The sequence below is a fragment of the Salvelinus alpinus genome, chromosome 9 (genome assembly GCF_045679555.1).
Source record: "Salvelinus alpinus chromosome 9, SLU_Salpinus.1, whole genome shotgun sequence".
Taxonomy (NCBI): Eukaryota; Metazoa; Chordata; class Actinopteri; order Salmoniformes; family Salmonidae; genus Salvelinus; species Salvelinus alpinus.
This window is the reverse complement of record NC_092094.1, coordinates 44,204,312-44,492,669: the sequence shown is the minus strand read 5'-3', so window position 1 is coordinate 44,492,669 and position 288,358 is coordinate 44,204,312. Positions and strand designations below refer to the sequence as shown.

At 44.2% G+C, this 288,358-nt stretch overlaps 11 protein-coding genes across 28 annotated transcripts in view; 5 read left to right on the top strand and 6 right to left on the bottom strand.

Annotated features, from left to right (window-relative positions):
- Positions 1-15,197, bottom strand: part of LOC139530179 (potassium voltage-gated channel subfamily KQT member 1-like) — a 243,770-nt gene extending 228,573 nt beyond the window's left edge. Inside the window, exon 1 of the mRNA XM_071326349.1 lies at positions 14,808-15,197. Coding sequence (XP_071182450.1) covers positions 14,808-15,145 — 338 coding nt within the window. The 5' untranslated portion in view covers positions 15,146-15,197. The remainder of the gene's footprint in view (positions 1-14,807) is intronic.
- A 6,797-nt stretch (positions 15,198-21,994) lies between these two features.
- LOC139530174 (small ribosomal subunit protein mS35-like) lies at positions 21,995-40,091 on the top strand. Its single transcript, XM_071326343.1, has 8 exons — positions 21,995-22,236; positions 22,454-22,506; positions 32,065-32,232; positions 32,451-32,511; positions 32,599-32,738; positions 35,310-35,419; positions 35,626-35,695; positions 39,495-40,091. Exons 1-8 carry the CDS (start codon positions 22,095-22,097, stop codon positions 39,756-39,758), a joined length of 1,008 nt encoding a protein of 335 aa, XP_071182444.1. The 5' UTR covers positions 21,995-22,094; the 3' UTR covers positions 39,759-40,091.
- Positions 40,092-40,994: 903 nt separating this feature from the next.
- LOC139530173 (MANSC domain-containing protein 4-like) lies at positions 40,995-42,964 on the bottom strand. Its single transcript, XM_071326342.1, has 3 exons — positions 42,640-42,964; positions 42,213-42,347; positions 40,995-41,934 (listed from the first exon to the last, which is right to left on the bottom strand). Exons 1-3 carry the CDS (start codon positions 42,857-42,859, stop codon positions 41,105-41,107), a joined length of 1,185 nt encoding a protein of 394 aa, XP_071182443.1. The 5' UTR covers positions 42,860-42,964; the 3' UTR covers positions 40,995-41,104.
- An 8,031-nt stretch (positions 42,965-50,995) lies between these two features.
- Positions 50,996-60,243, bottom strand: LOC139530172 (zinc finger protein 572-like). 2 transcript variants are annotated; one of them, XM_071326339.1, is made up of 3 exons: positions 59,275-60,243; positions 57,117-57,155; positions 50,996-56,950 (listed from the first exon to the last, which is right to left on the bottom strand). In XM_071326339.1, exons 1-3 carry the CDS (start codon positions 59,444-59,446, stop codon positions 55,959-55,961), a joined length of 1,203 nt encoding a protein of 400 aa, XP_071182440.1. In that variant the 5' UTR covers positions 59,447-60,243; the 3' UTR covers positions 50,996-55,958. The 2 variants fall into 2 exon arrangements, with proteins under 2 accessions (XP_071182440.1, XP_071182441.1); XM_071326340.1 differs by lacking the exon at positions 57,117-57,155 and having other exon boundaries at positions 59,275-60,239.
- Positions 60,244-78,347: 18,104 nt separating this feature from the next.
- LOC139530171 (transcriptional enhancer factor TEF-3-like) lies at positions 78,348-113,884 on the bottom strand. Of its 2 annotated transcripts, none has more exons than XM_071326337.1 (12): positions 113,060-113,884; positions 108,570-108,863; positions 100,345-100,409; positions 98,201-98,272; positions 96,447-96,581; positions 96,290-96,333; positions 95,967-96,028; positions 95,651-95,781; positions 95,111-95,299; positions 87,382-87,522; positions 81,036-81,188; positions 78,348-79,083 (listed from the first exon to the last, which is right to left on the bottom strand). In XM_071326337.1, exons 2-12 carry the CDS (start codon positions 108,574-108,576, stop codon positions 78,970-78,972), a joined length of 1,113 nt encoding a protein of 370 aa, XP_071182438.1. In that variant the 5' UTR covers positions 108,577-108,863; positions 113,060-113,884; the 3' UTR covers positions 78,348-78,969. The 2 variants fall into 2 exon arrangements, with proteins under 2 accessions (XP_071182438.1, XP_071182439.1); XM_071326338.1 differs by having other exon boundaries at positions 95,126-95,299.
- An 89-nt stretch (positions 113,885-113,973) lies between these two features.
- LOC139530170 (DENN domain-containing protein 2A-like) lies at positions 113,974-150,006 on the bottom strand. 2 transcript variants are annotated; one of them, XM_071326336.1, is made up of 21 exons: positions 149,623-150,006; positions 135,310-135,483; positions 133,833-133,919; positions 130,971-132,005; positions 128,299-128,423; positions 126,582-126,700; positions 126,165-126,362; positions 125,599-125,692; positions 125,086-125,136; positions 124,759-124,946; positions 122,998-123,107; positions 122,025-122,094; positions 121,786-121,863; positions 121,049-121,189; positions 120,646-120,794; positions 116,230-116,407; positions 116,030-116,071; positions 115,780-115,876; positions 115,363-115,632; positions 115,102-115,188; positions 113,974-114,918 (listed from the first exon to the last, which is right to left on the bottom strand). In XM_071326336.1, exons 3-21 carry the CDS (start codon positions 133,916-133,918, stop codon positions 114,887-114,889), a joined length of 3,150 nt encoding a protein of 1,049 aa, XP_071182437.1. In that variant the 5' UTR covers position 133,919; positions 135,310-135,483; positions 149,623-150,006; the 3' UTR covers positions 113,974-114,886. The 2 variants fall into 2 exon arrangements, with proteins under 2 accessions (XP_071182437.1, XP_071182436.1); XM_071326335.1 differs by lacking the exon at positions 135,310-135,483.
- A 10,192-nt stretch (positions 150,007-160,198) lies between these two features.
- LOC139530169 (SRSF protein kinase 2-like) lies at positions 160,199-231,736 on the bottom strand. 4 transcript variants are annotated; one of them, XM_071326330.1, is made up of 17 exons: positions 231,600-231,736; positions 231,307-231,373; positions 175,230-175,381; positions 173,811-173,919; positions 173,306-173,393; positions 173,033-173,120; positions 172,261-172,367; positions 171,423-171,588; positions 168,425-168,450; positions 167,954-168,266; positions 166,681-167,589; positions 166,391-166,506; positions 166,050-166,157; positions 165,833-165,902; positions 164,545-164,637; positions 163,815-163,907; positions 160,199-162,655 (listed from the first exon to the last, which is right to left on the bottom strand). In XM_071326330.1, exons 1-17 carry the CDS (start codon positions 231,613-231,615, stop codon positions 162,471-162,473), a joined length of 2,706 nt encoding a protein of 901 aa, XP_071182431.1. In that variant the 5' UTR covers positions 231,616-231,736; the 3' UTR covers positions 160,199-162,470. The 4 variants fall into 4 exon arrangements, with proteins under 4 accessions (XP_071182431.1, XP_071182434.1, XP_071182435.1 ...); XM_071326333.1 differs by lacking the exon at positions 163,815-163,907; XM_071326334.1 differs by lacking the exon at positions 164,545-164,637.
- A 770-nt stretch (positions 231,737-232,506) lies between these two features.
- On the top strand, positions 232,507-244,815 carry pus7 (pseudouridine synthase 7). 3 transcript variants are annotated; one of them, XM_071326318.1, is made up of 18 exons: positions 232,507-232,632; positions 233,332-233,457; positions 235,517-235,861; positions 235,969-236,053; positions 236,165-236,272; positions 236,430-236,574; positions 237,395-237,412; positions 238,024-238,135; positions 238,238-238,315; positions 238,394-238,522; positions 238,701-238,826; positions 238,973-239,034; positions 239,227-239,387; positions 240,025-240,151; positions 242,825-242,926; positions 243,511-243,640; positions 243,875-243,966; positions 244,104-244,815. In XM_071326318.1, the coding sequence occupies exons 1-18, from the start codon at positions 232,529-232,531 to the stop codon at positions 244,238-244,240; spliced, it is 2,187 nt and encodes a 728-aa protein (XP_071182419.1). In that variant the 5' UTR covers positions 232,507-232,528; the 3' UTR covers positions 244,241-244,815. The 3 variants fall into 3 exon arrangements, with proteins under 3 accessions (XP_071182419.1, XP_071182420.1, XP_071182421.1); XM_071326320.1 differs by having other exon boundaries at positions 232,594-232,632; positions 233,332-233,408; XM_071326319.1 differs by lacking the exon at positions 237,395-237,412.
- A 620-nt stretch (positions 244,816-245,435) lies between these two features.
- On the top strand, positions 245,436-254,508 carry hdac10 (histone deacetylase 10). 5 transcript variants are annotated; one of them, XM_071326323.1, is made up of 21 exons: positions 245,476-245,546; positions 245,627-245,691; positions 249,195-249,329; positions 249,478-249,574; positions 249,751-249,848; positions 250,000-250,104; positions 250,218-250,286; positions 250,386-250,512; positions 250,643-250,708; positions 250,823-250,882; positions 250,988-251,077; positions 251,208-251,314; positions 251,423-251,490; positions 251,621-251,885; positions 252,494-252,584; positions 252,970-253,055; positions 253,170-253,226; positions 253,320-253,401; positions 253,708-253,896; positions 254,052-254,211; positions 254,360-254,508. In XM_071326323.1, exons 2-21 carry the CDS (start codon positions 245,627-245,629, stop codon positions 254,404-254,406), a joined length of 2,064 nt encoding a protein of 687 aa, XP_071182424.1. In that variant the 5' UTR covers positions 245,476-245,546; the 3' UTR covers positions 254,407-254,508. The 5 variants fall into 5 exon arrangements, with proteins under 5 accessions (XP_071182425.1, XP_071182427.1, XP_071182423.1 ...); XM_071326324.1 differs by lacking the exon at positions 245,627-245,691 and having other exon boundaries at positions 245,436-245,546; XM_071326322.1 differs by having other exon boundaries at positions 245,475-245,691.
- Positions 254,509-255,087: 579 nt separating this feature from the next.
- parvb (parvin, beta) lies at positions 255,088-269,410 on the top strand. 3 transcript variants are annotated; one of them, XM_071326327.1, is made up of 13 exons: positions 255,088-255,422; positions 264,652-264,741; positions 265,513-265,583; positions 265,688-265,790; positions 265,963-266,103; positions 266,870-266,985; positions 267,078-267,136; positions 267,237-267,256; positions 267,346-267,407; positions 267,504-267,572; positions 267,704-267,805; positions 267,925-267,997; positions 268,446-269,410. In XM_071326327.1, exons 1-13 carry the CDS (start codon positions 255,308-255,310, stop codon positions 268,520-268,522), a joined length of 1,098 nt encoding a protein of 365 aa, XP_071182428.1. In that variant the 5' UTR covers positions 255,088-255,307; the 3' UTR covers positions 268,523-269,410. The 3 variants fall into 3 exon arrangements, with proteins under 3 accessions (XP_071182428.1, XP_071182429.1, XP_071182430.1); XM_071326328.1 differs by lacking the exon at positions 255,088-255,422 and adding an exon at positions 257,164-257,308; XM_071326329.1 differs by lacking the exon at positions 255,088-255,422 and adding an exon at positions 262,889-263,042.
- A 605-nt stretch (positions 269,411-270,015) lies between these two features.
- Positions 270,016-286,040, top strand: parvg (parvin, gamma). 4 transcript variants are annotated; one of them, XM_071326314.1, is made up of 13 exons: positions 270,016-270,313; positions 273,449-273,514; positions 273,629-273,693; positions 274,694-274,796; positions 274,869-275,012; positions 275,358-275,473; positions 275,566-275,621; positions 275,739-275,773; positions 275,871-275,932; positions 277,388-277,456; positions 277,621-277,722; positions 281,796-281,868; positions 285,198-286,040. In XM_071326314.1, exons 2-13 carry the CDS (start codon positions 273,454-273,456, stop codon positions 285,269-285,271), a joined length of 960 nt encoding a protein of 319 aa, XP_071182415.1. In that variant the 5' UTR covers positions 270,016-270,313; positions 273,449-273,453; the 3' UTR covers positions 285,272-286,040. The 4 variants fall into 4 exon arrangements, with proteins under 4 accessions (XP_071182415.1, XP_071182416.1, XP_071182417.1 ...); XM_071326315.1 differs by having other exon boundaries at positions 270,036-270,313; positions 273,421-273,514; XM_071326316.1 differs by having other exon boundaries at positions 270,036-270,313; positions 273,418-273,514.
- The last annotated feature ends 2,318 nt before the right edge of the window (positions 286,041-288,358 follow it).

Genomic DNA, 288,358 nt, shown 5'->3' with positions numbered 1-288,358 from the left:
GCGTCGGACGGGGCTTGGTCTTTACCGCCCTTGGAAAATCCCTTTGAGGCGGGGGAGGGGGCTACACCCTACTGGCGTGTAGGGGCGGGTGGGGGCGAGCACACCCACTGACCATAACACCCACTGATGGGAGTTGTTTTAATAAAAAAATATATAATAATAATACAAATAAGTATTTGTTATTGGTTTTTTTTGTCCATGTCAATTCACCCCAGAATAATTTCTTACAATGTGGCTGTGTGGTTGAGTGGGTGAAATTCCACCGAAATGTACCATTTTACTGCCCCTCCTGTTTCTAATCTGTCTAAATAAACCATTGAAAAATAAAGCTGGAATTCAATATTTAGGCTATAAACGATTTGCATTTCTAAACCGTTGATTGTATGAGAAACATTGGTTTTGTGTTTTATGCTGCCTTTCACATGTACTGAAACCCCAAAAAGTGTTTTCATAACGCTCTTAAAAACACCAATATTCAGAATAAAGAACCACGTTGGGTGTTTCAGAGTACTTTATTTACATTTCAATACACAGTCTGTGTATTCAAACACTTACATTGGGTTTACATTCAAACACTCCAAACATCAGATCTAAGTTTAGGTGCACAACTTTTCATGGTTTTATTACACAGTCATGGTTCTTTGAGACTTCCTGCTTGTATAGTGTACAGTAATACCCTCTCAGAGATTGTGCTAAATAGGGGACGCATAGTACTGACTGTACTGTAAGCAGTAGGTGTTGAAACCCTGTCCAGTGTCGCTGACCGTGGGAGGGGTGAAGTGAGATTTGTGTTCTGTGAGAAACATGCACACCACGGTTTCCAGGAGGATTCTCCTCACACTCTGTGACACATGGGCCAGATGGGGGAATGATTTCCCTCCACCTGGATTAAGGGCTGTCACACACATAAACACACACGTGTGATGATAATGTTCCATGTGCTTCGTGTGAGTGTGAGTGAGAGAGAGAATATGACTGTAGTGACATCACATCCCAGATGTAGATTGTACTCACTTGGCATACGGGACTTACGTGAGTTGACTACTAGACTGAGAAAGACATATTAAAGCCCAAAACCTCCTCAAAGAACAATAACACACTCTATAGGACTGAGCTGATCCAGCTACAACAGGCCTGTCTGAGAGATGGTAAGCGATAGCAAGACAAACCCAAACAATAACAGACAATGATTGAGTTAGTTTCCATTCAAAAGCAAACGGACATCTAAAATTAGCCCAAACATCTATTGTACAGCTGCCTTTAAGAGTTTACTGAAAGGAAAATTGGGAACACTTATTTCACCGCAAATCATTCAATGCTAGAGGGGCTAAAACAGGAGCAGACAGAGAGGTAACATCAGTAGGAAGCCCCCCTCCCTGGGCTGAAGGCAGGATTAGTGGGGTGAAATGGTGGGAGAGGGTCTGGATTAGTACCACTGTACTCTACTGCAGTCCCATTCAGACTCACGCAATCTCAATTTAACACAATCAGCCTGTAAACCCAGAGAACTGTCACTACGGTTTGCCTGTTGTCTTGACACATGCCTGACTACCACTCTCTCGTTGGACTCTAAAGCCACAGCTGTCTCAAGACATTTAACCCACTGAAATGCACAAAATCTATGGTCTACAACGGGTCAAATCCATCTCAAAGGACCATGACAAAGAACTGGAGAAGGTGTTTCTACAGGTTAGTTGTAGTATGAAAACAAATTGGAACAAGATTACACGTCCTTAGCATTATAAGGTTCTATCTGTAAAAAGATGCTTCTGAGATAAATGGCTTTAAAGTTCTGAACCCTAATAGGGTTGAATGGTGAGAGCAATTTTAATCTTGTATTCTTTTTAACTTAACATGAATTGGGGTATTTTAGAGTACTACAGTGTATAGGTAGAGAACATGAACAGAACAAGGTAATGTCAAAAACTAAATTGTGGACAAAAATGCAGACAGAACCTTATAATTCCAAGCTCTCGGTCAGAGAGCGAGAGAGAAGGACTGATAAATGCTCATTTGTATAAAGGCAATGCTGAATTCCCTGCTGAATTGTAGCTATTGTAAATCCTCGATGAACTGAACAGATGTCCATACAAAACATGGAAGTAGCATTCCAGTACTTAGGTTATGAGGGATATCATCAAACATGTAGGGCTCCAACATTTAGGCCTACTCATGTTGGGATTAATAAAACACACATATGGGACGAATCATGAAAAGAGAATGAAGCATTTCTGTAATCTGAAAATCCCTGTCCGTAGTAGGAGTATATTGTGAACAAAATCATTGTAGTGGTTTCATCTGCCGACGTATTTTGTTTAAATTTGAGCATTTTCTAACATCAGGAGAAGAAGTGAAGAAATTGGAGGGGCAGTTAAACTCAAATTACATGTAATACCTTAATCCTTTCTCTTGTCATAATAAGGGAGTTTCTTAACTGGATTTTTAGTAATGAAAATATGATGACATTGTTGGCTAGGTTATACGCAAGTGTCCAATTCCCCGGAGAAAAGTATGTTACGTAGCAGTGTGAAATACTGCCTCTATTTTTGCTTGTTTCCTCACTCTGATTTCCCCCAAAATAGTTGCACTGTGTGGCATTTCCCGTTGTGTAGTTATACCTGCAAGAGTATCAATACAACACAAATAAAGACATCATCTGACAGGCGAGTCAAAGCTAGCCTGGGTGCTAGTCTGTTTTTGCTCTCTTGCCAACTCCTTATGGAATTGTCATGCCAAACATTGTAATTTGGCTTGACAATGACATTGAAGTAGGCAAAGGCACAAACAGAGTTGGGACCAGGCTAAGTTAAAGCTTTTGGAAGAACAAAATGAAGGTAGCTAGTAAAGTTATAATTTGAGAGGACTGAAGCACACGGAAGACAGAACGACCAATCCCTGACCCCAGCAATATCAATAACACTTATCCACTGGAGCCAAATATGTATTTCCAAACCTCTGAGTGGTGTCTGGTAACAGCATAAATGTAGAGTATGATATATGAAGTACTACACAGAGTAAAACCAGACTTCAAGCTCTGCGTGTATCTAGAGTTCATACACTCTAAAATTACTCATGCCTAGTACAAAAACAGAAGATCCTAAGACGGAGCAAAAACAGAGGACAAATCCTCTTGAACAGGGTCCCATGCCATTTTTTTTTTATCGCAATTACATAAGACAAACTGCAGAGTCCTATTTTAATCAAACTCCAATTGAATAAAGCATCTTTGAGTTCCAAAAAAGCAGTATAAACTACCATGTGTTAGTATTTGTTTTTCATGTGTTACATTCTTTAAATGCACACACTGTAGCCTTTCGTGATTGTTGTATAACGAAAAGTGCATTATAAGTGTACTAATATGAGTAGCAGCTAGCAAAACTAAGGTACTCTGTATTCCTCCTACAGTAATATGCTAAAGGACCTAAACCCTCTCTGTGTGCATCCTGAAGCCCCTGGAGGTGTTAACGTCGGGACAAACCAGGTCACAATCATTAGAGAACCTGATTGGAAGGACAAAACCCCTGGGATCTGCTGGTGGTTGATCCAGAATTATTACAGTAACTGCATATCCCCATGCCCCACTAGAGAGAGGAGTCAGCAGTCACTGCAGTGTAGTCCAAATTCCTCCTTCAATATGAACCATTCATGGTCCTCCGGGGGAAAACAACATTTGTGTGTGTGTGTGTGTGTGTGTGTGTGTGTGTGTGTGTGTGTGTGTGTGTGTGTGTGTGTGTGTGTGTGTGTGTGTGTGTGTGTGTGTGTGTGTGTGTGTTCTTGTTGACAAGTGTCAGACGCGGAGACCCCAGTGTAAGGTCACACTGGACCTACAGCCGAGCTGAATGAAAACGCTAGGTGGTCTGTCATAATCAGTGTTTCAGTCAGTCAAGCCATTTGGCCGAAGCTTATCACTGTCCATCTAGGGAAATCCACCAATGGCTATCTCCCTGGGAAATGAAAACGATTTCCAAATGAGGATTTCTGAATCAAAGACTCAAATTATGAATCAGCTCCTGTAACGGCAAATATACTGCGATATAAGATAGCGCAAGATCCGCTCAAAACGTCCGTGTCCTCATGGAACCTCGTGTCCTCAGTTGCTTTAGAGCCCTGGTGCTAACACATCACAACGCGTATAGACCAACTGTAAGAAAAAGTAACAGTTTATAATGTGAAAGTTCCAAATCGACCAAAGACCATGACCAAGGCAAGGGTAAAACCTGATGGTAGTAACCAATAGCCTCCACTGGAGAGCATCATGAGTGGAGATTCTGTGAGCACCTCTGACTGTGGCTGTCCTCTCTCATCACCAGGCAATTCAGCACAAGATTACTTATTCATGTTTACTGTTTCCAAGTAGAACTATCTGATGGAAACATTTGCACTATTTTCTAACGCCACTTCAATTGACTAGACAGCTCAAGATCACAGAGATCTTTCCAGATGTGACCATACAGTATAATTTCAAAATAACCTAGTTGGCATGGTACTTGATTCAAAATTAGTTTGGGTATACTATTGTAAAGATAGTGATTGAAACATGTTTGAAAGGCTCCTCAATAAAGTCTACCTGTAATTTACGAGCAATGTTATTACTCAACTGCGACAACGTTCTCCTGAATATGTGGGTGTGTTTGGCTTACCAGACCTCAGATTCAAACCTGCAAGATGACTATGAAATAGACACGCCTCTTCTGATCAAAACATCTGACCAGGCTGACGTGCTGAGAGGCAGGAGGACCTCGCCCTACGTTGGATTTAGGCTGGATTAAACTTACAATACAGTATATATAAACTCAATTATAAGTGAAATAATCTGTCTGTAAACAACTGTTGGAAAAATGACTTGTGTCATTCACAAAGTAGATGTCCTAACCGACTTGCCAAAACTATAGTTTGTTAACAAGAAACAAGAGTTTTAATGACTCTAACCTAAGTGTATGGAAACTTCCGACTTCAACTGTATATACTACTCACACACTTTGTTTGTATTGCATATTTAAATAATATTTACCTGAATTCCTTACCACCCCACAAAATTTGTCACTAATTAAACATAGTGAAAAAGATGCAGCAAAAGGAGAACCATGCAGTAGTGATCATTTGGATTAATATTCTATTACATATTCATTGTATTTATTAAAATTGTATACCAAATTAACAAAATAGTAAAAACATGATTTTTTTACCTGATTTTCAAAACCTTGACATTTAATTTAGAGAAATAGCATCTCTATTTTTCTCTGTAAAATGTTTAATGTTGATTATATGAATCTGAAACTTATTGACTGATTTAATTACTTATGCATCTAATTAATTGTTGTTTGATGTTTACATTATCACATTACCTATCTTTACTTTGGCAAAATATTAGGCGTTTTGGTGTCAAGTGTCAATCATAGAGATAAATAGAGGACTCTTGATGGAAATAATTAGTTTTGGTACAGACATTGCCATTGAGAGCTTCCAACATTTAAAAGTAGTCAACTGGGTGGGGATTCCTATGGGTTGGGAGTGATCAGCCAATGATCAGAGAACATTGTCTTCTTCAAATTGGGTGGCCTATGGTTTGTAAAACAAAGACTATGGTAATATCCAAGAGCCAAGACCAACATTTACACCAGGACATTGGTCCCAAGATCCAGATCCAGACCCAGATCCAGATCCAGACCCAGACAAGTTAAAGACTGAATTTATGCGGTCTTGAGTGGTCTCAAGATCAAGACCACTAGATCAAGAGTCCATGGGCCCTTCCTTCCTTCAAATTGTAAGAAACGCAAGTAAAGTAAACTTGAGTACAATACAGTACAGTAGAGCACAGTACAGTCAAGTACAATAGACTTCAGTAGCGTAAAGTAGACTACAATGTACAGTAGTAGAATACAGTAGAGTACAATAGAGTATTTTATTATTTGGGGGGTGCTGATATTTGTCCTGTTACACACAAGTGTAATGGAAATGTGTTTATTGCATATCCTAACTCCCCTTGAGACACACGCAGGGAGTGGGGTCACCATATCCTAACTCCCCTTGAGACACACGCAGGGAGTGGGGTCACAGCCAGGGTCACCATATCTTAACTCCCCCTGAGACACACGCAGGGAGTGGGGTCACAGCCAGGGTCACCATATCTTAACTCCCCTTGAGACACACGCAGGGAGTGGGGTCACAGCCAGGGTCACCATATCCTAACTCCCCTTGAGACACACGCAGGGAGTGGGGTCACAGCCAGGGTCACCATATCCTAACTCCCCTTGAGACACACGCAGGGAGTGGGGTCACAGCCAGGGTCACCATATCTTAACTCCCCCTGAGACACACGCAGGGAGTGGGGTCACAGCCAGGGTCACCATATCCTAACTCCCCTTGAGACACACGCAGGGAGTGGGGTCACAGCCAGGGTCACCATATCCTAACTCCCCTTGAGACACACGCAGGGAGTGGGGTCACAGCCAGGGTCACCATATCCTAACTCCCCTTGAGACACACGCAGGGAGTGGGGTCACAGCCAGGGTCACCATATCCTAACTCCCCTTGAGACACACGCAGGGAGTGGGGTCACAGCCAGGGTCACCATATCCTAACTCCCCTTGAGACACACGCAGGGAGTGGGGTCACAGCCAGGGTCACCATTGTACATCACACCTTGGTCAAGGGCACAGCAACAGATTTTTCACCTTCTCGGCTTCAGTATTCGAACCAGCGACAGTTACTGGTACAACTTCAAGGCTACCTGCCGCCCCTACTGTAGAGAACAGTACAGTACAGTAGAGCACATTATAGACATCTATGTTTTCGCCAAATAGATGTCAATGTTTGGACTCTTGGAGGGTTGGACCCCCCCCCCCCCACCCCCCCACCCCCCTTGCTGGCTATGCATCTCAATACTCTACACTATTCCTGAAGTGTGCACTTATCCACTACCCACATGTTGGTCCTCTGTAGCTCAGTTGGTAAAGCATGGCCTATGCTACTTTAAAATGGGAGATAGCAAGGGCAGTGCCATTGAGGCTATCACAGACTCCATAATGGCATAGATACAAAGACCTCTATATATATATATCTTTATGGTGTAAAATGTTTCGGTTGTGACCATTTCGGTTTGGACAATTTTTATTTATTTTGGACTTTAAAGAATCCCCATAGCTAACATATTGCTGGCAATTTTTCTTAGGGACATAAATTATGTTCATCCCAGTAAACATATATTTTAGTCCCAAAAACATGCTTTACATATTTCTTGATATATTAGATGTTCGGTAGTGAAACTTCTAAAAATACATTCAGATTTACCAACTTGCTCACAAAATGTTCTCCTAAATGTTTGCAGACAGACTACTCCACCATGTGGCCATGCTGGAGAAGGGTGCAATCTCTTCACCTGGTGATATTTGTAGGGGTGTGGCTTAAGGAACGTTCATTCTACACTGTTATAGTGTGCGTTTCAAATCAAATCAAAATTAAATCAAATGTTATGTCACATGCGCCAAATACAACAGGTTACAATGAAATGCTTACTTACAAGGCCTTAACCAACAATGCAGTTTTAAGAAAATAGAGTTAAGAAAATATTTACTAAATAAATTAAAGTAAAAAATAAAATAAAATAACAATAACGAGGCTATATACAGGGGGTACCGGTACCGAGTCAATGTGTGGGGGTACAGGTTAGTCGAGGTAGTTTACCCCTACCTCAATGTAGGTAGGGGTAAACTGACTATGCATAGATAATAAACAACGAGTAGCAGCAGTGTAAAAACAAAGGGGTGGGTTTCAATGTAAATAGTCCAGGTGGCCATTTGATTAAGTGTTCAGCAGGCTTGGAGGTAGATGCTGTTAAGGAGCCTTTTGGACCTATACTTGGTGCTCTGGTACCGCTTGCAGTGCGGTAGCAGAGAGAATAGTCTATGACTTGGGTGACTGGAGTCTTTGACAATTTTATGGGCCATACACTGCCTAGTATATAGGTCCTGGATGGCAGGAAGCTTGGACCCAGTGATGTACTGGGCCGTACGCACTACCCTCTGTAGCGCTTTACGGTCAGATGCCGAGCAGTTGCCATACCAGGCGGTGATGCAACCAGTTAGGACGCTCTCGATGGTGCAGCTGTATAACTTTGAGGATCTGGGGACCCATGCCAAATATTTTCAGTCTCCTTAGGGGGAAAACGCGTTATAGTACCCTCTTCATGACTGTCTTGGTGTGTTTGGACCATGATAGTTTGTTGGTGATGTGGACACCAAGGAACTTGAAACTCTCGACCCGCTCCACTACAGCCCTGTCGATGTGAATGGGGGCATATTCGATCAGCTCCTTTGTCTTGCTCACATTGAGGGAGAGGTTGTTGTCCTGGCACCACACTGCCAGGTCTCTGACCTCCTCCCTATAGGCTCTCATCATTGTCGAGGATCAGGCCTAACACTGTTGTGTCGTCAGCAAACTTAATGATGGTGTTGGAGTCGTGTTTGGCCACGCAGTCGTGGGTGAACAGGGAGTACAGGAGGGGACTAAGCACGCACCCCTGAGGGGCCTTAGTGTTGAGGATCAGCAAGGCAGATGTATTGTTACCTACCCTTACCACCTGGGGGTGGACCATCAGGAAGTCCAGGATCCAGTTGCAGAGGGAGGTATTTAGTCACACGGCCCTTAGCTTAGTGATGAGCTTTGTGGACACTATGGTGTTGAATGCTGAAATGTAGTCAATGAAAAGCATTTTCACATAGGTGTTCTTTTTGTCCAGGTAGGAAAGGGCAGTGTGGAGTGTGATTGAGGTTGCATCATCTGTGGATCTGTTGGGGTGGTATGTAAATTGGACTTGCCAGTTGGTCCGCGCATGCTCTGAGTACATGTCCTGGTAATCCATCTGGCTCCGCGGCCTTGTGAATGTTGACCTGGATAAAGGTCTTGCTCACATCGGCTACGGAGAGAGTGATCACACAGTCATCCGGAACAGCTGGTGCTCTCATGCATGCTTCAGTGTTGCTTGCCTCGAAGCAAGCATAAAAAGGCATTTAGCCTGTAACAGGGCAGCTCGCAACTGGGTTTCCCTTTGCAGTCCGTAAGTGACATTAAAAAGTGGAGACAGCATTTTTTTGAGAAAGATGTTTAAAAATAAACAAAACTACTAATAAGATCAGTATCTTTCAATGTAATAATAGAACAACTCAAGATGTTCTATTGAAATAATCGTGTTTAAAAAAGTGAAGTTTAGGATAGCCACCTCAATGGGATAGGTTTATAGGGCCTCCTGCGTAGCGCAGCGGTCTAAAGCACTGCATCACAGTGTTGCGGCGTCACTACAGGCTGGGGTTCGATGTCACAACCGTCCATGACCGGGAGTCCCATATGGCGGCATACAATGTTTGGGGATGGTTTGGCCGGGGGGGCTTTACTTGGCTCATCATGCTCTAGCAACTCCTTGTGGTGGGCCCGGGCGACTGCAGGCTGACTTCAGTCGTCAGTTGAACAGTGTTTCATCCGACACATTGGCTTCCGGGTTAAGCAAGCGGGTGTTAAGAAGCGCGGCTTGGCGGGTCATGTTTCAGAGTACGCATGACTCGACCTTCACCTCTCCAGGGCCTGTTGGGGAGTTGCAGCGCTGAGACAAGATCGTAATCATGAAATTGGGGAGAAAAGGGGATTAAAAAAATAAACTACAAAAAAATAAACAGTTGTATTAACAATGACTTTGTAGTACTATATTAATTTAACAATTTCAAGGTTTTTCATGAATCAAAAAGGGGCTTAGGTGGTGGGTGTGGCAGGGGGTGTGGTTAGACGTTTACCATTGCTAATGCGGTGTTATTTTGCTCAAACATAGCTAAATTCATTGTTTTGGGAATTTTTTATTCTCCCCGACTGTCCAGTTTTTATTGTTAGTTCTCAAATATTATTTTCAAAAAATATATATAGGTTCATTATCTTTTCTACATAGTTTAGATGTGGTTTTAGTCATTTAAGTTAACACTGAAAGTGTTTTTCCATCTCGAAAATGTATATATGTTTTTATTATTTTAGGCGGCCTGCCCAATGAGTTTAATGTCATAAAAAGCACTGAATATGTTTGTTATTGCCTTGGATTTAATTAAAACACATCATGATGTAAAAAAAAATCCTAAATCTGGAGAATTAACTGTTTTTTTGGGAAAGTAATTTACATCACTTCTGTTGAATCACCCATACAGTACATAGCATCCACAGCAACAGAAGAATCATCCTGGTTTACCCATCTTGTGCATCATATATAGAAATTGAAATAAATCTACTTATAGCTGAAGATGATGGAAAGATCATCAAAGATAAACAGCATCATCGTTCACAGCCAGTCAATCTCATACAACCTCATGCAGGTCAAAAACTATCATCTGCTGTGTGTGGTTGTATCAGTTGTGTATGGTAGATTATTCCCTGAATATGCACATCCTTCAGAAATAAAATCAGTTAGGGACTAGTCAGTCCAGTGCCCTTGATGATCTGAAGAGAGTGAGAAGCTTGGCAAGCCACGGATCAAAGGAGCGTGCGGTTTTAGGGGCCGAGTGAGGCTGTGGTAACACATGCCTTATCTCCTGTGTAAGATAATGTCATATGAAAGACTGAGATCTACTGGATCCTTATTCACCAGAGAGACATATTCATCAGAGATCCGAAGTGTCTGGTCTGTTCTATGTTGAGCCTGCAGTGCCTGCTGACTGCACTGCACGACATTGCATAAGACTCTTTATTGACACCTGTCCCAGTACGCTGTGGGTAACCAGAGGGATTTCTTCCCTACTGGACTATATGTATATATGTGTGTGTGTCTGAGAGAGAGACAGAGAGTGTGTAGAGTATGCATGGCTTTGTGCCCGTCATTATGTGCGGACCTGTGAGTCTATATCCGTGTGGCCATATGTGGCCCAGGGACAGATGTAATTGCCGGGAGTTGAGTCTGTTTCTCCTCCATTTCTGGCTGAGGCATTGAAGTACGTAGTCCCCAGCGGGACACTGTCCCTGGCCTGGCTCTGGCTTTGACCTCAACCAGATAAGAGGAGTGACGGATAGGGCTGGAAACGCTGGCAGCCGGGCACACAACCACTCAACCCTCTCTGCCTATCTATCTGTGTCATCGTAATGAAGAGCAGGCCACTTAGCCCGTCATGGCTGCTGCACACATCCCTTGATGTAGCCTTCCTGTCTCTCCTCTCCGGTCTCTCCTGGATGGCCTGATATAGAGGAGCAGAGTGGAGCAGAGCGGAGAGGAGGCCCAGCAGAATCATTAATACCCATTGACAAGTAAGAGTTACTTAAAGGAGCGTCAGCGAGGATGAATCAGAAGGGTTTAATTTTGTACGAGTCCAGGGGTTCTCAGGTTCTCTCTGTGGGAGTGGGGAACATTATAGCCTCAATTACTGCTGGTGAAGATTATCATCAGAGAGGCCAGGCCACACACACACAACAAACAGAGAGGGGAGGAAAACAAGAGCTGGACGACTCAACGCCGTTTCCATTCACATGGTCATGCCGAGTCACTTATTGAGTCAACCATTCATTCCCCATCCTCATACCATTAAATATCCTGGGATTATGGAAGGAAACATTCATCATAGATTTCTATAGCTACAGTACATGTTTTATACATGGTTGCAACCGCTTTACCTCAAATTCAACATCCATCGTTTAAAGGGGCAATGTACAGTTGCTATATCCATATTTGGACTTATATATGAATGATATACACTACCGGTCAAAAGTTTTCAAACACCTACTCATTCAAGAGTTTCGTTATTTTTCCTATTTTCTACATTGTAGAATAATAGTGAAGCCATCAACACTATGAAATAACACATATGGAATCACGTAGTAACCAAAAAAAGGGTTAAACAAATCAAAATATATTTTATATTTGAAATTCTTCAAATAGTCACCCTTTTCCTGCCTGACCACTCTGCCTACCCTGAGCCGGCCTGCCGCCCGGTACCGTTGTTCCACCTCTGGTTTACTGACCCCTGCCTGCCTTGACCTGTCTATTGCCTGCCCCTGTTGGAATATTAAACCATTGTTAATTTGACATGTCTGCATCTGGGTCTTACCTTCATACCTGATAGATTTAAGATTCAAAGTTGTCTGCAGAAATAATGGGGTGGGGTTCTCAAACTTTTGGGGGCCAGGGATTCATTAGGGACCCCCTCATAATCAGAACACAATTTGAGTGAGATAAAAAAAAAAAAATCGCATACACAAGGAGTTTTACTATGACTATGGCAGAGCATGGCTTGAAGAACCAAGTCTTGGGCCTTGGGAAGGGACATATTTTGCAAAAAAATAGATTTTTTGTTGTTGTTGCAGTTTAAGCTAATTTTGCACACTTGTTGCAGAGAGACTTTTTGTTGTTCCAACTTTAAAGCAAAAATCCTGCTATTGTACACATTTTGCCATGAGGCAGAGATACATCATTTCAGTTTTAAAGCTTGAATTAAAGTGCATTTATGGGCCAACATTTTTTAAGGGGAATACAAGAAGTATGGATGGAGTTAAATGTATAATTGGTGGAGGACTGTGGATACTAATATCCCTGTGAGCCTCCCAGGCCCATGCTGCCCAGGGTTAAGAACATACATTGTAGAATAAACGAGCTGTTTGTAATATTTTTGCATTGTAATTTCTTAAAATGATAGTGATTCACAATATTTTTTCTCACAAATGGTATAGCCTTCTTATTGGTCAACAAAAGACGGATCGTCTCTTGTCAAATTGACTAGGGCCAGCAAATCTCTTGTCAAATTGACTGGGGGCTGAGCGATTTCTACATGTTTGATGCTTATCCTTTGCTGGATTTTGTGAAGCTTGCATTCAACTGTCACTCCCTGTAGCACACAATAAGCTTCCATTCCCCCTGTTTTAAGATGAAGTTGTCAATATTGGGTCAATATTGCATCAGACAGTCAATTGTCATCAAATCAATGTTTCATTTGGGTGCCTCCTGATCTCCACTAAAAATCAAGAACCATACATTCAGTTAACTTGTCCAGATTGTGTAGAGATTAATCCTAACCTGAGACTAAGGGTTAGTCAAACGGTATTAAATTGGTCTGTTTTAAACAGCCTCTAGTGCAGTGTGTTTCCCTGGCCAGGTAAAGGTAAGGTAGTCTAGTGGTTAGCGCTTTGGGGCAGTACCCAAAAGTTTGCTGGATCAAATCCCTGAGTTGACAAGGTAAAAATCTGTCATTCTGCCCGTGAACCCACTGTTTCCTGGTAGGCCGTCATTGTAAATAAGAATTTGTTCTTAACTGACTTGCCTAGTTAAAAGGTCAAATAAAAAAGTACTAGCAGCTCCATGTTTCATGCATGAACAGGGTTGATTTGTTGACGGTAGGTAAGAAAAGAGAGCAGTCGGACAAGAACAGAGGTGTGGGTGACAGGATCCTTCTGCCTGCTCTGTGGTCTCATGGAGAAATAACCAGAGAAGCCAGGCCACAGTGACAGACAACCTCTCCTTTAGTTACTGGGAATCAGAACATATTCCTTACAGCCACTACGATAACTATAAGTAGCGATTTACACTCGTACACGTATACGGGTTGAAAATTGCATATTTGGGCACTGATAAACGCCTAAATTGGAACGTAGTGGCTGTACAGTAACATGCTCTGCTCTGCGCTTCACGGGTTTTGACTGACAGCCGTTCTGAACTTCTGAAGAAGTTGCCCCCATCCCTCCGAAATATTTGGCAACTCTTGAAAATGTTTTGTTGCCTGAGTGACGGAAATACTGTAAATTAAGAGGACTCTATGTATTTTCAAAGATAATAAATAGTTTTGATGTCATACAAGCAAGCCAAACACGCATTTCACATTTCCATATTATAAAACTTATGTGATATACTGTGTCAACATTTATGATCACTATGTTTTATGTAGTTACAAAATGACATGGTATCATACCCTGGGTTGTTCTGAACACAATGAGCCTATGTTTATCTATTGTGCAGAACATTTGCCGAAGCACATGCACCTGAATGCACTCAGGACCACTTTCTACACACACCAAAATTATAATCTGTTGTGCTGAATTGCATTGTAAAAGCCTAAAACTGTAATATCATTTTATAACTTAGCTAGCCATGGTAACAATAGAACAAGCTTTCAAATTAAGTCCATCTGACTCAGATTGCGATTTATAATGGAACAACAGTCATATTGTGATGGCGTTTGTGTTCCAAATAAACCTACAAGTGTGCTTGATCTAGTTCCTCAACGGCACAGTTAGGAGAGCTCAAAAAAACACCTTATGGTTGAAGACTCTTCTTTAAGTCATAAAAGTGTATTGCAATTACTTAGGAACTGTACACACTTTGGAGAGGTGTGGCTCCTTGGAGACACCAGTTAGTCCTGTCACTCAAACTCTTGTCATTTTTTGATTTATGTTGCAACTACCTCACATTTTCCAGGAATATTCTCATCATGTTACTGAATGTATCCAGAGTATTTTCAGATTTCGTTATCAACAGAGACTGCGATGGTAGTGGGAAACACAGTGAATTTTAAATGTTTGGATTCAGTCTTGTGTCCGGTGAACTGTGGTGTCCTCACCTTTGGTCTAATAATGACATTTTACAAATCCACTGTTATTTTTTTGGGGGGGGGGTATATTTTTAGGGAACATTTGAAAGCCACTAATTCTGAATACTTCTAAATCAAAAATGTTAATGTCATTAATAAGGATATATGTCATGTTATATTCATAAATGAAAATCATCTAGGGAAGCAGTCTAGCCTTTTAGCTACCGGTATGTTGAAGTGACCAGTAGAGGTTGAAAAGGCAGAGGTACTCACACCAAGAAGTGGTAGAGGAAGCATCTCAATCCAGTGGGTCTCTCTAGGAAGTTGTAGACATCCCCCTGCATGCTAGTCTTCGTAATGTAGGGGCTCTGGAAGTGCTTGGAGGAGAGCAGCCGGCTAGCTGGAGGGAGAGGAAGAGGGTTAGGGCAGCAGGCAGTGGGCCGGCTATCGATCTGCAGTGCTGGGTCCTTTGTGTCCGTCTGCGGGCTGCAGGGAATGTCTGATCCATTATTCACCGCTGTGGGGTCCAGTTCCAGTGAAACAGGAGAGAAGTGTGTACTGTCAGCAGCAGCAGCACTGTCCATGGTGCCCAGGCCCTGGCTCCTATCCATGGTGCTCGGGCCCGGGTTGGTGAGGCTGGTGGTGTCATGACCTTTTGGCTCTAAGGTCTTGGATCCTCCACCACTACCATCGCAGTCTCTGTGCACGCGGTTCAGCAGCTGGAAGGGACTACCCCACTTCTCACCCATACTGCCAAAGAGAACGGCCCTGATCAGAGGAAGAGGAGGCTGGGTCAAAGCTCAGACCTGAGGTCCAGGTGGGAGGAGATAAACAGCTAAGAAGGCACGTCCACCCCAGAGGCAGGCTACATGTGTGACCAGACCTGCAGTAGAGAAGATGATGACATCAGAGTGGTTAGATCAAATGGTCAGGGTGATCACAGTGACAGTTGAACCCTGTAACGTAGTACGTCCACTAACCCTGGTCCTGAGACTGTTGACACTTTGCAGGCTTTGGTTCCACTTAAACCCTTAACACCAACTAATGAAATAATCATCAAGACCTGGATTAGATGAAACAGGGTGTTAGTGCTGCACTGAAACAAAAGCAGCCAGCCCCACCCTGTAGCTCTCCAGGACCAGGGTTGTTGACCAGAGTAGGGTAACACGTGTTACCTTTCAGCCTACCACCAAAATTACTAGTTTCTGACTGCTTTAGTGACCATGATCTGTTCATCACATTTCAGACACGGGTCGGTTTCCTTAAGAAAAATATATTGACCTCTACCAGTTAGCGCACTTTACTTTTCTGTTGGATGATGCTAGAGAAGGAGAGGAAGAAATAGGGGGTAGAGGAGCTTGGACATGATAGACTATGCCTAACAGATGACATCTCTTACCTTGTATTCATCCTATATAGGCGTCGTTGCTTTTTGTCATTTACAATGGGAAACCAGACATTAACACTTCCAGGTCAATCTTAGAATGTTATTTTCTTGTCCAAAGGGCAGTGAAGTGAACCTATCTTTAGTTAAAAGAGTCTGATGACTTGTGCCTGTACTTAAGTAGGAGACCACTGTTACTCTACCCACAAGCAAGCATACAGGGGACTCCCTCGTCCCCTCCCTTCAGAAAATCAGATCATGACTCTATACTCCTGCTTCCTGTCTACAAGCAGAAGCTCAAAGTACCCGTGACGAGTTCCATAGAGAAATGGTCCTCCAAATCGGAGGCTATGCTACAGGACTGCTTTGCTAGCGCTGACTGGAAAATGTTCTGGGACTCAGCCGATAGCATCAAGGAGCTAACCCCTACCATCACCTGCTTCATTAGGAAATGTATCACCGACGTTGTCCCCACAGTGAAGGTTCGCTGCTTGATTTAACACGGAGGTTGGCGCTAAGCTAAAGAGCAGGGATACTGCACACAGGGTCATCACAGCCAACCCCAAGGCTACGGCTGAGGACACAAACAAGTACATTAAGTCCTGCTACGACCTCTGCAGAGCCGTCAAACAAGCAAAATGACAATATAGGAACAAGGTGGAATCCTATTACATAGGCAGGGGCTACAGTCCATTACGGATTACAAAGAAAAACCCAGCTGTGATCTGCCCAACGATGACTCTCTACCAGACAAACTCAATGCATTTAATGTACGCTTCGACAAAGACAACACCGAGTCATGCATGAGGGCCCCCGCCGTCCGAAAGGACAGGGTGATCTCTCTCGCCGAGGCCGATGAGAGTAAGGTTTTTAATCATGTCAATACTCGCAAGGCCGCAGGGCAGGACGGTATTCCAGGGCGTGTTCTCAGATCATGCGCAGAACAGCTGGCAGACATATTCACGGTCATTTTCAACCTTGTCCCAGTCTGTTATCCCTACGTCTCAAGGTGACCACCATCATTCCTGTTCACAAGAACTCTAAGGGTACCTGCAATCTGAAATGCACTCCACACTGCCCTCACCCACCTAGATAAGAGGAATAACTATGTGAGAATGCTGTTGATTGAATACAGCTTAGTGTTCAACACCATAGTCCCCCCCAAGACTGAACACCTCCCTCTGAAACTGGATCCTGGACTTCCCAACGGGCCGACCCCAGGTGGTGGCGTAGGCAACATTACCTCCGACACGCTGACCCTCAACACGGGGGCTCCACAGGGGTGTGTGCTTAGTCCCCTCCTGTCCTCCCTGTTGAACCTCGACTGCATTGCCACACGACTACAACACCATCATCAAGTTTGCTGACGACACAACAGTGGTAGGCCTGTTCACAAGTTGTTGTCCTAGTGCCAGGACAACAACCCCTCCCTCAACGTCAGTAAGACCAAGGAGCTGATCGTGGACTACAGGAAACACGGGGGGGGGCGAGCACGACCCGTTCCACTTCAACGGGGCTGTAGTGGAACGGGTCGAGTGCTTCTGTGTCCGAATCACTAAGGACTTAAAATGGTCCACAGACACACAGTCGTGAAGAAGGCACGAAGAAGGGGAAAAAGAAGAAGGCTCTTTCCCATCAGGAGGTTGTAAAGATTTAGGCACGGGCCCTCAAATCCTCAAAATGTTCTACAGCTGCACCATTGTGAGCATCTTGACTGGCTGCATCACCACTTGGTCTGGCAACTGCACCACCCTCGATCGCATGGCACTACAGAGGCTGGTGCGGAAAGCTGTGGCCTAGCTTCCTGGCATCCAGGACCTCTATATCAGGCAGTGTGAAAGGTAGGCCTGGAAAACTGTTAAGGACCCCAGCCACCCAAGCCATAGACTGTTCTCTCTGCTTCCACATGGCAAGCGGTACCGGAGCAACAAGTCTGACACCAACAGGCTCCTGAACAGCTTTTATCCCCGAGCCCTAAGAGGTAAAGCTCTTGTGTGATCATCTCTGTGTGTTGTATACCTTGTGTGTGGTGCCCTCTGGTCTGTACCATTGGCTGTGTACTGTATCATGCATTGTTTCTACTCAGTGGTGTCAGTGGATCCACAGAGCTTAGGGTGCCACTCACACGCCATCTGTCACCAAACTCAGATGGTGTCATGGCTCTCAACCTTGGACTGCTTGACATGCATCATCAATACCTGTCTGGACATTGTGAGAATATTGTCTGCTTGTTATGCTGTTGTAAACACAGATCACATGTGAAAGGAGATAGCTGTAATGATGATGCATAGAGATGGCACACTTCTCCAAGTCCATAGTTACAATAGTAATCCCGTGTCTATCCTCATCCAATTCCTCATGCAACATTAATGGACCAGAATCCTCTGTGAGATCTCTCAGGACTCAGACTGAGCACATGACTCAAGTTTAAAGTTTTATTGTCACGTGCACAAGTACAGTAAAATGCCTTTCTTGCAAGCTCTTTCCCGACAATGCAGTAATGAATATCCGTAGTACTATAAAATAAAGTAAAGTTGAACAAAAACACACAAGAAATAGGAATAAGAAGAGCACGAGAAAGTAAGTAAGCTATACACAGGGTCAGTTACAGGGCCAAAACCATATTTACAATGTGCAATGTTACTGGAATGGTAGAGGTAGATACTGTATGTACAGTGAGGGAAAAAAGTATTTGATCCCCTGCTGATTTTGTACGTTTGCCCACTGACAAAGAAATGATCAGTCTATAATTTTAATGGTAGGTTTATTTGAACAGTGAGAGACAGAATAACAACAAAAATATCCAGAAAAATGCATGTCAAAAATGTTATAAATTGATTTGCATTTTAATGAGGGAAATAAGTATTTGACCCCTTCTCAATCAAAAAGATTTCTGGCTCCCAGGTGTCTTTCATACAGGTAACGAACGGAGATTAGGAGCACACTCTTAAAGGGAGTGCTCCTAATCTCAGTTTCTTACCTGTATAAAAGATACCTGTCCACAGAAGCAATCAATCAATCAGATTCCAAACTCTCCACCATGGCCAAGACCAAAGAGCTCTCCAAGGATGTCAGGGACAAGATTGTAGACCTACACAAGGCTGGAATGGGCTACAAGACCATCGCCAAGCAGCTTGGTGAGAAGGTGACAACAGTTTCTGTGATTATTCGCAAATGGAAGAAACACAAAAGACCTGTCAATCTCCCTCAGCCTGGGGCTCCATGCAAGATCTCACCTCGTGAAGTTGCAATGATCATGAGAACGGCGAGGAATCAGCCCAGAACTACACAGGAGGATCTTGTCAATGATCTCAAGGCAGCTGGGACCATAGTCATCAAGAAAACAATTGGTAACACACTATGCTGTGAAGGACTGAAATCCTGCAGCGCCCGCAAGGTCCCCCTGCTCAAGAAAGCACATATACATGCCCGTCTGAAGTTTGCCAATGAACATCTGAATGATTCAGAGGACAACTGGGTGAACGTGTTGTGGTCAGATGAGACCAAAATGGAGTTCTTTGGCATCAACTCAACTTGCCGTGTTTGGAGGAGGAGGAATGCTGCCTATGACCCCAAGAAACCATCCCCACCGTCAAACATGGAGGTGGAAACATTATGCTTTGGGGGTGTTTTTCTGCTAAGGGGACAGGACAACTTCACCGCATCAAAGGGACGATGGACGGGGCCATGTACCGTCAAATCTTGGGTGAAAACCTCCTTCCCTCAGCCAGGGTATTGAAAATGGGTCGTGGATGGGTATTCCAGCATGACAATGACCCAAAACACACAGCCAAGGCAACAAAGGAGTGGCTCAAGAAAAAGCACATTAAGGTCCTGGAGTGGCCTAGCCAGTCTCCAGACCTTAATCCCATAGAAAATCTGTGGAGGGAGCTGAAGGTTCGAGTTGCCAAACGTCAGCCTCGAAACCTTAATGACTTGAAGAAGATCTGCAAAGAGGAGTGGGACAAAATCCCTCCTGAGATGTGTGCAAACCTGGTGGCCAACTACAAGAAACGTCTGACCTCTGATTGCCAACAAGGGTTTTGCCACCAAGTACTAAGTCATGTTTTGCAGAGGGGTCAAATACTTATTTCCCTCATTAAAATGCAAATCAATTCATAACATTTTTGACATGCGTTTTTCTGGATTTTTTTGTTGATATTCTGTCTCTCACTGTTCAAATAAACCTACCATTAAAATTATAGACTGATCATTTCTTTGTCAGTGGGCAAACGTACAAAATCAGCAGGGGATCAAATACTTTTTTCCCTCACTGTATAGGGGTAAGGTGACTAGGCATCAGGATATATGATAAACGGAGGAGCAGCAGCGTATATGATGAATGTACTGTATGTGAGTGTGTGCGTGTGTAGAGTCAGTATGCATGTGTGTGTGTGTGTGTGTGTGTGTGTGTGTGTGTGTGAGTGAGTGAGTGTGTATTGTCCTGTGAGTGGGCATGGATTCAGTGCAAAAATAAATAAAAAGATTCAATGCATATAGTCAGTGTTGCCATTTTGTTAGCTATTTTGCCATCTCAGGTGAGATACCACCCATCTAGCATTGACTTTAGGCATAGTCTATCCTATCCAAGTTCTACCCCCTCTCTCTCCCTCTCCTTCTCCTTCTCTAGCATCATCCACCAGAAAAGACAAGTGCACTAATTAGTAGGGATCAATATACAGTATTTTCTGGAAACTGAACTGGGTCTGAAAAGAGACGAACGGATCATGGTCACTTAAGCCCTTGGAAACAAGCCTTTGTGGTGGGAGGCTGGAACGTAACAGGAGCTAGCAACCCTCTATGTGTGTCCTCTTCAGTAGAGAATGTGAAGACAGTCTGGTTTCAGAAACACTGCTGCTGTCCCCAGTTCATAGATTGAGTTTCTCTGTTGTTTAAGCTACGCTGGACAACCATCAAACACACAATAACTCTGTCAGGCATAGGTCTCCTATGTTTCCTTCTGTTACAAAGGGATACATGGAAAAATGGACAGGCAAATCCATCACTCATTCCACATAGGAACATCATCCTCTTAACCTTACACTACATCTTTTTAGTTTTCATATTCAAATGTTTAGGTCTAAACATAGTTTGGGCAAACCATGTTTGTGTGAAGACTGGAGGATGTTGAAATGATGATTAGAGCACATGGTTTTATGCATACAGTATTTAACACAAACAAAACGTTTAAAAGAAAGACAACAGGCCTATAACTGTGACACTTGTCACAGCTGTCATGTGTGCTTGTGTTCAGGCTACAGTAGTTGTATTTTGAGCCTTCAAACCAACAGATGTGCACAGATCAGATGCTTCAGGTGAGCTTTAGAAAAAGGTCTCTGCCAGACATAACACAAAATACAAAATAGAAATATCTGCTATAGAATATTATATTAAGATGTTTCCATTTCAGCTAGAGTTATTACAAAAGTCCTAATAGGCATAAAAATCCAATATACATTTTAATTATCAAAAATAAATAATTTCAGACAGCTTAGTAGCCAAAATACCTTTCATGTTAAATAAAAAATGAACCTACCTTTCTCTTCAAAGTGGTACCCAACGGCAAAACTTTGTTTGTGCGTAAATGACAGTGGACACCATGGAAAATGAAATATTAGAATACAGAGACTCAGGTCGTTGTTTCTGTTTCCCTAACAGCTTGTCTCTGATGTGTGTCTGTCAGGAACAGGGTAGTGTTGTGTTACTATGTGTTAAAGCAACAGCTGGCGGTGCGCTCAGGATGGCAGGGGTGCTGAAGGACACGTGTGGACAGAGCCTATCATCTTGCGCACAGCGTTATCCATCAGCCGCTCAAATAAATGTTTTGGTCTATCAAGAATGAACCAATCAGAAACCGTACTTTTTTAGATATTGATCATGCAGAGTAATTAGGTAATCCCAAGCATAAACACCATTAAAATATTGTTGAGCTCCTATAATGTAGTCTAACAGAAGAAGAAGTTTAGAAAGTCTAAAATAGACCTACATTTTACGAAAATACGTAATAAAACATTTGTAATTGGCTACCGCTAATGTATTCACCTTTCCCATATTGCAGTTCATTATCTATACCAAAGGGGGGCACTGATACCCAATGTTGTATTCATGTTCTATTTCGCAAGCACTGAACTACTGTCCCTCTCGACTCGCCATAGGTTGACATTGTCTCCTCAAACATGGCTGCACATACATTGAAGAAATCAATTTTGTCCTTAGGACGAATACATTGTCATATTTATGGAGTTAATGTGCGTAACCCATTAAACAGGGCAACATATGCAACGGCCTTGTCTACCAATAATTCTAGTCAAAATAAAGGTGAGTTTCCATGCAATACCATGCCGTCACAACGAGGAGCTAATTTGCTAGGTAGCTTGCTAGCCTGGTCCAAATGACTATATGAATCATGGTCGCAATGATGTCAAAGTTTCATATACGAACTTTCATATAGAAAGTTGGAGAACGCATAGCTAGCTGCTAGCATAATTAATTGGGTTGTATCGTGGTTTTCTGACACAATCGATATATTTTTCAGGCTTTCCTGACAGAGGGAACAGAGGACCTTTCAACCGAAGATCAAGGAGAGAGGTGAGTGAACAAGGAATGTTTTTAGTAGATGTCTGGACGCGTCCAACAGACCCGACCGGTTCCGGGTCCAAAATTCTTACTCTTGTCTTGGATCTGGGTCGGTTCTGATACAATCTCCAGGGGTCTGGAGTAAGACCCGATTGGACATGTCCTCTGTTAATGTAGTGTTTGTGTGATGAGAATTGCACATTTGTCACACAAAAAAGGGAAATGGTGTGAGAATTGCATGCCTTCTAACCCTGTATATCAAGGTTTCATTAGGAAAATGTGGCGCCAGACAATGTGATCAGCAATATTTTAATTTACCGGCCATTTGAGGAATAAACCGGACCCATATGCATTAGGGCGTCCATCCATCGTGTTCAGAATGTCAGAAATCACATTTCGATTATGGCAATTCATCTTAACATACTCCAATAAAATGTCATTTTCAAACATTCGCCAAAATGCAATTCCAAACACCTCACCTGATGCAAGCGGTATATGACAGATGAAAATCTCAGAAACTTAGAAAGAGGGTGAATCTAAAGATGCAACAACTGGGATGGGTTGCTAATATGACTAGGATTGCGCCTTTTGGCTTCTGGACAATGACAGAAAGTTGATATGAAAACCAATAGAACAGGAGAGAAATGGCATACGAGGGTCTTTCATAGGCAGCTAGCGCGGCAAAAGGCCTAGCTGATTATTGAGTTGCGGCTGTCAGTGAAATTGTTTGCCCTTTGTTTATTTTGATCAATTCCCCATTACATCTGTCACCAATAGTAAGTGTACCGTTAATCCCCATAATTTGGTTACATTCATTTGTTAATGCGTTGTATTACTAATTAGGCCTACAGTTATTTCTCATTCTCTGAGTGGAAACGTTGTTTGCAGAGTTCACAACCTGCTACATTTGTGAGAACAAGTTTTGGTTTATTTCATAACCAGCATTTGACTTGTTTTTCATTGTCTTGTTTGGAGGGCTCCATATAAGCAATGATCATGGGTCTGGTTTCTCTGTCTTATTAATGTTGAGGGAGCACGCACGCCCCTGAGTATGCATAGAAGTAGCCTACCTGGCCTGCTGCGCATAAATGTAAGAACGTTTCCATTTGGCAATGTTTGACTTCTGATTTTCTTAACTCACCACTAATAAGCTCAGCTTCTCAGTCATTGTTTCTTCACCTCACACAGTAAGTCATCTAAGGCTTTTTAAACATTTATTTTTACCTCCATTGCAAATGATAGCCTAATAGTTCCTTACAGTAGGCCTATTTGAAAAATCTTTCCAACATTCTGCCCCTCGATAATCACCAAGCTTCTGTGAAAGAGCAAAATATAAAAATCTGATGATCCCATATTTCCAGTGGAATCGTCTTAAAATAACTTTCCCTTGGGCTAAAACAGCTGTCTGTCCCAAGCTCACTGGAGCAGTAAACTGAGGGCCCGGAATAGACTAGTTGATATAATGTTGTAAGTTCGCTAGAGACAACTTTGGGCTAGATCCAGTTGATTGATTTGATACAATGTTGCACTTTACTAGCCATAGCTCATGTCAAGACATGAATGTGTTTAAAATAACCAGAATTGTCATAAGTATATTTTCCTCTGTTTTTATTTGTTTGCTTTATGTATTTTTACTTGGTTGACGGTGGAAGTTATTGGCTGTCTGAGTTCCATGCGCTCATTCAGGCAATTTAGCAGCCACTGAGCAGTGTATCAATGTGTCCATATGGCAGAGGGTGGCGCTATCGTATTAGTTAAATTTTTTACTTCAATATTTTTATAATTTTAATTCCGATTTTTATGACTAAACACGTGACAGTGATTTTGATAAATTAAAACATTACTATTGGAATTAAACTGCTCCACGGAAACGTGCATACGAAAATCTGAACTGGCACGCAGATCGTATAACTGGTAGGATAAATTGTATGCTTCCCCAAACTTAACTCAAGCGCCTCCTATGAAGTCTTTATAAAATAATTGCCTCCATGTTTCTATGGTTGGATTTTCAAGCAAGGTAAGGCATGCCTCGTCATATGAAGTAAAACATTCAGGTTTCAGAAAATCTCTGATACCCAAAAACTTCTCTGCTGCTGCTACTACCACTTCTGGGATTTCCTAGCAACATGGCCACACCACAATTTTAAACACTTTTCCCTCAAAGCTACACACTCTTTTGTCCCATGCCCTCGTACACACTTCTCACATCTGGAATCTCCCTCCTACATACTGCTGCGACATGACCATACATTTGGCACCTAAAACACTGTAGTGGGTTCAGAACAAAAGCTCTCGCAGGATCACTTTTATAACCTAGCATGACTTTATCCGGCAAATACTATGCATCAAAACTCAAGAACAGACAGGGTCTCCTCAGTCTTTCGTTCAGCACCAGTCTCGTTCAGTCACATCAAACAGTGTGCATCATAGACACACGGGATTCCCAACTTCAGTTGATCCACCTTAACACTCAATCCCACCCCAGTTATCACTCCTTTCAGCGGCGCTCTGCTCCGGAGAGCAAGGCAGACTACCGCTTTCGTCCTGAGTCTCGAAACACGCAGCACCCTCTCCCTCTGAGCAGCAGGCATACAAAAAATCCACCTGGATCAATTGCAACTCAATAAAATGTATAGCTTATGTCCAGCTGAAACTGGTTCCGGCTGCTCACCTCACGTGCGCCTGCTGTTGAGGAGAGCAAGTAGAAGGAGCCTTGGCCTAGGCTACTGTTGATTGAGAAGATGTAGTTATTTTTCATTGAAGTAAAACGAAAGTTAGAGGAGAAAGAGTAGTGAAAAGAAGCCGACAAGGAGAATGTCCTCTGGGATAAGTTTTAATATTGTAGTGGACAAAGATGAAAAGAACATTGGCTCGGCCAAATGGACAGTGTTCAACTCACTATTCAGGTTTGATGCAATTTTCTACATTGAATAAAAAATTTAAAAAATTACCAATAGTTTATTATTATTGTAGGTATATTTAATAATCTGAACCAGTTCTTTAACCCTTTAGACTCCAATAGAATTCTAGAATGATGCTGTAGATTACTAAGAATTTAAGATAAAGCTAATTTTCTCACATTTCAAACAGAACAAATTACAAGTTAATCTGTTCTTTTAATATGACACCACCAGTGGAGGCTGCAGAGGGGAGGGCGGCTCATAATGGTTGGAACAGCGCGAATGGCATCAAACACATGGAAACCATTCTGCACCAAGTGGACAGGACTTGCTAATCTGAGAGCTACTCCTCAAGTTTCACAGCATCAACAACACCATATATCTTCTCTTTACTTATTTCACTCACCTCGACATCACTTTTCAAAGTGCAAGGACGTGTCCGAATCCATATGACCATCCAACATAGACACAGCCTCTTACACACTGAAAAGTTGTCTGCTTCGGTGCCGCCATTTGGAGTAATGAAGTGAAAAAACCGCGGAAAAGTTAAATGACAGAATACTCTGTTTCAGGTTGATGAAAACAGCCACACTGTAATTTAACGAAAAGCCGTTGATGGCCTCTGGGTTCTAAAGAGTTACGTTGCCTATGCAGAAAGTGTTTCGTTTCATTTTAAGACATTTTCGTTGGCTAAATTAAGTTCTGATTTTATTTTGTGCTCCGTATTTAGTTTAAGTTTAAAAGTAGGCCTGTTGTGAAGGAAATATTTGCCTATTGCTCTCATTTGTTGGGTAGGCTTACGGTAGGCAATCACCTTTGTTGGTTATAGCTGCAAAATAAGCCTGTTCAAAACTTTTGAAGGTTTCATTTATGTTTTGAAGTTTAAGGACACGTAACTGTGGATCATTTGGCCCATATCGCTTGTTTATTGATGGCGCTGGTAGTGCCCAGTTGGAGGTTTCTTTCTCTCGCTTCTACTCTCGGATCTGAACAGGTCTCTCTGATCCGAACCAGCACGGGTCTGTTTTCCATCGTACTTTTCGTAACGGGTCTGACTTTCCTCGGGTTCATTCCAAACGGGTCTCTGTTTATTTATCCAGTCAAATTTAAGCATATCGGGTCAGGTGGGAAAGCCACGGATCTAGTTTGGAACGAGTACAACTTTTTACACCATGAAGACCTCAAGTTTGTAGTGGTTAACCGAATCAAAAGTTTGATACCCACCCTAGCACAGTCGGGTGGGATTGCGAATGTTCATAAACACGTCCCTAACAAACCGCTTTCCAAAAGTAGATTTTTGGTTGGGTCTTTTGCCCATTATTAGCTGTAAAGATAAAAACATTCCATACTGGCAGATGTAGTTAGCTAGCTAGCTAATTACCGTAGGCACATATCATAGTTTGAAGTAGCTGCTTTTAGCAACGCTAGTATTTACAAACTAGCATTGGTAGGAATTGGCTTGCAAAAATCACCCGGAAAAGTCTGCCGGAAGTTTAGAAATTTTATTTTATTTCTTACTCTGCTGATTGTCCATAGGGTTGGTCCTTATGCAGGGGGGAAATTGAGAAATGACAACAATTTAAAGACTACAAATGTGGGTCTGTTGTAGACCTAATTCCTCTCCACTTACCGCATGTCAAAGTCCTGCATGTCTACCATACCTGCACAATAAAAACAAGAACTTGTGGGAAACTTTTATTTTTGACATGAGGTAAGCTCAAGGAGCTGCATGGGTCTACAACAGACCCACGTTTGGAAATTCTGTTTAATTATACGTTCTATTAGATTAAAAAAAATATATATATATTATTACACACTGTATAAGGACCAAGCCTTCATCCAATCGACAGAGTACATTTAAATGTAATTTGATTGAACTCCTGGCTTCGGGCGAATTATAATATTTGTTTTGCAAGTTAATTCCCAGCATCGCTAGTGTGTAACCAATGTTTCTCAACTCCAGTCCTTGAGTACCCAATTCATAAATGCTAACTACTTTAGCGCCTATTGACGATAGGATCTTCTCTACCAGGAGACTTTTGATAAGAGCCCTGATGCTCGGTCTGAAAGTTAACAGGCATCACTTGCAGTACTGTTTTGGGAAACATAAGGAACGTATCTTTCATATCAGCAAATTTAAAGAAAATAAAAACATTAAACCACTACACACCTTTTATAGTGTTAGGGTTAGTGTTCCCACATGGTTCTATCGCCATGTTACAACGCTTGTTTACGGAGAACAGATGGAAGACATAGGCGGCCGCCTGTGCTAATTATCTATCTAGCATGCTCCGAACACCTCTGTGAGCGTAACTGGGGAGGAAGTGTAGTTCATCAACTGGAGACACACAGAATCGTTCAAATAAAGAGACTTTCTCACTGACATGAATGATAAGGGGCATATCAGCATATATTTAGAAAAACATTTCGAAAGTGATGTTGATTGACGTTTCTAAACGTTATTAGACGGCGTCGGAATTGTAATTCACTTGGGCGACTGTAACAGCTGAAAACCCTACATATAGAGAGTGTTATGTCTGGGGGTGGGAACCCTACATAGTCCTCGAGTACTTGTCAACTAATCATCAAACCCTTGATGAGTTGAATGAGTTGTGTTTGTCCGGGGCTACAACGAAAATGTCTGCTATTGGGGGTACTGAGGACCGGAGTTGGGGAAACACTGATGTAAACGATGAGCACGGTAAGAATTGGTCACTTGTGTGCTAGTCTTGAGAGGCCATAATTCCAAATCTCGACTGCCTATGCTGCGTTCATAACCAAATGGGAAGGTGGTATTTACCACATACGACTGGGAAAAATCCACTTGAACGCCCCTCCAGCTGGAAATTACTAGTGGGAAACTCGTCTATCACCCCTGAGCTCCGACTACTCCCACGTGCTAACCTCTGACGTCACCTACTAAGGAAATTACCTCAATAACAGCATTTTCGGCAGTTAAATGCAACAAAAAAACATTATTTATTAAAGTAATTTATTAATATGGTTTTTGAACTCTTGTTTTTTTCCCCCGGGCATGATAGCTGTACTGTTAGTTTATGGTTGACTCCGCTTGTTGGCCATTAGCCAATCTAGCCAAAGCATGTGAATGTATCCAACTGATATTTACGACTTCACAACTGATAATTACCACCTTCCCACATAAGTGACCCATGACCCAACATAGCTCAGGTGTGCCTCAAGGATCCAGTTTAGGTCCCCTGTTTATTATTTATATCAACAACATTGGGAGACAGCTGATGTACATTTTTATGCAGTGTATATATATATATATATATACAGTGGGGAGAACAAGTATTTGATACACTGCCGATTTTGCAGGTTTTCCTACTTACAAAGCATGTAGAGGTCTGTAATTTTTATCATAGGTACACTTCAACTATGAGAGACGGAATCTAAAACAAAAATCCAGAAAATCACATTGTATGATTTTTAAGTAATTAATTTGCATTTTATTGCATGACATAAGTATTTGATACATCAGAAAAGCAGAACATAATATTTGGTACAGAAACCTTTGTTTGCAATTACAGAGATCATACGTTTCCTGTAGTTCTTGACTAGGTTTGCACACACTGCAGCAGGGATTTTGGCCCACTCCTCCCTACAGATCTTCTCCAGATCCTTCAGGTTTCGGGGCTGTCGCTGGGCAATACGGACTTTCAGCTCCCTCCAAAGATTTTCAATTGGGTTCAGGTCTGGAGACTGGCTAGGCCACTCCAGGACCTTGAGATGCTTCTTACGGAGCCACTCCTTAGTTGCCATGGCTGTGTGCTTTGTGTCGTTGTCATGCTGGAAGACCCAGCCACGACCCATCTTCAATGCTCTTACTGAGGGAAGGAGGTTGTTGGCCAAGATCTCGCGATACATGGCCCCATCCATCCTCCCCTCAATACGGTGCAGTCGTCCTGTCCCCTTTGCAGAAAAGCATCCCCAAAGAATGATGTTTCCACCTCCATGCTTCACGGTTGGGATGGTGTTCTTGGGGTTGTACTCATACTTCTTCTTCCTCCAAACACGGCGAGTGGAGTTAGACCAAAAAGCTCTATTTTTGTCTCATCAGACCACATGACCTTCTCCCATTCCTCCTCTGGATCATCCAGATGGTCATTGGCAAACTTCAGACAGGCCTGGACATGCACTGGCTTAAGCAGGGGGACCTTGCGTGCGCTGCAGGATTTTAATCCATGACGGCGTAGTGTGTTACTAATGGTTTTCTTTGAGACTGTGGTCCCAGCTCTCTTCAGGTCATTGACCAGGTCCTGCCGTGTAGTTCTGGGCTGATCCCTCACCTTCCTCATGATCATTGATGCCCCACGAGGTGAAATCTTGCATGGAGCCCCAGACCGAGGGTGATTGACCGTCATCTTGAACTTCTTCCATTTTCTAATAATTGCGCCAACAGTTGTTTCCTTCTCACCAAGCTGCTTGCCTATTGTCCTGTAGCCCATCCCAGCCTTGTGCAGGTCTACAATTTTATCCCTGATGTCCTTACACAGCTCTCTGGTCTTGGCCATTGTGGAGAGGTTGGAATCTGTTTGATTGTGTGTGGACAGGTGTATTTTATACAGGTAACGAGTTCAAACAGGTGCAGTTAATACAGGTAATGAGTGGAGAACAGGAGGGCTTCTTAAAGAAAAACTAACAGGTCTGTAAGAGCCGGAATTCTTACTGGTTGGTAGGTGATCAAATACTTATGTCATGCAATAAAATGCAAATTAATTATTTAAAAATCATACAATGTGATTTTCTGGATTTTTGTTTTAGATTCCGTCTCTCACAGTTGAAGTGTACCTATGATAAAAATTACAGACCTCTACATGCTTTGTAAGTAGGAAAACCTGCAAAATCGGCAGTGTATCAAATACTTGTTCTCCCCACTGTATATATATATATATATATTTATTTTTAACTTTATTTAACTAAGCAAGTCAGTTAAGAACAAATTCTTATTTACAATGACGGCCTACCCCGGCCAAACCCGGAGGACGCTGGGCCAATTGTGCGCCGCCCTAGGTTTTTTTTCTTCTTTGAGGCCACAAAAGAGACGGTATGGTGTACGTTCTTGTCTGTCTTGGACTACGTTGATGTTATTTATAAGCAGACCTCAAGCACTACCCTGAGGCCCTTTTTAGGTGTATTACTAACCAAAAGCATCTGGCACATCACTATGATCTGTACAGTGCTGTTGACTGGTCTTCATTAAGTCTATGTAGGCTTAAACATTGGTATACTCTGATCTACAAGACTGTTTTGGGAAAACTGCTGCTTTTTCTCTGTTCTTCTTTGACTAGGTCAGCTACGGTGTCACTCCCACTTTCCAACAATCCGAACGGATCATGGCAAAACGGTTTTTGTTACTCAGCTTCGTGGTCTTGGAACTGTCTCCAGACCAGTTTGAAACTCCAGGGTCTTGTTTCTTTGGAGTTTTAAAGTTTGACCCTCCTGTTACTGAGGAACGTGATTGTCATTAGGATTTCATGCAGTGGTACACGTGATACATTTTATCTATGGTGTTTGTATGTCTCTGTATGTGATTGTAATTTATGGGTGTCTACGGCTATCAGTTGTTCATTGTGTTTCTATGTCTGTAAGTTATGTCTGAAACTTTGTTCCCCCCTACTGCTGTCTTGGTTGGACCAGGTCTCTCGTGAAAAATCTATTTTACCTCAATGAGACTACCTGTAAAAATAGTGCCCTCTAGTCTACAAATTAAGTGGAATATACAAAGACAGACAAACTGTATGGACTACACAATAGTGTCTTCAGAAAGTATTCATACCCCTTGACTTATTCCACATGTTGTTGTGTTACAGCCTGATCTACACACAATACCTCATAATTACAAAGTGAAAACATGTTTTTAGACATTTTTGCAAATGTATTAAATGAAATACAGATATCGAATTTACATAACTATTCACACCCCTGAGTCAATACTTTGTAGAAGCGCCTGGATAATTTCCCCCCCCTCAATTATTCAAGCTGTGTCAAATCGATTGTTGATCATTTTCAATTAGATTTAAGTCAAAACTGTAACTTGGCCACTCAGGAACATTCACTGTCTTCTTGGTACGCAACTCCAGTGTAGATTTGGCCTTGTGTTTTAGGTTATTGTCCTGCTGAAAGGTGAATTCCCAGTTGTCTGGTGGAAAGCAGACTTAACGATTACAAGCATGTCACTTGTTAAGCAAATTTTTACTCCTGAACTTTATTTAGGCTTTAGGCTTTCCATAAGGGGTTGAATTACATTTGAGCTTTACAGTTTTTCATTCATTTGTAACAATTTCGAAAAACATAATTCCCCTTTGACGTTATGGGGTATTGTGTGAAGGCCAGTGACACACAAATCTCAATTGAATCCATTTTAATTCCAGGGTGAAGCGCTACAAAAAGTCAAGGGGTGTGAATACTTTCTGAAGGCCCTCTAAGTAGGACAACATGGCTCCTACAGCACATTATGGTCCCTGGGGGGAGAGGGGCCATGAATTCAGCCCAGATTCTTTACTATTAAAAAATAAGTCATGAGGAATTTTTGATCAAGTTTATTCCAAGCTGTATATTGACAGAAAGAAAGATGTGTATATATTTTGAAGTTGACCCACATACGGTCTCCTTTCCATCTGTTCCATGTCTCCATGGTGTGTGTCAGGCGGGTGACCCCAGGACAGACAGGATGCCTGTAGACCAGGACTGGCCTACAGTGTACCCAACCGCTACCCCCTTCAGACAGGGCTCTGTGCCCCTGCCTGTCCGCATGGGCTTCCCAGTGAAGAAAGGGGTGCCCCCAGAGAAGAAGGGCAACCTGGAGCTCATCAAGGTCAGAGGTCTTATCTCCAACTTGGCATGATGTCAGATCTTTTGATGTCAGTATTATCTGGCAATGGGAGGGAAATAATTTGTACCATTTTTTTAAAGCTATATATTGTATTGTGCTGTCAGGTCATACTGGTTCCACATACGTTACTTGTACATCAGTATTTCTGTTCTGTGCATTGTAGCTAATTCAGGTTTTTATCAAAACTCTTCTCTTTTCAGATTCCAAACTTTTTGCATTTAACTCCATTAGCCATAAAGAAACACTGTGAAGCTCTGAAACGTAAGTCACAAAATTGCTTATTGAGTCACACTAATGTTACTGTAGCAACAGTATTTAATTGTATTTCTGTTTCTCTTTTCCCTGAAGCGTTCTGCACAGAGTGGCCCTCTGGCCTGGACACAGGTGCTAAATGTGATGAGCACTTCCCTGTCAAAGTAGAGAGCAAGGACTACGTGTCTGCCGGCACCTCCCTCAGAAACCCATCTGCTCGCATAGTCCACCTCAGAGTAAGTTTCTGTCTGCCTGTGTTGTAGGCCTATATGGTCTGGGACTCGGGGTTTAGTTTACAGATTAAAATACTAATATTTCAATTTGACTCTTTGACCTGTATTTGACCCTCTACGAAATGCGTAGAAAGTGCAGGGTTTTCCTCTTTTGTATAGAAGGGATCTAGAGATTCCCTAAACAGCTCTCAGCTCATGTCTGGCTGACCTTTCAAGAAAGACCTCCATTGTTCGTATCTATGCTTTTACGCCTATGAAATGCTGCTATAACATACTTGCCACAAATAGAGAACCGCACTAAAGTGGAACCTAAAAACAAGTGCTTAGGGGAGAGTGGGGTAAGTTGAGCCAAAGGGTTGTGCCACCCTTATTTCTAGGAAACCATACACTAAATTAATAATTTTACCAAATATTAAGGAAGAGGTAATTCTATGGAGTCTGAAGGAAGAAACCACATATAAAAAGTTAAGGAAGTTAGGTCAAAAAAACAGATTTTCAACAAGTCAAGGTAGCCTAGTGGTTAGAGCGTTGGGCCAGTAACCGAAAGGTTGCTAGATCGACTCCCTGAGCTGACAAGGTAAAAATCTCTTGTTCTGCCCCTGAACAACGCAGTTCCCTGGTAGGCTGTCATTGTAAATCAGAATTTGTTCTTAAGTGGCTTGCCAAGTTAAATAAAGGTTAAAAAATATATATGAATTTGTGTTCGAGCTTTCATGATGCTTGTACAGTTGTGGGCAAATGCAGTATATTAGCACCCTTGCACCTTTATTAAATCATTCCCCATTTCTTCTAAAATACGTAGAAATGTAGAACAACTTTTGGTCACAGCAACTTATTGGATTTTCAACATTGCAGAACCAATTTTATTTTAGTAAACTTATGTTTACAATTGTAATGTAGAAAATAAAGACATGGTATGGACAAAATTATTGGCACCCCGGAGCTAGTACTTGGTTGCACAGCCTAAGGCCAAGATGACTGCAGACAAACGCTTCTTGTAGCCATCAATGAGCTTGCTGCAACCTTCTCCTGACAAATTGGTCATCTTTTCAGCAGCAAACTGCTCTAATTCAATATTTGAGGGGTGTCCTCTACCAACTGCTGTTTTCAGATCTCGCCGTTGTTTGGATGTGATTCAGATCTGGACTCTTCGCTGGCCAATCCAGAACAGTCCAGCATCTCTTCTTAACCATTCCTGGATGCTTATTTTGGTGTGTGTTAGGGTCTTTGGTCCTGCTGGGAAACCCACAACCTTCACTGGACACTGGGTTTAACATGACACTGGGTTTAACATGATGCCTTGCACACCTCCAAGGCCCCCAGTACCAGAGGCAACAAAGCAACCCCACAGCCTTATCAAACCTCCCCCATGTTTGATTGTAGGGAGGGTGTTCTTTTTTATTAAATCCTTCATTTGGTCGTCAGTAAAGACACCGCGTTGATATGTATTGACAAATTGCTCTAATTTTGTTTCATTGGTCCACAGAACATTTTCTCCTGGATTTGAGCTTGTTTTAGATGGGTTTTTGAGAAGTTCAATCAGGCGTGCTTGTCTCTTTCAACAGTGGGGTCTTCCTATGTTTACCAACAACCAAATGAAGCGTTCAAAGAAAATCACTAATCGATTATGGGGGAGGTTCGATAATGCTGTGGGACTGCTTTGCTACCTCTGGTACTGTGTGCAAGACGTCGTGAAATCAGCGGATTATCAAGGTGTTTTGGAGTGCAATGTTCAACCCAGTGTCCAAACACTGAATCTGTTGAAGGTTGTGTGTTTTCCAGTCGGACAACAACCACACACACCCAGAAATGGTTCAAGAAGAAACACTGTTATGGAGTGGCCAGGGAGGAGTCCAGACCTGAATCACATCTATAACCTACGGCGTGAGCTGAAAACAGCAGATGGTGGAGGGCACACCTAAAACATTGAAGAAGTAGAACAGTTTGCTGCTGAAGAGTGAAACCAATTCCCAGTAGAAAGGTGCAGCAAGCTCATTGTTGGCTACAAGAAGCATTTGTTGGCAGGTATCTTAGCCAAAGTTTCAAAGCTTCAATACGAGGTCCTAAACCTAGCATGAAAGTGCATCCTTAAAAGCTGTGTGGGCTAGTATATTCAAAATGTTTGCCTTGGGGTAAGTTGAGCAAATTGAAGTGTTTTCTTCCCAGGCGTAATGCAAGACATTATTGCTGGGATATGAGGTAACAACAGGCCTGGCCTATGTTAAGTGTACAAAGTGTTAGGTTTTAAGCCGGTGTTTAAACTCAGTTTACTGAAGAACAAGCAGGTATGATTCATACTGCAGAAAAAATGATTCCCTCTTACAGCTGTGACAGCTGCAGTTATTTGGAATCTTTTTAAGCATCTTTTGTGATGAAGTGTTTTACCACTGCAGAGTTTCAACATTTAGTGAGGCACGGTGCTTATTATTTCAGATGTCATAAGTAGGGATGGACGGTTGCGTCTATTGTTTTTTTGCGTGCTAAAAGAGCATTGAGGGTTTCATTTTGAAGCAGCTTAGGCAAACCAAATACGCTTCAGTATTATGATGTCAGATTGTGTTTCTGTCCACTCAGCTGAAGCTCTCCTGTCTGAACTTGGATGACCATGCCAGGAAGAAGATGGTTAAACTGGTAGGAGAGCGGTACTGCAAGGACACGGACACACTCGCCATCACCACTGACAGGTAAGCAGCGCTCCCTGTTGTTCAATGTACTATTACAAATATCTACTAGTTCCTCTTTGTTTAAAAGAGGCTAAGTAAGTAAGTTATTGGTCCTTCACTGTCGTTGCTTTACAGTGATGTCTTTTGATGGGGAGGTTTTACTTCAACTCGCCCTGTACTTTCTGATCAATGTTTTATTACTTTTTTTCTCACCTTTTCCCTGCCAGCTGCCCTGTGAGACAGCAGAATTATGACTATGCCATGTACCTCCTGACTGTCCTCTATCACGAGTCTTGGGTAAGTGTCTTGCTAGTCCCGGGCCGCGTTCAGAAAGTCCCGATGTACAATTGATCCTCGGTTCTATTCATGACATGTCTATCTGCTACGTTCAGTACGTTGCACCTTCCTGAACGTGACCCTGGTCAGTGCCAAAGAGCAATGAGTAGACATAATCTTCCACCTAACCTCACCACCCAGCCAATACGTGGACGATGAGTAGACAGATGGTCAGGCAGCCAAGTCCATCACTATCCAGAGAATCCATGATGTACTAGAAAAGGGATGCCTGATACCGTAAGCCGTCCCTAGAGGTAAAGGGCCTGCGTATACGTTAGGGCTTTTTAAGTAGAAAGAGCACAACAGGCTTTTTTTGTTGCCTTTCAACCAAGTCATGAATATTTCAAGAGTTCACTATTCACAAGTACTGCCCCTCTCCACCAAACCCCCGTGCTCTGCTGAGAAACTCGTGTGGCTTTTCCATGGCCAATGTTCCTCCTCCCTCCGTTTGTCTGTTTTCATTTACAACTACTAAGACCATGCCAATCTAGCTAGCACCAATGGACTTGACACCTTTCTCTACCCTTGGTGTGAAAGAGAAAGCCTGTTAGGGAGCTATGAGTGGTGAATAGGCAAAAGGATGGCATACAGCAGCATTGTCCCACTGGCATTTCCCCTCTAAACAGGAGAAAACCAACACCAGAATAAGATCCTGACCCCGCCACTTATTCACAGTGCGCCAACTCCAACCAACACCACACACCTGAGAAATCCACCGCCAGGGTCACCAGCACAGGCTGCTTTCACATGAGAGTAGAGCCACAAGGGAATTAATGACTCTCCCTGTTGTGCCTCTGGCAGTTCTCTCGCCAAGGCAGCGGGGTTTAGCTGGTAAAAAGCCTTGGCTTTTTTGTCTCTCTAAGAAATGGCGTCGGAGCCGGGAAGCGGAACACTGTCCGCTGCCCTTTACACGCACAATGGAAGGCACAGTGCAGCCCGCAGGTTGGTGGACGCTGGGAGGGGGAACCCATACACCGGGAGTAACGCTAGCCCACAAAGAGGCCAATTGTTAGTTGCCGCTGAGGTGATTCTATCTCTTCACTCAGTGAGAAGGACTCTTGACTCTCTGGGCCTGTTGCTAATTCTGCTGTGGGCTGTTGATCCGGGCCAGTGCTCTAATGGGACGGACCACAGTCCTCCACCACAGCAGGAAGTCTACAGTACTGTACCGTACTTTACCATCTGGCCCGCTGGGCACTAGAGTCGCTCCAATCCCCAAGTGACTATCTAATATGTCCATCCCTTATCTGAGCGCTCCAGTACTCTGTGCCCCATTCCAGTAATAAAACCCACAAATGTCTTCTTCCTCTGCAACTTTGAAGAACAGATGGCTGTTGGTCTGTCCACATAGCCGTCTGTCAATCATCTCCCTCTTTTCATTCACTGGGATACACTCTGTGGTGGGAGATATGGAGTCTGTCAGACCAATAGTAAACCATTTTAGCTATATACACTGAGTATACCAAACATTAGGAACACCTTCCTAATATTGAGTGTCGTCCCCCCCCCCCCCCCTCCCTCAGAACAGCCTCAATTCGTCGGGGCATGGACTCTACTAGGCGTTAAAAGCGTCCCACAGGGATGCTGGCCCATGTTGACTCCAATGCTTCCCAGTTGTCAAGATTGCTGAATGTCCTTTGGGTGGTGGACCATTCTTGATACACACAGGAAACTGTTAAACGTGAAAAACCCAGCAGCGTTGCAATTCTTGACACAAACAGGTGCGCCTGGTACCTACTATCATACCCCGTTCAAAGGCACTTAAATATTTTGTCTTGCCCATTCACCCTCTGAATGGCACACATTCACTTTGAGACATGGATTGTGTAAAACATTTTCTTTAACCTGTCTCCTTCCCTTCATCTACGCTGATTTGAAGTGACATCAATAAGGGATCATAGCTTTCACCTTGATTCACCTGGTCAGTCTGTCAATCTAAATAATGTTGTATACCCAGTGTAGTTTCATTTTAATTTACAATCAGATGGCTAGATTCTGAATAAAACTACAGTACAGAATCAGTGTGATTTGAAGGAACTGCATTACCTTAGCTGACCCTATTTTGCCCAGTGACGATTCTGTAGTGGTGTAATAATCCTGACAGTCAGGCTAAGGGAGAGAGGACCAATCTCTTCTCCAGCCATCCCCACCGCACCACCTGTCCGCTGGAGGGGTTGGCCTCCAGCCAGTCTTGATATTGGGGACCATATAGACGAAATGAGGTCCATTAACCCCAAACACCTGGGCTGCAGGAGAGCCTGTGGCAGCCCCTGCTTTAAGCTCCCACACAACGGGCCTATTGTCCTCTGGGGAATGTGATGGGAGGGAGACCGGCTGTGGTAAAGGGACTCAGCACCACGTCTGGAGAAACACTATCTCTGTGAGAGGACAGCGCCACAGAGGGTTGAGGGGCGACCAGGGCACTCAAGGGGTTCCACACACGGCTCTGTCCCCAAACCCACATTCCCAAGACGGGCCATCACGGACCCCTGTGGGACATCTTATGTTAACGTGTCACATACCTCTCGTTATTGTCATATATTGAGGCATAAACAGAAGAATCACGGTTACGATTTCTTTGTCTGAGGTTATTTATGGTGCATTCGGAAAGTATTCAGACCCCTTCTACATTTTGTTACGTTACAGCCTTATTTTAAAATTGATTAAATTATTTTTTTAATCAATCTACACACAATACCCCATAATGACAAAGTGAAAAAAAACACATCTTATTAACATAAGTATTCAGACCCTTTGCTATGAGACTTGAAATTGAGCTCAGGTGCATCCTGTTTCCATTGAACATCCTTTATGTTTCTACAACTTGATTGGAGTCCACCGTAGAGCTCTGAGACAGGATTGTGTTGAGGCACAGATCTGGGGAAGGGTACCAAAAAATGTCTGCAGCATTGAAGGTACCCAAGAACACAGTGGCCTCCATCATTCTTAAATGGAAGAAGTTTGGATTCAAGATTCTCTGGTCTGATGAAACCAAGAATGCCTGAATGCCAAGCGTCACATCTGGAGGAAACCTGGCAACATTCCCTACGGTGAAGCATGGTGGTGGCAGCATCATGTTGTGGGGATGTTTTTCAGCGGCAGGGACTGGGAGACTAGTCAGGATCTAGGGGAAATATGAACGGAGCAAAGTACAGAGAGATCCTTGATGAAAACCTGCTCCAGAGCCATCAGGACCTCAGACTGGGGTGAAGGTTCACCTTCCACAGGACAACGACCCTAAGCACACAGCCAAGACAACGCAGGAGTGGCTTCGGGACAAGTCTCAATGTCCTTGAGAGGCCCAGCCAGAGCCCAGACTTGAACCCGATCGAACATCTCTGGAGAGACCTGAAAATAACTGTGCAGCGACGCTCCCCATCCAACCTGACAGAGCTGGAGAGGATCTGCAGAGAATAATGGGAGAAACTCCCCAAATACAGGTGTGCCAAGCTTGTAGCGTCATACCCAAGAAGACTCGAGGCTGTAATCACTGCCAAAGGTGCTTCAACAAAGTACTGAGTGAAGGGTCTGAATACTTATGTAAATGTGATTTAATATTTTTATTGCAAAAAAACATGTAAACCTGTTTTTGCTTTGTCATTATGGGGTATCGTGTGTAGATTGAGGGGGGGGGGGAATGTTTGAATCAATTTTAGAATAAGGCTGTAACGTAACATTTTTTGGGGAAAAGTCAAGGTCTGAGTACTTTCTGAATGCATTGTAGCTAACAATGCTGTGCTGTTCCACTTACTCTTTCTAGAAAATGGAGGCATGGGAGTCGGAGAAGACTGTGGCAGACATGGAAGAGTACAGCTGGGAGGACAGCCCCTCTCAGAAGAACATCATGTCCACGTTGGTCCGCATGCAGGTTGCAGGGGAGGGAGAGGCGGTGAGGGAGGAGCTGCTGGGGAGGCCGGAGGTGCAGGAGTACAGGGACTCTGTGACCAGACTGAAGAACGAGGGAGAGAGCGAGAGCAGCATGCACCAGTACAGAGACGCTGTGAAGAAACTGCTCAACCTTTAATATGCCCTCTTCTATACATGCAGAAACACACAAACACACAGGAGAGTGAGCAAGAGCAGTCATGGGACAGTGTAGTCACCAATACAAAGCAAAGACCAGAACTCAACTGCTATACACTTGGGGTGACCAGTTCAAAGTCTAGAGACAAACCTATCATCTGATTTCACCACACACAGCATTTGATGCCTGTAACTGTCGTTTGTGAAATATTTATTGACAATAAATAAAAGGTATGTCTGTAATACAATTGTCCTATACGAGTTATGCTAAACTGATAGCCTGAAGCAAAAATGTATTCCTTGCATTTTAAATAAAAAGCGTTATTTTTCTCAGGTTCTGAAATTTGGGCTAAGTTCTTACTGTTATTTCAACACGTGCTTTTTACATCACTAGACAGTGGACACAAATGTTTACTATATTACCCTCTCTTCCTGGCTTCAAACCCATCACCTTCTCCCCTCTGGCCCAGGGGGACAAAGAGAAGCACCCGAGGACACATTCAGAAATGGGCCTATAAAAAAATAAATCACCAAACCCTTCAAAAGAGTTCTTGCTCTGGTCCATGTGATTCTGGGTCATGTGAAACCCGATGCGCAGGAAAGATGTTCTGAAGGAGAGGAGTGGTGGCAAGATGGGTCTGAGCCTAAGATACACCTCCACTCGCATACACCACAGTCCATTTAGCAGCTTACTGCCTCAGATAAAAACTTGGCTTGTTGCAGCAGCTTTTCTTGCTTGGAAGCCCCCATCAATGCACTTAAAGCAGAGCAGACACTGGGCACTGTCCATGGAGTTTGGCATCAACATCTGTTTGATTTCGTTCGACCGCATGTAGGTCTGCCAAAAGGACGTACGCATCAGCAGTTACTGTACGTCTCAAGCCATTACATCAGTCTTAACCACAGTCCTCACAGCAACTTTGGTCTCACAGTTTTGGCATGTACTTCAATTCATTCTCTACTAGGTCTACGGAATCTAAAATAAGCTCCATGCAGCTCATCTTTTCAAAACCACTAAAGTATAGCTATACATAAGTAATATGATACTGAACATGTCAGAATGGGGAAAAAATAACAGCTGCATTCTTTTACTATTTACACCAGTGATGGTCCCGATCTTTGCTTTTCAGTTTCAGTGGTTTTTCCAGACTACACACACACACATACAGATTTCATTTGGAGGGAGGAAAACAACATTCGCAGGTCGGTGGCAGGTCCCTTTGCTAAATTCATGATTGTTTCTGATGTAAACATTACTTCTCTAGTGGACTAGCACTACTTTTACTTTTAAATGCGCAGTTCCCTGTAAAAGCTTTGTTAGTCCCTGTTTTGAACCCCATGGTTACCTCACGAGCTCTCCCTGACAATGGCATACTTAATAAGGCGCATGGACCCCCCTTTCCCCCTCCAGGTGGTCCTGTACCGCCCCTTCCTCTTCCTCCGACCCCTCCAGCTCACCACTAGCAGCACGGAACAGCAGCAGCTCAGCAGCACCGTGACGACCGCCACCGCGGCAACCAGCAGGGTGTGTGCCGCTACGTGCCACCCTGGGCCCAAACCACCGGGTGAGGGGGACTCCACCCCGCCCTGGCTACCCTGGTCGCCTTCTCCCCCTGCGGCCGCTGTTTGGTTCCTGCCCACGTAGCCCTTGGTGTCGTTGAGGTCCTGCTTGTTACTGCCATCCACGTTGGCTGCAGGAGCCAGGGAGGTCGGTGGGCTGGTGGGACTGGTGGTGGTGGCCATCCTGGCTGTGGATCTGGGCTGCTGGGTAGGTGTGGTGGGATGTGGGGTGGTAGTTGATTCTCTGTGGGTTGATGGATAGGCAGGGATGGTCTGGGTGGTGTAGGGGGCAGGGGCAGTCATGGTGGGGGTCGGGGGAGTGGTGGTGGGGGCCTGGGTTCCCAGGGTGGGCATTATGGTAGAGGAGGGGGTGGGTGTGACGGGGGAATGAGTAGTGCCCAGAGTAGGGCTCTGGGGTGCAGTGGTGGTGGTGGTGGTGGGGATCCTGGTAGTAGGTGCTATGGTTAGAGGCTGGACAGGGGGGACGGGTGGCCGGTTGAACTGGCGCTTGTCTGAGGCTAGAGGCTCTGAGGCGTTGACTCTGGTGTAGAGGTGGGGTAACACCCGCACGTTGGAGGTGAAGTACTTTCCAAATACCAACAGGTCTGGATCCACACCTGTGTGAGACCCAAGACATCCAACCCCAGTCAAATGCTGTCAGAGTAGCAGGAGATAAATCATTTCACTGAAGCCTATACCATCTCAAATCACTCAATATAAGCTATAACAGTGTATAAAGTGCCTGCAATGTTCTAGGTAAAGCTTTTTGTGTGTGTGTATTAATAACCAGTAATAAACATCTGTGTTTGGCTTCTTTTAGAATTCATAGAAACAAACAGCACTAAAGCACAACTTAGTTCCTGGATCTAAACATTTGTATCCTATGGAGGCTCACCTTTGGTGATGTTGTACAGGATGACGTTGCCTCTGTAGCTTAGGATACAGCTCTCCAATGTTGGACAGTGCATATGAAAACAGTTCACGTTCTCTTGGATGGTGTCATAGTGGAATATCGCCAGGTTACAAGAAACTAAGGAGTTACATAAAATGTTAATTATCCATCGACCCACCCTGCAACAGATGAATAGACTTTTGCATAGCGCAGTCACACATGACATGCTACGCCTGTCCACCTGGCAGGGCACCTGCAAATAAAAGTATTGTATAAAATTGCCTCCAATAGGTCATGAATTAAACATTTGAGAATACTTTTTTAATGTCGACATTTACATTTGGGTTCTAGTAGGGTTAAACTGATATCGCTGCGCATCTAATCAATAGTAAAAATCTGATACAAAAATGAACAATTACAGTAAACTTACAATTTCTCGTAAGGCAACAGGTTCGGCTGCATTTCAGAGCTGTCTCTTCTTGGTAATACTTCAGAAGTTGAGCGCCTCTTCTCTGAGATTCCTCAATGTCGATGAATATACCAGGGTATTGACGAATCCAACAGTTTTTATAATAAGTAGTCGGCGAACACCTCGATTCCGTGTGATACACCAAACTCAGAATCGTTAGCAAACTCCATGGAACAGTCATTGCGCGTGTAATATGTAATCAAATCATGTTAAAATTCAAGTTGAATAGAGGATCGTGAATATTTTCGGACACATCTGCGAGGTTTCTTGAACTTGGTGGATTGACAGAAATGATGTCGGACTGCTTGCGCCAGCTAAGTGTGTCCTAGCCAGGTGTGTCACGACTACGTAGGCTACCAGAGGACGAGTTTGCGCGGAATCTCTGTGAGTCAAGCCCACATTGTTTTCGCGGTTCTATTTTCGAGGCCGGTATGTCTGATCTCTGCAAACTGTTAATTGATGTACCCTATCACCAGCAGTAATGTAGCCCTGTCTTTATTAGCAGCTGCGAAGAAAACGTAGAGTAGCAGTACTTGCCAAATAGGTTTCTAACGCTTGCCAAGTGTGTGCCAAACGGCCCCATCTGGTTGCTGCTATTCACATTATAGCCCGTAGCGGTGTAGCCTGTATTATTGACTCTTAGACTCAACTCAATTCAGTAAACGTTATTTATTTGTACCATTAGACCGGTAGATCAGTGCACACTGACCCTACCTCAATACGTCATCGGTAAATCCAAACAGACAGGGAATGCCACAGCCCACTCCCACAATATCTGTTTTCAGGGGCAGACATATGAGAGAGGATTACCATAATTGTAACTAGCAGCCTAGATTCTTAAGAACTAGATTACGAGACTAAGATATGTTTCTCCCTCACTCTCTTTTGTTCCACTTGTTTCCCACCTATTTTCAACCACGGTGCCCAAATGTCATTATCCACATCTTGGCCCAGGTAGGGTACTGTCTCACAGGTTTAGATAGAATACTTACAAACTGAAGTGTTTATGCAGGGTTTGGAGTCCAGCTCTGATAGTGAGGGAAAGAGTTTCAGACGTAACAATGACCCATGGAGCCGGGAAGGCTGCCCATAGTGACCTGCCAGCGCAGCACAGCCTGAAGCTGGCTTCCGCCCTAGACAGAGACTACACACCAGCGGGGCAGGCTATAACAGTCATAATGAGCTACTGCTACTGGGGTATAATCTGTGGATTGGCAATGATGAAGTTTGTATGACAGGCGCCCAGACCACAAAATTGAACATTGCTGTAGGTTACATCTCTGAACATATATCAGATATTTCGGGGAGATGCCTTGCAATGTAAATTATCTCAGGTAATATGCTTGTAGTTGGTTACTCACAGAAAAAATAGATACCATATCATACGCTTTTATCTAGAGAGAGAACAGGTAAAGACACTTCAATTAATACGTTTATCAACATGTATTATGTTGTGGATAGAACAGAATGTTCATTTATATGAATCGTACGTTTTTAGATTTGTGTCATTCCTGAAACATCCGTCATTAGGGCTACAATGAGGGGTAGTTTATCTGTCCCGGGTTACCCCGGAGGGATAAATTTGAATCTGGTGATACTTTCGTTTTGGAACTGGGCTGCCTCCCGGGCGTAAACTTGATGCCCTGCTCTGGCCGACGGCGAAGTCGGCTCAAAACAAAAGAGACGTAATTAAGCAGGTGGAGTGATGAGTAGGAGTCTGTGTTTTCACCTGCAAAAGTTATTGCTTTAGATAAAAACGCTTTATCTGCCTATGAAAACTAGTTTGAAAATGTAAACATATGTTTATGGAAAATAGATGTATGTTTCTGGAAGATGCACCATGCTGACTTGTTGACATAAATGACCGAGCAGCGCAGATTAATGTTTCATTTGAGATGGGCGCTCCTCCCTCCCCGATTTCGCCCGATGGCGTGACGGTTCAACCCAGGCCAGCCCAATAGAGCTGCCTCAATGATATTGTTTCCTCATGTGTATCTTTCGATGTTCAATCGGATTGAAGCCTGTGCCACAATTAGGACAGTAACAGACTAGATTATCCTCTGTGTGAATTTGTATGCACATTTTTAGATCGTTGCTGGAGCTGCAACTTTTTCCACAACGACTGTAATTATATTACCTCTCCCTGTGTGGATCATTCTGTGATAGCTCAGAGTTCCACTCTGATCAAATGTTTTGCCACAAAAAATGACAGATATATGATTTCTCCCCTGTGTGAATGCTCATGTGTGTTTTTAGAATTCCATTCTGGTTGAATCCTTGGCACAATGACGAGGGTTAAATGATTTCTCCCCTGTGTGAGTCCTCATATGCATTTGTAAATGTAAACTCCGAATGAACGTTTTGCCACAAACGACATGACTTCTCCCCTGTGTGGGTCCTCATGTCTATTTTCAGATCTCCATTCTGATTTAAGGGCAGGTAAAATATGTTTCCCCTATGTGGCTTCTCATGTGCATCAGTTTGCCCTTCTTGCTGAACCATTTACCATAAACATGACAACAAAAGCTATCTGCATTGTGAGTTTGGAGTCTGTTAATTATCCGGGTTTGCACATGTTTCATCAATGAGCCCGTGTGATGAAAATACGTGCCACACACCTTACAACAACAGGGATTTGCATGACTTGACTGGGTGATTTCAGGAGGGACAACTGTGTGGATGTTATCCCTTAGTATTGATACGAGATCTTTGCCCTTATACCATATTTATTCTCTTTGATTTGACTGGTTTAAAACCTGACACGGGTCCTCCATACCATTCTCACTTTCATTGTTTTCACTCTGAGCAGCAGAACAGTCTGGATTTACTGCAGATAATATCTCCCCAGCAGCAGCTGGTCATCTCTCATTAAGAAAACCCACACAGAAAAGTAATACATGGCCATATATGGACTTATATATCAAAGAACATGACATATATTTTAAAATATATGTTCATTTATTTAAAACCAATATTTAAACGTGACATACATTTAAAAATATAGAATTATATATTTCAATAACCTACTATATATAAATCTCACAACCCCATACAAACAATAATAGTATGGATGTACTGAGAATATTAGTTTGTTTTAGTTCAATGCATTTTCTTTACATGGCATATGTTTAAAAACAATACATCAATTTCACACTTAGTGGTGAATTATTTTCTAACTGCATTTAGTTAGGCAACCTTATGACTACTTTGCTGTTTCCTGTTTCTACTGTAGATGATACTTGCCATCTTATTTTGAGATTAGATTGAGAATGCGTAGACTATTGTAGGTTTATCATTTGTGATGTACACATCTTTGAAAACCAACAGAAACCTATCTAAGTATGAGTGTTTATTTTCGTAGACTATGGTTGTGGTTGCCCATAAGGTTGTAGAATCACCTTGTTTTTTTAAAACATGGCTTAGATATTGTTGTTGTCAGTGGCGATTTTAGACTGTAAATCTTGTCCCCAGTCCACCTGGCCGTGCTGCTGCTCCAGTTTCAACTGTTCTGCCTGCGGCTATGGAACCCTGACCTGTTCACTGGATGTGCTACCTGTCCCAGACCTGTTGTTTTCAACTCTCTAGAGACCACAGGAGCGGTAGAGATACTCTTAATGATCGGCTATGAAAAGCCAACTGACATTTACTCCTGAGGTGCTCACTTGCTGCACCCTCGACAACTACTGTGATTATTATTATTTGACCATGCTGGTCATTTATGAACATTTGAACATTTACATTTACATTTAAGTCATTTAGCAGACGCTCTTATCCAGAGAGACTTACAAATTGGTGCATTCACCTTATGATATCCAGTGGAACAACCACTTTACAATAGTGCATCTAACTCTTTTAACTTCTCACGAGTCACCAACCCTGATCCGGTAGCACCCCCCACCCCACTGAGTAGCATAGCTAGCATAGCGTCACAAGTAACTTGTAGCATCTAAATATCATTAAATCACAAGTCTAAGACACCAGATGAAAGATACAGGTCTTGTGAATAAAGCCACCATTTCAGATTTTTAAAATGTTTTACAGGGAAGACACAATATGTAAATCTATTAGCTAACCACGTTAGCAAAGGACACGATATTTTTACTCCCAAAAGCTTTTTCCTGCGTCAGTAGCTATCACTAATTCGACTAAATAAAAATATATATAGCCACTAACCAAGAAACAACTTCATAAGATGACAGTCTGATAACATATTTATGGTATAGCATAGTTTTTTTTTTGAAAAATTTGCATTTTTCAGGTATAAATCACAGTTCTACATTGCAGCTGCAATCTGAAATAGTGCTGACCCAGCCAGAACAATTACAGAGACCAACGTCATATAACGAATTACTCATCTTAAAACATTTCAGAAAAATACACAGCGTACAGATATTGAAAGCCCAACATCTGGTGAATCCAAACAATATTTCAGATTTATGAAATGTTTTATAACGAAAACAAAATGTAGCGCTAAATTAGCATAGCTATACCAGGCAGATTCGGCTAGGCGCCCACGGCCAGTTCACATGCACAACAGATATGATATAACATCGTAAATTGGGTCTTACTATGGCTGATCTTTCATCAGAATGTTGATCAAAGTGTCCTTTGTCAAGATGAGTCGTTGGTTCCGTTCAGAATTGTTCCTTGCCCACTCCATTTAGCACAGGTACCGGTCGAGTGGCACGGATCTCAAACGTAAATAAATTCAGACAACGGAACACCACAAAACTCCCGAAAAAATTCAAATAATCTGATTAAACTATATTGAAAAAACATACATTACGATGATCTGGTCACATGTATCAAACAAAATTCGACACGGAGATAGTTTTCATCCATAACGCCAGCAAAACAGTACACAATCGCAGCTCCAACTCGTGCGAATCAGAAAACCGGAAGTTGTCGGTCACGCCAAAGAAATAGCTCTCATTTCACGTCAGTCCCAGATAAACAAGATATTTTTCCTCTGACGTCCTCTTGACACCCAGAGGAAGGCCAATGAGGTGTGTTTCGGGTCATAGGGGGCACGACCATATATAGGCAGAGCGTTGAAGCTGGCATACACATCTTGCTTTTTTCTTCTTGGTCATGGAAAGTGCTGTCAAATGACTTCTGTATCACTCAGAGACAAAATTGAAACGGTTTTAGAAACTAGAGATTGTTTTCTTTCCAATGGTATTATTTATATGCATATAGTAAGAGCAATAATTGAATAAGAGGCAGTTTAATCTGTAGAGCAAATTATGCTAATGGGAAAATAGCACCCCCTGTATTCTCAAGAAGTTTTAAGGGGGGGGGTTAGAAGGATTACTTTATCCTATTCCTTAAAGAGGTGGGGTTTCAGGTGTCTCCGGAAGGTGGTGATTGACTCCGCTGACCTGGCGTCGTGAGGGAGTTTGTTCCACCATTGGGGTGCCAGAGCAGCGAACAGTTTTGACTGGGCTGAGCGGGAACTGTACTTCCTCAGAGGTAGGGAGGCGAGCAGGCCAGAGGTGGATGAACGCAGTGCCCTTGTTTGGGTGTAGGGCCTGATCAGAGCCTGAAGGTACGGAGGTGCCGTTCCCCTCACAGCTCCGTAGGCAAGCACCATGGTCTTGTAGCGGATGCGAGCTTCAACTGGAAGCCAGTGGAGAGAGCGGAGGAGCGGGGTGACGTGAGAGAACTTGGGAAGGTTGAACACCAGACGGGCTGCGGCGTTCTGGATGAGTTGTAGGGGTTTAATGGCACAGGCAGGGAGCCCAGCCAACAGCGAGTTGCAGTAATCCAGACGGGAGATGACAAGTGCCTGGATTAGGACCTGCGCCGCTTCCTGTGTGAGGCAGGGTCGTACTCTGCGAATGTTGTAGAGCATGAACCTACAGGAACGGGTCACCGCCTTGATGTTAGTTGAGAACGACAGGGTGTTGTCCAGGATCACGCCAAGGTTCTTAGCACTCTGGGAGGAGGACACAATGGAGTTGTCAACCGTGATGGCGAGATCATGGAACGGGCAGTCCTTCCCCGGGAGGAAGAGCAGCTCCGTCTTGCCGAGGTTCAGCTTGAGGTGGTGATCCATCATCCACACTGATATGTCTGCCAGACATGCAGAGATGCGATTCACCACCTGGTTATCAGAAGGGGGAAAGGAGAAGATTAATTGTGTGTCGTCTGCATAGCAATGATAGGAGAGACCATGTGAGGACATGACAGAGCCAAGTGACTTGGTGTATAGCGAGAATAGGAGAGGGCCTAGAACAGAGCCCTGGGGGACACCAGTGGTGAGAGCACGTGGTGCGGAGACAGATTCTCGCCACACCACCTGGTAGGAGCGACCTGTCAGGTAGGACGCAATCCAAGCGTGGGCCGCGCCGGAGATGCCCAACTCGGAGAGGGTGGAGAGGAGGATCTGATGGTTCACAGTATCAAAGGCAGCCGATAGGTCTAGAAGGAGGAGAGCAGAGGAGAGAGAGTTAGCTTTAGCAGTGCATCTTGGCCATGTTCTGTTATAATCTCCACCCGGCACAGCCAGAAGAGGACTGGCCACCCCTCATAGCCTGGTTCCTCTCTAGGTTTCTTCCTAGCTTTTGGCCTTTCTAGGGAGTTTTTTCTAGACACCGTGCTTCTACACCTGCATTGCTTGCTGTTTGGGGTTTGAGGCTGGGTTTCTGTACAGCACTTTGAGATATCAGCTGATGTACGAAGGGCTATATAAATACATTTGATTTGATTTGATGTGGGGCAAAAAAAAAAAAAACAGCAAAGCCACTACACAACACTAAACAATACATTAATTGCACTATAACGGTGACAAACGGTGCCCACAAACTGTTAGGGCCTACATAAAGCTGTCCCAACAGCAGTCCCAACATCTTACCACTGCTACACCTGGCTATCAGCGGAGCCTTGTCTGGCAGCGAAACAATTAATTCAACCTCATTTACTGCCTTTAAAAAAACATAGATGATATGGCTGACTTGCTTAAACAAATGTGGTTTCTAATGACAATTGAGATGTACAAACTATGGCATAAGGGGATGACAAGCGGATAAGAGACGATCCATAATTTTGATAAAGACATTAATGAGCGAGCTAGGACGGATGTAATGTTAGTCAATATAACTATTTGGTTAGCAAAATGTACAGCGACAGAATTCCGAACATGGACCTTTCTTACAGTGTTCTCCCTGTACACCAAGTCAGAACTGTAAGATAAATAAAGGGGGCATATAAGCAGACAATGAAAGCTCTTAAAGTATATGATAATATTTCTCTAAAACAGCTTATAGGCTACATGTGCACCACCAAGTCAGAACAGTTGGTGAAATTAAGAGTGGTAAATAGACCAAATTATTAGGGTGAGGCACATGGGCTACTAACATCTTGCTACACAACATACACTTAGTATTACTTTCTTAGCTACAGTATACATATCTCCCTGGCATATTACATAATTTATGCAGCAGCATACAATACATTTTTGGACTCAACTTGTTGTGCTGTGTTCACTTGAACAGGAAGGTGGCGCAGCGGTCCTTCGTGGGCAAATGTTGTCATCAAAGTCTGGCATTCTCTGGATTTATGGTGCTTTCAAAACAACTGGAGGCCGGATTTTAAATTCTGAGTTGGATGAAAGTTCAAAACGTATTTCCCAGTCGGGGCTCGTTTATTCCCGACTTCCCAGTTGTCTTGAACTCACCGAAGTCAAGTTTTTGCAATTCCGAGTTAACAGTTGTTTTGAGTGCGGCACAAATCATGCTTCATTGACAGCATTGCCAATGTTGAATGTTTATCATTTTAAACTTGGAAAAGAGCCCCTTAATCCCAGATTTGGGACCACACAGCCACTGTCACTGATTCCTTCCAAACCACTCATTCAATTTGCGATTTCCAACTTGTTGTGTAATGTTTATTTCCAATGGATGATGAGCACCTACGCGTTTTATCTATAATTTGTCTTCATTATTTATTTTCATATGACAAGGATTAAAATGATTTGCCAGTAGATTGTCGACTTGATTCATGATGAGGACTGCTAGCTAAGATTTTGAAAGTATGATGTTGACATGATCAGTCCAATCAAAGCTACTGTACATATAACGTGATTTGATGTAATTTTATCTGTGGACAATGACCTTAAGCCTTCTTGGATGAGCACTTCTAATGTAACTCTATGGCAGCACCCAAAGGGCTAGAATTATCGAGGTCTCCTCTTAGACTTTGTGGTGACGTAGTGTCCCCGTGAGTGACAGAACACTGAGCCAATCACAGCGCATCTGAGCTAGGCTGAAACACATGCATTTTGAAGCTGCCTTACTCAAGAAAAAAAAAAAGAGACCATGTTTGTATGCAGCTTTATTAACTCAATGATATATATTATTTTTACATTGTTTGCAAAATGATATGTGACACGTATTAATGCCAAAATAAAATGAAAACAGGCAAACCCCCCTAAAAATGTTGGGCTCAAAACAGGTGATGTATGTATGTATGAATGACGTGTCGCCACTGGTTGTTGTAATCAATGACTGTATATGGTTGAAATCCTTGAGTTCTCCAAGGTTTTCCATTGGGAATTCCTTATGCCTGTTGCCCACAGCAGGGGGCACAGGCATCTCCCCACCCCTCAACAACACTCGAAGAAGACGCCAGTGACAACAACTAAAACCGTTTCTTCTCCTGTCTATTTTTTCTTTGTTCTCATAAACAGGTATGTGGTGTAGACAAGGACATAATCTATATAAAATATTAGAGTCGAAATGGTTATCTGAGTGATACTTACCTTTTATGTTGAAATTGTAAAGTTGAAATGTGTAAATTGATTGAGTGAAAACTGTTAGCGATCTTGATATAGAGATGACTGGGTTTGCGGCTATACAAGGTTAGCCCACAGAATAACATAAGAAAAAATTGCGGCAGATATTATTCTGGTTTGAAATTATTGATTTATAGCTCCTCTGAGGTAATATTGTGGTTTATTTTCTACTCCGTTTACATGGTCTAGGCCGGGACTGACATCTCCCCACCCAAGTGTTATGTATTACAGAGTTGTATGTCTAGTTAATATGTTAAGCTAACTGTGCTAAAGCTAGCCTGTCAAGCCTATAGGGTAGCTATTAGCTTAGCTGGCTTACTGTTAGCTGGCTTACTGTTAGCTGGTTTATGGCTCATTTACCTATTTAAAAGTTAAAACAGCCTAACCGCGCTACTTAACACCCGCCTGCTTCCCCCGGCCAAACCCTCCCTTAACCCGGAGGCCAACTGCACCAATGTGTTGGAGGAAACACCATTCAACTGATGACCGAAGTCAGCCCGCAGGTGCATGGGCCGCCAGAAGCAGTCGCTAGAGCGCGATGAGCCAAGTAAAGCTCCCCCGGCCAAACCCTCCCTTAACCCGGAGGACACTGGGCCAATTGTGGTTAGAGCGTTGGGCCAGGAACCGAAAGGTTGCTAGATTGAATCCCCGAGCTGACAAGGTAAAAATCTGTCGTTCTACAACTGAACAAGGCAGTTAACCCACTGTTCCTAGGCCGTCATTCTAAATAAGAATTTGTTCTTAACTGACTTGCCTAGTTAAATAAAGGTTCAATAAAAAAAAATGGGACTCCTGATCACGACCGGTGTGATACAGCCCAGGCTCGAACCTGGGTCTGTAGTGACGCCTCTAGCAGTGCCTTATTCCGCTGCGCCACTCGGGAGGCCCTATGTGTGTAACAGTATAGCTTCCATCCCCCTCCTCGCCTCGAACCAGGGACCTTCTGCACACATCGACAACAGCCACCCTTGAAGCATCGTTACCCATCGCTCCACAAAAGCCGCGGCCCTCGCAGAGCAAGGGGAACAACTACTTCAAGGTCTCAGAGCGAGTGACGTCACCGATTGAAACGCTATTAGCATATAACCATTTTAAATACAACCATTTTATAACCATTTATAACCAAATATAACCATTTTAAATACAGAGGATGTGTTGTTACTGTACTTACAGTACTGTCTAGACTTTTACAGCATCTGAGTAAATTATTTATGTTTTGTAGATTGAAATTCACCCAGGCTCAAACATTACTGTCCCAAAGAATGTCTGGATGGCGGAGTTGTCAACCGTGATGGAGAGGTCTTGGAGTGGCCATCCCAGGAGGATGAGCAGCTCTGTTTTGTTGCGATCATGGCTAGGAGGGGCCTTGGGGGTGAGGGAGTAGCTTTCTCAGGCTCAATAGAAATGTCACTTTTTTGGATGTCTCCAACTCAGAATGCTCGTACAAGGATAACAGGTGGTGTCTGAGATAAAGTACATGACCAAAAGTATGTGGACACCTGCACGTCAAACATCTCATTCCAAAATCAAATGCATTAATATGGAATTGGTCCCCCCTTTGCTGCTATAACAGCCTCAACTCTTCTGGGAAGGCTTTCCACTAGATGTTGGAACATTTTTGTGGGGCTTCCATTCAGCCACAAGAGCATTAGTGAGGTCGGGCACTGATGTTGGGCGATTAGGCCTGGCCGCAGTCGGCGTTCCAATTCATCCCAAAGGTGTTCGATGGAGTTGAGATAAGGCTCTGTGCAGGCCAGTCAAGTTCTTCCACACCGATCTCGACAAACCATTTCTGTATGGACCTCGCTTTGTGCACGGGGGCATTATCATGCTGAAACAGGAAAGGGCCTTCCCCAAACTGTTGCCACAAAGTTGAAATCACAGAATCATCAGAATGTCATTGTCTGTCGGACTGCCAGATGGTGAAGCATGATTCATCACTTCAGAGAACGCGTTTCCACTGCTCCAGAGTCCAATGTCCAGCCGACGCTTGGCATTGTGCATGATGATCTTAGGCTTGTGTGCGGCTGCTCGGCCATGGAAACCCATTTCATGAAGCTCCCGACAAACAGTTATTTTGCTGAAGTTGCTTCCAGAGGCAGTTTTGAACTCGGAAGTGAGTGTTACAACCGAGGACACTTTTACACGCTTCAGCACCCGGCGGTCTCGTTCTGTGAACTTGTGTGGCCTACCACTTCACGGCTGAGCCGCTGTTGCTCATAGACGTTTCCAATTCACAATAACAGCACTTACGGTTGACCAGAGCAGCTCTAGCAGGGCAGAAATTTGACAAACTGATTTGTTGGAAAAGGTGGCATCCTATGACAGGGCCACGTTGAAAGTCACTGAGCTCTTCAGTAAGGCCATTCTACTGCCAATGTTTGTCTATGCATGGCTGTATGCTCAATTTTATACACCTGTCAGCAACAAGTGTGGCTGAAATAGCCAAATCCACTCATTTAAACAGGTGTCCATATAAATTTTGTATATATAGTGTATCGGTCTCAAGGCATCTGTGAGCGCATGGGCAGCGCCATTGAGACACAACGTTGTAATCTGCTAGCTACTAACCAGGAGACTACCAGCAATTTTGCTAAGCTAATGATATGCTAACTTTAATCATCTCCAAACTGCACGCAGAGGCATACATTTTTTTATGAGTTCATCTGACTCTGGGTAAGTACAAAAACGACCTAAATCTCAAAATCTTGCAGTATCACATTAAAAATGAATACACCATAACATGGTTGTAGTCAATTTCAATTATATAAATTGAAGGATGTTAAAGGGATAGTTTGTTGTTTTACACCTTATAGTCAGATTGCTAACAAACAAAAAATATGGGGGTAATGGGGACAAAGTTCAAAGTTTGTGGCCAAATCCCCTCAAGTTACCAGTGGTTATTTAAACAACTCTAAGTAATGGATTACAGTTTCTACTGGCCCATGGATTACTTTCAGGGTAAGGAACCATCCGACTGACTAAGGCGTAAAAAAGTTAACTATCCTTTAATTTACAAATCAATCATTGCAAATAGGGCATTAATGTTCAAGGATCTTTTTATTAAACTGAATTGGATCATTTAATGACCCCAAACACAACCCCTAACTGTTCTATGTGCTCTTTATTTTATATTTGTTGCTTTCCCTCTACAGATGCTGTCATGAAACACTTCCTGGATGCAACAAAAGGGACACGTGGGAAAGTTTAAAACAGTAAAATGGCTAAATTGAGAAATGATTAAAAAAAAGAAGAAATGAAATGAATAGGATTAAGTTGAGTGTTTAGTGTAGTTTGTTCTAAGGTTTTATTACCATGACTACAAGGATCACTGAAATAGTGATCCCGTAACATATATGTTAACACATACTGTTAACATGTAAGGGACACATTTGTAATAAACATTTTAATACTACATGTCACACATGAGCATTTAAGAATTATACATGTATGCAGATATACTGAAAAAAAAAATATATATATATACACTGCTCAAAAAAATAAAGGGAACACTAAAATAACACATCCTAGATCTGAATGAATGAAATATTCTTATTAAATACTTTTTTCTTTACATAGTTGAATGTGCTGACAACAAAACCACACAAAAATTATCAATGGAAATCAAATTTATCAACCCATGGAGGTCTGGATTTGGAGTCACACTCAAAATTAAAGTGGAAAACCACACTACAGGCTGATCTAACTTTGATGTAATGTCCTTAAAACAAGTCAAAATGAGGCTCAGTAGTGTGTGTGGCCTCCACGTGCCTGTATGACCTCCCTACAACAACTGGGCATGCTCCTGATGAGGTGGCAGATGGTCTCCTGAGGGATCTCCTCCCAGACCTGGACTAAAGCATCCGCAAAACATCAGCCAGGAAGCATAGGAACTGAGAAGTGGTCTGTGGTCACCACCTGCAGAACCACTCCTTTATTGGGGTGTCTTGCTAATTGCCTATAATTTCCACCTGTTGTCTATTCCATTTGCACAACAGCATGTGAAATTTATTGTCAATCAGTGTTGCTTCCTAAGTGGACAGTTTGATTTCACAGAAGTGTGATTGACTTGGAGTTACATTGTGTTGTTTAAGTGTTCCCTTTATTTTTTTGAGCAGTGTATATATATATAAATGCAACATGCAACAATTTCAAAGATTTTGCTGAGTTACAGTTCATATAAGGAAATCAGTCAATTGAAATAAATTCATTACGCCCCAATCTACAGATTTCACATGACTGGGCAGGGGCGCAGCCATGGGTGCAACATGGCCAATGTACTGAATAAATGCACTTGTAAATGTAGAGTGGGAAACTGATTAAAACATACAATCCCGGAATGAAGAAAATATCATTTCCAGAAGTATGAATCGGCCCACTTGAGCATATCATCAATCATTGCATCTTACTTGTCTCTCCCGTGAGTCCTTGTGTACTTTTAAGATTTGTGTCAATCCTGAAACACCTGTCAACAACTGCAACGATATTATTTCTCCCCTGTGTGGGACTTTCTATGATATTTCAGATTTCCACTCTGATTGAACGCTTTGCCACAATCAGGGCAGCGAAACGGCTTCTCCCCTGTGTGAATCCGGATGTGTTTCTTCAGATCGCCGCTGGTGCTGAATCCTTTGCCACAAACAGGGCAGTGACACGTTTTTTCCCCTGTGTGGCTTCTCATGTGCACTATCAGATTGCTGTTTAAGGTGAACCATTTACTACAAACACGACAACAATACCTAGCTGCAATGTGAGTCTGGAGATGATCTTTCATACTTTCTGTTGACGCCATATGCTTTCCACACACTCCACAAAGTGTTTCTTTATCGTTTGTATGAGTTTGAACATGTTTAAATAATAAGCCCATGTAATGAAAATACTTGCCACACACCTTACAACAACCAGGAGTAGCGTGACCTTGCCTAGGTGATTTCAGATGGAACAACGGTGTGGATTTGTTATCCTTAGTGTTGATAAGGGAGCTTTGTTCTTTTACCATCTTTGTTCCCTTTGATTTGACTGACTTGAAACCTGACGGAGGTCCGCCAGTTTCCATCCCACTGTCACTTTCACTGTTTTCACTCGGAGCTGCAGAACAGTCTGGATTTACTGCAGAGAGGGGCTGAAAGACACTGGTTGGTTCTGATTCTCCGTAGTCCTCTCCATCCGGTTCTGTTTTGATCTGTTCAGTTGTAGTGCTGGGTAGAGTGTCTCTCTCTCCGTTCCCTTCCTTTTGGGCTTGATAGGGATGCGAGGGTTGAGTTGGGTCCTCATCATAAGCAGAAGTGAATATGGAGTCTTTAGTATGAGCCTCAAGCCCTTGAAGCTGTTCTTCCTCCTGACTGGCCCCATGTTCCTCTTTGATCTGTGTGGACTCTGGGTCCTCATGCCTCAGACTGGGGCTCCACTCCTGCTCACAATGCTGCTGCTCTGGGGGAATCTCCACTTCAGAGACAGAGAGACAGAGCTGCTGGAGGTCTGGGGGGAAGGAGAAAGAATGAAAATCAGTGCTGACATTATTCCAAGGTTTATCCTAGGATTTTTTTCAGCAAGTGACTCTCTTGCACTGGCTCTATGCACACTCACTGGACTCTGCCCACACACACATGGATATTGACGGCACACACACTCACACATACACTACCGTTCAAAAGTTTGGGGTCACTTAGAAATGTCCTTGTTTCTGAAAGAAAAGCACATTTTTTGTCCATTAAAATAACATAAAATTGATCAGAAATACAGTGTAGACATTGTTAATATTGTAAATGCCTATTGTAGCTGATAACGGCTGATTTTTTATGGAATATCTACATAGGCGTACAGAGGCCCATTATCAGCAACCATCACTCCTGTGTTCCAATGGCACGTTGTGTTAGCTAATCCAAGTTTTGCATTTTAAAAGGCTAATTGATCATTAGAAAACCCTTTTGAAATTGTGTTAGCACAGCTGAAAATGGTTGTCCTGATTAAAGAAGCAATAAAACTGGCCTTCTTTACACTCGTTGAGTATCTGGAGCATCAGGCTCAAAATCGCCAGAAACAAAGAACTTTCTTCTGAAACTCGTCAGTCTATTCTTGTTCTGAGAAATGTCGGCTATTCCATGCGAGAAATTTCCAAGTAACTGAAGTTCTGGTACAACGCAGTGTACTGCTCCATTCACAGAACAGCACAAACTGGCTCTAACCAGAATAGAAAGAGGAGTGGGAGGCCCTGGTGTGCAAAACACCAGTCTCAACGTCAACAGTGGAGGCTATTCCGGGATGCTGGCCTTCTAGGAAGAGTTGCAAAGAAAAATCTGGCCAACAAAAATAAAAGATTAAGATGGGCAAAAGAACAGACACTGGACAGAGAAACTCTGCCTAGAAGGCCAGCATCCCGGAGTCGCCTCTTCACTGTTGACGTTGAGACTGGTGTTTTGTGCGTACTATTTAATGAAGCTGCCAGTTGAAGACTTGTGAGGCATCTGTTCCTCAAACTAGACACCTCATGCACTTGTCCTCTTGCTCAGTTGTGCACCGGGGCCTCCCACTCCTCTTTCTATTTTGGCTAGAGCCTGTTTGCGCTGGCATTGGAACACAGGAGTGATGGTTGCTGATAACAGGCCTCTGTACGCCTATGTAGATATTCCTTTTTTTAAATTTTTATATCAGCCGTTTCCAGCTAAAATAGTCATTTACAACATTAACAATGTCTACACTGTATTTCTGATCAATTTGATGTTATTTTAAATGGACAATTTTTTAACATTTTCTTTCAAAAACAAGGACATTTCTAAGTGACCCCAAACTTTTGAACGGTGGTGTAGATACACTTTCACATACGCTGCTGCTACTCTGTTAATTATCTATCCTGATTGCCGACTCACTTTTATCCGACCTACATGTACATATTAACTCAACTACCTCGTTCCCCTGTACATAATCTCATTATTGTTATTTTATTGTGTTACTTTTTCCTTTTATGCTAATTATTCTTACTTTTGTTGGGAAAGGGCTCGTAAGTAAGCATTTCACAGTAAAGTTTACACCTCCTACACCTGTTGTAATCGGCGCATATGACAAATAAAATTGGATATGATGGGTAGGGTGGAAGGGTGCATTGCTGCTAGCTTTAGTGCAATGACAAGCTAGCTGTTCCTGTAGACTTCCACCCCGTTCACCAAAATTGATCGCTTCTACAGACAGTGAGTCACATGGCCGTGGCTTGCTATATAAAGCAGGCAGACAGACATCGAGGCGTTCAGTTACTGTTCGATTGAAGGTTAGAATGGGCAAAATGGGATCTATGGTCTCAGAAAGGCCACCCTCCTGGGCTTTTCGCCCACGACAACCGAGAATGGAGCGACAAACAAAAAAACATCCAGTCAACGGCAGTCCTATTGGTGAAAACGGTTCATTAATGGGAGAGGTCGAAGGAGAATAGCAAGAATCATGCAAGCTAACAGGCGGGCCACAAACAGGCAAATAATGATGCAGTACCACAGTGGTGTGCAGCAGACGACCACAACGGGTTCCACTCCTATCAGCTAAAAACAAAAAAAAGCTGGTTTACCTGTTACTAGATGGTTGTACAAAATAAACTGTATGTGTATATATCAAATCTTTTTTTTGCAGCAGGGGCAACAATTTAGCAGGGGTGGGCCACCACTGCTAAATTAATATAGGGGAAACACTGCATTATGACATTTAGACCTACCTACTACAGGTACACTTCCTCTCAAAAATAACTATCATTGGCATTGCTCCTTGTGTTTCATAAAATGAAGTTTGAGTAAGTTTGACATACGTAATGAGTAACAAACCTGCTCTGTCTTGCTTTATCTCAGGTTGAAGAACAATGTCGAGTAGCCTCTGTAGACGGACAACTTCCTCCTGATTCTCTGCTATGGTTTTTTCAACGACCTCGAATATCTCCTCAGCAGCAGCTGTTAATCTATCGTAGAGAAAAACTCTCAACAACTGTATTTTAGACATGTTTAGATAATACAAGATGGGTAGCTAGCTGCTAACTGTGTTGTTTTAATCGTCTGAAATTCCGCAATACTAAAAAAGTACTTCCGGATCACGGAGTTTCGACAAAAAATCAAAGTAAAAGTCGCCAAGTAATAGTATAATCGTATCAATAACCTGTATTTAAATTAGCTAGCTATTTGATTATTTCGCTAGCTAGCTAACGTTAGCCATGTATGCTTATGTCGATTAGTATGAAGACGGATTCAAGGCCACCATAGAAATATGCTAAATCAAATATTTTAACCCAAAAAATGTATAAGACTCTTTGACAACCTGCTATTTAATTGTCCAAGTCACTTGTCAAGATTACTTATCAGCTACTGTTAACTTTAGCTAGCTAACTGTATAAATGAACAGCACACTTAAGAGGGGTAATTACATTTTCGATCTAACGTTAACACATCCACTGAACTCAGTAGACTCAGGTCTTTACCTATTAAACCCAAGAGCCGCTAACAGTTTTGTACCGGCATCAGTACGGGTTTAAAAATATTTGTGTGACTTACATTTATCTTGTATACCTTGTAAGCATTATTATCTGTCGTGTGAATGTTGCTGTTTGTGTTTACTTTATCTTTTCTAGTTATTCTATTCTACAAAATGTTTAACATTTCTCAAGGCCATCTGGTCAGACTGTATGGTGAATGATTGTTAAGTTACACACAGTAACACATTTATACACTGCATGTTTCCCCTATATCTAAAAAACAGACAGGAAATTGAAACTCGCCTTTGAAAAGACAAAAGGATCTCTGTGCCCAAAGTGCTGAACTCCACTCCTAAGGAACTTCCTTTGTTTTTAGAGAGGAAGGAGCTGACGGGAAGTAATTAAGGCTCTTAGCCTCGTTATAACTAATGAATTGTTTTTTTCTAGAGATGTTACTGTTTTCCTTGTGTGGGGCCAATATCTCAAGCCTTGATTGTCAAAAAGTTAATTGACATACAACCACAAAAAACACAAAAAACTTGGCATATACAGTGCATTCGGAAAGTATACAGACTCCTTGACTTTTTCCACATTTTGTTACTTTACAGCCTTATTCTAAAATGGATTAAATAGTCCCCCCCCCCCCCCTCATTAATCTAAACTCAATACCCCATAATGACAAAGCAAAAACAGGTTTTTAGAAATGTCTGCAAATGTATAAAATATATATATATATATAACATATACATAAGCATTCAGACCCTTTACACAGCACTTTGTTGAAGCCCCTTTGGCAGTGATTACAGCCTTGAGTCTTCTTGGGTATGACTATACAAGCTTGGCACACCTGTATTTGGGGAGTTTCTCCCATTCTTCTCTGCAGATCCTCTCGAGCTCTGTCGGGTTGGATGGGGAGCGACGCTGCACAGCTATTTTCAGGTCTCTCCAGAGATGTTCGATCGGGTTCAAGTCCAGGCTCTGGCTGCGCCTCTCAAGGACATTGAGATTTGTACCGAAGTCAGTCCTGCTTGTCTTGGCTGTGTGCTTAGGGTTGTTGTCCTGTTGGAAGGTGAACCTTCACCCCAGTCTGAGGTCCTGAACGCTCTGGAGCAGGTTTTCATCAAGGATCGCTCTGTACTTTGCTCCGTAAAACTTTCCATCAACCCTGAATAGTCTCCCAGTCCCTGCCGCTGAAAACATCCCCACAGCATGATGGTGCTATCACCATGCTTCACCGTAGGGATGGTGCCAGGTTTCCTCCAGACGTGAAGCTTTGCATTCAGGCCAAAGAGTTCAATCTTGGTTTCATCAGACCAGAGAATCTTATTTCTCAGGGTCTGCCACTCCTTTAAGTGTCTTTTGGCAAACTCCAAGCGGGTTGTCATGTGCCTTTTACTGATGAGTGGCTTCTGTCTTGCCACTCTACCATAAAGGCCTGATTGGTGGAGTGCTGTATAGATGGTTGTCCTTCTGGAAGGTTCTCCCATCTCCACAGAGGAACTCTGGAGCTCTGTCAGAGTGACCATTGGGTTCTTAGTCACCTCCCTGACCAAGGCCCTTCATCCCCGATTGCTCAGTTTGGCCGGGCAGCCAGCTCTAGGAAGAGTCTTGGTGGTTCCATATTTTTTATTTTTAAGAATGATGGAGGCTACTGTGTTCTTGGGGACCTTCAATGCTGCAGAAATGTTTTGCTAGTTGAAGAAGCATCTCAAGGATGATCAAAGAAATGTTTTGGTACCCTTCCCCAGATCTGTGCCTCGATACAATCCTGTCTCAGAGTGCTACGGATAATTCCTTCAACCTCATGGCTTGGTTTTTGCTCCGACATGCACTGCCAACTGTGGGACCTTATATAGACAGGTGTGTGCCTTTCCAAATCATGTCCAATCAATTGAATTTACCACAGGTGGGCTCCAATCAAGTTGTAGCAAAATATATATATATATATATTATTTAACTAGGCAAGTCAGTTAAGAACAAATTCTTATTTACAATGACGGCCTAGGAACAGTGGGCCTTGTTCAAGGGCAGAACAACAGATTTTTACCTTGTCAGCTCGGGGATTTGATTTAGCAACCTTTTGGTTACTGGCCCAACACTCTAACCACTAGGCTACCTGCCACCCTCAAGGATGATCAATGGAAACAGCAAGCAAATGAGCTACATTTCGAGTCTCATAGCAAAGGGTTTGAATACTTATGTAAATAACGCATTTCAGTTTTTTTTTTATTATACATTTGCAACAATTTCTAAAACCCTGTTTTCGCTTTCTCATTATAGGGTATTGTGTGTTGATTGATGCGGAAATACATGTATTTAATCTATTGCAGAATAAGGCTGTAACGTAACAGAATTTGGAAAAAGGGGTCTGAATACTTTTCGTATGCACTGTAGGTGTTCCTCATCTTCTAGGTGAATGCACACAGGTTCCGTTACTTGATACTGAATTTACACTGAGTGTACAAACATTAGGAACACCTGCTCTTTCCATGACACAGACTGACCAGGTGAATCCAGCTGAAATATATGATCCCAGCTGATGTTAGAAGGACTATATAAATACATTTTATTTGATTCCATATTGATGTCACTTGTTAAATCCACTTCAATCAGTGTAGATGAAGGGGAGGAGACAGGTTAAAGAAGGATTTTTAAGCCTTGAGACAATTAAGACATAGATTGTGTATGTGTGCCATTGAGGGTGAACGGGCAAGACAAAATATTTAAGTGCCTTTGAACGGGGTGTGGTAGTAGATGCCAGGCGCACTTGTTTGAGATTGACAAGAACTGCAACACTGCTTGGTTTTTCACGTTCAACAACTTCCTGTGTGTATCAAGAATGGTCCACCACCCAAAGGACATCCATACAACTTCACACAACTGTGGGAAGCATTGAAGTCAACATGGGCCAGCATCCCTGTGGAAAGGTTTTGACACCTTGTATAGTCCATGCCCCGACAAATTGTGGCTATTCTGAGGACAAAATCTGGTGCAACTCAATATTAGGAAGATTCTCCTAATGTTTTGTATACTCAATGTATACTTTAAAGAAGTATAAAGAACAACCAGTGAATGCTGTGTGACATGCAATTCTTGATTACAGGCCGCTCAGGAGTCCTGTGCTGCAGAAGCCAATGATTACGGGGCCGACAGAGACCACCACTGACGCAAGTGATGACAAGGTGGTGCAAAAAATACAACTCAGTGACAGTAAACCATTTTATAAAAAGGTGCTGACCAAGGAATTGAATGAGGCCACAGACAGATGTAAGACAATGGAGGCAGAGGTGGCAAACTACATAAAACTGAACGTGGAGCTACAGGAACGCCTGATCGCCCAATTTAAACGGATGTGTAAGTGCACTGTAATCCGTATATATTGTATGTATTTTTTTTTAACACTGCACTTTAACATGAATATGTTAATGAATGTTTTCACCAAGATGAATGTCAAATATACTAAGCAACTTTACTTTTACTTCTCTATCAATAGTAGCTCCCAGGACCTTGGCCCTGCTGGAGCCACTTGTCACACCCGGAAGAGACCACCTGAATGATAAGGCATTCTATTATTCTATTCTAGTTATTATGTTGTATTCAAAAATATTTCCAAAGTTTGATTGTTGTGGCTATTAATCTTAGATGTCAAGTTAGCCACTTGATATTTGAGTGAATGTTGATTGCATTGTACACACTTGGCAAACAGTCTTGGAGAGGAGGACAGGGCATACAGTACAGGTGAGTCTTGGCTTACTGTTACTTGGCCTACAGTACAGGTGAGTCTATGAGAGGAGCGCAGGGGAGGAGGACAGGGTTACTGTGACTTGGCATACAGTACAGGTGAGTCTATGAGAGGAGCGCAGGGGAGGAGGACAGGGTTACTGTGACTTGGCATACAGTACAGGTGAGTCTATGAGAGGAGGACAGGGTTACTGTGACTTGGCATACAGTACAGGTGAGTCTATGAGAGGAGTGCAGGGGAGGTGGACAGGGTTACTGTGACTTGGCATACAGTACAGGTGAGTCTATGAGAGGAGTGCAGGGGAGGTGGACAGGGTTACTGTTACTTGGCCTACAGTACAGGTGAGTCTATGAGAGGAGCGGAGGGGAGGAGGACAGGGTTACTGTGACTTGGCATACAGTACAGGTGAGTCTATGAGAGGAGTGCAGGGGAGGTGGACAGGGTTACTGTTACTTGGCCTACAGTACAGGTGAGTCTATGAGAGGAGCGCAGTGGAGGAGGACAGGGTTACTGTGACTTGGCATACAGTACAGGTGAGTCTATGAGAGGAGTGCAGGGGAGGTGGACAGGGTTACTGTTACTTGGCCTACAGTACAGGTGAGTCTATGAGAGGAGCGCAGGGGAGGAGGACAGGGTTACTGTGACTTGGCATACAGTACAGGTGAGTCTATGAGAGGAGTGCAGGGGAGGTGGACAGGGTTACTGTGACTTGGCATACAGTACAGGTGAGTCTATGAGAGGAGTGCAGGGGAGGTGGACAGGGTTACTGTTACTTGGCCTACAGTACAGGTGAGTCTATGAGAGGAGCGCAGGGGAGGAGGACAGGGTTACTGTGACTTGGCATACAGTACAGGTGAGTCTATGAGAGGAGCGCAGGGGAGGAGGACAGGGTTACTGTGACTTGGCATACAGTACAGGTGAGTCTATGAGAGGAGCGCAGGGGAGGAGGACAGGGTTACTGTGACTTGGCATACAGTACAGGTGAGTCTATGAGAGGAGTGCAGGGGAGGTGGACAGGGTTACTGTGACTTGGCATACAGTACAGGTGAGTCTATGAGAGGAGTGCAGGGGAGGTGGACAGGGTTACTGTTACTTGGCCTACAGTACAGGTGAGTCTATGAGAGGAGCGGAGGGGAGGAGGACAGGGTTACTGTGACTTGGCATACAGTACAGGTGAGTCTATGAGAGGAGTGCAGGGGAGGTGGACAGGGTTACTGTTACTTGGCCTACAGTACAGGTGAGTCTATGAGAGGAGCGCAGTGGAGGAGGACAGGGTTACTGTGACTTGGCATACAGTACAGGTGAGTCTATGAGAGGAGTGCAGGGGAGGTGGACAGGGTTACTGTTACTTGGCCTACAGTACAGGTGAGTCTATGAGAGGAGCGCAGGGGAGGAGGACAGGGTTACTGTGACTTGGCATACAGTACAGGTGAGTCTATGAGAGGAGTGCAGGGGAGGTGGACAGGGTTACTGTGACTTGGCATACAGTACAGGTGAGTCTATGAGAGGAGTGCAGGGGAGGTGGACAGGGTTACTGTTACTTGGCCTACAGTACAGGTGAGTCTATGAGAGGAGCGCAGTGGAGGAGGACAGGGTTACTGTGACTTGGCATACAGTACAGGTGAGTCTATGAGAGGAGCGCAGGGGAGGAGGACAGGGTTACTGTGACTTGGCATACAGTACAGGTGAGTCTTGGAGGACAGGGTTACTGTGACTTGGCATACAGTACAGGTGAGTCTTGGAGGACAGGGTTACTTAACATACAGTACAGGAGACGATGTCAGCGTTATCCAAATTAGAGACAGGCCCACTGATTCAACCAGTTTCTGCCCAGTGTTTCCACGTCATTTCAACCCCCAAAATCTGTGATGACATTGAATCAATGTGGAAAACTATTTGGATTTGCAAAAAGTCATCAACATAAGGGCATTTTGTATTTTTTTCAACCAACTTTTATCCTAAATCCAATGACAGGGTGAATATTTTTTGTTGATTTCACAGTAATTGACAACTCAACCAAATGTAAATCAAAACTACACGTTGAACTGGCGTCTGTGCCCAGTGCGGGGGTCCAAAAAGACTGACCTGGTGCACATAGTTCACTTAATGTTGGTTTGCCTGTTAAATAATAGGGTAGAAAGTAATTTCTTCTTGATCCAACATACTCCTGATGATGATGAAATGATGTTTAAACCTATATGATTATGTTTTACAGATCGGAGAGATTGGAGAGGGAGTTTTCATCCAAATGGACCAGTTGAAAAACAAATCTGCAAATCAGAGATTCCATGTTTGTGAAAGAATTCACCACGTCAATCTAGGGTTCAGCAACCCTCAGCACCAGGAACCTGGAGTGAAAAGCCTTCCCCACATTAAAAACAGCTCCAAAACCTCCCCTGACTCCAAAGAAATATTAGACCTTAAGTTGTAATTAGCTATAATTACCCTTCATGCCCATCCTCTTTTTTTTTTGTATTGCAAGCTATGATCCTTTAGCCTGGGTACCAGTCTTTTTAGCTAACATTCCACTCCTTGTCATTTGCCAAAAAGACTGGCCTTTCAGTTACCTCAATGATTTATGGCACAGTTGCTAATAGATAGTTGGAAACAACATTCATATTTTCCATGGCAACGTTATGGAACATGCGGTTAAGTTATATTTGTCCCTCTTCTCTTATTAATTGATGTAGTCCAGACAGGCTACTTTAGGAAACTTTCTGAATTGACAGAGATAATTAGTGAACTCACACACTAAAAGTCTAGACGATAAAAGGCTACACTGATCACTTGTGCTTGGCTGTCAAATGTATACGTTTCCCCAGCCATATGCCTAATATTTAAATTAGGTTAATGTGATCATAGCCAAATCATTATTTTAGCGATCCACGTTAGACGTCCCTCCTAATGAAAAGGCCCCCCATCCTGCTGATGTGAGCTGCTGGGCAGCGCACTTGCTGTAACGACATTCTACGTCGTCCTCCTCCTCAGACGAGGAGAGGAGAGAGGGATCAGAAGACCAATGTGCAGCGAGGTATGTAGACATGAATTTATTAGACAAGACGAACACTGAAACGAACTATACTTGGTAAATACAAAATAACAAACAAACAACGTAGACTGACCTGAACATGCAAACTACATAAAATGAAGAACGCACGAACAGGAAAGAACGAGACGAGACAGTACCGTGTGGTGCAATAAACACAGACACAGCGACAATCACCCACAAACAAACAATGTGAAACCACCTACCTTAATATGGTTCTCAATCAGAGGAGATGAAAACCACCTGCCTCTAATTGAGAACCATATCAGGTCACCCATTTACCAACATAGAAACACATAACATAGAAATGCCCACCCACACTCACGCCCTGACCGACTAACACATACAAAACAACAGAAAACAGGTCAGGAACGTGACACTTGCACTTGATATGCATTTATGGAACTTGTCATTTCCAAAAAGAAGCTCAGTTGGGAATCGGAGAATCCTTGTTTTGCGATTTGTTGCCTACATCAACAGCCAGGGTTTCATTAAATAGGCCTAGGCACTATATTCTATTGCACATTTAATTACACATTTAACTGATGCATTTGGCGATGTTCAACTTAACATTTTTTGTCACAGAATTGTGTGTCAGACACACAAAAATGGTGGTTCCCACCGTGAAGCATGGAGAAGGAGGTGTGATGGTGTGGGGTGCTTTGCTGGTGACACTGTTTTGCTGATTTATTTAGAATTCAAGGCACACTTAACCAGCATGGCTACCACAGCATTATGTAGTGATACAGCATCCCATCTGGTTTGTGCTTAGTGGGACTATCAATTGCTTTTCAACAGGACAATGACCCAAAACACACCTCCAGGCTGTGTAAGGGCTATTTGACCAAGGTCTGCTGCATCAGATCAAATCAAATCAAGTTTATTTTATATAGCCCTTCGTACATCAGCTAATATCTCGAAGTGCTGTACAGAAACCCAGCCTAAAACCCCAAACAGCAAGCAATGCAGGTGTAGAAGCACGGTGGCTAGGAAAAACTCCCTAGAAAGGCCAAATCAGATGACCTGGCCTCCACAATTACCCGACCTCAACCCAATTGAGATGGTTTGGGATGAACTGGACCGCAGAGTGAAGGACAAGCATCCAACAAGTGCTCAGCATATGTGGGAACTCCTTCAAGACTGTTGGCAAAGCATTCCAGGTGACTACCTCATGAAGCTGGTAGAGAGAATGCAAAGCTGTTATCAAGGCAAAGGGTAGCTACTTTGAAGAATCTCAAATATAACATATGATTTGTTTAACACTTTTTTGGTTACTACATGATTCCATGTGTTATTTCATAGTTTTGATGTCTTCACTAGTATTCTACAATGTAGAAAATAGTAAAAAAAAATAATAATTGAATGAGTAGGTGTGTCCAAACTTTTGACTGGTACTGTATATATATATATATATATATATATATAATGCTACAGACCCTACTGAGTATTACCAACCCCACTTTTACATCACCACATATAATATTTTTCAATATAAGCCAATATGTAATTTATAGGCCTAATGTCCTCCTAGCATTGCGACCAGCGGAATGGGTGGAGTAGAAAGGGCTGCTGGGTATTTAGACCACACTTTTTCAAGAAATAACACCATGTACAGGCTCCAACCATTTCTCATTGTGCTCCACTTTATAGTATTTATCTTATTTAAAGTAGTAATTCCCTTTAGTTTAGATTTCCCCCGATGTAGTTATAATTTTGTAACATTATTTTAACAGTACGCACTATGCAAAGCTGCAAAAATGATTAGCTGTATATACGAAATCAGCTTTTCATCGCATACTTTTATTTTGAAGGCAAAATCAGAACCGGAAGTTTTAATATTTGTGCCGGTACACTAATGTTGCTTTCGTGACGCTAATAGAGAGATAAATAGTAACGGTGTCTTTTTGTAGGCACCAACTCCGCCAGGGTTCCTTGGACAAGGCCTATGAGGAAATTAATGGCGTTTTTGGATAAACGCCGAATAATGTCTGTGGTAAACACAGGCGTAGGAGATACGTTTTGTTCATCACATGCGGCATCAGCGATACAATAATACGTTGCATCAACAAGTAAAAAAAATGTGCCTTCTTGGTCGTACGCGGGTAAATACGTTGTACCTTATCGCCACCTGCTGGAATGGAGTGCGACTGGGTCAGTTCAAAGAGCCTGTTGAAATAGCCTACGGGCAAAATGCATCCTCGTTTCCTCGATAAATAGGCAATAATATTATAGTAAACAATTATAGTATATTATTAATAATATATTCAGGGCCCGCAAGAATATGATCAAAATAGTCCAATCATACCCCAAACAACTAAGAGCCTCAGTTAAATGTAACTTGATTGGCCTTCACAGTGCTTTAGAAACATAACACATTGTATGAATTGGTGATTAGACACATCAAAGACATTAACATTTTTGAATTTTCATATAATCATGCAAAACTGTCAGAAGAAAGAGAAGAGTGCAGGTAAAGACATTATCAACATGTATTCTGTAATACTTTGTATATAAAACGTACAATCTCTGGAGGAAAAATAAAACGTGTTTCAGAAGGTTGCTTTGTATGAATGGTTCACTTGGGCTCATCATATCAATTGTCTTAACGTTAGTCAAAACATGCAAAATTCTATAAAAATTAACGTTCCCGCAAAGTGGATATTGACATCAAGGCCATAGATACTGACAAAACAATTGGTGTGTTTAAGATTCTCTCACCTTATATAGAAACCAGAGGGCACATAAACACAAAGTAACAACATCAAAACAGATATAATGTAGCCTATTTCAACATATTGACAAATTTTACTCCCAAAACCAAAACATGTTTTATGTGCAAAACGAGGACATAGGTTCAAAGTGGTCTTTCTGTCATTCTACAGGTAATGAGCAGGGACTCCTGTTGCTCAGAAAAGAATCCACTAACTACTCTCTGTTAGACAGCGATGGGGAGTTTTGATGTTCAAGCAGTAATTCAGTCATATCTTATCCACCCAAGAGTAGTCCTGAGGGTCGTTCCATATGATTTCAGTCACTTTCTGACTGCGCCCTTTTCGATTTGAACGAAACCTTTCATTCATGCTTGCTCATGGTGGAAGTGGTCAGAAAGTGACTTTTTGGAAAACATTCAGGAGATAGAGGTGCTCAAAGTTGACCTATTTTGCATAAATCCCACCCTACCATGAGACATCCATGTCGTCATCGCTGATAAAGATAAACGGTTGAGTTTGATTTAATTTGAAAGCTTACAAAACAGGGTTGTTGTCAAAGTAATCTATGATATCTTGAAATAAAGTTAAAACATTTTAATTTTGGTCGTTTTAACGTTTTTTCTCTTTCACAAATGCTGTAGCTTCATCTGAAATATATTTTTTCCCCATCTTCGGGTAAGATACAGCATTATCTTGAATACAGGGTGGGTGTCATTTCAATCATAGAAATATAATTCATAGAATGGACCTATCCCGTCAGACCACTGCAATTTAGCTGCTACATCATTGAAATTAAATTGACATTTTAACTTCCAATTAATACCAGAAAGATGACCACCGGTCCACCCACTGTTGAATGTCAATTTGAATGGGAATGTCTATTCTATTATCTATATTTCTATGATTTCAATAGGGTTCCTGTGGAAGATTGACAGTTTAATTTATAACAATGGATATTCCCTCTCAAGTCAACATTATTTGGTGTGGATCACCAAATCATCTTTGTGATACCATTTGAAAGTTGAAATGTCAACTTTATTCACATTTTAGTACATTTATTAGCCAAAACGTGACATCCACCATGTATTCAAATCAAATTTGTATTGTCACATGCTTTGTAAACAACAGGTGTAGACTAACATTGAAATGATTAATTACGGGCCCTTCCCAACAATGCAGAATACAATAAAACAATTTAAGCATAGTAACACGAGCAGTAAATATACATTGATAGGTTGGCTATATACAGTACCAGTCAAAAGTTTGGACACACATACTCATTTAAGGGTCTTTCTTTAGTTTTACAATTTTCTACATTGTAGAATAATAGTGAAGACATCAAAACTATGAAATAACACATATGGAATCATGTAGTAACTGTTCAGGTGTTAAACAAATCAAGATATATATATTTGAGATTCTTCAAAGTAGCCAGCCTTTGCCTTGGTGAAAGCTTTGCACTCTTGGCATTCTTCACCTGGAATGCCTTTCCAACAGTCTTGAAGGAGTTCCCACATAAGCTTAGCACTTGTTGGCTGATTTTCCTTCACTCTGTGGTTCAACTCATCCAAACCATCTCAATTGGGTTGAGGTCGGGTGATTGTGGAGGCCAGGTCATCTGATGCAGAACTCCTTCACTCTCCTTGGTCAAATATCCCTTACACAGCCTGTAGGTGTGTTGGGTCATTGTCTTGTTGAAAATAAATTAGTCCCACTAAGCGCAAACCAGAATGGATGGCGTATCGCTGCAGAATGCTGTGGTAGCCATGCTGGTTAAGTGTGCCTTGAATTCTAAATAAATCACCATCAGTGTCACCAGCAAAGCACCCCCACACCATCACACCTCTTCCATGCTTCACGGTGGGAACAACACATGCGGAGATCATCCGTTCACCTACTCTGCGCTTCACAGACACGACGGTTGGTAGCAAAAATACAACATTTCCACCGGTCTAATGTCCATTGCTCGTGTTTCTTGGCCCAAGCAAGTCTCTTCTTATTGGTGTCCTTTAGTAGTGGTTTCTTTGCAGCAATTCGACCATGAAGGCCTGATTCAATCAGTCTCCTCTAAACAGTTGACAGTTCTTGCCATAATATGGAATTGGTCTTTTACCAAATAGGGCTATCTTCTATATACCACCCCTACCTTGTCACAACACAACTGATTGGCTCAAATGCATTAAGAAGGAAATAAATTCCACGAATTAACAAGGCACACCTGTTAATTGAAATGCATTCCAGGTGACTACCTCATGAAGCTGGTTGAGAGAATGCCAAAGAGTGTGCAAAGCTGTCATCAAGGCAAAGGGTGGCTACTTTGACGAATCTCAAATATAAAATATACACTTTTCTGGTTACTACATGATTCCATATGTGTTATTTCATATTTTTTATGTCTTCATCATTATTCTACAATGTATAAAATAGGCTAAATAAAGAAAAACCCTTGAATGAGTAGGTGTTTCCAAATGTTGGACTGGTACTGTACAAGGGATACCAGTACTGAGTCTATGTGCAGGGGTACGAGGTAATTGAAGTAGATATGTACATATAGGTAGGGGTAAAGTGACTAGGCAACAGGATAGATAAGACAGTAGCAGCAGTGTATATGATGAGTGTGGAAGTGTATGCCTGTCTGTACGTGTTATGTGTGGTGGAGTGTTAGTGTGAGTATGTGGGTAGAGTCCAGTGTGTGTGCATAGAATCAAAAAGAGTTAGTGCAAAAAGGGTCAATGCAGATAGTCCGGGTAGCTATTTGGTTAGCTATTTAGCAGTCTTATGGCTTGGGGGTAGAAGCTGTTCAGGAGTCTTTTGGTTCCAAATTTAGCACTCCGGTACCGCTTGCCGTGCAGTAACAGAGAAAACAGTCTATGACTTGAGTGGCTAGAGTCTGACAATTTTTAGGGCCTTCCTCTGTCTTCACCTGGTATAGAGGTCCTGGATGGCAGGAATTTCAGCCCCAGTGATGTACCTTTGTAGGAGTTCTAGCATTTAAAGAAAACTGCAATCGTTGCACTTATATGTTCAATGGTTACATTGAATAACAATCAGACCTAGACAACAATCAGACCTAGATAACAATCAGACCTAGACAACCAGTTGAGGGGAGTTCTTTAATCAGTGACCTTAATTCATCAATCAAGTACAAGGGAGGAGAGAACCTGCAGACACTCGGCCCTCTGTGGAAGGAGTTTGACACGTGCCTTATGTGTACTTTCAGGATTCTTCTGTCTCTCCTGTGTGAATCTTCATGTGCACTCACAGATTACTGGCAACTCTGAATCCTTTGTCACAATCAGGGCAGCAAAAATGGCTTCTCCCCTGTGTGAATTCTAATGTGTTTTTTTTTCTTCAGATCACTGCTGTTGCTGCTGAATCCTTTGCCGCAATAAGGGCAGTGATGTGGTTTCTCTTTTGTGTGACACTTCATGTGTATTTTCAGACCATTCTGATTGAAGGATGCACCACAATCGGGGCAGGGAAAAGATTTCTCCCCTGTGTGGCTTCTCATGTGCACTATCAGCTTATTGTTGAAGGTGAACCATTCACTACAAACACAACAACAAAACCTAGGTGCAATGTGAGTTGAGGTAATCTTTCATACTTTCTGTGGACTGAAAATGTTTTCCACACACTCCACAAAGCTGTTCTTTATCCTTAGTATGAGTTTCAACATGTTTAATCAATGAGCCCAACAAAATATATATATCTTTTTTAAATGCAAACTTCAAGAAGTAGGGCATCCAAGGTGTTACAGAATCCCCGTGCCGAGGCCGCTGTGGGTCTAATTTCCAGCACGTATGTTGTCTACATTTGTCTGGCACCGTGTAGTCTAGCTCTCCCCCCCAGGTGAGAGTTATCGATCACCCCAGCTTGTGGCTTCAGCTAATCAGACTCTTCCCCCATGCACTGATCACGCATTCTCTGATTGGTCAAATACTCACAGCTAGCCCTGCACTTGTCAGACAGATCCGTTGTGCACTCCTGCAAAGGTATAATTATTGCCCTTTGAAATGCAAGAGGAAGGTCACAGTTCTAGCCATCACGCTGGTTGTAATTCCGATGGTGTCCACAAGATGGCAGCAGTATATGTGCAAAGTTTCCGACGGATAACTTGAAGTATGAGCGTTCTCCATGACATTTAGTGTGAAGTCACCCAGGTACATTTGGGCAAATCGTGAAGGAGACAGTTGCATTCATACTACATTTTTCTGCAAGAATATCGTCAAATCTGTATACTTAGACTTTGATTTAGCTTTTCTAGTAATAGTAGCCATATTGTAAGTTCAACATTTGCAAAACAACCAGTTTTCATAACTCTGAATATTCTTATAATTTTTGTCCAAAAGGAAAAGGCATGTTGTCGCAAAAGGTAGCACCTACATTTTGCGACAGACACAGGGTTTCCAGATACTCCCGTAAAGCCCAGCTCATTGGCTATCTAGCTAGCTTTGTTTGACCCCGATTGGTGCTTATTTGACAGTTAGAGTCGTTCAAGTGATGACCGCTCGCTTTATTGGCATCCCATGAAGGCGTTGCTCTCTGACCAAATATGGTGTCCTATAGGATATACTACACCCCTAATGATATAGTCAAGTCTCGTTACGTTCTAGGATCTCTGAGGAATACATACAAACGTGATTTGACTGGTTGAAACAACGTTTAGGGTGAGATTTTCACAGAATCCTTTCTTTGCAAATTGAACGAGTGGAAATACAAAATCGATCGTGCATGCTATATGCATGTTATATGGACCTTTTTAGGATGTTATCTCTGGGACCCTTTGGATGATAAATCAGAGCAATATTTCAGAATGTAAGTACACATTTCACCTTCAGAGGAGAATTTATCAAACCTATCGCGGTGAAAAAAGTGTTTTGTTGTTAGGAGCTCTCCTCAAACAATAGCATGGCATTTCTACGCAGTAATAGCTACTGTAAATTTGACAGTGCAGTTAAATTAACAAGAATTTAAGCCTTCAGCCGATATAAGACACTTATATGTACCGACATTTGTTGTTTCTCAAAAATCTGCGATCTTGATACAAGGCTCTGCATGATTTACAATTGTCCCGTTGACGGGACGCCGATCCCTAAGAAGTTGGAGGTATTCCAGAACACTCTTGCGGTTCACCTAACCGACTAGGCTCCAGCCGAACTGAAGCATGCTGATGCCTTTACTCCCTTCTAACCGGGGGCAGTGTCATTGGGTCACACGTCAGCAAAAATATAAAGCCAGGTTGCTCTTTTATTTATAATGACGGCCTACCCCGGCCAACAGTGCGCCGCCCTATGGGACTACCAATCACGGCTGGATGTGATACAGCCTGGATTCAAACCAGGGACTGTAGTGACGCCTCTTGCATTGAGATGCAGTGCCTAAGACCACTGCGCCACTCGGGAGCCCATAAGGAGTTGGCCCAAACACACCAAGAGAGTCGTGAAGAGGGCACGACAAAACCTTTTCCACCTCAGGAGACTGAAAAGATTTGGCATGGGTCCCCAGATCCTCAAAAAGTTATACAGCTGCACCATCGAGAGCATCCTGACCGGTTGCATCACCGCCTGGTATGGAAACTGCTCAGCATCTTACACAAAGGCGCTACAGAGGTTAGTGCGTACGGCACAGTACATCACTGGGGCGAGGCTTCCTGCCATCCAGGACCATCCAGGCAGAGGAAAGCCTATAAAATTGTCAGTCTCCAGTCACCCAGGTCATAGACCGTTTTCTCTGCTCCTGCACGGCAAGCGGTACAAAAGCGCCAAGTCTAGGACCAAAAGGCTCCTTAACAGCTTCTACCCCCAAGCCATAAAACTGCTGAACAATTATTCAAATGGCCACCGAACTATTTACATTGATAACCCCCCCACACAAATCGGATGTACCGATCCTGTACAGGTGTTGTTACACGTGGTCTGCCACTGCGAGGACGATCAGCTGTCCATCCTGTCTCCCTGTAGCGCTGTCTTAGGCGTCTCACAGTACGGACATTGCAAGTTATTGCACTGGCCACATCTGCAGTCCTTAGGCATGCTGCAAGGAGGCTTAAGGCACGTTCACACAGATGAGCATGGACCCTGGGCATCTTTCTTTTGGTGTTTTTCAGTAGTAGAAAGGCCTCTTTAGTGTCCTACGTTTTCATAACTGTGACCTTAATTGCCTACCGCCTGTAAGGTGCTTAGTGTCTTAACGACCGTTCCACAGGTGCATGTTCATTAATTGTTTATGGTTCATTGAACAAGCATGGGAAACAGTGTTTAAACCCTTTACAATGAAGATCTGTGAAGTTATTTGGATTTTTATTAATTATCTTTGAAAGACAGGGTCCTGAAAAAGGGACGTTTCTTTTTTTTGCTGAGTTTATCTATCTATCACACACGAAAGTATGTAGACAGCCCTTCAAATGAGTGGATTTGGCTATTTCAGCCACACCCGTTGCTGTCAGGTATTACAAAATCGAGCAGTAGAATGGCCTTACTGAAGCGCTCAGTGACTTTCAACGTGGTACAGTCATTGGACTCCGGAACAGTGGAAACACGCTCTCTTGCGTGATGAATCACGCGTCACCAACTGGCAGTCCGATGGACAAATCTGGGCTTGGCGGATGCCAGGAGAAAGCTACCTACCCCAATGCATAGTGCCAACTGTAAAGTTTGGTGGAGGAGGAATAATGTTCTGGGGCTGTTTTTCATGGTTCAGGCTAGGCCCCGTTGTTCCAGTGAAGGGAAATCTTAACTCTACAGCACACAATGACATTATAGATGATACTGTGCTTCCAACTTTGTGGCAACAGATTGGGAAGGGCCCTTTCCTGTTTCAGCATGACAATGCCCCCGTGCACAAAGTGAGATCCATACAGAAATTATTTGTCGAGATCGGTGTGGAAAACCTTAAGTGGCCTGCACAGAGCCCTGACCTAAACCCCATCGAACACCTTTGGGATTAATTGGAACGCCGACTGCGAGCCAGGCCTAATTGCCCAACATCAGTGCCCGACCTCACTAATGCTCTTGTGGCTGAACGTAAACAAGTCCCAGCAGCAATGTTCCAACATCTAGTGGAAAGCCTTCCCAGGAGAGTGGAGGCTGTTATAGCAGCAAAGGGGGGACCAACTCCATATTAATGCCCATGATTTTGGAATGAGATGTTCGACAAGCATGGGGCCACATACCTTTGGTCATGTAGTGTAAAAATCATAATTTGATTAAGTTTTGAATTGACATTGGAACACCAAGAACAGCCCCATCTAGCCTAGTGGTCAGAACCTGGTAATATCAGGGTGTATGATGGGACATCAATTACTAATTGAAGTTGTTAGGTTTATCTGAACAGTGGGGGGAAAACATCACCAAATGACCTAGGTTGAATAAACAATTGTCCAAAACGCAGCTTCATATTACTTGTCAAACATAGAGAACTGATACTGTATACTGGCCTTTGGGGTGGGCTTGGTGTGGGGTCTGGGGGTGTCTTTTGACCATTTATTCGGATTCCTCACAACTTAGTCATTGTTAGGAAGGGGTTTGGTCCAAATCGGACTTTGAGTACTATATTTATTGAATATTACATGAATCACAAATTGAAATGCAATGAATTACTTTAATTTCTCAGAGGTCAAATTGTCTTTCAACAAAATAATGTTGCAAGAATGCTTAGCTATGTGTTTCTAACTGCAGAAACCATTAAAGAAAAAAATCTGAGACGGTGTGTGTCATGGCTTGCTGAAATGGAACGACCCTTCTAGTAAAATATACTGTGAAATTAGGGTAAAAGCGCAACACAGAAGGTTGGTGGAACTTTAATTGGGGGGGAAGGAATGGTATCAAACACATGGGTACTGAAAGTACCCTTTAAGCTTATGGGTGTTCTGAATAAGCCCACCTCTTAAATAATACATTAATGGATTTCCAAACGTAAAAAAACTTACAAAATGACATGTCTTATGTAAGCTTAAATTACAATACATTAAGTATGATCACTTATCTGAGAAGGTACTAAAAATATTGTGAAAATGTGTTTATCTGCGAGTCACCTCCACACTAGTAGGAATTTACACAACTGTCAATAACTTAAAACATCTGATTGGCTTAGAATAAAAATGGGTATGGATACAACAACCACACGAACTGGTTGAAACATTAAAATAGCAGAAAAAGTCATATTTTTTATTTGAATCCAAATATGGAAGCGGCTCCCGAGTGACGTCTCAGTGCAAGAGGCGTCACTACAATCCCTGGTTCAATTCAAGGCTGTATCACATCCGGCCGTGATTGGGAGTCCCATAGGGCGGCGCACAATTTGCGCAGCGTCGTCTGGGTTTGGCCGTCATTGTAAATAAGAATTTGTTCTTAACTGACTTGCCTAGTTAAATAAAGGTTACGTTTTAAAGCAAAAATATGAATGGGTACGTGGGCTTAATAGGTACACTAACCCCAACACCTCGTCTCAAAAACAACTTAAACTAACATTACCAGAATGTCGATACATTTTAGGTTGGGTAAGTTAGACAAGCGTAGTGAGTAACAAACCTGCTCTGTGTAACGTTAGCTTTATCTTTGGTTGAAGAACAATGTCGAGCAGCCTCTGAAAACAACTTCCTCCTGATACTATCGTTTTTTTTGACTAACCATTACATCTCCTCGGTAGCAGCTGTTGATTTCTCGTTGAGAAAACCCCTCAACTCTATTTTAGACATTTTTAGATAATGCAAGTTTATTAGCTAGCTAGCTGTGTTGTTTTCATCACGTGCTGCATCAGCGACAAAAGCATTTGTATTTATGTATCCCCATTAGCTGCTGCCAAGGCAACTACACAGCTCCTCTTCCTGGGGACCGGCAGAATTAAGGCAGTATCCGGTTGCATGGAGGAGTAAAACATTTGAACTCTCGGTCAGACACAAGTAAACACATTTTGCCACCTGCTGGAGGGGTGTGAGACAAGGTTAGTTCGGCATTTAATTGCATAATTTAAACCAGGTGAATACAATATTTATTTTTCATTTGCCTGTTATTTTCCATTGGGATTCTTTTTCAGTGAAGATGGGTACTGTACATGACATTTACTCATAACACAAATATTGGCACCAAAAACAACGACATGGATGTGCAGTCTTGGGGTTTATAGTTCTTTTTTTGTCCTCTTGCCCTCTTTTCTTTCTTCTGTGTGCAATATACATTAAAAGTCATTAGGTGTCGCCCATGGACAACCAAACACAATCCCGCTCATGCAGCTGCGTAAAATAAACTAAATCAAACAAGCAAGCACTAGTAAAATGAGATGAAAATCAACTTTCTCATGCATCGTCTTGACGTGTGTCTCCTCTGGTACATATAGATATACCACAATGAAGGTTCCCACCCTGTGCTCCTCACTTTCACATCACACAGTTGTAAAGTTCACAATCCACCTCCACAGTAGTTTCACTGGGCAAGCAACTCTCCTAGTGCTTCTTTGGGTCCTGACAGACAATCGTATGGTGCTTGCAGCTTATAGAGGAGATTGTCCAATGTTGGGGTTGTTGTTGTTGTGCTATAGTGGTGCTCTGTCCACAGGGCTCTCTCAGTCTTTGACAAGCCTGTAAATATGGTGCTGGGCTCCATGCTCACTAGTAGACACCTCAAAGACATAGGCTATACACAGCAGGGTCTCCAGTGTGTCCCTGTTGGTCACCACCTAAAGAGAGACACACACATTGTCCTGTTATACCACCACTTCAACATACTTTCTTTGTGAAGAAATAACAAATCAAATGTTCATTATTCTGCATACAGGTGGGTCTCAATTCTCACTAAGAACATGACAGACAAGTGAACTACACACATTTGAATTGTCAAAAATGCATGAGCTCCTTTTGAGAATACTGTTACAATTTTATTCCCCTAGCCCTCAATGAAAAACCTGTTGCATCATGATCCATAGCATTGATAGAATGTGTGTGTGTGTAGCTCAAAGTTAACCTATGTTGCCATGTGGTCTGCTGTGTTGGTTCAATATGATCATTGTGTCTAAACTCTAGGAAGAATGCAGTTGCCAATGGACAGTGGACAGTGTCTTTGAAACATTATGTTTATGACCACTGTTACTATGGTGATACTCTCATTTCCCCCCAATTCCCATTCCAATCACTTCTGCATTGAAAGCTCTTTAAGCAACAATAGGTGGATGACAAGTGAAAAGCTGTCTGGTACAACATTTTAAATGGTTGAGTCTTAATAGATAGTAATATTGTGTGTGTGTATGCAACTACACTCTTTGACCCGTGTACAAATACTCACACCCTCATGACCCTGCCTAGAGGACACAAACTCACTCCTTAGCACATAGCATCTTTTCCATACAGCAAGCCTGGGATGGCTATCTGCAGTGGTGTAAAGTACTTAAGTCGTTTTTTGGGGTATATGTACTTTACTATTTATATTTTTGACAACTTTTACTCCACCACATTCCTAAAGAAAATAATGTACTTTTTTACTTCATTTTCCCTGACACCCAAAAGTACATTACATTTTGAATGCTTAGCAGGACAGGGAAATGGTCCAATTCACACACTTATCAAGAGAACATCCCTGGTCATCCCTACTGCCTCTGATCTGTCAGACTCACTAAACACAAATACTTTGTTTGTAAATGATGTCTGAAGGTTGAAGTGTGCCCCTGGCTATCAATCAGTACATAGAAAAAAGAAAATTGTGCCGTCTGGTTTGCTTAATATATGGAATTAGAATTTATTCATACACCACGTGTATGGTGTTGTGTGGGCGAGTGGTTTGCTGAGAGTGCACCATGGTGGAGGTGGGGTTATAGTGTGGGCAGGCATAAGCTACGGACAACGAACTTAATTGCATTTTATCGATGGCAATTTGAATGCACAGCCATACCGTGAAGAGATCCTGAGGCCCACTGTCATGCCATTCATCCGCCGACCATCATCTCATGTACACAATTCCTGGAAACTGAAAATGTCCCAGTTCTTCCATGGCCTGCATACTCACCCGTTGAGCATGTTTGGGATGCTCTGGATAGATTTGTATGACAGCGTATTCCAGTTCCTGACAATATCCAGCAACTTCGCACAGCCATTGAAGAGGGGTGGTACAACATTCCACAGGCCACAATCAACAGCCTGTTCAACTCTATGCGAAGGAGATGTGTCTCACTGCATTTGGAAAATTGTGGTCACACCAGATATTGACTGGTTTTCTGACCCACGCCTTTACCTTAAGGTATCTGTGACCAACAGATGCATATCTGTATTGCCAGTCATGTAAAATCCATAGATTAGGGCCCAATTTATTTATTTATTTGAGTTGACTAATTTCCTTATATGAACTCAGTAAAATCTTCGAAATTGTTGCATTGAGCATTAATAATTTTGTTCAGTATATATTTAAAACCAAATACTTTTAGTCAGATAATACATTACTGGGTGACTTTCGCTTTTACTTGAGTCATTTTCTATGAAGGTATCTTTACTTTTACTCAATCATGACATTTGGGTACTTTTTCCACCACTGGGTATCTGTTTCCCTAGATGTCCAGCTATCCCTGTCAAGAAATATTTGAATCCTTATTGTACGAATTATGTATAAAATATTTAAAATGTGCATTTCTGTGTGCTTGTGTACCTGTAGGATGGTGAAGTTCTCCAGTACACTGTTCATCATGTACTTCTCTGGCAGGTGTTTGAGCTTGTGGATGAAGTTGATCATGTATTCACACAGTGGGGACCGGTGGATTCTGAACACATACCGCCCATTCTCAAACCGTGCATACTCCGTCTGGGGAGACAAAATATATCAAAAATATGATTTACAGTACCAGTCAAAAGTCTGGACACACCTACTCATTCAAGGGTTTTAATATATTTTTCTACTATTTTCTACATTGTAGAATGATAGTGAAGACATCAAAACTATGAAATAACACATATGGAATCAAAATATATTTTATATTTGAGATTCTTCAAAGTAGCCACCCTTTTCATTCTCTCAAACAGTTTCATGAGGTAGTCACCTGGAATGCATTTCCATTAACAGGTGTACCTTGTGAAAAGTTAATTTTGTAGAATTTCTTTCCTTCTTAATGTGTTTTAGCCAAGCAGTTGTGTTTTGTGACAAGGGTCAAGAAACCCGAGTAATGGACATTAAACCGGTGAAAGTATGTCCTTTGGGCTGATGAGTCCAAATTTGAGATTTTTGGTTCCATCCGCCGTGTCTTTGTGAGAGACGCAGAGTAGGTGAACGGATGATCTCCCCATGTGTGGTTCCCACCGTGAAGCATGGAGGTGGTGGTGTGATGGTGCTTTGCTTGTGACACTGATTTATTTAGAATTCAAGGCATGCTTAACCAGCATGGCTATCACAGCATTCTGCAGCGATACGCTATCCCATCTGGTTTGCACTTAGTGGGACTATCATTTGTTTTATCAACAGGACAATGGCCCAACACACCTCCAGGCTGTGTAAGGGCTATTTGACCAAGGAGAGTGATCGAGTGCTGCATCAGATGACCTGGCCTCCACAATCACCCGACCTCAACACAATTGAGTTGGACCGCAGAGTGTAGGGAAAGCATCCAGCAAGTGCTCAGCATATGTGGGAACTCCTTCAAGACTGTTGGAAAAACATTCCAGGTGAAGCTGGTTGAGAGAATGCCAAGCGTAAGCAAAGCTGTTATCAAGGCAAAGGGTGCCTACGTTGAAGATTCTCAAATCTAAAATATATTTAGATTTGTTTAACACTTTTTTTGGTTACTACATATGTGCTATTTTAAAGTTTATATGTCTTCACTATTATTCCACAATGTTGATAATGGTAACAACAAAAAAATATTTGAATGAGTTATGTGTGTCCAAACTTTTAACTGCTACTGTATGTTTAATATATCATGAGTTGGTCACACTGAAAATACATTTGATTATTTCATAGATGAAATTCAAGGTAATAAATGTATAATTTAGCTGATATATGGCAAGATAGCTATAGCATTAAACATATACTGTAGGCAATGGTTACCATAATCAAATTTATGTCCCCGTTGAATATCATTACATTATAGCTAATGGCCCATAGGGCTCTGGTCAAAAGTAGCGCACTACATACATACATAGGGTGCCATTTAAAAAATATTTTTTTTTTTTATTTAACCTTTATTTAACCAGGTAGGCCAGTTGAGAACAAGTTCTCATTTACAACTGCGACCTGGCCAAGATAAAGCAAAGCAGTGCGACAAAAACAACATAGTTACACATAAACAAACATACAGTCAATAACACAATAGAAATATTGGCGCCCCCCTTGGGTTGTGCCGTGGCGGAGATCTTACTCGGCCTTGTCTCAAGACGGTAAGTTGGTGGTTGAAGATATCCCTCTAGTGGTGTGGGGGCTGTGCTTTGGCAAAGTGGGTGGGGTTATATCCTGAATGTTTGGCCTGTCCGGGGGTATCGTCGGACGGGGCCAGTGTCTCCCGACACCTCCTGTCTCAGCCTCCAGTACTTATGCTGCAGTAGTTTATGTGTTGGGGGGCTAGGGTCAGTCTGTTATATCTGGAGTATTTCTCCTGTCTTATCCGGTGTCCTGTGTGAATTTAAGTGTGCTCTCTCTAATTCTCTCTTTCTTTCTCTCGCTCGGAGAACTTGAGCCCTAGGACCATGCCTCAGGACTACCTGGCCTGATGACTCCTTGCTGTCCCCAGTCATAGCCGACTGAATGATCGGCTATGAAAAGCCAACTGACATTTACTCCTGTTGCACCCTCGACAACTACTGTGATTATTATTATTTGACCCTGCTGGTCATCTATGAACATTTGAACATCTTGGCCATGTTCTGTTATAATTTCCACCCGGCACAGCCAGAAGACTGGCCACCCCTCATAGCCTGGCTCTTCTCTAGGTTTCTTCCTAGGTTCTGGCCTTTCAAGGGAGTTTTTCCTTGCCACCGTGCAGCACTTTGTGACATCAGCTGATGTAAGAAGAGCTTTAGAAATACATTTGATTAATTGATTGATGTACAGTGTGTGCAAATGTAGAAGAGTAGGGAGGTAAGGCAATAAATAGGCCATGGAAGCGAAATAATTACAATTTAGCATTAACACTGGAGTGATAGATGTGCAAGTAGAGATACTGGGATGCAAGAGGATAAGTAACAATATGGGGATGAGGTAGCTGGGTATGCTATTTACAGATTGGATGTGTACAGGTACAGTGATCGGTAAGCTGCTCTGACAGCTGATGCTTAAAGTTAGAGAGGGAGATAAGATTCCAGCTTCAGTGATTTTTGCAATTAGTTCCAGTCATTGGCAGCAGAGAACTGGAAGGAAAGGCGGCCAAAGGAAGTGTTGGCTTTGGGGGTGACCAGTGAAATATACCTGCTGGAGCGCGTGCTACGGGGGTGTGTTGCTATGGTGACCAGTGAGCTGAGATAAGGTGGGACTTTACCTAGCATAGACTTATAGATGACCTGGAGCCAGAGGGTTTGGCGACGAATATGAAGTGAGGGCCAGCCAACGAGAGTGTACAGGTTGCAGTGGTGGGTAGTATATGGGGCTTTGGTGACAAAATGGATAGCACTGTGATAGACTACATCCAATTTGCTGAGTAGAGTGTTGGAGGCTATTTTGTAAATTACATTGCCGAAGTCAAGGATCGGCAGGATAGTCAGTTTTACGAGGGTATGTTTGGTAGCATGAGTGAAGGAGGCTGTGTTGCGAAATAGGAAGCCGAGAGTAGTCCAGAGTAGTGATGCTAGTTGGGCGGGAGGGTGCGGGCAGCAATCGGTTGAAGAGCATGCATTTAGTTTTACTTGCATTTAAAAGCAGTTGGAGGCCTCGGAAGGAGTGTTGTATGGCATTGAAGCTCATTTGGAGGTTTGTTAGCACAGTGTCCAAAGAAGGGCCAGAAGTATACAGAATGGTGTCGTCTGAGTAGAGATGGATCAGAGAATCATCAGCAGCAAGAGCGACATCATTGATGTATACAGAGAAAAGAGTCGGCCCGAGAATTGAACCCTGTGGCACCCCCACAGAGACTGCCAGAGGTCCAGACAACAGGCCCTCTGATTTGACACACTGAACTCTGAGAAGTAGTTGGTGAACCAGGCGAGGCAGTCATTTGAGAAGCCAAGGCTATTGAGTCTGCCAATAAGAATGCGGTGATTGACAGAGTCGAAAGCCTTGGCCAGGTCGATGAAGACGGCTGGACAGTACTGTCTTTTATCTATGGCGGTTAGGATATCGTTTAGGACCTTGAGCGTGGCTGAGGTGCACCCATGATCAGCTCGGAAACCAGATTGCATAGTGGAGAAGGTACGGTGGGATTCGAAATGGTCGGTGATCTGTTTATTAACTTGGCTTTCAAGCAGGGCAGGACGGATATAGGTCTATAATAGTTTGGGTCTAGAGTGTCTCCCCCTTTGAAGAGGGGGATGACCGCGGCAGCTTTCCAATCTTTGGGGATCTCAGACGATACAAAATATAGGTTTAATAGGCTAGTTATAGGGGTTGCAACAATTTCGGCAGATCATTTTGGAAAGAGAGGGTCCAGATTGTCTAGCCCAGCTGATTGGTAGGGATCCAGATTTCGCAGCTCTTTCAGAACATCAGCTGTCTGGATTTGGGTGAAGGAGAAGTGGGGGGGGGGGCTTGGGCAAGTTGCTGCAGGGGTTGCAGAGATGTTGGACGGGGTAGGGGTAGCCAGGTGGGAAGCATGGCCAGCCGTAAAAAAATTCTTATTGAAATGATCGATTGTCGTGGATTTATCGGTGGTGACAATGTTTCCTAGCCTCAGTGCAGTGGGCAGCTGGGAGGAGGTGCTCTTATTCTCCATGGACTTTACAGTGTCCCAAAACTTTTGGGAATTAGTGCTACAGGATGCAAATTTCTGTTTGAAAAAGCTAGCCTTAGCTTTCCTAACTGACTGAGTATATTGGTTCCTGACTTCCCTGAAAAGTTGCATATCGTGAGGGCTATTCGATGCTAATGCAGAACGCCACAGGATGTTTTTGTGCTGGTCAAGGGCAGTCAAGTCTGGGGTGAACCAAGGGCTATATCTGTTCTTAGTTTTACATTTTTTGAATGGGGCATGCTTATTTAAGATGGCGAGGAAAGCACTTTTAAAGAGCAACCAGGCATCCTCTACTGACGGGATGGGGTCAATATCCTTCCAGAATACCCGGCCCAGGTCGATTAGAAAGGTCTGCTCTCTGAAGTGTTTTAGGGAGCATTTGACAGATATGAGGGGTGGTCGTTTGACCACGGACCCATTACGAACGCAGGCAATGAGGCAATGATCGCTGAGATCCTAGTTGAAGACAGCAGAGGTGTATTTAGAGGGCAAGTTGGATCATGATGATATAATAGAGGGTGGCCATGGTTACGGATTTAGGGTTGTACCTGGTAGGTTCCTTGGGACGTGACCTGTGAGTCAGGGTGTGGAGTGTAAGTGGTGTCTTGTGAATTGTGTGGCCGTCTGTTCTAGACCACAGATTGTTGAGTAGTGAGTTGAATCCATCCCAACCACTGGTTGGGTTATTAATTTATTCTCAGACTGATAATCATTACGTTCACGAACAGTCATGATCTGAAATGTTGAGATCGCAGGTCTAAAACATTTATTTTCATGCCAATCCTGGAGTCTACATAAAAACTCGGTTGGTTGACCATCTCAAAATAATCCATATCAATTTCTGTTTATTTATGTACTGTAAACCTACATGTATGTCTGTCTTTATCTACACATCTATGGAATGTATTTTGTACTGTATATGCATATTGTATGTATACTAGGCTTGGGCGATATACCGTTTATACCTGGGTATTTCGAAATACCGATATGATTTTCAACACCGCAAAAAATAAACGGTATTCAAAATCATTCCATCGGTATTTCAGGGGTGGGTGCTACGCCACTGCTTATAACTAACTATAAGTTAAGTATAACTATATGTGTGTGTGCATGTGTGTAGGGAGGTACTGTGTACAGTATGGAGGGCAGGAAGGTCTGTGAGCCTCTGTCTGTAGACAGCCACTGCTTAGGTTAAGTATAACTATGAGAAATCTAAGATGTGTCAAATAAATGATATGCAGCTCAGGCCTCCAGCTATGCATTTGGTTTGCTAACTTACTAAGTGGTTAGATGTCAAGATCAAGCTTCTTGGTTACAGTAGAGACATTCAATCCCCTCCTGGATCAAGATCCCTGTTTCCTTCATAGTTTTGTACGTAACATAAAAAAGAATATAAAAATAAGTTTAAAAGCGGCACTTGTGTGCACTTCCGGTAATACCTTATTCCCCGGTATGGTATAGAAACGGTGTGACGATAAGAATATCTGGATACCACCAAACCCTAACGTAAACAGTATGTAGTGTGTACTAAACATTAGGAACACCCATGCTCTTTCCATGACAGACTGACCAGGTGAATCCAGATGAAAGCTATGATCCCTTATTTATGTCACTTGTTAAATCCACTTCAAATAAGTGTAGATGAAGGGGAGGAGACAGCTTAAAGAAGGATTTTTAAGCCTGGAGACAATTAAGACATAGATTGTGTATGTGTGCCATTCAGAGGGTGAATGAGCAAGACAGAATATTGAAGTGCCTTTGAACGGGGTATGGTAGTAGGTGCCAGGCGCACCTATTTGAGTTTGTCAAGAACTGCAACGCTGCTGGGTTTTTGACGCTCAACAGTATCCCATGTGTATCAAAAATGGTTCACTACCCAAAGGACATCCAGCCAGCTAAACACAACTGTGGGAAGCATTGGCGTCAACGTAGGCCAGCATCCCTGTGGAATGCTTTCGACACCTTGTAGAGTCCATACCCTGACGAAATGAGGCTGTTCTGAACGCAAAAGGGGGTGCAACTCAATATTTGGAAGGTGTTCCTAATGTTTTGTACACTCAGTGTATACTGTATGTATATTTACTAGATCTCTATTCATGGACCTGGAACAATCCGTTGTTTCTCGCTCACCTCTACTTTCTCCACCACCTGCTTTCCGAAGGAGCAGACCTTGGTGGAGGAGGTGATGATCATGTTCTCAGAGCTCTCGTACTGACTGGACACGCCGTAGAAGAAACTGCTGTCGTCCTGCAGGTTGGCACTCAGATCAGCCTGCAGAGAGAATGGAACCACACACCCAGTCAACAACAACAGATCAGCCTGCACAGAGAATGGAACCACACACCCAGTCAACAACAACAGATCAGCCTGCACAGAGAGAATGGAACCACACACCCAGTCAACAACAACAGATCAGCCTGCACAGAGAGAATGGAACCACTCACCCAGTCAACAACAACAGATCAGCCTGCAGAGAGAGGAACCACACACCCAGTCAACAACAACAGATCAGCCTGCACAGAGAGAATGGAACCACTCACCCAGTCAACAACAACAGATCAGCCTGCAGAGAGAGGAACCACACACCCAGTCAACAACAACAGATCAGCCTGCACAGAGAGAATGGAACCACTCACCCAGTCAACAACAACAGATCAGCCTGCACAGAGAGAATGGAACCACTCACCCAGTAAACAACAACAGATCAGCCTGCACAGAGAGAATGGAACCACACACCCAGTCAACAACAACAGATCAGCCTGCAGAGAGAGAATGGAACCACACACCCAGTCAACAACAACAGATCAGCCTGCACAGAGAATGGAACCACACACCCAGTCAACTACAACAGATCAGCCTGCAGAGAGAGAATGGAACCACACACCCAGTAAACAACAACAGATCAGCCTGCAGAGAGAGAATGGAACCACACACCCAGTCAACAACAACAGATCAGCCTGCAGAGAGAGAATGGAACCACACACCCAGTCAACAACAACAGATCAGCCTGCACAGAGAATGGAACCACTCACCCAGTCAACTACAACAGATCAGCCTGCACAGAGAGAATGGAACCACACACCCAGTCAACAACAACAGATCAGCCTGCAGAGAGAGGAACCACACACCCAGGCAACAACAACAGATCAGCCTGCAAAGAGAGAATGGAACCACACACCCAGTCAACAACAACAGATCAGCCTGCAGAGAGAGGAACCACACACCCAGGCAACAACAACAGATCAGCCTGCAGAGAGAGGAACCACACACCCAGTCAACAACAACAGATCAGCCTGCAGAGAGAGAGAATGGAACCACACACCCAGTCAACAACAACAGATCAGCCTGCAGAGAGAGGAACCACACACCCAGGCAACAACAACAGATCAGCCTGCACAGGGAGAATGGAACCACACACCCAGTCAACAACAACAGATCAGCCTGCAGAGAGAGAGAATGGAACCACACACCCAGTCAACAACAACAGATCAGCCTGCAGAGAGAGGAACCACACACCCAGTCAACAACAACAGATCAGCCTGCAGAGAGAGGAACCACACACCCAGGCAACAACAACAGATCAGCCTGCAGAGAGAGGAACCACACACCCAGGCAACAACAACAGATCAGCCTGCACAGAGAGAATGGAACCACGCACCCAGTCAACAACAACAGATCAGCCTGCAGAGAGAGGAACCACACACCCAGTCAACAACAACAGATCAGCCTGCAGAGAGAGGAACCACACCCCCAGTCAACAACAACAGATCAGCCTGCAGAGAGAGAATGGAACCACACATCCAGGCAACAACAACAGATCAGCCTGCAGAGAGAGAATGGAACCACACACCCAGTCAACAACAACAGATCAGCCTGCAGAGAGAGGAACCACACACCCAGTCAACAACAACAGATCAGCCTGCAGAGAGAGAATGGAACCACACACCCAGTCAACAACAACAGATCAGCCTGCGGAGAGAGGAACCACACACCCAGTCAACAACAACAGATAAGCCTGCAGAGAGAGGAACCACACACTCAGTCAACAACAACAGATCAGCCTGCAGAGAGAGAATGGAACCACACACCCAGGCAACAACAACAGATCAGCCTGCAGAGAGAGAATGGAACCACACACCCAGTCAACAACAACAGATCAGCCTGCAGAGAGAGGAACCACACACCCAGTCAACAACAACAGATCAGCCTGCAGAGAGAGGAACCACACACCCAGTCAACAACAACAGATAAGCCTGCAGAGAGAGGAACCACACACCCAGGCAACAACAACAGATCAGCCTGCAGAGAGAGAATGGAACCACACACCCAGTCAACAACAACAGATCAGCCTGCAGAGAGAGGAACCACACACCAAGTCAACAACAACAGATCAGCCTGCAGAGAGAGGAACCACACACCCAGTCAACAACAACAGATAAGCCTGCAGAGAGAGGAACCACACACCCAGGCAACAACAACAGATCAGCCTGCAGAGAGAGAATGGAACCACACACCCAGTCAACAACAACAGATCAGCCTGCAGAGAGAGGAACCACACACCAAGTCAACAACAACAGATCAGCCTGCAGAGAGAGGAACCACACACCCAGGCAACAACAACAGATCAGCCTGCAGAGAGAGGAACCACACACCCAGGCAACAACAACAGATCAGCCTGCAGAGAGAGAATGGAACCACACACCCAGTCAACAACAACAGATCAGCCTGCAGAGAGAGGAACCACACACCCAGTCAACAACAACAGATCAGCCTGCAAAGAGAGGAACCACACCCCAGGCAACAACAACAGATCAGCCTGCAGAGAGAGAATGGAACCACACACCCAGACAACAACAACAGATCAGCCTGCAGAGAGAAGAACCACACACCCAGTCAACAACAACAGATCAGCCTGCAGAGAGAGGAACCACACACCCAGTCAACAACAACAGATCAGCCTGCAGAGAGAGAATGGAACCACACACCCAGGCAACAACAACAGATCAGCCTGCACAGAGAGAATGGAACCACACACCCAGACAACAACAACAGATCAGCCTGCAGAGAGAAGAACCACACACCCAGTCAACAACAACAGATCAGCCTGCAGAGAGAGGAACCACACACCCAGTCAACAACAACAGATCAGCCTGCAGAGAGAGGAACCACACACCCAGTCAACAACAACAGATCAGCCTGCAGAGAGAGGAACCACACACCCAGTCAACAACAACAGATCAGCCTGCAGAGAGAGAGGAACCACACACCCAGTCAACAACAACAGATCAGCCTGCAGAGAGAGGAACCACACACCCAGGCAACAACAACAGATCAGCCTGCAGAGAGAGAGAATGGAACCACACACCCAGTCAACAACAACAGATCAGCCTGCAGAGAGAGGAACCACACACCCAGGCAACAACAACAGATCAGCCTGCAGAGAGAGAATGGAACCACACACCCAGTCAACAACAACAGATCAGCCTGCAGAGAGAGGAACCACACACCCAGGCAACAACAACAGATCAGCCTGCAGAGAGAGGAACCACACACCCAGGCAACAACAACAGATCAGCCTGCAGAGAGAGGAACCACACACCCAGTCAACAACAACAGATCAGCCTGCAGAGAGAGGAACCACACACCCAGTCAACAACAACAGATAAGCCTGCAGAGAGAGGAACCACACACCATGTCAACAACAACAGATCAGCCTGCAGAGAGAGGAACCACACACCCAGTCAACAACAACAGATCAGCCTGCAGAGAGAGGAACCACACACCCAGTCAACAACAACAGATCAGCCTGCAGAGAGAGAGGAACCACACACCCAGTCAACAACAACAGATCAGCCTGCAGAGAGAGGAACCACACACCCAGGCAACAACAACAGATCAGCCTGCAGAGAGAGAGGAACCACACACCCAGTCAACAACAACAGATCAGCCTGCAGAGAGAGGAACCACACACCCAGGCAACAACAACAGATCAGCCTGCACAGAAAGAATGGAACCACACACCCAGTCAACAACAACAGATCAGCCTGCAGAGAGAGGAACCACACACCCAGGCAACAACAACAGATCAGCCTGCACAGAAAGAATGGAACCACACACCCAGTCAACAACAACAGATCAGCCTGCAGAGAGAGGAACCACACACCCAGTCAACAACAACAGATAAGCCTGCAGAGAGAGGAACCACACACCCAGTCAACAACAACAGATCAGCCTGCAGAGAGAGGAACCACACACCCAGTCAACAACAACAGATCAGCCTGCACAGAGAGAGGAACCACACACCCAGTCAACAACAACCTGCCAGTCCCTCCCCCTTTTTTGAAACAGGAGGAGGTACACACAGGCCACACACAACATGTCAGTCATACCAATACGATAAAGCATTGTTCAAAGAACCTGCCAGTCTTTAAGAGGAGACCTTTGTAGTTCCGGACAGTTCAATCAAAAATCTGAAGAGAAACCTGTATGTTACTTCAGTCGTAACACATCAAGCTTTCTTTCAGTAATGCCAGGTTCTTCTCCTCAGTTAATATACTTCATTTTAAGGAACAGGGAACATACGTGTGTGTGTGTCTTAGTTGGCTTTCCAAAACGTATTTCCCCAGTGTGACGGCTCAACAAAGCCTGCGACTGATTCTCTGCAAAGCCCAGCAGCCTCTATTGCTGTTGCCTGTGTTGACTTAGCTTAGGCTGCCAACCCAGCCACTGCATTCCCAAGATGCTGTGTCTAGCTGTGGTGTTAGACCCGTCTGGGCCTCTCCGCCAGGTGCATCCAACCTCCTGTCTGTCTGAGAAAGTAGTATCTTCCCCCTAACGGTTAAGGGAAGGATCTGGGTCAGGGTAATCTGATCCTAGATCTGATTTTACATTTAGACAAGGTGTCATCTCTGTCATGGTAGAGAAAGACAGACAAACATTGAGAGGGCTTTACCTTTTCCCCTCTCAGGCTCTTGTCTCCTAATTGGCCATTAATACAGCGCTCAGCCTCTCTTCATCGCCCTGCTCCTCGTCTTCATCCCTCGCTCCTGTAATTCTATCATTTGTCTTCATCCCGGGGCCCCGTGACCCTCCCAGAACCCACGCTCCCCCTCTTCTTTAACGGCCTGCGAGGGAATTCATCCAATTACAATCAACAGCCCACAATTGGCTGATTAGATCAGCCAGGCCGGGCTCCTGTGTAACAATTTACAAGGGCCGTCTCAAATCGGATTCTCCGGGCACTTCAAAGGCGCTAGACAATACGTTAGGACAGGGCCATGGGCACTACGGGGAGCAGGCTGGGCCGGCTGTGGAGCTGGAAATTCAATCTAGAATGCCATAGCTTTGGAGATGTGCAAGTAGCCTGTCACCGTCGCCATGACAACCGGCCAGAGCCTCAGGACGCCCCCAAGTCATGACCCGGCTGGCTGGATGGTTGATTGTGTGTGTTTTGTCATGGGTGCCATGAGGGTTAGGACAATCGGACCCACTATAATATGATGTGGTGAGGTATCTGACGCTAGCAGCAGTCATATGTGGTTGTTTTCTCCAGTCAGTCTGAGCTAGCTGTATATATATATCATGGGTGCACAAGCACAACAGAGCACTGAAATTAAGAGGCTACCGTAATGAATGGCTTGGACACATTCCCCTCCCTTTCTCTCCCACTTTCATGATATATGGCTGAGTCCCTCCTTCCCATTTCCCCTGCATCAAATGCCATGGCTCTCAGCAGCTGCTTCTTCAAAGGGGGGAGATGGCGGCTTCATATGGGTGTCACTTACCAATGTCTTATCTCTCAACAATAAATAAGGCTTCAGAGGAGCATGTGAGGGTGACTAACACCTCATGTACAAGCCAACTGGAGGGGGAGATCGTTAGGGGGGGTACATTCTATATTTGGGAATGTAGAGTTGGGATGTAAAGGTGCGACTCTGAAAATCTTCATTCTGTAGAATATAGTGTGTATAAGTAATGTTTCTGAAGCAAGTTATGCACATTCTGCGCAAAGAAATGGTCAGAGAAGATGGTCACTCTCTCACTGTGCATTCCCTCTCTCTTGGTTGGGGGGAATCTATAAATAAGTGGATGCGTGTTTGGTGGGTTCCGCCTAATAGCGAGTTGACAGGTGCCCAGGCTCAGGTTTCACCAGTGAAAGAGCAACCCTGCCACTCTCCTGCCCAGGGCTGCCGTCACACACACCACAATGTGTCCTCTATACCCACTGTACCCATGGGCAGAAAACAGCCAGGTCTTAACAGATTACTTTTAATTTGTTTCAAACAGAAATCGCTAATAAATTCCTTTAGCTCCAGTCTTAAAGCTATCCTAACACAGTTAAAGGCCCAGTGCAGTCAAAATGCTGTTTTCCTGTGTTTTATATCATATTGTACAACAGCTGACGAAACTAACTCTAAAAGTGTATATTTTTTATCGGGGTTATTTCCTGCTAGTTGCTGGTTGAAAGTACAATCTACGCAGGACCTTCTAATCAGTAGATTTAGATGGTGGGGGGAGTTACGGCTTTCTATGGTGACATCACCATGTGGTAAATTGGTTAATAGAACAATAACAAAGAGAATTCTAAACCAATCTGCCAATAACAGCTAGTTTTCAGTTTTCCCCTCCCCACTCCGACAGTCCTAGCAAAATGCTTACTTAAGAAATAGTATTTTGCTAAAAAGCTATTTTTGTCAATTTCTATGGAACTCTGTTACAGTAAGCAGGGCCGGATTAATACAGGGGCTTACCGGGGCTGAATCCCCTGGACCCAGGACCGTGGGGGGCCCAAAAGGCAGCAATTTTTGTTGTTGTTGAAAAAAGTATACAAAAATATACAAACTGTATATATTACACAGTAAATACTCCTTTTTTATTTTTTTTTATTTTTTACTGCAACTGCCAACCTCAGGAGGATTCAGGAGCCCACTCAATGAGTGTAGACAGCCTGCTGCCGCTCTGCTAATTATTAGATGAGGGGAGGTAAGGGGCCCACGTGGGCAACTGGGGGGCCCTGCCTTGATTGGGTAACTGATTAATAAAAACTAAAAATGTAACTGCATAATAAATCAAGATGACTTATAGGTCAATTGTGTGAGTCAGGGGCTGGGCCCAAGCCCATAGGAGGCCTACACCCGCCGCTTAACCCAGAAGCCAGCCGCACCAATGTGTCAGAGGAAACACCGTCCAACTGACGACCGAAGTCAGGCGCCCGGCCTGCCACAAGGAGTCACTGGACCGCGATGAGCCAAGTAAAGACACCCCCGGCCAAACCCACCCCTAACCCAGACTTTGGGCCAATTGTGCACCGCCCTATGGGTCTCCCGGGTTACGGCCGGTTGTGTGACAGCCTGGGATCGAACCTCGGTCTGTAGTGACGCCTCAAGCACTGCGATGCAGTGCCTTGGACCGCTGCGCCACTCGGGAGGCTGAGCCTATGATTTCTTAATCCGGCCCTGACGGTAAAGTACTTATTTGTTACTCAGAAATTTGAGTGATTCTCTGCTTTGGTTCTCTATGATTCTAGTCAGAAAGCAGAAAGACACACTAACACAGTTTTGTACTGCAATCATTGTGTGGACCAAATAACTGATTCCCATCCAAAATTGTATTTTCCCTAACCCTAAATTGAACCCTAAACCCAAACCGTATCCCCTAACCTTAATTCTAACCCTGATTGTAACCCTAAACATTAAATAGCATTTTTCCTTGCGGGGACTGGCAAAATGGCCCCACTTGTCCAAATTGTCCTTGTAAGGACATCTGGTACCCAAAAGGATAGTTAAAGAAAAACACACACGAACACAGAGTCACACCTGCATGCACACACGAACACTACAATGTGGCCTCTAACACACACCTTGCTTTGACTCACCCAGAACTTGACGAGGAAGAAAGCGTTGGGCGGCCCCTTCTCAAACAACTCCTTCATCCCTCCCTTCTTCTCAGGGAACTTGTCGTAGATCTGCCGGATGTCCACTGCCTCCAGGTACGGATCACTGAAGGTGGGGTTGGACTGACCGATGTGCACAAACAGGTGCTTGTTAAACTGCAAAGCAAAGGGGAGAGAGAGATGTTGATTACTATCAAAGCGCTGCTTCAGTTCATGGTCAAGATGCTGTCATGGCCTGAGGAAGGAAGTAACACCTTTAGAAAAAGGCTTGTTGGATGGAAGTGAGCATAGATATTTATTTAAAGCTGTATGTCGCACACTTGTACATTGATGAGATCTGAAATGTTGCTTACTAATTTGCAGGGCCCCTATTAACTAAGGCTGCATTTAAAAAAGGCAGCTCAATTCTGATTCTTTTTTCACTAGTTGTCGGTGTGAACGCAGCCTACGTGAGATGATTATGGAGGCTAATCAGGCAGGGCGAGGGGCTACTAAGTGACTACTCACGGTCTCTGGGTCCTGAGGCTGCTCCAGGAAAGCAGAGAACTCTAGCATGCGAAGCTTGGAGCTGGCGATACTGCGTCCCTGCCACGGGGGGGTACCCGGCGACATGGACAGGCCTGCCGTGCTCTCATAGCCTGGTGAAGAGGAAGGGTGGGGGCCAGGGGTAACAAAATATACCAAAGGTTTATAAAATGTTACATTCTGTCTTTCTCTGAGCTTTATTGGAGCTCTTCATCGGTATCTTGTGTATTTCATCACTTGCAGACCATGACAGCATCTGTCGACACATGGGGATGTGAGGGAAGCTGGGAAAACCCACCTGTTATGGGGGGCGGGCCGGACGCTTGCATGGCGTAACTCTGCTGGGAAAAGGGCTTAATGCTGGAGAGACGAGACAGGCAGTAGACACATTACACCCTCACCCGCCTGACCCTGCGCGCGCACACACACACCTAATTGACTGACCTTTAAACCCACTGGGGCTCAGCTTCATCAACTAAAGTGCTTTTTAAATAAGATGTTTCTCATATTCAGTTTGGACGGATTGCGATTTCCATTTATTCCATTGCAGTAAACCAATGCCTTTTGACAGACAGGACAAACATACAGAGAGTCAGGCACGCACACAGGGTTTTAACTTACTCTTCAGGACCCCTAGGCTGTCCTGGAAGGCCGCCATGCCAAAACTAAAGAAAAGAAAACATGGAAACATCTTTAATTACACACACTACCTCTCCTTCTATATGTGTCCCTCAATGTTGCCCAAGGACAGGGTGTGTGTGTCCATGCACATACTCACCCCGCCGGCAGTGGCATACGGCGGCCTGGACAGCCCCTGGAGAGCCATCTTGTTCTGAAAGGCGGTGGCGGAGATGATCTGGGCAGAGGACATGGTGGCCATACTCTGGAGGGCCTTGTCTTTGGCATGCTGGTCCTGCAGACACACACAGCAAGGCCCCAGGGGTCAGACAAACACGCTTTCCTCTTTAGTCAGCGACCTATTTTCCTGGGAACACTTGCCCCACTATGTTAGTTGGGTGGGAAAAGAGGGGTGGAAGGTTGCATCATCCCGTGCTGGTCTGGGAGGCTGGGTGATATTGCAGTCAAGGGCCCTGGAGTCGAAAGTAAGGTTTATAGCCTTGGCAGAGGCCGGGAGGTGTTGACAAGCAGTCTACGTCTTTGCTAGAGGTTAGAGTGGGAGCTGGCCCGGGCATGTCAGAGGGCTAGCGCCATGCTAATGCCAAATCAAGCTGGTTCGCGGATAAATGCTAACGCTAAGCAGGAGACATGGTGGCTACCAGAAACGGCAGAGTCGTTCCTGTCTGATGTCTATGGTAAAGCGTTGTTGTTTTGTGCGCGCGTGTTTGTCCATCATGTTGACTTCAGCAGTTTCCAACTCATCTGGGACTACAAACATTCTCAGCTCAACCCTTTAATGCAAGGCCAACCAGCACATTCGTTTTCCCAGAACCGGCCGACACAAAAATAATACGGGGAGTACATCTGCTAATGTTCTCAGTTACAAGAAAGACCTATTTAAAAAGGCCTGTCAAAGGCTTGTGACCAATGCTGAGGCCCAGTGGCCGCCGTCCAGGGAGACGGAGAGCTGTGTCACCTGGTGTGTGTGTGTACGGGCGCGTGCTTGCATGTGCGTGTCTGTGGTGAGGAACGTAAACACGCAAGCACAGGGGACGGAATGTGTAAGGAAAGTTTTCACCCGCCAAACAGGAACACTTTTATTGAAATACTTATGAAATGCCTGGAAGGAACAATATAAACATTAATTTATATCCTGACAAATGCATTTGTTCATATTGTGCACAGCAAGCCTCAAGCCAGGGATGCTGGAGCATATTTAAATTGACTGTGGGGACTTGTAGAGATGCAGCATCTGTACTGAGCATTGCATAAAACGCTCATACAAATGAAGGGGGTGCTATTTACTACAACCCACTCCCTCTGTTTCTAATTGTTTTGTCTCTCCATATTGTTTTCACTGAAATGTAGGAATGGGAATCCATTAGAAATTCCCTATCGGATATCAACGCCATGGTATATTTAGTTATTTTTTCATGGAATCAAACCTCAAAATGATAAGAGAATAACATGGGTTAAGGTACAATGAAGACCATAGGAAGCGTTCCTGCTGATCTCAGCTCTGGCTTTAAAGGAACAACATCATGGTTACAGCCAAGCACCCCCACAGCCTCCCCAACAACCCTCCATATTAACTTCACACGTTAAAAACATCAGCATGCTACTCCAAATGACCTGCATAGCTAGTGCTGTAGCAGACAGAATTGGAATGGGTAGAATGGTAGACATTCCCATTGAAAGCAAGGTCCCTACAAATGGTATGCGGACTGAGATACATTGGTGAGGAGGATTGGAATTTGAATGTCTTGTGTTCTAAACGCAATCGTGAAAGGTTGAATTGCGCCTCCATTTTGGCAGATCCTGCATAATTTGGTTTTTCTACCCATTCCAATGCTATATTGAGCAAACCCATGATGCAGCGCAACAGTTGAAGATCCAAAAACGAGGGAGACTCACGTAGCGTACCTTCAGCTTCACCTGGATCTCCCGGGCCTTCCGTCGCGCTAGCACCTGGATGTGACTGGACACCTGGAGGAGAGGGAGGGAGATCAGGTCTTTGGTAGATGTGTCTATCTCCGTGTTGACGCCCAAATGTGCGACAAAACAGTAAGATTGATATTCTCATTCTTACGACAGTGCAATGTCATTGTTTTGAAACTTTTGGTCCCGACATGGCACTCATTAAGAATGGAAAATAAAAAGGAAAATGCTGCACACTGCTGCTCATGCTCCAAGGTGATGTCATAACGTTTCAACCCTTAGGTCTTCATCAAGCATCCATGAATTAACCTACACCTCCAGCACCTGGATGTGACAATGTTCTTCAGCTTTTTGACAAATGAAGAATGGCATATTTACAAACTGATTTACACTACAAAGGTATGTGGACACCCTTTCAAATTAGCGGATTCAGCTATTTAAGCCACACCCGTTCCTGACAGGTGTATAAAATCGAGCACACAGCCATGCAATCGCCATAGACAAACATTGGCCCGTACTGATGAGCTCAGTGACTTTCGACGTAGCACCGTCATAGGATGCCACCTCAACAACAAGTTAGTTTGTCAACTTTCTGCCCTGCTAGAGATGCCCCGGTCAACTGTAAGTGCCCTTTATTGTGAAGTGGAAATGTCTAGGAGCAACAACGGCTCAGCCGCGAAGTGGTAGGCCACACAAGCTCACAGGAAAGGACCACCGATTGCTGAAGTGCGCAGCGTCTGTCCTCGGTTGCGACACTCACTACCGAGTTCCAAACTGCCTCTGGAAGCAATGTCAGCACAAGAACTGCTCATGGCGAGCTTCATGAAATTGGTTTCCATGGCCGAGCAGCCGCACATAAGCCTAAGATTACCATGCACAATGCCAAGCATTGGCTGGAGTGGTGTAAAGCTCATCGCCTTTGGACTCAGTAGCAGTGGAAACTGTGTTCTCTGGCGTGATGAATCACGCTTCACCATCTGCCAGTCCGACAGACAAATCTGTGTTTGGCAGATGCCAGGAGAACGCTACCTGCCCCAATGCATAGTGCCAACTGTAACGTTTGGTGGATGAGGAATGGTTCATTCTAGGCCCCTTAGTTACAGTGAAGGGAAATCTTAACGCTACAGCATACAATGACATTCTAGACAATTCTGTGGTTCCAACTTTGTGGCAACAGTTTGGGGAAGGCCCTTTCCTGTTTCAGCATGACAATGCCCACATGCACATAAAGAAATGGTTTGTCGAGATCGGTGTGGAAGATCTTGACTGGCCTGCACAGAGCCCTGACCTAAACCCCATCGAACACCTTTGGGATGAATTGGAACGCCGACTGCGAGCCAGGCCTAATCGCCCAACATCAGTGCCCGACCTCACTAATGCTGTTGTGGCTAAATGGAAGTCCCCGCAGCAATGTTCCAAAATCTAGTGGAAAGCCTTCCCAGAAGAGCTGAGGCTGTTGTAGCAGCAAAGGGGGGACAAACGACATATTAATGCCCATGATTTTGGCATAAGATGTTCGACAAGCAGGTGTCCACATACATTGCTAGACACTTCCTCAATTCATTGTTAACCCCAACCCTTCTCCCTCTTTACCCCCATCCCATAAGGGGTCAAAGATGACCCCCGCCCCTCACTCTCTCTCCATGTAACGCAACATCAGCCAGTGCCAACCTGTCAGTCAGTCACTCCATATCAAATTCCATGTCCCAGATAGGGTTCCAAATCCCTGCCTCATCCAGCCCTCTACAGCGTCCTCTCTGCTGCAAAGATCCTGTACTTTTTGCTCTCCTAACAAGGTTGGGCTATGCGCTACGTGAGGTCGTGAAGAAACACAGTCGTCTGATCCTATAGCATCTGTGCATTGGGCCCCGACCCACTAAATCACTCAGCAGTGGCCCATTTCAGCGTGAGAAGGGGGCTAGGGCTCGGGGACTGTGCAGGAGCGAAGGCAGCATCACTTCCCTGTCATAGCTGTTCTATGGATTTCTCTGTGTCTTTGTTTTTGCCTCTGATTGGAGTAGACCGCTAGGACAGACATGGGGTGGGGGTGTGTTGTGTATGGGGTGCACAGGGCTCGGAACATATAGAGCAGGAGTGGGTTGGTGCTACGTGAAACTCACCTGCTTTCTTGTCCGTGTCTTCCCTGTGCGTAGCTTGATGTACCGTGCTATCAGCTCGTTCCGTCCTGCAAAAGCCAGACGATATACATTTTTGTTGAATTTCTTTTTTTAAATGGCATGAAGAAAATGCAAATAATCCAATAGAAAAAGGTTATATTTGTATATTTGTTTAGATACAAAGCTTGATTTTGGTTTCATAGTGTCATATCACATATCACATGAATGCAGTTAAATACAACACGCTGGGTGCCAGCTGATATGGGATGATAAGGTACTGTAGACAATGAGGATGTTTTAAACCGGCAGGAATTACAATGTTTACTGAAGCTAACTCATCCTCAGCAAGCTGGACGTGCCTGGCTGGGCAAATCAGCTGCAGAGGTGAGAGGGGTGTGTGAGTTTGTGTGCTCATGTGTCCTATGTGTGTGTGTGTGTGTGTGTGTGTGTGTGTGTGTGTGTGTGTGTGTGTGTGTGTGTGTGTGTGTGTGTGTGTGTGTGTGTGTGTGTGTGTGTGTGTGTGTGTGTGTATATGTGTGTATGTATGTAAATTAATGTGTTCAGTAAAAGTGTAATTTTGTTTAAGGCCAAGAGTGTGTGTGTGCTTGCCCTGGTCCATGTGCCCTGTGGGGCTGTGTTGCTGACAGACAGGTCACAGCGGCTGAGCAGGTGAAGAGGTATAGCAGCCATGCTCAGAACAGACATGCCACGGCCAAACTGGAGCGCGATGAAGGAGGCCTGGAGAGGCTGCTCGGCAGCTGGTGTGTGTGTCAATGTTTATGGAATATGCCTTTACGCCTGCAGTAAATCTTGGGCTTGTTTCACCATCAAGGGCGAGGGACTTGTGGACTCATGTGACCTCTTCATGGCCCTGCACATACATGCACATTTATGGCATGCACCCACAACGTACACACTTTAACACACTCAGCCAGCCACCCAGCCGTAGAAGGGTCGAGTTTGCACCACCTCTTAAACACTGTCATTTTTCGTTCTCACATCTCCATGTGAATTAACACAGATCAGTCACGCATCGCAACCTGGAACAACCAGCATAAGACTTTCCTCACATAGTGATACTTGGGTCAGAAAACCCTGCCCTATGCTGCTGACCAATCGGAACGCCCGGTCGGGTTGAGAAAAGGCAACCCGAACCCTAAGGAGCCCAGAAACGCTAGCAGGCAATAAAAGTGATCAGATTCAGCTTGCGTCCCAAAATGGAACCCTTTATTCCCTATATAGTGCACCACTTTTGACAAGCCCTTGTCAACAGTAGTGCACTATGTAGGGAATAGGATGCCATTAGGGACGCAGGCTCCGAGTGGAATGCAAAACACGGTTTCTCCAGCCCTCCTCTGAGCCACACTGGTGGGGATAAGATTCTAGCAGACGGCGTTTGTAAGGACATAACTTTCCACTAATCAATCTCTAAAAAGATTCAAGTTTAACAGGGGACTAGTCCACCGCCTTCTGAAAGTAGCAGGTGTATGTATGCACATCCTACCATTCCAGTGTTTAGTTGCTATATTGTAATTACTTTGCCACCATGGCCTATTTATTGCCTTACCTCTCTTATCCTACCTCATTTGCACATGCTGTATATAGATGCAAATGAGAACTTGTTCTCAACTAGCCTACCTGGTTAAATAAAGGTGAAATAAAAAGAATCAGAGGGTATTGCGGTCAATTTTGGAGGTGATGGTTTTCTGTGAAGTGGTGACATGTTCACAAAGGAGGAATATTAAGGAGGGCGATGCTAACCTCTTTACACACACACACACACACGAGCGCTTACATGCAAACACAGACACAGCAGTAGGGCTCCCTTTGTGTCAAGTTTTTGTGGATTTAAACCCTTCGCTCAGTCTCTGTCTGCCTCCACACAAGGCCCAATCATGGCACTCATTCACCCTCAATCTTATTTTAATTTCTGGGCTGGAATTGCTCAAGCGTTCAGTGTTTATATCGGAAGGTGCACTCGCGCTCCAATCGTTTAAGCACCTGAATACATATTTCTTTAATCCCTTTGGATGAAAAACGTGTTCCACATTTCTTGTGCCCTTTGCAGACACTGACTGAAGGCGAATACTTTGTGAGGTCACTGACGTAACTTCTGGATTCAACAAAGGACCAAGCAGCGTGAAAATTAGGTAAGGAAGTTTTGGACTTGGGAGGACATGAGGACACGAGACCCTTCCTTAGCGGGAGTCGCCAAGGAGCATGGAAGGACAGAGACGACACCGGGGACCACGGCCACAGAAACCCCAACATTTATTTTGGGGGGGGCACATGGAGCTGGCGGTCGAGCAGCGGAGAGTGCCAGAGCCTGTTTGGGAGTCGGAGGAGGAATTTGATGAAAGATTCCGGAGAGAGGTGGTAGCGATGAGAATGCTGGCGTGCTGAAGAGCGTGACACCAGTCCGGTGCCATCTGCACCGGTTTCACGCATCTGGCCTCCAGTGCGCCTTCCCAGTCCGGTACGTCCTGTGCCTGCTCCTCGCACTCGCCCTGAAGTGCGTGTCACCAGTCCGGTGCCACCTGTGCCAACTCCACGCACTAGGCCTCCAGTGCGCATTCAGTCCAGAGCTTCCGGCGACTGTTCACGGTCCGGAACCTCCCGGCGACGGTCCGGAACCTCCCGGCGACGGTCTGGAACCCTCGGCAACGGTCAACTGTCCAGAGCTTCCAGGCACGGCGTCCAGTCCCGCTCCATGGCAGGAGCTTTCTTCTGCGCCGGTGCCCTCCAGGCACAGCGTCCAGTCCCGCTCCAAGGCCGGAGCCTTCCTCGGCGCCGGTGCTCAGTCCGGGTGCGGCGTCCAACCCAGCTCCATGGTCGGGGTCCTCCTCTGCGCCGATGCCCTAGCCGGGCACGGTGTTCTACCCGGCTCCATGGCCGGACGCGTGGTCTGGGCGGGGGCAAAGTCCCGCACCGGTGCCACCACCGACACTAGTCACCCCCCTACCCTCCCCATTTGGTTTCAGGTTTTGCGGCTGGAGTCCGCACCTTTTGGGGCGGGGGGGGGAGGGGGTACTGTCACGCCCTGACCATAGAGAGCCCTCGGTTCTCTATGGTGTTTAGGTCAGAACGTGACTGGGGGGTTATCTAGTTTATAGATTTCTAGGTTGGTGGTTTGTGTGGTTCCCAATTAGAGGCAGCTGGTAATCGTTGCCTCTAATTGGGGATCATATTTAGGTAGGCTTTTTCCCCACCTGCATTTGTGGGATATTGTTTTGTGCATGTCCACCACTTAGTCACGTTTAGTTGTTCGTTTATTGATTTATTGTTTTTTCTTTAAGTTTCACTTAGCAATAAATATGTGGAACTCAACATCCGCTGCGCCTTGGTCCCATTCTTACGACAACCGTGACAGTAGGCTACTTAAAAAGTAGTAAAAAAAAAAGGTGAGTACAGTATACTTCACATGTACTTGAGGAAACCACTACATTATGAAAAATCTTCATCTAACTTTGTAAGTGCTGTGTTAAAAAATACATATTTTCAGGAAGTTTTTTGTAAAAGTTTATTTGTAATCTTAACTATTGATACTGATCTCTTCCATTCATTGACAGTGGAATCTTGATTTTCAGCATCATGCTTATAAAATAATTTTAGCCATGACTCAGCATTATGCTTACATACTGTCACACACAGTCTGCACACACACGGCATCCTCCCAGTCCATTCAAAATTAGCATACTGTATTTGTGACCATTACACCAAGTCATTAATGAGCTGTTAAGAGGCTGGTCTTTAGGTGTTTATATCTGATGTCCCTGCCACTCCTAGAAAAGGACGGGTGGTATGATTTAAAAAAATATTCAGACAAGTGCGAGACCCCAGATCAGAGTCGGAGTCGGTCAGTCACACAATGATGTCATCGCATGACCGTGTCCACTGGGAGCGGTCCAGAGAGGGTGACGGACAGAGACAGAACCTGACCCCGGTCAACTCAGTGCAGTGCAGGCACAGCATGTCCTTAACCACTGGTCCAAGGCCAGTTTGAAATGTGTAGCTCGCTCTCATCGTTTAAGGATAAAGAGTCAGGGACTGGGATCAGGTCAAAGTACCCTGTGTTAGTTCTCAAGAGCAGTCAGTGACCGACCACAACAACAATACTCTACTCGTCCGACTCTGGGACCATCTGGGAGAGTTGGTCTCCCCCTCGCCCTACCGCCCCCCTCCAGTTCTGTTTGTTGGGGTCAGGGAAAAGTCAGAGGGGGTTAGCGGTGGTTGCAGACTGTGCCACGCGAAGGTGTAGCCCTCCCCTCCCTGTCATACCTCCTCTCAGAAGGATGGGTTCCTCTCTGGCCCTAAACGGCCTACCCTACCCTACCCTACCCTACCCTCTGACCTCTATCCTCCCGAGCATTCCTCACATACCAACACACTGCCTGCTGCAGCACCGGCCCTGCATCTGTTCTCTTTGCTGCTGCCTGCCTCAAGGAGGCTTACTGGGTTGTGCGCACACACACACACACACACACACCCTTTAGCAAAAACATTCACACCCTCATGACCCTGCCTAGAAGGACAGCGACTCACACCTTAGCACATAGCCCCCACCCCAGACTGGCTAGCCCCCCCCCCCCCCCAGACGACAACAGAGGACTCAGCTTCTTACATCTACTCTCTATTCTGAAGTGGCAATCGATGGGCACGATAGGAGGAGGCCAAATATGCCAGCCAGGGAGAGCGCACACACACAGCGAGCCCCTCTCTGAACACACATCTTCCAGCTGTACGGCTTCCGCCAGCACATGTGCCTCTGTAGGCGATAAAAAATAATAATGTTAATAATCACATTTAGGCCGCAGGAATGTGTTGGCAGGGTACAATTTCCCCTCCGGTAGGATAGTGAGCCGAGCAGCGTGGAGACTCCTGGCGAACAGGCCCGTCTCTAAAGCCACTCGGCTATTTCACCCCTCTCTCAGGGACACTGTCTGATACTGTGCCGTCCCTATAAAGACTTAAGAGATTTAAAAAAGGTACGTCCACATAGCATTGCGATTCATTCAGAGGCGTTACCACGGTAACAGCAGTAGCTGACTTTTTATCATCAGTTTCATTTGAATGAAGTGAATCCTGGCCATACAGTATGCATCTCTACACTGGCTACATAATATTCTCCCCATCTCCTCTCGTGTGAATAGGTCCTAAAAGTAATCACTGATTTACCACCATTGGATAGGTGCAAGCAAGGGCAAGGGATTTCATTACGTAGCTTTTATCTTTCTATACAGTCATGCTAGATCTTGGATTACGTTTATGGGTGCGAGCGCTCGCATGTCAGAGCCAAGCAGACAGCCATGTCTGAATTCCAGAGGCACCTTCGCAGAAAGGCAGTGATGGTTCCTCAATATCGCTGAAGCGATCCTATCACAGGTGAGAGTGAAGGTCAAGACAGGGGCTAAGGTTACAGCCAGGGTCCAGTTCAGACTCCGGACCCTCCCATGTGAGGGCTGTCCCCTCCAGCTGTCCCCTCCCACTACCCAGCAAACCTCTGACCTGGCCATACTCTCTCTGGAGACAGTGACCCCACTGTCTTAGTACACACTGTGGAGACTCTGTGGAGACTCAGCAATGATATGATGACCGTACAGAGAACTCGGTCCTCTCAGCTGCAAAGACTAAAAAACAGAACACACAAGCACTTTCTCAAAAGGCCACTGGCCACACACAGCCTTCGGTCAGTGAATCTCTCACTTGGCTGGGAAAGTTGGGACCTAGGTGAGGAGGAGAACCATTTCTTTCCATTGGGCCTTTCCTCTACATCATGTACTTTATTAATGAGGGTTGAGCTGACAGGAAAAACTGCTGCCCTCTGCTTGCAGGGCACTTTGGCTTTGTACACAAGACAGACAAACATGTCAACATGTTTATCGGCAATAAAACCCTTGTAATGAAGGACAGGGGAAACAGATTTTCACTATAGGTGTCAGAGGGAGAGCAGGTGTGAAAGACTGAACAAAATATGATAATGTCAGTTAGGCATAAGACTAGACACATTTTTTTGATTATGTAAATAATAAAAAAGGGATTACAAGAAGAGTTATGGCTGATAATCCAATCACTGTGAATAAACAGCCAACATAATCACATTTACAATGTCATTTCTCTCTCCATATACGGCCTATATGGGTATCCTATACCTCGGGACAAAGCACTTATCCCTCCCTCCTCCCTTAACACACATCATTTGTCATCCTGGCTCTGAAAAACCATTCTACTCGGTGGATCCCCCGTTACTTTACACACCGGCCGTAAGTCCAATGGGGTCTAGCACAACAGGGACCCATGGAAGATAGGACATGTTTTCATTGGCAATGCATGTCGAATGACTGACCGCCGCACAAAAAAAAAACACAAGAGGTACTAACTTGAATGTGTAATCGGCACGACGGCCAGCGCTATGCAGGCTATTACTAGAACAATGCCATGAATGCATGAGGAAATATGAGACAAAAACATTCTTCTCCGATATAAGAATTTACAAAGGATTGAAGAGGATTCACACACATACCATATAATTAACGGTTCGCCTTCTTAGTATGGCATTGTTGCCTCTGAAATGAACCTGTCTGTGTTGTAGAGAGGAAATCCAACACACACTCCAAATGCCTGTTTTCTCCCTATAGGAACCTTGTAAATGTAACATCTTAAAATAGACATTTTCATAGGCTACATTAAGTGAGAGGAAAACCTAACACTTTGCTTATGTCAAAACCTCAACATGAGAATGAGAGTCACATAGCATTAGGTTGAAATTAGTGGAGTTGTAGCAAAGAGTCAAAAGGGCTGTCGGTGACCCTGACAGACCTGGAGGGGGGGAAGCTGTTTAGGGGCTGATGTGCTGGGGGGGGGGTACGAGCTTAGTTTCGTCTCTTTTCTCATGTTGTAAATCTGGGCTGGCCGCGAGGCTGGGGTGAACTTGGGGAGCAGCTGGAGGTTAGCTGAAAGGCAGCCAGACTCACTGACAGGCTGACGGACAGACCCGGAGGGAGGGGGGGCGACTCTGGCAGGGCCTACGGTGTGTGTGTGTGTGTGTGTGTGTGTGTGTGTGCACGATGTGGAAGGGGGATAGAGTGCATGAGGGACTGGTAAATCACAGAAATAGCAGGGAACAGAGGGAGGCATAAAGACACCAGGGACAGGTGCAGAGCACCCCACAAGACACCGCCACTACCTTGGTGTTTATTTGTTCCCCCCTCCAGGCGCTCAAAGGGTAAACGTCTATTCTGGTATAGGGTTACAGCGGGGCTGCCTTGAACTCCGGCTCCAAACGCATACCATTCTTAACGGGCCATCGTACTCCCTGGTGCACATCACCCGCCCCTGACCCCCATGGGGAGGAAGGGGTACCTCAGCACCCCCCCTCCCAGCCCTCAACACCCTTCCCCCCCCCCATACACAGAATGTGACACCTGCCCCCTCTCCTCCGCCCCCATTATTGCAGGCTTTATAAGGGTTTAGAGTTGATCAGGGGACGGCTGTGATCTCACTGGGCCTAGCTAGCCTAGCGTGTGGCTAATGGCTAATTGCTAGAGGAGCTGGCGCAGTGACAGGGGCCATGGCAGACCGCATATGATAAGCACACAACCACCCATTCTGTTTGGGCCCCTGGATTTTCCACCACCGGGGGTCCGGATTAGCTAACGCTATACAGTATACTGTACCTATGACTGATAATGAGATATGGCCAAACCAATTCCTCGCTACATAGTTACGGAATTAAATACTAGAAAAGTACAGGAATGTCAGAGGGCGGGAAGTTAAGCAGATCCTGTGAAGTATCGATCAATCAGAATGTGAGCAGCAACATGGAGAGGAGAGTGGCACACATCAAATCGTGCCATCACACGCTACTCAGCCACGTAGACGGAGGGAAAGCTGCCATTGAAATCAGCAGCTACTCTTCCTGGGGTCCACACAAAACATGAAATAATACAGGACATTAATAGACAAGAACAGCGAGGACAGAACTACATTAAAAACAGGGACAGCTGTGTGATGTGAAGAGCGCTCTGAAACATGAAGATGGTGTGTGTATTTGTACATAAAGGTTTCACAAATATGTGAGGGACAGTGCTACGTACAAATATCACCAGAAAAAAAGGCAATATCTTGCACATCAAGGGACAGCGCCTGAGAGTGTGTGTCCATATAAGAGCGAGGGGACTGCAGAGCCATCACATAACACCGGGGAATAGACGGAAAAGGGTGGGGCGTACCGTACATCTTTCCTTCATCGGAGAGGATGATCTTCCTGCGTCCGCAGGGCGGGTAGATGGCCAGGGCCTCCTGGAAGCTCTGCTCGATGTCGGGGCTCCACACGCCCTCCGCATCATTCTCCAGAGGCTTGTCCAGAGGCTCGTTCAGCTCCTCACTGGTGCCCCCAGGGGAGGGGGCCGGCACCCACTCCGCAGACGTGGTGGGGGGCCGGGAGGACAACAGGACCGGGCTGGGAGGAGCAGGGTGTAGATGGTGCGTTCCAGGGGCCAAGGACAAGATAGGACAGGGTGATCCTGAGGAAGCAAAAGACAATATTTAGGTAAGGGGAGGTTGAGTCAAGGAGTGCTGGCTTGGAGAATGTTAGAACACGAACATAGGAAAGCAATACCCATTGTAAAAAAAATGATGTACCATATTATGCACTTGTCAGGATAACAAGGATTGGTTTCAAATATTGATTATGCTGCTAAGCATTCGGTACTTTGAAATGTCTTGGGGTCCATAGTACTGGTCTGTGACTACATATGGTCAGCTATTCAACATCTTGCCAGATCTCCCTCAAGAAGTTCAAACATCAAGAAATGAAGATGAAACAAAAACCCAAACAATAGTCAGGTCCTTTGACGTCCGCCCAAGGAGGCGCTCCATCCAGAAAAGTGATAGTTACGTCAGAGTGCAGTCATAATGAAGAGCGGTGTGCGTGCGTAGGCTATAAGATCTTGGACCACATCACTGGAGAGTCGCTAATCCTACTTGGAAAAAGCACCTCGGATCAAAAATGTAATTATGGAGCCATGAAAACAAACAGCATGGCACCTAGAGACAGAGGGTGGAGGAGTCACTAAGCCAACAGACCGGGAAACACATTCAACTGAGATCCCCACCACACCGCCATTGGTAGAGAAAGATTGGACAGACACATCAAGGAGATCATGTCAGGGTTGTTTTAAGTCTATCATCTCTCTCCATCTAGTCAATTACACTTTAACACTCAAGCTGGATGTACAGTACCGATCACATGACTAGGGTGGGCCGGGAGTTTTTGCTGACCATTTTTGCTGACCATGTGACCTGAATATATCATTAGGTTTCTCAGTAATGCATAATTAGAGTTTTTCCTGCTCGGGTCACTGGGTGAGGCCTGTCTCGATCGTTGTTTGTTTTCCTCTATAGGCAAATCTGGGCTGCCAATTGACATTTAAGGCTATTGACATGGTTAGTCATTATAATGTGTGATTTGCCTGGTATCTGGGCTGCCTGGCAGTGTGCTGAACTGTGTGTGTGTGTGGGGGGGGGGGGGGGGGGGTAACGAGTGGGACAGGAGGGAAGGGGTGGTCCTGATGAGTCACAGGGTGTCACAAACAATCTCTTCCTCTGAGCCTCCCGACGTTCCAATGGGCTTCCTGTAAATGAGCTGGCCAGTTAACCCTGCTCACACACATGCACCTAACAACACTGTGAAACAACGCAGGAGGGCAAACGTACACTGTAGAGTCCCTTTCTTTGCTCTGGTGGTGAATCTTAGTAACTTTTTAAATGAGGGATCTATGGTGAAATGGTCATTGCTGTGCTCAAAGAGAGTACATTTATTTACTTTGCTCACAGAGTAACCTGGAGTGCAGGGCAACTGTAATTAAAATGTTATAGTGCAACACTGATGAAGAAAGAGAACGTTTAGTGTAGAGAGCTGTGGGGCATAAACCATTAACGCTGGTTAGGTTCCTCAGCCAAAGTGTCCAACAGGGTTAATTGACGTAAGCCCCTTAAAAATCAGGTGTCCCCTTCCAGTCCTCCATCTCGGCCCCTCTCCCCTGGGCCCACTCAATGGGATAATCTCCCAGCTGATGCTGCGCTCAGGGGGCACAGATCTCCTCTCCCCCCCATACACACACACACAAACACACAGGAAGCAGGTGTGTACTTCACAGAAATGCACACACAAAAGTATGGAACAAATCCGATATACACTCGTGAAGACGCACACTCACAAACACACCCTGACACTTTCACTTCAGACACCAGAAATGCACATAGGACTACACCACACACACACCTATACACACTATGCAGCGTTGCCCACTTCCTCGCCACCATTTGACCCCCAGTCATAAGAGGGAACAGCTGCATCAGTTTCGACTTGCACCTGGCACAGTGCTCACTGCCTACTCAGTGTGCTGTGGGGTGGGTAGGACTGCAAGGGGCGTCAACGCCAGAGAGGGTGAGGGGTGAAGGGGGACAGGAGAGACGGGGGTGCTCCACTGGACAGTCTCCTCTAATCGGGACCGGAATGTAATGCTCGGAAACATACTCTCATAAAATGCCTGATCCTAGAAGACCATGTCTGTGTCCTAAATGGCACTATATTCCCTATCTAGTGCACTACTACCACTAGATGGGGAATTGATTGCCATTTGGGACACAGCTATGGTCTTCAAGGATTGGCATTAGCCTGGGTGGGGAGTGGAAAACCATCGGGAGAGAAAGGAACACATTTGATTGGCATGTTTTGTGCCAAGGCATGTTTTGTGCGGTGTCCCACTGTGTCGCCCTGTAAGGAGCAGATCAACTCAGCTCTCTGAGCGCACACAAACACACTGCCTAATTACTGTAACACCCTGTGCCAATGCCACTAACGCTTCCATACACCTCAACTAACCTCACATCAAAACCATCATGAAAATCCCACAGTATATTCAAGTCATAACTCACAATAATCATAGATTACAGGGTCAAGACAGAGTTCAATCCAAGGTTATCCCTACAGAGAGATCCATCAAACATGTGCACCAATACAGCCCAATGACTTGTTGGACATATGTACGTAGAGACAAGAGAGGAGGATTGTTGGTAGACGTGGGTTGTTGGGGCTTGGATGCCAGGGGGTTTCTTTGTTCTGTAGGGCTCATATCCAAGGCCTTATTCTGCTTTCTCGTGTGAGTGGAGGAGGAATGCTCGCTATGTGGGATGAGCACACTGAATATAGTCTCCTCAGCACAAGGACAGTCTCAGGGCAGCTCAATATACACAAACACAGACAAATGCTCGCTCACACACACAGGCATACAAAGGCAAAAGAAGTGCAAACACCAACACAGACAGCTTATGAGTTTTGATAAATTGCAGAGACCTGATGATACAAACACACTGACAGAGACAGAACGACAAGTTAGCAATTCATCATTATTAGGCTGCAGTATGTTATTTAAAAAACAGACTAGGGTAGTGAACTCAGAGACCACAAGACAGAAAAAGTAAAAGTGAGAAAGTATTGATTACATGAATAACCCTTGGCTGTCATACAGTAGTTTTAAGAGAGTGCCCTAACAGGGGTGTGCTTGCCCCCTACCTCTCCAGGGCCCTGGCCCATTCCACCTGTTGCCCCGTGGGAGGGACGGATGGACTCTCTCACACACACACTAACCCTGCTCTGGGACCCAGACCAAAAATACTCCCTCACACAGCCTGTCAGCACCACCATGACTAGACTCTACACAATTTATCCACTCCACTACAAAACCAAACCCTGTGTGTGTGCTGATTGGTCGTCGCTGGCTATGCACAGCGCACACAATATGCCAAGGTAGCAGTGGTTGGATTTGGGGACTCAAAAACAGCATACCAAGTACATTACGTCATAAACAAGGCGAAAATAAAATTGTTTGAAAATGTGGACGTTAAAACTATATAAAATGTATGCCTGATAATTGAATTTTGCTTGGGCACAGACAACACAGTAAACCACATTTTGTTGACTTAACAGGCATTCTGTAAATGTATGGTATGTGGACTTCTCACACATTATATTAACATGTAAGATCATGGGAACTACTTTCATGGGCATATAACAAATATTAATAATCATAGTCACATAATACACATGTGATTGTTTTCATTTCTCTAGATCTAGTTATTGAAGATATAGCTCAAGTGCTAAATTAGTATTAATAGCTGTAGTTATTGTTAGTGGAAGTAATTCAGAGTAATAGTTATTATTAATAGTAGACTGGTATTTTTATTTTATTATTTGGCACAAAAAAACTATTCACTCATGTCTATTATTTCGGAAACATTCTCAGATTTTCTGACAACTGACATTCTCAAATGAGGCAACTGAAATATCTATTTTGTTAACATATCTATTCATTTTATAATTTCAGTAGCCCATCACCCAGAGGAGCGCTAACGTTTAACTGCGCGCCTATGACGTTATTAGTTTCCTTTAAAAAGTTCCGTCCGAAACGCAGGAAGTACAGTGCAGGGATACACATTTAGAAATTCGACCAAAAAATGTCAGAAATGTAAAGAATTTGTACCTCATACAGCGTTTTATAAACAATGTAACCGGCAGACACCTGTACTACGGCTACAGCTGACCAGTCTAACTCTGAAACAGAAAGTTTGATAACAACTTGAGAGGCATTGGTTTATGAAAGAAAACAGATGTTCAACTAACAAAGCAAAGAGACAGATTAACATTTTGTAAACGTACCTGTTGAAAGTCAAGCAACAGACAACACCGCTGGGTCAAACAGGCAAGTGGAATTTTTGGGGTCAGATTTCTGTGAAGAAATATATTTAAATTTGTCGCCCCTTTCCTGAGTCTGAAGCGCGAAGAGGGCTGGAATGTCAGGAATTAGCTGTGGTATGACATGAAGCCTGGAAGGGAGCGAAAAAGACGAGGGGAAATAGGGAGGCAGGACCGACCGCTCAACACGTAATGAGGGAGGGGGATTCGAGGGGACGGCGCACCGAAAAGGAAAAGCCAGCCTTGGTAAGGGGGAAAAGGAAATCACAAAGAAAAACAGAGGTCGGGGATAGTCATTGCCTCTTTACAGAGGGACAAACACACAAAGGGACAAAGCTATTGCGAAACCTTATCAGCCCTATTCTAATAATTTGTTGTGAAATAACCCTACAATGAAGATTAAACAAATATTGTTTATAGGGCACTTTAAGTAATACATTTGATAATATAAATTACTATATTAGGCTAACTATACAATAAAAAAAAAAAAACTTGTAATGTCCTTTGGCAACATATGTTGATATATTTCGTTCATAATGATAATTTTTCGTTCGATATCAATGGTCATTTATTTATAGCAAACGAGGAAAATCGATTGTGCTATTCATCTTTAAGGAAACCATAATAAATTGAGCACTGGTAGAGTGGACTCTGAACAACTGGAGCGTATGTACTGAATGAAATGTGTAATAGCGAGAGCCCTCCAGTGGATAATGTAGAAAATGACTTAAATTAAGGGCTCAATTGTACAATACTGTCCTTTTGTTTCGTGACATCAAGTCAATAACCCTTTATGAGTGATAATATGTGTGATTTACTAATCAGTTTATAACGTTGTAATAGCTGTTAGTTCCTCAGCAATAGCAATCAGGCATGAATGAGGCCCACATCCTTGTATTTATTAATTAAAAATAACTTTAATTGTTTCATAACATTTTCAAATCAGGTTTAAGGCAAAATTAGTGGTGTTTTACAATTGCATATTGATTTGTTGTAGGCCTACTTTGCCTTCTCCAAGGTATGATTTTCTGATCATTTCTCTTTTTTGGCTTACACCCATTCCAATCCATAGTTCACTCTGTCACAGTGGTATATTCCATCAATAGTAACCCAGTGGTCTACAACCCCTCCTCCATACAGACTACATAAAGCCCATCACAAAACTGCAGGATATTCTTTTGCTTTCATTTGAAGGAGGGAAAATAGAAGCAAAAGTTATTCTAAAAAGTACACAGTATAAATTAACTTAAGCCTCCTGTTAACATAGAAGTTGTAGTCAATAGAAATATGTGGAATGTTTAAACGGTACTGTACAAAATGGAATGGTCTTTTGGCCCACCCAGCAACAGTGGAGTCTTTCAGGTTTGTGGGTGGAGTCATTCTATCCCAACTCTAGGAATGGAAATGGACTGTGCTATACAGTACATCAATGTACACTATAAAGGCCGACAGCTTTACAAAAGTAAGCTCTCAGCTGCAACAGAGACACACTCGGGAATGATAAGACCTCAAAGGAGAACGACGTTCCTTGATGGGTCTGTGTCTTTGGGGCCGCGACAATATGAATGTTTCTGGTCCGATTGCTAAACCCCAACACCCTCCAAAGTCCTTCATGTTCAGTCCAAATATTGCCAGGAGTGTTCGGTCTTTGCCCAGAATGTCTCCATAAGCTTGTGGACACACAGTCCCCTTCTTCATGCTATCCACAGGGAGTTTGGGTCCTTAGACAAAGTGTTTTGTTCTCTGCCTCTTTTGAACATGCTCCCTCTCATGGAGTCCCCTCCCGAGGCATCATTTCTTGGACAGGAATTTCATCTTATTTCCTGAAAATAAAAACAGGCAACAGAACCGGATCAAAATAACTTTGGCGTGAGTGACAACCTTTTCAAACATGGAGGAGGAGTGTAGTTTCACGAATGTAACGCCTATTATTCAGAGTGACTTGGTATATGATGTATGTAGGTACTAGAGTGGATAAGGTGTATGGGAGAGGATTTGGGCCTCACCTAGACCCTTGAGGAACTTGTTGACCCCACGATGTTCGCTCCCTGGTAGAGAGTCCAGGTAATCTTGTGACCTCACCTCAAACAAACCTGGACAGACAGACAGAAAGACGAGAACACACAAAACTATTAGACAAGTATGCAAAATTCTCATAATTATGCATTTCAGACAGGCATACAGACTCGAAAAGCAGACGTATCTTATGGGAGTGCCCACAACCAGGCACTAACAAAATTCAAACACTCTACTACCCTTCTCCACACCTCTTAGACCCTGCCTGCGCTGCTCCCTCTCTGCCACAAACCCAGCGAACATCTGGGTCTCCATGAAGACCTCCAGGAACCTCTTCAGACTCTTGGAAGTGACGGCCTTGCGGAAGGCCTCACGCTGGAAGCAGAACGGGGTGGGCGAGGAGGGGGCTCCAGAATCGTCCTCTCGATCCCCCCCGCCCATGAAGAGAGGGTAGTGGCCCACCATCTCCACGAAGAAACGTACAAAGGTCTCCGACACCACCGTGCTGAGGGAGCTCGAGTCTGGAGAGAGACAGATTCAACATGGCGGTCATGAGTAGGCATATGGTAATTAACATATGTCAACAGTCGCATAGACCTTCGTCAAGCCAGTATCAGTCACAACATGACTTTTCTGCGAGAGGTGTTAATATAGTAGCACTGACTCACCGGTGGGCATCTCACTGGCCAGTTCCTTCCTCTTGTCCAGAACGTGTTCCAGAGCAGCCTGCAACTTGTGAGGCAGAATGGAGTCCTCGTCATCCAGCTGGAGAGGAAAGACCGAGGTGTGAGAGGAAATGACGACTGTGTCCCATGAGCAGAGAGCTGCAGCTACATCTATGGGTGTAGCCAATTATGTAAGAGACATACAGTATGTCGTTTGTCTGTTACTATGGGTACCGTTGTTAGGGATGTATACCTGTCTGAGGAAGCGGCTGTTGCCGAGATCAACCACCAGGACCTGAGGAGAGAGCCGGATGTCATTTCTGCACAGTGTGGCAGCCTCAGCTCTTTCTCAGAGTAGACCCACAGAGATCATTGTTTATTGAGGAAAGGGATGAGGTTAGGGGTTCACACACACACACACACAGTGGGCTGGGCTCAGGGTCCTGGTCTCACCTCCTCGATGGGCAGCTCTTTGAGGCTGGGCAGGGAGCTGGATAGCAGACCCACGATGAAGGGGGTGGGGGTACATACTATGTCCAGCATGGAAGGGGGCAGCACAGGGATGTAGGTGTGCTGCCAGGTGAACGGGTAGAGTAGAGCCACCATCGCATGGCAGCACTGAGACAGAGTACTGCAGCGAGAGGGGTGAGAGGGAGGGAGAGAATAGGATGTCAACTGCCAGAACTGAACAAGTTGTAAACATTAATTAAAAACCTACCGGCAAAAATATGACTGTAGTGGCAGCCTACACATAGCCACGTAATATAAGTCAGTGTGCTTTGTACTGTATTCAATGCAGTTCTATATTCCACCACAAGGTGGTAGTAGCAGATTCTTCAGCTATTATCAAGACCTGCTTTAGAACATAAAACTGAACATTGCACTTTGTAAAGCATGGCTTTTTGAGGACTTGTTCATGAATCTTTAGGGGGCGTGATTTAACACTACAATATATATTGCGGGAGTGAATGAACTAACCCAGCGCTGTTAACTTAATGCCTCCAATGTGCGTGTCTGTTTTCATTTAATTAAGTCAAAAACAAAAATCAGTGATTGTGAGGCCAAGTTTCCACTCATTTCAATGCAACAGTAGAAAAATGTCACAGTGGAACAACAATCTATTGTGGATTCACAAGCTTTTCCTGCTGGGTTTTCAGAAGCATTTAATGATGCGGAGTTTACACAGGTAGCCCAATTCAGATCTTTTTCCACTAATTAGGCTTTTGATCAAGCAGATCAACTATTGCCAATAATTGGGCAAAAGGTCAGAATTGAGCTGCCTATGTCAACAGCACCTAAGTGACAGGGAAATGCACATCCAAGAAAGACCCTGGAAATGCTTTATAGTCCATCTCAAGGCACCCGTCAATAGCAGGTGAATAGTGGATGCTAGTGCGTCAAATCGGTTGCACACAGCAGTCTTAACGCTTTCACTTCTACACCAACCCTGTATCTGGCTTCCATGACATATTTCCAGAGAGAAATGATTGTTCCCTAGACGACTGTATAACACAACAGCATTCCTTCCTTAACACTCTTTCTCTGTCTCTATTCCAGGAGCCATCTGTCTGTCTGTCTGTCTGTCTGGTGTGTCTGTCACATCCTGTTCCCTCTCCTCTGCCTTTCACCTAATCTCACTGGTCTCAAGTCGGTTTACTCATACAGTATAACAAAAAAGGTAGCTAGATAAGTACTAAATTGTACTGATCCGTAGCTGCAGTATGTACTCAAAAGACTACGGTGACTGAAAGCGTGAGGCTTATTTGAGGATGGGCAGGAGGACGCTGCGCAGTGGTGCCCTGCAGCGTTTGTCCGTCGTTTAAACTCGTCCGTTTTTGTTGCTTTGTCTATAGTAGTGTATTAGTGTTTTATGTTGCATCGGATTACTGATTAGGCTACGGTAGAGCGACATGACGTGCATACAGTGGATTATTCTCCTACTTTGATTAATTTAGCTGGTACCTGAAACAGCATGCGAACTTCTGAGAAAGTCGGCGGGCACCACACATCCGCTATAGCTCTTTTACAATGTAATAACGCACGTTCGGGAGAATGGATCAAAGGGGACATACCTGCAGAGATGGTGAGACAAAACAACCCGGTGAAGGAGGAAAAGGAGGCGTGCGGCAGAGGTTGAGGAGGAACAAAACAAAGATTCCGCTTCCAACTACCCTGCTCGGTATCTATATGAATACAGAGGCCTGTGTGATGGCCTCTGAAACTTGGCTGTCGGAGGCGGTGCCCGACTGAAGTCACCCCTGACGGATTCACCATCACTCGTATGGGCAGAGAAGCTAGTGGTAAGGAGCACGGAGGCGGAGTCTGTTCTGATAAATGATATAAAACTACGATTGTCAAGGGAAGAAAATATGCACTCCTGATAGAGAGCTACTGTCATTGTCACTGCGCCCTTTCTTCCTCCCCCGAGAATTCCACCCAGCTTTTTATAACAACTGTTTATATCTATCCAAGAGCAAACCGTGTCAATGCAGCGGACAACATTTCAAACCTCACTCAAAACCTTGATGCGATTTCCCCTGATGCGCCCAAATTCATCATGGGGGATTTCAATAGCTGCACTCTCAACACACTGAGTACTTGCACCCAGTATGTGATTTGTCTAACAAGGAAAAATAAGATCATTGATTTGTTTTACAGCTCGGTCGGAAAGTGTATTCATCCTTTGCCAGACCTCCACTGGGTGGATCAGATCATAACACTTTTTTTCTACGAGCAACTTATAGACAGTTAGTCAAAAGGGGGAAGGCGGTGGAAAAACAAACACAGGTGTGGGACAATGACAGTAGTGATCAATTGCAGAGATGCTTTGACTGTACCTCATTTAGTGGATTTGAAGAATCATCAGCTGACCTGAACGAGTTGACTAACGTAATATCTGACTATATTGAGTTGTGTTTATTTGGCGATCCCCCCAAAAAACATGTAAGATATTTCTTAGCGTACCACGGGTGACCAAAGAATTGAAAGTGGTGCTTAACAAGAAGAAACAAGTGTTTGCCTCCGGGAATCCACTCGAAGAGGTAGAGAGAGGTGAACAAAGAGATAAAAAACGAGAGGGTGTGCCCTCTACAGCCAATGAACTGAAGTTCTTCACTCGCTTTGAAACAGGGGGCGCCCCTGGCCTGTCTGGAGGAGGATGTCATGGCAACAGAGAGCGGGATTGTCATCGATGAGGAAGTCATACAACGAGTATTCAAAAGCACTGGAGCACGAAAGAGCCCGGGGCCTGATAATGTAAGTGGTCGTGTCTTGAAACACTGTTCCACTCAGCTGAGTGGTATCTTCTGCTCTCTTTCAGCAGTTCCTGGATACATTGGAAATTCCATCACTATGGAAAAATAATCTATTGTTGTACCTGTTCCATTAACCTCCCATCCATCTGCATCAAATGATTACAGACCTGTCGCTCTTACCTCTCTTGATTAAATCTCTTGAAAAGATTGTCAAGGCATACATAAACCACCACCAGACACCTTCTTGACCCCCTCCAATTTGGAGTACTATACATACTGTATACAGACAGCTGCCGGAGCCGGTTCCCAGAGTGCCACCTGATCAAATATGCTGACGATACTGCTTTGGTCAGTCTTCTTGAAGGGGATGAAACCGAGCACGGACCGTCTGAATGATTTTACTGTCTGGTCGGAGTCATCCATGTAATAGTAAATACATCAAAAACAAAAGGACATGGTGATTGACTTTCGAAGGAACACTACCATGCACACACCATCACTGATAATAGGTGAGCCCATTGAAATAGCGGAGGAGTACAAATACCTTTGGTTGGTCATTGACAACAAGCTGTCCTGGGATCAGTGTACTGACGCTATTTTGAAGGCCAACAGACTATATCCTATGGAAACTGCACTTTAATGTTGATCTAATCATCATGGTTCTCTTTAATAAATCGTTCATTGTGAGCATTCTGTCCTACTGCTTGACCTGCTGGTTTGGGAATATCAAGGTGGCACAGAAAAATAGGTTGGGCAAGATAGTCAGGACTTGTGGAAAAATCATGGGACAGCAACAGCAAGACCGGTCATCTCTCTACCTGGGCAGAGCCCTCCTGAAGGCAAATATAATAGCGGTGTACACTTCCCATCCTGAATTACAGCTCCTTCCTTCTGGCCACAGGTACAGACTACCTAAGGCTAAAAAAATAAAAGTACTCTTTTATTCCAAATGCAATTCTGCAACTTAAAATGTTGGACTAATTATACTTAGCACATGCACTATGAAACTGCACTTACCCTGCCTATTTGCTTGTAAATATCTTTGCTATTTATTTTACATTTTTAGATGTGATATGTTTTATGACTGCTGCAAGATGAATTTCCTCTGAGGACATTAACGTTTTCTGAATCTGACACTGAGCAACACACGTACCCATTAGCCAGTCCATAAACAACCTCTAACCTTAGCTCCTAGTTACTAGACTAGGCCGAATAGAGGCTAGGGCTTGTTTTGGGACGCGGCCACTTGGGCTAGGAATTTCATGTATGGAGGTTCTCACGATTCTATATGTATTGCAATTCAGTACTGCAATTTTATTTCGATGTTCCAAACATATTGCTCTGTATAAGTCTGCAGTAGAGAGACAAAAGAGAACATGCGGAAAGTCGTTTTGATCAGTCATGGGGGGGGGGGGGGGGGGAATGCTGAAAAAACCTCGGAGAACAAGCTATAGGATGAAAAATAGCTGCGTTTTGCCACAGGTACAGCCGACTAGCGCTAGCTGTCGCTACCTAGCAACAACAAAAAAACGATGACAAATCGATACTTGGAGTCAAAGTAACTGTATAGATCCCCCCATCACTAGTGGCCATAGAGCACACAGTAGTGTCCCACCTGAGTTTGTCAGCAGTGAAGATGATCCTGCGCTCCAGCAGCAGAGAGGCGAAGACTCTGAGGAGCAGACGCAGCGACAGAGAGGAGAACAGACATTCAAAGTCCACATGCTCCAGACGAGAGTCAGACGGACGACACAGCTCTATCACCTGAGAAAGATGGAGAACGAGAGAGGGGGAGAGAGCGAGAAAGAGATGTATTTACATAGACACACAACGCACAGGCTACTAACGTCACAAAACACACTTGCATACAGCACAGTGTACACACATCCAACGTTTATAACGTACAAGATAAACACCTCAAGTCAATGACGTTTTCAGTAAAGCGAAGGCCGCCTCCTATGGCCAGTGGTGGAATCGACTCTAGCCACCCCTACTCTGTAACGTTTATTCCCCCTCACCTCAGTGCCTGAGCCAGGCAGGAAGTTCTTCACAGTGATGGTTCTCCCCAGGGCGGGGAAGGGAGCCTCCATGATGCCCCTCATGAAGGGCTGCACCAGGGCTGGAGAGATGGCCCTCCTCTTTTCTACCTCATCCAGGATCTAGGGGGAAGACAGCACACACATTCACAATGGAGTAGGAAGTACACTATACTTTACCCTAAAGCACATTAACTTACGCAATTAAATATGGTATAGAAAGTACACTTAACAGTACACTAAACTGAAGCTTATAGATATAAATGCACTACAACACATTTAAGTAATGCTAGGACACATACCTTAGCCATGGTATATTGACCATATACCACAAACCCCAGAGGTGCCTTATTGCTATTATGAACTGGTTACCAACGTAATTAGAGCAGTAAAAATACATGTTGTGTCATACCCGTGGTATACGGTCTGATATACCACAACTTTCAGCCAATCAGCATTCAGGGCTCGAACCACCCAGTTTATAATATATTGTATACACTGAAATACATGTGTCTTTGTGTACTGGAGCCAGGGCTGCAGCTTGAAAAGCTGCGGTGGGAAAGTTACAAACAGGGAGGGGGAGGGGCTCTGTGGGTACATGTGGGCTCCAGTTCCTCTCACTGTGGGTGGCCATACTGAATTGAAGGCCCGGGATTTTGGCCTGAACATGTGACCTGACCAGGAAAAACTCCAGGCACTATGTGTATAGTATACTGTACCTTAGAGAAGAGGTCGAAACAGCCCAGCCGGCTGACGATGCAGTAGACTTCTGGCAGCCTCCTGCTTTTACCACTGGGCTGTGGACCCAGAGCAGGACAGTGCAGTGAGTGATAGGGCCCTCCATTTTGAATTCAAATCAACACAGGGATTTCCAATCACTGTCAACACTCAGGTCAGTGACACACACATGGAAGTGGATGAGGTGAAAATAACAAAAGTAGCCATTTGAGTAGCTTACCAGTAAACGACGACAGTATCCGAACCGTCTGCTCCCGTCCTCACCAGTCAGGACGAAGGAGAACGTTTCACTGGAAAATAAGATAATTCACACAGGTTGGAAACTATTCATATGTAGGAGCAATAAAACTGTTAAGAAATTGAGTGAGTTGTGTGTTGAAAATAGAGCACTCAAACTCCTGTCTGTATTTCACAAAACAACCTCAGATTAGCCAGCCAACTTTGAAATTTTTTACGTGATTTACGTATTGTGCACCACCCATTTTAAAGTAATCTTATCTTATCAACTTTAAGAACGTCTAGGATAGTTTACTGCTGTTTTAAGGAAAAATCAAACCACCCTGGTCATTTCTTGATATCAGTAAAACCAGTAAAACCAATAACCCCCTACTTTGTTCTCCAGTCCTCCCCTCAGGGCAGACTTACTCTGCATAACCCACACAAAGACAGCTCCAGTCTGTCTGACAGGTGTGCATTGACCAACCCTGGCTCTCTGACAGGAACCGTGTCAGCCAGCTCAATGTCTCTGCTCTGCAGGTGTGTGTAATGGGGCTCTGATTGCATCCCAAATGGCACCCTGTTCGCTAATAGAGTACACTATTTTTGACCAGAGCCCTTTCGAACCTGGTCAAAAGTAGTGCACCAAATAGGGATAAGGATCCCATTTGGGATGCAACCTCGGTTTGCTTGAGCTAACATTCCAATAGCCGGTACCCATAACACATTTAGTAAACGGTAATTATTACCTGTCTCCCACCAGAAACACTGTCACCTTTGGAAACAAAGTAGTGCTTGTGAGATTGACCTGGTCTAGGTACTATTGGGCAATGTGTGTCAGGAAGAAGTGACAGGTTGTTTCATAATACCTAAAGCACTTTATTAACAGCTCACTAGCCTCCCATTCATCATTTGTCAACACCTCCTATATGGGGTGGGGTGGGGGGGGGGGTGCATGTGTGTGTGAGCAGCCTGACCTGGGGAAGTTGTCAACGGGGGCCCAGTCCTTAGCGTCAGGAAAACAGAACTGAGGAATGACCTTCAGTTGGTCTTCTGTTTCCCGCATGAACTTGAAGCTCCTCTCCAGCTGACAGAGAATAAACAGGTTAGCTTCAATGCTATGGTACCAGTCAAAAGTTGACGCCTACTCATTCAAGGGTTTCTTTATTTTTTAACTGTTTTCTACATTGTAGACATCAAAACTATAAAATAACTATACAACTATAACTATATAACTAACTAATAACTATAAAATAACACGTAGTAACCCCAAGAAAGTGTTAAATCAAAATATATTCTATATTTGAGATTCTTCAGTAGCCACTCTTTGTCTTGACAGCTTTGCACCCTCTTGGCATTCTCTCAACCAGCTTCATGAGGTAGTCACTTGGAATGCGTCACAATTAACAGGTGTGCTTCGTTAAATTGTTAGTTTGTAGAATGTCTTTCCTTATTAATGCGTTTGAGCCAACCATTTGTGTTGACAAGGTAGAGGTGGTATACAGAAGAGAGCCCTAATTGGTAAAAGACCAACTCCATATTATGGCAAGAACAGCTCAAATAAGCAAAGAGAAACAACAGTCCATCATTACTTTAAGACATGAAGGTCAGTCAATGCGGAAAATAAAGGACTTTGAAAGTTTAAGTGCAGTCGCAAAAACCAAGCTCTATGATGAAACTGTCTCATGAGGACTGCAACAGGAAAAGAAGACCCAGAGTTACCTCTGCTGCAGAGGATAAGTTCATTAGAGTTACCAGCCTCAGAAATTGCAGCCCAAATAAACACTTTACAGAGTTCAAGTAACAGACACATCTCATCAGAGGAGACTGCATGAAATCAGGGCTTCATGGTCGAATTGCTGCAAAGAAAACACTAAAGAACACCAATAAGAAGCAATGGACATTAGACCGGTGGAAATTGAGATTTATGGTTCCAACAGCCGTGTCTTTGTGAGACGCAAAGTAGGTGAACGGATGATCTCTGCATGTGTGGTTCTCCTCCGTGAAGCACGGAGGAGGAAGTGTGATGGGGCTTTGCTGGTGATACGGTCAGTGATTTATTTAGAATTCAAGGCACACTTAACCAGCATGGTTATCACAGCATTCTGCAGTGATACGCCATCCCATCTGGTTTGCGCTTAGTGGGACTATAATTTGTTTTTCAACAGGACAATGACCCAACACACCTCCAGGCTGTGTAAGGGCTATTTGACCAAGAAGGAGAGTGATGAGTGCTGCATCAGATGACCTGGCCTCCACAATCACCTGACCTCAGCCCAATTGAGATGGTTTGGGATGAGTTGGACCACAGAGTGAAGGAAAAGTGGCATATGTGGAAACTCCTACAAGACTGTTGGAAAAGCATTCCAGGTGAAGCTGGTTGAGAGAATGCCAAGAGTGTGCAAAGCTGTCATCAAGGTAAAGGGTGGCTACTTTGAAGAATATAAAATATATTTTGATTTGTTTAACACTTTGATTACTACATGATTCCATATGTGGTATTTCATAGTTTTGATGTCTTCACTATTATTCTACAATGTAGAAATAGTAAAAATAAAGAAAAACCTTGAATGAGTAGGTGTCTCCAAACTCATCTGGTACTGTATGTCTGATAACACACACACACACACACACACACACACATACTGTAGGTGTAGTCATTTTTTTTTAAAAGTCACTTATAAGATAAACACATGAACACTCCAGTTGGTTGGGGACTAGCTGTCAGCTCGGACTACCTTGAGGGGGAACTGCTGAGTGACCTCTGGTAGATAAGGAGCTCCAGCCTTGGTATTCTGAAGTGCCACCACTATAAAGTACTCAAACAGCTTCCTCTCCTGTAGGTCCATCAGGCCCCTTTCCAGGGTCCGGAACCGCCCCGTCTGTCTCAACATGGACTGCACCGACGACAGACGCTGGCTGTGAGCTGACACATCAATAAAATACACTTAATCCAAAGGAATGGCAGATTTCAGCCAATCATTCCCCCTCTAGAAAGGAGAGAGCACTATACATTTCAGTACACGCACACACGCTCACACAGATAGTCTTGAGGATGTCCTCACCTTTCAATTTTTCCTCTGTGTCACTCTCGGACTCACTGTTGTCATCAGTCACTGCATCAAAGAGAAACAAAGTAACAGAATAATGAGTGAATGTGACCACCACATTGTAAATAATGTGAAATAACATTTGAGGCAGAACATTTCCACATATGGCATAGTACTCATTCACAATAACAAACTCTTTCCACATTTGTGTTTGATTAAGCAACAACAAAACACTCGTCTGAAAAATGGGTCAAATGCAACTGACCCAAAAATGTAAACATACCCATAAAGCTAAGTGGACAAATATGGAGGAGTGTTGTTGCTTTTATGGAGATATGAGGCAGTGTTGTCCAAACTGTGTAGCAAAAGCAGCTGTGAAACTAACGGCTAGGGGGTAAGGGAGAAGGGGGCTAGGGGAATAGCGGGGTAGAGTTGTAAGGGGGTAGAGGTGTAGTGTAGGGGTAAGCCTTTAAGCAGCTTGAGCCCCTCCCCCTCGGTGTGTTCCTGGCAGGTCTACCCCAGCCTCACCTCTCCCTGAGCCGGACTCCGTAGACTGAGACACCCTCTTCATGCGTTTCTTCCCTCTCCTCAACTCGAAGATGCCGTTGATCTTCAGCACCATCTGTAGGGAGAAGAAGTAGCACAACACAAGAATCCTCCATCGTAACTTCCCAGAACCACCCTCTCACTACATAGGTTAACCTGAGTGCCTGTCTATTTCTGCTTTATTAGCCAGCTCCTTGGTCATTACCTTGCCAAAAAAGGCAATTACGACAGTATTATTAGTCTATAGCCAGACTGGCAGCAACCACACAGTACTATTCTGAGACTTTTTGGACACAACACTTGTTGGGAGACACTCTCTCTCCATGGAAATATATTGTCAAAATAAATCTTTAACTGTCCTGTCTAGGTACATTCTCTTAACAGTCTCTGTCCTGTCTAAGTTATTCCCAGACAACTGCATGAGGCAGGCCATGCCTTGGTACTAGACTGGGGCGCATGAGAGCACCAGGCACCCCAAAGCAGTAGACTGTGCCTGTAATTTACTGAGGATAGGGGGAGGTTAGGAGTCTGGTAGGCCCCCCATTTACCTTGGGGATCTTTCTGCGCCTGCGGTTGTAGGGGTCTCCTGAGAGACTGGGAGTGTCGTCAGGGCTGCTGGGGGTGGAGGGGGGGCTGATGCGGGAGGGCGAGGAGATGCCGGTGTCCCGGTTGGTCTTACGCAGGTCCAGGAGCTTGAAGCTGCGGCGTTCTGAGTTCTGCCTGAAGAAACCTGGCTTTGAGAAGAGCTGGAGGGAGACAGAATAGAGGAAGGGGAGGAAGAGGGGGGGAGGCCGAGACATGTATCAATGTTTTTTAGGTTTTTTGTCCTGAAATTGTATAGTGGGCCTCTATTGCTTTTGATTAGTTCACAATCTGATCACTACAAGCAGTTGATCACTATGGTCACATTCACTAGAAGCACAATGCACATTACTATCAGGGACAATTCATTAAACATTATGTACCTTGGCCGGTGTGTCGGGGACAAGGGATGAGGGAGAGGAGATGGGTAAAGAGCGCTTGTTTCCAGGGCAACTTCTCTTCAACTCTATATCTTCGTAAGGGTTCTCCTTTGACGGAGGGTCTGCAAAGGATACAGACCTCCACATAAAAACTCAGCAACATGCTATCGAACCACGGTTCTAATGTCCTACGTTTCTAATTGGACGGCAATCTACCCAAACGAGTGCTCTAATTCATTGCCGGTATGTTTTGGTTGCGTTTCCAATATTTTTGCTCCAGATGTGTGTGTGTACAGACCTGCCAGCAGCAGTGCTTGCTTGCAACCAAGCTCATATTTCACCAAGATAAACTGTCCGCTCTAGCACAGATGCAGTTTACACTACAGCACCAGTAACTCCAACCATTGCTGTGAGCGCAGATAAGAGAGAGAGGCAGGGACAGTGAGGCCCATTTTCCAGAGCCGGGGCCGGTCTCTTCTCCCTCGTCGATCCATCTACCAGATGGACCTGTTAGAGGGGGACGTCAGACCGGGACAGACAGTTCTTCCCCCTCCTCTCCTCAGAAAAACAAGGGATCAGCTAGAGTACTGGTTTTCACATTTCACTGGCAAATATCTCTATATGATTATAGGCCTACTATGGTCTGTGATAGAGATTTTTCTAGTGATGGTTGCTGCTTTGTCTATTTGAAAGAGCAAGCTCAAGTTGGTTGTGTTTAGCGTTGGGGGGGGGGGGGGGGGGGGGGGGTTAATGGTGGAGACACTCATACCCAGTTATAACAGTCTGCTGTCCCGCCTTTGTCTCCCTCTCTGTAGCTCCAACTCCAGCTCTTCCTCCCATAGGCACTTAAAGCTGCTCCTACAGTGTGAGCCATGAGTTACTTGACCCATGGGGGGCTGGGGGTTCGGTAGACCATGTCTTAGAAATCACTCTAAGTACTCCACTTAGACACTAAGAAAATACAGACTAAGTATAGACAGCACCCAAATGCAATAAAATACACCATTTGATTGTTATGGTTAAACTCTAAAGCACGGACCTGAATATACCCTAGATGTAACGACCAATACTCATAGTGTGAGTGATGAAAACCATAGAAACCATAGAGAATGTTGCCAAAAATGCACCAGGGGACTAAGCCACAAATATGCACCCCCCCCCCCCCCCCCCACACACACACACACACATTTTAAGACCGCACAAAACTCCATTACACCAACATGATACTAAACAGGCTGGATGTGGGGTTAGTTCAACACAGTAGACAGAACGTAGAAACGTAGGTAAGAGAACCACATTGTTACTAATAACAATACCGAAGCAGCATGACTCTTAATTAAAAAGCACAAAAGAAAACCTTAGTAACACATGGGTTGTGTTCAGTAAGTAACAAATGCTTTTTAAATTCATTGAAACAGAACTTGTCCAATAAGAAAACAGCTTTGTTTTCCACTGAGTTATGCTACAGTGTACCCTACTGAACATGCCCCTGAACTCTGTGGCATTGAGTTGTCCCTGAGCAGAAGGGCCCATGACACGAGTCAACCCTTAAACACTTCCACTATCCAGTGTTAAGAACGTACAGTATAAGAACATACTCTGTATATGTGGTCCATGCAGAAATTCTGATGTTGCAAACCAACCAACACAGCTCCAACCAACTGAGCCATCAAGCCCATGTTTGGAACATATACTTAGGACCAGGAAGAAGGTGCATTACCTAGGATATCCTCGTAGACATTTTCCTCTGATAAAGTACGTGTGAGGCCCAGTCGGGCCTGAGCGTACCAGTCCACCCTGCTGCTCTCTGATGACTGCAGCAGATCCTCAAACTCATAGGACTTCCTGTAGGACAGACACACGGATCAGCCAGGTGGGAGAAACATATTGGTAGTGGAAGTAGTGGATTTAAAGTAAGGAACACAAATAATCTGACTTGACAGTATTGGCTGGTGGTGAAGATTCAAGATGAACTGTTTGCATATGCTCTCTCTCTACCTCTGGGACCTAGGTAAAGGAAGCAGAGAAAGTCTAGAACTACCTATCTCTATAGCCCTCCAGATGGTAAAGGTGTGTGTGTGTGTGTGTGTGGTGTGTTCGTGCGCGCACGCGTGTGTGTGTGTGTAGGCAGATTGACAGATACTCCTCTTGGCCAGCTCTGAATGCCCATCTCTGTGTGTGCACCACTGCTGCCAAACAGTCTGGCCCAGTGGGAAACAGACAGTATCTCTTCCAATAGGACTATTGTTCTGTAAAACCCACAAAAGACTGCCATTTGACAGCCCTATTCCATATATAGCGCACTATTTTTCACCAGTGCACCAGTGGGGCACACTCTCCCAGCTTGCACTTTTGTTTCTTTGGAAGTTGTGGAAACATGTATTTGGTTCCCGATTGGTTCTGGGAACGAAGCCATAAGTTTCCTGACCAGTAAATCGGAAGTTTAAAAAAAAAACGTTCTGAGAACACTTGTTCTGGAAATGTACATTTTTAGGTTGCAGGGAGGTTCGGAGAAGATTTTACTATGGTTCCCTGAAAGTTTTCCTGGGAGGTTAAGGTTCTGAGAACAGAAATTATAGGATATTTGAAGGTAATAAAATAAACGTTCTTAGCCGCTAAATGTTGTAATTGTTTAGAAAGATATTTAAAGGAAATACATGAAGTTTTTGAATAACTTCCTTAAACTTTCACTGAATGTTTCAATAAGACTATAAAACACTGCTAGCTTAGTTTAACTTTTGAACTCCAAGCACAGATAGGACACATGGAAAGTAATTTGCTTAGGCATTAATCATGCAATTGCATTGTTTTTTGTGGCACGGTGTCAGTGAGGAGCAAACTTGAAAGTGAAAGTGAAGGTTTGCCCCTGGACGTTTTTTTGTGTAGCATAATGTATTTACAGTTTTATTCACATATCTTCAAGTACTGGTGACAAAGTTGTACTGATTATAATGATCTAATGCTAAGCTATTTGCCAGCTATGTGTGGTGCCATGTTTGTTGACATTATACAATACATTCTGTGTGTCACATAAATGTCTGTCAGATCAAAGACGTTACAAAATGAAGTGAAGGAATGGTTCACTCATCTTTTGAGTAAACTTCCAGAAGTGAACGAAGGGAAGTGAATGAATGCAGTATGCATGTTGAAATGGGGTGTGTCTACAAACAGACCAAACTCCTCTTCTTTGGTTGACGCGAAGAAAGAAACATGGTGGCGCGCACAAACTATCCATCGTCGGATTACTTTTGATTTCTAGAAAGTGTTTTACTCAATTATTATGACCAATGGTGAGCTCACCTGTGATGCAATGAATTGTAAATAGTGATTGCTATTAGCTAATTAATATTGTGGTTTCTGTCAGCAGAGAGTTGGATAAATATGACCGCTTGTCAATGTCAATCTTTCCTCATTTAGCGCTAGGACTAATGTAGCCTACATTTTCAGGTTTGGATGATTGTGTTATTCACAGAAGTATCGACAGCATGTCTGGACATTGCATCCAAAAAAATCAACTGGTCAAATTCAGGGGATAACTTTGTTAGGACTGTGTTTGTGCCAAATGTTTGTGGGGAAAAAAAGGTGTGTGGACAGCTCAAACGCTGACGGTTGTTTCAATCGAAACTGGACGTTCTAATCACACCGGTTTGAGCGTACGCTGCAGGGACCACTGTAGAATGATCACACCCGTTTGTTGGCATGTGTCAAAGGGTTACGTGCTAGCTGGGCTGAAACCTGGGCCGACTTCACAAAGAGTTTGGAAACAGACCTCAGCTGTGTGAAACCTCCATATTTGGTATGGAACGTTACACAGCCAGACTAGGTCTTACGAGAATGCAGTCTACTAAAGAAGTCAACAATAGAAACATGCAAACGCTTGAGTCCAGACAGGGGGTTTCTTTAGTTCTATACTTGAAAACACACACTGTGCTTTTAGAAGCCTTGGATGAACTCATCAGTGAAAATGAAAAGTAAATCAATGCCACGTAAGGGCTATAAAATGACTCCACCATAAGCCCTTGATATTCCAAGGACCAATCAACCACAAAAACACAGTGCAACATGTTATTGTTTCCTGCCAGGAGTCTCTTGGCAAGGTTCATGTTCCATGTATACATTCCACAGCTCCAACCAATGACCTCACCCTCTAGAATGCTATGATGAGCAGAATGACATCGCCCCCTCTGATTCAGTGCAGATGTGCAGAATGAGACGCTGCACTGGATTAAGTATGCGGTTAGGGTAAAACATGTACAGGGAAAGACTGCTGTACCGAAAGACAACACCGCCAATCTAAGGTGTGGCAATGAATGAATCTGTATCTGAATCGGAGGGTGCTGTATTTCCTCCCATATTGTCTCATTTCATCTCCGTCTGATCTCTGTCTCTTACCTGTTACTGCTGTCTCGGGTTCGGTCTGCCCATTGTCTCCGGCAGACTGCTGGCGGGGGGCAGGTGGGTAGGGGAGGCGGGGGGATGGAGGGCAGAGGGGGCAGGTCACGTCTCCCCTTGCCCAGGCTCAGTCCTGAGGCTGGGGTGCTGGGAGGGGTGTGGTGCTGGAAGGTGCGCTGGGGTTTAGGTAAGGGGTTGATGGAGGGACTGGCAGCGCCAGGCTCAGTGTACACATTCTCAGGGTCACCTGACCTCCGCTGCCGCGATGACCCCACAGGCCTTGACCCCATAACGTCCAGTGTTCCAAATATGGGCTCGTTCCCCCTCCTCTCTGCCTCCTCCGGCTCCTCGGATGGAGGGCAGAAATAGTTCCCAGGCAACACCAAGGAGGGTTTGGTGGGACCCTCTTTCATGGCCTGCTCCAGTTTCTTAATGTGAGTCAAAACTGACTTATTTTCCTTGGCTGTCTCTGTGGGTTTACTACTGCCTCTGAGGGGTCCTCTATCCAGTATCACCTCTCGGTCCCCCTTGGTAGTGGGGCCCTCAGGTGACTTTGGCCATAAATCCCCCAACTTTCCTGCATGCTCCTTCCCAAAGTCCTGCCTCTCCCAGCTGACCAACCTCTTACTGTCCGGCCTGTGGACCTCCGAGTTCTCCTTCTTTCTCACAGCCTCTGGTTCCTTGTGCACTGTGGTCAGCAGGCATGGACCACTTCCAACCACTGGGGCGGTAGGGAGGGTCTCCTTCTTTCCCTCCCATTGGGAGATCTTGTCCCGGATGCTGGCGCTGGTCTTCAGACCCGCCGGGGTCTTGTTGAGTTTACTGCAGCCGACCAGTCTGTGTTCCATGGTGGTCTGGGGGTCCGAGGTGGCTCTCCTGTGAGCCAGGATGGTGTCAGTGGTGTCTGGCCCGTCCACAGGGGAGACCAGGGGGGAGAAGGGCCGCTTGGAGGTGTCCCTGTCCCCACACACCACGTCTGGCCGCTGGGGGACTGCAGACGGAGCCTCCCCAACCTTCAAGCCGCAGCACTGGAGCCTGCACACATGCATAGGAACACACACGCGCACACACACACAGATTAGAGATAGCAGTGCCAAACCCAATCAAAAACAGGTGTAGACAAAGCACTAATCATCGAGCTCAATTCTGGATATCCACGTATGTTTAAAAATTCCAAAAGTGTCTAGGCTCTTCAGATATAAAATAACTGGCACTTGATTTTATGGAGTAAATAATTAGGAGTTCTCGTAAAACAACCCCTTGTCGAACTTCAGTATGCATTTCTGCACGATGACTGGGTCGTGACTGTTTGAACGCGAGGTCAAAGTTCACAAGCAACAACCATTTCTGGGGGGGATGAAAGTGTACACAGCCAGGGGAGAGGCAGCAGAGAGCAGACGTGCATCTTTTCTAAACTAAAGCTGACCCACTAACTGACTCCATGTTGGATCAAGGCCAGTTCATCAAATTTTGGGGTTTTAAAACAGAGGAAACACAACCGCTGGCTGCAACATTTGATGACATTGCTTTATTGTATATAGGAAAAGGAGAAATCAGCAATCTTGAAGGAAACCTAACAGAAACGGCCAGTACAACTTCCCTTCGCTCCCTTAAACAATTTTGTAATTGGTAAAAACATGCAAATTATCTTGGTTTTAAAAGCCTTGAAAAGCTTAATAAAGAGCAGGGATTACTATCAAGAGCAATGTGCGGGTTTCTTCTTTTATCTCATCTCAATCAACTGTTACCATGCACCTGCAACAAAGATCCCTCAGATGTGCGAGTGCCTTTTGAATAGAAGTTTAAAAAAATGTATGCCTCTCCCTTCAGTTGAGGCTGTAGTTTTTATGAAGCAGCAGGAGGAGAAAAACTAGCTAGGTCAAACTGCAAAGCCAAGAAAAAGTGGGAGTGGGAGGAACAGACAGACAGAGGGAGTGAGGGGAGGCAGAAGGGGATCAATAGGGTTCTTCTTCTTGGCAGGGAAAGGCCTGTTTCATAAAGAGAGCCTGGCTAAAAGCAGGGAAAGGCCTGTTTCATAAAGAGAGCCTGGCTAAAAGCAGGGAAAGGCCTGTTTCATAAAGAGAGCCTGGCTAAAAGCAGGGAAAGGCCTGTTTCATAAAGAGAGCCTGGCTAAAAGCAGGGAAAGGCCTGTTTCATAAAGAGAGCCTGGCTAAAAGCAGGGAAAGGCCTGTTTCATAAGGAGAGCCTGGCTAAAAGCAGGGAACTATGGGAAGGCTTTATCTCACCCACAGATGAAGGGAGTAGAACGGTGGGGGCTGGAGGGGGCGGTATGGGGCCGGAAGAGGGTTACAACAACCATCTCTGGCCAGCTGAGCTAACAGAGCATGAGGAGATGGGAAGAGATAAGGGGAACGAGTTGAAGTGGGTGAAGAGGAGTCTAATGAGGGGGGGGGAATAGATCTGTTGCTGGGATTTTTCCAGGTATGTTGGTATTTCTTCAAGTTGTGAAATCTATAGCTTTACATGCCAAAGAGGGGTGGGGATTCAAAACAAGGAAAGAAAGGACATGACACTAACAAGAGATCATGAACAGTAGTTGGGTCTACAAAGGCACAGGCATGCATTTGAATACACTGCCATGTCAGGAAGGTCTGTTGGTTAAAATGTTACCACAGATACAGTGGGGAGCTTACAGGGCTATAGGGCTTTACTCACCACTAGTGACAACAGGGTGACCAGTAACAGTATCCAGCTGGCAGATGGCAACCTCTGCCCAGCCGGCCCTCCATTGTGGGAGCACCACATGGGACAGTTTGCCTGCCACCGTTGCCCTCTGCCTATTTCTAAGGGGTTCCATGGAGTGGACTGTAAAATGTAGACAGGAAGTAGTGCAATACAAACCCGTTGACTGATTGGTAGACACAGTTGTCAGTGTTGGTACAGAGTAGCAGGGCCGTCCCACCAGTCATTGTGCTAGCAGCTGGCATCCTGGAATGACAGAGAAAGACAGTCAGACACAAAAGTATCCAGGTAGTAGAATTAGATTGCTATGGGTCTGTTAGAGGAGATCATTTGTGGATGACTTATTCTCCTCATGGAGCAAAAGGGTTGGACTGTCACACAGAGATATACGTAAATACTAAGAGTCAGCAGGCTAACGGGTATGCTATATACTAGTGGTTTTAAGCCTCCATCTGAGTTCTGTGAGCCTTGAAACGCCTGTAAATTAAAACTGCAGAAAGAGGAAGAGACCTCACGGGTTGTGCGGAATCTCCCCAAACTGTAGAGCCCTACTTGATTAGTAATTGGAGGATACACTTGTAAATGATGCTTTAAATGATGTTGAGCCCACGGAAGTTAACAGAGGACAGTCCATGTGGCACATGGGGGAATGTAGCTTACCGTAATGCAATTGAGGCCTATTAGGAAAACATCAGCAACATTCCAACACAAAAGAAGCAGTATTCAGTTCAACTTGAGAGGAACGTTTTTCACTTGACAACAGATCACACAATCGATCCTCTTCACTGACTAACTACCTCTCCAAGAAGACCTGGAATGTGTTCAAGAGCAGTGCTGAAGCATTTTGTTTACCGTGTTACCCTCCATCAATCGTGGCTCCCTTCCCATTCCCCAGCTGACATTTTCCTCTGTACTTTATTATGCTTAAAACATAGTCAAAAGTAGTGCACTATATAGGGAATATGGTGCCAATTGGGACACACACTAGACAAGCACTCAACGACCAGGCCCATAAACGCTGGTCAAGCGTCCTGGCATGATTTGGCTCAGGTGTTAACATCAGGGGACGCATCTGGGCAAACGCCTGTTAGCAGTTACTCAGACAGACAGACAGACTGCTGGACAGACGCACACGTCCCGCACACACATACACATAGCTAGACAAAGCAGTTCCCAGAACCAACAGATGGGGGAATGTGCGTGTGACCTCACCCAGATGTGCTAGAGGGCTCCAGGGAATCCATGAGCCGTTAAACATTTCCTGAGCACTGCCCACTCCAACAAACTCCCCATCCACCCCCAGTCCCCAAACTCCCCCTCCACCCCCACACATTAGCTAACCCTGCTGCAACCCCTCACCCCAGCCCTCAGGACGCAGGGAATGCCTGCCCAGTCGGGCAATATGCCATACATTGCTGTCCCCAGAGTAGCTGAACAAGTCATTGAAGAAAATGTCCCAATTTGGCTGAATTACATAAAAGTTGTTGACTAGCTGAACTCTTCCTTGGCGGAGTCAACTGTGTAGTTGGCCCAGCGTTTTGAAACTGCACAGCTCAGGGCTTATTTTTTTCCACTTCAGTGTTTAAGTATAACTTGACACTAGAGAAATTATGCTTTTGGCTGACAAACCCCTTACCGTAACCAAGTGCATTTTATCTGTCCGTCTCTATTTCTGTCTCGCTCTACTCCTCCATCCCTCTCTCCCCTTCTGGCGTCTGTTGGAGAAGTACTGGGCTATCCCCCCAGAGAGGGAGAGGAGGGGTTTGCGTCAGGCCCTCGCCTGCAGGCCCAAATGACTTTCAGCTGAGCACTAAAAGTGAGGGGGTGGAAGGAAAGGAGAGAGAGCAAATGAGTGAGAGAGAAAAGAGGGAAGGAAAGTGGATATTATGAATTGTAATACAAGAATAAAGTTACACAGTGAAAGAGGTTGAGGCTTTCAGCTGTCATTCATTTTTGGGAGCCCCAGGGTGAAAGCAAGGTGCTGTTCTAGGAGTTCTGTGATGGAAAGCTGACTGCCTCACTGCGACACTGCGTTCTCCACAGTTGAACGTGTTCCGTGGACTCAGTCCCACAACTCAAACTGAGGAACACTTAATTGTTGAGTGTAACTGACTGACCATTACAGGCTCCGAATGAGTCACAAAGCCTGGCACTACAGTAGCAGGCAGCTCCATATGATACCCCCCCCCCTTCACTCAATGTGACAGCCAATGAATTCGTATCTAGTAAAGTTGTAAACCTGACAGCGCTGCCAGGGAGTTTTATTGGGACCAAGCCCGTTACTGGGGTAACTAACTCCATTGGAGAGAGCGCGAGAGAGAGACATAGGGCCTTAGCCACCTCTTTGTCTCTGGCAGCCGTTAACCCTGACCCAGGAAGGGAGAGATGACAACCTCCACAATGATGTGGCCAGGGGACGCCATCTGCTCCGGCCAATAAAAACATCACAGGGAAATGTGACCCCACTGACCTTTGCTCTCTGACATCTGATTGGTGTGACAGCTGATGCACGCTGCGGCAGAGGAACTATGGGAATGAGCATTGTTCAGAAAGGTCTGGGACTGTTGATGTGTGAGAGAGGATAGATAGGACTGACTGATAATGCCCAGACCTTGTCATCAAGAAGACCAAAGCATAATGTGTGTGTGTGTGTGTGTGTGTGTGTGTGTGTGTGTGTGTGTGTGTGTGTGTGTGTGTGTGTGTGTGTGTGTGTGTGTGTGTGTGTGTGTGTGTGTGTGTGTGTGTGTGTGTGAGAGCTTTAGCCAGAGGGTCAGCAGCAGGGCATCAGGGCCCATCAGTTGCATAACAAACCTAACAGGACAGCAGGAGATTCCTATCAGCAGATGGCTGGTCACTGGGTGTCTGGACACAGATAGTTACATAAACACAGGGGTGAGCCAAGTAGGAAACTGCAAAGGGGACAGTGTCATGGTAAGACAGGGAAGATGGTATGCAAATTTAAATATAGGGAAGTAGGGTCCCAGTTATCATGTTTTTAGCATGTTTGTGCAAGATGTATTCAAGTGTGCGTGGAAGGAATAAATGTGTTTGAGCATTGTAAGAGTGTGTGATATATTCCCTGGTGCATGCATGTCAAAAAGACAGGGAACAGCAGAGGAGCACAAGATGTGTTAATGGAGGAGCTGGGGAACTATGACCATCTGCGTTGATGCTATAAATCCCTGTTCCACAAAGATCTGTAGACAAACTGCTGTAACCCACACAAACACGCCACTGAGCCTGATACCGGGCTGGGGCTGGGCTCTGTGGACAATAGCAGGCCCACACTGACGGCCCTGGAAGCCTTTGACAGAGCCCCAAGGACCCTGGTTTGCTTTACATACACACTAACAAAGCAGGATTCACGACATAGCTACAGCCGGGTCAAGGATACAGACTAGCAAGCCCAGAGGAGGCACCATGACATTCCACAACAATAGGGCAGCTACAAACAATCCACTGTCGACTTCAGATTCCAGCTTTTCGTGGCATCTGGGACTAAATAAGAGTCTGCATTCCTAGCCTCACAGCACCTCATGGCGAATTAGACATGGATTTGTAATTCATTTTGTCAGTACCAGTATAAGTGGTGTGTTTATTGGTGCGGAATCAGCATTTATGACTTGATGTGATGGTGCTGAGGTCCAGTGCTGAGGTCCTGTGCTGAGGTCCTGCGTGGTCGTTGGTGTTGTCAGTGCTGAGGTCCTGCGTGGTCGTTGGTGTTGTCAGTGCTGAGGTCCTGCGTGGTCGTTGGTGTTGTCAGTGCTGAGGTCCTGCGTGGTCGTTGGTGTTGTCAGTGCTGAGGTCCTGCGTGGTCGTTGGTGTTGTCAGTGCTATGGTCCTGCGTGGTCGTTGGTGTTGTCAGTGCTGAGGTCCTGCGTGGTCGTTGGTGTTGTCAGTGCTGAGGTCCAGTGTTGAGGTCCTGTGCTGAGGTCCTGCGTGGTCGTTGGTGTTGTCAGTGCTAAGGTCCTGCGTGGTCGTTGGTGTTGTCAGTGCTGAGGTCCTGCGTGGTCGTTGGTGTTGTCAGTGCTGAGGTCCTGTGTGGTCGTTGGTGTTGTCAGTGCTGAGGTCCTGCGTGGTCGTTGGTGTTGTCAGTGCTGAGGTCCTGCGTGGTCGTTGGTGTTGTCAGTGCTGAGGTCCTGCGTGGTCGTTGGTGTTGTCAGTGCTGAGGTCCAGTGTTGAGGTCCTGTGCTGAGGTCCTGCGTGGTCGTTGGTGTTGTCAGTGCTAAGGTCCTGCGTGGTCGTTGGTGTTGTCAGTGCTGAGGTCCTGCGTGGTCGTTGGTGTTGTCAGTGCTGAGGTCCTGTGTGGTCGTTGGTGTTGTCAGTGCTGAGGTCCTGCGTGGTCGTTGGTGTTGTCAGTGCTGAGGTCCTGCGTGGTCGTTGGTGTTGTCAGTGCTGAGGTCCTGCGTGGTCGTTGGTGTTGTCAGTGCTGAGGTCCTGCGTGGTCGTTGGTGTTGTCAGTGCTGAGGTCCTGCGTGGTCGTTGGTGTTGTCAGTGCTGAGGTCCTGTGTGGTCGTCGGTGTAGTCGTTGGTGTTGTCAGTGCTGAGGTCCTGCGTGGTCGTTGGTGTTGTCAGTGCTGAGGTCCTGTGTGGTCGTCGGTGTAGTCGTCGGTGTTGTCAGTGTTGAGGTCCATGGTGTGGTCAGAGTTTAGACCAGAGGAGGCTGGTGGGAGGAGCTATAGGAGGACAGGCTCATTGTAAAGACTGGAATGTAATTAATGGAACGGTATCAAACTCAAACATATGGAACCCCCATGTTGGCCTCCGTTCAATGAATTCCATTCCAGCCATTACAATGAGCCCATCCTATAGCTCCTCCCACCAGCCTCCTCTGCTTTAGACCTGGTATTATCAGTGTCAGTTCTGTTGTCAATGTGAAGTCTTGAATGTCAGTAGTGTTGTCAGTAGTACTGTCAGTGATGAGTCTTGCTGTTGTGAATAGTGTTGCAGGTCTCTCTGAGCTGTGGAGACCTACAAGCCGCTCCTCACAGCTGCTTCTCAGGAAGACATGACATCACCCGTCTTCTCAGGGAGCCTCCGGAATGGGGGAGCGCTCAGTCATTTCCACATACCTAAAAAGGACAAGTCGCCCACGGCGGCCCCAGATATCACTGCTAGCTAGAAGGGACGCTACGCCAAAGAGTGATTGTCCAGGATGATAATTAACCAAAGTGGTTAAACTCGAATTACTACTTCATGCCCAAGGAGAAAGGACTACAGTCCTTCAGAAAGGTAGCAAAGCAGCAGATGGAGAGAGCTGCTCAAAACTGCGGCAGAGAACTTAAGTTCAGGACGCTCCGATTAAATTTCTCGCTCTCCCTGTATGGCTAATATAGAGCCGTGTCTATCCCCACACGGTGTGGTTTGCTTTAACAATTGCTAAAACCTCGTCTGCACTCAATTGAATGCGCCACTTCACATTTAGAAAGCTCTCTGCGGAACAACGAACTTTGCAGACTCTCTCCCTCCCTTTTCCCTCGCTGTTGGAGAGCAATATGATGAGAGCTGGAGGGAGGGAGAGAGAGAGAGATGGAGGAATTTATTTTTACTCTGAAGGAATTTCCAGAGTATGCCAGAGGTAATGCTAGTTGTCAGCCCTGCTGCAGGATGTTGTAGGGACCCAGGCCAGATATGAAACAATGTGTCGGTTCAAATGATGTGCTAGGGATTTCACCTGCTCACATGCTGACTTGACCTGCTTCAGTCGGACAAAGATTCATGAGAAAGAAGAGGGGGGCGGGGTGGGGGAGACGTGAAGGCTGTATGGAGGGAAGGAGGGTTTGGCAAATGAACAATGGAATATTATCTAGGCTCAGCAGTAAGTCTCTCTCTCTTTCTCTCCCTCTCTTTCCTCTGTCTCTTCCCTCCTCCACTGCCTGTCCTGGGTCCCAGCCTCTTTCCCATGCTGATTCCATAGCAGGGATCTGGCTAGCAGCCAAGCAGGTCAACTGCGTGTGCAACAGGCCTATGGACTTCGCTCCCGGTCCTTCCCCCTCTCTCTTATTTTATCACCCGTTTCCCTCTCGCTCACCATCTCTCTCCCGTGCTCACTTTCTCTGTTGCTCACTCTCTCCCTTGCAATCATCCATTAGCTCCAAACGTCTCTGCATTTCTTCACTGGATGTAGTAAACATCCCTATCAGGCGACCCATGGGAACCCAGAGCGAGTAGACACACAGGGGCCGCCCTGCTGCCCACGTCCCGTCCAGGCCCAGCGGGACTCCCCCTAGCATGGCGTGCCTCTGCTCAGCCGCGTCGCCCTGCCCCTCTTCCTCCATTGTTAGCCGTTGGGAAAGGATGGACAGCAGACAGAAACAAAACGGGGTTAGCCACAGAATGAGACAGGAACTCAAGGGGATACCACAAACAATTAATTGTATCAATCCAATCTAAAAATAACCTTGACATGTATTGTCATGCATTTTTCACACCCAAGTATAGCATTTCTTGTTATTGTATGGTTTGTATACAACTGTAAGTAGTTGCTTCCAAGACAAGGGTTTGTACCGTCTACCCCACAAAGGACTGTAGGAATGAATTAAATATGACCACAATGGGTCCCAATTGCAAACCTCCCAGGATATACAATAATTATGGTGCATGACCACAGGGTTACCACGGCTACTCAGAAACCGCTTACTGTTCTGGGCAAACACTACGACAAACGTTTGTCTTGTTTGCCCTTGTGTTTTTTTTATGACAGTCATACAGACAGAGAAAGTGTGAATGGCAGGATGTGGGTTAAGGGTACTACTTCCTGTGCCCTCCATCCCACCTCACTGTGGTGTAGGCAGATAAACTGTAAAAACCTAAAGAACTCTTTTGACAGTTCCTCTGCTCTGCCTTTCACCACAGTAAGTCCACTGTTCTACTCTAGGGCGGAAGCAAGAAACACCGGTCTTTATGAAAACAACCTTACTCCAATCCACCTGTCAGAGCGGAGGTTGTAAATGGGGTGAAAACCCCACAGCACGCCGATCGGTAACCTCAGCAAGCCTTTAATAGTAAGGGCTTTCCTTCTCTTCCCAGTGAAACCCATTCCACTGATGTTGCAAATGGTGTGGCTAGCATGTTAACGATGTGCTTAAGGACTAGCAGTGATACGACCAGGCTCCAGAACCAGGGGTTTAGGGTAAAGCTACTGACACCGCAGTCTGGAAAGCAGAACAAAAATTCTCACTAAGAAACTGGTGTGGTTACTTTTAAAGAGGTTGACAGTTGTTGGACTGGGCTCAACTCAACTATGGAAAGAGTAACCTTGAGAGCAGACGAGAAGAGGTGAGAATAGAACAAGGGAGAAGACAGCAGAACAGAGAAGAGCAAAATAATATAAGTGAAGAGAAGGAGAAGATGAATCAATGAGCAGTGAGGGAGGCAGAGGAGTAAACGATCACCATTCAACCCATCTGGAAAGAAGGATCAGATTTCAACAGTTCACTACTCCTCCATACTCCCTTCATCCCCTCTACAGACCTCTCTTCCCCTCCTCCTCCCAGGAAGAGACTCCTACGTGTGCTGCCCCTCAACCCAATCTGCTACCAATTACCCCGCTGGCTCCACTGACCATGGCCTATGCCAGCTAATCTCGAAGCCTGCTCTACTGAGAACAGCTAGCTAGCTACCACTATATTAAATGAGCCAAGCCTGCTCCACTGAGAACAGCTAGCTAGCTACCTACCACTATATTAAATGAGCCAAGCCTGCTCCACTGAGAACAGCTAGCTACCTAGCACTATATTAAATGAGCCAAGCCTGCTCTACTGAGAACAGCTAGCTACCTACCACTATATTAAATGATCCAAGTCTGCTCCACTGAGAACAGCTAGCTACCTAGCACTATATTAAATGAGCCAAGCCTGCTCTACTGAGAACAGCTAGCTAGCTACCACTATATTAAGTGATCCAAGCCTGTTCTACTGAGAACAGCTAGGATCCAAGTCTTCTTTAAGGCGGCAGGTAGCCTAGCGATTAAGAGTGTGGAGCTAGTAACTGAAAGGTTGCTGGTTCAAATCCCTGAGCAGACTAGGTGAAAAATGTGCCCTTGAGCAAGGCACTTAACCCTAATCGCTCTGGATAATTGCATATGTGAAATGACTCAAATGTAAATAGTTACAACTTTGGCATATATTAGCTGATCCAAACCTGCAGAGCTTTCTGAATAAAGCTTAAACTTGTCTGAATCTGCATTAGTTCATCCAAGCCTGCTGAATACCATAAACTCCAATCTTCATAGCTGATCCAAGCCTGCTCGTGTTCACGTCATCAGACCTCTTCAGAGTGGTCTTCTCTAGCACAACAATCAGAAAGTCTTGCACAACATCCATCGAGCCATACAGTAAGCGAAAATGCAACGTGCTTACAGCTGCAATAAATCAACCAGTGACAGATTAAGTCAGGCCATTAACTATTAGACTTGCTAAATAAAAGCAGCTCTGGAAATGATGAAAGTGCCCCTGCTATGAGTCTCCTGTGTGTAGCTGAAGCCTTGGCTAAGGGTTTCAAAGGGTGAGGAATACGCTATGTAGCAACAGAGAATATGCAACACACACACACCACAGCCGATGAAGCTAGATGAGGTTTAACCTTGTCCTCAACCACAATGATAAGGGGTGAGAACATGTCTTGTACTTCAGTTAATGCTTGTATCTGTTATTGGAACACCAAAACCTGTCGGCTCCACAAAGGAAATGTGCTATTCAATAACCCAAGATCAAACAGCTGATGGAAAAACTAGTTTTATTCACAAGGAACTGTCTCATGAAATAAGTTTAGCGTTAATTTACGACTTGAACACTACTGACAAGCCCCTTCTTGTCGGTTCCTCTCACTGCAACTGACATGGCTAGTCTTGAATAGGCCTCAGTGTATATGGACCCTTTGCAATGCACATGTTCACTTATTCTCTGGTCCCGGATCAGATTTGTCCTCCTAGCCAGTCTCTCCCAAATGAGCTCGCTGCCAAATTCTCCTTCTCTTCCTGTTTTCACCCACATTTCTGGGGTTCCGCCTGAGAATTCCCTGCAGAGAGCTCCCGATCCCATCCCCGCACGCCTGTGCAAGAACAGATTTGTATAATTCCCTTGCTGCTCCCAAAGGAATGGTGCGAGGCGAGAGCTTGGGAAAATGGTCTCCCAGAGACAAAACTCCACAGCACAGCGGAACAGACACTTTTGACCCCCACACACCCAAAGACCAGCAACTGAGCCTAAACCAAGAGAGAACTCAAGATACAGTTTCATTTTAGGTTTTGTAAGACAAGCGAGAACTCAAGAGAAAACCTAACAGAGTTATGCAGCAGTCAGTGTGATCTTGTTGGAGACAGACGCTGCAAGTGATAAGTGTTTCTGCATGATCAAAGATGCCAGGGCCTCTCTAGAGTCATGCTCATTTAGTTGTTACACCTGGGTGAATCTCCAGGCATTCCTTGAATTCTCAGAAGTGAATCTAATTGTCAGAAGCATTATTTTTCTCTGTTTCTCTTTTCTAAGGTTTAGTTTCAAAATAGCAACTTCACTTTAATTGGACTAGGAGGATTCAATCTAAGACATGAATGTTTGAGAATGGTGCTATTAAAATGCCCCCCCCCCAAAAAAACACCAAACAAGATGGTATATTCCACTAATTGCAACATCTGAGGAGAGCCTAGGGTAGGCTACACGTTTTGGGGGTTATTGGGTAGTCTTTGTGGGTTCCCGTTGTCAGACCCCGTGGCCATATTATACATGCAACAAGGCAAATATGTGCTGGAATATTTTCCACCTTCACTGTAAGCTCAGAGCAGAGCCACAGCAGCCAAAGTCAATGAGTGGTGTCGACGGTGTAGCCACACGAGAGCGACCCTCTGGATAAAGTAGCCAGCTCCGCTTCCAAACGAGAACATGCCCAATACTCTAACTCTCCCTCTACGGTGATGGTGGAAGGGACTGAAGTCCTGTGAGTGAGTGTGAGAGACTGCCAGTGGAGACGCAGGCTGTGGAGTTGCCCAGGGAGGGCCGACAACATGGATGGGTCACATCATGACTGGTTAGCTCTTCTACCCCACACCTAACAGGGCGCCGTACAGGCGTCATTTCCCCTGGTACACCACACCTCCCTATACTGAAGTTGCTCTATGTAAACAAAACAGAAGGGAAGGGATATTGCTGTCCTGTCTTGTTAAAGGATCTAATGGAGATCACAGCACCAACAGTTTCCCCACAGCACAGTCAGTGTTCCACTAGATGCATGTTTTAATAGAGCAAATGAGGCACTGAGGAACTTAACCGGCTACACTGGCCGGACAGTTTAATATGAGCAACAGCTTGCAAGCACAGATTTTGGATGGTGTATGTGTGTGTGGGGTACGGGCTACAGCAGAAACAGTGGGGGATGGGAGGCTTTGATAATGACTAAGGTGTTAGCCCTCTCCCTACCTCTCAGACAATACAACAGAGCCCCAAGAAATCCCAGACATCAGCAATTCCTTCACTAGCAACTAGATTTGCACATTTCGGGGAATATTCAGAGGTGGAAACTTTCCGTGGGAATATATGGTAATTAACTGAAATGTATGCAAATTAATACCATTTACATGCAGATGTTTTTTGTATTGGATATATTTACATTATCATATGGAGACAGAAACAAACATTTTACCTTACCATAAGTAGACAATTGCAAATGATTAAATCCTTTCAATAGAAATAAAAACTATTTAGTTACGAATTTAACTTTAATGAGTTGACTCTTCACATGGGATGATTTCACTGAACAACAAAAGGGACTATTGAATGATCCTCAATGATCCATCATATCTCCCAAAAATGTTTTCAACATACATCTGTAAAATGATAGTCTAGAAACTAAAGCTTTGGTTGTCTTCCTCTTAGGCTTCCATGTCTTCTCCCTGGACCTCCTCAATGTCCACCTCTTGAACATCAGACTCTGAGGCCTCATCTTCACTGTCTAACCTTGTTGAGGATGGCTCGTTGTCAGGCTCAAAGTCTAAAATTTGCCCGGATGGCCACCAATTTTTCAACTCATGTATTGGTCAGCCTGTTGTGTGCGTGTTCCCAAACAAGGACAAGTTGCGCTCTGAGGCGGCTGATGTTGTTGGGATTTGGAGGATGATGGAGGCAGGAGGTGAAAGAGCCTCAGATCCACAAAGTCCCTTCCACCAGGTGGCTGATGAGATATGTTGGCACGACTGCCATATTGCATCTCCATCCCAAAGCCCTTGCTTGGAAGTGTACTTCGCCAGACTGCCAAGAACCTTCCCCTCATCCAGGCCAAGGTGGCGAGACACGGTAGTGATGACACCATAGGCCTTGTTGAGCTCTGCACCAGACAGGATGCTCTTGCCAGCGTACTTGGGGTCCAACATGTACGTTGCGGCGTGTATGGGCTTCAGGCAGAAGTATTCACGCTTTTTGATGCATTTCAGAACTGCAGTTTCCTCTGCTTGGAGCAATAGGGAAGTGGGCAGGGCAGTACGGGTTTCTTCTCTTTTGTCTGCAAGTAGAGTCTGAACATCAGACAGGATGGCATTGTCTCCCTCAATCTATGCAATGGCTACTGCTATAGGTATCAGGAGTGTCAGGCTGCTTACCACTCTCTCCCAAAATGCATCATCCAGGAGGATCCTCTTGATGGGGCTGTCCATATCAGCAGACTGTGATATGGCCATTTCTTGGAGAGACTCCTTCCCCTCCAGGAGACTGTCAAACATGATGACAACACCCAACAGGTGTTGCTAGGCAGTTTCAATGTGGTGCTCTTATTCTTCTCACTTTGCTTGGTGAGGTAGATTGCTGCTGTAACTTGATGACCCTTCACATACCTAACCATTTCCTTGGCTCTCTTGTAGAGTGTATCCATTGTTTTCAGTTCCATGATGTCCTTGAGGAGCAGATTCAATGCATAAGCAGCACAGCCAATAGGTGTGATGTGAGGGTAGGACTCCACTTTAGACCAAGCAGCCTTCATGTTCGCAGCATTGTCTGTCACCAGTGCAAATACCTTCTGTGGTCTAAGGTCATTGATGACTGCCTTCAGCTCATCTGCAATGTAGAGACCGGTGTGTCTGTCGTCCCTTGTGTCTGTGCTTGTAGAACACTGGTTGAGGGGTGGAGATGTAGTTAATTATTCCTTGCCCACGAACATTTGACCACCCATCAGAGATGATGGCAATATAGTCGGCTTTCTCTATGATTTGCTTGACCTTCACTTGGCGAAGATCATTCAGAAATCTCTTCCAATACACATTGCCTGTGAGCATCAGAGGTGAACCAGTTGCACACACAGCTAGAGCAAGACATTCATCAGCATTTCTCTGACTACGTTCCTCCATTGAGTCAAAAAAACTTCTTATTCCAGGAGGACCATGAGCTGTTGCTATCGATAAGGTGTCCGATTCATCATTTTCACCTCGAATAGAAGTAGAGGGACTTTTGTCAGAGGTTGCTTGTTGTGAGCACTGAGGGAACGTTATGCACTTGGCCAGATGATTCTGCATCTTTGTTGCATTCTTCACATATGATTTGGCATAGTGTTTGCAAATGTACACAGCTTTTCCTTCTATATTAGCTGCAGTGCAATGTCTCCACACATCAGAAAGTGCCCGTGGCATTTTCCTGTAAAGATGAGAAAGAATGAGTAAAAAAATATATATATATACAATTCCATGTACAGAAATAGGTAAGCAGTTAGATTAAAACAACTCCTTTGTAAGATACATGTTATAAATTGAAGCATGTATAGAAACAGGTGAATTAACACTCCTCAGTTAGCAGGCTCAAGTAAGCTAAAACCCACATGGTAGCAAAAACTAACTAGCAGAAATTGTTAAGAAGTTAGAAATGATTTAAACACACTGCTGTAAGCTACTATTTAATAACAAAAATCATGCATGTCATAATATATATTCACCCCACCCAGTATTGTAATCAAAATTTACCAGAAAGCATGTAGTCCTTGGCTCAGACAGTGTAGTAGTGTGGGCTCAATAGCATCTCATTAGTGTGCAAGATCTTGAGAATCAGCTGTACATGTGATGGAAGAGTGCACTGCACATGTGATGGAGGAATACACTGTGCATACAGAGGGTTGCAATTCCATTGAATTAGGGATAGTTTAACCAAAACATGCCACAAGACCTAGAATTGCCTTGTGTATCCACCCCCCCAAAAAAAGGTTCACTGTTATAATCTTTTATGAATTTAAGCAAAATTCCCCAAATCCAGAGCTTAACTTCCCATGGAAAATTTCTGGAAGTTTTTCCGAAAGGTTCCGACCCTTTGAAACCCCTACTAGCAATGCAGGACACATTCTGGCTGCATCCCCGTGGTAACCACAGCAGCTCGTCAATGGCAGCAGTCTGAAGGCCCCAGTTGGGTCCTTGGCCACAGGGGGTGCCTGGTAGAGTGCCTGTAGAAAGCTGGTTCCTGTAAGAGGGCAGAGAAAGAAATGGCTGTCCTCCTCAAAGACCTGCTGTCACTGTTCTATGTTCAGGATAATGGTCCTCTGGTGAGAGGGGACAGATGTCACGCACTCACACTACAAATGCATCTCAGCGTGTGAATAGACAGCTTGATCTGTCATTAACTAAGTCCCAGCACGCAATTTATGACTGCTCCAGTTGGCCCAGCACTGTTTTGAGTCAACACATCTGATTCCCTGAGATCCATTTATCCAATGCATGATGTTTCCAAACCAGCTGAGATTTAATTGTGACAAATGACAGTTGACAGCTGATAACAGAAAACAAGGGGTTCTGGCTCTCCACCAGTCATGCGGACTTACTGCAGGATTATAGGCTTTAGTACCACGTCACAAACCAAAACAGACCTTCTCTCACTACTAATCCACAGTCCTTCTCACCACAGAACTACAAGACACTCAATACAGCACAACAGAGCGCCGTGGTAAAAAAATGGAAGAATGTTGCATGTGATAGCACTTCTAGTCGAATGAACTAAAGCGCCAATCAAGACTTCGATACCTTCACTAAGGAACAGCAAGAGTCGTGTCTGACGGAACGTCAGTTTTGAACGTTCCTCGGTTTAGTATTTTTAAGTTAGGTAGAAAGCTAATAGAACATTACACAACAGAAGAACGTCGGGATCAGGAGGTCAGAACCTCATTGAATTAAAGCGGATGACTGATAGTCCTGTAAGAACTCGGGAGAGGTTCCTGGTAAACTGTATGGCATGGCATCACACAGAGCTTCCTCTGTCTCTTACGGTCACCCCAACTCCACCCAAATGCCCCCTCCCTTAACCCCAATTCACACCAACTGACATGAGGTTTTCATTGAGTTCAGCTTTCCTTGAGGAAGGCCCGATCCAAAATGTTGGTTTTGACAGTGATTAATATGCAACAGTATCAATATTATTAACTTGATTTGTGGGCACTCGACTCCTCCAATCACCTTACAATTTCCACCATCAAATGTATATCACAATAAACTCCTACTTAACCACTACACACAACCACTACATCTAAAACCTAAAAAAGGGTTCTTCAGCTGTCCCCATAGGAGAACCCTTTTTGGTTCCAGGTAGAACTCTTGGATTCAATGTAGAACCATTTCCACAGAGGGCTCTACATGGAAACGAAAGGGTTATACCTGGAACCAGAAAGGGTTCTCCTATGGGGACAGCCGAAGAACCTTTTTTTCTAAGAGTGTAGATTACCTCTAATGACAGCTCTAATGAAAAGCCAACAAAGAGCTACCTTCCCCAGAGAGTGAGTGAGATGCACAGCCTGTCCCTTGGGGATGTTTCTTTCTGCCTCCGACTCCCAACAATACAGAGACTACACTGGCTGGATGAAGAGCTGCCATTGTTCCTAGAGCTGAAGAATGTCTCACCTCACTTATCTACTTATCCACTCTGCGCCTCTCTCCCCCTCTACTCAGCCGCTCTTCTCTAGAAGCTGGACTGGAATGGACATATTTCTCTCCATTACCCTCATCTAACCAAAACATCTCTCCTGCCCTTTGCTCATTTCATATATAGGTAGATGAGAGCTGACACCTATTAGAACTATTCTTACTGCACGGTTTTTAGTAGGCTGACACACACACACACACACGCCTGTCTTCCTAGGTATTCTAACATGGTTCTGTATAACGGAATGCAGCAGTATGATTAATTGACAGCCTACTTGAACAACATTCAAAACACACTTTAGCCAGAGCCAGAGCAGACCGTAATTGAATATTGCTCAAATAAAACAGAGATCTGAAGCATCTTCAGATATGCTTTTGCATATGTTTGTATTTTGATAGCACATGTACACACACACACACACACACACACACACACACACACACACACACACACACACACACACACGCCTGTCTTCCTAGGTATTCTAACATGGTTCTGTATAACGGAATGCAGCAGTATGATTAATTGACAGCCTACTTGAACAACATTCAAAACACACTTTAGCCAGAGCCAGAGCAGACCGTAATTGAATATTGCTCAAATAAAACAGAGATCTGAAGCATCTTCAGATATGCTTTTGCATATGTTTGTATTTTGATAGCACATGTGCACACACACACACACACACACACACACACACACACACACACACACACACACACACACACACACACACACACACACACACACACACACACACACACACACACACACACACACACACACACACACACAGTACCGCATCCAAACACATACACAAAATGCATGTGCGCTCAATCAAACGCACACAAGCTAACAAAACCGACACTATAAATTACCTATAGTATTTAATGTACATTTTGTACTTAGTCAGTAAAACACACAATACCCACATTAACACACTTAAATATGTTACTGGTTCAGTCCCATAGTAAAAAAAATAAAAAAAAAGGTTCAAACTGAGATTCACAGAAAGTACAAAACAAATCTCTGAAACCAAAAAGCATAGACATTAAACACAAGTTAATCTTGTGCCATACCTTTCTCAGCTGGATGAGCCCTGTAGAAGTGCTCTTGCAGTGGTTTGTCATTTTGTGAAATCGGACACTGACAGCATCCACTGGTAAGGCTTCCTTCAAAGCAAAATTGCCTTTTTCTCCTTTCTCCTCTGCTTTACACCCCTGCCTCTGAGCTGCACTCTCACTTAGCATAGACCCTGCCCCTTCTTCTCAAGCAGAAAAAGAGCTTCTCCAAGATTCTCCACAAACTTGTTTGAAAAAGGACAAATCAAGGCAGTCCCTCCCCTTTCAGCCTTCAGGTTGAAATTTTTTCAGTTATTCTGTCCTTTTGCCTTCTCTCACTCACACACATACTTTCTGTCTATATTCTCTTTCAATGAATTTGCCGCTCTCCCTTTCTCAAACTTTTCCCACCCCTCCTTCTCTCATGATCCCCCTCCCTTTTCTGCCTTTCTCCCTTATTCTAGTACCGCCCTCCTTTTCCATCATCAGCTCAGCCCCCACCCCCAAGCCCACACAGCTGTACTAATCTGCAGCTGGCTGGGCGATTGGCGCCCCAGTTGCTGTGGAAACGGAGTGTCCTGCTCAGAAGCGGAATGGAGCAGGAAGGGGCAAAACTGAGCATAACTGAATACTTAAATAAGGGCCTCCTCCGGGAGCCAATTAAAAGTTCTGAAGGGCCTCTCTTCCTCTCTCTGAGAGGATAGTGGGGGCTTTGCTTTCCTGCCCTCCACTGACATTATCTCTGAAAGTAGCTTTTATTTACTGACCAGTCCACAAACCACCCAATAGAACCACAGCAGCAATGTGTTTTGGTAGCTACAGATGGCCCCTTGTACCTCTGCCCTTACATGGCATGACAATGTGTTGGTTGATTTCTAATTATTCACTAATTACAGGTGACTTCAAGGGATAGTTCACCCAAATTACATATTGCTTTCCTTACCCTGTAAGCAGTCTATGGAAAAGGCATGCCAGCAATCCATACTTTGGTTTAGTTTCCCTGGCACTGTTTCCACATGCTAACTTTTTAGCATTTGTGGCACAAAACCCATTCAAGTCATGGGACTGATATTAGCATTTGTACAAATACAAATACAAGTTACACATGAGTCTGACATCTTGATGACAACTAGGCTAACAAAGGCAAAGGAGTGTATTGTTATTGTATCAGTAAAACATAAATACTTGTGTGGTTATAGTCTCTCTGGGTTCACACAGAGAGTTTAATGAGTTAAACTAGACTACCTCACCCTACTAGGCTACCCTTCATAAATATCTGTGACTCCAACTGTCTTGAACCAGTGCTGATCTATAGCCTGTGAACTCATCTCTGCAAAATACGTTTATTTGTATTTCAATATGTGTTGTTGTTGGTATAGTCTGTCAAGGGGAATTTTAGTAAAGTATTTTCATACTAGCACTCACTTTTCTGATAACTTCTTTGAGGAAAAATGTACTTACTACAACTGTAATATGTGGTTGTCTCACCTAGCTATCTTAAGATTAATGCACTAACTGCATCCAATTTGCTTACCACCCCAACAGATCCACAATCTCAATCGCACTCCACACCGCCCTTTCTCACCTGGACAAAAGGAACACCTATGTGAGAATGCTGTTCATTGACTACAGCTCAGCGTTCAACACCATAGTGCCCACGAAGCTCATCACTAAGCTAAGGACTCTGGGACTAAACACCTCACTCTGCAACTGGATCCTGGACTTCCTGACGGGCCACCCCCAGGTGGTAAGAGTAGGCAACAATACGCCTGCCACACTGATCCTTAACACTGGGGCCCCTCAGGGGTGTGTACTTAGTCCCCTCCTGTATTCCCTGTTCACCCACGACTGCGTGGCCAAACACGACTCCAACACCCTCCTTAAGTTTGCGGACGACACAACAGTGGTAGGCCTGATCACCGACAACGATGAGACGGCCTATAGGGAGGAGGTCAAAGAACTGGCAGTGTGATGCCAGGACAACAACCTCTCCCTCAATGTGAGCAAGACAAAGGAGCTGATCGTGGACTACAGGAAAAGGCGCGCCGAACAGGCCCCAATTAACATCGACAGGGCTGTAGTGGAGCGAGTCGAGAGTTTCAAGTTCCTTGGTGTCCACATCACCAACAAACTATCATGGTCCAAACATACCAAGACAGTCGTGAAGAGGGCACGACAAAATCTTTTCCCCCTCAGGAGACTGAAAAGATTTGGCAAGGGCCCCCAGATCCTCAAAAGGTTCTACAGCTGCACCATCGAGAGCATCCTGACCGGTTGCATCACCGCCTGGTATGGCAACTGCTCGGCATCTGACCGTAAGGCGCTACAGAGGGTAGTGCGAACGGCCCAGTACATCACTGGGGCCAAGCTTCCTGCCATCCAGGGCATCCATCTTCCTGCCTTCCTGCCATCCAAAGCCCATAAAATTGTCAGAGACTCCAGTCACCTAGTGCTGTTTTCTCTGCTACCGCACAGCAAGCTGTACCGGAGCACCAAGTCTAGGACGAAAAGGCTCCTCAACAGCTTCTACACCCAAGCCATTAGACTGCTGAACAATTCATAAAAATTGCACGGGACAATTTACATTGACGATACTCTCTCCATTTAATTTTTATTAATGACAACATGTACAATTAAATTATGTATCTAATGATGATTCGAACACTTGAACAATCATTTTAAGCATGGAAACCATTGTCTGCATCACCTTGTCCTGTGTCTCCCTCTTTTGGACACCCCAACATCTGCACACTCTATGTGTGAATTCCTGCAGAAAACATATATATTTTATCTACATAATTTAAAAATAAGCTTAATGTATTGAAATGACTTTATCGTGTCATGAGCACAATCATTTTTTTTCAAACCATTACATTATTGTATGGATGTGGATGTTTTTTTTTTTTAAAGGTGCACTATGTAGAAATCGCTCCGCCATTTCCTCATTGCAAAAATTCTAATAGTTCGCCTAATTTCAGTTTATGTAACAAAACAAGCAAGTATAGTGAACATAATCATTGTACAATCTAAACCGCTGTGAAATATATTTTCCATAACCAAAGTTGAGATGGCCACTTCACCAAGATGCCTAATACGAATAACAGGTGGAAATATGACACAACACCAATTGAAACACAATGGGAAAGTTTGAAGAAATGACATCTTTGCTGTTTTAGAGTGAGCCCATATCCAACTACCTGAGCCCTAAGGGCCATCTAAGGGGGAAGCAGAGAATTTCCAGGATGGAAGTCTCAATATGGTGAGATCGCCTAATCATGTCCAGTCTTGTGACCTCTGCATATTTGAAACCTATTATACAGTGTATTTGGAAAGTATTCAGACCCCTTGACTTTTCCACATTTTGTTACGTTACAGCCTTATTCTAAAATGTATTAAATCGTTTCCCCCCCTCATTAATCTACACACAATACCCCATAATGACAAAGCAAAACTAGGTTTTTGGAAATTTTTGCAAATGTATTAAAATTTTAAATGGAAATATTACATTTACATAAGTATCCAGACCCTTGCTCAATACTTTGTTGAAGCACCTTTGGCAGCATCGAGACTTCTTGGGTATGATGCTACAAGCTTGGCACACCTGTATTTGGGGAGTTTCTCCAGAAATGTTTGACCGGGTTCAAATCTGAGCTCTGGCTGGGCCACTCAAGGACATTCAGAGACTTGTCCCTAAGCCACTCCTGCGTTGTCTTGGCTGTGTGCTTAGGGTCGTTGTCCTGTTGGAAGGTGACACTTCACCCCAGTCTGAGGTCCTGAGCGCTCTGGAGCAGGTCATAATCAAGGATCTCTCTGCTCCGTTCATCTTTCCCTCGATCCTGACTAGTCTCCCAGTCCCTGCCGCTGAAAAACATCCCTACATTATGATGCTGCTACCACCATGCTTCACCGTAGGGATGGTGCCAGGTTTCCTCCAGACGTGACGCTTGGCATTCAGGCCAAAGAGTTCCATCTTGGTTTCATCAGACCACAGAATCTTGTTTCTCATGGTCTGAGAGTCTTTAGGTGCCTTTTGGAAAACTCCAAGCGGGTTGTCATGTGCCTTTTACTGAGGAGTGGCTTCCGACTGGCCACTCTACCATAAAGGCCTGATTGGTGGAGTGCTGCAGAGATGGTTGTCCTTCTGGAAGGTTCTCCCATCTCCACAGAGGAACTCTGGAGCTCTGTAAGTGACCATCGGATTTTTGGTCACCTCCCTGACCAAGTCCCTTCTCCCCTGATTGCTCAGTTTAGCTGGGTGGCCAGCTCAAGGAAGAGTCTTGGTGGGTCTAAACTTCTTCCATTTAAGAATGATGGAGGTCACTGTGTTCTTGGGGACCTTCAGTGCTGCAGACATTTTTTGCTACCCTTCCCCAGATCTGTGCCTCGACACAATTCTGTCTCGGAGCTCTAAGGACAATTCCTTCGACCCAATGGCTGTGTTTTCGCTCTGACATGCACTGTCAACTGTGGGACCTTAATATAGACAGGTGTGTGCCTTTCCAAATCATGTCCAATCAATTGAATTTAACGCAGGTGAACTCCAATCAAGTTGTAGAAACATCTCAAGGATGATCAATGGAAACAGGATGCACCTCAAATCAAATCGTATTTGTCACATGTGCCAAATACAACAGGTGTAGTAGACCTTACAGTGAAATGCTTACTTACAAGCCCTTAACCAACAATGCTCTAAGAAGTTGAAAACAAATAAAAATAAGTGTTAAGTAAAACATAGATAAGTAAAAATAGAAAATAGAAAATAAAAGTAACAAATAATTAAACAGCAGCAGTAAAATAACCAGCGAGGCTATATACAGGGGGTACCGGTACAGAGTCAATGAGCGGGGGCACTGGTTAGTTGAGGTAATTGAGGTAATATGTAGGTAGAGTTAAAGTGACTATGCATAGATTATAAACAGGGAGTAGCAGCAGCGTAAAAGAGGGGTCTGGGTAGCCCTTTGATTAGCTGTTCAGGAGTCTTATGGCTTGGCGGTAGAAGCTGTTAAGAAGCCTTTTGGACCTCGACCGCTTGCCGTGCAGTAGCAGAGAGAACAATCTATGACTAGGGTGGCTGGAGTCTTTGACAATTTGTATGGCCTTCCTCTGGCACCGCCTGATATAGAGGTCCTGGATGGCAGGAAGCTTGGCCCCAGAGATGTACTGGGCCGTACGTACTACCCTTTGTAGTGCTTTGCGGTCGGAGGCCGAGCAGTTGCTATACCAGGCAGTGATGCAACCAGTCAGGATGGTCTCGATGGTGCAGCTGTAGAACCTTTTGAGGATCTGAGGACCCATGCCAAATCTTTTCAGTCTTCTGAGGGGAATTGGCTTTGTCGTGCCCTCTTCACGACTGTCTTAGTGTTTTTGGACCATGTTAGTTTGTTGGTGATGTGGACACCAAGGAACTTGAAGCTCTCAACTTGTTCCACTACAGAATGGGGGGCATCGATGATAATGGGGGTGTGCTCAGTCCTCCTTTTCCTGTAGTCCACAATCATCTCCTTTGTCTTGACCACATTGAGGGAGAGTTTGTTGTCCTGGCACCACACGACCAGGTCTCTGACCTCCTCCCTATAGGCTGTCTCATTGTTGTTGGTGATCAGGCCTATCACTGTTGTGTCATCGGCAAACTTGATGATGGTGTTGGAGTCGTGCCTGGCCATGCAGTCATGAGTTAACAGGGAGTACAGAAGGGGATTGAGCACGCACCCCTGAGGGGCCCCCATGTTGAGGATCAGCGTGGCAGATGTGTTGTTCCCTACCCTTATCACCTGGGGGCGGCCCGTCAGGAAGTCCAGGATCCAGTTGCAGAGGGAGGTGTTTAGTCCCAGGGTCCTTAGCTTAGTGATGAACTTTGAGGGCACTATGGTGTTGAACACTGAGCAGTAGTCAGTGAATAGCATTCTCACATAGGTGTTCCTTTTATCCAGGTGGGAAAGGGCAGTGTTGAGTGCAATAGAGATTGCATCATCTATGGATCTGTTGGGGCGGTATGCAAATTGGAGTGGGTCTAGGGTTTCTGGGATAATGGTGTTGATGTGAGCCATGACCAGCCTTTCAAAGCATTTCATGGCTACAGAAGTGAGTGCTACAGGTCGGTAGTCATTTAGGCAGGTTACCTTAAAGTTCTTGGGCACAGGGACTATGGTGGTCTGCTTGAAACATGTTGGTATTGCAGACTCAGTTAGGGACAGGCTGAAAATGTCAGTGAAGACACTTGACAGTTGGTCAGTGCATGCTCGGAGTACATGTCCTGGTAATCTGTCTAGCCCTGCGGCCTTGTGAATGTTGACCTGTTTAAAGGTCTTACTCACATCCACTACGGAGAGCGTGATCACACAGTCATCCGGAACAGCTGGTGCTCTTATGCGTGTTTCAGTGTTGCTTACGTTGAATCGAGCTCAGAATTAATTTAGCACCTTTGGTAGATTTGTGTCACTGGGCAGCTCGTGGCTGTGCTTCCCTTTGTAGTGTTAGCAGTTGATGGTATTCTTTAATAACACAGACCCCAAAGCAAATCGGGGGAGGAAAATAGGGTTATTCAAATAGGATAAATCATAGTTATGCTGAGAGGTAGATGGCAGATGTTCATGCTTCCCTGTCCTCATTAATTCTCTCCCAGTGATTCTCCCCTGTGGTTCTCTCCACAGAACAAAGGGACAGAATGCAGTTTTATAACCAAGCCCTAGCCTGTGGTTGACCAATTAGAAGTCCTTCCAGTACAACTGGGCCAATGGCCAAATAACAAGTATCCTATTTCAGGCTCACTGTATAGACAAATTCCTCCCATGTCTCTGACCCATTGATAAATAATTCCCTATTACAGAAAAAAACACTATTTCCATTGATCGTTAATTCTAGTCCTCTCATCTGTGTATTTATCTTCGACATATTCTTAGCGTAGTCTGTAATAGTTTGCAAGCCCTGCCACATCCGACGAGCGGCGGAGCCGGTGTAGTACGATTCAGTCTTAGTCCTGTAATGACGCTTTGCCTGTTTGATGGTTCGTTGGAGGGCATAGCTGGATTTCTTATAAGCTTCCGGGTTGTCGCTCCTTGAAAGCGGCAGCTCTACCCTTTAGCTCAGTGCGGATGTTGCAGGTAATTCATGGCTTCTGGTTTGGATATGTACGTACGGTCACTGTTGGGACGATGTCATCGATGCACTTATTGATGAAGCCAGTGACTGATGTGGTGTATGCCTCAATGCCATTGGAAGAATCCCGGAACATATTCCAGTCTGTGCTAGCAAAACAGTCCTATAGCTTAGCATCTGCATCATCTGACCACTTTCTTATTGAACGAATCACTGGTGCTTCCTGCGTTAGTTTTTGCTTGTAAGCAGGAATCAGGAGGATAGAATTATGGTCAGATTTGCCAAATGGAGGGCGAGGGAGAGCTTTGTACACATTTCTGTATGTGGAGAAAAGGTGGTCTAGAGTTTTTTTTCCATCTGGTTGCACATTTAACATGCTAATAGAATTTGAGTTTCCCTGCATTAAAGTCCCCGGCCACTAGGAGCACCGTATACAGCTCATTGAGTGCGGTCTTAGTGCCAGCATCCGTCTGCGGTGGTATATAGACAGCTACAAAAAATATAGATGTAAACTCTCTTGGTAAATAGTGTGGTCTACAGCTTATCATGAGATACTCTACCTCAGGCAAGACAAACCTTGAGACTTCCCTAGATTTCGTGCACCAGCTGTTGTTTACAAACATGCATAGGCCGCCGCCCCTTGCCTTACCAGAGGTCGCTGTTCTATCCTGCCGAAAAAGCTTAACACCCGCCAGCTGTATGTTAATCATGTCGTCGTTCAGCCACGACTCTGTGAAACATAAGATATTACAGTTTTTAATGTCCCGTTGGTGGGATATACGTGCTTGTAGTTTGTCTATTTTAGTATCGATTGATTGTACGCTGGATAATAGGACCGATGGTAAAGGTAGATTACCTTTATTTAACTAGGCAAGCCAGTTACGAACATATTCTTAATTGCAATGACGGCTTACCAGGGAACAGTTGGTTAACTGTCTTATTCAGGGGCAGAACAACAGATTTTTACCTTGTCAGCTCGGGGATTCGATCCAGCAACCTTTCGGTTACTGGCCCCACGCTCTAACCACTAGGCTACCTGCCGCCACAAAATAATTTACAAATAACGTTAAAAACATACACAATAGCACAATTGGTTACAGGATCGTAAAACGGCGGCCATCTCCTTCGGCGCCATTCTTCATCTGAGCTCAAAAACATGTACCTGAGCTCAAATTTGAGTCTGATATCAAAGGGTATTAAGGTATTTTAAAAAGTATTTTTACATACATTAGCAAAAATTCCATAAACCTGTTTTCACTTTGTCATTATGGGGTATTGTATGTAGATTGATGACAAATTTGTTTTATTTAATCCATTTTAGATTAAGGCTGTAATGTATCAAAATGTGGAAAAAGTAAAGGGGTCTGAATACTTTCCAAAGGCACTGTATAAACTCCCTTACTTATTTTTTTGGACAGTGAAGCTAAAATGTTTAATTTGGCTCTGTACTCCAGCATTTTGGATTCGAGATCAAATGTTTTATATGAGGTGACAGTACAGAATGTCACCTTTTATTTGAGGATATTTGTTATGCATATTTGTTTTTATATATAGTGTGTGTGTGTGTGTATAACTCCATTGTGTATTTTATTCCTCTTCTGTTACTATTTGTATTTTTAAACTCTGCGTTGCTGGGAAGAGGTAGTGAAGCAAAGCGTTTTACAGTTGTATTCGGCGCAGTGGCGGATTTAGGCATAGGCGACATGGGTAGCAGGGGGCGGCATGGGGCGCCCGCACAAAAAAATATAAAAAATATTCCGAATGGTGACATTTGCGCGATTGGTTTTCTATCGCTCATTTGCACGTCACGTCAATGATATCATGTCACCGTGTTGGACTGTGGGTAAATTAACCTTGTTGGAATGGGCGCCCTGATTCTAGTTTGTGAGCTAGGCAGGCTACTGCCTGGGAAGGTCTCCCACTCAGAAGTACGATATGGGGAGGGGGCGGAGGTAGGTTGACCTCAGGTCTCCCCACTGGAAGCCCGAGGTAGGGGGAGCGGGGGAATCTATCAAATAGTGCACCTCTAACTTTGTACAGTACTAATGCAATTAGTTGTGCAATTTAGTTTGTGTGTTTCTTGTTTGAAGTGCAATAGTGTACTAATCAGGGTCTCTTCTTCATAAGTGTGTTATTCTATTTGTGTATTTGTGTGGGAGGTTTGTGGCACCTTGATTGCGGAGGACGGGCTCATGGTAATGGCTGGAGCGGAATAGGTGGAATGGTATCAAACACATGGTTTCCATGGGTTTGATGTCATTCCATTCGCTCCGTTCCAGACATTATTATGAGCCATCCTCCCTTCAGCAGCCTCCATTGATGTACAGTATGTGAGTTTGCTACCAAGACTGCTGTTGACGTTGTGGTTTGTTTGCCTCTCTACAGGTGAAGTTGGAGAGTAACTTTGCATCATTGTGTTTGCCATCATGATGCTGGAGGGGCTGGGGAGGTCTCTGGACCCTAACCTAGACATTCTGGACCTGGCCAAGCCCCTGCTGCTCAAGAATGCCCGACTCCCCTCACAACACCCACATATCACTACATCTGCCATAGGCTGTGTTTGATAGCATCATTGACTGACCCGACTGACTTATCTAAACATCATAAATATTTAAGGTGCAAGGTGATTTGTAAAACAGTCAGAAGAATTGATGCTCTCAAACACTACCACAGATTCCTGATATTTAGGGTCTAGAGTTCTTCTTGACATTGTAAGGGCCCAGAGTATTTCCTGGTCAGGTGGTTGGTAAAAACTCCTGGCCTTCTGCATGTTACATTAGTGAATGACTCAACGTATACATTGTTGTAATGTACCTTTTACCTGTGAAATGTGAATCATTGCTTGGTTAAGGTGTCCAAATATTGTAATAACTACCATGGTAAACTGTTCTATAGTCCTACAGTATGTAAGTCTCATGCCTTGAACACTATTTCCCTTACCTGCTGGTCAGACAAACAGCATTTATACTTGAAGGTGCATGTGATTTACCTGTGTTTTAAAACTGACTGACAGTTGTGCTTACACTATCTGTAAGCACTGCAGAGTATTTTCCCTTAAATAAAATAGAAGTGAGTTTTAACATATATCTGATTTAGTGACAATCCTTAGAATATTGTTTTATACTATTCTAGTAATCTCAGGGTATTGTTAGGATACTCTTTTAGCGTGCAATTAGAATAATGCAATGTCATGCAGTTAGAATAATGTTGTCTGATGGCTAGGTAAAATCGTTTAGTGAGTATTAGAATGTAATAATGTGTGTCAAGTCAACTGACCTCAGCATTCTGAGTGATAACAATACATTGCCATTTTGAAGTTTTTTTGTTGTTGTCTTTTTACACTCACTAGTGAAATGTATTTTATATGCATGTCTCAAGGCTGGTTTGAAAATGCATCAAAATCTCAGCTTTTGTCTCTTATCCTCAATACACAAGTTACAATAATAATAGTATTTAATGAAAACTGCTGTAAACTTTCAAAGACCACATCAAGACTCCATTAATTTACAATTTTATTAAATCTGTCAATGAAAAACACAGAAAAGAGACACGATTCTGTCGATGTCAGGAAGAACAGTCAGCATGGCTGAGAGTGAGATCAGGAGCTTTTGGTGCAAAAAAATCATAATTTACTATTATTGCAAAAATGTTTGATAAATTTCATCACCGTCACAAGTCCAAACAGAGCAGCCCTGTTCATGTAAGAGGGGAGGAAGAGGTGACAACTGAGTAAAAAATAACGAATCAGATTAATTACAGTAATAATAATATAACAATAATAATTACAAAAGAAATAACATCTCTAAAACAGACAAACACAATCACCTCAATAGGACGAGATTCGGTCACTTTCACAACAACCAGATAATTTTTGTATCTTTTTTTTTCTTCTTTAAATTAATTAAATATTTTAAAAAATATCTCACCATTTACTTATACTCATTTTTATTTTATTGCGAAAAATAGGCAACTGGACTAATTGTGATGAGTGTGAGAGAGAGAAGTGGAGTGGAACGTAGGAGCATTGGCACTGAGAGGCGCTGCAGTGTGCAGGAACGCAGTACCCTCATCAGCCACAGAGTGGCACAGTTCGATATTCTGGTGGCCTCCAGAATGGCTCAGCCTCTCGCCACTGTCTGCTCTGGAGGACAGATCCATGTCCATGTGACAGCCTCTTTTAGGAATGATGCATGTGTTTTTTTTCCAATTCTGTACGTCGGTCTTATCTCCAGAGCCGGATCTCAGAGTTATGTACAAAGATATATCCCTGAACAACATCTACAAAGACAAGTGCAACCTCCATTTGACTAACCCCTTCTGGAGAAGCTCAGGATCAAGTTTGAGGGTTTCCTCTGTAGGTTACAAGGGGGAATAATCATATCTGGTAAACGTGCCACGCCACATGGACTCATAAGGATTGTTCTTGTTTTAAGGATAAAGACGAAAAGAGGTCAGGAATGGTGTGACTGAATCAGGAATGTCAAAGGGAGGAAGGATTCGAAAAAGGAAACAAGGGAACTTGGATAACCTCACACGGGGCACCAAAAAGGTAAACGCAAGCGACTCCTTTCGCTTTTGAAATAAAAAGACAGGAAGAAAACTAAAACAACGAACCAATGAAATGTACAACTCGTCCATCATTACCATCATCATCCCTTCCTGTCAATCAGCCTCTCCGTACACTTCACTCCTTTTCACGACAGTTAAACTCTTTACAGATCAAGCAGTCCGGTTCATCGAGCATCAGTCTTTAGGATCTTTGTTTGTTCCGTGCCCTGTCTGCCTGTATGTCTGTCTGTGTGGTAGCAGTTCAGTTCTGGGGCACCCTGGTGGCCGGGGATGGGACTGGAGCTGTGTTGTTGGCTGGGTGGCTGAACAGGGCAGGGGACTGGGGCTTTGGGGGGGGATGTAAACAGTTCAACAACACTGCTTCAGTCCTGGACAGGGGGGGGCACAGTACTCCTACAGAGTGAGGGAGGGGGCAGTGGCTGGAGAGGGATGAGAGGAGGAGTAGGGTGAAGGGCCGACTCCTAATCTGGAAGTCTTGTTGCGCCTTTGTAGGAGAGGGACGTACATACACACCTACAGAATGTGCAGTGCAGACCCAGACTAATAACACACACACACTTCTGCCTCAGCAGGTTTAGGCCGTGCTGTTGTAAGGTCAGGCAGATGGAGCTATCACACAGTCAGCATTCTGATAGAGGTGCTAATTGACTTCCAATAGGAAACCCAGGGTGGAGGACAGGTCTAGGTTCAGGACATTGCAGAGAACCCATTCATATGAGCGGGTTAGTTTCTGTTCAGACTGCATGGTCTTTCTAAGTAGGAGATGTCTTGGAAGACACAGTACTGACCATGGCTGCTCCCAATGTTGTGCAGGGATCTCTGTCCTACCTGTCTAGAATCGTGGAAGTTTGACTCCGTTCAACTCCATTCCTGGGCCGCTCTATTCCTCCTGTGAGGGGTTGTATGGGACTTATGGGGATGACCGCAGAGGAGCAGCTTTTCTCTATCTGGTCTATGACAGCCTTGTGGTTTCTACCTGCTGAGGCTCTGTGGGTGTTTGTTTTGCATGTGTGCATGCCTATGTGTGTGTGTGTGTGTGTGTGTGTGTGTGTGTGTGTGGAGGGCTCAGGGCGAGGCAGGGCAGGACCCGAGAAAGTCTCCCATTTCCCTCTCCTCCTCCCCCCTCTCCCTCTCGCTCCAGTCTTGAGTGCCTAGCTTTGAGCAGTGTGTGGAGGCTGCCACTAGGGGGGGGGCTGGTGTCGCTACGAGTTGAGCCAGGGGTGGCTGAGGCAGTCCCCAGCCGAGGCCCTCTTTTCGGGGACCATCTCCAGCATGGGCAGCAGGAAGTGGGTGAAATGGCCGGCGTCCTCAGGGGCCCAGCCATACTTCTCCACCAACACATCAAACAGGGACCAGGGCTTCAGCTTGGTGATGTGCCTCAGCTCACCTACAGGGGGAGGTAGAGAGAGAGAGAAATAGAGAGAGAGAAAGGAAGAGTAATTAGTTAAAGCGCTATGATTTGTAGACTAACCATGAGAGAGAAAGAGTGAGAGAGCAAGAGAGAGAGAGAGAGAGAGAGAGAAGCAAGAGAGAGAGATTAAGAGAGAGACAGAGAAGAGAGAAGAACCCGGGCTGCATCTCAATACTCCACAGTGGCATCCTTTCCATGTCTCTTTGCTTTCATCTACACTGAATTGGTGGAAGCAAGGCTTCCTCACATTGCTTTCACTGTCATTATTTAACATTACTTACAGCGTACCATAGCTGAAGAAAAGGACAGAAGCTTAAGACTATTGAGACAAGGCCCAAGAAAGGCAAATCAAGGGCCTGGAGTAGCGAGCGACTGAGTCCGTCAGAACACATTAAGAGCATAGAGAGATAAAAGGAGAATGAATTAAGACATCCTTTTACACCAGACGAGACCTTTGATAGAGCGAGGGAGAGAGAGACAGAGAACATCAAAGAAAAGGAGCTGTAATCAGAATATTAGAGCCCCATGACTGGAACACGAGAGAAGCAGGCTAGCAGCAGGGTAGCATACTGTTTCTAAAGACACAGACACTTACCAAAGAGAGACACAGAGGTAACACACATAGACTGGTAGACAGGCTGTAGACTCAGGGAGGATAGTACTCAGAACTCAGTCAAGTGGCTCAAATCAAATCTGGTTTGTCACATGCTTCGTAAACAACAGGTGTACACTTAACAGTGAAATGCTTACTTCCCAACAATGCAGAGAGAAAAATAGAAAAATAATACAAAGATAATAACATGAGGAATAAATACACCATGAGTAATGATAACTTGGCTATATACACGGGGGGTACCAGAACCGAGTTGATGAGCAGGAGTACAAGGTAATTAAGGTAGATATGTACAGGTAGGGATAAAGTTACTATGCTAATACTGGTGAAACTAGCAAGATATTTATAACCAAAGCTTGAAAACGCACATTTTCTAATGGATGTACTGTTTGTATTTCTAGGTGGACACACTACTCAAATACTACCGACGACTAGCTTTGTTACATGTACTAATATTTAGAGATAAATACTGTTGTGTATTCCTGTCTGCCTCGTTGGGGTAGTACCTCGTCATGACGTTACCTTTCTTGGAGAAAAACTCTCGGCTGTACTTCCCGGCGGCGACCACTTTGCGTGGAACCTTCCCCAGAAGCTCCGTGATCAGAGCGATGTGATCTGAACCCCGGCCGCCACAGCCCACACCACAAGAGAACAGGCACGGCATTACAGCATGCACACACACACACACACACACATACACACTGGAGGGATGGATGGACACACTGCTGCCTGGAGACACCACACTGATAGACGGACAGACTGACTGACTGACGGGACAGTAAGTCTCTCCAGAAGGTACTGGAGAGGGCTATGACTAAATTTGTGAAATAAAGCAAACAGACATATTGTTCCTGCTTCATGTGCGGTCTTGAACAGCTGTGCACACCAGAGGAGGCTGGTGGGAGGAGCTATAGGAGGACGGGCTCGTTGTAATGGCTGGAATGAAATCATGGAATGCTACCAAACACACGGAAACCACGTGTTCGACCCCGTTCCATTGATTCCATTGCAGCCATTACAACGAGCCCGTCCTCCTATAGCTCCTACCACCAGCCTCCTCTGGTGCACACCAATGGTGTCTTGGCAGCCAGGCAACTTGCTGCAAAACCCCTTATTGCTTTTGGACTGCTTATACAATTCCCATTCCACTGTGTCTATATTCATGTCTGTCCGTCCGTCTGTCTGTCTGAGTCACTGTGTGTGCTCGGGCGTCTTTGTGTCTCCGTCCCACAAGAACTTTCCCTGGTGCTACCTCTTCGGTTGAAGAACTCCCGGGAATATTTTCCGGAGAGCGCAAAGTGCCGTGGAATAACGCCCAGCAGCTCAATGATGTGGGCTATATGGTCTACAGAGGAGAGAGGGAGAAAGGAGAAAGCAGGGGGAGGAAGAGGAGAGAGGGAGAAAGGAGGAAGAGGAACAGGGAAAGGAGGACAAGGAGAGAGGGAGAATAGGGTGAAAAGATAAAGGAGAGCGGAAAAGGAGGACAAGGAACCGGGAGATTGAGATGAGGAGAGGAGGGAAGGAAGGAAGGAGGAAAAGGAGAACAAGAAAGTAGGACAAGTAAGGAAGGCAGAGTTGGAAGAGGTGGAAAGAGTGAAAGAGGAAGAGACAGAGAGCTCAGTGTTAGTGACCCCACACCAGAGGCGGTGAGATGGAGTAGAGAGTGCAGTGGGTTTGGAGTAGAGAGACATGCATCTATTATCTTTGAATCTGAGAGACTCATCACCAAATATGGTGGCTCTCATTGTCGTCAATGAAGATATCATGGCAGTATCTGTCCATACATATTGACTACATGCCATTTATGTCGATAGTATGGTGAATTATCGTTCAAGTCCCATTTTGGTGAAGTATGGTGGTGTAGTATTGTTAACATGGTATTTATGGAGTCAAATGTGGATGGCTGGACATGAGATCAACAAGAGGGTTGAGGTGACAGTGTGCAGGAGGTCAACTGGACCTAGGGCTTCGCGATGGACAGCATGGGGGCGGGTGGGGAGTGGGGACCAGGAGTGAGCCGGTATAGAGGATGAGCGGGATAGGGAAGTGTAGGGAGTGTGGATGTTAATACAGGGATAGGGCGTGACAAGGCAGGATGAGTCAGGTCAGGTATAGATGTAGATCCGGGGATAGGTTGAGTGAGGGTAAAGATGTAGAAGGTGAGGGTAGATAGAGAGACACTAGTGGATAGGAAAACTAGAGGGGACTATACTCAAATCTGTTGTGACATCTTTAACCCGTTCAAGAATGTTCTATTTTGGGCCCATTGCAATACAAAAGTATTTACAATTAAGCCATTATACTATCTCCAATCTGCTAGTACTACAAGGTATTACCATCTTACTAAGTGCTACCACTTAATTTAGTTGAGCAAATCTCAAAAAGGACAGATCAACAGCTGAAACCACACGGTTACTCAGTCTAAACACCTTCAAAATCAACGGTAACGACAGCAAATATTAAAACAGCTGAATCCTATGTCACTATAATCATATGTAGATCGATAAAGTGCAGTATTATTATAATATGTAGAGACTGACCCTCATCCCGGGAGTAGTCCTCCCCAGAGTGGGGCTCAAACAGGTAGTCTCCTGTAGCCAGCTCAAACGCCTGCAGGACACACACAGGACAGGATCATCCATCAGCACTGTGTGTGTGTGTGTGTGTGTGTGTGTGTGTGTGTGTGTGTGTGTGTGTGTGTGTGTGTGTGTGTGTGTGTGTGTGTGTGTGTGTGTGTGTGTGTGTGTGTGTGCTCACCATGCAGGCGGTGCTCCAAATGTCAGCAGGAGTGCTGTAGCCAGCTCCTATCAGAACCTCTATGGAGCGGTACTGTCTGGTCTGGATGTCCTCTGTGAAGTGCTTGTGCTGGGAAAGAGAAAGGAGAGAAAGGAGATAGTTTAACGACTACGGATTATACTGCAAATTACTTTATTGTAAAACACCACAGACACGCACGCACGCGCACACACACACACACACACACACACACACACACACACACACACACACACACACACACACACACACACACACACAAACACACACACACACACACACACACACACACACACACACACACACAGACACACACGTCTTACCACCCAGCAGGCGTTGCCCAGGTCAGCTATCTTGACTCGGAGTGTGTCAGCGTTGCGGGGGTCCAGGGGGTTAACCAGCAGGTCTGCTGCTTTGGCCTTGGCTAGAACCACATCATCTAGTTTAGATAAACGGGTTAATGTTGTTGAGAAGGACAGGCAGATTATGTACAGCAAATGTGTGTCTCTGTGACTTTATGTACTGTACATGCACATCTGTGTTGTTCATACATGTGTGTGAAAGAGAGAGAACAAGAGAGAACGAGGGAGAGAGAAAGGGAGAAACACCTCACCTTTAGGCATGTCCCCGGTGCTAGACAACGACACAGTACGGCTGCGGTCTGCAGTGGGGCTGTGAGGGGAGGTCGCACCCCCTGTGTGACCAGCTCCGCCCACTGTGACGGGGATTCCCGGGTCGGGGTCCAGCGGCAACTCGGGGAAGCGTGGCGCCGTGCCCCTGTGGCGCTGCGCCCCGTTGGTCAGGCCTGGCGTAACCACCTCGCCGTTGAAGAGCTCATAGAAGGAGCTGAGGGAGCTTTGGTCCCTGTCCGTGCAGCTGAACTCTGACTCCACCAGGGGGCAGTGCAGATGGATGGGGGAGGAGGTAGGGACTGGATGGTTGGCTCTGGGACCTCTCTCCCTCTCCCTCTCCTCACCCCCCAGTAGGACGTGGCCGTTGGTTTTGGGGGTGTTGTTGTTCTGGCCCGTGGCGGTGGATATGGAGTTGCTGAGGTCGTTAGCGCCCGTCTCTGTTTCATCGGCGTCATCGTCTTCTTCATCATCATCATCGTCATCGTCATCATCGTCGTCATCGTCCTCTTCCTCTTTGTCCGTTTCCTGCTCCTTGGTCTCCTCACTCTTCTCCTCCTCCTCTGTCCTCCTATCCTTCTCCTCTTTCTCTACCGCCGGCGGTGGCTCGGACGGAGCTGTAACCAAGTCCTCTTCATCCTCTTCGTCATCTTCCCCATCCTCCTCCTCCTCTTCCTCTTCCTTTACGGCCTCTTTCCAATCCTCCTTCTCGTCCTCCTCCTCCGCCTCGCTCTCTGGATTGGCTGTGTTGCCATCCCCAGGTGTGGTGGGGGTGGGCGTGGGGGTCTGTGTCTCTGTGTCTGGAGCAGGGCTGGGGGTGGGCTCCCCCTCCGGCTCTGCTGCTGCCTCTGGCGTGGTGGGAACCTCTGACTGCTCCCGGGGCAGGGCAGCACCTGAAAGGCGGAGGGGGAGAGAAAGAGTGGAGGAGTGAAAAAGGGAGAAGGGAGAGAGAGGAGAGAGGAGAAAGAAGGGAGAGAAAGAAGGAGAAAGAGGGAGAGAGAGAGAGAGAGAGAGAGAGATCGAGGTTCGGTTAGACTGTAGTTGTTTATGAATCAGCCTGACATTGCTCCCCTCTAGTAGGCCTAGTGTGAAAGGTTGGAGGCGGGCCCATCCTCCTCCAGTTCTCATTCACTCCCATTCCACACAGCCCTGAGTCACACACACTACGGAATGTGTGAATAACCAACACATTGAGTGAATGACCATAAAACCATCACCACCACCACACTGATTGACAGTCAAACCACGTCAACTCACAGGTGTGATTGGTTAGCCTGGTGGGCCTCTCCCTCTCCGCCTCTCCTTCCTCCTCCTCGTCTCCATCCTCTTCATCGTCATCATCGTCGTCATCGCTCTCACCCAGTGCGACGGCGGGCCCCAGTGCCACGTTGCGGGGTGTGTGTTTTGGGGAGTGGGTCAACCCCTCACCTTCGGGGCCCTCTGTGGCCCTCTGTTTCTCAGCCTCTTTCTCCAGGGCCTCGATCTCCAGCATGCGTCTCTCCAACAGCTCGGTCTGACGTTTCTGCTTCTTCTTCAGCTTCTTCTTCTTGTTCTTCGAGATCTTCCCCACCTAGAGGAGAGGAGAGAGGAAGAGGACAGGAGGGGTCTATTACAGTTAGTGATACACTGACCCATTTGTTGAGCGACTGCAATTAGTTTGAAAAACATTGGACAGCATAATCAGGTTTTTCTGTTTATGAGGTGAATACAAAACGTTGGGCTACTCACCGATTTGACCTGTGGTGCTGTGCTGACTGTTGGGATGAAACAGAGTCATACAAGTCAGAGTCTGGAGAAAGTTCAACTTCAAACACATCATCCCTCACACACTCTTGTATAATATGCACCCCTGAATAAGACCTCATATCTTTTAGACCCTCTTAAAGACTTCAAATCAAAAATTAAGTCAAATTGTATTAGTCACATGCACCGAATACAACAGTAGACCTTACAGTGAAATGCTTACTTACGAGCCCCTAACCAACAGTGCAGTTTCAAAAAATACGGATGAGAATAAGAGATAAAAGTAACAAGTAATTAAAGAGCAGAAGTAAAAAATAACAATATATACAGGGGGGTGCCGGTACAGAGTCAATGTGCAGGGGCACCGGTTAGTTGAGGTAGTATGTACATGTAGGTATAGTTAAGTGACTATGCATAGATGACAACAGAGAGTAGCAGTGATGTAAAGAGGGTGTGTGTGTGGGTGTGGGATGGGGCAATGCAAATAGTCTGGGTAGCCATTTGACTAGATGTTCAGGAGTCTTATGGCTTGGGGGTAAAAGCTGTTTAGATGCCTCTTGGACCTAGATCGCCGCTCTGGTACCGCTTGCCCATGTGGTAGCAGAGAGAACAGTCTATGACTAGGGTGGCTGGAGTCTTTGACAATTTTTAGGGCCTTCCTCTGACACCGCCTGGTGTAGAGGTCCTGGACGGCAGGAAGCTTGGCCCCAGTGATGTACTGGGCCGTACGCACTACCCTCTGTAGTACCTTGCGGTCGGAGGCCGAGCAGTTGCCATACCAGGCAGTGATGCAACCAGTCAGGATGCTCTCGATAGTGCAGCTGAATAACCTTTTGAGGATCTGAGGACCCATGCCAAATCTTTTCAGTCTTCTGAGGGAGAATAGGTTTTGTCGTGCCCGCTTCACGACTGTCATGGTGTGCTTGGACCATGTTAGTTTGTTGGTGATGTGGACACCAAGGAACTTGAAGCTCTCAACCTGCTCCACTGCAGCCCCGTAGATGAGAATGCATACACAATCTTTGGGTGAACTGTGTGAGTTGAAAGGAGGATGTAATCTAAGTAATTCCAGACAGCTTTATTCCCTTGTCCTAGATCCATAGTAATCAACCTTTTCTCCATGTGTTACGCAGTGCCCACATACAGCCCTCATCATTCCCAACTGACTCATAGGTGTGTGTGGAGTCTGAAGATGTGTCAGTCACAGGAGGCTGCTGAGGGGAGGATGGCTCATAATAATGTCTGGAACGGAGCCAGTGGAATGGCATCAAACACCTGGAAACCATGTGTTTGATGTATTTGATACAATTCCACTTATACCTCTCCAGCCATTACCACGAGCCCTTCCTCCCCAATTAAGGTGCCACCAACCTCCTGTGGTGTCCACCGGTGTATGGAACAAGACTTAGCGATTTGTGAAGAAAAGTAAGGCATGGAATTATAGCTACTTCGAGCTGTCAAATTTCGAGGGATACTATTGGAAGAGCTAAGTGTCCAGCCGTGTGTTGTCGACACTACTTGACCCCTGACTCTGCTAGTGACACACACGTGACAGGACAAACAAACAGTACATTTTGAAGGGTAAGTTGAAGGGACATCAGGCCTAAGACAATAGGGGAATTGTGAGTGGAAGCAAAGAGTGCGCTGGCTAAATAAAAAACTTTTAACAACTCCACTTCCTCTCTCTCCTCCTCTCTCTCCTTGCTAAAGGCACGTTTCCGTAATCACTATCAGCTAGCTTTTAGTGGAGCCGCGAGCTCTCAAGCAATCTCTCTGCCAATCAAACTAGGAAAGAGCTCGAGCCAAATTGACTGGTTGGCTTAGGCTGGCAAGATGAAGCAACAAACTAAGGGACCGCCGAACTGATTGATTCATCCGATTGATTCGTCCGTTTGATGAATAGATTCATTAATGCTGTGACAGATACACTGATAGACATCAGGGTACTGCTGATCATAACCAATACTTACTACTATACTGCAAACTACTGAAACTGTGAGACAGATACTTCCCTATACTAGCAATATAAATTGTCTTTAAGCAATAATAATCAAATGGTCTATAATGGATTTGACTCTCATGACTCCTCTACAAAGAGTGCACTGATTCAACAAAGACTGAACCTGAGGTCAAGTACAGATCTCCACACGGCTTTAGGGAAGAACAGCCACAAGTCATTCAATTCACTATTCACTGTTAAACTCCCAAAACACTTCAGTCTGAAATGAGGACAAGCCTACAATATAACTAACTATTTGGCAGTGGTGTAAAGTACTTAAGTAAAAAATACTTTAAAGTACTACTTAAGTAGGTATCTGTTTTGGATATCTGTACTATACGATTCATATTTTTGACATATATTTCTACATTCCTAAAGAAAATAATGTACTTTACACTCCATACATTTTCCCTGACACCCTAAAGTGCTCGTTACATTTTGAACGCTTAGCAGGACAGGAAAATGGTCCAATTCACACACTTATCAAGAGAACATCTCTGGTCATCCCTACTGCCTCTGATCTGGCAGACTCACTAAACACAAATGCTTCATTTGTAAATTATGTCTGATTGTTGGAGTATGCCCCTGGCTATCCGTAAATGAAAAATGCAAGAAAATGGTGCCTTCTGGTTTGCTTAATATAAGGAATTTAAAATAATTTATACTTTTGATATTTAAATATATTTTATTTTTACATTTACTTTTGATTCTTCAGTATGTTTAAAACCAAATAAGTAGTATTTTACTGGGTGAATTTCATTTTCTATTTAGGTATCTTTACTTTTACTCAAGTTTGACAACTGGGTACTTTTTCCCACCACTGCTATTTGTATATACAGCAGCTTCGAGGGATAGTTCACCTTCAAAGTTTGCCAGATGGTTTCGAAAAAACCTGTGATTTTGGGTTATAATTATTCTGATATTATCTTCTACAGAGAGAGAGAGTAAGGGGAGGTGGACAGGGCCCACTGGTCTATACCCTACCTGCTGATCCAGAGGGCGGGGGTGCCCCGGCCTTCTGCCACTCTGTGGCCTCCACGGCCATGCGGCGGACAAACGCATCGTCCACACACATCAGGATGTTCTCCGGCTTGATGTCCGTGTGGACAATCTTACACTTGCTGTGGAGGTAGTCCAAGCCCTGCAGAACCTACACACACAGGAACACAAGCGTGCCCAAACGCAAACACACACAAAAACAAACCCGACCCAGATTAAACACGCACCGATGCAACGCTAAATGAACCATTCCTTTCATCTTAGTCATCTTTCTTCCATTCGGGACAAGGCTACTGTTGTTGTTTACACGTGCTTGTGTGTGTGTGTGGGGGGAGGGGGGGGGGTGCACGGTTGCCAGTGTTTGTTTTCAGGCGCTTTGCATTGAAGTTGAGAACAGTTTCAGACCCCTGGGTCAAGTAGGAGCAGCAGCGGCTTAGTTGCGTGAGCAGCAGCAGAGATGAGGGGATAAGTTCAGTCCACATGCTGCTCTGCTCTTAAGGGGGAAGGGGAAATGCCTGTGAAGGCCTTGAGAAGTCAACAACATGTACTACCCTGACCTGGCCTGAGGTACTGCCTCTGGCTGGGGAAATCCCTCGCGTTCCTCTCTGTTGGTGCTAATAAAGAGTGTTGATGGAAGTGAATGTGACGTGTGAATGTGTGTGTGTAGGGAGTGTATGTGTGAAAGGATATTGATGAGGATGTGTGTTCAGGTGTTGGTGAACATTTGTGTGTGTGTGTGTGTGTGTGTGTGTGTGTGTGTGTGTGTGTGTGTGTGTGTGTGTGTGTGTGTGTGTGTGTGTGTGTGTGTGTGTGTGTGTCATACCTGTTTGATAATACTCTTGACACAGGGTAGAGGAAGGCCCTGGTAGTTGGACTTGATGATCCATTTTAGAAGATGGTGCCCCAGAACCTCAAACACCATACACACATCTGGGACAGCTGGTCAAGGAGGACGGACCACGACTTTATAATACACATAGAGGAAGTCATAGGTAACAAACAGAACGTTTCTGCACTGTTTTCTGCATGTTTCTGCACTGATGAATACACACACACACACACACACACACACACATTACTACATTATATGTAGTAAAATGTTCAGGTTTCAAACAGTTAAGTATATGTTATCAAAATGCATACGGCCTCCAGGTCATTGCAAAGTGGTGTGTAACGCGCTGATGAAGCCGGTCTTCTGTTGCCTATGCATTTACTGTTTGAGATGCTGTCGCAGCAGCTCTGGAGCTGTCTGACAGATTTTCCGCTCAAAGGCTCTGTATCTGTATGCGTGCGATAAATAAGGTGCATAACAAATAGACTGTACCCGCACGCCAATTCAATTCCACTAAATTATGCAAATTGCCCTATAGACCAATAAGCATGACCAGTCAAATGTATTTACATCGACTGGTATTTTTATCAATGAATATGCTAAAAAGCATTATTTTGCTATGGGATTTTTTATTATTTTCCAGGACAATTGGCAGGCACCAATTTTATTTATCGGCTTTTCCCCAAAAAATATTGGCCAAAAGCCGGCTATTACTGGCTAACGGAAACCTTGACACACACACACCCTCTGCTGATAAGGATACGTATTCCGTTGATTCCAGAGATCTTGAAGTCGTCTATCAGCTGAACCACCATTTCTTTGTTTTGGTCAGAGGGGTCACTCTCTCTCACCTAGAGAGGGATGAGGACGGAGGGTGTGTGAGAGAGAGGTGTGAGAAACACATGGGGAAACACACACACACACACACACACACACACACACACACACACACACACACACACACACACACACACACACACACACACACACACACACACGTCCCAGACATTTTGATGACCCAGAGTCCCCTACTCACACATCTGAGCAGTTTGATCTCATCCAGTGCTGTCTCTGTGTAATGCTGAGCACTCTTCACCACCTTCATCGCCACAAAGTTCTTCACCCTGAAACAGCAAACAGTGTCACATACAGTGTCATCCATAACATTATGGACTACAACAGAGCTATTCAACACGGGACGTGAACCAATCAATCCCAGATAAAAGAAAAACACACTGCAGGAGTGATGCTTACTGGAAATGGTTTCATATCCAATGACAACGTCCATGTGAGGATCAGCGTATCGTGTATGACAATTTCAACATGGTTAACACCTCCGATATAGCAAGGACATTATGACTGAACCCGCAGGAGGGGGGGGGGGGGGGGGGGGGGGGGTTCTTATTGGGGCTAAGTGAGTATATGGGCCAGCTGTGTGATGTAACCTAGTGAAAGGTGATATTCTGACACTAATACTGTTAACACTTTGGTACTATGTGTTATCACACAGCAGCTGCTACTGCTTTGTGTGTGTGACTCACTGGATGTCCCAGCACAACCACACGGTGGAGAAGTGACCCCAGCCCAGCTTGCGTATTACGTGGTACCTCCCGTTGAACAAGTCCCCTATCTTCACCGGATGGTATCCACCTGAGAGAGAGAGAGAGAGAGAGAGAGAGAGAGAGAGAGAGAGAGAGAGAGAGAGAGAGAGAGAGAGAGAGAGAGAGAGAGAGAGAGAGAGAGAGAGAGAGACAGAGAGAGAAAAAGAGAGAGAGAGAGAAAAAGAGAGAGAGAGAGAGACAGAGAGAGAGAGAGAAAAAGAGAGAGAGAGAGAAAGAGAAAAAGAGAGAGAGAGAGGAAGAGACGGAGAGAGATACTGTTAAAGAAAGAGAGACGAGTGGACCTAGACAATCAGGATACTGATACTTTGAGCCAATCTGAAATTATGCCATTAGTGGGAGGGAGGGGGTGTGAGAGGGGATTAAGACAGAGAAAATGAGAGGGGGCTAGAGAAAGAGAGACACAGCAACAGCATCTTCAGTCTTCAGCCAATCCCGTGAAACCCTGTGGGAGAGGGGTATAGAGGACGAATGAGTGAAATAGGGGAAGAGCGATGGAGAGATAGACAGACGTAAACCCTATGGGAGAAGTCTCCCTGGTTCCTTAGAGCTATGTGTCTCTTCGGTGAAGAGGCCACTCCCTCTTGGCACAGACAACAACCTTGAGCCTTGGTGCTGGTGCCAAGCATACAGAGTTGCTGGCAAGAGTCACACTGCTACAAATTACATTATAACCCAGGGAAGATAAAGGAGATAGAGTAAGAGCGAGAGAAAGAGAGAGAGAGAAAGAGAGAGAGAGAGACAGAGAAAGAGAGAGAGAGAGAGAGAGAGAGAGAGAGAGAGAGAGAGAGAGAGAAAGAGAGAGAGAGAGAGAGAGAGAGAGAGAGAGAGAGAGAGAGAAAGAGAAAGAGAGAGAGAGAGAAAGAGAGAAAGAGAGAAAGAGAAAGAGAGAGAGAGAGAGAGAGAGAGAGAGAGAGAGAGAGAGAGAGAGAGAGAGAGAGAGAGAGAGAGAGAGAGAGAGAGAGAGAGAGAGAGAGAGAGAGAGAGAGAGAGAGAGAGAGAGAGAGAGAGAGAGAGAGAAAGAGAAAGAGAAAGAGAGAGAAAGAGAGGCAGCGAGAGAGCGAGAGAGGAGAACAAGATACGGGCTTAAGTGTATTGGGGTATGGGTAACAGCTGCGTGTCTGGGGAGGGGGGGTTGTATGCAGGCATGTGTGTATGCCTGCGTGTGTGTGCGTGTGTGAGTGAGTGAGTGAGTGAGTGAGTGAGTGAGTGAGTGAGTGAGTGAGTGAGTGAGAGAGTCCTAAAGGTAGAGAGAAAGGGGAAGGAGACGAGTTATGTGTGTGATTGTCATAGGTGTGTGTGTGTGTGTTTGTACAGTATATGGGGGTTGTCTCCCTCCACCTTTGCAGTAGTCTGCGGGGTCCTCCTGCTCCTCATCGTCAGAGCCTAGGATCTCCTCCTCTGGCTCTGGGGGGACAGCCGGCTCAGGAGGGGGTGGAGGTGGCGGCGGGAGAGGGGGGGCAGACACTGGGGCTTTTTGCTGGGTCTCAGGCCTGATGGAGAGAGACAGAGGAAGAAATAGAAAGAGAGAGAAATACTGTTACAACCTGAATTAGTTCGTGTACTCACAACAATTACAATCATCACTGCGGTCGAACAGACATTCATAGCTGGATGCCATTTCGCTTTAAGACCTGATTCCATTTCAGAGCCCTTTCCCCAGCCCTATCCCTTTCCCTAGCCCTTATCCCTTCCCCTAGCCCGTATCCCTAGCCCCTATCCCTTCCCCTAGCCCGTATCCCTTCCTCTAGCCCTTATCCCTTTCCCTAGCCCTTCCCCTAGCCCCTATCCCTCCCCTATCCCTTCCCCTAGCCCTTATCCCTTCCCCTAGCCCCTATCCCTTCCCCTAGCCCCTATCCCTTCCTCTAGCCCCTATCCCTTCCTCTAGCCCCTATCCCTTCCTCTAGCCCCTATCCCTTCCTCTAGCCCTTCCCCTAGTCCCTAGCCCTTCCCCTAGTCCCTAGCCCTTCCCCTAGCCCCTATCCCTTCCACTAGCCCCTATCCCTTCCCCTAGCCCCTAGCCCTTCCCCTAGCCCCTAGCCCTTCCCCTAGCCCCTATCCCTTCCTCTAGCCCTTCCCCTAGTCCTTCCCCTAGCCCCTATCCCTTCCACTAGCCCCTATCCCTTCCTCTAGCCCCTATCCCTTCCCCTAGCCCCTCCCATAGCCCCTATCCCTTCCTCTAGCCCTTCCCCTAGCCCCTATCCCTTCCACTAGCCCCTATCTCTTCCTCTAGCCCCTCCCATAGCCCCTATCCCTTCCCCTAGCCCCTAGGTGTTCTCAGATCTGAAAGGACTGGAACTATAACTAATGCCCTTAAAAAAGTATGCTGTGTATTTAAGGGCTTAGCATGTCATCAATAAGACAGTGTGTGGCTTCTCTTACCAGCCTGAGTGGATGTGCTGCTTTCTATTCAATATACTATTCAGTATTATCTCCTGTATGTTTAGCATCCGCTATCAGTTCCAGAGCATCAACGAGGACACCACCAGAAACATAAGAGTACATGATGAGGTGACGTGTCATTAACATAAATAGCATTGTTCAATATCTGACTCAGATGAGGCAGAAGCACAAGATGTTGTTTTACGATCTCTGAACGTTGCTATTTCGGCGGCGTCCTCCGTAATAGCTGTGAGTTATTAATGTTAAATAAATAGTGTGAACTGTGTCAGTGCCTGGCTAATAGATTCAGCAAAAAATCTCGGAAATACAATCAAACGCTTGAGTAAGAAGCAAACACAAACAAACGCGCGCACACACACACACACACACACACACACACACACACACACACACACACACACACACACACACAGTGATAAATCCCGTTCACAGGCACACGATGGAGCCTCACGGTCGGTGCGTTGCCATAGAAACTGTGGAGCAGGGAGAATCCACGCCTTGAAGAGTTAACGTGGCAGCTAGCTAGGACAACGCAAGGCTCCTCTAACGTCTAAAGAAGCACAGCCGTCTGAGAAGAACACAAACACTTAGCATTGAGATTCCTCTATACTTGCGCACACACATGCACGCACAGAGACAGAGAGACACACACACACACACACACACACACACACCAGGCTATGTACGCGCACGCACGCACACACACACACTCCGTGCTTAGATCTGTGTGCCCTTGCAGCAAGATGCTCCTTAACCAAACCAGTCACGTACTGTATCATAGATCACTTCCAAAGGCTTAGCACTTTTATGCTTGAGCCTGCCATACACACACACACTTAGCCACAATAACTCTAAGCCCACTACAGCAGAAATCAGCCCACTCCAGTGTCTGTGGACGTGCATGTGTGTACTAGCGCATGAAAATGTGTGTGTGTGTGTTTAGTCATATTGAAAATATACATACCAGAGGCTGCAGGGAACACTTCATATCCTAGCTCACACGCGTGTGGGTGTGTGTTTATCACACCCTGCACCACTGTCACCATGCACTCATACACATAACAGCAACAACGGAACCAGAGTGTTTCTGAGTGCATGGAAATCCCCGGAGATTACCAATAACAACTAAACCTTAGGGCTGTGTCCCAATAGCACCTTTGGCCATACACCATCTACAGTAGTGCACTATGTAGGGAATAGGGTACCTTTTGGGACGCAAGGTCAGCAGCTAACAAAGCTAATGACTGGCTGCCATTGTTGTCATTGCAGACATACCAGACCAGTTCGCAGCCAGCTGACACAGACGACTAGCTACTTTCTCCTCAAGACGAATGTATTAACGGTTTGTTTTGCGGCTGTTGGTTTTCTAGATGCTTGACTGTCACATTGGTATAAGCAGTGTAATTACAGCACAAGAACCCACAGGGTGAGAGAGCTGTATTGTGGTTGCAGGTTACAATGGGAGTGTGTATAGTGTGCACATACAGCGCGTTCAAGAGTATTCAGACCCCTTCCCTTTTTCCAAATTTTGTTACGTTACAGCCTTATTCTAAAATACATATATATTTTTAAATCCCCCTCAAATCTACACACAATACCCCATAATGAAAAAGCAAAAACAGGTTTTTAGTAAATTTTGAAAATGTATTAAAAATAAAAACCTGAAATATCATATTTACATAAGTATTCAGACCTTTTGCTATAAGATTTGAAATTGAGCTCAGGTGCATCCTGTTTCCATTGACCATCCTTGAGATGTTTCTACAACTTGATTGGAGTCCACTCGTGGTAAATTCAATTGATTGGACATGATTTGGAAAGGCACAACTGTCTACATAAGGTCCCACAGTTGACAGTGCATGTCAGAGCAAAAACCAAGCCACGAGGTCGAAGGAATTGTCCGTAGAGCTCCAAGACAGGATTGTGTCGAGGCACCGATCTGGCAAAGGGTAGCAAAACATGTCTACAGCATTGAAGGTCTCCAAGAACACAGTGTCCAGTATTGGAACTACCAAGACTCTTCCTAGAGCTGGCCGCCCGGCCAAACTGAGCAATCAGGGGAGAAAGGCCTCAATCAGGGAGGTGACCAAGAACCCAATGGTCACTCTGAAAGAGCTCCAGAGTTCAACTGTGGAGATGGGAGAACCTTCCCGAAAGACAACCATCTCTGCAGTACTCCACCAATCAGGCCTTTACGATAGACGGAAGCCACTCCTCATTAAAAGGCACATGACAGTCTGCTTGGAGATTGCCAAAAGGCAACTAAAGGACTCTCAGACCATGAGAAACAAGATTCTCTGGTCTGATGAAACCAAGATTGAACTCTTTGGCCTGAATGCCAAGCGTCACATCTGGAGGAAACATGGCGCCATCCCTACAGTGAAGCATGGTGGTGGTAGCATCATGCTGTGGGGTAGTTTTCAGCGACAGGGAAACTAGTCAGAATCGAGGGAAAGATGAATGGAGCAAAGTACAGAGAGATCCTTGATGAAAACCTGCTCCAGAGCGCTCAGGACCTCAGACTGGGGTGAAGGTTCACCTTCCAATAGGACAACAACCCTAAGCACACAGCCAAGACAAAGCAAGAGTGGCTTCGGGACAAGTCTCTGAATGTCCTTGAGTGGCCCAGCCAGAGCCCGGACTTGAACCTGATCCAACATCTCTGGAGAGACCTGAAAATAGCTGTGCAGTGACACTCCCCATCCAACCTGACAGAGCTTGAGAGGATCTGCAGAGAAGAATGGGAGAAACTCCCCAAATACAGGTGTGCCAAGCTTGTAGTGTTATACCCAAGAAGACTTGAGGCTGTAATCGCTGCTAAAGGTGCTTCAACAAAGTACAGAGTGAAGGGTCTGAATACTTATGTAAATATAATATCAGTTTTTTTTCCTTTACATTTGCAAAACATTTCTTAACCTGTTTTTGCTTTGTCATTATGGGGTATTGTGTGTGGATTGATGAGGGGGGAAAAACAATTCAATACATTTTAGAATAAGGCTGTAACGTAACAAAATGTGGACAAGTCAAGGGGTCTGAATACTTTCTGAATGCACTGTACATGGTAACAGAGATGTGTGTGTAAGCACTGTCCCACCTCAGGGTAGCGTGGGTGCAAGAGACCTGCCCGGTGCTCTGTGGAATGTCCTGTGTGTGTGTGTGTGTTGAGCGGGTCCAGACAGGACTCTCTCTCAGACATGGTAAATTAGAGTGGGAAGCATTTTCCACCCTGAAACACCTTTTTGTGTGTGTGGACATGCCCAGAACTCAACTCACTCATAAAGGCTAGTGATGGGAAGTTCGACTCTTTTTACAGACTCAGATCTTTTCAACTCGTTCAGTCAAAACAACTAATCTTTCGGCTCCTTTTGTTAATTTGATTCAGTAATGCCCAGAGCATGCACGACCCCCTACCGGCGAACGATGAACTAAAAACTAGAAAAGATCATGATTCTACATGCCTCTCGTTCACCATAAGGGGCTTATTGTCATTGCCATTTGTTACTGAGACTTATAAAAGTGTACTTCAAACAATGTACATTTGTGTAGGCTAGGGATACAAATAAGCTGATTTATTGCTAGCTTTGAAACGAGGTCTAGCCTAATTGTGGCCGCAACCAAACTAGATTGTGAACGACTCTTGGCGGAATGCTCTCTGCTTGACTGCCGCGAGCGAGATGAGCACAATATCGTTTGCAAACTGCAGCTGCCCCCCAAACGATTAGTTCTCAAGTATTTAGCAGAGGCATGCGTTTGTTTTGGTTCTACAAAAGGTGTCCAGCGGTAATGTTGAATAATCAATTCATTCTTGCATCATTCAATCAATGATCAGTTCTAAACGTGTATTTTTCTTCTCTATGCTCATGATCTATTTTTCTGTCCGCACATGATAGACAGTTTGTGATCAGAGCACGTCTCCGGAGCCACTGAGTCGGATGAACGTGTTTAAATCCTGCTGTAGAATTCATTGCGGCCAGTCAGCAGGTCAAACAAACGACTAAAATGAACGGGTCCCTCAGAAAAACGAATAATGACTCTCGAGTCAGTAAAAAGAGTTGTTCAAAAATAATGAATCGTTTGCGAACTGCACACCACTTAATAAAGGCCAGAGTAGTGTGCGGAAGACAAACACACAGTACTGAAGAGCCTGTTCTCTAACTCTCCACGAAAACACACACACCCACACTTCCACTGTCCCACCCTGCAAAGGCATTTAGAGTCCCTGCAGTGCATTTCCAAAGCCCATCCCTATCAAAGGATGTCATGATTATGGGGAGGTAACCGTCTCACAAATTCACGTGTAAAAACATGTTTTGAGCTTTAGAGAAAATATTGTATGTTCACTTATACACTTATATGAAATTCCCAATCTGGCCCTCATACCATCATGGCCGCTTAATCATCCCCAGCTTCCAATTGGCTCATTCATTCCCCCTCCTCTCCCCTGTAACTATTCCCCAGGTCGTTGCTGCAAATGAGAATGTGTTCTCAGTCAACTTAGCTTTTAAAATGAGGGTTAAATAAAAAATTCTAATTAAATGTGAACGGAATAGTAGCTGAGAGACATGGAGGTTGGAGAGTAGAAAAGACAAAAGAGAGAGAGAACACAGAATCCGGGGAAGATAAATGAAATAAAGGTAGACGAAAGGCACACTGAATGTACCGGTAGTTTAGGTAAATCACTTCACAGTGTTTCAGAGCAGAGCACAGTGATACCCCTCCTATCCCCAAGGCCTCTGTTCTAATTCAGGAAAATGATTCAACATTGTTAATCATTAATTTCCCTGCTAAATGGGGGAGAAAGACATGAGAAAAGCTAAGAAGCTGTCATCTTTGTCAGCTCCAAATCCCTAATTCTGTGTTTGTGAAAACCTATGGAGTTCTATTGACATATGGTTATACTGTATACACCATGAATGAGTTCCTTCCAAATACACTGAGTATACCAAACCTTTCTAACATTGAGTTGCACCCCCCCCCCCCCCCCCCCCCTAATCATTTCAGATACAACAACCACATTATACCCCTGTTCACTCAGTAACATCTATCCTTAAAAAACATCTTCACATATTGATTACTTAACACCACTACCCGTGACTACAGGCAACATATTGATTACCTCGCACCAAAGTAACGTACTGAATGCTGAGCATGACTGTTACCAAGGAAACACATTTAATAGCGATGGAACTCCACTGTCACCTAGGTAACCTATTGATTAGGCCTGCTATCATCGTGTCTGACTCTGAACATCCTGGTACCTCTAGGCAGAGGTCACCTAGGGGTTAAACCACTTCACCTGGGAAACATAGACCTAGTGGTTACTGAACACACTGTTGTCATCTAGTAGGTAACACCATAGCAATAAGGAATATGTATTCTATCGGTAACACAGATCCTATAATTCAGTCAATTATAGGATCTCTATGGGTTACACTTTGATGCCTGTCAGTCAACTTAGTGGTGGATCAGTTATGGAATGTTGCTGTCACCTCAGTGATAAATTGAGAAAAACTGAGTACTATTAAGACAGACTGACATAGGCTCCTGTAGCTGAATGAAGACTTTTTATTTCAGCTGCCTGTCATTGCGGTGAGTCATTGATAAATGAGGTGCATTATCACCTAGGCAACAGCCATTACTTAGCAACTCGACTGTCCACTCAGCGAGGCTTCAATGACTAAACAGTGAGCACCAGCCTTTCTCAGTCAGAACCAAAACACCATCGCATCCCCCTGGTAATAGGCTACCACTCTCTCTTTCACTGATTCATCATCATCTCCCTCTCCCTCTCTCTCCCTCTCGCTCCCTCCCTCTCTCTCTCTCCCTCCCGCTCTCGCTCTCTCCCTCTCTCCTCTCCCTCTCTCCTTCTCCGTCCATATCAGTCTCTTCCAGCAGCAGGTCAGGCAAGCTGACTCATTTGCTCCTTTCCTCCGGTATGTCTGCTGCTCTGCACATGACAGGGAAGTGAGATCTCACTGCTATTTCAGTCTACAGCCTGCCTGCCTGACGTCACGCAACACTGCCCCCACACTATCCATACCCGCCATGATGAATCTGTGCATTACCACTCACCTACCACACGATTATGGATCTGAGTCTACAGGTATCTGTACAAAACAAAACATTACCATATATTGGCAATTACAGCTCTGTAGTGCAATACATTACTGTCCACACACCTAGCTCACCATTTTGGTTCTCTCTGTGTACAATACATTAAGAAAAATTCAGCCCGGCATTAGCGCCGTAACATATACTGTGCAAAATCATTATACTACGGTTCCACTAACCAACTAAACACACCAACCTCGCTATTACAGTAACCTCTGTTTAATTCAACACTGAACCATGCATGAGAGCACCAGCTGTTCCGGACAACTGTGTGATCACGCTCTCCGAAGCCAACGTGAGTAAGACCTTTAAACACAAGGACGCAGGGCCAGACAGATTACCAAGACGCATACTCAGAGCATGCGCTGACCAGCTGGCAATTGACCCAGACTGTAATACCTACATGTTTCAAGCAGACCACCATAATCCCTGTGCCCAAGAATGCCAAGGTAACATCTCACATCTGTAGCCATGAAATGCTTTGAAAGACTGGTCATGGCTCACATCAAAACCATCATCCCAGACACCCTGGACCCACTCCAATTATCATTCTGTCCCAATAGATCCACAGAGGACATAATTTCTATTGCACTCCACACAGTTTTTCCTCTTGTCCAGATGGGAAAGGGCAATGTGAGAATGCTGTTCATTGACTACAGCTCAGCGTTCAACACCATAGTGCCCTCCAAGCTCATCAATAAGCTAAGGACCTTGGGACTGAACACCTCCCTCAACTGGATCCAGGACTTCCTGACGGGCCGGCCACAGGTGGTGAGGGTTGGTAACAACACGTCTGCCATGCTGACCCTAAACACGGGAGCCTCTCAGGTGTCTGTGCTTTGTCCCCTTCTGTACTCCCTGTTCACCCACGACTGCATGACTCCAACACCATCATTAAGATTGCAGACGACACAACGGTGGTAGGCCTGATCACCGACAACGATGAGACAGGCTATAGGGAGGAGGTCACGTGCCAGAACAACAACCTCTACCTCAACGTCAGCAAGACAAAGGAGCTGATCGTAGACTACAGGAAACGGAGGGCCGAGCACACCCCCATCCACATTCCCATTCCTCAGTGTCCACATCACTAAGGATCTATAATGGTCCAAACACAACAACACAGTCGTGAAGAGGGCACGACAACGCCTCTTCCCGCTTAGGAGGCTGAAAAGATTTGGCATGGGCCCTCAGATCCTCAAAAAGCTATTCATGAGAGCATCTTGACTAGCTGCACTTGGTATGGCAACTGCTTGGCATCGGACCGCAAGGCGCTACAGAGGGTATCATCAAATCAAATCAAGCTTTATTTATATAGAACATTTCAGACACTGATGAAGGAAAAAAGTTATAAAAAACTATGAAAATGAAAACAAATATTTACTACACAACAAACATGAGGATAAAAAAAACTAAAGAATAACAATAAAAACTGAAGAAAATAAAAACCTAAGGAAAATAAAAAATAAAAAGACAAGTTTTAAGATCTCTTTGAAATATGTCCACAGTTTTGGCCCCCCTCAGGTTCTCTGGCAGGCTATTCCAGAAGCTAGTGGCAGAGGAACTAAAGGCTGCCTCTCCATGCTTCTTGGTCCTAGGCTTTGGATAGTTAAAAGGGCAGTGCCAGAGGACCTGAGGGACCTACTGGGTACATAACTAAAAAGCATGTCTGACATGTATTGGATGTACAGTTGTGGATTGTTTTAAAAACCAATAGAAGGAATCTTCAATTGAATTCTAAAACTCCCAGGCAGCCAGTGCTGAGACGTTAAAACCGGTATAGTGCATGCCCTCCGTCTGGTCTTGGTCAGTACCCATGCTGCAGGTTTTCACCGGCTTTGAGGGCATTATTACTTTATACAACGGGTTACCAACATATTCAAATAATTGGCATATTTTCATTAAAAACGATATTTTGATTAATTTATTAATATATTTTTTAATTTGACCTTTATTTAACCACGTAGGCTAGTCTCATTTACAACTGCGACCTGGCTAAGAATAAAGCAAAGCAGTTCGACACATACAACAACACAGAGTTACACATGGAATAAACAAACATACAGTCAATAATACAGTAGAAAAAGTATATATTCAGTGTGTGCAAATTAGGTAGGATAAGGGAGGTAAGGCAATAAATAGGCCATGGTGGCGAAGTAATTACAATATACCAATTAAACACTGGAGTGATTGATGTGCAGAAGATGAATGTGCAAGTAGAGATACTCGGGTGCAAAGGAGCAAGATAAATAAATACAGTATGGGGATGAGGTAGTTGGATGGGCTATGTACAGGTGCAGTGATCTGTGAGCTGCTCTGTCAGCTGGTGCTTAAAGCTAGTGAGGGAGATATGAGTCTCCAGCTTCAGTTATTTTTGCAGTTCGTTCCAGTCATTGGCAGCAGAGAACTGGAAGGAAAGGCGGCCAAAGGATAAATTAGCTTTGGGGGTGACTAGTGAGATTACCTGCAGGAGTGCGTGCTATGGGTGGGTGCTGCTATGGTGACCAGTGAGCTGAGAGAAGGTGGGGCTTTACCTAGCAGAGACTTGTAGATGACCTGGAGCCAGTGGGTTTGGCGACGAGTATGAAGCGAGGGCCAGCCAACGAGGGAGTACAGGTCGCAATGGTGGGTAGTATATGGGGCTTTGGTGACAAAACGGATGGCACTGTGATAGACTGCATCCAATTTGTTGAGTAGAGCGTTGAAGGCTATTTTGTAAATGACATCGCCGAAGTCAAGGATCGGCAGGATAGTCAGTTTTACGAGGGTATGTTTGGCAGCATGACTGAAGGATGCTTTGTTGTGAAATAGGAAGCTGATTCTAGATTTAATTTTGGATTGGAGATACTTAATGTGAGTCTGGAAGGAGAGATTACAGTCTCACCAGATACCTAGGTATTTGTAGTTGTCCACATATTCTAAGTCAGAACCATCCAGAGTAGTGATTATTAATACTACTTCATCCTTCCACGAGATATAGTCCCGACACAAATCTAGGGTTGCTACCCAAGCCGGCTGGTCGTTCGTTCTATTGGTTCGGTCGCCAGAGACCAGTTTTTCAGTTTTTTTGTTTAGTATCTATGGACGCGACCCAGTCGTTCGTTCTAAATGTTCCATTGGCTGGCAACGTTCTTATCCCTTGCTTGCTAGCTAGCCAACTACAGCTAACTTACAGTCACATCAAACAGTGCAGCCAGAATAACAGAAAAGTAGCTGCATTTGCATTTGTTTAAGCTGTTTTCTAGTGACATTTATTTGGATACATCCATAACAATGAGCTAATGATGCAAAATTTCTCTCTCAAGATTTCTCACGGAAAATGTGTTCTCTCGTCAGGACACTTGTTCAGAGGAGCTAGCCAACAACACAGCTAACACAATCAATTCAAACTGAAGCTGGAAAGACTGCTAACTAGCTGCAATTCATTTCGTTTTATATATGTTTTCTTTTAGTAGTTCTTTGTATATATCCATACAAATTATGCTGATTCATGATTTCAACTGGCTGTGAAAAGCTGCCTGCCTGTCTGTCTCGTCCCGACTCCCGACACGTTCATTACTATGGGACATCTGGAGATAGAATTTGAATATTGAAACAATGTTGCAAATGTCGGAGAGACAGACCACAAGGTTTATACAAATCTCCGCTGTTGAAAACTAAATGTTAGCCTAAAATAAATGTGAGATAATGTCTAGATGCTTTTTATAGTGGAGGTCAAGTTTATAAATAGCCAGGCTGGGCTGATGAGACAGTGGATTGCAGTCAGATGGAACAGAGTAAATAGGTATTTTAACGTCGCCGGTGGTAACTTGTGGAATAGACACCGGCTGGAATGCAGTTTTAACGAATCAGCATTCAGGATTAAACCTACCCGTTGTATAATTAAGCAATAAGGCCCAAGGAGGTGTGGTATATGGACAATATACCACGGCTAAGGGCTGTTCTTAGGCACGACGCAATGCCTGGACACAGCCCTTGTGGTATATCGGACAAAAAAAAAATCACAAACCCCCGAGGTGCCTTATTGCTATTATAAACTGGTTACCAACATAATTAGAGCAGTAAAAATAATTGTTTTGTCATACCTGTGGTATACGGTCTGATACACCATGGCTGTCAGCCAATCAGCAATCAGGGCTTGAACCACCCTGTTTATAACAGTCAATAGATGCTGATTTGACTGTTCGTCTATTTTCCCATGGGAAGCAAATTAATACTGTACTACATGCTGCACTACACTGACCTACACACTACTACACACAACAACATACACCCAAGCAAGCAAACACAAAAACATGCACCCAAGCACACATAAAACCCATACAACGCAGACTAAAAAGCGTGCAAACTGTATAAAATGCAAAGGCACCCAACTACCCACACACGTTAATACAGAAACACACCAGTAAGCATATACACAAGACCCCATACACACTGGCACTGTCACTCTACGGCACAGTCAGCCACCCACCCACTCCTGGATGGGAGTTTTGTTCCCTAGAAGTGCTTGACTTTTCTTTTGAATAACATTTGCATTGAGAAAAATGGCTTGCTAGCTGGCGTGCTACTTCTCACTGACGTCACAGCCTGTTCCAATGTCACTGGCCCATGTCACAGCTCACACACGCACACACTGCACACACTGTACACACTCGCAAACAAACGTGCAAACACATCACACACACAGAGCCTTGAGGCCGTGAGGCACATTGTGTTTATGCTGGGTGTGCAGTTATGTCAGAAGCCTGACTCTCCTCTACTGACACAACAGCCAAGATGCTTTGTGTGTCTGTGATGTTTACTACAGAGATTGTGTGTGTGAATTTGTACTTAAATGTGTGTATGCATTGCTGAACATCACGCCATTCACCTTGGCTGTGACGTGACCACAAACAACCCTGAGGAGTTGCAGTATAATAGCTGCATTCTTGCACATATCAAGACACATCCCCAAACAGTACATATCTAGCTACAGAATACCACTAAGTACTGTATCACTCAGCCACTCAAACAGTATATATCTAGCTACAGAATACCACTAAGTACTGTATCACTCAGCCACTCAAACAGTACATATCTAGCTACAGAATACCACTAAGTACTGCATCACTCAACCACTCAAACAGTATATATCTAGCTACAGAAAACCACTAAGTACTGTATCACTCAACCACTCAAACAGTACATATCTAGCTACAGAATACCACTAAGTACTGTATCACTCAGCCACTCAAACAGTATATATCTAGCTACAGAATACCACTAAGTACTGTATCACTCAGCCACTCAAACAGTATATATCTAGCTACAGAATACCACTAAGTACTGTATCACTCAACCACTCAAACAGTACATATCAAGCTACAGAATACCACTAAGTACTGTATCACTCAGCCACTCAAACAGTATATATCTAGCTACAGAATACCACTAAGTACTGTATCACTCAACCACTCAAACAGTGTATTCACATCCATATTCATCCAGTGATGTCAAAGGGAGCCATGGCCATTATGGAGGTCAATTAGTCCCAAGCTGATAAGAGGAGGAAGACTGTTAGCTCTGAAATAGAAACACACAGCCTGGGCTGAATTCTATACACAACACAATTACCTCCCCTAGGTGTTTACAGTCCGCATTATGGTTGTACAAAAGGTAAACATCTGACCAATGAATGTTGTTGAAGTGTTGTGTGAGGGTTTAGGCTGAACGTTTTCAGGACGTCATAGTAAAAATGTTGAGGCAACATCACCCCCTGATATCTAAATTCAACGTTGTTAAGATGTTATCCCGTTGTGAATGTGTTTTTCCATTTGGATTGTCACACGGTTGCTCAGCATCCTCCACAAACAAGTGCAGGCACGCACAGTGGGACGCACGTACGCACACACACACACACACACACACACACACACACACACACACACACACACACACACACACACACACACACACACAATGCCTACACTACCCTCTAGGGATGTGCAAGGTTATTTGAATATTCGAACGGATGTTAGTATTCGAATACTAGTGTGAGTATTCATTTTAGTGAGATTCTTTTGTTGACATATTTTAACACTGAAAAGGCTTTTTCTAAATTGTATTAAAATATCCATGTGACACTGTTATGTACTACAAGGATATACCATGACATTTAAAATTATTAATTTAATAAAACAACAAACTTTTCAATTTTGTTTTTATGACATGTGCCACATAAAAAGACCAGTATCCAACCGGTAGCTTTGTGTAGCAAGTTGAGTGAGCATTCAATAACGCAATGCAATATGAACTAAAATCCCAAAACATAAAGTATATGTTTTTCACTTTTACCCCTTTTTCTCCCCAGTCTTGTCTCATCACTGCAACTCCCATACAGACTCGGGAGAGGCATAGGTTGAGAGCCATGTGTCATCCGAAACACGACCCAACCAAGCCGCACTGCTTCTTGACACAATGCCCACTAAACCCGGTAGCCAGTCGGAGGAAACACCGTACACCTGGCGACCGTATCGGCGTGCATGCGCCCGGCCCGCCACAGGAGTCGCTAGAGCGCGATAGAACAAGGATATCCCTGCCGGCCAAACCCTCCCCTAACCCGGACGACGCTGGGTCAATTGTGCGCCGCCCCATTGGTCTCCTTGGCCGGCTGCGACAGAGCCTGGGGCCGGATTCACAAAACCTTCTTAACAAGACATTTCTTCTTAACTGACATTTTTTTCCTTAACTATAGACTTAAGAAGAAAGTTAAGCAAAGTTGCTATTCCTCAAAAAGGTTAGTGGAAATTCTCTTGCACTATTTCTTATGTTTCTCCTTAAGCGAAAAGTTGAAAAGAAATTAGATTCTTGAAAATAAAGTTCTTGGAGATGTTCTTGAATTCCAAGATAGCTAAACCTTTGTCTTAATATCAGGACAGTGAGAGAAAAAGCTTGTGAAAGCAATTGAACATGTTTAATTCACTCACAGACTTCATCTGAAAGCTTCAGTATTCATTATTTTAAACACAAGAACATGTTTTAGAACAGTAATCTCAGTTGGAAACATGATTGTCATTGCCAGCTAGCTAGCTAGCTAAATCAGTTGCCTAGCAACAAAACATCTTAAGAAGATATTTGAGGAGTTTGTAAGAGAACCATTACATCTTAAGAAATTGTTGAGGAATTGCACTTACAAATTATCTTGTGAACTTCTTATTTTTTTCTTAAGCAGCTTAAGCCTTAGACCACTGCGCCACTTGGGAGGCCTCACGAAATTAAAAGTTATCGAAATGAGAAGGAGTAGGCTACAATGAGCAAGCAATAGCTAGGCTGTTGATTTATTGTAATGGGGTTGGGGAGATAGGCTAATTGAGGCCAAATGCTGCCCTATCTAGCTATAGCTGGCTAACTTAGCTAGCTGGCTAGCTTCTCTAGGCTACTCCAGTTAATACAGGCCCTGTTATATGGGATGATAAATAACATTGCGACTGCTACAAGTTAGCTCGTATTGTCAGACAAGCTGCCTTGTCTGCTCGGCTCGCTCCCATCTCACACACCGCCCCCTCCACAACTGCAGCAGTAAGAGTGCCAGCCTCTCTCCCTCGCGAAGCAGTGCTCATGTTAAAAATTAAACTAAAACAAACCCAGATGTATTTCGAATATCCGGATATTTGATGAACATTCAGATAGTCAGCCCTCTCTCCCACAGAGACACCAATCTCGCCCCTCCCTCCCTCTTCATCTACCTGTTTTTGAAGGCTCTGTGTCGTAGCCTCAGCACGCTCATAGCCAGGCCCCAAGACTTGGGCCTAGACGGACTACGATCCATAGAGGAGGATGGATGGACACACACGGACCGTCAGACGGGGCAGTCCTCTCAGATGTGGTCGAGCTGAGGAGAAGACGATGTGTGTGTGACACACACTGTGCTGGCCAAGCAGAGAGGGCCAGGCCCAGAATTCCAAGCCCAGTCACATGGTGCTCTCTCACCTAGCTGCTAATGGCCCTGCCTACCATGCATTGGACCGCACGTAGCCACACACACGCACACACCCACAGACATGCGAATGCACGCACAGAGGCACACACACACACACACACACACACACACACACACACACACACACACACACACACACACACACACACACACACACACACACACACACACACACACACACACACACACACACACACAGGCACACACACACACAGAGACACACCACCAACACACAACTAAACCCACACTCAGATTCACACCACACAAACACAACACGGACTGAAGTACACACAAACACAAATTATGAAAACACACACTACACGCGATGATGTCCACACACAAACTACCAAGGACAATAACGTCCTTTTTAAAATGATTTATTTTTTACCCTTATTTTACCAGGTAAGTTGACTGATAATACATTCTCATTTACAGCAACGACCCGGGGAATAGTTACAGGGGAGATGAGGGATGAATGAGCCAATTGGAAGCTGGGGATGATTAAGCGGCCATGATGGTATAATGTCTTCACTCCACACAGACACAGGACATTAAGGCAGGGTCATATTGCCGTTTCTGCTTCAGCCAACTTACTTGTCTTGCATAAGCAATCAACTACTGCCTTGTTGACTGCCGAAACAGTCAGGTACCCAGGCAAGGTATCATCGCTGTCTTCCCCCATGCATTACCTATGAAATGAACTGGCTATCTTAGATGGATATGAGTAATACTGAAGGGTAGGAGTAGAGATGAAAGGTCTAGGCCTGTTGTTCCACCATGTAGGGCCTCTGTATCTACTCTGTGTGTGTCTGGCCAGCCTGTGGGGCTCTGGGGCTGTGGCAGGGTGGGAGGGACGGGAGTGTGTGTGTGTGTGTGTGTGTGTGTGAGTGTGCCAGGGGGCAGCAGGAACTAAGAGATTTATAGTATGCCGTCATGCTGGTGTAACCGATGTGAAATGGCTAGCTAGTTAGCGGTGGTGCGTGCTAATAGCGTTTCAAATCGGTGACGTCACTCGCTCTGAGGCCTTGAAGTAGTTGTTCCCCTTGCTCTGCAAGGGCCGCGGCTTTTGTGGAGCGATGGGTAACGATGCTTTGTGGGTGTCAGCTGTTGGTGTGTGCAGAGGGTCCCTGGTTCGAGCGAGGGGACGGACGAAAGTTATACTGTTACATTGATGCTGTTGACCCGGATCACTAGTTGCTGCGGAAAAGGAGGAGGTCAAAAGGGGGGTGAGTGTAACCGATGTGAAATGGCTAGTTAGCGGTGGTGCGTGCTAATAGCGTTTCAATCGGTGATGTCACTCGCTCTGAGACCTGAAGTAGTTGTTCCCCTTGCTCTGCAAGGGCCGCGGATTTTATGGCGCGATGGGTAACGATGCTTCGTGGGTGTCAGTTGTCTATGTGTGCAGCGGGTCCCTGGTTGGAGCCCGGGTCGGGGCGAGGGAAGGACGAAAGCTATAATGTTACACTGGGCACTTACAGCCACGCCACCTGGGACGGTACAACACACACACGCACACACAAATGCACACACACACAAAAGCACTCACATGCACACAGGCAGACAATCAAAGACCCGCAAGCCGACACACATGTAAACAAACAAACAGACCATTATCATTCCAGTGCTTTAAATCAGCAGCTATATCAGCAGAGATTAAGCCTCTGGTGACCCAGAGTTTACCCCTACACTGCTAATCTTCATGAGGGCCCTCCCTCTCTCTCTGTGTCACTCTATCTTTGTCTATCTCTCTTCATCTCTCTCTTATGATGTCCCTCTCTCTCCACTATCTGTCTCTCTTTCGCTCTCTCTCTGTTCCCCTATCTCTCTCTCGCTCTCTATCTTTGCCAAAGCTTACTTTGGATATTTACAATATTAAAATAATAATCATCAGAATTGTCAATGGGACAACAGTAACAACAATAACCAACGGTCAAAATAACCATTGAACAATAACAGTATAGAGGACAGGTTAATTGGTCTGTCAGACACTGTCCCTCATCTTATGGCAGGCAGCAATGTAGTGCGCTGCCAACCCACAGCTCTCTGTGTCCTCCCCCAACAGGACGGGTAGCCTATTCTCATCAGAGAGGTCTTTGAAACCTTAAATAAGGGTTTCCAATTTGGGGACATGACACTCTCTAATTGTTTTATATTATTTGAATTTTGTCAGGAATGCAGCTCTGTCTCGGGTTCTGCTGTGGTGCAATGGTTTCACAGCCTTTCCTCTACAGGGAGCCATGTTTTCCTGTATCTACTCTTCTCAATGGCAAGGCTGTGCTCACTGAGCCTGTACTTTGTCAAGGTTTTTCTAAGGTTTTGATCAGTAACCATGGTCAAATAGTTAGCCGCGGTGTACTGTCGATTTAGGGCCAGACAGCACTGCATTTTGCTTTGTGCTTGTGCTTGTGTTTCCCAATAAGCAATGTAGTTTTGTTTTGACTGTGTTGTAATTTGGTTTATTCTGATTGATTGGATGTTCTGGTCCTGAGGCTTCAGTGTGTTAGTAGAACAGGTTTGTAAAATCAGCCCCAGGACCAGCTGGATGAGGGGACTCTTTTTTTCTTTGCTCAGCTCTTGGCATTGCAGGGCTTGGTAATTGCAGGGCTTGGTAACTATCTGTCTCTCTCGCTCTGTCCACTATCTGTCTATCTCTCTCTGTTCCACTATCTGTCTCTCTCTCCATCTCTATTTTAAGCCCCCCATCAGGACATCTCTGTTCCAAGGCGATCATTGTGCCACATTCCTCCTCTCCTCTTAAATCGACATTTCCTGAGTCACTCTCTGGATGGTTCCGTCCCTCTCCCCCTCCATTTCCCTTTCCCTGCAAAGTTCATTTACAATGGTATGTTAGCTTGGAGGTACAAAGTACAGTATGTTACCAACCATACCTATCAGTAATATTCTTTCTGATTGTTAGATGTGATACTCCTAATAATAATATTTCTGTATATATTGAAAATGACACAGCAGTTGCATATACTGTAACGGCCAGACATACAGGTTTCAGTCAGTGAGTCAGCTAGTTAAGTCGTGGCGGTCCTCTTCCTCCAAACCAGCCTGTCATTAGGACTGACTGTCTGACTGGGGTTACTGGACCAGATCAGGTTCCACTGGAAGAAACAGAAACCCGCTCAGTTGGAAACAAACACCGGATGACAGAGAGAAAAGAAGACGGGGAAACTAAAGAAGGACAGGTGGAGAACGAGCGAGAGGAAGAGAGAGAGCGAGAGAGGGTAAATAGTTGGTCCCAGAGGAAACCATTGCATGCTGCATGTAAACATATTGAGTAAACAGGGACACAGTGTGCTATCAGACCTAAACATACAAACACACACAAGACATTTTATTCAAGTGCAGCAGAAGAGGAGAGAAGGGGGAAAAGTCTGGATGATCACAATACCAGACCGCTATAATGATAGTAAATTGCTGTTACTCAAGACAGATGCCAAAATATATTTTCAACCATTATGGCTTCTACAATATTTGTGGATGTAATCCTTCATGATATGACCATGACATGGAAACATAAGGCATTGAGAAAACATCTATAGGTGATTAAACAGTTGATTATTCGGTATATGGAAGATCTAGGCCTATAGCCTCATATTGTCAGTGAGAGAAGAAGTACATTTTTATTGTTTATTTCACTTTTGTTTATTATCTACTTCACTTGCTTTGGCAATGTTAACATATGTCCCATGCCAATAAAGCCCTTAAAATGAACTTGAAATTGATAGCATGATAGCACAAACAGACTGGCTATGGAAGAATCCTTCTGTCCCTCAACCATAACCTTTAACCCTGGACTCCCTTGAACCCTAGCGACCTGCGTGTGACACCTGAACCAGATGGATTCTGACTCATCCTGTAGATCAGGTGACTACAGCGGAATCACATGACCACGCATCGGGGGTGTCGTGTGGTGTGTCTTGTACATTCTGCTCAAGGCCCTGTTTGATTCAATAAAAAATCCAATTGTAATTCTATGGCCCTTCTAATTCACCAAGCCCTTTGAGGAAACAGACTGGCACTAGTTGACAGACAAGAACAGTCACTCCTGTTTCCACAGACAGAGGCCAGTTGGGCCATGTCTGGTCTGCCACTGACCCTTCTGACACAGAGAGAGAACGGGACAGAGAACGAGAGAAAAGAGAGAGAAATTGAATATAGAGAAAGATATTGGGACATAAAGCTAGCTAGAGAGGGAAATGGAAACACAAGAGAAATGAAGAGAATGGAAACAGAGAGATGGCGACTGGCCAGACACAAAGAGAAAGAGAAGGAAACCAAGAGAGGCATGCTGCAGACACAGAGAGCGAGAGAAAGAAAAAGGGGGGCCGGCCCAGGCATCTTGGCTAATGGGGGCCGGCGTGCGCCGTGGCAAGTCTCTAGCACTATATCACGCTTCATTAGCTGCTATGCTATTGCGGTTATCTACGAAGCAGCCAGCCTGGGTGCAGGGATGTGATGTGGGTCACACTGCACACAGAAGATGAAGGGGGAATTGAATGGACTGTCTGTCTGGGAGGGATCATGGCTGCTCCAGATGTAACTGCTGCTGGCCTGACTCTGCTTTCTCGACTGGCTGGCTGTGGTCCAATACTCTACTACGGCAGCCTTTCCTTGTCTCCTTTCACTTTCAGAATAGTGGTTGAGTGGGACGTGAGATGAGGGAAGAAGGCTGTTTGAGATTCTTGGGACGTGCCCTTTGTCTCTGTTTCTGTCTGTGCCTGAGCTTCACTGGCTATCGACTTGTCAGATCAGTGGCGATTGGGGAAAGGAGGCTCGCGAGCTAGCACCAATGGAACGTGGCCTAGGTCTGTGTTTTTTTGTTGACCCGGTTCCTTCAAATCAATTCATTGTCTGTTCATTCAAACAGACGCTGCGTGTGAAGGTGGGAGGAGGTGACACCGTTCTGTCCTTCACTGGGGGTCTCTTTGTGTGGTGCCTTCTCTCTATCCAAACGCTTAATTCTCCTCCTCCCTTTCTATCTCCCTCTGTTTCTCATCCTTCTCTCTATCCAAACACTTAATTTACTCCTCCCTTTCTATCTCTCGTCCATCTCCCTCTGTTTCTCATCCTTCTCTCTATCCAAACACTTAATTTACTCCTCCCTTTCTATCTCTCGTCCATCTCCCTCTGTTTCTCATCCTTCTCTCTATCCAAACGCTTAATTCTCCTCCTCCCTTTCTATCTCTCGTCCATCTCCCTCTGTTTCTCATCCTTCTCTCTATCCAAACACTTAATTTACTCCTCCCTTTCTATCTCTCGTCCATCTCCCTCTGTTTCTCATCCTTCTCTCTATCCAAACGCTTAATTCTCCTCCTCCCTTTCTATCTCTCGTCCATCTCCCTCTGTTTCTCATCCTTCTCTCTATCCAAACGCTTAATTCTCCTCCTCCCTTTCTATCTCTCGTCCATCTCCCTCTGTTTCTCATCCTTCTCTCTATCCAAACGCTTAATTCTCCTCCTCCCTTTCTATCTCTCGTCCATCTCCCTCTGTTTCTCATCCTTCTCTCTATCCAAACACTTAATTCTCCTCCTCCCTTTCTATCTCTCGTCCATCTCCCTCTGTTTCTCATCCTTCTCTCTATCCAAACGCTTAATTCTCCTCCTCCCTTTCTATCTCTCGTCCATCTCCCTCTGTTTCTCATCCTTCTCTCTATCCAAACACTTAATTTACTCCTCCCTTTCTATCTCTCGTCTATCTCCCTCTGTTTCTCATCCTTCTCTCTATCCAAACGCTTAATTCTCCTCCTCCCTTTCTATCTCTCGTCCATCTCCCTCTGTTTCTCATCCTTCTCTCTATCCAAACACTTAATTCTCCTCCTCCCTTTCTATCTCTCGTCCATCTCCCTCTGTTTCTCATCCTTCTCTCTATCCAAACGCTTAATTCTCCTCCTCCCTTTCTATCTCTCGTCCATCTCCCTCTGTTTCTCATCCTTCTCTCTATCCAAACACTTAATTTACTCCTCCCTTTCTATCTCTCGTCTATCTCCCTCTGTTTCTCATCCTTCTCTCTATCCAAACGCTTAATTCTCCTCCTCCCTTTCTATCTCTCGTCCATCTCCCTCTGTTTCTCATCCTTCTCTCTATCCAAACACTTAATTCTCCTCCTCCCTTTCTATCTCTCGTCCATCTCCCTCTGTTTCTCATCCTTCTCTCTATCCAAACGCTTAATTCTCCTCCTCCCTTTCTATCTCTCGTCCATCTCCCTCTGTTTCTCATCCTTCTCTCTATCCAAACACTTAATTTACTCCTCCCTTTCTATCTCTCGTCTATCTCCCTCTGTTTCTCATCCTTCTCTCTATCCAAACGCTTAATTCTCCTCCTCCCTTTCTATCTCTCGTCCATCTCCCTCTGTTTCTCATCCTTCTCTCTATCCAAACACTTAATTTACTCCTCCCTTTCTATCTCTCCTCCATCTCCCTCTGTTTCTCATCCTTCTCTCTATCCAAACGCTTAATTCTCCTCCTCCCTTTCTAGCTCTCCTCCATCTCCCTCTGTTTCTCATCCTTCTCTCTATCCAAACGCTCAATTCTCCTCCTCCCTTTCTAGCTCTCCTCCATCTCCCTCTGTTTCTCATCCTTCTCTCTATCCAAACGCTTAATTCTCCTCCTCCCTTTCTACCTCTCCTCCTCCGTTCTCTCGCCGTTTCGGAGTGGCAGCTCCAGTAATCACAGTAAAAACAGTGAGTCATCCGATCTTACCTGAGGACCATGGCACACACACACGCACGCACGCACACACACAGAGAGAGACATCTCACAGAAATACACACACCTCATATAAGACAACCCCACACATTACACAAACACACACACACACACACCACAATCTCATAGCATAGACACACAGTAGAAAAGAGAGCTACCAGTCTCATTCATATGGTTGCAAACATCATTCATATACATATATGCAGAGGTTACACCCCCATGCTGCAAAACACACACTCGTTCAAATCAAGGTCCCACTGCTCGATAATGTGACACACGGAGAGGTACAATGCATTCGGAAAGTATTCAGACCCCTTGACCTTTTCCACATTTTGTTACATTACAGCTTTATTTTAAAGCATTTTTTATTTAACCTTTATTTAACTAAGCAAGTCAGTTAAGAACAAATTCTTATTTACAATGACGGCCTACCCTGATAAACCGGGACGACGCTGGGCCAATTATGTTTACTTTTCCCCCCATCTACACACAATACCCCATAATGACAATGCAAAATTAGGTTTTTAGAAATTTTTACAATTTTATTAAAATAAAAAAAACTGGAAAATCACATTTACTCAGTATTTTGTTGAAGCACCTTTGGCAGCGATTAAAACCTCGAAACTTCTTGGGTATAACGCTACAAGCATGGCACACCTGTATTTGGGGAGTTTCTCCCATTCTTCTCTGCAGATCCTCTCAAACTCTGTCAGGTTGGAGGGGAGCTTCGCTGCACAGCTATTTTCAGGTCTCTCCAGAGATGTTCGATCGGATTCAAGTCCGGGCTCTGGCTGGGTCACTGAATGACATTCAGAGACTTGTCCCGAAGCCACACCTGCATTGTCTTGGCTTTGTGCTTAAGTTTGTTGTCCTGTTGGAAGGTGAACCTTCACCCCAGTCTGAGGTCCTGAGTGCTCTGGAGCAGGTTTTCATCAAGAATCTCTCTGTACTTTGCTCCGTTCAGCTTTCCCTCGATCCTGACTAGTCTCCCAGTCCCTGTCGCAGAAAACTACCCCACAGCATAAGGCTACCACCACCATGCTTCACCATAGGGATGGTGCCAGGTTTCTTCCAGATGTGACACTTGGCATTCAGGTCAAAGAGTTCAATCTTGGTTTCATCAGACCAGAGAACATTGTTTCTCATGGTCTGAGAGTCCTTTAGTTGCCATTTTGGCAAACTCCAAGCGAGCTGTCATGTGCCTTTTAATGAGGAGTGGCTTCCGTCTGGCCACTCTACCATAAAGGCCTGATTGGTGGAGTGCTGCAGAGATGGTTGTCCTTCTGGAAGGTTCTCCCATCTCCAAAGAGGAACTCTAGAGCTCTTTCAGAGTGACCATTGGGTTCTTGGTCACCTCCCTGACCAAGGCCTTTCTCCCCCGATTTCTCAGATTGGCCGGGCGGCCAGCTGTAGGAAGAGTCTTGGTGGTTCCAAACTTCTTCCATTTAAGAATGATGGAGGCCACTATGTACAATGCTACAGACATGTTTTGGTATCTTTCCCCAGATCGGTGCCTCAACACAATCCTGTCTCGAAGCTTTGTTTATGCTCTGACATGCACTGTCAACTGTTGAACCTTCTATAGACAGGTGTGTGCCTTTCCAAATCATGTCCAATCAATTCAATTTCCCACAGGTGGACTCGAATCAAGTTGTAGAAACATCTCCAGGACAATCAATGGAAACAGGATGCAGCTGAGCTCAATTTCGAGTCTCATAGCAAAGGGTCTGAATACTTATGTAAATAAGGTGTTTCTGTTTTTTTTTTTTTTTAAATAAAATGTGTAAAAATGTCTAAAAATTGCTTTTCGCTTTGTCATTATGGAGTATTGTGTTGTAACGCAACAAAATGTAGAAAAAGTGCAGGGTAAAACTTTCCGGATGCACCCTGCGAGCCCAGTAGTTGACACAACCTTTCACAGAGGCTGCAGGTGTGTCTCCAGCAGACCAACACCATGAGGTTACCCACGGCACTAACGGCAGACAGATCTCGACTGTATCTCCCTTTCCACTTCTCTGTCTCTTTCACTTTCTCTCTCTGTCTCCTTCCCTTTATTTCTCTTGCCCCCCCTTCTTCTCTCCGTATGACAAACAAGCACAGAACAAACCAAGCACTGCAGTCCAGACAAACACCTGACCCCCATCCATGTAGAACAGCATACCAGCCAACACCCCAGCTCAGGTGTGAACTAAAACAACACCATTTTATACAACAAAGACTGCAACCAAACAGCACTACTACTGAAACTCTCAGATGTCAAAACACACACCCCTCCCCCAATCCCTCCCTTCCCAGCTGCATCCATCATCTATCCCTGGCATGGCTCCAGGTGCAGTAGTAGTTCCCCCTAACCACAGATCTAATGTCAGATGATCTGTTCACCGCACTAATCATAACCAGTAGGGATAAAAGCAATGATCTGACCCAGAATCAGTTGATTGTAACGTCAACCTCCCACCCGCCATGCCTCGAGTGCAATCTTATACAACAGTCCTCGTCAAAATCTGCCTGCTGCTTAAAACGAAACGTGTCAGAGACAGAGCATCGTTACGCTCACAGCTTTCCTCCTGCCCCACTTCTTCCACCCCCTAATTCAAACAGAAGAAGATAGGCTGCTAGCGCTGCTGGCGTCTCAGCAAGTCAGCTCAACTCATTATTGGCTAACACCTTTCAGCTCAACCAAACTGAGCGAGTGTGCGAGCGTGTGTGCACGTGTACATACATGTGTGTACCTGTGTGTGCGGTGCCTCGGGTCCAGATGGTACTGTAAAAATACAGCACCGATACCCCAAACACAGCGATACAGTGATTTGACACAGATATCAAGATAAAGCATTTCCACTTGCTCTCAGGTGAGATGAAATAGAACACAGACGAATAATGAATAGGCCTATTGCTGATGCACTTTAAATAATCTCCCCTCTTATGCAAATACATTAGCCAATACAAACCTTCTCACATATTAGCCATAACACACTTGTAAACTGTATGTGGCAAGTATATTAGCATAGATACTCATTCTGTGTTGTATGTCACTGATAAAGCAACTAGGCATAATATAGGTATTTTCATATATCAACTCGTATTAAATGCCACTACTCATATATCCCACCGATACTGATGGGCCTAAAGGCATTAAGTGCTTTCTTATGACATAGGCCAAAACATTCTGTATGCCTTCTCATACTGTATATCAGCCCTGATATGCTTGAAAATAGGCTATTCACATACGTTGGCATTGATACTACTCATATGTGTTGGTATTGATACTACTCATACGTTGGCATTGATACTACTCATATGTATTGGTATTGATACTACTCATATGTGTTGGTATTGATACCACTCATACGTTGGTATTGATACTACTCATATGTGTTGGTATTGATACTACTCATATGTGTTGGTATTGATACTACTCATATGTGTTGGTATTGATACTAAACATACGTTGGTATTGATACTACTCATACGTTGGTATTGATACTACTCATATGTGTTGGTATTGATACTACTCATACGTTGGAATTGACACTACTCATACGTTGGTATTGATACTACTCATACGTTGGTATTGATACTACTCATACGTTGGTATTGATACTACTCATACATTGGTATTGATACTACTCATGTGTTGACATTGCTACTACTCATACATTGGCATTGATACTACTCATACGTTGGCATTGATACTACTCATATGTGTTGGCATTGATACTACTCATATGTTTTGGTATTGCTACTACTCATACGTTGGTATTGATACTACTCATATGTTTTGGTATTGATACTACTCATACGTTGGTATTGATACTACTCATGTGTTGGCATTGCTACTACTCATACGTTGGCATTGCTACTACTCATACATTGGCATTGATACTACTCATACGTTGGCATTGATACTACTCATATGTGTTGGCATTGACACTACTCATATGTTTTGGTATTGCTACTACTCATACGTTGGTATTGATACTACTCATATGTTTTGGTATTGATACTACTCATACGTTGGTATTGATACTACTCATGTGTTGGCATTGCTACTACTCATACGTTGGCATTGCTACTACTCATACGTTGGCATTGATACTACTCATATGTGTTGGTATTGATACTACTCATACGTTGGCATTGATACTACTCATATGTGTTGGTATTGATACTACTCGTATGTGTTGGTATTTACACTACTCATACGTTGGTATTGATACAACTCAAATGTTGGTATTGATACTACTCATATGTGTTGGTATTGATACTACTCATACGTTGCCATTGATACTACTCATACGTTGGCATTGACACTACTCATATGTTGCTATTGATACTACTCATACGTTGGCATTGATACTACTCATATGTGTTGGTATTGATACTACTCATATGTGTTGGTATTGATACTACTCATATGTGTTGGTATTGATACTACTCATATGTTGGTATTGATACTACACATACGTTGGCATTGATACTACTCATATGATGGCAGTGATACTACGAATATGTGTTGGTATTGATTCAACTCATACGTTGGCATTGCTACTACTCATATGTGTTGGTATTGATACTACTCATACGTTGGCATTGATACTACTCATATGTGTTGGTATTGATACTACTCATATGTGTTGGTATTTATACTACTCATACGTTGGTATTGATACTACTCATATGTATTGGTATTGAAACTACTCATATGTTAGTATTTATACTACGCATATGTTGGTATTGATACTACACATATGTTTACATTTACATTTATACTCATATGTTGCTATTGATACTACTCATATGTTGCTATTGATACTACTCATACGTTGGCATTGATACTACTCATATAATGGCATTGATACTACGAATATGTGTTGGTATTGATACTACTCATACGTTGGCATTGCTACTACTCATATGTGTTGGCATTGCTACTACTCATACGTTGGCATTGATACTACTCATATGTGTTGGTATTGATACTACTCATACGTTGGTATTGATACTACTCATGTGTTGGCATTGATACTACGAATATGTGTTGGTATTGATACTACTCATACGTTGGTATTGATACTACTCATATGTTGGCATTGATCCTACTCATATGTGTTGCTATTGATACTACTCATACGTTGGCATTGATACTACTCATATGATGGCATTGATACTACTCATATGTGTTGGCATTGCTACTACTCCCATGTGTTGGCATTGCTACTACTCCCATGTGTTGGCATTGCTACTACTCATATGTTGGCATTGATACTACTCATATACGTTGGTATTGATACTACTCATACGTTGGTATTGATACTACTCATGTTTGCATTGATACTACGAATATGTGTTGGTATTGATACTACTCATACGTTGGTATTGATACTACTCATACGTTGGTATTGATACTACTCATACGTTGGTATTGATACTACTCATACGTTGGTATTGATACTACTCATGTGTTGACATTGCTACTACTCATACATTGGCATTGATACTACTCATACGTTGGCATTGATACTACTCATATGTGTTGGCATTGACACTACTCATATGTTTTGGTATTGCTACTACTCATACGTTGGTATTGATACTACTCATATGTTTTGGTATTGATACTACTCATACGTTGGTATTGATACTACTCATGTGTTGGCATTGCTACTACTCATACGTTGGCATTGCTACTACTCATACGTTGGCATTGATACTACTCATATGTGTTGGTATTGATACTACTCATACGTTGGCATTGATACTACTCATATGTGTTGGTATTGATACTACTCGTATGTGTTGGTATTTACACTACTCATACGTTGGTATTGATACAACTCAAATGTTGGTATTGATACTACTCATATGTGTTGGTATTGATACTACTCATACGTTGCCATTGATACTACTCATACGTTGGCATTGACACTAATCATATGTTGCTAATGATACTACTCATACGTTGGCATTGATACTACTCATATGTGTTGGTATTGATACTACTCATATGTGTTGGTATTGATACTACTCATATGTGTTGGTATTGATACTACTCATATGTTGGTATTGATACTACACATATGTTGGCATTGATACTACTCATATGATGGCAGTGATACTACGAATATGTGTTGGTATTGATACAACTCATACGTTGGCATTGCTACTACTCATATGTGTTGGTATTGATACTACTCATACGTTGGCATTGATACTACTCATATGTGTTGGTATTGATACTACTCATATGTGTTGGTATTTATACTACTCATACGTTGGTATTGATACTACTCATATGTATTGGTATTGAAACTACTCATATGTTAGTATTTATACTACGCATATGTTGGTATTGATACTACACATATGTTGGTATTGATACTACTCATATGTTGCTATTGATACTACTCATATGTTGCTATTGATACTACTCATACGTTGGCATTGATACTACTCATATAATGGCATTGATACTACGAATATGTGTTGGTATTGATACTACTCATACGTTGGCATTGCTACTACTCATATGTGTTGGTATTGATACTACTCATACGTTGGCATTGATACTACTCATATGTATTGGTATTGATACTACTCATATGTGTTGGTATTGATACTACTCATATGTGTTGGTATTGATACTACTCATACGTTGGAATTGACACTACTCATACGTTGGTATTGATACTACTCATACGTTGGTATTGATACTACTCATACGTTGGTATTGATACTACTCATACGTTGGTATTGATACTACTCATACGTTGGTATTGATACTACTCATGTGTTGACATTGCTACTACTCATACATTGGCATTGATACTACTCATACGTTGGCATTGATACTACTCATATGTGTTGGCATTGATACTACTCATATGTTTTGGTATTGCTACTACTCATACGTTGGTATTGATACTACTCATATGTTTTGGTATTGATACTACTCATACGTTGGTATTGATACTACTCATGTGTTGGCATTGCTACTACTCATACGTTGGCATTGCTACTACTCATACGTTGGCATTGATACTACTCATATGTGTTGGTATTGATACTACTCATACGTTGGCATTGATACTACTCATATGTGTTGGTATTGATACTACTCGTATGTGTTGGTATTTACACTACTCATACGTTGGTATTGATACAACTCAAATGTTGGTATTGATACTACTCATATGTGTTGGTATTGATACTACTCATACGTTGCCATTGATACTACTCATACGTTGGCATTGACACTACTCATATGTTGCTATTGATACTACTCATACGTTGGCATTGATACTACTCATATGTGTTGGTATTGATACTACTCATATGTGTTGGTATTGATACTACTCATATGTGTTGGTATTGATACTACTCATATGTTGGTATTGATACTACACATACGTTGGCATTGATACTACTCATATGTGTTGGTATTGATACTACTCATACGTTGGCATTGCTACTACTCATATGTGTTGGTATTGATACTACTCATACGTTGGCATTGATACTACTCATATGTGTTGGTATTGATACTACTCATATGTGTTGGTATTTATACTACTCATACGTTGGTATTGATACTACTCATATGTATTGGTATTGAAACTACTCATATGTTAGTATTTATACTACGCATATGTTGGTATTGATACTACACATATGTTGGTATTGATACTACACATATGTTGGTATTGATACTACTCATATGTTGCTATTGATACTACTCATATGTGTTGGCATTGCTACTACTCATACGTTGGCATTGATACTACTCATATGTGTTGGTATTGATACTACTCATACGTTGGTATTGATACTACTCATACGTTGGTATTGATACTACTCATGTGTTGGCATTGATACTACGAATATGTGTTGGTATTGATACTACTCATACGTTGGTATTGATACTACTCATATGTTGGCATTGATCCTACTCATATGTGTTGCTATTGATACTACTCATACGTTGGCATTGATACTACTCATATGATGGCATTGATACTACTCATATGTGTTGGCATTGCTACTACTCCCATGTGTTGGCATTGCTACTACTCCCATGTGTTGGCATTGCTACTACTCATATGTTGGCATTGATACTACTCATATACGTTGGTATTGATACTACTCATACGTTGGTATTGATACTACTCATACGTTGGTATTGATACTACTCATACGTTGGTATTGATACTACTCATACGTTGGTATTGATACTACTCATGTGTTGACATTGCTACTACTCATACATTGGCATTGATACTACTCATACGTTGGCATTGATACTACTCATATGTGTTGGCATTGACACTACTCATATGTTTTGGTATTGCTACTACTCATACGTTGGTATTGATACTACTCATATGTTTTGGTATTGATACTACTCATACGTTGGTATTGATACTACTCATGTGTTGGCATTGCTACTACTCATACGTTGGCATTGCTACTACTCATACGTTGGCATTGATACTACTCATATGTGTTGGTATTGATACTACTCATACGTTGGCATTGATACTACTCATATGTGTTGGTATTGATACTACTCGTATGTGTTGGTATTTACACTACTCATACGTTGGTATTGATACAACTCAAATGTTGGTATACATACTACTCATATGTGTTGGTATTGATACTACTCATACGTTGCCATTGATACTACTCATACGTTGGCATTGACACTACTCATATGTTGCTATTGATACTACTCATACGTTGGCATTGATACTACTCATATGTGTTGGTATTGATACTACTCATATGTGTTGGTATTGATACTACTCATATGTGTTGGTATTGATACTACTCATATGTTGGTATTGATACTACACATATGTTGGCATTGATACTACTCATATGATGGCATTGCTACTACTCATATGTGTTGGTATTGATACTACTCATACGTTGGCATTGATACTACTCATATGTGTTGGTATTGATACTACTCATATGTGTTGGTATTTATACTACTCATACGTTGGTATTGATACTACTCATATGTATTGGTATTGAAACTACTCATATGTTAGTATTTATACTACGCATATGTTGGTATTGATACTACACATATGTTGGTATTGATACTACTCATATGTTGCTATTGATACTACTCATATGTTGCTATTGATACTACTCATACGTTGGCATTGATACTACTCATATAATGGCATTGATACTACGAATATGTGTTGGTATTGATACTACTCATACGTTGGCATTGCTACTACTCATATGTGTTGGCATTGCTACTACTCATACGTTGGCATTGATACTACTCATATGTGTTGGTATTGATACTACTCATACGTTGGTATTGATACTACTCATGTGTTGGCATTGATACTACGAATATGTGTTGCTATTGATACTACTCATACGTTGGCATTGATACTACTCATATGATGGCATTGATACTACTCATATGTGTTGGCATTGCTACTACTCCCATGTGTTGGCATTGCTACTACTCCCATGTGTTGGCATTGCTACTACTCATATGTTGGCATTGATACTACTCATATACGTTGGTATTGATACTACTCATACGTTGGTATTGTTACTACTCATGTTTGCATTGATACTACGAATATGTGTTGGTATTGATACTACTCATACGTTGGTATTGATACTACTCATACGTTGGTATTGATACTACTCATACGTTGGCATTGCTACTACTCATATGTGTTGGCATTGCTACTACTCATACGTTGGCATTGATACTACTCATATGTGTTGGTATTGATACTACTCATACGTTGGTATTGATACTACTCATGCGTTGGCATTGATACTACTAATATGTGTTGGTATTGATACTACTCATACGTTGGTATTGATACTACTCATGCGTTGGCATTGATACTACTAATATGTGTTGGTATTGATACTACCCATACGTTGGCATTGATACTACTCATATGTGTTGGTATTGATACTACTCATACGTTGGTATTGATACTACTCATGCGTTGGCATTGATACTACTAATATGTGTTGGTATTGATACTACCCATACGTTGGTATTGATACTACTCATATGATGGCATCGAAACTACTAATATGTGTTGGTATTGATACTGCTCATATGTTGGTATTGATACTATGCATATGTTGGCATTGCTACTACTCATATGTTGGCATTGCTACTACTCATATGTTGGCATTGCTACTACTCCCATGTGTTGGCATTGCTACTACGCATATATGTTGGCATTGCTACTACTCCAATGTGCTGGCATTACTACTACTCCCATGTGTTGGCATTGCTACTACCCATACGTTGGCATTGATACTACTCATATGTGTTGGTATTGATACTACTCATATGTGTTGGCATTGGTACTACTCCCATGTTTTGGCATTGCTACTACCCATACGTTGGCATTGATACTACTCATATGTGTTGGTATTGATACTACTCATATGTGTTTGGCATTGATACTACTCCCATGTGTTGACAATGATACTACTCATATGTGTTGGCATTGATACTACTCATATGTTGGCATTGATACTACTCATATGTGTTGGTATTGCTACTACTCCCATGTGTTGGCAATGATACATTTACATTTAACATTTACATTTAAGTCATTTAGCAGACGCTCTTATCCAGAGCGACTTACAAATTGGGGCATTGATACTACTCCCATGTGTTGACAATGATACTACTCATATGTGTTGGCATTGATACTACTCATATGTTGGCATTAATACTACTCATATGTTGGCATTGATACTACTCCTATGTTGGCATTGATACTACTCATATGTTGGCATTGATACTACTCATATGTTGGCATTGATACTACTCATACGTTAGTATTGATACTACTCATATGTTAGCATCGATACTACTCACATGTTAGTATTGATACTACTCATATGTCGGCATTGCCACCACCCATATGTTAGTATTGATACTATGCACATGTTAGCATTGATATCACTCACATGTCAGTATTGATATTACTCACATGTTAGTATTGATACTACTCACATGGAACCATAATGTAAAATGTAAATGTTGGTATTGATACTACCCATACGTTGGTATTGATACTACTCATATGATGGCATCGAAACTACTAATACATAATGTAAAATAAATGTAAAATGTAAATGTAAATAATAACATATTCATGACAACCTGGATTTCCAGCTAATCCTTGATGTGCTCATCATCATCCTCTGCTGTCCAGATACAATCCCACCCACTTGCTCATTAGCTGTGATGTATTCATAGTGCAGGTGTCTAATAGAGGTATTAGACATTAGGGCTGTGACAATACCCGTATTGCAATATTTCTTCCATGTAAAAAATTCAAACACAAAGCCGAACAAACTCTTTGGTCCTTTAAAAACTGTAGGTAAACATAGAGTGTGGTACAGCTTGGAAAATAAACAACTGAGACTCTGGATGCCAACATATTGGTGTTTGTTTCCAACATTAGGGCTGTTTTCCTAAAGAAGTTATACCCGCTTCGTATTTAGTTTCCTTGCCATGATACTAACAAATATTGCGATACTGGAATCATCCCGGTCCTATTAGACATGCATGCATTAATGATATCCCAGGCCATCCAGCCATGATATATTGTCTATCCTGAGTCAGGATTACCAGACAAGCCACTTTGCCCCTCCAGGGTCCAGAGGTATTCTGTGTGTGTGTGTGTGTGTGTGTGTGTGTGTGTGTGTGTGTGTGTGTGTGTGTGTGTGTGTGTGTGTGTGTGTGTGTGTGAACAGACATCCTCTTCACTCTATCAGGGTCTGTCTGTCTATCAATAGCCGTATGTTTCCATTCTATAGTCTTCAAGTGTTTTTTGTGACTGTGTCTGTACAATGCACAATCACTCCTATCTACTCTTTCTCTGTGTCCAGCTAGTCTTCTCTCTCTATGCCAACACAACCCCCATTCACTGCCTAATCACCAATACCTCTATATCTGTGCCCATTCACTCCTGTCTGTCCACGTGCCCACTCCACAGCAGATGGGAGTGTGTATGTGTGTGTGTGTGTGCCAGTCTGAGGAATGGCGCTGCAGAGGCCTCTTGGCGGCTGGGCCGTGACGGCTCTGCCCGTTCACACTTGGCATGGCATCAGTGATGACCGAGTCAGATGCCTGGCCTCACCTCATGGCTCACCCCTCACCGCTCACAGATCACATATTCTAGATTTATATAATGTTGTGTTCTGGACATATCTTCCTTCCTGTGTTTTAGTCCGAAACTAGACCCATTTCGGCATGCTTTGATGGGATGTGTAATATCATGTTGTTTTGGTTAGTTTGATGTTTGATGTTGGTTTGTAATGTTGTAATGTGTTGATTTGACATCTTGGTTTGTGTTGGTTTGATGTTGTGATGTCTGTTGGTTTGTGATGTTGCGTTGCAACGTGTTGGTTTAATGTTGTGATGTGTTGGTTTAATGTTATGATGTGTTGGTTTCATTTGCAGTTGCTCTCTTGTGTTGGGATATATGTTATTTGCTTGTGATGTTGGTTGCAACTTTGTGTTATAGTCTATTGGTTTGTTGTAGCGTGCCCGTTTATGTCATGGTTGTGTGATTGTTGTGCAGTGAGATTGTGTTGTTATGCTAAAATATATAGTACGCAATCGTTTTGACAACATTACACACTCTCTGGTCGTCAGGCGAACTGCAATTGTTTTTGGATGTTTGTCTCTCTCTCTCTCTTTCTCTACGTGTTTTGAGGTGTGCTGCTGGGTGACTGACGTCCGATTGTTTTGTCCTGCTGAGATGGGCTGGTGGCTGTGCTATTGTTGACATCTTGACAGGCCCTCTGCTGTGGAGCAGCCAGCGCCATGCAGCCAGCCAGCCAGCCAGCCAGCCAGACAGACAGACAGACAGACAGAATTTGACAGGGGGGGCTGGTGTCGTCCGACTGGCTGTGTGAAAAGCTACAGCAGCATGCATCAGTGGACCACTGCGCCTTTTTCCTCCTCTGCGTGTCAGCACACTGCACCCTCTACAAACAACGGTGGACGACAAGCGGCTCGGGATGGACAGATAGACGGATGGATGAGGAGACAGACGGATAGAGAAGGAGAGGAAAGGAGGATGGGAGGGAAGGGGAAGAGGGGGAGGATATGGGTGATTCTGGAGAAGGAGAAGACGGAATGACAGTCGGCCAGACAGAATGCTTGGCATAGAGACAGACAAACAGAGAGACAGACAGGCAGACAGACGGAGAGACGGGAGACAGGCAGGCAGACAGACAGGCAGACAGATGGAGGGAGGGTGGGGGGTGGGGAAGGCGTTGAGACATGTTACCTTTCGGGGGACGAGGATTTCTCAGAGTTCACGGACATGAGCGGTGCCTGTTAGCCGCTCGCTCGCCGAGGGACGACAGAGACGGAAGGAACGACAAAACGGGCTCTCTGTTTCCTCTGCTTCGTCCTCTCTCCTTTCGTTCTGTGCCGTGTATCTGTGTAAGGGGGAGGGCTGCCTCCCCTCCTCCTCCTCCTCTCTCTCTTTCCCTCTTGCTCAGAGGAGAAGAAAGGATGGAGGACAACGCTCCAAGAAAGAGGAGAAGGGAAAAAAAGCAGATGTGGGCTGGCTAAGCAGAAATCTTGCTGCCTGTCAAGCGAGACGAGCGATGTCAGACACCCCTCCTCAGACCCCGCTTCCTTCCTTCCTCCCTTCCTTCCTCTCTCACTTTCGCTTTTTCAGAGGCTGCCGTTTTTTCAATCTCCTTCCTGCCGTCCTCTGTCTTCCTTGGTTGGTTCTTAAATGGGTGATGAAATGAACACACAAGCTCCCAGTCTCAATCCGGTGTGTCTGTCTCTCTCCTCCTTGTCTCTGTCTCTCTCGGTCTCTTAGTGTCTCTCTCTCTCTCTCTCTGTGTCTCTCTCTCTGTGTGTCTCTCTCTGTGTGTCTCTCTCTCTCTGTCTCTCTCTCTCTCTCTGTCTCTCTGTCTGTAACAGCAGTAGCTGGCTCTAGCAGGCCTTCTGCAGCTCTGCACAACAACACAGCCCAGAGCGAGCTGGAACAAACCACTGCCTCACAGAGAGAGGGGGTAGGGAGGGCTGGGACCAACCGGAAAACGAAACCACTTCTCCTTGAGGCCATCTCTCCTCCCCCTCTCCCAGTGTGGTCCGGCCCTCCCTCCTTCCCTCTCTCCCTCCCTCCATCCCCCCTGCCTTATTACGACATCCTGTATCTCGGGGCAACGCCGCACAGATCTGACTCCCCCCCTCTCTATCTTCCATCCTTCTCTTCTCCCCCGTCCTCGTTTCTCTCTTTCAATTCATTTCCAGCACAGTCTTTTCTGCCTCTACGGTTGTAACGTGCGCTTGTGTTCTCTTTTCTTTCTACATTCGCTCCACTCTCTCCAGCAGATGGGTCTACTTCTCCATGAGTGAACAACACAGAGGTAGCCAGAGGGTGTGTCGTGATGGGGGGCCTCTCTCTACTGTCCTTCCCCCCCATCTCTCTCTCTCTTTCCTCAATTTGACCTAAATGTCTGTCTGTCTGTCTGTCTGTCTGTCTGTCTGTCTGTCTGTCTGTCTGTCTGTCTGTCTGTCTGTCTGTCTGTCTGTCTGTCTGTCTGTCTGTCTGTCTGTCTGTCTGTCTGTCTGTCTGTCTGTGGGGGCATTCTGAGGTTGCTGTTACCGACTAATCAACCTCCGTTTGGAATGGAATTGCGCGGGTAAGAGTCTGTACTGTCTGTACAAACGCACACCCACGGCACGCACTCACGCTGCTGAATGCATTCCATGCCCAATGTATTCAAGCTTTACAAAAACATTTGGGTCAGGCAGAACCATTGCATAATGCACATGTACTTTACAGCACATGAAACATAGGCTGCAGATAAAGGACATACACTGGCGTTCCAGTGTATATTAGCCCTGGGAGAAACAGGGTTTCTAGCATTAGCACAGGAGCTAGGATAGCGTTCGGTGGTGGTCGGATGACTTCATGGGAAAATCCACATGTGATCCATATCTGGGGGGCTCTGGGAGTGTGGGATTAAACAAGCTCAGATAAGAATCACACACACACACACACACACACACACACACACACACACACACACACACACACACACACACACACACACACACACACACCTCTCCATAAATCAGCAAACAGAATACAACACATGTATAACACAGCACAGTCTAAATCACAAGGAGTACATGAAGCACACAAGAGAGTGACCCGTCCAATTGTCCTCATTTTCTGTGGCTGTGGGCCAACGAGGGGGGGGGGGGGTACCACTAGTCTAGGTCACCATGCACCCTGATAGCTGAGCATCGCACTGTATTACTAGTAGAGCCTGGGACCCCCCCCCCCCCCCAAACAATCCTGATGTCATAATTCCATAGAGGAGGCTAAGAACTGAGACTAAAGACCTGTCGCCCATTTTAAAGACTGCCTCCTCACACATCATTCACGTAAGCACATTCCCACTTCAGTAAAGTATGTGAACGTGCACACACGCGTGCACACACACACACGGGATGTCCTTTCTGCATGTCTTTCAGAGGGACTGAAGCTCTAGGTGGAGCTGTGGCGAAAAGCAGGGACGAGAAAAAGAAGGATGAGAGAAATAAGGATGAGGACCAGTCTCTTGGCTATAAGAGAGGGGGAGCTGAGAGGACATCAGTCTCACTAGCAGTGGTATTTTGGGAGCCAGTATTGAGGCTGCCGGGAGCTATCTTTAAACGGCCTACTTCTCTCACTGCCTGGTGGTACTGAGGAGAGAGAGAGGTAGAGAGAGGAGAAGAGATAGAGAGAGGAGAAGCGGGAGACAGAGGAGCGAGAGAGTGAGAGAGAGAAGAAGAGAGAGTGAGAGAGAGAAGAAGAGAGAGTGAGAGAGAGAGAAGAAGAGAGAGTGAGAGAGAAGAAGAGAGTGAGAGAGAGGAGAAGCGGGAGAAAGAGAAGAAGAGAGCGAGAGCAAAAGAGAAAGAAAGAAGAGAGAGATGGGGATAGAGAGAGATGGGGAGAAGTAGAGAGAGAGACAGGGAGTAAAATTGGAAACAAAAATAAAAGTATTTCCACAGGGCCGTGGGGTGAGACAGGGATGCAGCTTAAGCCCCACCCTCTTCACTAGAACAGTCTGCAGCACCCGGCCTCACCCTACACATCTGAAGTCAAATGTCTACTGTTTGTTGATGATCTGGTGCTTCTGTCCCCAACCAATGAGGGCCTACAAGAGCACCTATATATTCTGCACAGATTCTGTCGGATCCTGGGCCCTGACAGTAAATCTCAAAGACAAAAAAAATGGTGTCTAAGAAAGGTCCAGTTGCCAGGACCACAAATACAAATTCCATATTTACACTGTTGCCCTAGAGCACACAAAAAACTATACATACATCGGCCTAAACATCAGCGCCACAGGCAACTTCCACAAAGCTGTGAACGATCTGAGAGACGAGGCAAGAAGGGCCTTCTATGCCATCAAAAGGAACATCAAATTAGACATACCAATTAGGATCTGGCAAAAAATACATATCAGTTATAGAACCCATTGCCCTTCATGATTGTGAGGTCTGGGGTCCGCTCACCAACCAAGAATTCACAAAATAGGACAAACAACAAAATTGAGAATTCTGCAAAAATATCCTGTGTGTACATCGTAAAACAAATAAAAATGCATGCAGAGCAGAATAAGCCCGATACCCGCTAATTATCACAATCCAGAAAGGAGCCGTTAAAATCTACAACCACCTAAAAGGAAGCGATTCCCAAATCTTCCATAACAAAGCCATCACCTACAGAGAGATGAACCTGGAGAAGAGTCCTCTAAGCAAGCTGTTCCTGGGGCTCTGTTCACAAACAGACCCCACAGAGCCTGAGGACAGCAACACAATTAGACCCAACCAAATCATAAGAAAACAAAAAGATAATTACTTGACACATTGGAAAGGACTAGTAATTGCAAAGTAATATTTTTGTTTTCTCATGATTTGGTTGGGTCTAATTGTGTTGCTGTCGTCGGGCTCTGTGGCCATCCGAATGCTTTTTTGGCCCTAAACAGAGAGTACACAGTGGCAGAATACCTGACCACAGTGACTGACCCAAACTTAAGGAAAGCTTTGACTATGTACAGACTAAGTGATCATAGCCTTGCTATTGAGAAAGGCCACCGTAGGCAGACCTGGCTCTCAAGAGAAGACGGAATATGTGCACACTGCCCACAAAATGAGGTGGAAACTGAGCTGCATTTCCTAAACTCCTGCCAAATATATGACCATATTAGAGACACATATTTCCCTCAGACTACACAGACCCACAAAGAATTCAAAAAAACTAATCCAATGTTGATAAACTCCCATATCTACTGGGTGAAATACCACAGTGTGCAATCACAGCAGCAAGATTTGTGACCTGTTGCCACAAGAAAAGGGCAACCAGTGAAGAACAAACACCATTGTAAATACAACCCATATTTATGTTTATTTATCTTCCCTTTTGTACTTTAATTATTTGCACATAATATGACATTTGAAATGTCTTTATTCTTTTGGAACTTTTGTGTAATGTTTATTGTTCTTTTTTATTGTTTATTATCTACTTCACTTGCTTTGGCAGTGTTAACATATGTTTCCCATGCCAATAAAGCCCTTAAATTGAAATTGCAACCACATACTGTAGGCATCCAGGCACACAAACAGGACTGTGTCCAAGTGCATAACATCACCAACAACTCGTCCTTTTAAAGAGAACTTGAGCAGATCTTGGGATCTGTAATTGAATATATTCCCTAGGAAACCCTTACATGCCTCTCTGTGATTGACTATGTGCCCTAGCATGCCTTACTACCAGCTGATGTCTGGCGGGGTGTATGTTAGCATGAGTAGACAGATTGATTGACAGACTGACAGCCCAGGTCTGGCCTTGAGTGGGTCAATTTCAGTCATCCTTATAGAACTCCATATAGAGGCGCCTTCATATCCATGTACTCCTAACAAACAACATGCCTTTCACTCACGCACACACACACACACACACCAGTTACCCCTATATTCATTGAGCACCGGCGAGCCAACGCTGCTTAATCGTTGCCGCCACTCCAAAAAATATGATTTACATATCTCCCCGGGAGAGTATTTTTTTGTTGAACGACTGTGAGAAAGTCGCTTCTGGTGACTTTAAAAAAAGGTAATTCTACTCTAACATTGCATGAAAAGTAAATTATGTTGACTCCATCTGAAATATACTGACGTACGCCACTGCACTGTAGGGTGATGATGAGGAGCAAGCAGTGGCTGTGCGCTCGTCTCTTAGATTTGAGCAGTGAAGCCCTTTTTCTACTTCCCCAGAGTCAGATGAACTCGTGGAAACCATGTTTATGTCTCTGCATGCAGTTTGAAGTTGCGAACTAGCGAAACGACCTTCAACTTCCTTCAAACTGCACGCAGACACATACAAATGGTCAGACGTGACCTTCTCACATTCATTCTACAGAAATACTCTCACGGGGGTCATACATCCAGACACCCCCCCCCCGCAGCAAAGAGCAACCACCAGCCCTCCCCCTACCTTTACCACCACTGTTAGAAAAAAAATCCTAGGGGAAACAATGCACACACACACACACACACACACACACACACACACACACACACACACACACACACACAGTGCTAGAGCTGGGTGATATCGACAAAAATCCATATTGCCATAAATTGTCTGAACTGATGCGATAATGATAGATAGAACGATAACTTTATAACATGAATGTGCACCACAGTTGTTTTGGCTATTATTCTTTAATCGACTCCTACCACTAGTTTGACGGCCAGCAGCATAACACCCTGCATGCCACTCCTGAAGCTAAGCAGGGTTGGTCCTGGTCAGTCCCTAGATGGGAGACCAGATAGTATTGAAGGGCCTGTAGGAGGCACTCTTTCCTCTGGTCAATTTTTTTCAAAAAAATAATATCCCAATGCCCCAGGACCATGACTGGGGGACATTGCCCTGTGTAGGGTCCCGTCTTTCAGATGGCCCATTAAATAGGTTTCCTGACTCTCTGTGGTCACTAAAGATCCCATGGCATTACTCGTAAGAGTAGGGGTGTTAACTCTGGTGTCCTGGCATGAATCCCAATCTGACCCTCATCATGGCGACCTAATCATCCCCAACTTCCAATGGGCTCATTCATCCCCTGTAACTATTCCCCAGGTCGTTGCTGTAAACAAGCATGTGTTCTCAGTCAACTTACCGGGTAAAAAAATGATTGTAGCCATCAGTTGGAAACCCATTTAAATTGTATTTTTTTGCCGGTATATGATTAACAATCACTCACATCAGCGAATGCATTTCATTTCAAACTTGACATTTCTCTAGTATAGGATACTTATCCGAATGAACGATATCAACTAAATGCCTGAGATATTTTCTGTTAATCGTCCAGCTCTACACATTGCTGCTGTCCGCAGTGTGTTCCCTAGTGTAATGAGGCACAGTAAGCAGATAGAGTGCCACAGAGACACACACACACACACACACACACACACACACACACACACACACACACACACACACACACACACACACACACACACACACACACACACACACACACACACACACACACACCAAACTGAGTCGACAGAGTAGATCTTCCTAATTCCTTAACACTGTTGAATGCACCTGGTTTCCCCAGAGACAGGACAGGTAAGCAGCTGGCACTTTATCAGCTTACTGTGCCTCATTACACTAGGAAACGCACTAAGGACAGCAGTACTGTGTGCGTGTGCCTATGCCCAAATCCCACCACCAGGCACACACACGCGCACACACACACAAAAAGCAGGTGGGGAGGGCCGGGGACAGTGTGCAGTCTCATTAGCTAAGTGGTGTATGTTTAATTGATGGACGAAGGACGACGACCTTTGACCTCTCCCACCACTCACTCTGACCTCTGTGATTTGATTCGATTTTTATTGTTGGACATAAAAGACTGTAAAAACACCAGCAAATCAGCTGCACATGGTTGTAATTTTGGAAATCTGTTCCAAGAGATGTGTAATTCCTATTGGAATCCAGCCAGAGTTGGGATATCTAACATTTAGGATTTTTATTCACCCGCAACCTACATTCTGAATGACTGCCAGGGCTGGGAAGATTTAGACATGAGACTACCTTAAATATCAATCTGGAACAACCATTTCAGTAACGGGTGAAATAAGTCAAAGTAACAGATTGCCATAGTTTCGATTTTTGTAAAAATATTTTGGAGTTGCATAAGATTAATTAATCAATCAATGTACATTCAAAAACATAGATATTGAAACAAACCATTCTACAAATGAACCTGCAATAGAGCATGCTAGAAAATAGGAGCGTAGCTCCCTCGTCAAGAACCCCACACTTAACTCAAAGGTCCTTTATTGGGCAAGAGTTCTCCAAAGAACCTTGAGAGCTGAGGAAGAACCATTTAAGAACCTTGATTTTCCCCCCAGTGTATGTCATGGCTTGCTATAAGGCACAGCAGCTATGCCCTATTTAGCTATGACTAAGTATCGTGGTTATTATACACACAATGCACAACAACAACAAGCAATTTATGTTTGTTTTGGACTAGTAGAACTAGAAATGAGGAAGCCCTGCACAAAGCCTATGTTCCCAACCAACAGCATAGAACTGGATCTCACTGGATGATGGGATAGAGCTCTCTGGTGTTCACTGAGAGAACTGCACTCTGCCTGAGCCTCAAATTGAACACAATTTTATTTTTACCAAATAGAAACCATTTAAGAGGCAATACAAGGCACTGGGTAGAAATAAAAACAGAAATGGGTTAGGGAAACAGGCTAAATCAGAAAGACTTTCATAATGTAACAGGCGGAACAACCTGGTCCCAGAGCATTTTGTATTATTCTGTACGTAAATCCGAGACACTCCATTTAATATGGCAGGACAACATGGTCTCAGAGCATTTCGTATTATTTTGTACATAAATCCAAGACACTCCATTTAGTAAATGTTACATTTTGTATGGTATGTATTAACTTGTGGATGTCCATCACCCATTCCGTATGATATATTATGAATGACAATTAATTTTATATGTTACAAATTTGCAATATGTACAAACTTGCAAAATGATGATATGTTAAGAATTCTGGCTTGGTGGCTATTGCTAGCTAGCTAACATTCTGTAGGTTAGGGTTTAGGGTTAAGTTTAGGAGTTAGGTTGAGGGGTTAAGGTTAGGGGAAGGGTTAGCTAAAAGGGTTAAGGTTAGGGTTAGGAGAGGGGTTAGCTAAAGGGTTAGGGTTAGGAGAGGGGTTAGCTAACATTCTAAGTAGTTACAAAGTAGCTAAAAAGTAGTAAGTAGTTGAAAAGTTGCTAATTAGCTAAAATGCAAAAGTTGTCAGTGATGAGATTTGAACTCGCAACCTTTGGGTTGATAGACGTTTGCGTTATACACCCACCCACCCTGACCGACCAACCGGTTGATAGACGTTTGCGTTATACACCCACCCACCCCGACCAACCACCCTACTTAATTAAGTAACCATCTGTCTCATGTAACCATACAAACGTAACATATCATACTAACTTTGAGAGTTGCAGATTTACATTTACTGTGTTACGTTTAGTCTATGAGATCAGGTGATGCAAGTGCATACAACAGCACTACCACAAGCTGCATGGGGCACAGCACACAACAACGAGAGGTCTGTGTTCCAACTAACATTAATGCCCCAGCCAAAGGAAGTAGGCAAGCTTTCCATCTGTCATATTCATATAACCAGCTGTGACCAATGTACCCTCGTTAAATATGGGAATAATGAAATGAGCCTAACTGGCAAGTCAGAAGAGTGTGACATTAACCAGGTTTCCATCCAACCTTTTTATGTGAGTAAAGTACATGTCAAATAAAACATTTCACGACAGTACACTTGCCAAATGTCGACAAAACAAAATACACTTGACAAGGTCAAATTAATTATACGAGAAATGGTGGTGAAACGCATTTATGCTCAAATATTGATATAATAACTATCATATCGAAGTAAACTTGAAGTCATGTTATAATATGGTGTGTGGTCCTCCCTCTACGTCTCAGGAAAGCATGCAGTGTATTAGGCTACAGATAAAATAAGTTATGAACTTCACAGGGTGGTGAAAGTGCACGGTGATGAGCTTGATACTACTTTCCTATAAATATCAAGGGTCTTATTCTGGTGGCATAATAATTGATGCTTGGCTGCCTTTTGTCAAATAAAAATAACCTCGATCTTTTGTCCCTAATAATCTCATTATATAATTTAGTAGGCTATACCCGCAATGTATCTGATACTTTGAACTGTTGGCTAGAGCGAACATGCAAGACCATATAATGAAATTTAAAAATATATAAAAACATTAGAGTTGAAGGATGGAAACCCATTTCAATTGTATTTTTTTGACGGTATATGGGAATTTAACAGCAAAAATGATTTGCATGTGCACTATGTAATCGCACACAGCCTTTTATCTGCAACAAGTCAATTTGATGGGATAGCTAGCTAGCGTTCGGTGGGAGTGAGAGCTGAGCTAGCAAACAGTGTAACAAAAGTATAATTTCAGATTCTACAAATACTCCAATAGAGTCTGCATTTCAGGAATCACTTTAGCAAGTACCCCTGTTGCACTGTTAAATTATTTAGCCATTTAAACTATTTGTTTTTGGAGGAAAACTTTTTGGAATGACCTCAATGGGCTTGTCCGAAGTGTCGAACTTGACAACAGTTGCTATCAATTGGAGCGCTACGACTGGTTGCCCAAACTTCTAGGTCAGGGCTTAGCGAAGGGTCAATTGTAAGGCAACCAGCTGCAAAATGATTATGTAGTTTGCTCAAGATTTGGGAATATAGCTGAACCAACATACAATGTTGCCTTCCAAAGGCAAACTTGAATTTGTAATTTGACTAAACAAGTTTTTATACATTCAGCTCACTGTGAACTCAACAAATCAAATTCAATTTTATTTGTCACATGCCCCGAATACAACAGGTGTAGTAGACCTTACAGTGAAATGCTTACTTACAAGCCCTTAACCAACAATGCCGTTTTAACATTCACACATTAGCTCAATTTCTTTCCCACCTAACTCACAGAATAATGGTGATTAACATTGGTTTCGTTGGCTTTTTTTACAGTGCTATTGTGGATGTTGTATGCATACAGACTTGTCTGCGTCATTCTGGCTGGAAGAGTATGTTTGGGGCAGCTCATCTCACCATGTGTGTGTGTGTGTGTGTGGCTGAGAAGGCTCAGCCAGAACCACTGACGGGATAGAGATTACAGTGTGTTTACAATGGCAACGGAGCTGCCATTGTAAACACACTGTAGAGGGAGTGTTTATGGTGTGAACTGTCTGCGTGGCTGTACACACACAGCTCTGGATTAGCGCCGATAGATAATGAGATGAATAAACCTCCTCCCCCAGTCTGGTTAGGGTCCAATCACACAGTAGGCAGGCCTAACGTTAAGAATTTCATTCACTACAATAGCCTTAGTAATACACCACATATACAAAAGTATGTGGACACTGTTCATCGAACATCTTATTCCAAAATCATGGGCATTAAAATGGAGCTGTTTCCCCCCTTTGCTGCTACAACAGCCTCCACTCTTCTGGGAAGGCATTCCACTAGATGTTGGAACATTGCTGCGGGGACTTCCATTCAGCCACAAGAGCATTAGTGAGGTCGGGCACTGATCGTGGGCGATTAAGCCTGGCTCGCAGTCAGCTTTCCAATTCATCCCAAAGGTGTTTGATGGGGTTGAGGTCTGGGCTCTGTACAGGCCAGTCAAGTTCTTCCACACCTACTTCGACAAACCATTTCTGAACCTCACTTTGTGCACAGGGGCATTATCATGTTGAAACAGGAAAGAGCCTTCCCCAAACTGTTGCCACAAAGTGGGAAGCACAGAATCATCTAGAATGTCATTGTATGCTGTAGCGTTAAGATTTCTCTTCACTGGAACTAAGGGGCCTAGACCGAACCATAAAAACAGCCCCAGACCATTATTTATCCACCAAACTTTACAGTCGGCACTATGCATTCGGGCAGGTAGCGTTCTCCTGGCATCCGCCAAACCCAGATTTGTCTGTCGGACTGCCAGATGGTGAAGCGTTTTCACTGCTCCAGAGTCCAATAGTGGCGAGCTTTACACCACTCCAGCCAACGCTTGGCATTGCGCATGGTGATCTTAGGCTTGTGTGCGGCTGCTCGGCCATGGAAACCTATTTCATGAAGCTCCGGACAAACAGTTATTGTGCTGACGTTGCTTCCAGAGGCAGTTCGGAACTCGGTAGTGAGTGTTGCAACCAAGGACAGACAATTTTTATGTCCCACCCGTTTCAGCACTCTGCAGTCCCATTCTGTGAGCTTGTGTGGCCTACCACTTCGCAGCTAATCAGGTTAGGTCAGGTTATTTGAGCCAAATAGAGGAGAGACACCCATGAATAGTATTATTGGTAGGTAGGCTTAGCTGCTGGTTAATATCTGAATGGAATAAGAACACACACCTGCCCACACAATCACACGTGTGCACATGTGTATATGATAAAATGATTAGTGGAGGGACTCCCGAGTGGCGCATCATTCTAAGGCACTGCATTGCAGTCACTACAGACCCGGGTTCAATCCCAGGCTGTGTCACTACCGGTTGTGACCGGGAAACACATAAGGCGGAGCACAATTGGCCCAGCATGGTCCGGGTTAGGGGAGGGTTTGGCCGGCCAGGATTTCCTTGTCCCATCGTGCTCTAGCGACTCCTTGTGGCGGGCCGGGCGCCTGCAAGCTGACTTCGGTCACCAGCATGACGCTGTTTCCTCCGACACATTGGTGCGGCTGGTTAAGCGAGCAGTGTGTCAAGAAGCAGTGCGGATTGCACATAACACAACACTTCCCTCACTATGCCTGGGTAGTTGGCAGACGCCTTGGTTCTGATCACACAGTGTATGAGGCATATCTATTGTTCTTTTTCTCACACACAAGCCTTAGGCATTTTCTATTTCCAGCTCTTCTCGGAATATCAGAAACTCATGATCAGATATGGGGCTTCACTTATAAAAGAAAGGAGGATAAACTGAGAAGATTGGAAGATGAAATGTACCTATATTAAACAATATAAAAGGGAGAAAACAACTGTGCTATGGGGAGGGGTACATTCGGGGGCCTGGTCAACTAAATGAACACAATTATCATACCCCCTTTCCACATTTTCCTACAGACTCACACTGCGTCACCTTTAATACCCGCAGGGGGCAGCCGAGAGAGGATTTTTAGGTTCTTTGCCCTCACTGGCACTGTGATCCTCCATGAGTAAATATGAACACAGAATTAAATGCTCTAATGCCTCGCTTTTGCCTCGATGGTCTGGCCTGCCTGGCCTGCCTGGAACTGGACTGCAGCTCATAGATGTTTTGAGAGACACACAGGCAGATCAAATGTAGGTTAAACCTCCAGTACAACATCTTATTCACCCATGCATGATGATATTTGTGTCTCATCGCAATAGTTTTACAGTGCCGGAATCCTGTCTGGTCTTACCAAGAACCAAATACAGTATATGAAAACATTTCTCAAAACCCATCACCAAGTTCTGAGGAGAACATCGTGCCAGTCCTAATCAGTAGGCCTTAATATGGATTAAATGGATAGGGTAGATTTAGTTCAACCAAATCAAATCAAACTTTATTTGTCACATGCGCCGAATACAACAAGTGTAGACTTTACCGTGAAATGCTTACTTACAAGCCCTTAACCAACAGTGCAGTTCAAGAAGAAGAAATATTTACCAAATAGACTAAAATTAAATTAAATAATAAAAAGTAACACGATAAAAACAACGAGGCTATATACAGGGGGCACCGGTACCGAGTCAGTGTGCGGGGGTACAGGCTAGTTGAGGTAATCTGTACATGTAGGTGGGGGCGAAGTGACTATGCATAGATAACAAACAAACAGTGAGTAGCAGCAGTGTACAAAAGGGAGGGGGGGGGGGGGTCAATGTAAATTGTCCGGTGGCAATTTTATAAATTGTTCAGCAGTCTTATGGCTTGGAGGTAGAAGCTGTTGAGGAGCCTTTTGGTCCTAGACTTGGCGCTCCGGTACCGGTTGCAGTGCGGTAGCAGAGAAAACAGTCTATGACTTGGGTCACTGGAGTCTCTGACAATTTTATGGGCTTTCCTTTGACACCTCCTATTATATAGGTCCTGGATAGCAGGAAGCTTGGCCCCAGTGATGTGCTGGGCCATTCGCACTACCCTCTGTAGCGCCTTACGGTCAGATGCCGAGCAGTTGCCATACCATGCGGTGATGCAACCGGTCAGGATGCTCTCGATGGTGCAGCTGTAGAACCTTTTGACGATCTAGAGACCCATGCCAAATCTTTTCAGTCTCCTGAGGGGGAAAAGATTTTGTCGTGCCCTCTTCACGACTGTATGTTTGGACCATGATAGTTCGTTGGTGATGTGGACACCCAACCAAACTCTCGACTCGCTCCACTACAGCCCCGTTGATGTTAATGGGGGCCTGTTTGGCCCACCTTTTCCTGTAGTCCACGATCAGCTCCATTGTCTTGCTCACATTGAGGGAGAAGTTGTTGTCCTGGCACAACACTGTCAGTTCTCTGACCTCCTCCCTATAGGCTGTCTGATCGTTGTCGGTGATCAGGCCTACCACTGTTGTGTCGTCAGCAAACGTAATGATGGTGTTGGAGTCATGTTTGGCCACGCAGTCGTGGGTGAACAGGGAATACAGGAGGGGACTAAGTGCACACTCCTGAGGGGCCCTAGTGTTAAGGATCAGCGTGGCAGACGTGTTGTCGCCTACTCTTACCAACTGGGTGGCGGCCCGTCAGGAAGTCCAGGATCCAGTTGCAGAGGGAGGTGTTCAGTCCCAGGGTCCTTAGCTTAGTGATGAGCTTCATGGGCACTATGGTGTTGAATGCTGAGCTGTAGTCAATGAACAGCATTCTCACATAGGTGTTCCTTTTGTCCAGGTAAGAAAGGGCAGTGTGGAGTGTGATTGAGATTGCGTCATCTGTGGATCTGTTGGGGTGGTATGCGAATTGGTGTGGGTCTAGGGTGTCCGGGGGGATGTTGTTGATGTGAGCCATGACCAGCCTTTCAAAGCACTTCATGGCTACCGATGTGAGTGCCATGGGGCGGTAATCATTTAGGCAGGTTACCTTCGCTTCCTTGGGCACAGGGACTATGGTGGTCTGCTTGAAACATGTAGGTATTACAGACTTGGTCAGGGAGAGGATGAAAATGTCAGTGAAGACACTTGACAGTTGGTCCGCGCATGCTTTGAGTACACGTCCTGGTAATCCGTTTGGCCCAGTGGCTTTGTGAATGTTGACCTGTTTAAAGGTTTTGTTCACATCAGCTACCGAGAGCATTATCACACAGTCATCCAGAACAGCTGGTGCTCTCGTGCATGCTTCAGTGTTGCTTTCCTCTAAGCGAGCATACAAGGCATTTAGCTCGTCTGGTAGGTTCGCATCACTGGGCAGCTCGCGTCTGGGTTTCCCTTTGTAGACGGTAATAGTTTAAGCCCTGCCACATCCGACGAGCATCAGAGCTGGTGTAGCAGGATTCAATCTTAATCCTGTATTGACACTTTGCCTTTTTGATGGTCTGAGGGCATAGCGGGATTTCTTATAAGCGTCCGGATTAGTCTCCCGCTCCTTGAAAGCGGAAGCTCTAGCCTTTAGCTCGATGCGGATGTTGCCTGTAATCCATGGCTTCTGGTTGGGATATGTACGTACAGTCACTGTGGGGACGACCTCATCGATGCACTTATTGATGAAGCCGATGACTGAGGTGGTGGATTCCTCAATGCCATTGGATGAATCCCGGAACATATTCCAGTCTGTGCTAGCGAAACAGTCCTGTAGTGTAGCATCCGTGTCATCTGACCACTTCCGTATTGACCGAGTCACTGGTACTTTCTGCTTTAGTTTTTGCTTGTAAGCAGGAATCAGGAGGATAGAATTAGGGTCAGATTTGCCAAATGGAGGGCGAGGGAGAGCTTTGTATGCATCTCTGTGTGTGGAGTAAAGGTGGTCTAGGATTTTTCCCCCCCTGGTTGCACATGTAACATGCTGGTAAAAATTTGGTAAAACTGATTTAAGTTTGCCTGCATTAAAGTCCCCAGCCACTAGGAGTGCCGCTTCTGGGTGAGCATTTTCTTCTTTGCTTATGGCCTTATAGAGTTGGTTGAGAGCGGTCTTAGTGCCAGCTTCATTCTGTGGTGGTAAATAGACGGCTACGAATAATACAGATGAGAACTCTTTTGGCAGATAGAGTGCCTTATGATAAGCTGTAGACGACACTACCTCAGGCGAGCAATACCTTGAGACTTCTTTAATATTTGACATTGCACACCAGCTGTTATTAACAAAAAGACATACACCCCCACCCCTTGTCTTACCAGAGATAGCATCTCTGTTCTGCCGGTACATGGAAAATCCCGCTAGCTCTATATTGTTCGTATCTTCGTTCAGCCACGTCTCGGTGAAACATAAGATGTTACAGTTTATAATGTCTCGTTGGTAGGATAATCTTAATTTTATTTTCCAATGATTGCACGTTAGCAAGAAGAATGGAAGGCAGTGGGAGTTTACTCGCTCGCCTCCGGATTCTCAGAAGGCTGCCCGATCTGCGGCCCCTTTTCCAGCGTCTTTTCTTCATGCAAAAGGCGTAGATCTGGGCCTGTTCCAGTGAAAGCAGGATATCCTTCTCGTCGGACTCGTTAAAGGAAAAAGTTTCTTCCAGTCCGCTGTGAGTAATTGCTTTTCTGATGTCCAGAAGTTATTTTCGGGCCTTCCTTGTTTTATGGATTTGGCAGTAATCTGTGGATCTGTGGATCCTGATAATCAGCAAAATATGGGTTAGTCTACTTTTACAGTTGACCATTATTATTATTAATTAGAAAGCGATATGAGCTGGAGAACCCCTTTTACATGCTCCAAATAATCATGCCTAAATCAATGCAAAATCACTTCAAGCTAAGTGTAGAATAGGCAGATCCTCTTCAGCACGCTACACTGAAATACTGATAGGTCTACCTAAAACACTCCTGGTACCTAATCCATTGGTGGTGCAATGGCCTACTTCTTCATTCAATTAGCTTCCAGTCAATCAGCCCTACTCCTTTACTGTGTCCTCCCTGGGAGAACCCAGAGCAAGAGCATAACACAGACTGGGACCTTATCGTCAATATCTGTGTGAGAGCGATAGCTTAGCTATTCTATACGCTGCACACTACAAAACAGATGTTTCCTCACTATTAGCATACAGCTTTCATATAGCCTACCCAATCGTTATACAGTCATCAGTGTGAGCTAACAGACGTCAAACAGTAATAACAACTGATATTTCCTCATGACTACTTACTTGAAATGGTCTGTATTGGGCTATGGTTTAGCTGGTTAGCTAGCTGCCTGTCACGCTAATTAATAACAGCGTCATGACATGACTAAGGATTCGTGTTAAGTGGCACCCATCAGAATGTTTTGTTTTGAGAGTTGCTCTTAACTACCAGAGTAGGCTTACTTGTGCTTACTATAAATGTCATGTTACCCAAACAAGCATGGAAGGGAGTGGGTGTGTGTGGATTATGGGCTTTGTTTTAGCACCTTCATGGTCCTGACTGAATTCAACCCAAACACAGCCTTGTTACAGCTGTTTCTCCAGACCAGAAGGGGAACTGGTGCACATTGCTGTCCTGCAGGTTTGACTTCTCATGACACATTTTGCAGCAGTGGAAAAACATGGCCGCACCTACAACCACACGAATACACACACTCAAACACAGGAACACGCATAGACAGAAGTGTGATCTATGTGCACGTCATCCTGAGTCCGATACGGCACAGACTACTCTGACACCCATTTCCTCTCTCCCTTCCGCTTAACTCTCCCTCTCCTTCCTCCGCTGTCTCCTCCACTGCTGTCCAGGGACAGGCAGTCCCTCCCTCCCTCTCCACTGAATTACAGTGCATGAGGCTCATATGGTGTACTCTGCTAGGCTGATAAGGCCTATATGGTACCACCCTCATCGCTAGCATTGAGAATTTGAGATACACACAAACAAACAGGTAAACAAGGGCATCTAAACACCAGGTAAGTGATGTCCATTCAGTAGAGCTAGCCAGGTCTGGTCTGGTGTATTGACTCTTCACCATCACTAAGTGATCCCCTCTGGGAATCAATTCAATGAATTCATTAAGTCAGCTGAGGTCTGAGCTCTGACAACCTTGACGCCTGTACCTAGTCCTCTGACTTCCATTGAAGAACCACCACAACATAGCAATGCTAGCATTTATACATAGCATTTATATATTTGACTGAACTCCAAACTATAATCATAATTAGGCTTAAATAATTTGTCATATTTGCAAAAGGTCTCTCAAATTTGGGGCCTGATGGGAGTTGAGAGCTGAAGCAACAGTAACCAGCTACTACAGATTTTTTTTTTGGTTTGAATTCCTGAGAACATTCTGCTACCTGGCTGCCTCACTCTACTGAACCACACACAGTCCTGTTCGCCAGGCTGCTCACATCTTCAATCAGCTGGCGAAAGGCAAGACAAAAATCAATGCAGTTTACAATGCAATGTGTCGCAACATTATTCAGACTGTATTGGCTCATACAGGGATCTACATTACAGCAATACACAGAGAGCAGATCTATACAACCCTCACTGTTAGCGCTGAGGCTGGAGTTTCTATAGGATATCACTAACAACGCCCAGTGTGTGTGTATAAATCTGCTCTCTGTGTATTGCTGTAATGTAGATTGCATTGTAAACTGCATTGATTTTCGTCTTGCCTTTCGCCAGCTGATTGAAGATGGGAGCAGTGGTACATACAGAGTCATGATAATGTTATTGAAACTCTAGTGCAGGGTTGCCAAACTAATTTTCCCCCGGGGGCCACATCCGGTCTTCAACAAGGTTGAAAATTGGTTAAATATCCTCGTTGACAAAAAGTGCCAAAAAATAGAATTTGGAATTTGATGCTCCCTGACTGTCTAGCTTTCACTTCAGTGATTATTAGTGAACTGGACACAGTCCAGAAACTGTATGAATGTAGGTCCATTATCATCACTGCACAATTTCAATTTGGTTTTGGTTATTTTAAAGTATATTGAGTTTGTGAGCTGTGTGTTTGACACCCCTGCTCTTGTGGTTCTGAAGTAATGCCAGCAAAATTAATAAACTCCAAATTGAGATGACTGAGTAATCAAGAACAATAACTCTAGGACGGTCAGAGGTTTAGCCATCATTCATTTCAATGTGTTTACCTACAAATCTACCTGATTATGTATTTAAAAAACATTTTAAAACACAAACTAGCAACAGAAACTCAGGAAAAAAAGAAACGTCCTCTCACTGTCAACTGTGTTTATTTTTCAGCAAACTTAACATGTTTAAATATTTGTAGGAACATAACAAAATTCAACAACTGAGACATAAACTGAACAAGTTCCACAGACATGTGACTAACAGAAATGGAATGTGTCCCTGAACAAAGAGGGGGTGAAAATCAGAAGTAACAGTCAGTATCTGGTGTGGCCACCAGCTGCATTAGGTACTGAAATGCATCTCCTCCTCATGGAATGCACCAGATTTGCCAGTTCTTGCTGTGAGATGTTACCCCACTCTTCCACCAAGGCACCTGCAAGTTAGCCGGACATTTCTGGGGGGGGGTGGCCCTAGCCCTAGCCCTCCGATCCAACAGGTCCCAGGCGTGCTCAATGGGATTGAGATCCGGGCTCTTCGCTGGCCGTGGCAGAACAATGACATTCCTGTCTTGCAGGAAATCACGTACAGAACGAGCAGTATGGGTGGTGGCATTACCATGCTGGAGGGTCATGTCAGGATGTGCCAGCAGGAAGGGTACCACATGAGGGAGGAGGAAGGCTCAGTCCCCAGACAGACAGATAAGTGTGAGTATTTAGCCTGTGTTCTTATGCGTGAGCTGGTGAAAGAGTGATAGGATCACATTACTACGTTTTTTTGTTGTTACTTTAAACCTTTTTTCTCCCCAATTTCGTGGTATCCAATTGGTAGTTACAGTCTTGTCTCATCGCTGCAACTCCCGTATGGACTCGGGAGAGGCGAAGGTCGAGAGCCGTGCGTCCTCCCGAAACACGACCCAACCAAGCCGCACTGCTTCTTGACACAATGCCCACTTAACCCGGAAGCTAGCTGCACCAACGTGTCGGAGGAAACACTGTGCACCTGGCAACCGTGTCAGCGCACACTACGCCCGGCCCGCCACAGGAGTCGCTAGTGCGCGATGGGACAAGGACATCCCTGCTGGCCAAACCCTCCCCTAACCTGGACGACGCTGGGCCAATTGTGAGCTGCCCCATGGGTCTCCCAGTCAGGGGCCGGCTGCGACAGAGCCTGGACTCGAACTCAGAATCTCTAGTGGCACAGCTAGCCCTGCGATGCAGTGCCTTAGACCACTGACTGACTGTACACCATAAAAGAAGCAAAAGTTGGATGAAAAGTTGGACGTGCCGAAATAGAAAAAAGTTACACTTAATTTCATCTACTGTAGGTCGAGATGAGCCTCCTGTCTGTAGCAATAGACAGGTAGACTTACGTCTCCTGAAGGGCCTAACCATACACAAAACAGCACACACACACGTGGGCACGCATATGCTCGAACGCTCATGTGGACGTGCAAACACACACACGACAATGAATGGACAGGAAGGCCAACTTGTTGACAGACTATTGCCAAGATGTCATCTGAGAACATGCTGTGGGTGTTCTTGTTGTGGTTTCCACTCCAGCTCAAAGCATGTCTCTACAGAGAGATTGTTCACAGCAGCAGCCAAGCATGGGCCGTTAACAAACACATAGCTTTGACCTTTGAAGGTGGTAAAGGCCAGAAAGATAGAGGATGTTACAGTTGCATTTGTCAATTTCTATTTCAGAGCAATTTCAAGTAACATGATGTCAATATCCCCCATTTGAATCAACTGAAATTGACACATTGTTATACATCCATTATTAGCTGCATGATAATAAGAGACATTTCCAACATCGTTCAATTAATGGCAACAACAACAAAAGACACTGATCTTAAATAAATGTATATTTGACACGTTTGTGAGTGACGTGGTATAATTTGGTGAACGTATCCTGAAGCAACAGATAGACCATTCCAGCACCTTCCATAGCTGCGCGCGTGTGGGCAGAACCTTGGTATGGTATCACCTAATTGATGCAGTGACTACACCGGTGACGTCGGTCCAATAGCATCATGCCATGAAGTCGGCTCCTCTCTCTCCAGACCAATTCGCATGCACTTTACAGAGCCACTGCGCCGCGGCGCGCACACCAACACTGCACTCCGTCATAACCGGCTCATGCGCCATGCAAAATACAGCACTCGCACACCCAAAATTCACAGAGATCTCATTCACTCTAGTATAAGTCCCTCTATACACACTGTGTATAGGTACTGTTACGTCATATAGCAGCCACAGACCCAGTGCGATTCACAAATAGCGCCTATAAACCGACGAGGCTTTTCATTCCGGGTGCTTATTCGTCTCTTTCATTACTGCAATGAGGCTAAGGAAGCCTGTCACACCTGTCAGATCTTATTTGCAACCCCCAACCAAGTCACGGCTCTCAGCCCCAGCTGATGCAGCCGATACCAAGACGCCTTCAGCATTTAACAAGTACACAGACAAGAGAGACAGTCATTGGTCATTTATTGCGATCTACAACTTCAGCATGCAATTCATATCCTATATGGGCAAGACTCCACTCCGGGTATGATATATGATATTAATCGACGTAACCACACACACCGGCCCGAGAGACGTTGCCAATGACAACTTCCAACACAGTTGGACCGCCCAGAAGAGATGGACCCGAGCCGCAGAGGCCAGGCAGAGTTCCAATTCCCGCCAGCACCATCGCAGTATGCCTGTGTGTGTGTACGTTGTGCCATAGGCGCGCAAAAACAGACTCTCCCCCATATGTCGCCTTCACACCAGCCACTCGGCCAGACACTGTCAACAGTGACAGCCGTCTGGCTGACGTTGTATGGGAAGCCTTATAACCGCTATCACTGAAACAAAACACAACAAACGAGCACAGCACTGCACAGCACTGCACAACCAACACTCCAAGTACACTCCTCTCCCCGACCGCCGCCCTGCTTACCTCTTTCCGTGGGCTGCCTTGTCTTTTTTCCCCTTCGGCCTTCTCTTTCGGGCCTGGATGGCCATCACTAAGAGATGTATGCAGAGGTAGGACCGAGGTCCGAGCACGGAGTGAGAGTGGGGGACAGGGAGAAAGAACAACACATTAGTCTCGAGCTATAACTGGCCGGTCCAAGCATCGTTTACCTAAAAGGTTGAAAACCCCTCACGCGCGTCATTTCACTACTTCTAACCAAAACCTACAGATACTGTCCAGGATGCAGAATATTTGAAGAATAAAAGAGATTTCCATACCTTTCCTGGAGCTCATGATGTTTTCCTCCTTCCCCTCAGCAGCAGCGGCAGCTCAGCGCCAGCAGCCGGGATCTCTCGCTATCCAGCCTTCCCTCCAGAGAACGCGCACTCCCTCTGTCGTTAGGAGGAGGAGGCGCGCTCAGGCACTGGAGCTCTATGCTACATGGCCGCGCACAACTGGCAGGTGAGGTGAGTGCAAAAAGGAGCCCCCAAAGAACCAAAAACAGAAATACTGACTCCCGTCTACATTATTAGACTATCCCAATGTATTGTCTCTGATGTCATGAACTTGAAAGGATTCCCCTTGCCTGCCTCCATATTTATCACCATCTCAAAGCATTATTAGTTATTAGGCCTATATGCTAACTGGGGCATATTATGAGTAAGGGAAAGACTCCAGCTAAATTATCCACCATATTTTATATTTTTGCAAGACATTTTATTGACAAGTTGGTTTACTTTTCTGTCAGAGGTCTTAAAGGATCTTACCAATTTGGAGAACTGTTAAGGCTATGGGTTTGGAAATTAATCTGTTGTGGCACCCCATAATCTGTAGCCATGGTGAGTCATATGGCAAACATACTCCGTTATTATCTCACCCTGGATCACAAGCATCCCTATCCCTGACCCTGAACAACAATTTTCCTATAGATAGGCCTATTTCTCAAATAAATGTTGAATGAGAGTAGACCTATCTGGGATTGGTTAACCTACATGTTCTTATTATAGGCCTAGATTAATACTAGGCTATTCAAATTATAATGTATGAGGAGGTATCGTCATTGAACACTAAGAGGAAGCTGCTAAATCATAGGCTACTCATATATCAAATATATTGTTACGTTGTAACACCGTGGTGTTTGGCCAAAGTAACCCTAATAGCATGGAGCTTTGTGATTGACAGGCCCTTGAGGCAATGGGTGTTTGCTATGGGCGGGTTTCAAGGAGTGACTATTTCCGGAGTCAAACACACGTGTGTAGGAAAACTGGCGTACTTTATTGTGCGCTCTCTACTAAACCCCTGTACGAGCAGGTAAATCCAATTTTGCAATAGAAACAATTAATGTCAGTATTTCCACATTGCATTCATGTAACTATGCATAGCTTTGCTCTGGCTAAACATTTGTGGGCGCATTTGACTAGTCATGTTTCTACTTGGCATTAGCTATCGTTAGCAGGCTAGCTAGCTAGTAGCTAATTAGTCAGTCGAAGATAACATCACAACAGAGGCATGCATCTATGAAATTAAACCAGTTGGATGGAACTGGGTACCAACAATGTAGTAGCATAGCCACAGTGTGAAATGTTGTTACACCGTTTCAGAAAGGAAGATACATTCGCTATAACTAAACATAATAATTGATAATGTCGTGTTTACAACGATGCTACAGTAGTTACCTAATCATCCTGCCAATCAGGCTATGCAATTATTTTTTTATGTTGGTCTGGAGGGTGCAGGATATGAGGGCCGGTGCGCAAAAAAAGGGCCAGTGTGTTTTTGCGTTACTGATAAAAAAAAGTAGTAGAACGTTCCATTAAACGGAACCGGTGCTGTTCTGAACGACCAGTTGAAAAACGTGGAGGGGAGGGTTAGGGCAGGGTTTCCCAAACTCGGAAAGGGGAGGTGTTAGATGGCCAATCCAGTACCTTGCTAGAGGCTAGTGTTCACAGAATATTTGGTTGGAGCGACATGCTTTGTAAAAAATATAAAATGCCTTGTTTACATCCATAGGTCCATCAGGAATTCTCTTTGGGTTGCTTTGAGGTACCATACACCCCATCTACTAACTGCTGACATCCGAGCACCAGGTATCTGCCAGATACACAGCTTTTTCTTTAAGGTCCCTATCAGCAATCTGTAAGTCAAGTGTTCAGCACAACTCTCCCATTATATTAAAAGAGAAGTTCACTTTATTTGAACCAAATCTGTATTTTGGATGTAAATGGCATGTTATAGAAGTGCCCAGATACTTTTTTTTGCAATCAATTGTTTTTGAGAAATGTACAATCTACCAGCTGTATACTTCCGCATGCTCGTTCAGCAGTAGGGGCACAGATAACGTGCTCCAAAAACACCCAAATACATCCTTTTAGAAACAGCAATGCTTTCAGTATTTATTTTGTAAAAAAAAATATTTCACCTTTTTTAACTAGGCAAGTCAGTTAAGAACAATTTCTTATTTACAATGACGGCCTAGGAACAGTGGGTTAACTGCCTTGTTCAGGGGCAGAACGACAGATTTTTACCTTGTCAGCCTGGGGATTTGATCTAGTAACCTTTTGGTTACTGGCCCAATGCTCTAACCACTAGGCTACCTGCCGCCCATATAGTGATATACAGTATAGTGATGAAGGTCTTTAGATGTTGTACATATTAAATTGTTTTTCCTAACTACTGTTGCACAGTATACTGTAACTTTGGTACTTTTTGGATACTAGAACATGAAACACGGTTCGGTACAATTTTTTTTGTTTTGTTACTTTCGATACTTCTGTCAAATGTGTCTCATGGATCAAGCGCCTGTCTATCAGTGCAGCCGACCCCTTATTATAGCGCTCACCCTTGCCTGCTCCACTTACTCACTGCTAGCCTCCACTGGGATTCTGGGCTGCATCATGTTAGCTCCCCATTCATGCTGCTCACAAGTAACACACTTGAATAATGTGACACGTTATGTAGAAATGTTGCAACTGTTATTTACTGTTCGCAAAACAATGTCCACTCAGGCTAGAACACTTCACAATGCAAGATACAGGTAGATTCCACCTATTATAGGCTACATTTCCTTGCTAGCTGACAGCTAAAGCTGATATTAATTCACTGACCTAGTACTATGTTTGTGATAATATGCAAACCATCATGCAAAATATGCTGATTTCAAAGCTGATTGTCATCCAAAACTTAATTAACTAACTTATTCGGTCTCTCTCTCATCTCTCCCAAAGATTATCTATTGCAGGGATGGGCAACTCCAGTCCTCGGGGGGGCCTGATTGGTGTCACATTGTGCGCCCCCCCCCCCCAATTGATTAAACTCAATAACTCAATGTATGCATGCTCCTATTGAATATGCATTTACCTGTATTGTGGCTAGGCCGAGGCTACATCTTGATTTACCCAGTTTATCAATAGAGATTTACCATTCAAAAAATTATTACCATTACGTTGTAATGCAGTTAGATTTGTAAAAACAAAGTCAAATTGATTGTATGATAGGTTTTATTATTATTATTTAAATGTAGTGATATTGAACTCAAAATATGCCCAACGATTGAACAGAGCAGTAGTGGTATTGTTTTGATATAGAGTATCTGGATGGTATAGAGTATTGTCATACTAAACCTGGTATCGAAGTCAAAATTCTGGTATTGTGACAACACCATTCTGAACTTTATCTGTGACTTTGTATACCGTTTTGTGCGACTCAAGCAGGTTCAGCTGTGCTGCTTCTCAGTGTTGCCCGCGCATACGCACACGAAACAGGATCTTGGACTACACTGAGAAGTGTCGCTCGAGTCGCACAAAATGGAATTTAACGTTGAGGATACATTTCGGGAATGACACAATTTCATGTGTACATCTAAAGACCTGCGTCACTATAGTGAGTGTTGCCGTTTCTAAAAGGACATATTTGGGTATTTTCGGAGCCATTTGTTCATGTTTTATTTGTGCCCCTGCAACTGCTGAACGAGCCTGAGGAAGTATCTCGCTGGTGGGGCTAGTTTCTCCAAGACAAGTGAGATCGCAAAGAAAGTGTCTGGGAACTTCTATAACATGCCATTGATGTCCAAAATACAGATTTATTTCAAGTAAATTGAGCTTCTCCATTAATTCTATAAGAGTAGGTGTTTGTAGTAGTGGTGTGGATGTTAACAATGACATGCTGAGTGAATTCGATGTCTTCTCTTGCCCCTCAGCTTGGTCCCTATGGCCGACACAGAGCCCATGCTGGTCCCTGCCGCTGGGGGGGAGAAGAGAGCATGCCCTGCTTTGGAGGAGGAGGAGGTTGACCACAACACCAAGAGACCCAGAGTCCAGAAGGAAGAGAAGAACGGAGGGCCCTCTCACAAGCTGCCCCAGGATGAGGGAGAAGAGCCAGAGGGGGAAGAGACGGAGCCATTGGAAGAGGATGGAGAAGGGGAAGGGTTGGGGTCAGGAGAGGCCTTTGCAGAGATGATGAAGCATGGCCTCACAGAGCTGGATGTGGGGATTCTGAAGTTTGTCAGTGAACACAAGGGGTTCTCAGGCATTCTCAAGGAGAGGTTAGTCCTGACTCCGGCCCTCCTGAAGAGCGATCTGAACATGGCGTATGTGTTGCTGTGTGTGTTTCGCTATGACTGAGATTCGCTCTTGCTCTGTCTGTGTTAAGGTACTCTGACTTTGTGGTGCACGAGATCAACAGAGAAGGCAAGACAGTGCTGTTGGATGATCTCTCCGTTCCTGAGGAGGCTGAGGTGAGCTAACAATGAATCAGTACATTTCTTTAGTCTTGCCGTTTAGAGTGAAATATAATCTATAAGTCATTGTTGAAGTTAAACTCTGATGTTGGACTTGTCTTGCAATAGGAGGCCCCGGTAGAGCAGCCAGAGTCCCAGGTTTTCACAGAGGAGCAGAAACAGCAGCTGGAGCAGCTACAACTCTTCAAGAACAAAGAGGGCAATGTCTCTATAGAGGTGAGTGCATGCATCGTTTCCACCAAGCCCACTGAAAGTTTATTTTCATTGTATCTTCACATTGTATCATTCTAGTTAAGATGCAAAGTTTACATTTGACCACGGTCCTCAAAGGCAAACTTTAGAGATCAATTAAGTTTTGATTACACGCACACAGGTAGCCGATGACACAAAAGAGAAGCGGACCCTGGTCCACAAGGCTGTGAAGACCCTGTACCCTGGACTGGAGACCAAGACAGAGGAGCGGGAGGGAAAGAAGTTCATCGTGGCCTACCACGCAGCCGGGCAGAAAGCCCTCGCAGGTACAGGAGAGAATGGGAGATGGGTGTCGTGGACATTTTCTGGGTTGTCTCTCTGGTTTAATTCCTATTGCTGGGTGAAATCTCTGTAACATCGATCATAGAACCGAATCAAGTCGCTTTCACGTTCTCTTACTTCAACAAAGAGTTTACATTTCAGAATGGGGAAAGTTATGATTGAATGGTTGGAAAAGGGTGGTGCTGCATGCCCTTGTTCAGCTTGGCCTCATGTCTCTCATTACATGGGGTTCTCTCTAAGCTGAGTAGCTACTGGGTTGGCTATGGGATTATATGTAGGGTGCATGAATGAACAGGTGCATGTGTGAGGTCAACACACCTGCATGATGATGCTGACTAAAGATCCAGACCAAAGATCCTGACCAGTCCCATGGACTGAGAGAGATCACATGGATCTTGATTTTTATCCAGGTTTCTGTGAACTTTTAGATGTTAGAAGTCTCCCCAAAAATCAGCAGTCTCTCTCTCTCTCGAAGTGGACTGGCATGTTTTGCCTCTGAATCAATTCCCTGGGCTTGTTAAGATCATTTAAGACGTCGCCGTTTTTCACCTTGAATCATTTCCTGTAAATGTAGTGGCCTATTCAAAAAGAGCACAACATGGTAGTCATCAAATAATGGCTACTCTGTCATGCCCGTGGAACACTCCTGCTGCACAGAACGGTTTAGACACAACGGCATTCCAACCCTGCATGCTGACCTCGCCACCCCTGCCGGTCTGTCTGTCTAACGGTCCACGACCATCTTTTAGTAACATTCTTTTATCATTTATATCCTATTCCTTTTGCTCTTCTCTGGGTGGACAGAGGTCAAAGCAGCTGCAGGTAAGACTTTCTCGTCAATGGCAAGGTGTGTAGAATTTGCAGGAAACTAGCTTCAAAACAGCTCAATTTTGTCGCTGGTCAACAGGGGGGGGCTCTAAAATATTCGGTCACCTTTAGCCACGCCCCCGCCACGCCCACCACCTAAGCCCTGTTATTATCCAGAAAAAACGCTGCACATAATAAATAATAAAACCACTCTGATTATCCTGCTTGTTCAATATGGCTACTATTTTATTGGTAAATAGTTTTATTGGTAAATAGTCATTACCAATTTCAGGGTGTAGGCTAAGCTAGAAGAACCCCTGTTAGTTAGTTTAGAGCAATGGGGAATGAGTGGTCGAGGGGAGCATTTCAATTACTGAGGCGTCCGTCTTGGGACATATATGCAGGATGCTCGTGGCATAAAACAGTTGTTAAAGAAGTGGTTGCTGCTGTCTGTGTTGGGCTCCTTAACAGAGCTGCCTCCGCACAAAAGGATAAAGGAGCCAGATAGTAATTTGAAAAGCATACCAAAGCACTGAATACTGATGTATTCTCTGACAGATGCGGTCTGTCTGCTACTCTGCCTTTATCGCCACAACTCACTCCTGTCCTCCTGTCTCCCTGGCCAGCCCCCAGGAAACACTCCTGGCCTAAGAGCCGCGGGGCCTTCTGCCACTTCGTCCTCTACAAGGAGAACAGAGACACCATGGAGGCCATCAACGTGCTCTCGAAGTTCCTCAGGTAAAAAACACACACAGTTTCTCATAGCATTTTTCCAACAATATGTAAGCAAAACTTCTACTAAACTGTACAACTCCTGATTTTGTGTCTGTTATTTCCCAGGATGAGGCCCAATGTCTTCTCCTACATGGGGACCAAGGACAAGAGAGCCATCACTGTGCAGGAGATTGCAGTTCTCAAGTGAGTGTGGTGGCTTGCTGCTATCAGCAAATACTTGTAAATACGTACTTACTTAACCTATGTTCTCTGTCCCTTCAGGATCACAGCAGAAAGACTGTCTCACCTCAACAAGTGCCTCAATAACTTTAAACTGGGAAACTTCTGCTACAAGAAACACCCTCTGAAGCTGGGAGAACTACAGGGCAATCACTTCACTGTGGTCATCAGGTCAGTGGATACTAGCTGCGTGTGTCGATGTGCGTAATCTCTTTGCTTGAACTTATTCTTTGTAACTCAAACTACTCTCCAATCCTGATTTGATTCATTGAACAATTAAAATAGCGCAGCAACTTTTAATCTGATCTACGCGTTGCTATTTGTTCCTGGCTGGTTACCTCCCACACAGGAACATCACAGGGACAGAGGAGCAGGTCCAGCAGGCCATGTCCTCCCTTAGAGAGACGGGCTTCATCAACTACTATGGCATGCAGCGCTTTGGCACCACCGCCGTGCCCACACACCAAGTTGGCAAGTAAGGACACGGACTCTCACACATTTGGGTATGGGGTCGGCAGGTAAAAACGTGATCCCCTTGGTGCATAGGGTAACCGGCCCATGGGTACGGGGTTGGCAGGGGATGGATGATTGACTGTTGTTGTGTCCCTCTGTTTGGACCAGGGCCATCTTGCAAGACAACTGGAAGGAAGTGATAGATCTGATCCTGAAGCCTCGCCCTGGAGGTGAAACATTTACTGCCTTTCATTTGTCTTTATATCGAATACATGTCCGCTACAAAATGGATAACATTATTGCAGGAGCGCGTGTCAAACCGTTTCTGCCACGGTGTGGCCCTTGTGACAACTGCAGATGTAAAAAGGATGTTTTAATAGAATATGATGTATTGATTTACTGCTCTCCCTCTCTCTGCCAAGCGGAGAAAGGTTATCTGGTGAAGTGCCGTGAGGAGTGGGCCCAGTCCCAGGACCCAGAAGCAGCGCTGCAGAAGCTGCCTGTTAAACGCTGTGTGGAGGGACAGCTGCTCCGAGGTCTCTCCATGTACGGCAAGAAGAACATCATCACTGCCTTCGCCATGGTGAGCTGAGCCCGCTTTTACTCGTACAAACTAACTGGCAGACGCACTTTTATAACTGGTCAGGAAGCAATGGCTGTACTCACGCACACTTGCCAAATGGCAATATCAGACATCACGCACCTTTTATTTATCCCCAAGTTGTTCCAATGGACTAAGTTGTTAAAAGTGAGAAACAAATGTAGCCACACACACTGTTAATTTGTTTGACTTATTAAAGCTGCTATATGTCACTTTATGAACGGCCTGACCAAATTTGCATAGAAATGTGCATTATAGATATGCCATTCTCATTGAAAGCAAGTCAAAGAAGCGGTAGATGTGTTCTATGTGTGCTATTTCTATGCTTCCTGTTATGTTTCGTTTGTGCGTCTTTTACCTTCTGTCTTGCCCACCAGTTGAAAATGCTATATTTTTGGTTATGTAAAAAATATTTCACAGTGGTTTAGATGGTACAATGATTCTCTACGCTATACTTGCTTGTTTTGTCACAAACTGAAATTATGCGAACTATTCAAATTGTAGCAACCAGGAAATGGTGAAGGAGTTTCTGCTTAGTGCACCTTTTTTAAAGTATGTTTTTCTCTGGTTTATTATAGCTGAGGTAACTCCCTGTGTTGGCCCTCTTCTTGTCTTCTAGATCCCTCGTAACAACCGACTGATGTACATCCACAGCTACCAGAGCTTTATGTGGAACACCATGGTCAGCAGACGCATTGAGGCCTTCGGACTGAAGGCTGTGGAGGGAGACCTCGTGCTCAGGGGAGGTGGGTCCTATCTGTTTATGTTTTGTGGGTGTATCTCTGATTCACCAGCGCATGTGGTGATATGTGTGGTTGGAATTCTTGAATAAATGTTCTGTAGAGAAGTGATTGAGCACACGGCCCAGAGTGCCTGTCTCACAGATGGCTCTAAAGTGTAATACATCATGTCTAACAGGGCTTTAGACCACCTGCTGAGCTGGGCTGAGTTAATGTGCTCATTCTATGTAGGGTCTCAAACCAAGTGATGTAGACATCCTCCTATTCACCCGTGGTGTAAAGTACTTTTAGTAAAAATACTTTAAAGTACTACTTAAGTTGTTTTTTGGGGTATCTGTACTTTCCTTTACTATTTATATTTTGGACAACTTTTACTTCACTACATTCGCTAAGAAAATAATGTACTTTTTACCGATATCCGATATTTTCCTTGACAAAAAAAACAATACTGATAACCTATATTATACATTTTAGCGGCCATTTAAGCATTCTAGTACAGTTAAATAGTTGACACACACACGGACGTAGCGGTCTAAGGCACTGCATCTCAGTGCAAGAGGTGTCACTACAGTCCCTGGTTCAAATCCAAGCTGTATCACATCCGGCCGTGATTGGGAGTCCCATAGGGCGGCGCACAATTGGCCCAGCGTCGTCCGGGCCGTCATTGTAAATAAGAATTTGTTCTTAACTGACTTGCCTAGTTAAATAAAGGTTACACACACACCACACTGACCAAAAAAGTTATTTTGTTGGAATTTATGTATGTTCCCATTACCAGTAAAACATAATCAAAATCTATTTCTTTCACTTAATTGCTGTGCTGTTTCGTTGTTCAGTCATTTCATTCTCAACCAGGATTTCTATGGAATGCCGTTGCGTGTCAAATAACACTATTTGACGTGTCAAATAACACTATTTGACGTGTCAAATAACACTATTTGACGTGTCAAATAACACTATTTGACGTGTCAAATAACACTATTTGACCAATCAGGACCTGAATGTGACACATTTTTTACGTAGCTGTTACATATTGATTACACCATCACTTGTATTTCATATGTCCCAACGATTCATCGATACGTATGCTATGATGCTGGTAAAGTTGTCTCGCGCATCTACAGTGCTGGTCATAAAAAAGATAGCAAAGCTCATGGATGCAAAGAAAAATCTTCCCCAAAAACATAGCAAAATGACACTGTTTCAGTAGCTATAGTTAGCTAGCTAGCTAGGTGTCATCTAAAATAACCCTAATTTATGATACACTTATTTGATTAATGGTGGTCAGACCCATCTATCTGAAGCTAGCCACAATAGTGGACTTTGCGGTTAGCCTTCAAAATAAAAGTATGACATAATTGTACTATTTGTATTTATTTGCTGTCAATGACATACTTTTATTTTGAAGGCAAACTGCAAATTCCACTATTGTGCCTAATGCTTATAGCTTCACAACACAACCTGGTCCGGTCGAGCGTCACTAGCCAGATGAAGCGAGCTTGCTGCTTATAACGTTAGCTTTGGGCAACAGGGTTACATAGCTGGCTAGCTATTTTCATGAACTGAAGTTCAATTTCAATAGGCGAACAACAAGTGGCAACTCAGCTAATACTTACTCACAAGTATTCCTAAATCATTGCTAAGAATAATGAAAATGACTACAGTTTCTACTGGTCATTGTTTTCAGGTTGATTGTATTGGTGCTAGCTAGGTACCAAGCTAAAGCTAGCTACCCCAGAAGTTGCGGTCGAACAAATTATGCTTTATTACTAGCGCAGTATTGTGAACACATCGTTCGTGGCCGGTGTTTGCTTATTTGCAGACTTTTTTGTACAGCTTTGACAGTGCTACTGTATATTTTTTGACATGCAAAGACCCAAATGGCGTTCCATAGTATGTATGCCGTGAAGCTAATAGCAGTGATGCTATTACTGTGTAACTCCGGTAGGGCAGCATCTGAAAAATAACGCATTGGTAATGTGTACCGGTGCTCGACCAGTCGGCGAAATCCAACATCACCCACGACAGAGAACGGTTGATTGTCAAGTGCAATGAATTACATTATCTTGGCTTTAATGGATTTTTCCTTTGAGTTGTGTCGCTGAAATTGTCTTACTCTTTCAAATGACTGCTCGACTTGTTGACTGCTCGATCCACACAGCAGACATTGTGGGCTAGGTTAGGAATGCTGTATTGCACGAGTAGCGCAAAATGTTACGTGGCGTCATTACGTCATGTACCTACGTTATATAGGTATGCACAGTAGCTTTGACATCGTTTTTTAACATCAACGTTAAACTAGACATCGGGCTGATAGCGATGTTGGCATTTTTAGCTAATATCGTCCGATTCCAATATGTTCACCGATATATCATGCATCCCTACTATCCGCAAATAAAAAAACAAGAAAAAGGTTCCGTCTGATTTGCTTAATATAAGGAATTTGAAATTATTTATACTTTTACTTTTGATACTTAAGTACATTTTAGCAATTCCATTTACTTTTGATACTTAAGTATATTTAAAACCAAATACTTTTAGAATTTTACGCAAGTAGTATTTTCCTGGGTGACTTTCACTTTTACTTGAGTCATTTTCTATTAAGGTATCTTTTACTTTTACTCAAGTATGACAATTGGGTACTTTTTCTACCACTGCTATTCACCCACTTATCTCCAGGCACTGCATTCGTGCTGTCCGCAGCAGAGGCCGAGACCCACTCTATCCAAGACGTGGTGATGCCCCTACCAGGGTTTGACGTCATCTACCCCACTCACCACGGTAAGAGAGCCCTGCATTCTCCCACCATGTCAGGGCAAAGTCTCTATCCCTCCCGTAAGCTCTCCCCTCCCCCATAATCGGAAACAATCTCCTTAATCCTCTACCTTACCGAACGGTTTGTCCTGTCTGAACTAGTTTAATTTGGCTTGTTTGCCCTTGCATGAACTAGTTTCATGTCAGGGCAAAGACTTATCCTGTTGTCTGGGGTGTTACAAGCAGAGGTGAAGAAGAATTTCAATCCGTGGAAAATGATATCTCCCGAGTAGCACAGCGGTCTAAGGCACTGCATCTCAGTGCTAGAAGCGTCACTACAGACCCTGGTTCGATTCCAGGCTGTATCACAACTGGCTGCGATTGGGAGTCCTGTAGGGTGGTGCACAATTGCCCAGCGTCGTTAGGGTTTGGCGTGGTAGGCCGTCATGGTAAATAAGATTTTTTTCTTAACTGACTTGCCTAGTTAAATAAAAAAAATAAAAAGATCTCTGGAGTATTCTATTCTGTTTTACTGTTCTATACTATTCAGATATGTGGTTGAGGTGTGTGTTTCAGATGTGATTGTGTCTTTTCCTCCTGTTCTGTAACAGTGGGTAAGGGCTACAGGGAGATGCTGAGTGCAGATAACCTGGACATTGACAACATGAGACACAGGGTGAGGGACTACTCTCTGGCCGGGGCCTACCGACGCATCCTCATCAAACCCAGTGACGTCAGCTGGTCTGTAACACTCGCTGTCACCTCAGTATCAATTAATACATATATTTTCAGTCTTAGCTAACTATAGGAAAAGGCGAACGAATAGTGTTGGATAAGTTTTCGTTACACATTCTAAATGCATAAAAAGGAGCTGTGGATTGCTTCATTTTTACCTTGATAATGTGATTGCCTTGTATAATATTTCCTCCTCTACATTCCTGAGTTGTGTTTCTTGTATCATCTCTTTTTCTATAGGGAGGTGATTAACTATGAGGACCCTCGTGTCTCCCTGATCCACACTGATGTGGAGAAACTAGAGGACCAACCTCCCCCAGTCTTCAACAAAGGTATGTTCTAGTTTCATCCTGTTGCTGTGCATTAATCAATATGTTGTACCTTTCCATTCACCTTGTATCTGTAATCCATGAAATTGAAAAACACTCTTGGTGGTGTGTTTCTCCTAACTCTTTCTCTCCACCACCAGAGGGGAAGTACAGGGCTCTGAGGATGGAGTTCTCCCTGCCTCCCTCTACCTACGCCACCATGGCCATCAGAGAGGTGCTCAAGATGGACACCAGCATCAAGAACCAGACTCAGCTCAACACCACCTGGCTAAACTAATACAACAGAACTGGGCCCACTGAGCTTCATATAGGGGCTCCTTTTCCAGGTTGCCGAGCAGTCTGTCCTTTAGTGGGTGTCTACTTATTGTATGTGAGACTAACAGTCTATATTGTATGTGTGTGTGTGGGTGGGAGTGTTTTGGTACTTTGACATGCCAAAGGTCATTCCTCTCAAGGTGTGTCAGTCAGGGTGATGGGAAATCTTACCTCATCCCACGCTACCAAGAGTAACAACTCTGATATTATATTGTTACTACTCTGATTATTTTCTTAGTTTCTTCATTTTTTTATCAGGAAGTTTTTACTGTCTTTTAAAGCTTTGCGGCACTGGAGAAATTCAGAGATATGTTTTTGAAACAGCTGACGTGCTACAGAAGCACTTTAAAGGGGCTGTGTAGAACAGTTTGTGTAACCCATGGTGGTGCTCTGTGACACCCCTGCTACTTCCCAGGGTACTACAATGACCTGACCCTGGTTGTACAGAATTACTGTTTGCTTTTTTAACTGTAAAATGTTTTTGTTTTTTGGAAACCAGCTCTCTTACAGAGAGAGAATTAAAATGTTGAGTGCAAATGCTTTTTGTTACGTTATTAATGGACTTGGATAAGATGTATCATTCTGCTCTAACATGTGCCACTGTTAGGGTATTATCTTGAACTTGTAAAGTTGCCTATAGTAACTATTCATAGTAGGTGCTGTGGAGCTGACCATCTGGCAGGGGGGCTGATGCCAGCTGGCTGTAGTCACTGAATTCATCGCCTGGCTCCAATCTAATTTGTATGACTGGATCCTGTCATCAGCCAGTCACCCTGGGATACTGAGGGTCTCATACGGTTTTACATGATTTTTCTCTTCTGTCGTGCTCTGAAATACTTCAGATTTCATCATATTGGAATTCGTGTTCGGTGATATGGTACAGTCACATTTACACGTTATTTTCTAGCAGGACTGGTGTCTTATGAGTGACCGTCAATTGTCTTTTTTTCTCAAGCCCTAAAACATACCAACTCATACCACAAGGGGGGGGGGGGTGGATTTACGAAGACATAAAGCTTTTATTTTTACAGAATATTTTATTTTGATTGAGCTCAAAAAATGTACATCGCCTTAAGTCATTTCCCAAATCCACTTGTGCTATTAATACCAAAAAAACATAATGAAATTCAAAATGTATAAATGTAACCGTACTCGTTGAGACCAATCAAATCTGTCTTGTGATCACTCAACACAACAAACATGTCTGCGCCGTTGGCAAGAAAAGCGCGATGAATGTGTTTCCCTGAAGTCGAATCTCGAATTTACAGGTAGCTATCTACATTCCGTCAACTTTTCTTTAAAGTTGTGATCCATTCTGCCATTGAAGTCGCGAATACTTTGTTGAAAGATGTCGTCTGGAACCGCGTTGATTTATGATGAGGAGATGACTCGCTACAAACTGCTATGGGTTGAGTAAGTCTTGCTTCCTTATTGTGCATTTTGTTGTCCTACACACTGCAGTCTAGCGAAAGAGAGCAAAAACTGATATCTATATCAAAGATTATGATAACTATCGTTCTGCTGTGTGTGTACGTATGAGTGGGTGAGTCAAATATAAATCGTTTTATCGGTCGCATACACACATTTAGCAGATGTTATGGCGGATGTAGCGAAATGCTTGTGTTCCTAACTCCCAACAGTGCAGTAATACACACGAATCTAAAAGTTAAGAAATATAGAAATATTAGGACAAGCAATGTGTTTATGTGTACTGACCCGTGTAGGCTGCGTGTGAGTGCACTTGTTCAAAAGTGTTTGAGTGCACACTGTTAGCTGGGTCATTCCTGTTATGTGGTGCCTTTTCAATCCCCAAGAAATAACACTTTAGTGTAAAATGTGTATTTTACCTAAAAACACAGAGATACAGTGCATTCGGAAAGTATTCAGACCCCCCTGTATTAGTATTCTAAAAAGGATTAACACGTTTTACCCCCTCGTTAATCTACGCACAATAACCCATAATGAAAAAACGAAAACGGGTTTAGAAATGTTTGCAAATGTATTCAAAAATACAAATAAATCGTATTTACATAGGTATTCAGACCCTTTACTCAGACAGGTTGGACAGGGAGCGTCGCTGCACTGCTAATTTCAGGTCTCTCCAGAGATGTTAGATCGGGTTCAATTCTCGGTTCTGGCTGGCCCACTCAAGGACATTCAGAGACTTGTCCCGAAGTCACTAATGGGTGGTCTTGGCTGTGTGCTTAGGGTCGTTGTCCTGTTGGAAGGCGAACCTTCGCCCCATTCTGAGGTCCCGAGCACTCTGGAGCAGGTTTTCATCATTGATTTGCCTTTTGGCAAACTCCAAGCGGGTTGTCATGTGCCTTTTACTGAGGAGAGGCTTCTGTCTGGCCACTCTACCATAAAGGCCTGATTGGTGGAGTGCAGCAGAGATGGTTGTCCTAGAAGGTCCTCCCATCTCCACAGAGGAACTCTGGAGCTCTGTCAGAATGACTATCGGGTTTTTGATCACCTCCCTCAGCCAGCTCTAGGAAGAGACTTGGTGCTTCCAAACTTTTTTCATTTAAGAATGATTGAGGCCGCTGTGTTCTTGGGGACCTTCAATGCTGCCGAAATTTGTTGGTACCCTTCCCCAGATCTGTGCCTCGACACAGTCCTGTCTTGGAACTCAACGGACCATTCCTTCGACCTCATAGCTTGGTTTTTGGTCTGACATGCACTGTCAACTGTGGGACCATATAGGCAGGTGTGTGCCTTTCCAAATCATGTCCAATCAATTGAATTTAACGCAGGTGAACTCCAATGAAGTTGTAGAAACATCTCAAGAATGATCAATGGAAACAGGATGCACCTGAGCTCTTTTTCAAGTGTCATAGCAAAGGGTTTGAATACTTATGTAAAGAAGGTATTTCTGTATTTTATTTTTAATACATTTGCAAAAATTTCCAAACTGCTTTCGCTTTGTCATTATGGAGTATTGTGTGTAGATTGAGGGCATTTTATTTGTATTAATTTTTTTGTATTAATTTTTGAAAAAGGCTGTAATGTAAACGAAATGTGGAAAAAGTCAAGGGCTCTGAATACTTTCCGAATACACTGTGTGCACTTTTATGCATTTTTACCATTTTGGTTTCAGTGGATGTAGGCGTTTTTGCCATCTCCCCAGTGCTATTCATTGTCTTCTACGAGAAATATAAGCCATTAAATAATAAAATATAAAAAATATTTATTCATTATTTTATAGTCCTACTTAAAATATCTGTCATCACTACTCTTCTCATGATTATTTTATTTGTTACCGTATTTAAGAATTTACGTGTGTCATAAATGCGGAAGACACATTTCAGTTGAATGCATTCAGTTGTACAACTGACTAGGTATCCCCCTTTCCCTGATTTCACTTTCTCCCCTGTTAGTTGGTAGTGATACCCATTTAAAAAACAGCCCCTTCCCACAATGACATCACATTTAGGAAGTGTCAATCTTTTTTGGGGCAGGGAAAACAACAGTGCAACGCTAGTAAGTATTAACACTCGGTTTTATCTACAGTACCAGTCAAAAGTTTGGACACACCTACTCATTCCAGGGTTTTTCTTTATTTTTTACTATGTTCTACATTTGTAGAATAATAGTGAAGGCATCAAAACTATGAAATAACAGATGGTAGTAATTATGTTGTAACCAGAAAAGAGGGAACAGAGAAAAGGAAAAATAACAAGAGATTCCAACGCATCAAGGGAAATTCCAAACCTCCTGGCTCAAAAGTGAATGCCATGCTGAGACCTCATCCTGTCCAACCAACCATTAGAAGAACCCTTCTGTTGCACTCATCATTGGTTGAAGACATTTATTATAACTAAATATCGCAACACCAGAAAAGAAAGGGAGAGGCAGATTGCAAGAGTAACTATTGGGAACATAGTGAAGAAGTACCAACTCCAAAGGCTCAACCAGACTAGGTCTTTCAAAGAAGAGGGTTGGATTGGCTGGAGATGTGTGTACGAAGAACTGCTGAATCCAAGAAGGGGTGATGTGTGACGCACGACTACAGGGAGGAAACAAGCTGTCACGCCAAACATACAGAAGATTCAAAAAAAGGTTGCTGACCGACAATGAAGAATCTACACAGGAAACTCCTGTCAGAAAGTCAAGACTCAATCTCCTACTCTTTCTTCTGCACCTTTAGGCCGTTTTGAGTTGTGGCACCAACGGAAGCTGATTGTGAGGCATGCCAATGTTAAACCCACGAGAATCTCCAATTCATGACTGACAGCCTTTACAGCTGTGGGCTTTTATCGTCCAAAAACTGCAGCGAAAGACTCAATGAAGATGCATCAAGTGATACGTGTGTTGCCAGGTCACATCAAGTACAGAGACACAACCTGTCTCTGCCAAAGAGATGAGGGGGGTCACGGCCTGTCCCTGCTTTGAGTTAAAAGAAGCAACTCTAGAATCTGCTGAGTTTCTGAGAAAATAAAAAAAATGGCGTTGTGTGTTTGGCTATTGTGGTGAGCTAACATAAATATATATTGTGTTTTCGCTGTAAAACATTTTAAAAATCGGAAATGTTGGCTGGATTCACAAGATGTTTATCTTTCATTTGCTGTATTGGACTTGTGATTTCATGAAATTATATTATATGATATCCCTGTGGCGCTAGGCTAGGCTATGCTAGTCAGCGCTTCTGATGAGGAGGATCCCGGATCCGGGAGGGTGATTAAGTAGAGGAAATATGTCATGTTCCGTGTGTGAACCATATGCCTATATTTATTAGGATTTAAGTGCCTGAGCTTGACCAATATGTTTTTCTGATAGTCAAACATGTCCCTTTTCTGATAGAATACAAAACAGATGGAAAATCTATACTTTTTCTTTCACATGTGGTCCGGAAGGCACCGCAGAGTAGGAATGACCCGGCTAATTATTTGGCTTACATTTGCATGTCCTCTCTTCAGCCCGGCTTGTAAAATTGAGGTCCCTGAGCGTCTGACTGTCAGTCACACAGCTCTGCAGGAGGAGGGTCTGGCTGAGCGCTGTGTCTCTGTGCCTATACGCCAGGCCACCGACGCAGAGATCCTACTGGCTCACAGGTGAGTCTATCACGCGCACACACATACACGCACGCACCCACCCACCCACACACACACACACACACACACACACACACACACACACACACACACACACACACACACACACACACACACACACACACACTGCTCTATGTCGTACCTACAGTGAGGAGTACCTGGAAGCAGTAAAGAAGACACCATACATGAGCCTTGATGAGCTGAGGACATTCACCCAGCAGTATGGGGATGTCTACTTCCACCCGGTGAGATGAGATGGACAGTCAATCAATCAACTAATCGCTGCATTGTCTCAAATGGAGAAGATACAGTATAGTGCACATAATATAGAAAAGCACACAATGGGACCTGACTATGAGGCTGACCGAATCAGAGTTAGCATTGTGAAACCCATGTTCTCTGCTTGTGTTTTCGCCTCTAGAACATCTACCATTGTGCCAAGTTGGCCATCGGGGCCACTCTCCAGCTGGTGGACAGTGTGATGACGGGGAAAGTAAGGAACGGCATGGCCTTGGTCAGGTGAGTTTTAACCACGGAGGAACAGAGTGCATATGGGTTTGTCCTGTTTTATTTACAATGCCCCGCAAGGTGTCATGGACTTCCTGTATGCACAGTTACGGTATCTGGTACTCAGATTCACCTCCCTCTCCCACCTCTTTTTTTTCATCAGACCCCCAGGACACCACAGTCAGCGCAGTGCTGCCAATGGCTTCTGTGTGTTCAACAACGTGGCCATCGCTGCCCATTATGCCAAGAAACAGTACGGTATCAAGAGGTGAGCAGGGCCTGAATAGAACCCACTCTTAACTGATTCCATTGTAGGGCATTGAAAGTAGAAGAGTGGGCGAATGTGTGTTTGTTTTTCTCCGAATGTTTTTCTTTCCCCAGGGTGTTGATAGTGGACTGGGACGTGCATCACGGACAGGGGGTGCAGTTCGCTTTTGAGGATGACCCAAGGTGAGTGTCTTTTCTTGATCCTAACTGGACCTTTTGTCTGGTAATCAAACCTGTCTGATCTGCAGATTGCTCTGACTGACACCCCTCTTCCCCCCCCAGTGTGCTGTACTTTTCCTGGCACCGCTATGAGCACCAAGGCTTTTGGCCCAACCTGAGGGAATCAGACTATGACAGTGTGGGCAAGGAGAAGGGTGCTGGCTTCAACATCAACGTACCCTGGAACAAGGTGAGTTCCATAGAAGTAGAATTCTAGAAGTCCTTTTAAATCAAGGAGCCCTGCCTACCATACAGTACTTGTTACTTTCTCAGTAGCATTATGCCTTCAGTTCTCAATTTGATCTCTTGACTGGTTACAGGTGGGGATGGAGAACAGTGATTACCTTTCTGTCTTCTTCCATGTTCTCCTACCCATCGCATATGAGGTGAGGCATTCTCCCAGGTCAGAATCGGCAGTTCTCACAAAACGTGTGCGACGTTCTCTCTCTACATATCAACCTCAAATGATGACTGAATGAAATGAATGCTCTTTGTTCCAGTTCAGTCCAGATTTGGTCTTTGTGTGTGCAGGCTTTGACTCCGCCATTGGAGACCCAGAGGTAAGGCATTCTACTGCTTAAATGAATGACCAACTAATATAGGCCTAGACACTATTGTTATGGTTGTACAGTATAAGCAAGCGTTCTTTTATGCTTGTGTCCCAGGGTCACATGTGTGCCACCCCAGACATCTTTGCCCACCTGACACACCTCCTGAAGTCCCTGGCTGGGGGGAAACTGTGTGCTGTCCTGGAGGTGACGGTCACTCATAGACTTATGATATTTAACGGTGTCACTCTTTTCTGAAATGAGTCACATTAACAAAACAGGAACTGTTTTTGCTGTTTTTTTGTACCTCGTTTCACTCTATAAAAAACTATTTTAGGGAGGGTACAACTTGATCTCACTGTCCCAATCAGTGTGCCAGACCGTCCAGACCTTACTCGGAGATCCCACCCCCCAAACGTCAGAACTGAACGGCCCATGTGAGAGGTGGGCTGACGTGTCAGTCACAGCTTTAAAAAAGGCTATAACCTAAATAGCTTGTACAGTCAGTTAACGCACTGCATTGTGTCTGCCACGTTCTCTCCGTCCCTGCAGTGCTCTGGAGTCCATTCAGTGTGTGAGATCAGCTCACAAGCCGTACTGGGCCTGCCTCAAACACACAGGTACTATGTAACAGCACCCTCTGATCACGCTCAGATCTCATCACTTCATTTACAACATATCAACCTGATTTACCCTAATATGGCTATTAATCTTATCTTTCCTCCCTCCTTCCATTCACTTCCCTTCCAGTTGCCCCACCCGTGTCGGAGCCCAGCACTAAACGCTGTAAGCTGGCAGAGAAGGAAGAGGGTGTGCAGGCTGAGGAGGGTCAGAAAGAAGAGGGGGATGGTCAGAAAGCGGAGGAAGAGGAGGTGGTGTGGATGAAGCCTCCGTCCCGGTTGGCTCCTCCGGTCCACACTGAAGTGGCAATCCCTGCTGACCTGGAGGTCCCTGACAGATGTGACCGTGTGAGGTCATCACTGGCCCCAACTCTTCAGATACTGCAAAGACTAAGGTCTGTCCCTAACCTATACTCCTGAGATACCTCAGAGATTTAACTCTGTCCCCAACAAATGTCCCCAGATACATTCACCACCCACAGATACATTCACCACCCACAGATACATTCACCCACAATAATGTTAAAGCTGCAATATGTAACCTTTTAGCCAACTTGATCAAATTCACATAGAAATGTGTGTTATAGATCTGTCCTCATTAATATCAAGTCTAAGAAGTGGTAGATCTGTTCTATGTGCGCTATTTCTATGCTTCCTGTTTTTGCCGTCTTACTTTCGGTTTTGTATACCAGCTTCAAACAGCTGAAAATACAATATTTTTGGTTATAAAAAATATATTTTACAGCGGTTTAGATGGTACAATGATTCTCTACACTATGCTTGCTTGTTTTGTCACATAAACGGAAATTAAGTAAACTATTCGAATTTTAGCAACCAGGAATTGGCGGTGCGTTTTCTGCACAGTGCAACTTTTTAAAGTATGATCATAGTTCCTGTTTAATCAATTTGTACTTTTACTTTGATAATATGAATACACATCATATTTATTGGACTCCAATGGTTTTGGTGAAGCTTCAATAATACTGTCTTATTTTATAACCAGGGATAACTTTTTTGAAGGGTCGGCGGAGGAGGAAGCTCTCATGTCTCTCTGCAGCGTCATCGCGCTCTTTGAAAAGATGAAGAAACAAGAGGTGAGCTGTGTTTAGAAGCTAAGAGTAATTTCATCTTACTCATCAAAAGTAATTTGCGTTGTGAGTCATTACATACATCAAATGCCCTCAATTGTTGCACTGCATCAATTGCACATCACTTTTGCCCGTGTGTTTCTTTAGTTCCAGTACATTTTATGTTGCCTTTGTTTGCTTGTGATGAAGTAATGCAACACATTGCTATTCCTGGGGCTGGAACATGATGAATACACAGAGGGTATTGTGTGTTTATGTATTATGAACTGAACTATGGGGCTATTATTCCCAGCACCACAAGTTGTAGAGAGATGGTGTGGTTTGGCCTCTGATATTTGGTCAGTGATTTGGCTTTGGCTAACCTGGCACTTTGATGCTAACTATCTGTCAGATTCGTAACGGTCTGGCGCTGGTGCCTGATGTCTCCGTGGCGATGCTGTGTGCCGCGCAGCATGCTCAGATGTCTCTCACCAACCGGTATACACCGTTTATGACCTTTGACCTTGAGTACATTCTCAATCCTGGACATGCATAAGCCAGCAGAGAAACTGGTGGCGAACACTCAGTTGGTGAGTGTTTTTCTCCTCACAGGTTATTGCTGGTGTACCTGGGGGATGGGGAGATCCCGACATACATCACTGAGGACGGGTGAGAATGTTTGCACAGTAACCACACAGAGTAACCACACAGTCATAAATACCCTTCTAAACCATAAACATCTCCTTCACCTTTGTCTTTTAGGAAAGCACTCGTGGTGCAGATCAGCAGTAAGGAGCCAGAGGAGCAGAAATCCAGATATCAGGTTTCTGTGTGTCTGAAAAAGGTACAGCAAATTATTTGGAAAAGGAAACGTACTCCTACGACATGATTCTCTTGTTGCGCTTGCCAAGGTTTTATGTAGGAGATGTATGTTATTTTCTACCTTATTTTAATGCACAGCATCTGTTGTGTACAGTGTATTATTACAGTGTGTGTGTGTGTGTGTGTGTGTGTGTGTGTGTGTGTGTGTGTGTGTGTGTGTGTGTGTGTGTGTGTGTGTGTGTGTGTGTGTGTGTGTGTGTGTGTGTGTGTGTGTGTGTGTGTGTGTGTGTGTGTGTGTGTGTGTGTGTGTGTTTGCGTACCACCACAGGGCTGCAGTGATGTGGCGGGGTTGATGCAGGCTGTGCTGTGCCTGCTCCTGCCTCTGGCCTATGAGTATGACCCTGGGCTGGTGCTGCTGGTGCAGGGGCCAGGCAGTGAGGTGGGGAAGGCAGCCTGGGCACAGATCACCAGCCTACTCCAGGGCCTGGCACAGGGCCACACACTTGCCCTTATACAGGTGAGAGGGACACCGAGGGAGTGAGGGCCCCACTTTGACTTGGTCCTAGCTATGCAGTTTTAAAGTATTTTGAATTATGTTTTTTCTCTGTATTTTTTTCACGTCGTATGAGTGTTGCAGGGATGATCCTCTAACATATTGTTGTCACATCCCAGGAGGGTGAGAAGGAGGCTGTAGGGACCACAGCAGCCTCTCTGCTGGGGGACCCTGCTCCCTCTCTGGGACCCCTGGGGGCCCCTCTCCCTGAGGACATGGAGGCCATGGAGAGACTGAGACAGAGGCTGCAGACACACTGGGGACTTCTGCAGAATGCAGGTGAACAAATGATCACAGCCTCTAAGGAAACCTATTCAGTTACTCAAATGGATAATAACATTTTAGAAAACCAAAATAGTTATTAGTATAGACACCTCAAGAAAATACTGACCCCTCAGATTGTTAATACATTTTTGTCCTTTTAAAGCTGCAAAGGGGAAAGAAGTCGAGGAAAAAGGACAGAACCAGGACTGAAGTAATCTCCACACCAATTGAGTTTGTGACCAGGGGAGAAAATCCCAGGCATCCATTTTTATACTGTTTGTAATTTTGGTAATTAAAAACAATTAAGCCATCTGTTGGTCATTCCACTATCTAGTAATTGAAAATGTCTGAAACTTGCAGCACTGCATAATCTCCATATTGCAACACAACAAAATATGAATATCATCGTTACTCTCTGTTTTCATCAGTCCATGTGTGATGGAAATTGAGAAACAACTTCCTGTTTGCGCAATTTAAGTTAAGTCATAGGGTCATTCAGTATTAATACAGAGGATGCAGTTAGGTCAGAAAAGATGTAGACAATGCTGTGATCTGTGTCAAAAGCAAAACCTATTTTCTATGGAAAACTAGAGCATACCACAGAAATACTGCTGTAAAACACTACTGCCAAAATACATGGAAATGGGAATACATACCAAAATATCCATAATATAAATGTGTTAGTTAATTATTTATTAGTTCCTCAGAGTATTAGATCTGATTCTGAATAAGGACTACTGGTATAGATGTTGAGTAGCCTATGACAAATTGTTATGCATCAAACAGTGGGTCCGTCCCTCTATGGGCTATTGTGTGACGCATCCTCTCCTCTCATGGGACAACCTACATCCAGCCATTGACCGGCGCTGTCGGGTAGCTAATAATAAAGGCGATGCCTTGTCTGCTAACTGAGTCATCCGGTCCATTGAAGTCAAACGGGCGCTCCTCTTTGCCTATTGTTACCGCTACCGGCCCGAAGTGTTGTCTTCTTTTGAAGCGCCACGTCCTTTTTCCTGCCAGCGGACTTAATTCCAGGTGTTCAATGAATCACGGGGATTGAGGTTTCACAGAATTGAGCTGCAGCGAACAGTTAGTTGACCGTTCGTCAAAGATGGCTGGAGCTCCTGTTAGGTCAGCGACTTCGCAGTCAGGCAAAATGAAAAAGGACGAATCTTTCCTTGGAAAATTAGGAGGAACGCTGGTTAGAAAGAAGAAGTCCAAAGAAGGTAACATATGCTTAATTCCCTAAAGCGTGACGTTATACATTGTCATAATACCACACATTTGTGTATCCGTTTTATTCCCCGCTGTCCATGGTGCTGCAATTTACGTTTCCCATCAATACATTATATTGACAAGGGTCTAAATGTAGGATATAACTTCATAAAACCTTTTTAGTTGGAATAAAGAACAACAACTGGGTTGCATGAGCCACATCTTTGTCAATTATTTCTCATCTTTATTTCAAGCCATTGAAATGGCTATGATCAGAAGTAGCCTACTATTATAAAACATTGGACTTCAATACAAATCATACATGCCATGGCAAGTATTTTAACTGTTAAACTTTGTGTACATTTAAAAAAAAAAATCAACCTTGGGAAGTTTCAAAGTGAATACTCAATGTAAGCAAGTAAAAACAAAGCCACAAAGAAAGTAGACTGGCAAGTGGCATTCCTCATGATGTAATTAACATAAATAGATCAGATGGTCATCACCTATGCCAAGAATGCAAGGTTATTAAGATAATGAGTAAGAGGATTACTTTCCCATGATGTTTACTTTCTCTTCTCTTTTGAATAAAGTGTGGTCTGTCCTAGTCGTGCAGTTTCACTTTTTAATTTATTTACCAAGCTATTTTGAAGCCCACTTCCCAACTCTCTGTCTAGTATGAACAGCTGCAAGATTTGGCCCCTGTGTGTGTGTGTGTGTGTGTGTGTGTGTGTGTGTGTGTGTGTGTGTGTGTGTGTGTGTGTGTGTGTGTGTGTGTGTGTGTGTGTGTGTGTGTGTGTGTGTGTGTGTGTGTGTGTGTGTGTGTGTGTGTGTGTGTGTGTGTGTGTGTGTCAGTCCCTCCCTGCCTGGCCATGTGTTTGTCATTCTCTATATAAGAAACTCTAAAGGCAGGAAAATGGAGGCTAGGTTGTAATTGCTGTGGAACCCCAGTAAATTCCAGTCATCAACACTCAGTACCTCCTATATGTGTTCTGGGCACGTGCTCTATTAAGGGGGAATAGATTTCCTGAAGGTAAAGCTCATGTTCCGTGTTTGTTACTTATACCACAGCTAAAGAGTGCCCCTTTGTGGTGACTGGTGAAAGTGATGATAGCCCTGGCCTGGGGGGATGGAAGAACAGTTTCAAGACAGCACTCTGTGATAAATGCAGAATAAAAAAATAAAAATAGATGTATTCAGTGAATGATTGAAAGGTGTAGCCAGGTCAGTTTGGTTGTAGTCTTTTTAACTAAGAAAGATCACAACCAGACAATACGACAATACGAGCTGAGTGGTATAGGCCTAACTGTACATTCACTGGGTAATTACTTTAGGCACTTTCTATATTAAATTTCGCTCTTTGGGAAATTGCCTTTCATCTCTGTGTATCCTGAAGGGGTACCTGAGAGAGCTTGTTGCCTACAAAAAAATCTAAATGAAAACCACACATTCAGTACTCTATGATTTGCCCAATAAGTGTGCAAGTTGCAACTCTCAGTTTGAGACTATGAACAGCAGCTTGTGATCAAGGCCAAACACACATTATAACGCCTTCTGAAGAAAATAAATGTCTGTTATAATAGCTGTATTACTGCTATGTGTTGAACTCAGATTCCTTCTGTGTGTGCCGGACCTAGATATCATGTGTTTGTGACTGTTTCTGCAGATAAACAGAAAGGAAGCATCTCTCTCCCTGATGTGTTCTTTTAAGGCTAGTGTCAATCACCACTGCACTGGACTTGAGAGTGATAATAGTCAGTAAAAAGTGCTAGTCATGGCCTTAAATTTATTATAATGAAGAGTGTATCCTTACTGTCTCCATTATGTCTTAATGGGTGTGACTGAGGGAAATATTATTTCAGTGTTACAGCAATGTCTACCTCAGAAAGTACTCCCACAAGTAAGTTCTTTTTTGTTTCACATATTTTAGTTTCAGCATTATATTTTTCGATCTAGTCTATGTAGTAAATATATCATCTAGAAATTATTTGCTGGAGAAGCTATAGAGAAATACTTTCCCTGTGAAAATGAGTGCTGGGGACATATCAAAAGCCCATTTATTCAGTGTAATTTGAGAAGTTTGTTAGGTGACCGACTGCATTACCCCTGCAAATGTTAAAAATAAATGAATGTTTGTATAATACAGTCAGTCACCTAACTAACTTCTGAAATTACACTGAATAAATGGGCTTTTGATATGTCCCCAGCACTCATTTTCACAGGGAAAGTATTTGTATAACACAGAGGAAAATTTAAACATTAAAATTAAAAACATTTTTTTTAATGATATATAGTTCCAGTCAAAAGTTTGGACACACCTACTCATTCCAGGGTTTTTCTTTATTTTTACTATTTTCTACATTGTAGAATAATAGTGAAGACATCAAAACTGAAATAACACATATGGAATCATGTAGTAACCAAAGAAGTGTTTACACACAATACCCCATAATGTCAAAATGGAATTTTGTTTGTAGACATGTTTATAAATGTATACAAAATTAAAATCTGAAATGTCTTGAGTCAATAAGTGTTCAACCCCTTTGTTATAGGAAGCCTAAATAAGTTCAGGAGTAAAAAAGGTGCTTAACAAATCGCATAATAAGTTGGATGAACTCATTCCATGTTCAATAATAGTGTTTAACATGATTTTTGAATGACTAACCCATCTCTGTACCCCACACATACAATTATCTGTAAGGTCTCTCAAGCGAGTAGTGAATTTCAAGCAAAGATTCAACCATAAAGACCTCGCAAAAAGAAGGCACCGATTGGTAGATGTGTAAAAAAAAAAAGAATAATAAGCAGATGCTGAATATCCCTTTGAGTGGTGAAGTTATTAATTAGGCTTTGGATGGTGTATCAATACACCCTAGTCACTACAAAGATACAGATGTCCTTCCTAACTCAGTTGCCGGAGAGGAAGTAAACTGCTCAGGGATTTCACCATGGTCAATAGTGATTTTAAACAGTTAAAGAGTTTTTAATGGTTGGGATATGAGAAAACTGAGTACGGATCAACATTGTAGTTACTCAACAATAATAACCTAAATGACAGAGTGAAAAGAAGGAATAAAAAATATTCCAAAACATGCATCCTGTTTGCAACAAGAAACACTATAGTAATTCTACAAAAAATGCGTCAAATGAATTAACTTTTTGTCCTGAATACAAATCCAACACAACACATCACTGACTACCGCTCTTCATATTTTCAAGCATGGTGGTGGCTGCATCATGTTATTGGTATGTTGTCATCGGCAAATACTATAGTTTTTGGGGGGGATAAAAAGAAACGCCATACAGCTCTAAGCACAGGCAAAATCCTTGACGAAAACCTGGTTCAGTCTGCTTTCCAACAGACACTGGGAGATGAATTCACCTTTCAACAGCACAATAACCTAAAACACAAGGCCAAATATACATTGGAGTTGCTTTCCAAGACGACATTGAATGTTCCTGAGTGGCCTAGTTACAGTTTTGACTTGAATCGGCTAGAAAATAAATCTATGGCAAGACTTGAAAATGGCTGCCTAATAATGATCAACAATCAACTTGACAGAACTTGAATGATTTAAAAAGAGTAATGGGCAAATATTATACAATGCAGATGTGCAAAGCTCTTAGAGAATTACCGAAAAAGACTCTGTACAGCTGTACAGAGTCAGCTGTAATTGCTGCCAAAGGCGCATCTACAAAGTAATGACTCAGGGGTGTGAATACTTACACTACCGTTCAAAAGTTTGGGGTCACTTAGAAATGTTGTTGTTTTTGAAAGAAAAACACTTTTTTGTCCATTAAAATAACATCAAATTGATCAGAAATACCTCTAGTTTGAGAAACAGACGCCTCATAAGTCCTCAACTGGCAGCTTCATTAAATAGTACCCGCAAAACACCAGTTTCAACATCAACAGTGAAGAGGCGACTCCGGGATGCTGGCCTTCTAGGCAGAATTGCAAAGAAAAAGTCATATCTCAGACTGGCCAATAAAAGTTTTATATTAAGATGGGCGAAAGAACACAGACACTCGACAGAGGAACTCTGCCTCGAAGGCCAACATCCCGGAGTCACCTCTTCACTGTTGACGTTGAGACTGGTGTTTTGCGTGTACTATTTAATGAAGCTGCCAGTTGAGGACTTGTGAGGCATCTGTTTCTCAAACTAGACACTCTAATGTACTTGCCCTCTTGCTCAGTTGTGCACCAGGGCCTCCCACTCCTCTTTCTATTCTGGTTAGAGACAGTTTGCGCTGTTCTGTGAAGGGAGTAGTACACAGCGTTGTACGAGATCTTAATTTTTTTGGCAATTTCTCGCATGGAATAGCCTTCATTTCTCAGAACAAGAATAGACTGACGAGTTTCAGAAGAAAGGTCTTTGTTTCTGGCCATTTTGAGCCTGTAATCGAACCCACAAATGCTCCAGATACTCAACTAGTATAAAGAAGGCCAGTTGTAGTGCTAAAATAATTGCAAAAGGGTTTTCTAATGATCAATTAGCCTTTTAAAATTATAAACTTGGATTAGCTAACACAATGTGGCGTTGGAACTCACGAGTGATGGTTGCTGATAATGGGCCTCTGTACATCTATGTAGATATTCCATAAAAAATCAGCCGTTTCCAGCTACAATAATCATTTACAACATTAACATTGTCTACACTGTATTTCTGATTAATTTGATGTTATTTTAATGGACAATTTTTTGGGGGTTTTTCTTTCTAAAACAAGGACATTTCTAAGTGACCCCAAACTTTTGAACGGTACTGTATGTAAATTACATATTTCTATATTTAATTTTCAACAAATTTGCAAACATTTCTAAAAACATGTTTTCACATTGTCATTGTGGGTATTTGTGTGTAGATGAGTGAGATTTTTTTTTAATTTAATACATTTTGAATGCAGGCTGTAACACAACAAGATGGTGGAATAAGCCAAGGGGTATGAATAGTTTCTGGCACTGTGTATATACAGTATATATATTATAACTGTCTCTTGGCAGTTATAGAGAAATAGAGAAATATAGAGATGTAGAGAAATATTTGATGGCGATGGTTTTCTCCGTTGAAATGATGTTCCTTTATGTAATGTTATTTCTGAAGCCTGATAAGTGTTAACAATCAGTGAAGGTTTACCAGTAGTAGAGTCAGCATGACTGTCATCATAGTCAACTGAAAGCTCTGAATAGCCCAGGCCAGGGTTGTGACATGGTCATCTCAGCTCTGGACAGTGGGTGTATATGGATTCTGTGTCCGTTTAGTCACTCATGCCTATGCTGCCTGCCCGACATAAATAACCATGGCTAAATTTAAGGCCTTGCCTGTCTCACTGAGGCATAAATAACTTTCCCCGGGTCACAGTAAATCAAGTTCCCTCAGGGGGCACGGGAACCTTGTTGTACGTTGAAAATCTACTGAGATATAAGGAGATGTAAGCTTTTCATCTTCATAGAATGGGTATATTTAGATGATATTTACACCATGAATTTGACACTTTACCTCCAGCTTACAGCTAAATTGCTTGTGGTATGTTGTTGTTTTTGTCGATTGACTGCAGTCTTCTGCCTACTCTACTCTCTTAATGGTCTTAACCATGACAGGTGTTTCATATAATGCCTGCAAAGAAGCTGGCTGGTGATTTATTTCACTGCAAGGCCGGGGGTAGAACTGAGTTAGTGTAATTATATTAAGAGGAATACTTTTAGCGCACGATTCATTGTTCAATGTAGCAAAACAGATTAAAGGCCCAGTGCAGTCAAAAATTATCTTAGGCTTGTGTGCGGATGCTCGGCCATGGAAACCCATTTCATGAAGCTCCTGATGAGCTCCTGATGTTGCTTACCAGAGGTAGTTTGGAATCGTGTTGCAACCGAGGACAATCGATTTTTACGCGCTTCAGCACTCGGCGGTCCCGTTCTGTGAGCGTGTGTGGCCTACCACTTTGCGGCTGAGCCGTTGTTGCTCCTAGACATTTCCACTTCACAATAAGAGCACTTACAGTTGACCGGGGCTGCTCAACGGTGCCACGTTGAAAGACACTGAGCTCTTCAGTAAGGCCATTCAATCAATCAATCCCATTTATTTATAAAGCCCTTTTTACATCAGCCGATGTCACAAAGTGCTATACAGGAACCCAGCCTAAAACCCCAAACAGCAAGCAATGCAGATGTAGAAGCACGGTGGCTAGGTAAAACTCCCTAGAAAGGCAGGAACCTAGGAAGAAACCTAGAGAGGAACCAGGCTCTGAGGGGTGGCCAGTCCTCTTTTGGCTGTGCCGGGTTGAGATTATAACAGTACATGGCCAAGATTCTACTGCAAATGTTTGTCTATGGAGATTGCATGGCTGTGTGCTCGATTTTATACTGAAATATATACTGAATTTACTGAAATAGCCAAATCCACTAATTTGAACTGATGTCCACATACTTTTGTATATAGTGTATATTTACACACTATGAGGTTAGAATAATACTGTGACATTTAGAAAATTATGATAATGCCCTTTTAGTGTAGGAAATGTCAGCCTGTTGTGGTGGGATGGAGTTTTGGCCTGCCTGGTAAAATCACCAGGTGGTAAATTCTTTAATAGACCAATAAGAAAGAGAGTTCCAAACCTCTCTGCCAACAACAGCTGGTTTTCCACCAGACAACTCCCATGCAGTCCTAGCAAAATTATTTATTGGGAAATTGCTAAGATGCTATTTTTGTTTCTTTTTGATCATTTTAATTGAAAACAATCACAGTAAGTTACTTAATTGTTACCAGGAAATGATTTGATATTGAGATAAAAACAGCTGCATTGGACCTTTAAGACCTGAAAGCAACGCTGATAGCATAAGGACGAAGTTGTACACTAAAGAACATCTCTAACCAAGAAAGATAGCCTGTTGGGTTTTTCATATGTAGCTTACCTCTGATTATCATATAAACAAAAAACAGGAACATCACACTGCTGTCTGAGTTTATTCAGCATTAGACTGTTCTCCTATATGTTATGATAGTTTAATCATATTGTGTTACTCTGCACCCTCCTACGCAGTACTGCTGCTGCTAGATTGGGTACACAAACACAACATGGTCCACGTCAGTGCAGTAGTGTAGTGTAGTAGTATCCATGCTCTCTGTCCTGTCCTGTGTTGTCTGTAGCATCCCAGGGGTTAGTTAGGTAGTGTTCTGCTATTGTGGTTGCAGTTCCTTTCCTGCCCTGGTAATCCCCCCCCCCATCCTATTTTATCTAACCCGTAACCCTAAACCTAACTCCTAACCCTTGACCCTAATTCTAACCCTAACCCTAGTTGTAACCTAGTTTTACTATCCTTGTGGGGACTTTGGGGGATTTTAGGTCCCCACAAGGATAGAAGAACCAACACACACACACACTCATACACCCACCCCTCCTCTGCTCCTGTAACTGGACCGTAAGGGTGGGGGGGTTGTGACAGAAATAAACACGTGATGACGCCTCGGCCACTGCCTAGTCCCACCGGGCAGGACCTCACACACACTCTCACACACACACTCTCTCTACCACTATACCTTCACTTCGCTGCTACTCTCTGAGCACCTCTGGGATCCCTGGGCTAATTTCTGGAGACATGGCGGGCCTACTATGTGGGACCAAGAGGAAGAAACAAGGTAGTTCTGTTTGACATGGTGGGATTGGCTGGAAGGGCTGGCTGCTTATGGAACTCTGATTTATGAATGGGGAAGCATGCCCTGTACCGTATTTACATTTTGTGAGTGCTGCTGGTATGTTGCTGTTTAGGGACCTGTTCGTGTTTGTGTTTTGATATGAGAAATGCATGCTGAATATTTTTTCTTCAGTTTCCGAGTAACTGGGGAGTAATCCAGATTCAGCTTCGGTTGTGATCTATTGACACATTACATTTCTATGGCAGTATTATTTGGCTATATTATATTATATTATTGTTTGGGAGGGCTTTGGTCAAATCCTTAACAGTAATTTTCACTCATTCGATTGTATCACAGATGTACTGGACAGAGTCACAGTGGGAGGAAATAGCACAATTATGATGAAATGCAGGACTGTAATTATCAAGGAAATGCTGATCTGGTGTGTGATGCAGGCAGGCCCGCTGGCTTGTGGTTGAGCTCTACAGCAGGGCAAATCAGATAGGACATCTTTACAAACTACAGAGGACTACTCCTTTCTCCAACATCAACAACATCCCTTTTCTGCATACCATAAATGCGCTGTCTGCTGTTTTCTGCATACCTTAAATGTGCTGTCTGCTGTTTTCTGCATACCTTAAATGCGCTGTCTGCTGTTTTCTGCATACCATAAATGCGCTGTCTGCTGTTTTCTGCCGCAGAGGAAGATGAAAGGAATGTAGCCATTAGGGTTGGAGGCCTAAATGTAGACACTAGCCACATCCCAGAGGTAACGTCAGCCTGTGTCAGTGAAGGTGAATCAAAGCTCAGCTCAGCAACAGATTGGTTTGGCTTCATCTTGTGGTTTGTTTACAGCCTAGTCTCGGGAACCCAGGATCAAATATTACATGCGCTTAACAGTCACAAGAGACTGTTTACATCCTCAGTGATCAGCGAATTCATGTCGATGCGTCCTATTGAGTGCTTGTTATCATCAATTCACTAATAGAGTCATTAGATTTCTGGATTAGTATTAGTGTAGAACTACCCATGGAGAAGGTGTGGCGTCGGTCTTAGGCTCCAGGCAGTGTGTTAATCCCCCCCCTCACACCAGACAGTTGGGTAGACACACACGCACGCACGCACAGACACACACACACAGGAGCCCACCGCTGCCACCCTTAGACAGCTGTGGGGTGTGCTGTGTGTGTGTCCTCTCACTGAGCTTTAATAGAATCGAAAATATAAATATCTTCACTTGTGTGTGTGCGTGTGTGTGTGTGTGTGTGTGTGTGTGTGTGTGTGTGTGTGTGCTAGGCTCTTATCCATAGCCTAGTATTTCTTTCTAGACACTGATAACAGATCTACACCTGAAACTTGAGCTGTACGTTGTTGTTTCTTCTACTCCACAGAGCCATTTACTTTATGTTAGTATTCTTGTCTTTCCTTATTTTTGTTATGTTGTTGTCGTGGCGATTGGACGATGTACACCATGCGTATCCCGTACATACGACTAATACAATTTGAAACTGAAGGTGTGTGTATGTGTGTGGTGGCGGTCACTCTGAGGTTAATGCTATTGATTAAACTTGTTTATCTAATGCTGGGTCCTCTCTGTTGTCCCTGTCCCCAGTGAGTGACCTTCGTGAGGAGGGGAAGAATGCCATCAACACTCCCATGCTGCCCTCTGGGACTGAAATCCACCCTGAGGACACCATGCTGGGTAACAACAACTCCTAAAACTCAAACCTTTACCCGAAAACTAACCTTCATACGCACAACATGTTTCTGTGTTGCTCGGTAACACCAACTCAAACTCCTAATGCTAACCTCAATACATACAGTACACTCCCATAGGAGAACCCTTTTTGGTTCCTGGTAGAACCCTTTTGGGTTCCATGTAGAACCCTCTGGGGGAAAGGATTCTACTTGGAATGTCTCTGTAGGCCTCCTGGACAAACCATAGGCTCTCTCATCTACAGAATCTTATGTATCCAAAACTGTTGTGCCATTTGTTGTCATTCCACTTCAGTCTTGTAGGTGTATTGGTCACTGACTTCTGATGCCTTTGGTGAACTGTTGATGACACTTTTGGCCTTTGGTGACAATTGTACTCGTTGGTGCCTGAGGGTTACGAGGTTATGTCTGGAGACCTTACTGAAGTTGATTGGGGGTGACTTCTGGGCACTCTGGGAACTAATTGTGTCTGTGAGTGACCTTTGGTGGAAGAGGAAATGAAAGAGCAATGTGCAGGGGTGGAGTTAGCACAACACCCTGTGTCTTAATAATTCCGCTCATCACCAATCTGATTCACTCTATGATTTAAGATAACTGTGCTCTCTAAAGGAGAAGAGGACTGAGTGTGTGTGTGGGGGTTGGGTGGGCATGTTGAGGTCTTCGAATGTGTCAGAATATGTGTTCACTTCCACCATGTATTAGTTGGATCCCTCTGGCTTCACAGCTGAGTGTCTTTCTCCAATAATGCCTTTCTTAGAAGAGAATGCTGAGAGGAACATGCTGGATCCGACCTCAAGGGAGAATCCAAAATTCAAAGATCTTCAGAGGGTAGGTGTCTTATGCAAAGCTTAGTATTTCTTTCTGTATACTGTAGATCAAACACCGGTAACAGATCCAAACCTGAAACTTCAACTGTATGTTCTTGTTCCTAGGTATTGATAGACTGGATCAACAATGAGCTGGAAGAGGACAGGATCATCGTCAAAGGCTTGGAGGAGGATTGCTATGATGGACAGGTGCTTCAGAAATTATTTGGTAAGGAAGAATTAGTTTGGACTTTGTGTAGTGTCTGTGGCTGAACTTGTGTTTGATCGTTTGTACATCAAATTATAGAGTTGAAGAAGTAACTTTGCAGTACACAGTATTTGGATGAATGTTATAGTATACAGATTTGCATAACCGTGTAACTCCTCTCTCCCGGTGACAGAGAAGCTGTCTGGGCGTAAGCTGAACGTGGCTGAGGTGACCCAGTCAGAGATAGGACAGAAACAGAAGCTCCAGACGGTACTGGAGGCCGTCAACGAGCTGCTCCGGCCTCACGGCTGGTCCATCGAGTGGAGCGTCGACTGTGAGTTGTCCACTAAGCCCTGAAAATACAGTAATTCAATATCCAGTTTGACACACAGGACTAACGTAAGGGTTCACAGACCATCAGACACATACTTTTACACAAGCGCTACTACAGATCAGTTCTGTTATGGCATCTTTAAAGTCTTTAAAGAGATACATTATCTTCTCATTGAATATTACCATAGGCACTGTATTTAACCTGATTTATAGTAGTACTGAACTGTATTTCACTTGATTTATAGTAGTACTGAACTGTATTTAACCTGATTTACAGTAGTACTGAACTGTATTTCACTTGATTTACAGTAGTACTGAACTGTATTTCACCTGATTTACAGTAGTACTGAACTGTATTTCACTTGATTTATAGTAGTACTGAACTGTATTCCACTTGATTTACAGTAGTACTGAACTGTATTTCACCTGATTTACAGTAGTACTGAACTGTATTTCACTTGATTTACAGTAGTACTGAACTGTATTTCACTTGATTTATAGTAGTACTGAACTGTATTTCACCTGATTTACAGTAGTACTGAACTGTATTTCACCTGATTTACAGTAGTACTGAACTGTATTTCACCTTATTTCACCTGAATTACAGTAGTACTGAACTGTATTTCACCTTATTTCACCTGAATTACAGTAGTACTGAAGTGAATATAGCACACCATTCAACCATGGTAAAGTCATTCTAGCCATGGTAATTCAAAGTGATGTCACGGCTCACAACGCCCTCTTCTGGTCTCCTCTGCCGTCCACAGCTATCCATGCTAAGAACCTGGTGGCCATAGTGTACCTGTTGGTGGCTCTGGCCATGCACTACCTGGCCCCCATCAGACTGCCAGAGCACGTCTCGGTACAGGTGGTGGTGGTCAAGGTAAGGAGACACAGCACACATTGACATCTATTATCTATTACACGTCGTGATGATGACTCGTTGACCTGTGTTGGTGGCTTTGATTGTTTTAGAAAAGAGAAGGCATACTGCAGACGTCTCATGTGACTAAGGAGCTGACGAGCACTACAGAGTATGTACTACCGTTATATCGGTTGTATGTTTTCAGTTTCCGTGGAAGTCCTTACAGTATACAGGTGTAACAATTCCGCTTTTCTTTATCTTCTTTCTAGGATGATGATGGGTAGATTTGGTGAGTACTTGTTGGTTGAACATTGAGGTCAGTTGTAAAATTTGATTATTGTGGAGTTTTTTAAATTATTGTTATCTCCTGTTTCTCAGAAAGGGATGCATTTGACACCCTCCTGGATCATGCACCGGACAAGCTCAATGTTGTGAAGAAGGTAAAATATTTGAAGAGAGATTCAAACTTGCAGAAGGCATTGTGTTTGGTTCCGTCATACTTTACGCTTCGTTTTTTGTATCCCTCTCTCCATCAGTCCCTCATCACCTTTGTGAACAAACACCTGAACAAGCTGAACCTGGAGGTCACAGAGTTGGAGTCACAGGTTAGAAATCTGATGATGCTTTATTTAAATACACAACAGCTCAATCAATATAACATACTGTAGCTACTGGGCATAAGATACAGTGAGTTTTCCTCCATATCGTCATGTGGTTTTTATGTTCTTGTGTCCAGTTTGCTGATGGTGTGTACCTGGTGCTGCTGATGGGACTGCTGGAGAACTACTTTGTCCCCCTCTACAACTTCTTCCTCACACCAGAGAACTTTGAGCAGAAGGTAGGTAGGATTATTAGAAGTGGTGTTTCTCTGTAAGTGGTGGACTTGTAGATGTGGTGATTCTTTAGTCGACTGTTAGCAGTTTCCTCCGGTTGATCCTCTCCCCTGGTTCCCCTCAGGTTCACAACGTGGCATTTGCCTTTGAACTGATGCAGGACGGAGGCCTGAAGAAACCCAAAGCCAGGCCAGAAGGTATAGTAGAAAGCCAGTAACACATGGTGGGGGAATGCAGGTAGTGTGAATTCAGTTGGAAAGGGACACTTGATTTAGGTAGACTGTGCATCGGAGAGCTTATGACACATACGCAGCTGTAATACCGTAGATGTCCAATAGGTGTAGCTGTTGCCTCACTTTAGATACTTGAACATTGGTGTATGTCTAAGCCAGCCTTTGACCCAGACACCCAACCTAACCCCGCCAGCTCTTATCATTCTGAATATAAAGTCTCACAAGATGTGTGGGTGTTTTCATTTTTTATTTTTGCATACTAATATTACCCAGAATCAGTCAAGCAGCATGAACTACCTTGACTTGCCTATTTTTTTGTGTGTGTGTGTTTGTGATCTTTCCTCTGGGAGCAGTTTGTTTATTTGTTTTAAATAACTTTTGACTTATTTTGTGTTGTCTTGTTTGGTTCTAGACGTTGTGAACTTGAACCTGAAGTCTACCTTGAGGGTGTTGTACAACCTGTTCACCAACTATAAGAACTCTGAGTGATGTCTACCTGCCACGCACAGTCACAGCCACAGTACAGTGTGAGGAGAATGAAGGCACTGTGTTTGTGCTACCTTCACACTGGCTGATGTCTGAACCCCTGAGGAATCCACTGGGACTAAACCAAAGGCCCACCCTTGTATCAGTGGGATGGCCTGAAGAGACTCGGAATGTTTGTATTTAATCTCCCCAATGACAGTATTTAAATCCTCCTTTATGCTAACCCTACCCAAGCACACATATGTTTCATGTTTTAGTACATGTTTTAGGTTCATGCAACTGGAAAACATGGGTTTGTATTTTATGCAAAAAAGCCACTACTGCTTTATAAGATAATATTTATGATCCACTGTTGCATATGCTAAGACTTGCTGTATATCATATCTCAGAAAGCTTTGTACATTATTCCCATATCATTATTATGGTATTATTACTACATCTATTGTTCTATTGTATGTTGCCATTCCAAAGTATGATATGAATGAATTTTAACAGTACTTTTAGATTTCTCCGATTGTTTATATGGACAGGTTCAAGCCATATTTCTTACCCGATGCTGACCCTGTTGCCTTTCGCCTTAAGTGCCATGTTATTCTCTTCCTACTGTACCCGAGAGAGCCACAAAGCATTGTGGTATTAACCTGCCCTTCAGACGATTCCCAGTAGACCGTCCGGAGAACAGCTAGCGAGGCTCTCCACCGCAATGTAGCAGAGAGTGAGAGACCAGAGAGCTGCATGTGGCCTACAGGAGTCCACTCATGCATTTTAGACTGAGGGTAAATTATTAAGAGGGATGAGTCAAGTCTGATCGCCAGGAGAACAACTTGTCTCACTGCTTGTATGTATCTGCCTCGATGTCTGTCTATCCCAAAATAAATGTTTCAACTCAGACAGCGTGTGTTGCTTTAATTATACACTTCATACATGTACGTTAGCTTTCTTAGTTTGCCTTCAAAGTGAGTCAGAAGTGGGGTGTAGATTAGAACTCCGCATCACAAACCCTCTGGATCCGGTTTAGCAAAGGAATTATGGGGTTATTTTAGGACCCTGTCTTTATTTTCTTGTCTATTTCCTTGGTTACCATGGCGACCTCCCCTTTCCTAAATCTCCCTTTCCTCTCTAGGTGATGGCGTCTGTGTTTTTCTCTGCTCCTCTGACGTGGAGATGGAGCACATGCAGTGTGTTGTCTCTGTCTCTCTCTGTCGATGATTGTGGAGTGCTGGAGGACAGACAACAACCAACTGATACAGCCAGCTTCCAAAGGGAATGTGTGATAGGGTTGTCAGTGAGCCATACAGTAGAGCTGTCCTGTTCGTTTGGGAATCCTGTGTGTTTGCTAAGAGAACGCTTTCACTTCTATGAGGTGAAGTGACCTCACTTTTACCGGTCTGCGCTCTATCCTAATGCTCTAAACTATAAGTCTTGACCACTAAGCGTCATATACAAGACCTTTCCTCAGAACGCACTCTGAACTGTGTGTAGCAAAACCACAGTTACAAAAGAGGAAGTGCTCACTACTTACTTATTTCCTTCCGCATCCTCTCATTTTTCTTTTTACCCGTTTATTCCTTCATTCTTCCTTTTTGTTTCTCATAGAAATGTTTAATTGGTCCTGAATTGGACGAAGTTTGTTTGTGCTGTTATCCCGTGGCATGTTTCTGGAGAACTGCTTGTCAGATTGGGTGTACTTCTTTTTGTAGCACGGCTATTTGGATTGATTCAGTGTTGACGTCAGTCAGGAAGCTGTACACACGAGTTCCCCTATTCTGTCTGCTTGCTGCTACTGCTCTGAAGGTAAGGTTTACTGGATAAAACATTTTTGGTGTGCCTCCGGGGGAAAGTTTGTGTCAACTTCAGGCAGAGAATCTCTAGGAGAGGAGTGGACTACACACACAGATGGCACAGTGAAGCTACACTCTAGTCTCAGGGAGACACTTTGACACATTGTTGGTCACAGTGCATCCCAGTCAGGTTAGTCTACTGTCAGAAGGCCTTCCTCTAAACTTGTTTCTGTTCTGTGTTGTTTTGGGGCCCAGAATCCAAATAAAATATCCAGAGAGACGATTGCATGCAGCATTGTAGTGGGACTTCACAGGAAGTTATGGGGTATATATCCATTTGCCCGTTTGTTCACTTGTGTGGGCTCAGCTTAGGCAGAAGTGAACTCAACGAGAAGGAAGTAACCAAATCAAATACCAGAATTGTTTCAGTCTTCACGTCGGAGGTTTGAAATGGCCCCTTACATGAATTGAAATTTACATGAAAACCTTTCCTGAGGATGGCTCACCTCTCACAGTTCTGGGTGACTTTAACCTCCCCACGTCTACCTTTGACTCATTCCTCTCTGCCTCCTTCTTTCCACTCCTCTCCTCTTTTGACCTCACCCTCTCACCTTCCCCCCCTTCTCACAAGGCAGGCAATACGCTTGACCTCATCTTTACTAGATGCTGTTCTTCCACTAATCTCATTGCAACTCCCCTCCAAGTCTCCGACCACTACCTTGTATCCTTTTCCCTCTCGCTCTCATCCAACACTTCCCACACTGCCCCTACTCGGATGGTATCGCGCCGTCCCAACCTTCGCTCTCTCTCCCCCGCTACTCTCTCCTCTTCCATCCTATCATCTCTTCCCTCTGCTCAAACCTTCTCCAACCTATCTCCTGATTCTGCCTCCTCAACCCTCCTCTCCTCCCTTTCTGCATCCTTTGACTCTCTATGTCCCCTATCCTCCAGGCCGGCTCGGTCCTCCCCTCCTGCTCCGTGGCTCGACGACTCATTGCGAGCTCACAGAACAGGGCTCCGGGCAGCCGAGCGGAAATGGAGGAAAACTCGCCTCCCTGCGGACCTGGCATCCTTTCACTCCCTCCTCTCTACATTCTCCTCTTCTGTCTCTGCTGCTAAAGCCAATTTCTACCACTCTAAATTCCAAGCATCTGCCTCTAACCCTAGGAAGCTCTTTGCCACCTTCTCCTCCCTCCTGAATCCTCCTCCCCCTCCTCCCCCTCCTCCCTCTCTGCTGATGACTTCGTCAACCATTTTGAAAAGAAGGTCGACGACATCCGATCCTCGTTTGCTAAGTCAAACGACACCGCTGGTTCTGCTCACACTGCCCTACCCTGTGCTTTGACCTCTTTCTCCCCTCTCTCTCCAGATGAAATCTCGCGTCTTGTGACGGCCGGCCGCCCAACAACCTGCCCGCTTGACCCTATCCCCTCCTCTCTTCTCCAGACCATTTCCGGAGACCTTCTCCCTTACCTCACCTCGCTCATCAACTCATCCTTGACCGCTGGCTACGTCCCTTCCGTCTTCAAGAGAGCGAGAGTTGCACCCCTTCTGAAAAAACCTACACTCGATCCCTCCGATGTCAACAACTACAGACCAGTATCCCTTCTTTCTTTTCTCTCCAAAACTCTTGAACGTGCCGTCCTTGGCCAGCTCTCCTGCTATCTCTCTCAGAATGACCTTCTTGATCCAAATCAGTCAGGTTTCAAGACTAGTCATTCAACTGAGACTGCTCTTCTCTGTGTCACGGAGGCGCTCCGCACTGCTAAAGCTAACTCTCTCTCCTCTGCTCTCATCCTTCTAGACCTATCGGCTGCCTTTGATACTGTGAACCATCAGATCCTCCTCTCCACCCTCTCCGAGCTGGGCATCTCCGGCGCGGCCCACGCTTGGATTGCGTCCTACCTGACAGGTCGCTCCTACCAGGTGGCGTGGCGAGAATCTGTCTCCGCACCACGTGCTCTCACCACTGGTGTCCCCCAGGGCTCTGTTCTAGGCCCTCTCCTATTCTCGCTATACACCAAGTCACTTGGCTCTGTCATATCCTCACATGGTCTCTCCTATCATTGCTATGCAGACGACACACAATTAATCTTCTCCTTTCCCCCCTCTGATAACCAGGTGGTGAATCGCATTTCTGCATGTCTGGCAGACATATCAGTGTGGATGACGGATCACCACCTCAAGCTGAACCTCGGCAAGACGGAGCTGCTCTTCCTCCCGGGGAAGGACTGCCCGTTCCATGATCTCGCCATCACGGTTGACAACTCCATTGTGTCCTCCTCCCAGAGTGCTAAGAACCTTGGCGTGATCCTGGACAACACCCTGTCGTTCTCAACTAACATCAAGGCGGTGACCCGTTCCTGTAGGTTCATGCTCTACAACATTCGCAGAGTACGACCCTGCCTCACGCAGGAAGCGGCGCAGGTCCTAATCCAGGCACTTGTCATCTCCCGTCTGGATTACTGCAACTCGCTGTTGGCTGGGCTCCCTGCCTGTGCCATTAAACCCCTACAACTCATCCAGAACGCCGCAGCCCGTCTGGTGTTCAACTTTCCCAAGTTCTCTCACGTCACCCCGCTCCTCCGCTCTCTCCACTGGCTTCCAGTTGAAGCTCGCATCCGCTACAAGACCATGGTGCTTGCCTACGGAGCTGTGAGGGGAACGGCACCTCCGTACCTTCAGGCTCTGATCAGGCCCTACACCCAAACAAGGGCACTGCGTTCATCCACCTCTGGCCTGCTCGCCTCCCTACCTCTGAGGAAGTACAGTTCCCGCTCAGCCCAGTCAAAACTGTTCGCTGCTCTGGCACCCCAATGGTGGAACAAACTCCCTCACGACGCCAGGTCAGCGGAGTCAATCACCACCTTCCGGAGCCACCTGAAACCCCACCTCTTTAAGGAATACCTAGGATAGGATAAAGTAATCCTTCTAACCCCCCCCCTTAAAAGAGTTAGATGCACTATTGTAAAGTGGTTGTTTCACTGGATATCATAAGGTGAATGCACCAATTTGTAAGTCGCTCTGGATAAGAGCGTCTGCTAAATGACTTAAATGTAAATGTAAATGTAATTGAATTTGAACTATCATTGACACTGTCTGCTTCACTGATACCAGAAGCACTGTGTTCATATTTTGCTCCCTATAGGGGATATGGAGGACTTTCCTGATATGTACCAGGGGAAAGACCCTGAGGACATTGAATCTTTCCAGGGTAAGTCTACATTCAACTGTACTCAAGCTCAGGCAAACTGTTTGATTTGATATTTTCTTTCCAAAATGGTTGTCAAGCAGTAGCCTCAACTGAACAGTTTGCACGTTGAAACAGGTGAGAGGAGGAAGATCATTCAGCCGACATCTTTGAAAGATCCCAAACTTGAAAAGCTGAAATCGGTACGATTGATCTCTATTTAAGAATTCATGTTCCAACACCAGCCACAACATTATCCTAAATGTATTATCTATCATCAAAGCCCATAATAACACCATTAATACATTATACTACTATACTCTAGGGCCATGTTACCCCAGGGTCGTATGGGCAGAAAAGTCATTACAAAGAAAGCCTCTGATTGCATATTCATTAGGGTATGCTGAACCACTAAACCCTCTTGTGTGAGAGGTGGGTCGACCAGTACGTCTTTATTAGAGATGATGGTAGACAGATCACGGAGTTGTTGCTAGGCCCAGATAGATGTTGCCAGGGCACCTTCTCCCTAAGCCCTCAGAGAGGATTTGAAATAGAAAAGATGCTTATGGAATAAATTCAAGTAAAATGAAATAATTGTCTTCATCAATTAGATGAGCGTGCAACAGTGTAGGCATAAAAGTGTTGGAAAGAGAAAACCACGGAGTCTTTCTGGCCCTTGTAATCCCACATCTGCTCTCTTTAACACCTCAATAACACACCAACCAGTCTCTTACTCATGAATAATTGAATAGAGACATAGGTGGAAATTGCAATAGGAATCCTTTGATATCATAACATCAGAGTCTGCTCTGAATAGACCAGTAAAGGTCATGTATACAAAGATTTACCACAGTAGATCAGTGGAGGCTGCTGAGGGGAGAACGGCTCATAATAATGGCTGGAAGGGAGTAAATGGAAGGGTATACGGTATCAAAAACAGGGTTTTCATATGTTTGATACCATTCTATTCACTCTATTACACTCCATTCCCGACATTATTATGAGCCGCCCTCCCCTCAGCAGCCTCCACTGCAGTAGATAGTACGGTACTGATCTCTGCACCCAGAACCAAATATCTTCGTTGGTACATTTGGTACATTTCTGTAACAGTAGCTACGTCAAAAGAGACTAATACAGTACTATAGCAGGCAATTAATATCACTGATTATAACTTACTGTTATCATGAACCTTGGTCTTCACAGGTTTTGGTTAACTGGATCAACAGTACTTTGAAAGAGGAACACATCGTAGTGCAGAGTCTAGAAGAGGATATCTTTGATGGCCTAATACTCCATCACCTCCTTGGTGAGACACACGCACACACACACTCTCTCTCGCTCTCCGTATGCGCTTGGCCTTTACCTGTGCTCTTCACAGGGAGGTTAGCTGGAGTGCTTCTGTCTGTGGAGGAGATAGCGGTGACCAGTGCTGCTCAGACACGCAAGCTGGAGGTCATCCTGGAGGTCCTGAATGAGAAACTGGGGCTACAGGACAGCTCTCTCAGCAGGTGGAGTGTCAAACGTGAGTCACATTCACAATACAACCCCGCAAACAAAACCAAGTCCTTTGGACGTCCACTGTTGGCTGGGAAAGCTACACAACACTGCTGTTCCCCTCAGAGCCATGTTTGGCTAAGGGACTCTTCAATGGAATTTGATGGTGAAGCTACAGTATAACCCCAGTCTGCTGACACCTAATGAGAGGGATTATTGTAGGGGAAAAGGCAGCCCCACGGGGTGCAGTGTTAATCATCAGTGGGGCTGGAGATTAGTTTGTGTTGTGTTGCCAACAAGATTGACTGCACGGGGCTTTGGTATGGTGTTCTAGCAGGTTGACTCTCCCTTCATTCCCTTCCTTCTCTGTCAGTCATCCACAACAAAGACTTGCTGGCCACTCTCCATCTTCTGGTTGCCATGGTGAGGTGCTTCCAGCCTAATCTGGAGCTTCCCCCAAATGTCAGAGTGGAAGTTGTCCTGTTGGAGGTGAGTTTGGTGTCAAATGAATGGTACTTTACCCTTAATCAACCTAAAAAAAAAAGACTTCCCTGTTCAATAAAGTTGTGCTCTCACTTCAGGTCAACAGAAGTGGAATCAAATCAGAAAAGGAAATAGAGATTCTTACAGATGAAAGGTTGGTAAATTATTTCCGATTATGTTGTTGTGTCCAATTACAGTTGCATGTTCTTCAGAGAAGTTATTCTGTTTCAGAAGATAGAATATTCACTTAATTTGCTGTCTACTTCAACAGCGATTCAACTACAGACTCCCTGAGCAGTTCAGACAGTGAGTATGATATGCAGGGTCACCTTTGCAGTACTGTGCTGTCGTTTATCCAGGACATTGCAGAGATAAACCCTCTCCTTCCTGTCTCTTCATCCAGGTGAGGATCCCATTGAGCAGCTGCTGAAGCTGGAACCCCACAAGATCAACACAGTAAAGCGGGTAAATAACAAAATATGGGTCTTCCATCCCTGCTGACCTGTTCTGTAGTCTTAACCATTGCATTATTAGACAGAGGATTGATTTTAGGACTAGAGTATATATTGTCTAGCTACACTGATTCAGGGAGAGGCTGATTTGTGTGACTAATGCTTCTGATTGCTCATACTGTGTATGATTGAATGAGCATTGCACCGACCCTATACAACTGTAATATGGTCTCATTAGAATATGTCAACACAGTGACATTGAATGTTGTTGTTATATACGGTATATATGCAGTGTATTTGGAAAGTATTCAGACCCCTTAACATTTTATTGTGTTACAGCCTTATTCTAAAAATGTTCCCCTCATCAATCTGCACACAATACCCCATAATGACAAAGCAAAAACAGGTTTTAGAAATGTTTGCTAATGTACTAAAAACAACAACTGTTTTATGCTGTAGCGTTAAGATTTGCCTTCACGGGAACTAAAGGGCCTTGCCCGAACCATGAAAAACAGCTCAGAACATTATTCCTCCTCCACCAAATTTTACAGTTGGCACTATGCATTCGGGCAGGTAGCTTTCTCCTGGCATCCACCAAACCCAGATTCGTCCATCGGATTGCCAGATGGTGAAGCGTGATTCATCACTCCAGAGAACACGTTTCCACTACTCCAGAGTCCAATGGCAGTGAGCTTTACACCAGTCCAGGCGATGCTTTGCATCGTGCATGGTGATCTTAGGCGTGTGTGTGGCTGCTCTGCCATGGAAACCACGGACGAACAGTTCTTCATTGCTTCCAGAGGTAGTTTGAACTTGGGAGTGAGTGTTGCAACCGAGGACAGATGATTTTTACGCGCTCAGCCCTCGGCGTTCCCGTTTTGTGAGCTTGTGTGGCCTACCACTTCGCGGTTGAGCCGTTGTTGCTTTTTCTTAATTGAAGAATAATAGTGAAGACATCAAAATTATGAAATTAACATATGGAATCAATTCTTGACTGAGGGACCTACAGATATTGTATATATGGGGGACAGAGGAAGGGATAGTCATAAACAAATCATGTCAACCCCTATTATTTCACACAGAGCGAGTCCATGTAACTTCTTATGTGATTGGTTAAGCCACATTTTACTTCTGAACTAAGTTTGGCTTGCCTTAACAAAGGGGGTGAATACTTATGCAACAACTATTTTCTAGTTATTGAAGTTTTATATATACTTTTCTTTTCACTTTGACATTATGGATTATTTTGTGTAGATCAATGACAGAAAAAACAACAATTAAATCTATTTCAATCCCACTGTGTAGCACAACAAAATGGGAAAAAATCCCAGTGGGGTGAATACTTATGATACCCACTGTATATACCATTTAGCAGACACTTTTATTCAAAGGGACACGGCTACAGAGGTTAAAATGTCAACACCTTTCTAAAGTGATAGGTCTGTAATCCTATATCTTTCTATTATAGGCCATCATGCACTTTGTCAACAAGAAGATGTCAACCTTGGGACTACAGGTGACAGACATGGAGAAACAGGTTTGTTTTACTGTAGAAAGGGTTTGGCCATTCTGTTTGGATGGGTATTAATTGAGCACTACAAGTGTTGTGAATTGAAAGGTGATTGATCTGTTTCCTTTCAGTTACATCACACCACACCCATTTGGGTAAGAACCAACTGACGGTGTTCTTTATTCATGTAGTTTTCAGATGGTGTTATTCTCCTGCTGCTGATTGGACAGTTGGAGGGCTTCTTTGTTCCTCTCTATGACTTCAACATCACCCCAGTCAACACTACTGAGATGGTAAGGATCTCCTGTGTCCCAGGACTCCTTCTTTGGGAGGAATCATGTTCTGGAGGCAGCTCTGCCTCAAAGGAAGAATGTATGTGATTGTATGGCTCAATGGTAAGGGCGGAGCTTACGTATGATACAGTGAATGGAACAAATATCACATTTTGGCCTACAATGATATTCTGACAGCAGCGGAACAATTAGATCCAATGTGTTAATAATTTGAAATCCAAACAGATAAGGGTATAGTATAATCAAATAAAATCAATTAAAATCAAATTATTATTATTATTATTATTATTATTTATTTTTTTTTTTTTCACCTTTATTTAACCAGGTAGGCTAGTTGAGAACAAGTTCTCATTTGCAACTGCGACCTGGCCAAGATAAAGCATAGCAGTGTGAACAGACAACACAGAGTTACACATGGAGTAAACAATAAACAAGTCAATAACATGGTAGAAAAAAAAGAGAATCTATATACAATGTGTGCAAAAGGCATGAGGTAGGCAATAAATCGAATAATTACAATTTAGCAGATTAACACTGGAGTGATAAATCATCAGATGATCATGTGCAAGAAGAGATACTGGTGTGCAAAAGAGCAGAAAAGTAAATAAATAAAAGCAGTATGGGGGGTGAGGTAGGTAAATTGGGTGGGTAGTTTACAGATGGACTATGTACAGCTGCAGCGATCTGTTAGCTGCTCGGATAGCAGATTTTTAAAGTTGTTGAGGGAGATAAAAGTCTCCAACTTCAGAGATTTTTGCAATTCGTTCCAGTCGCAGGCAGCAGATAACTGGAAGGAAAGGCGTCCAAATGAGGTTTTAGCTTTAGGGATGATCAGTGAGATACACCTGCTGGAGCGCGTGCTGCGGGTGGGTGTAGCCATCGTGACCAGTGAACTGAGATAAGGCGGCACTTTACCTAGCATAGCCTTGTAGATGACCTGGAGCCAGTGGGTCTGACGACGAACATGTAGCGAGGGCCAGCCGACTAGGGCATACAGGTCGCAGTGGTGGGTCGTATAAGGTGCTTTAGTAACAAAACGAATGGCACTGTGATAAACTGCATCCAGTTTGCTGAGTAGAGTGTTGGAAGCTATTTTGTAGATGACATCGCCGAAGTCGAGGATCGGTAGGATAGTCAGTTTTACTAGGGTAAGTTTGGCGGCGTGAGTAAAGGAGGCTTTGTTGCGGAATAGAAAGCCGATTCTTGATTTGATTTTGGATTGGAGATGTTTGATATGAGTCTGGAAGGAGAGTTTGCAGTCTAGCCAGACACCTAGGTACTTATAGATGTCCACATATTCTAGGTCGGAACCGTCCAGGGTGGTGATGCTAGTCGGGCGTGCGGGTGCAGGCAGCGAACGGTTGAAAAGCATGCATTTGGTTTTACTAGCGTTTAAGAGCAGTTGGAGGCCACGGAAGGAGTGTTGTATGGCATTGAAGCTCGTTTGGAGGTTAGATAGCACAGTGTCCAAGGAAGGGCCGGAAGTATATAGAATGGTGTCGTCTGCGTAGAGGTGGATCAGGGAATCGCCCGCAGCAAGAGCAACATCATTGATGTATACAGAGAAAAGAGTCGGCCCGAGAATTGAACCCTGTGGTACCCCCATAGAGACTGCCAGAGGACCGGACAACATGCCCTCCGATTTGACACACTGAACTCTGTCTGCAAAGTAGTTGGTGAACCAGGCAAGGCAGTCATTAGAAAAACCGAGGCTACTGAGTCTGCCGATAAGAATATGGTGATTGACAGAGTCGAAAGCCTTGGCCAGGTCGATGAAGACGGCTGCACAGTAATGTCTTTTATCGATGGCGGTTATGATATCGTTTAGTACCTTGAGCGTGGCTGAGGTGCACCCGTGACCGGCTCGGAAACCGGATTGCACAGCGGAGAAGGTACGGTGGGATTCGAGATGGTCAGTGATCTGTTTGTTGACTTGGCTTTCGAAGACCTTAGATAGGCAGGGCAGGATGGATATAGGTCTGTAACAGTTTGGGTCCAGGGTGTCTCCCCCTTTGAAGAGGGGGATGACCGCGGCAGCTTTCCAATCCTTGGGGATCTCAGATGATACGAAGGAGAGGTTGAACAGGCTGGTAATAGGGGGTGCGACAATGGCGGCGGACAGTTTCAGAAATAGGGGGTCCAGATTGTCAAGCCCAGCTGATTTGTATGGGTCCAGGTTTTCCAGCTCTTTCAGAACATCTGCTATCTGGATTTGGGTAAAGGAGAAGCTGGGGAGGCTTGGGCGAGTAGCAGCGGGGGGGGCGGGGCTGTTGGCCAAGGTTGGAGTCGCCAGGAGGAAGGCATGGCCAGCCATTGAGAAATGCTTGTTGAAGTCTTCGATTATCACGGATTTATCGGTGGTGACCGTGTTACCTAGCCTCAGTGCAGTGGGCAGCTGGGAGGAGGTGCTCTTGTTCTCCATGGACTTTACAGTATCCCAGAACTTTTTGGAGTTAGAGCTACAGGATGCGAATTTCTGCTTGAAAAAGCTGGCCTTTGCTTTCCTGACTGACTGCGTGTATTGGTTCCTGACTTCCCTGAACAGTTGCATATCGCGGGGGCTCTTCGATGCTATTGCAGTTCGCCACAGGATGTTTTTGTGCTGGTCGAGGGCAGTCAGGTCTGGAGTGAACCAAGGGCTATATCTGTTCTTGGTTCTGCATTTTTTGAACGGAGCATGCTTGTCTAATATGGTGAGGAAGTAACATTTAAAGAATGACCAGGCATCCTCAACTGACGGGATGAGGTCAATATCCTTCCAGGGTACCCGGGCCAGGTCGATTAGAAAGGCCTGCTCGCAGAAGTGTTTTAGGGAGCGTTTGACAGTGATGAGGGGTGGTCGTTTGACCGCGGACCCGTGGCGGATACAGGCAATGAGGCAGTGATCGCTGAGATCTTGATTGAAGACAGCAGAGGTGTATTTGGAGGGCAGGTTGGTCAGGATAATGTCTATTAGGGTGCCCATGTTTACGGATTTAGGGTTGTACCTGGTGGGTTCCTTGATGATTTGTGTGAGATTGAGGGCATCAAGCTTGGATTGTAGGACTGCCGGGGTGTTAAGCATATCCCAGTTTAGGTCACCTAACAGAACAAACTCTGAAGCTAGATGGGGAGCGATCAATTCACAGATGGTGTCCAGGGCACAGCTGGGAGCTGAGGGGGGTCGGTAGCAGGCGGCAACAGTGAGAGACTTATTTCTGGAGAGATTAATTTTTAAAATTAGAAGTTCGAACTGTTTGGGCATAGACCTGGAAAGTATGACAGAACTTTGCAGGCTATCTCTGCAGTAGATTGCAACTCCTCCCCCTTTGGCAGTTCTATCTTGACGGAAAGTGTTATAGTTGGGTATGGAAATCTCAGAATTTTTGGTGGCCTTCCTAAGCCAGGATTCGGACACGGCAAGGACATCAGGATTGGCAGAGTGTGCTAAAGCGGTGAGTAAGGCAAACTTAGGGAGGAGGCTTCTGATGTTGACATGCATGAGGCCAAGGCTTTTTCGATCACAGAAGTCAACAAATGAGGGTGACTGGGGACATGCAGGGCCTGGGTTTACCTCCACATCACCCGAGGAACAGAGAAGTAGTAGGATGAGGGTGCGGCTAAAGGCTATCAAAACTGGTCGCCTAGAGCGTTGGGGACAAAGAATAAAAGGAGCAGATTTATGGGCGCATACACATGGTTAGCAGATGTTAATGTGAGTGTAGCAAAATGCTTGTGTTTCTAGTTCCGACCGTGCAGTAATATCTAACAATTAATCTAACAATACCACAACAACTACCTTATACACACAAGTGTAAAGGAATGAATAAGAATATGTACATATAAATATATGGATGAGCGATGGCCGAACGGCATAGGCAAAATGCAGTAGATGGTATAGAGTACAGTATATACATATAAGATGAGTAATGTAGGGTATGTAAACATTATATGAAGTGGCATTGTTTAAAGTGACTAGTGTATTATGTTATTCACTGTAGTCCTGTGTGAGATTGAGATAACGTTGCTCCGGTGTGTCAGTCATCTGCATGTGTCATGGCCTGCTGTCTCTCACCTCACTCTCTCTGGTCTAGCTGCAGAATGTGACCGTGGCCCTGGACCTCCTGAATGACACAGGGCTACCCACGACCAACATTGAGCCCCAAGGTAAGGGTGCTCATTTTCTGTGGCACCCATAGTTGACCTACGTATATTGTCTCACCAACTTGGAGCCAAATGGGTCTTGTAATAGTGCACTTAGAGTAGGAGATAGAGGGGCTTGAGGAGACTATCTAAAAATATCACATCCACATGTATCCTACTGTAAGTGAATATATCTTTGTAATAGGAAGTTTGACCAAGATTGCTCTGGGCTGTAATTTTCACATCACAGTAATGGCGCTGTGAGACAGAATTGTTAAACTAAGTCAGAAGATTTCCTGTATCATAGCCATTTATCTGGGCAATAGCGGTATGCCACTGTTCATATGTCGAGTGGAATCCAGGATTTGTGTTGATAGTTTGAGTTAAGCCACATCCCTACGCACGGGGATATAAAGGGATAGCTGGGATTCCGTTGGAATTTTCATGAATATGATAATTATCGCCCTGGATGATTGGCCGAGGGTTTGTCCCAAATGGCAACCTATTCCCTATATACAGATGTAGGATCTTGATCTCCCTGTTGCAGGAAATGTAACACTTTAAGTGTATTTGAGGTTTAATAAGGCTTCGGAAGTTTGTAATTTCCACACATTTTCAGACTTGATTTTCCCTTAAGGAAAATGCACCAACCCTTACAAAACTGTCCATTGATTAAAATCCACATAATAATTCACATTTCCTGTTGCTGCAGGATTATTTTCCTGCTGTAGAAAACTGGCTCAAATTAAGATCCTACATCTGTAGAGCACTAGTTTTGAGTTCTATTGGGACTCAGGCCCACTCTGAGGTCATAATAATTTATTTAGAGGCTCTCTCAGGGAGGAAACCTCTATTTGTTAGTTGTTGATAGACAAATATCATGCAATGCTAAACTGACAAGAGGCTAGAAGTGTGCGTGTGTGTACATACTGTACACTGTTAATAAAGAGGCGCTAAGCATTTACTTTTATTGTAAATTATTATAAAAGAAGCTGGTTAATTTGCCTGGTAGCATAACCTGTAATTTGAAAGTAAAGCTTTGAGTTGATAAATGTTAATGGTTGGGCCGGTACAACTCATTTAACCCAGAAGCAAGAGACAGATCTAATAGATTTTTTAGCGTACTTTTAATTACGGGCACATTTCTGTGATGGAATAAGGGATCCCACTGCTCCAGGTCTACAGCACACACCACTGTGTGCATTAATTAGGCTAGCAGGAGCTCTAGCCGATCTAAATAGTTCATTTAAAGGGATACTTAGGGATTTTGGCAGTGAATTCTTTTATCTACCTCCCAGAGTTGGATGAACTTGTGGATACAATTTCTATGTCTGTGTCCAGTAAAAAGGAAGTTAGAGGTAGTTTTGTGAGTCAATGCTAAGTAGCATCAGCACAATGACTGGAAGTCTATGGGTATCTACTAACATGCTAGCATATATTCATAGACTTACAGTTATTGCGCTAACGCTAGTTAGCATGGGCTTGCGAAACTACCTCTAACTTCTTTCATACTGGGCACATTGACATACAAATGGTATCCACAATTTTTTGGGGGCTGTCTTGTTAGACTTCAGTGCAGCTTTTGACATTTTCGATCATAGTCTGCTGCTGGAAAAATGTATGTGTTATGGCTTTACACCTCCTGCTATAATGTGGATAAAGAGTTACTTGTCTAACAGAATACAGAAAGTGTTATTTAATGGAAGCCTCTCAAATATAATGCAGTTAGAATCAGGAATTCCCCAGGGTAGCTGTTTAGGCCCCTTGCTTTTTACAATTTTTACTAACGACAAGCCACTGAATTTGAGTAAAGCCAGAGTGTCTATGTATGTGGATGACTCAACACTATACACATCAGCTACTACAGTGACTGAAATGACTTCAGCACTCAACAAAGAGCTGCAGTTAGTTTAGAGTGGGTGGCAAGGAATAAGTTAGCCCTAAATATTTCTAAAACTAAAAGCATTGTATTTGGAACAAAATACTCACTAAACCCCAAACCTCAACTAAATCTTGTAATAAATAATGTGGAAATTTAGCAAGTTGAGATGACTAAACTGCTTGGAGTAACCCTAGATTGTAAACTGTCATGGTCAGAACATATTGATTCAGTAGTAGCTAAGATGGGGAGAAGTCTGTCTATAATAAAGCGATGCTCTGCCTTCTTAACAACACTTTCAACAAGGCAGGTCCTACAGGCCCTAGTTTTGTCGCACCTTGACTACTGTTCAGTCGTGTGGTCAGGTGCCACAAAAAAGGACTTAGGAAAATTGCAACTGGCTCAGAACAGGGCAGCACGACTGGCCCTTGGATGTACACAGAGAGCTAATATTAATAATATGCATGTCAATCTCTCCTGGCTCAAAGTGGAGGAGAGATTGACTTCCTCACTTATTTTATTTCTGAGAGGTATTGACATGTTGAATGCACCGAGCTGTCTGTCTAAACTACTGGCACACAGCTCGGACACCCATGCATACCCCACAAGACATGCCACAATAGGTCTCTTCACAATCCCCAAGTCCAGAACAGACTATGGGAGGCACACAGTACTACATATAGCCATGACTACATGGAACTCTATTCCACATCAAGTAACTGATGCAAGCAGTAAAATTAGATTTGAAAAAACTGATTAAAAAAACACCTTATGGAACAGCGAGGACTGTGAAGCATCACAAACATAGCCACAGACATATGCATACACACACACATACACACACACACACACACACACACACACACACACACACACACACACACACACACACACACACACACACACACACACACACACACACACACACACACACACACACACACACACACACACACACACACACAATAACATACGCACTATACATACACATGGATTCTGTACTGTAGATATGTGGTAGTGGTGGAGTAGGGGCCTGAGGGCACACAGTGTGTTGTGAAATCTGTGAATGTATTGTAATGTTTTTAAAATTGTATAAACTGCCTTCATTTTGCTGGACCCCAGGAAGAGTAGCTGCTGCGTTGGCAGCAGCTAATGGGCATCCAAAGTAAATACAAACACAAATACAAGTTCATCTGACTCTGGGGAAGTAGATAAAGGGCCTCATTGCCAAAATCAGGAAGTATCCCTTTAATTATGCATCATACAGGGAAGAGTGATATTGTTGGATCTAATCTTACCGTTTAGATATTGATTAGATTGTATGCAAGGTTGTTTCTGGTTCAGTTATGTGGCAGCATCAGTAAATGCACACTATTGACCTCCATTATCAATGCTTCAGTGATGGTGAGGGGGTGACGATGCATAAATAGATGACCCTGATCACTTAATGTGTCTCTGACTGCATCTCTCCTAGATATAGTCTCTCAGGATGTGACAGCTACCTTGAAGGTCCTATATGCCCTGTTCAAGAAGCACAAAAGCGGATGAGAGTGGGAAGAACATGGACGAGGATCTTAGGAGGTGAAGATGCCAGAAGTCCTTTGCCTGAGGTGTTTTTCCCCTGGCAAGTCCAGAATCATAGGCTGATTCCCTCTGTGAAATGTTTACAGAAAAATCATATATCGATTCTATGTAAAGCTTTGTGTACTTTGTGTCAATAAAATTGTACTCTATGTGCCATAGTTTGAATAGCATGGGAAACGAATTCCCGACCATATTCACCTTTGAAGATCCAAGTAATCTCAAAGTAGTCTGAAATTGTGAGTGAGTATCCTATCGTGTTCTATGACTCTGACGCTGCTGCTCGCTGCAACAAGATATCATAGGAAAACGGCATCTTGTGACGTTTTTACAAAACGATAAGCATCACAACGTCTGATACTTATGTCAATACATTGCAGTCAATGGAAAAATATGAACGTCACAGGGTTGATGCCTAAGTGAATACATTGCATTTAATAGGGGAAGATTATTGACACAATGTGGACGCCTTTGGACATGACACCCTCGTTCTCTCTCAATTCAATTCAATTCAAGGGGCTTTATTGGCATGGGAAACATACAGTATGTTAACATTGCCAAAGCAAGTGAAGTAGATAATTTACAAAAGTGAAATAAACAATAAAAATGAACAGTAAACATTACACTCACAGAGTTCCAAAAGAATAAAGACATTACAAATGATGTATATATACAGTCTTGTAACGATGTGCAAATGCTTAAAGTACAAAAGGGAAAATAAATAAGCATACATATGGGTTGTATTTACAATGGTGTTTGTTCTTCACTGGTTGATCTTTTCTTGTGGCAACAGGTCACAAATCTTGCTGCTGTGATGGCACACTGTAGTATTTCACCCAGTAGATATGGGAGTTTATCAAAATCGGGTTTGTTTTCGACTTCTTTGTGGATCTGTGTAATCTGAGGGACAAATGTGTCTCTAATATGGTCATACATTGGGCAGGAGGGTAGGAAGTGCAGCTCAGTTTCCACCTCATTTTGTGGACAGTGTGCACATAGCCTGTCTTCTCTTGAGAGCCAGGTCTGCCTACGGCGGCCTTTCTCAATAGCAAGGCTATGCTCACAGAGTCTGTACATAGTCAAAGCTTTCCTTAAGTTTGGGTCAGTCATTGTGGTCAGATATTCTGCCACTGTGTACACTGATATTCTGCCACTGTGTACTGTTTAGGGACAAATAGCATTCTAGTTTGCTGTTTTTTTGTTAATAGTAATTATCTTTTTGTTTTCTCATGATTTTATTGGGTCTATTTGTGTTGCTGTCCTGGGGCTCTGTGGGGTGTGTTGTGTTTGTGAACAGAGCCCCAGGACCAGCTTGCTTAGAGGACTCTTCTCCAGGTTCATCTATCTGTAGGTGATGGCTTTGTTATGGAAGGTTTGGGAATTGCTTCCTTTTAGGTGGTTGTAGAATTTAACAGCTCTTTTCTGGATTTAGTTAATTATCGGGTATCGGCCTAATTTTTTCTCTGCGTGTATTAATTGGTGTTCTACGTTGTACACAGAGGATATTTTTTGCAGAATTCTGCATGCAGTCTCAATTGGGTGTTTGTCCCATTTTGTGAATTCTTGGTTGGTGAGCGGACCCCAGACCTCACAACCATAAAGTGCAATGGGTTCTATAACTGATTCAAGTATTTTTAGCCAGATCCTAATTGGTATGTTAAATTTTATGTTCCTTTTGATGGCATAGAATGCCCTTCTTGCCTTGTCTCTCAGATCGTTCACAGCTTTGCTGATGTTGATACCAAGGTATTTATAGCTTTTTGTGATCTCTAGGACAATGGTGTCTAGATGGAATTTGTATTTGTGGTCCTGGCAACTGGACCTTTTTTGGAAAACCATTATTTTGGTCTTACTGAGATTTACTGTCAGGGCCCAGGTCTGGCAGAATCTGTGCAGAAGATCTAGGTGCTGCTGTAGGCCCTCCTTGGTTGGTGACAGATTCACCAGATCATCAGCAAACAGTAGACATTTGACTTCAGATTCTAGTAGGATGAGGCTGGGTGCTGCAGACTTTTCTAGTGCCCTCTCCAATTCTTTGATATATATGTTGAAGAGGGTGGGGCTTAAGCTGCATCCCTGTCTCACCCCACAGCCCTGTGGGAAGAGATGTGTGTGTTTTTTGCCTATTTTAACCGCACACTTGTTGTTTGTGTACAAGGATTTTATAATGTCGTATGTTTTTCCCCCAACACCACTTTCCATCAATTTGTATAGCAGACCTTAATGCCAAATTGAGTCGAAGGCTTTTTTGAAATCAACAAAGCATTAGAAGACTTTGCCTTCATTTTGGTTTGCTTGTTTGTCAATTAGGGTGTGCAGGGTGAATACGTGGTCTGTCGTACGATAATTTGGTAATTGTTAATTATTTTCACTGAAGAAATGTACAAGTCTGCTGTTAATGATAATGCAAAGGATTTTCCCAAGGTTGCTGTTGTCGCATATCCCACGGTAGTTATTGAGGTCAAATTTGTCTCCACTTTTGTGGATTGGGGTGATCAGTCCTTGGTTCCAAATGTTGGGGAAGATGCCAGAGCTAAGGATGATGTAAAAGAGTTGGAATTGGAATTTGTTGTCTGTCTATTTGATCATTTCATTGAGGATTCCATCAACACCACAGGCCTTTTTGGGTTGAAGGGTTTGTATTTTATCCTGTAGTTCATTCAAGGTAATTGGAGAATCCAGTGGGTTCTGGTAGTCTTTAATAGTTGATTCTAAGATTTGTATTTGATCATGTATATGTTTTTGCTGTTTGTTCTTTGTTATAGAGCCAAAAAGATTGGAGAAGTGGTTTACCCATACATCTCCATTTTGGATAGATAATTATTCGTGTTGTTCGTTGTTTGTTTAGTGTTTTACAATTTTCCCAGAAGTGGTTAGAGTCTATGGATTCTTCAATTACATTGAGCTGATTTTTGACGTGCTGGTTCCTTCTTTTTCTGTAGTGTATTTCTGTATTGTTTTAGTGATTCACCATAGTGAAGGTTTCTCAATTTCTTTCTTAGATTTTTGCATTCTTCATCAAACTGTTACGTTCCCCAGTTTCTGTGTTGTAGT

Bases quoted from the DNA above. Each gene is read 5' to 3' on its own strand.
- LOC139530171 (XM_071326337.1), bottom strand. The intron at 87,523-95,110 runs GTGTGTGTTAGA...TTCTCTCTGCAG, and splicing joins TCTGGGTGAGTCAAAGCAAG to GCTGATCTGAGTGCCAACCT. The intron at 81,189-87,381 runs GTGAGCGAGAAA...TTGTCTCCCCAG, and splicing joins AGGTGGTGGAGAAAGTAGAG to ACGGAGTATGCACGGTTTGA.
- LOC139530170 (XM_071326336.1), bottom strand. From the start codon at position 133,918: ATGCCAGCTGCTAGCACAATGACTGGTGGGACGGCCCTGCTACTCTGT. The intron at 126,363-126,581 runs GTACATAATGTT...GTCTCCCTCCAG, and splicing joins TCCCCGACACACCGGCCAAG to CTCTTCTCAAAGCCAGGTTT. The intron at 115,877-116,029 runs GTATACATCCCT...TTTCCTCTCCAG, and splicing joins ACAGCCGCTTCCTCAGACAG to CTGGATGACGAGGACTCCAT.
- hdac10 (XM_071326322.1), top strand. From the start codon at position 245,627: ATGTCGTCTGGAACCGCGTTGATTTATGATGAGGAGATGACTCGCTAC. The intron at 250,513-250,642 runs GTGAGTTCCATA...GACTGGTTACAG, and splicing joins TCAACGTACCCTGGAACAAG to GTGGGGATGGAGAACAGTGA. The intron at 253,402-253,707 runs GTACAGCAAATT...GTACCACCACAG, and splicing joins TTTCTGTGTGTCTGAAAAAG to GGCTGCAGTGATGTGGCGGG.
- parvg (XM_071326314.1), top strand. From the start codon at position 273,454: ATGGAGGACTTTCCTGATATGTACCAGGGGAAAGACCCTGAGGACATT. The intron at 277,457-277,620 runs GTTTGTTTTACT...TTATTCATGTAG, and splicing joins TGACAGACATGGAGAAACAG to TTTTCAGATGGTGTTATTCT. The intron at 281,869-285,197 runs GTAAGGGTGCTC...CATCTCTCCTAG, and splicing joins GACCAACATTGAGCCCCAAG to ATATAGTCTCTCAGGATGTG.
- LOC139530172 (XM_071326339.1), bottom strand. From the start codon at position 59,446: ATGTCTAAAATACAGTTGTTGAGAGTTTTTCTCTACGATAGATTAACA. The intron at 57,156-59,274 runs GTTTGTTACTCA...CTTTTCTTTCAG, and splicing joins GATAAAGCAAGACAGAGCAG to AAACAAGGACATTTCTAAGT. The intron at 56,951-57,116 runs GTAGTGTATGTG...CCTTCCCCCCAG, and splicing joins TGACCCCAAACTTTTGAACG to ACCTCCAGCAGCTCTGTCTC.
- parvb (XM_071326327.1), top strand. From the start codon at position 255,308: ATGGCTGGAGCTCCTGTTAGGTCAGCGACTTCGCAGTCAGGCAAAATG. The intron at 265,791-265,962 runs GTAAGGAAGAAT...TCCCGGTGACAG, and splicing joins GGTGCTTCAGAAATTATTTG to AGAAGCTGTCTGGGCGTAAG. The intron at 267,573-267,703 runs GTTAGAAATCTG...TCTTGTGTCCAG, and splicing joins TCACAGAGTTGGAGTCACAG to TTTGCTGATGGTGTGTACCT.
- LOC139530174 (XM_071326343.1), top strand. From the start codon at position 22,095: ATGGCTGCACATACATTGAAGAAATCAATTTTGTCCTTAGGACGAATA. The intron at 22,237-22,453 runs GTGAGTTTCCAT...TATATTTTTCAG, and splicing joins TAATTCTAGTCAAAATAAAG to GCTTTCCTGACAGAGGGAAC. The intron at 35,420-35,625 runs GTAAGCAGCGCT...TTTCCCTGCCAG, and splicing joins CTCGCCATCACCACTGACAG to CTGCCCTGTGAGACAGCAGA.
- pus7 (XM_071326318.1), top strand. From the start codon at position 232,529: ATGGGCGGGTTTCAAGGAGTGACTATTTCCGGAGTCAAACACACGTGT. The intron at 236,054-236,164 runs GTGAGCTAACAA...GTCTTGCAATAG, and splicing joins CCGTTCCTGAGGAGGCTGAG to GAGGCCCCGGTAGAGCAGCC. The intron at 238,523-238,700 runs GTCAGTGGATAC...CCTCCCACACAG, and splicing joins CACTTCACTGTGGTCATCAG to GAACATCACAGGGACAGAGG.
- LOC139530173 (XM_071326342.1), bottom strand. From the start codon at position 42,859: ATGACTGTTCCATGGAGTTTGCTAACGATTCTGAGTTTGGTGTATCAC. The intron at 42,348-42,639 runs GTAAGTTTACTG...GTAACTCCTTAG, and splicing joins CTGTTGCCTTACGAGAAATT to TTTCTTGTAACCTGGCGATA. The intron at 41,935-42,212 runs GTGAGCCTCCAT...GGTCTCACACAG, and splicing joins CCTGTACAACATCACCAAAG to GTGTGGATCCAGACCTGTTG.
- LOC139530169 (XM_071326330.1), bottom strand. The intron at 168,451-171,422 runs GTAGGGTATAGA...TCATCCCAACAG, and splicing joins CCCGCCCTCTGGATCAGCAG to TCAGCACAGCACCACAGGTC. The intron at 167,590-167,953 runs GTGAGTTGACGT...TCCGCCTTTCAG, and splicing joins CAGGCTAACCAATCACACCT to GTGCTGCCCTGCCCCGGGAG.